Genomic DNA, 258,106 nt, shown 5'->3' with positions numbered 1-258,106 from the left:
CCGAGGGAGGCTCAGGTGAAGTTTTAGAGTCCTCACATCACTTGCGGAGATCCAAGGGGAGAGGAGGTAGCAACACAACTCCACCTAATGGAGGCTGACGGCGCCCCAGAAATGAAGATTTTTATTTCAGTGCTCTGTGTAGAGTGAACTTTCAAAGTAAAAGCCCTCTGCGGGGTCTCGTGTCATCCACAGATTCCTGCAGTCACTGTCGAAATAACCACCTGATGATGTCACATCAGCACCTTCATCACCACAGAATAAGATTCAGGTATTTAAAAATCAAAAATGTAAAAATGACACAAACCTTATTAAGTGCAAGCGTCATGAATATTTCTATTCCAACAGAGAGATCGTGTTAAAGAGAAAATACCAAGAGACGGTGACGGATACACAGAATATAGATTGTTTTTAATATTTAATTTGTATAATAATTTGAGAAACATAAAGACAGCAGAGAGGGCAGATCTCTAAATGTGTGGATGGTGATAGCAGAAAATATGAAATTAAAAGAATGCAACCCACTGTATAAAATAAAAGATGAGATCATGACAAAAGATTATGTAAATCTGGAGCGAAGTATCCAAACGTGGGGAGTGGAGGAATGAAAGGAGGCAGCGGAGGGGCTGATGGGAGGAGGGGGGAGGGGCTGATGGGAGGAGGGGGGAGGCGGTTGAGGTGGTTGATGTTTCTTCATGAAATAGAGCCTGAGCGACAGAACAAAGGTGGCCTCCTCTTTATTCTCAAATTAGAGCAGCTGGGCTCTTTTCCCTCGAGGAGCCCCATGAATAGATTATTGGACCACTGTCACTAAAAGACAGACAAAACACCCCCCCGCCCCTCCTTCCTCACCCCCCATCACCCTAACCACCAGCCCCGCCCCCACCCCCCTCTGCTGCGGCCATGATCAGAAGGACCCCCGAGCCCCTTGAAAACCACAAGGACCTGACTGTGGACCAGGTTTGAGGTCCAGACGTTCCCCGTTGTCACCTTCGATTCTCCTGGTCTCTGATATACTGACATTTCTAAGCTTGTGGGTTGTCCACGGCTGCAGATGATGGATAATAAATAAATTACATCAAAAATATAATGAAACAAAATCTCAGTGACCACACGTTTCCTCTCCGACTCTGCTGCTGATGATGAACTGAAAGGCAAAAATGTCGGGGAATGAAAATCTAAATTTTCCCTCATGACACAAACCAGCTGTGTAAAACAATAATAAATGATTAGTTTGACGCACAGTGACAACCATATAAACTCTGTGAAATATCATAGGTAGGTAGAACTTCTGTTGTGTCCTGTTCCAGCCTGTTGTAACTCTGAACTCGTCAAATATCGATGCTTTGTCAGCGATCTCTGCGTCAGATAGCGACGCACACAGGCACCTTTTGCAGGGGTGTGATGTACCCCAGGCGGCAGCTATTTCTGACGTCGCCGGCAACAACTGAACGTGTCAAATATCCAAACTATCCCTTTGAGGATTTGATCGCTATCTCTGCGTCAGATAGCGACGCACGGAGGCAGCTAAGGCAGCAGCCAAGAACCGAACTCGTAAAAAATACTGCCGCCATGTCAGTGGATGTTTGTGTCAGACACCGATGCACCAGACACTCTGCAGGGCTGAACGATACACACTGGGTGACAGCTATTTCTGACGCCGCTGGCAACAACTGAACTCGTCACATATCCAAACTATCCCTTTGAGGATTTGTCAGTGATCTCTGCTTAGAGAGAGACGCATGGACGCACCTTTTGTGTCGGTATAATATGCCCGAGCATTTCTAATGCCGCAGGCAACAACTGTCAGACAGCGACGCATGGAGGCACCTAATGCCGCCAACTGAACTCATCAAATACCGCCGCCATGTCAGTGGATGACACCGACTCACCAAGACACTTTTCAGGGCTGAATGATACGCACTGGTTGACAGCAGTTTCTGACGCCACCGGCAACCACCATAGTGTAAACAGTGAGAAAGTCTGTATACAGACAGTACGGGAAATGAGCGGTCTAACAAACACAGAACTTTCCCCCAGACTGGTGAGGCAACAGAGAGAGTCCCAGGGGAACAGAATCAGTCCACAGCTCTTCGCATGGAACGCTGTAGCAGCACACGGGTGAGTTGCCAACATCCGTCAGACGCACTGTCAGGAGAGCTTAGACATACATAGCTAACGTTACCGTCGTCAGGTTGACTGTTAGCTAGCTAGCTAGCTGGCACTATCTGGCGTCTGTCATCTGTCCTGTTCTGCAAAATTGTTGGACTTTTCACATTTCGATAACACGCCAGCTAGCTATAACTATGCTGCCTCGTAATGTTAGCTGGTTAGCTAGCTAGCAGAAGTCCCCTGTCATCTGTCGTTCATCAAACAAAACATGATGAATGCGGCAAACGCGATCGGTAGGATGAACGCAACCACAGACTCCATTGTAGTTGCAGGTTGGAAATGTAGATGGCTCGCAGCTTCCTGTTTAAAATAGTTACATATGCGTGAACGTAACTGATGCAGTGACGTAGTGAGTGGTGTCCCAATTCCTAGGGAACGATTTCTACCCCTACCTCTCGTTGCTTCATTTTGAGGGCCAAGGGGTATACAGTGTGCCAGTAAACCTGTAACTCCGTTAGCGCTTTTAGCACTTCCAGTTCTCTCGTCTAAAAGTCAATATGTTTTTTGAATAGGATTTTGGTAAAATGCCTCAAATAAGGTCTGTGGTTAACAAAAGCTTAAGCGAGTTTCAGGTTTTGTTCTACGACATAAAACACGTCAGTAAATACCCTACTTGTGAATTTTGAAGCCTTTATGTGTCGTAAAAAAGGCGGTTGCTAACAAGTTGCTCAATACGACTACAAACCCTGTCGGGGACATTAAACGTCATCACCCCCGAACAGGCGAGAGTGCTGGCAGTCCGCCATTACAGCTTCTTATTTAGCTTAAACAGTCCGATTTCCCCATTATACAATGTTTTTAAAATAAAGCGGTTGAAATCAGTTGAAAGCTTAGTGGCGGTGACGTCAAGAGTCATGTGACCCTGGAGTAGTCATGTAGTCCGTTAAAGCCTAACGTTAGCTTTTTACTTCTGGCGATTGCATTTAAGCTTCAAATGCGGTATGAAAGGTGTTCATATGTGAAGATTATCTCGCTGAACAAAACCTGTAAGTATCATAAACTTGTGTTAGCCACAGAGCTTATTTTCTGACATAATCCAAAACGCAATGCAAAAATCACATTCACTTTCTCTTCGGGAACCAGCGCGATGCTAAACTTCCGGGTTTTGACATCAGCCCTGGCACACTCTATTGGGCAAGGGCTAGGGGTTGGACCAAGGGCTAAGAGGTAGTGGACAAGGGGGGGGGGAGTTATTGGGATTGGGCCTAACATGCAGGCATAACTACAGTCAGATCACAGTATACAGCTGTTGTTTCACAATAATTTACTGCAAAAATGACACAGTAATTTACTGTAGATGTACTGTGAAATATTTCACAGTGTGGGGCTGAGAATCAGTTCCAGTTAGCAGCACGCAGACCAGCATTGGGCCAGTGTCTGACCGCAGCTTACAGGTGGGTGAGTATTTGATACTCAACAGATTTTGGGTGGAATCTTCCTGTAATGACTGACTAAGAGTTCTTGAAGAGTTGAAGTGTCCTCCACCAGTTGGTCTCCCAGTTATCTCCCACTTCAACACTCCCTCTATCCTACGAGACAGCTCTGGTTACTCAGTGCATGTCCCTCATACCATTCAGCTCTGCTGATGTCATGAACACACACTCCCAACCAAAGTGTGAATCACAAAAATGTTAAGTGTTGTTCACACGGGAACTTTTTACCTGATGTGTTGATCATGTTGTGAGTCACAGAAGGAGAGCAGATGATTATATTTTCCTCAGCAGCTACATCAAGAGAGTTCCTTACAGCTGGGGCCAGACTTTGGTAGTTTTGTCCAGAATGTCCACCATTATTAACTGATGTATTTTTCAACCTGGACTCTATTTTCCATGTTTTGGTGTCTCGGTACCCAGTTGGAAGAACTATTTCTGGGATTTGTCCAGGGTTGGACGAGAGCAGTGCAGCCACGAAACAGACTGCAGTGTAACTGTTCACACTGTCAGTGTACGTCCTCTAGAAGTGTCCTCTAGAAGGATCCCTACAGAGATAGACTTTTGTGTTAAAGAGTAAGATTTGTTTTATTCAACCAGACACAGCCCCAAAATCACCGTTACCAAACCCACCAGACTCCATTTAAATAATCAGTCATTTTATCATCATGAAACACACCTCTTTCAAAGTCAACAGACACAAAATAAAATTCTCACAAACCATCTTGGTTCATCTTTCCACTGTTCCAACAGTCACTAACTCTGCTTTGGTTGAAATTAACCCTTAATTCACCAGTTAGATGTGGCAACATGCTGCCTCTGGGGTTGTAACAGTATGAGATTTACACGGTACGATAACCATCTCAATGAGCCTCAAAGGAATGAAAACAGAATTGTTATTGTTGTTTGGACGAAGTATTACTGAAACTTGAACCCTTTTTTTATGGAGGGTTGTGTAAAAAGTATTTTGAAAATAAGTAAAATAAAGGAGCGATTCTGCGTCCAGTTAAATCGTGGATAAGCAAATGTACACAGTATGATAACACTTTTCATATCACAGTTTACCTTGAAGCCGGTTCACCAAAGCAAACCCTAGCTCCCTCTATACACGCTGAAATTACAGTTTCTGTATCCTGCAGTAATCAGTGTGTAGCTGCTGCCATGTTGAGGCAGAGGGTGCTGTGTGTAGCTCTGGTTGAGGGTGAGAGGCTGTCAGCAGATAAACAGAGATCTGTGTGGGTACATGAGACCCTAAAAAAGAGGCTGGATCATGGGGAGTACCACCAGTTGGTCCAGGAGCTTCTCCTCCATCATGGACGTTTACAGTACTGCACTTATCTGCTGTTTTCTATTGAGATGGTGCTAACTGTGCTTTGTAAAGTCGTATAGCTCTGGGTATCCAGCAACCACTACCACCAGTTTCTCCTCCATTGTTTACCAACTGTAAACTTGTTGTCGTGACCACCACAGAAGCCCCGCCTCTCAGATCATGTAATTGGACAATTGGAATGAAAGCAGAGATGACGTGGAGTCACTGCTGAACACAGGAGCTGCTGGTCGACTGCTGCCTCGAACAGCTCGGCCCAATCCCAAACCGGCCCCTATCCCCTCGCCCTATTCACTCCCCCTCCGTTTGCGCGGTCACGCGGAGCTCCGCCATATTAATGGCCGTCCCAAACCAATTATCGCTGAGTGCGAGTGGACTGCTCAGCCCTTAGATAGCGAGTGTGCATCAGTGCAGGCTTCTGATGAGCCCAGCAGGAAGCGCAACATCACAATGGAGGAAACAACGTACAAATGTAAGAGTTCCGTCTTTCTACTTTGTAAAATATTTTAGATCAAACACACACATTTGTTTTCCTCACACTGACTTTAGAGTCTCAAACAAACTCACAGAATGTTTGGTGTCAAAAGATGAAAACCTCCACGTCCATATGCTTAAATGAACTATTTAAAACTGTCTAAAAAATTCCTCATCCCATTCTCATGATTTTTAAAAAAATATATAATTATGTGTTCACAGGGACAGAAGAAAAAACAAAGCAGTTAATCTATCTAATCTACAGATTAAAAGTGAGTCTCTTTACTAAAAAAAGGAATGCTGCAAAGCAGGGATGGAGGTAAGATTGCCCAGATTAATTAATAAAGTTCATCTGTGAATGTGTAAACTGTGTCTATAAAATATGAACAAGTTAATTACTTTGATTACACTGCACTGTATCTCTTATCTGACTTATTAAAGTTTTTTTTAATTTAACTCATTTTAATTAATATTTAAATGTTTTTTTAATAGCCCGTTGCTCTATTTTGCTTTCACAAAGCATCTGTCTGTATCCATGGTTACATCTGCTTCCTTCTTCTGGTAGAGTGGCGAGGGCGTCCCATGGTTTGGCTTCTCTTTCATACACTTCCCCTTAATCAGGAGTGCCCTCCGCAGCTGCGAGTGTAACTTGATTTGGAGTGACACTCGGTAGTGAAGTGGTAGTGGGTAGGGAGTGGTTTGGGATTGGGCCCTAGTGTGTTTGTGTTATTGTGTGACTTTGGCTTTTAAAATGGTTAATTCAGATTCCTCAAAGTCACACAGTAACATAAATGAACAAACTGATTGAGGCAGCTGTAGACCAGCAGCTCCTGTGTCCAGTGAGCTAAAATTACTGCTTTTCTTAATGGAGTCTGGTGCCTTTGACGAGAGCATAGACGGGCAACTTGCTAAGCTTCGGTGTCGTACTCCAGCTGTAGGTCACATTCTGACTGTGAAAAAGTACCCAAAAACCCCACTTCAAAAAAACCTGACTGTTCCTTTAAGGATTAAACCTGCAGTCTTTTAGAAGCAGCGCCACACGACTCCATCGTTTGTGTCTTCTGTGACATTTTTCTCTCGTCATTTAGACTCAGTGGATATTGGCATGTTGGTATTGTTCCATCCTGAGCATGTGTCGTGACCTTTGACCCTTCTTGTTGTTTGTGAAGTTAATGAGGTAAATATCACACAGCTGTCTGCCTCCCTGTATGTCTCTGGTCATCGTAGTATAAAAGTAAACCCACATTATGAGGGCAGCGGTGCATCCTGTCAATGAATAACCAGCTCTGCTCTGCTCTGTGAGGTCAGCTCCTCCTCCTGTGGCACAGCGTCCCACTCTCTCTGACCTCCACGTCCACGGCGTGGGGACGGGCCGAGTGTTTAAAAAAAAAAAAACTCCCCGAAACAACCGCAGAGGTTCATCAGCGCCCAGCAGCTCAGAGTGACTCAACTGTTTCCTGTTTATGGTACAGGATAACTCCTCGACTTAATCCCACAAACACAAATACTCACTAGAGTGCCAAATGTGTATTCATCTGAAAATAGGGGAGGGTGGCCACCATTTGTCCGTGGAAAACTCCCGCCATTGGTACAGCATTAAAATTAACTGTAACTAACGTCCTTTGTGAGGGAAGCGTTATCTTGTTGCCAATGTTAATTTTGGACCATACTGGAACATGCCCGGATGTGTTTAGAAGATTTTACTGGTGATTTTTCACAGTAGAAAGTGCCACTATTCTGTCCCTGTCAGCTGCAGCCACTGATGCTTTCTAGACATCATGATTTCCCATAACTGAATAAATACCACACATAGCAACACAAAACTGCTTTGCTAGCTCAATCATGTTGTAACTAAGATATCCGCTGGAAAAAAGATTTTATTCACGGACCGTTTATTGAGTTATTACCTTATTTTTATACAGTCTGTGGTTATTACAGACAACGCTAACGGCTAACGTTAACAGCTAACGGTTAGCCCAGCTAATCAACGATAACCATGTTATTAATTACAAAACGTGCACACAGAAATAGTAACGTTTGTTCAATTATTGTGTTTATAGACTTAACAAACATCAGATTAGTCTACACGGTGATATAGTGACGTGAAAATGTGAGAAATAGCTAAACTCTGCTGGTTTTCTACCCGAAGTATTTGTAAACAACACGGTGATTCCCTGGGGGCACCGCCGGAAGTGAAGGGCGTGAGCGATCGCAGAGGCCCCTGCACTTCTGTGAGTCGAAAAACTCCGGGCTGTGCCTCCAGAGGTAAAGGAAGGAAATTTTTTTTTTTTTTTTTTTACCGATGGATTTCCAGATTGTTCCCCACCTGCAGCGAGATGTGGAAGAAGCGCTCACCAATCAGAGCAGACTGGGCTTTTTCTGGAAGGGGGCTTAAAGAGACAGGCGATTCCAACGGAAGGCAGCAGAAACCCAAAATAAAGGTATGAACCTGAAAAGGAGCAGAGTAAGACCTCTTTACATCCCTTAAATAAAACAATATCATAGGCTATAATACAAAAGCTTCATCCTCGACTGACACACGACCACAGCAGCTCAAAACAGACCAAGAAAAACTCATCATCTGCATCCTCTTTAATCAGAATCTAAATCAGGAAATCAGTGAGCTTTGCTAATTGAAAAGCAAAGAAAAAGTTCTTGTGTGCCTGTTTCGTCGGCTAAAAAAAATCTTTGGTCAAAAACTGAGCTTGTAGTTTTCCTGAAGCTAAGGGCAGGTTGCACAAAACACCTTAAGTTATGACTTTCCTAGTTAAGGTTTCCTCATAATAAAATCCTGAAGAACACCCTGAAGTCTTCTCTTCTTCACTTAAGTTTTGGACACCAGGTTTTGTAGAGGTAGATTTTATACTTTAGATTTGACTTTATTCATTTTCCTTACAGTCGTTTTCTCTTTTCTGGCATTTGAGGATGAAATTTATTTTGTAGTTTGTGTTTTATGATTGTTTCCCTCCAGAAGTTTCATCTTTTCCTCCTCTGACCTGTCATTTTTTCACTATCTAACTATAAGCCAACTTTGTGAGACGATAACAGGCGTCACAAGCGTGAGTCCAAGCAAACCAACAGTCTCCATGGAAACTTTTACTGCTTTAAAATCTCTTTCAACATTTTTCCTTAACTAAAGAAACTTTTAAGGGGTTCTGTGCAACTGTGTAAGCCCCTCAGCTTAGGAGAAATTAAGCCCTAAGAATCAAACTTAAGGTGTTTTGTGCAGCCGGTCCCAGATCCTTTTGGGTTCAGCGCTGAAATGATGCTGGTACTGAGAGGAGAGCGGTCCTGATCTGAAATCTGATCCTGATGTGAGGACAGTAAAAACCGAAGCGTCTGTCCCTCCGCCCTCTGTTTACTGACAGATGCCTCACTGTCCTCTCTTTGTTTGAGGGAAATGTCATTAGATGGAGCTGCTCTTTGCTTTGTGAAATGAGGCAGCTCAGTAAACAGCTGTGGACCCTCACTAGATCTACTGATGTTAATGTGACGTGAGTTCAAAACTCACTCTGAGCTTGAAGATGAAGGAGTTCATCATCAAGCTTCAGGGCAGAGTCAAGAGCTTTTGATTCACTCAGTCTGATACAAACACTCTGATGTGTCTCGATGACACTACTGCACATTCAGCTACACTTTAACAGACAGTTTGACGCCACAGATTTATTCTCTATTTCATTTCAATCTAAACTTTGACAGAAATAAAACTGTATTATTTCATCTCTAACGAGGGAAACAGAAGATCTCCCCAATGTCAGCTTCTTAGATGTGAAGAAAAACCTTTAAAATACATGTTTAAAAAAACACATTTGTCAATGCCTTACTTTGAAAAGTAAAAACTAGAGTTATACACCTCCGTCCACCAGTCCACCCTGTGGTTGTATGACTCCGCCCACCAGTCCGGTGTCTCTGACAGTCTCCATCCATGTCAGTGAAAACATGGCTACAATCAGCACAGTTTCAGATTAGTGTTACCTCTCTCAATGACAGCTTACCGTCTCCGAACTATAGTTTGGGAACACGTTGGCTTCTTTGCATTAATTTAGCTTGGCTGGTTGTTAGCTGGTAACTAGCTCCTAGCGGTCCGGACCACTCCGCTGAAGGACCGATGGCGTTCTGGTGCCGCTCACCGACAAATACTTTATAGCAGTCTTCACCACAAAACAACAAACATGGCCTTTTCGTGAGGTTGAGCAGCAGCCATGAGCTCATTAGACACTTAATTCTACTGCTATCATCACTATCTGCAACATGCGGTCTTCACCATGACGCCCGAGAGAGAGCTGCTTCCCTCCACACACGATGAAGCACATGTCACACACTCAGAAGCCAGGTCTCACCTGAAGTCGTTGAAATCCAGCGCTTGGACAGTGACTTGCAGCTTCAGAAACCAATGAAAAAGGTGTCTTTTAACATCGGCAAGTTGCGCGGCTTGTTGCCGTTTTAGTTTAACGTCACCCGGCAGCATCAGGGGGAAACGCAGCAGGACATGGGCAAAAGAAAAGGCAGCGAAAGTCCGAGTGGAGCGGGGAGGAGGGGTGGGTCCAACAAACACCAACTTTCAGCCGAGAGAGTGGCATTCATGTCTCGTAAGATTCTAAACCCAACCACATGTGTGTTGCTAAAGGAAAAAAACATCAATTTGCTGTGTTCTACCAACGTGGTGCTTTTATTTTGAAAGAGACTGTGTGCAAACTGTACATTTCCTGTGAAAACAGAAGTGTATTTTGAAAACAGACAATGCATGTAACAGGCTGAAGTTGACGTCAACCAACGTCAACAACCAACACACCCAGGGTACCTTGGACGTCATATGTGGACGTGGAAAGTCCATGACCAAACGTGGACATGTGACGAGGTCACAGTGAGGACGTGTTGCACTCGCAGGTTACCCACAAGGCCACCGCCATTGAAGGGGAAAAAGGGTGAGCAACATGGGTGTCACCAATTCAGTATCTGACCAAATGTCTCCCCTTCTGTTCCTGAGATATGACGTTAAAACATGGTGATGTCACAGTCAAGCTGACCTTTGACCTTTCGGATATAAAATGTCATCACTTCATTATTTTGTTTGTCCATGTCGTCGAGCTAGTTTGCTTTGTCTGTCAAGTAGCTGTCTGTTATTCACCAACTCTACAGCAGGAAACGGCACTTCAAAATAAAAGCTCTGTGCTGAAAATTCTCTGTATTTTCAAAGTTAACACATTTGTGAGTCACTTGCGGTCCGTTCAGAATTGACCCTTGAGCCAGTTTTGGACTGCGACCCACCACTTGGGAACCACTGGCCTCAAACATATTTTGTGAGGTCACACTGACCTTTGACAACAAAATTCTGATCAGTTTTTTCTTCAGTCGACTTTTATGTCAAATTTAAAGAAATCCCCTCAAGCTGTTCTTGGGATATTGCATTTATGAGAATGAGACAGATGTAAGGGCTGATGTGTGTGTGTGTGTGTGTGTGTGTGTGTGTGTGTGTGTGTGTGTGTGTGTGTAGAGAGCTGCTCCCTCCTCACCGCCAGCTCCACATCAGCTGATGTTGACTTTCTCGGTTTGATGCAGTCGGATCAGGAATTTTCTCAGCATGCGATGTGGGAAAACCTGGCACGGCTCCATCATCAGCTCTTGTTCATATTCAGGCCGTCTGCAGCGTCTCTCCTCTGGACTAAAGAAAACCCTCACATAGGCTGCGAGACACGGCTGCACAGATTCAGGCCGACGGTTTCTGTGTCAGCACGCAGCAGGAGAAACTCTTCTTCTTCTTCTTCTTCTTCTTCTCCTTCTCCTTCTTCTTCTTCTTCTTCTTCTTCTTCTGCTTCTTCTTCTTCTTCTTCTGCTTCTTCTTCTTCTTCTTCTTCTTCTTCTGCTTCTTCTTCTTCTTCTTCTGCTTCTTCCTCTTCTTCTTCTTCTTCTGCTTCTGCTTCTTCTTCTTCTTCTGCTGCTTCCTCTTCTTCTTCTTCTTCTTCTGCTTCTTCTTCTTCTTCTTCTTCTTCTTCTCTGTCTTTGCAGCTCTTTACTGACCTGTTTAGGTTTGTTTGTGCAACAGTGTGGTGACTTTTATCTTCTTACACCCTGTCCTTATATATTTGAATTTAAAAACTTTAAGTTCGTCTTTGTCAACTTCACTTCCTGTCAGTTTTGTAAACCCTTCTCACCAAGTTTACTGCTGACGTGCTGTTCGACAACAGTTTAACTTATTTTGAAGAGGAAAAACTAAATTGTCAGTGAAACAGTTTGTCTGATTGTGACATTTATTGTTCATGACATGACATTATGTTCTCATTACTTTCTGTGAAAGGAAATATAAACTAAAGATATCGCAGCTGTCGTGCATATTGTTCCCTCTCCCAACACACTAAACTTGTACATTTCTGCAAACCAAGGACACGTTACATTTGTACGTTTCATGTGCATCATCAACATTTCTAAAGCGACGTAACATATGAGCTGACCTGGTCATCGTGAGGTGGAGGAGATGGTGGATGATGTGACACCTAGAAGAGACGCCAACCTGCAGAATACTGTTGAAGACTGTAACAGAGTCAGTGTGAGAAGCAGGTTCAGCCCAGGACTCTTGGCGTGGAATGTCAAATCCGAAAACAGACGAGTAGCCACAGCAAACACCGTGAGGATTGTGAATTGATGTTTTATTTCCGTCAACAACAAACACACGTGGTTACGTTTAGGAAAAAAGAGTTTGGCTTCACAATCTTACAGGAAGTGAACACCGGTTTACTGGGTGAAAGTCGGTGGTTGTTGGACCCACCCACCTCCCCTCCTGCCCACCCTACTCAGACTTTCACCACCTTAACTTGCGTTGTTGTCTTACCACGTTTCCCCAGGTGCTATTAAACAATAACGGCAACCAGCAGCGTATCATGCCGACGTGAAAGAACAACTTTTTTTGGGGGTGTCTGACGCCTGAAGTCACTGACTAAGCGCCAGTATTTGACAACTTCAGAGTGAGACCATGTTGTTGTGAGAACAGGTTCAAAGTTTCAAGCCTTGTGTCTTTGCGGTAGTTCCTCCAAAGCTTTGGAAAAGGCTTCCGCTTCCATTGACACTTTTAAGACAAATCTTAACATGTTTTCAATGGCTTTTGGGTGCTTGAAGTAGTTTTAATATTTTAGTATTCTTTAATTTCATTTACGTATGTAATTTTTCTTATTGGTTTTATTCTGATTTATATTTGTGCACATTTTGTATTGCTATATATGTGTGTGTCATTCTTTATCCTGTACAGCACTTTGGTCAACTGCAGTTGTTTTTAAAAGTGCTTAATAAATAAACTTTGATTTGATTTGAAGCATTTTTTTTAATCTTTTTTTATTAGCATTTAATGGAAATCATGATCTTTCCCTGACCTTAACCAAAGTGCACTTGTTACCTAAACCTACGACAAGACTCTGGATGAAAAACCAAAGTTCTGGTGTTGAGGGCCTGCACTTTGTACGTCTGCCATCGTCCCTCTGAAGCCTGTACATGCAGTGCATGAAAATAGGGTTTCATTACCTGAGGAAAAAAAAAACAGTCTCTGCACTTTCTGTGCAGTGTGCAGTAGCGCACAAATCCGCCTATGCTGCAAAATGTAGATATATTTATTTATTCAGTGCCTTTTAATTGGCCATCAACGCCTCATTTACATGTGTACTGTAGTAAAAATGGACTTGAAGTGCTCCAGGTCATGGTTACGCCTGTGAGACCCAGCTGAGACATGAGACAGTGCAGACAGAGTGTGTCTGTTGTGAGAAACTTGAGTGTAAAACACGCCTGATAAGCTCTGTTTCTGTGAAGAGGGCGTTCTACAACCTAATAGCATCAGAGACTGTTCAGACATAAAGACGAGTCCTCTCACATGTCTCTTTGGAGCACATCGAGCTCTGGGCCAGCAGATCATGATGTTCTCTTATTTTAAGTTTGAGGAATTCTGCATTTCTGACAGATTTCCAGAGTGATACTGACTCTGGACTTTGATTCCTAACACTGTCTGACAGGCGTGGATAATGATCCCGAACCTGCAGGAGTTTCAGGTGTGAACATGAGAGCGACAGGAGAGGACCTGTGACCTCAGGTAACCCCGACTGTCTGCTGCTGATACAGACGAGAAGACGACAAACTGACAGAACTGGCATTGACATGCTGGAGTAGGGATGGGAATGATGAACATTTTAACTGTTAACCCACAATAAGAGTTTTGACCGATTAATTATCAGTTAAACAGTTGGAAATGTAAATTAAATATGATATACTGGGGCGGCATGGTGGAGCAGTGGTTAGCAATGTCACTGTACAGCAAGAGGTTTCCTGGGTGGGGGAGCCATTCTGTGTCAGCGTGGGTTTCCTCCAGGTGCTCTGACATGTTCTCCCTGTGTCAGCGTGGGTTTCCTCCAGGTGCTCCGACATGTTCTCCCTGTGTCAGCGTGGGTTTCCTCCAGGTGCTCTGACATGTTCTCCCCGTGTCAGCGTGGGTTTCCTCCAGGTGCTCCGACATGTTCTCCCCGTGTCAGCGTGGGTTTCCTCCAGGTGCTCTGACATGTTCTCCCCGTGTCAGCGTGGGTTTCCTCCAGGTGCTCTGACATGTTCTCCCCGTGTCAGCGTGGGTTTCCTCCAGGTGCTCTGACATGTTCTCCCCGTGTCAGCGTGGGTTTCCTCCAGGTGCTCCGACATGTTCTCCCCGTGTCAGCGTGGGTTTCCTCCAGGTGCTCCGACATGTTCTCCCCGTGTCAGCGTGGGTTTCCTCCAGGTGCTCCGACATGTTCTCCCCGTGTCAGCGTGGGTTTCCTCCAGGTGCTCCGACATGTTCTCCCCGTGTCAGCGTGGGTTTCCTCCAGGTGCTCTGACATGTTCTCCCCGTGTCAGCGTGGGTTTCCTCCAGGTGCTCCGACATGTTCTCCCCGTGTCAGCGTGGGTTTCCTCCAGGTGCTCCGACATGTTCTCCCTGTGTCAGCGTGGGTTTCCTCCAGGTGCTCTGACATGTTCTCCCTGTGTCAGCGTGGGTTTCCTCCAGGTGCTCTGACATGTTCTCCCTGTGTCAGCGTGGGTTTCCTCCAGGTGCTCCGACATGTTCTCCCCGTGTCAGCGTGGGTTTCCTCCAGGTGCTCCGACATGTTCTCCCCGTGTCAGCGTGGGTTTCCTCCAGGTGCTCTGACATGTTCTCCCCGTGTCAGCGTGGGTTTCCTCCAGGTGCTCCGACATGTTCTCCCCGTGTCAGCGTGGGTTTCCTCCAGGTGCTCCGACATGTTCTCCCTGTGTCAGCGTGGGTTTCCTCCAGGTGCTCTGACATGTTCTCCCTGTGTCAGCGTGGGTTTCCTCCAGGTGCTCCAGCTTCCTCCCACAGTCCAAAGACATGTAGGTTAATTGGTGACTCTAAATTGTCTGTAGGTGTGAATGTGAGTGTGAATGGTTATCTGTCTCTATGTGTGATAGTCTGGTGACAGCATCAGGATTTCACACGCAGGTCAAATGACCCTGCAGTACTCACACGTGTCTATCAGCTCTGGGTATTTTGAAGCCTCTAGTTTGGCATTTTGGCTGTCGCCATCTTGTTTTTATGGAACCAGAATTGACCATATTTGGACGAGAGGGTGGAGCTGTGGAGGAGTGAGATGTCTCTCATGTGGCTCCGCCCTTAAATATACTTAACTTTGGGCCTTAATAAATGTGAACAGGTGAGTTCTATATAAATTCAGCCCTGTACAGTCGTCATGAATGTTGAAATTAGCTACAGAGACCAAAACTGTTTTCTGTACCAGGCTGTAAACATGTTTATTTCTGCTGTAAAGACGTTTTAACATGGAGGTCTGTGGGGACTGACTCGCTCTTGGAGCCAGCCTCAAATGGACATTAGAGGAACTGCAGTTTTTGGCACTTTGGCATTGGCTTCATTTTCCAGCCCTGGAGAATGCCGCTTGGGGGCAAACTGGCACAACATGCAGCTCTACAATTTCATAAGATTTTTACCATTTTAAATTAAAAAAAGAACAAAAAGAGAAAGTCATGCATATTAACCCCCAGCTTGTTGATGAACGGCTCAACGTAGTCAGCTATTGGTCACAAAAAAAAAAATCTATGCTGGAAATATTTATTATCAGACGGTCATTTTTCTTCCTGAATCACATCTAATACTCAAACACACACACACACACACCTTCCTGACTCTTTCAGCATGTTAAAGATGAGTGAAGGGATAAAAATGTTAACTTAATAAAAGGGGTGAATCGACCTTCTGTCCTCCCTGAGGATGCGTATCCTTCCCAGAATGCACCGTGGCCGCAGACACAAGCCCTCTCTCTGTGTCGGCTTTCCCACCGTCAGGAATCACATGATGGACGACTGCGTGGGAACCGAGAGCTGCAGACACACTAACAAAGGGATTAACCTGAACACAGCACAGACGCGCTCAGTGTTTAAAGTCAACAGCTGCTGCCGGGGCGCCTTCCAGCAAGGCACCTCACGTCACCGCCGAGATCTTCAGGGGAACTCGTCTGTGATCAGACTCACAGGTTTGTCAGATCCAGTGTCTCTGACAGTCTCCATCCATGTCAGTGAAAACATGGATGCTTCACACACAGAAGATCTATACAATCAGCACAGTTTCAAGATTAGAGTCACCAATTCAGTATCTGACCAAATGTCTCCCCTTCTGTTCCTGAGATATGACGTTAAAACATGATGATGTCACAGTCAAGCTGACCTTTGACCTTTTGGATATAAAATGTCATCACTTCATTATTTTATGAAGTTTGTCATAATTAATATGTGAATTCTTGAAAACATGTTTTGTGAGGTCACAGTGACCTTGACCTTCGGCCTCCAAATTCTAATCAGTTTATTGCTGAGTCCAAGTGGACGTTTGGTCAAAATTTAAGGAACTTCCTTCAAGTAGTTCTTGAGAAATTGCATTCTCAAGAATGAGGTGGATGTGAGGTCACAGTGACTTTGACCTTTGACCAGCAAGTTGTAATCAGTTTATTATGGAGTCCAAGTGGACGTTTGTGCCAAATTTGAAGAAATTCCTGCAAGGTGTACTTGAGATCACATTCAGGAGTATAAGATGGACCAGGTCACAGAGACCTTGACCTTTGACCACAAAGTTCTGATCAGTTCATCCTTGACTCAAAGCGGACATTTGTGTCAAATTTTAGGAGATTCTCTCAAGGTGTTCTTGAGGTATCTTATTCACAAAAGTGAGACAGATCAGGTCACAGTGACCTTTGACCTATGACCACCAAGACCTAATTAATTTTATGTGTGTCAAATTCGAAGAAATACCCTCAAGGTGTTCTTGAGATATCTTATTTATGGGAATGGGAAAGATGCAATGTCACGGTGACCTTGACCTTTAAACAGTAAAATTTAATTAGTTCATTGTGTGCAAGAGAATGTTTGTCCCAGATTCGAAAAGAAAATTCCTTCAATGCCCAACTGGGGAACTGCACTCATGAGAATGAGATGGTTTCAAGGTTACCGTGACTTTGACCTTTGAGCACCATGATTTAATCAACTCATTATTGTGTCCAAGTGGACGTTTGAGCCAAAATCAAGGAAATTCCCTCAAGGTGTTCTTGGGATTGCGTTCACAAGAATGAGTTGGAGCAACTCAGAGACCTTGACCTTTGACCACCAAAATCGAATCAGTTTATCAATGAGCCCAAGTTGATGTTTGTGCCAAAGCTAAAGAAATTAGTGAGATATCGCAAATGGGATGGACTGATGGATGGACGGAAAACCTGAACACATGATGCATCCAACCATGGATGTTGCCGGCATGGAGGCAAAAGAAAAAAAAAATTGGATTTCGGCATCCCGTTCTGGAATATTCAAAACTGGAGAAGATACATTCTGCATCGCTCTTGATACTATTAGAAACATTTCTCCCTCTAGTCTCCAGAAAAACCCCAATTTTTCCTGTTTTCCACAGAGACTCAGAATGAGCAGGATCGTCTGCAGCAAGTTCGGCTAATTACGTCCAGATGTTTGGCCTCTGCACAACTCACACACACACACACACACACACACACACACACACACAAGCATGCTTACTAATGTGTGTCCCAGACAATCACTTAACAGGCAACTGTGTTCACATCCAGGAAAAAAAAACTCAGAGGAGAAGACATCCGGTTTGTAAATGTCAGAGGAGAACGAAGGCTGCTCACTTGTCAGACTGCCATTTTTATTTGGGTGGAGGACTTGGATCAGACTGCATACCAACTGGGTTAAACATCTACACTGGACAGATCGCTGGTTTCCAGACTCTTAAAACAAGGCTATGTCTGTTTATGACCCCTCATCACAGGTTATTAGCCTGACATCACCAGGTCAGTTTGCAAATGTGAGTTAGTCTGAAACCTCTCGGTTCAGTTTTGATTTCCAGGGGACATTATCAGCAGCCACGTGTCAAAATGCCTCATAATGCAACTGGAAAGTCATGCAACTAATCAGAGCAAAGAAACGTGATGGAGCACTGAGCGACAGACAAATGTTACCATACTCCAGCATGCAGGGACGAGCTGTGACAGTGAAGAATCAATGGGTCTAATTTATGAAATGTTCGTAAATCTGTGAGTAGATTTGCACATAAAAACCTTATTACTAAAACCTACACTGGATTCATGAACGCTGGAGAAAACTTGGATTTGACTATAGGCACATGAGCATGTTCATGAATGTTAATCAATCTTAAACTGACAGCGTGCTCCCACTCATCAGCAATTAGCATCCATCCCGCCCATGAATATCCAGTGACACCATATATGGAGGTGATAATTACTGTGGACAGGTGCATCCTGTCGACCTGTGAACATGGAGCAAACAAACAAAGGCAGAGACAGAAAGAAAAACTTTTCTGACGCAGAGACTGAAGTTATTTTAGATGAAGTAGGGTTCAGAAAAACATTTTATTTCCTCTGTCAGCAGTGGTGTGACAGGGACAGGTAAATCAAAGGCCTGGAAGGAAGTACCAGGTGCTGTTAACTCTGCATCCTCTTTGTAAGAACCATCCAAGAAGTTGAACAAAAATAGTTCGACATGAAACTTGATGCATAAAGATCACAAGTACACACACACAAAAAACAACCAACAACAGCTACAGGAGGCTCCGCCCACTCACAGCTGTCTGCTGCAGATGAGCGCAGTGCTGACATCATCAGAGAGACGTGTTTGTCAGTTTGTCCTCAGCCTCAGCAGCATTTGTCTCTGTTGTGAAATTAAACCACTATTAACACATCATAATACAGGCAGTCTGATGGTGGCAATAACCCACCGTTAAGTTGTACAACAAGTAAGATAGGCTGGCGTAAAATCACACCGTCTCTCTCCTACTCTGCTCAGTGTGAGCAGAGACAGACGCCAAAGTGCTTTCCCACGTCCGCAGGTCTTATTAAACCAAAACTCAATCTGAATTAATGTTTTACGTCTCCCACGTCACGTCTGTGAAATTAAATTACACAAAAAATGACGTGCAGTTTGGGGCTGCGGTGCGTAAAGAGTGCAGAGGAGGAGCATGCTGGTTTGTTTTTTTAATTCATTCAGAGGACAGCGTTTTCCAGTTTGGTATTAAGTCGATTCAAATAACTCATTCACGTTTTTAAGAACCTAATCTGAAGCTTAAATCTGCTTATACCAACTAATTTAACTAAATGTTTCATATTTCTAATCTCGTCATGTTTTACTCACGTTTCAAAGACATCTGCATGTCGTGAAAATAACAGAGCACAATACGAAATAAAACTAATTTCTAATGATGACAAGCAACATTTCTGTGCGTTATATTACTGACACGAGCACTACGAGCAGTCGGGAGCAGGTGTAGATTTTGTTTCTGCCTACGAAAAGATCGGAGCTACTACCATAATAATGAACGCCGAAATACATGTAAATTGCGTTCTGCTCACGTTTCATGAATGAGACCCAATATGTCTGTGAATGAGTGTTGTCGAATGTGTCTGGATTGTAATTCTGCTCAGTAGGCGATACGTCGTGTGAAACTTGAAACGCTTTGTCAGAATTGAATTATTTTCACTGACAGGTCTGATTTGGGTCCAGACCAGGCGCATGGAGAGGGATGGGACACATTTTGGTTATTTTGCTACCAAGAGGTTTGAAAATGATGTCTCCAAAGGAAAACTTTGTCAGCATCTGTTATTTAATAAAATAAATAAAAGTTTTTAGTTTGTTCATTTCACCTCTTTTTTATTGCAGCAAATATTTTTATTGTTCTCGCATTCTACCAAATATTAAATTTGTATTTATTTGCAATATTAATAATTAAGGATGAAGTATTTTTGCCCCCGATCCTGATCCGAGTCATTTCATATATATCTGTCGATACAGAGTCCTGATCTGATACTGTTATTTTCAAAGATATTACAGCTGAACAGTGCACACTTCAATCACTTTATATAATAAACATCAATCCAATATATGTGTCTGACAGAGTAGCTGCAGTGCGAGGCATTAAGACAAAAAACGGCATCCAAGCTGTTCCTTAATGTTTGCAGTTTTTATTCGTCCTTCTTTATGCGATCATGGTCAGAGCTGCAGGACACATCATACAGGCGGGGCTTCTGCTGACAAAGTCCACAAGGTTTTCCTCTTTGCTGGAATCCATCACACATATGACGTCCAAGGTACCCTGGGTGTGTTGGTTGTTGACGTTCTGGGACGCCGTGTCAACTTCAGCCTGTTACATGCATTGTCTGTTTTCAAAATACACTTCTGTTTTCACAGGAAATTTACAGTTTGCATACAGTCTCTTTCAAAATAAAAGCACTACGTTGGTACACTGTAAATTGACGTTTCTTCCCTCAACAACAAATGCACGTGGTTGGGTTTAGGACAAAAGAACAGGGTTTGGCTTTAGAATATTACAGGAAGTGAACACTGGACTCTGACTAAAAATTGGTGGTTGTTGGACCCATCCACCACCCCCTCCGCCGCCCTACTCTGACTTTTGGCGCCTTAACGTTCACTGTCGTCCTGACACATTTCGCAATTAAACAATAACAGCGACTGGCCGCGTATCATTCCAGTGTGAAAGGACGGCTTTTTTCATCGAGGCTGAGGCTGGAAGTCACTGATCAAGTGAAGGTTTTTGGCGAATTCGAGTGAAACTGGGTTGTTTTTGCACGTTTTACCTCTTTGACAAGCTGATATCCATCTGTTTGTTTGGGTTTGTTGGTTGCTTGGTAGATGTAGGAGGTAACCACAGTGTAGGAGCCAGAATGTGTATTTATTTATTATTTGTTTCATCTGCATGTTTTTTTGGGGGCACTTTCACTTTGGGTAGTAATTGGCACAGGTGTGGTTTCACAGTATTTTACCTGTTCAGTCACTGGCTCAGCAGCTTTTAGACAAAGAGGGTGAGTTTTAGCTCCACTATTTTCTGTTGAATGTTATCACAGAATATTCAGTTCAATGTTATGACAGAATATTTCATCTCGTTTTGCCTTAGTTATCTGAGTTGTTTGTTAAATGAATCACCATAAAACACTTCATTAGACTTTAGCATGGATTTCTTTCGACAAGTCACAGTGGGGTGTCCGGGCTCAGCCTTAGAGATAGGGGGAGGAGCTTGGACATCCGGAGGGAGCTCAGAGTAGAGCCGCTGCTCCTTCGTGTCGAAAGGGGTCAGTTGAGGTGGTTTGGGCATCCGGGGCAGACCCAGAACACACTGGAGGGATGATATATCTCATCTGGCCTGGGAACACCTCGGGGTCCTCCAGGAGGAGCTGGATAGCGTTGCTGGGGAGAGGGATGGCTGGGGTGCTTTGCTCAGCCTGCTGCCCCTGCGACCCGGCCCTGGATAAGCGGATGAAAATGGATGGATGGATGGAGTCACAGTTACGAGCCTACTGGGCGTCTTTGAGGCTTTTTTCATTGATAATTGTCGCTACAAGCAAATTTCTGATGCTGTCGAAATTTTATCCCAGATTGTTTTTGGTCACACTGGTCGTCTTTCTTCTGGGACAACCCAAAATCGCACAGTGTATACCAGCTTTACATGTCGACTAAAGGTCAGAGTTTTTTTGTTTGTTTTTTTAAACTGACTGTGATTGGTCAGCAGCATGTCATGATGTCACTACAGTTTTAGGAGCAGAAATCAGACAAAGAGTTGAACAGAGAAACAAAGACAGCATGTAGAACTTGATGTATTGTCTCAGTTTATGAGTTCATTGCATGCTGATCATGTCACTCCTCCACTGCCTGTGTGAAATAAATTTTGTCAGAACATGCAGAACGAGTTAAAATCATATTTCAGCTGTTTAGCCAACACCCTAAAAACTGGAGGAACACACACAGCTGTTTCCTGGCCAGCCTGCTCCAGTCACAAACATGACACTGTGTGTACATTTACATTTAAAGCTCAGACAATGTTTCAGAGCCTCAAACTGCACAGAGAAGAAAAGCAGAGAAAAGCGCTCACCTCTTGTCCGGAAAAATCCTCAGTCACAAGGCGGGCACATTACAGACCCAAATATTTTGTGGGTATCATTTTCCCATTTCAGGCAAATACTCCAGAGAGACGTTTATGTGCGATGATTCACTGGCTGTATGAAAATAATCTCCTCTGGCAGATATTTTACAAGCTCGATCAGTAAAGACTGGAACAACGAGGCACGCACAACACAGCAGACTCTGGTTTCTGCAACATGGGAGGAAAGAAAAACAACAATCTGTGAATCGATAGCAGAACCACAATCGTCAAACATTCCCAAGCTCATAAACCAGATTCATGCACGCTGTGTTTCATGGCTTAAAAAAAAAAAGCACCGTATAAATCATGTTTTGATCTGAGTGTTCAGACTTTCAGTCCGCAGACAAACTAAGCTGTTTGAGGACGACTTTATTTCATGACACAAGTTATTTTTACTCTTTGCTGACGAGTATCTTCTTTGCTGCCGAGCCTCCTGAGACCTGAGCTCTTGTTTGGAGTGCATTTTTAATTTCTCCGAGCTATTTGGGATCAGTAAACACAACATCGCCTTTGAACAGTAAGTAGTTTGGGAAAAAAGTGATGTCCTCTAATGAGGACAACAGGTATCTTTAATAGTTTGTAATAGCGAGGAATGTCCCTTTGTCTGTAGGAACAGTCTGTCTCAGCTAATTGGCTTGTGAGAAATACTGCGATAATAAAATAATAAAGTCCCAACGTCCCCAAACGAGATGGTAATATAGTCCTGATGTCCTCAAATGAGACAATAAAAACTTCTATTGTCCTCAAAAGAGATGATAATAAAGTTCCAATGTTCTCAAACCAGACGATAATAAAGTCCCGTCGTCCTCAAATGGGACGATAACAAAGTCCCAATGTCTGCAAATGAGTATTTCCTCATTAAGATTGTCTGAGCTTAGTTCGTCAAATTTATTGCCATATCAAACTGCAAACATTATTAAGCATAAATAAACAAATTTCAACCATAAAATCTGTTTTGGACCTTGTCCACTTTTGTGTCATGATCAGCTGCATACTGACTTTGCAGAGATGGCTGCCATCTTGTTTTTACAAGGATTCGTGTAGGATTGTGCTTTTACTGCCACTTTCCTGCCACTTGGTGGCACGACAAGTGTCCACAAACAAGGACAACAGGTCTAAGTTCAGCAAAATTAAGTATAAAGTGCAATGAAACCCAAAATGTGATATCCTCATGTGAGAACACAAGGTCACAGGAGGTTAAAAAAAGCACCATGTAAATTGTGCTCTGCATCTTAAGGCCCTGAAACACCACGCTGACGGTCAGCTGTCAGTCAATGTTGGGCCGTTGGTGAGTATCTCTCGCCCTGGCCGTTGTGGTTTGTCTCTCATAGGCCCTTGTCTGCTTTTTTTCAGCCGATTCAACATGTTCAGCTCAGCACACGAGAAGAGAAACAGAAGTGAGGAAAGTAAACAAAAAGCTAAAGTCCAGAGGGAGTGAGACCAAAACAAACTTGTTACATCAGGTCAGATTATTTTTCTTTATCTTTGAGCAGCATCTTTAGCAGAAACGTTTCCTGATGGTTTGCGTTATCGTTCACTGGCGCACAGTAAACATGCTCTGATCTCTCAGATCTTAATGTGCTAACTGGCTAACTAGCGTTACGATGGTCTTTTAGGCTCTTTTTAAATGCAGTTACAGACGACCGCTGTCTGCTGGTGTGGAGTTATTTTGTGGAATGTATGTGCAGATGGTGCACGCTGGTTGGCTGTAGTCTTTGCGGTCTGTTCATGTGCAACTTTTTGGCCGAGACACGGGCAACATGAGGCGACACAGCAACCTGACTTTGTTGCTGCTAGTTCTCTGGAGTCAGTTTGGAGTGTATGGGCCTTTAGTGTTCAGATTTTTAGCCCGCAGTTTAACAAAACTGTTTGAGGACGCTTTATCTCACAATAGAAGTTATTTTAACCCTTTGCTGTTGCCTTTCTACTTCACGTCTTTATCACATTTTCTTTTCACTGCCTGACTAAACAGCAGAGGGGATAAGGGGCATCCCTGACTTGCTCCACAGCCAACCTCTAGCTCTAACTGGAGGAGGTTGCTGAGGGACTTTGTAGCAGCAACATTCCTGCATGATAGAAATGTATTACAGGGCTGGGAAAAGGCCTGGGAAGAGAGCCAAAGATATTGGGCGGTGGTGGTGGTGGAGGGGGGCTGGCAGTGATCCCAACAAAACCATTCTTGTTCATTTTAACATGTTCAGTCTCCTCAAACAGAGCCCAGAGCGATTCCCTCACATAACTTTATACAGCTGCATTACAGGCACAATGACAAAGCACCGCCGTGTCTCACACACACACACACACACACACACACACACACACACAGTGCGTTCACAGCACAGTCCACAAAGAATGAAGGATATGATACTTATTTTCTCATTGAGTTTTAATGTATTTTTGAAATCGTCATGCAATGGGACTTTAAGGCGTTCCAAGGGCCCAATAAGTGTCATGCAACTCAGTCAACACATCAGTGATCATGTCAGCTTTTATTTTGAGGAGGGAAAAAGTGAAACCACAATATTGCAGTTAGGTGGTTTTTTCCACGACAACAGCAAACAGTGTAATGACAGAGGGCCGGGCCTGGCATCATAACAGCGATCCCCGGAGAGGAAAGAGAATAGAGCCGTTATTGTCTGAAGACACTTTAAATTATTCATCAGGCTGATCCATGAGGCTGCAGAGACCCCCGCCCCATTCCTCAGCGTCTCACAGTTTGTCTCTTGTCTTTTTGGGATTTTCATTTGAATTTTTTTAATTGTGCTTTGGCAGCAGGTCAGCTGGACGCTTTGGTCCAGAAAAAAGATCCTACATTTAGACAACTACTGGCTCCTTGTAGTTCACTTTAAAGCTCCAGTGTGCAGGATTTAGGAGGATATATATCGGCAGGAACACAATATGATATAATCAGTTTGTTTTCTTTAGTGTATTTGTAAATGGTGTTAACATCTTCACAGTCACAGCTCATAATCTGATAGAAGAGCATTTTATCTGCACTGGTATGACTGAATAATCAAGGTTTAAGATTATCTTGTGCCATTTATACCAGGACTTGCTGTGGTATAAATGGCACAAGATAATCTTAAACCTTGATTATTCAGTCATACCAGTGCAGATAAAGGTTTAAGATTATCTTGTGCCATTTATACCAGGACTTGCTCTGTCTGCCTGTAGCATGTATACAAGACGTTTTCAGGATGTTTGGAAGGAAGTGATCTCACGTACAGGTAGGGACTATAAATAACACTCTTTACAGTGGCTTGCACTCCGTACTGGATGCAACATGCAACTACACCGATCAGCCAAAACATTCACACCACTGACAGGTGAAGTGAATAACTTTCATTATTTTGTTCCAATGTGTTGTTCTGCTGGGAAACCTTTGGTTCTGGCATTCATGTGGATGTTCCACCCACTCAAACACCGTTGCAGACCAAGTACCCCCCCTCATGGCAAGTGGCCCACCTGTCAGTGGTTTTAATGTTCTGGCTGATCGTGTATATCTCTAACAACATACAGGGAATTTGTAGCCCTATATTTCATATGGGTCACATCAGGATACCTCCTCCTCTGCTGCATCAGTTTGGACCTTCCTTTTTTAATCTGTGTCCCCCACCTTAAACACTAACTAAAGTGCAAAACTACGTTTCTGCAGTACTTGGTTAAATGACGACTCTTCCTCAGCTGGAAAAAAAAATCCCTCTTTATTGCTACTTTCACTCTTTTTTACCTGTTGGAATTAAACCAGCGAAGCCTCTTATCCTGTGGTCGTCAAAACGTTTTCTGACAAATGCGGAGCGGAGATAAATGAGTCAACATTTTATCACTGGAGTCACAGATTGTTGATCTGTGACTCCAGACGACGACTTATAACTATACACGGTCGGATGGTGGAATACTTCCTTCATCCTCTGGAATATGACAGTAACGTAAACCAGATCTTTTCAAACCTTCACATTTAGAGTCTCATAACGTTGCATTCTGAAAAGGTCAAAGATTCTCCGGGGACGTCACGTCAACGGACAGAAAGACGACTCACTTTGACCTGTTTAGACCAGAGTTTACTCAGGGGGATTCCAAGGACGGCCGCCCCCCTGCCCATAAAACCCGCTATTGTTGTCAGGATCTTCATTCAAAACAGAGTGAACAGTCTTTGTCTCGACTTGTTGGTCTCGGGCTATGATTCTCACTTCAGGTGCGAGAGGTCCGGGGTTCAACCCAGACGAGCCCTCCACATGAAAAGTGTGAGAAAGTCAACATAGCTATGAATTTGCTAAGTTAATAAGACTTCTGACAAACAAATCAGTCATGAGATCAAACAGTTGGTACTGGACATATGTACTGATTAGCCTAGCTTAGCACAATGACTGGAAGCAGGGGAAACTGTTAGCATAGTGATGGCAAAAGAACCACGACTTGTCTTTCATTTTCAGCTGTTTCCACTGTGATTCAACTGTGAGATCTGAAATAGAGGACAGACTTCTCGTGGCTCGTTGGTCTAGTGGTATGAGTCTCGCTTTGGTTTGATTCTCAAATCCTGGATGAGCCCTTTATATGTGCTGCTTGAGTGTTTCAAACAGAAATCTTTAAATAATAATAATTCGATAGGATCTTTTTTACACAGTAACCATCACAGTCTTGAAAAGCAATACGTTGAATGGACGCCGTGCCCTACACCATACCCTCCCAGAAATGTAACCACACGTCACAGTGACGCAGACCTCCTGTCTGTCTCTGTAAGCTGAAACCATTTCCCTCAGTGGAAACAAAGCTTTGATTTACTTTAATTTCACAGATAAGAAACAATAAATTGTGAAGACAATAAAGCCTCCACAAAAATAGCATTTTAAGTCTCGTGTGTGATTTATCCTGGCTTCATTCATTTCCATAAATATAGTCTTTGTGTCTCATTCATGAAATGTTAGTAAATCTGTGAGTAGATTTAAATCCTCAGAACTAAAAACCTACACTGGATTCATGAACGCTGGAGAAAACTTAGATTGATCGTAGGTACGTGAGCATGTTCATGAATGTTAATCAATCCTAAACTGACAGCGCGCTCCCACTCATCAGCAATTAGCATCCATCCCACCCATGAATATCCAGTGACACCATATACGGAGGTGATAATTACTGTGGACAGGTGCATCCTGTCGACCTGTGAACATGGAGCAAACAAACAAAGACAGAGACAGAAAGAAAAACTTTTCTGACGCAGAGACTGAAGTTATTTTAGATGAAGTAGGGTTCAGAAAAACATTTTATTTCCTCTGTCAGCAGTGGTGTGACAGGGACAGGTAAATCAAAGGCCTGGAAGGAAGTACCAAAAACCATCCAAGAAGTTAAACAAAAATAGTTCAACATGAAACTTGATGCAAAAACTCACAAGTACACACAAAAATTATTATATTATATTATTGACACGAGCACTACGAGCTGTCCGGAGCAGGTGTAGATTTTGTTCGTACCTACGAAAAGATCGGAGCCACTAACACTGGACTCGTGTGTTGGACGAACTGCAGGATTTGCTGCTTTCAGGACAAAGAGTTTCACTCAGTTGGTATTTTGAGTATTTCTGCTCTCCTGTCAGAGGAACCTCAACAAATCTGTAACCCATTATGAGATTTAACCAGAGCTCGCTCACCTCGGGGCTTCCAGACTGAGAGGATTTGTGTTGGTGAACCAGGGAGGTCGAGGACAGAGCGCTGAGGTTTACCAGAGTAAAGTTTACTGAGTGAAGACGGCTCAGTTTATGAGAGCGAAGAGTTCACAGAGAGGAGGACGAGGCCGGGGGTACTGTGTATACAATACTGCATGACATTGTGTGTGTGTGTGTGTGTGTGTGTGTGTGTAATAACTGAGAAAATGTGGGAGCATCTGATGTTGTATGCAGCAACAGTTGCCATGGTAACCTCTGAAACAAGAGCTGTAGAGGTGATGATGTCAGAGCAGAGAGCGAGAGGTCGGACTCGTCTTTTTTTTTCTGCTGAAGAGGAAATTGAATTTTTGGATAATTTAAAAATCTTTCCTCTGCTCTGAGCTGCTGACAGGACGAAGCTGCCCAGACGGTTAGACAGCTAGTCTGCTCGGTAACCGCAGGGTCACAGGTTTGAGCCCCAAATCTAGCAGCACGTCCTGCAGCACTCTGAACTGACTCGGGTGGGGGGAGGGGATTTAATGTGAAGGATCAGGCTGATCCCATGTTTTTCTCACTGTCTGCGAATCTCATGTTCATACTGCCAAAGTGACTTCCTGTCTTTGTCTCTCAGCTCCAAGCCCATTGGTTGAACATAAATAGTATACAGTAGTGAACATAATAGTTTCAGTGACTGATGAATCTACATTTGGTACTCTACTGAGTGTTTGTGTCAGCAGGATGGTGTCTGTGTTCTTGGTGATGAAGGACCATGTCACCTGGTGACACAGTGACTTTAGCCCCTTTTACACTGCCTGTTCAAGGCCGGAATATCATGCCGTTACGCCGTCTCGCCGTTCTGTATACAAGGTGCGATGGCGTAATATAGGACAGAGTTGTCTCACCTCGGAGCCGGGAGCGGAGGTAGTTTACATGAAGCCAACATCACTTAATCGTAATGAAAAGCTGCTGGTTACTGATTTCTGAAGGTTAAAGGTGACGGCTGGGATGTGATGAAGTCCATCAGAGTATGCTGTTAATTAGCTGATAAGCGCCGATTGGTCCACAGGCCTGTGACCTCATCGTTCAGACTGTTTAATAACTGGAGACATGTTTCAGTCAAGCAGATGATTCCTTTGATTCTCATATATGTTTACTTCATTATAAAAGTGTACGGGAGCAGGTGATGTAGTTCTGTTGGCTTCATCACACCGGGGTACGAGGACGAGTATGAAGTGGACGGGATGAGAGTCAGCACCTCCACATCTGAGGCCATGGTTCTCTGCTGGAAACCGGTGGATTGTTCCCTCCAGGCTGGGAGACAGTTACTGCCTCAAGAGAAGAAGTTCAAGTATCTCAGGTTCTTCTTCACGAGTGAGAGTAGAATGGAGCGTGAGATGGATCGGTGGTTTGGTGCGGCTTCTGCAGTGACCGTCGTGGTGAAGAGGGAAGGCGAAGCTTTTGATTTCCTGGTCCATCTGCGTCCCAACCCTCACCTATGGTCATGAGCTCTGGGTAGTGACTGAAAGAATGAGATCACAGATACAAGCGTCTGAAATGAGTTTCTTCTGTAGGGTGTCTGGGCTCAGCCTTAGAGATAGGGGGAGGAGTCAGACATCTGGAGGGAGCTCGGAGTAGAGCCGCTGCTCCTTCATGTCAAAAGGGGTCAGTTGAGGTGGTTCAACATCTGATCAGGATCCTCCTGGGCGTCTCCTGTTAGAGGTGTTCCGGGACAGACCCAGAACACACTGGAGGGATTACATATCTTGTCTGGTCTGGGAACACTTCAGGGACCTCCAGGAGGAGCTGGAAAGCGTTGCAGAGGGGGGACCAAACATGGGGACGCTAAGGAACGCTTCTGTTGGTACCATCCCACTGGATTAAGTGAAGCCCAGGATTATTTCGTGTATTTAAACAAAATGTTACTAACATGTAGAGTTCACAGGTACAGGTGTGCACATTGGTCGCCATCACTTCGAAAACAAGCTGCCTGCTGACTCACTGAGACTCTGTGAGGAAAATATTCAGTGTGTGTGACCTGCAGCAGGCCGACGAGCGGCTGCTGCATCACAGTTCATCAGTGACATCTGGGACTCACACTGTAAATGTCAACTGGAAACCTGAGACAGATTAACAAAGGACTTTTATATTCCTCACTGACTTTTTGCAAAGAACAGAAAGAAAAGAATAAAAGAGTTAAAAGATTAATTCATCCATTTTCCAAAGACATGATTCAGATTCATTTCTCACATTTAATTAGACACAGTTGTCTGTTTTATCAAAGTTGCTACTTTACATTTTGCGATATGGAATAAAAGTTTGAGGCATCACTGTAAAAAGACGCAACATGTCTGAAATATTTCTTGATTCAGTCTGCCCTCTGGACTTTCCTTAAGATTTCGCTGCTGTCTTGACAGTTTGAACAGCTGAACTCCTCGGGGGGAGGAAGTCTTCAGATATGCTGAATGATTTCACTCATCAGGAAGCTTCATGTCTGTCTGTCAGAGGAGGAACTTTCTGCTCAGTTTCACCTGAAAAGTCAAATTCTTTACCTGTTTAACTGCAACAGACTTCTGAGTCTCTTCCTGGTTTGTTTCTGATTTTATGAACATGAACTTTTCTTCATCCCTGCAGCACTTTTTATCAGTTTAGATAGTTTTGGTGTGCAGAGTGTACCATAGATATGTCTGCCTTCTCTCCAATATAATGGGACTAGATGGCTCTCAGCTCCTGGTGCTGTCGTCGGTTTCAGCTAAAATGTCTGCTGTGAAAAAGCTCCATTAATCACATGATAACAGTCCCCAGGACTGCAGGAATCCTGCATCAACAACTTTTGTTCCATGAGGAAAATGATGACAAGCTGAAAATAGATCTTGATGATAAAATCTAAGATGAAATCTGTGTTTCAGTTTCATCGATGAGACGTGATGAAATTGTTAGTGGTGGACTCTCGGACACTGAAAGAACAGCCGTGCTTGTAATGATCTTCAGATGCCAGATGAGCATCAGGCTGGTGAACTCCAGTAAATAGTCTGCACCAGGATGTTTGGGTTGGTGCGAGTTGTGAGCTGTAATTCAGCAGTAAATAATCAGCCGTGTGTGTCTGACTGTGGATGGTGGAGCTGCTGAATGGATTTGTGGAGTTTGTTACTTGCAGCGGTGGCTGTTAGCAGCTAGCTCCGCTCGCAGCCTTCACAGCTTCACCCTGCAGGACTCCACTCAGTCCGGACTGGAGAAGGTTTGTGGGTTGATGGTGTTTGACAGGCAGGTAGGAGGCTCAGTTATCTGTGAGTGTAGCTGTGCTGTAAGTAAACAGTCTGAACTCAGATCAGTTTTCTCTGACAGAGATGAAAGTTTAGTTTGAATCACCAACTCTGTGAGAGGACACCAGTTTAAACCTCCAGACTAACATGTTGCACATGAAGAAACAAGTTGTGTTTCTGCTTCTTAACAGTCACATGGATAAGTCAGAGTTTACAATGAACCTGGGGACAAATCCTAGTTGGCTCACATTAGTTATTTGTTGAGAGCATAAATAGAGAGATGTTGAGCTTTTCAGATGATGATCAGTAAGTGTGTGCTCGTAAATCAGCCTTTAAACCTGTCACACACTGCTGGAGACATGACACACACATTATTTTATACAACCTGTCACCTTGAGTCTGATTTATGATCCATGAATCACTGGATTAGTTTGAAGATAAGAAACATATAGAAAACATCAGGACTAAAACGTTTTGAATTTTCTAAACTATGAAGGATAAAAATGACAAAAATGTGACTGAAACTGATGAAACATTTTTGTCTCAACACATCATACCGGAGTGAAGACAGATATCACCATGTTTGTTTTCCTAAACTTTACCTACATAACTTTACGTTACGTTACATCACATGATGACATCATTCTTGGGACACTAATTCGTTAGACATCATACGAACCGTTGTACGAGGATACCTTAAAGTACAACCATCTTTCCCAAAACTTCAGCCAAGAAGTTTATTTGGCTTAATTTAACCAAATCTGAACACCAGAAAGTGGCACAGCAAAGTTATTCTGCACATTCTTGTCAGTTATGTGTTGCTGGAAGGTGATGCAGTAGCTTCTCTCAGGGCTCGTTTACGTGTAATTATTTCTGTGCACGTCAGCATACAGTTGAGCTGCGAGAAGATGACATGGAGGTCGACTGTCTGGGAGACTTTATCAGCAGCAGAGTTTTACTCAGAGCTTTGACTCTCCAGATGCACATAAAGTACAGAATTTATGACGACTGAAAGGAGACAAGGGGCTTCCCATGACTCTGTAAATGTCCAGTAATGTCTTTTACACTCAGTGCTGCCAAAACAGAACATTCACATACATGTTATAATGACACACCCAGGTTACACTCAGGGCTGCAGAGAGTGCACTCCTGTTAAAGTGAAGAACTGTGTGCTGGAAGGAGGAGTGTCGATGCTGATAAGAAGGCAACAAAAGAGTGTGTCTCCTCCGTGTTGGCGCTCTGCTGTGGTTAGAATCCTACAATAACATGACTGTGGTCTCTTGGTGGTTAGAGCGAGGCACCAACACAGCCAGAGGTCATTAGGTTCATTCCCACTGTGACCCGTCAGGCTAAATATTCTCTCATAGTGCTGTGGAGGAAAGCCTCCATGTGAATGGATGATATTTGGGTCAGTTTGTAGCTGGAGAGTAGCTCCGCCTCAGCCTCCTCTGTCCCTGCTACCTGCTGGACTGGACACATCTGCTTCTGAGGGGTTTACAGTTTTATGAACACGGGAAAGAGTCCAGTCTGTCCAAAAGAGTTTTCCTAGTTACAGTTAATATCTACATTTCAGATTATTGTTTTTCTCTGGAGTTCCTCTGGAGACTTCATGCAGACCAGGAGTGTGTCTCAAATCACATACTTTCGTTAGACATCAATGTAGTACACTACGTACTTCTTGCATGGTGTGTTAATTTCAACAGGGTAGTGTTGTCTCAAATCCCCACTTCCAGTTTGCACTTACCAGAGGTGGCAAGGTTTTTTGGTGTTGTTTTTTAACCACCTCTTCTTCTTTGTTGTCTTCTTTTTAAACGGCGAATTGCAAACAAACGGTGGAGCAACATTTGACCGCTGTCTCTGTCCACACATAAACCAAACGTACGCTACAATGTCCCTGCTGATTAAAGTGTGCTGCTGTAGCTAGGGACAAGTTGTCTAGCTTGCAAATGTCACGTACGCATTATTGTTGGCGGTACCGAATAATTACAGACCCAACAAACATCACTGACTGACAACACTTTTCGTACTTAGTGCAAACAACGTGTATAACTGACATCTGTATAACGCGGCAGTGTTCACTGTAGCCAGCTCAGGCTCCTTGTTGTTTCCAGCCGCCATGTTTAAAGTTTAGAAGTTTGTGACGTAGCTTTCTGTACATCATAAAGATGGCGACCGTTGAGGCTGAGAGGTGTACGTCATTCCGCCCTCAACTTTTGGACTGTTTTAAGTGTGTCAGTAATACACTGCATTTACCCATACTATGCAGCGTGAATGCACTTAGCGCACTCAAAATATTAGGTGTTTAGTACAGAAGCATGTGATTTGCGTAGACTACGGTTTTTTGGTGTCTGCAAAAACATAATGCTAATCTTCTATAGAGCAACAATAGAGTCCATTGTACGGTATGGTATCACCAGCTGGTTTGGGAACCTAAATGTCAAATCAAAAACTCAGATTTTCAACCTGGTCAGAGTAGCGGGTAAGATTATGGGTCACCCCCCCCTTAACCCTCAGGAACTGTTCAATCAGGCCATCATCACTCAGGCAAAAAATATTTTAAATGACAGTTCTCATGTTCTGTTTAAAGAATACTCACTAATGCACTCAGGGAGAAGGTACAGGGTTCCCTTATGTAAACACAACCGGTACAAACATTCCTTTGTCCCGTTGTCAGTCAAGCTCATTAATGAGCAAATGTAAGCAGGTATTGTGTACTGTGTATTGCATACGGTGTATTAGCACCTTAATGTGTACCTTTTTTTTTTTCTGTGTACGGTGTATTTAGCACCTTTTTTGTGTACCAATTTCTGTGTATGGTGTATTAGCACCCTTATGTGTACTAGCACCTTGTTGTGAACCAGCACTTTAATATGTACCAGGACCTTAATATGTACCAGCACTCTAATGTGTACCAGCACCTTAACTCAACGTGAAGGCATGGCAAATTGCACAGCTCAGATGAGCAAATATCTTTTGCACATTGGTCCCTATCTGGTTACGTTGTATGTTTTGTGTTGTTTAAAGCAGTAGTACCCTGTCTCCAATCCAAATTTCTCCCAAGGGAGACAAATAAATGGACTTTGACTTTGACTTTGACCACTTGTGAAAGAAGAAAGTGAGGTGTGGAGGCTCAAACAAGAACAAACACACAAAAACCTCACAGGTGGTTTGTTGTTTAAAGCGTATGATTCTCGCTTTGGGTGGGAGGGGCTTCAAATCTGGAACAAGCCCCTGTAACACCAACTAACATCTGAAATTTTGTCTTTTAGTGGGAAGGGTTAAAATCTGCATTTATTCCAGTGACAAATGACTCTGCGCCTCCGGTTTCACTCGGCAGTGATGGAATTATGGCATGAACATGCTAACATCTGCCTCTTTTCTGGCACAGTCTGTAACTTTTGTGACTCTTCATCATCTCAACCACAAAGTTTGTCCGACTCCATCCAACCAGTGCTTGAACATTGTTCCAAATTAGTTGGCACAGAGAAGATTTATACAATCAATACAGTTTCAAAGTGGACACCTAGGATTGGTCTACTGGTCTAGGATATGTCCAGGAGCTGTTAGCCTAGCTTAGCACAAAGACTGGAAGCAGGGGGAAACTGTTTACATCAAAGGGGTGGAAAAAGGAGCCCTACTGATTGCTTTTATTTGCTAGTGAGTCAACAGTGATGAAATCTGTCTTTTCGTTGGTAACAGACGGAGCACTCTTTGAGGCTTGTTGGTCTAGTGGTATGATTCTCACTGTAGGTGCGAGGAAAAGCCCCAGTCAGGCTCTGCTACAAGAAATCCATTTCTACATTTCACCTTGCTGGCTGGCTGCCTCCCCACTCAAAAAGTAGACATTCTCAACATGATGGCATTCGTGCAGGGTTCCACCTGTTCATCAGGAGCGTTCACCCCTCGATGGCACAGCAATTGGGAGTAATTTGGGGTTCAGTACCTTGCCCAGGGACCAGGGACCAGGGACCAGGCGCTAATGAACAGAGGTGTATTATTTCCTATTATATGTGAAGCATTTTTGAGAGGTGCTATGTAGAGAAAAGTTATTTTTACTCTCTGATAACAGCGCCATTTCCAGACACAAACTTCATCAGCAGAAAATGTAAGCACACCTCACAGTCACTGTGTTATGTGACTTCTTGGAAATGCAGTGCAGAAACTCAACAGCGTCTCTCTCTGCACTGCATCTGTTTTTTATTTCAACACTTTCCTCAGTGAAGTGTCTTTAACAGATTCTCTCCTTGTTTTACACGCCGTGCTGCGACGCGAGTGAGACGCTCAAACGAGGTTTCGGCGCTCTAATGAACCATCTGGACCGTTTCTCTCTCGTTTATAGAGTCGTGAACAATTATGGCTACAAGAAGCAATCCATAAAAACAATTATAGAGCTTTAATACGACGTGTTAAAGTCTTTTCCCAAGGCTCACAGTGTGTGTTTGTTCAGTCTTCGTTTTTTACAACGCTCTTATTTGAGACAAGAATTTGGCCTCATCGTCTCATGACCCAAAATGTCTTTCACCTCTTCTGCTGCCTGATTTCATCACATACAGATATTCCACATACGTGTTTATTTTGGGCATCATTATATGAACTTACTCCTAAAACAAATTTAGCTTGATGGAGACGTAACCAAACCCCAAGGGAGGGGCAATAAACCTGTACTGGCCCCCAGAAGTCACTCAGGGGCCCCTAAGAGTATAATTTGAGACAGCTTTGGGGACCCCACCTCTACTGTGCTTCAGTTTAATGTGTAACGCTTTGTTTCTTTGATACGCTGTGTACAGTTTATTTTGTTGGGTTTGTGCTGCTAAATGGACCCTCTAATAATATTTTTATGACTCAGCACCAACGATAGCCGTTGCCGGAGGCATTATGTTTTTGGGTTCTCTGTAGGTAGGTCTGTCCCATCCGTGGGAATGCGATATGTCAAGAATGCCGCAAGGGAATTTTTTCAAACCTGGCATAAATGTCTACTTGGACTTGGAACGATGAACTGACTAGATTTCCTGGTCAAGGGTCAAAGGGTCATAGAGCCCAATGGTTAGAGCATGACATAATATTTAGGCCTGTATTTACACCCACCTAGTGGCAGCAGTATTTACATTGTGCATTAAACAATAAAGAGAAGTTCATAGTAACCGAGCCATGAGGTGCAGTTTGTCGTCAGTATACAGCTGTTTGACTTTGTGTTATGTCCTTGTCGCTGCTCAGCAGCACGTCTGTCTGTAATAAACAAAAACCATTTAACAAATCTCTGTATTAAACATTCTAGACGTGACTGCAAAGAGCAAAACTGTCTCCATCCAGAGACATGTATGTCCAGAGGTGGGTAGAGTAGCCAAATATTGTACTCAAGTAAGAGTACTGATACTTTAGAACAATATTACTCAAGTAAAAGTAAAAAGTAGTCATCCAAGTAATTACTTGAGTAAGAGTAAAAGAGTATTTGGTAAAAAAAACTACTCAAGTACTGAGTAACTGTTGAGTAACGTCTGATTTATTTGTAAAATAAGAACATGAACGCAATCAATCAATCAAAAATAATAATGTGAAAATTCATGTATTTTAAACGATACCCCTTTAACTAAAACAAAAATAAATTAAATATTTACAAACATAACATAAATCAAGGCACAAGAAACACAAATATATTCTTATATACTGTACACACATGTATATATATATATATATATATATATATATATATATATATGTGTGTGTGTAATTATGTACTCAGAGGTGGGTAGAGTAGCCAAATATTGTACTCAAGTAAGAGTATTGTTGCTTTAAAACAATATAACTCAAGTAAAAGTAAAAAGTATTTTGCATTAAAACTACTCTGAAAAGTATAATTTATCCAAAAAGTTACTCAAGTAAATGTAACTGAGTAAATGTAACTAGTTACTACCCACCTCTGTGAATGTCTTCAGTTATTCTGTCGTATAGACGCTGGGTTTTTCCACGAGGTTTATGAGGATGTAACGTTGGCATCGCTCAGGTTTAGTTTGTTAGTGCAGACCACAGAAATACACACATTTATACATTATGATCTATGTGTAGTAGAGAGTAAAGTTTTGTCTCCAGTTAATTATAATCTCAATATTCAGGATATAATGGCTGCTGGACGCTCACCGCTGCTCATTTTAGAAAGGACCCCAGTTTAGATTAATAAACAGATGATAGATCATTGTTTGTGTCTAGCTGTCAGCGATCAGTTAAAGGTAGCACGCTAGCTACATTAGCTACATGGCTAATGTTAGTGAGCCTTTCATTTTCCCTGCCTGGATGCAGATGTGGCTGTAAGTTAACATAAACTCAAAATGTGTTTTCTTGTGGTGTCCTTCCTAAAGTGAGCAGTAGTTAAAGTTAATATACTTTGTTATGATCAAGGTGTTAATGAGCAGACAGCGTTAGCTAGCTAGCGCGCTAGCACGTTGATAAGTTGTACCTCCATATTAAATTATATGTGAACGTCTTCACAACTTTTTTATCAATAAGACAAATCCATGTTTGACAAACATGTTTTTACAATTCATATGATGGTTTCAGCACATAAATAATTCAGTTCATATTATTCTAACACACTCCACGACTGAGCTTCCTGATATAGACTTAATATCAAGATTAATTTATTGAGAAATATAAACGTTATAGTGCTCTTTACGTTTTATTTGGTGCTCACACCGACACCACTGCTGTCCCTTTCTGACACCAGTTCAGCTCCGCCCACAAAATACGTCATCACTGTTTACAAACACAGAAAGAGTCTATAGCCCCTCCAGCGTAGTCTCCATCACACCTCCCACTGCCTAATGCAAATAAATATATTATTTAATGGGAGCTTATCGAGTTGACACCATTGTTCTGTGACATGAACAGAGCCACATTCATACAAGGTGCCGCCTGCTACTCAGCTCAGACGTTCACACAGAACCATAGGGAGAAATTTGGGGTTCAGTACGACCCGCTGTTCCTCTGAGCCACGGACGCCCAGAGAGAAGATTTATGTTGCAGCCGTGCCGACTGCTTTACATTTGCAATGCTGTTTTTCCAGTTTGACTCGGTTCAACCAGACTCTTCTGTTGACGCAGAGAGACAGTTTCGTGTGGCTCGTTGGTCTAGTGGTATGATTCTCGCTTCGGGTGCGAGAGGTCCCGGGTTCAAATCCCGGACGAGCCCCCTACAAGTGCTGTTTGCAAGTTTCAAAGCACATCTTTCATGTTTCACATTGTGTTTGTTTCATTGCTTTCCACACTGAAGTATATAACTCTGTCATGTCATGTAAACAAACCACTAACCTATCAGCTGTGCACTCAGCGACGTAACCTCTGAAAAGGCAGATCAGTACCTACTTCCTTACTCATCACAATAATATCATGTGTATAGATTTAATAGTTGTAGCTACCATACTGTAAAACAAGCTCTTTGGACTGGTTTATATTTGTAAGTCATGGCTAATCAGTATTTTATACTGTACTAGTCCATAGCCATTGGTAGCTGTGTCACCTTCTACCTATGCCAGTCCTCAATGCCTATGTGCAGTTTCACATAGATTGACCACGTCAGTGAGGAGAAAAACGTGGGACAGACAGAATGACTGACTGACAGAATGACACACTGACAGTTTCCGTGATTATGTACAGCATACCATACCATGACTTAGTCATACCAAACATTAGAAAACAACACCAACATTGGTCCACAGGGGGAGCCACAGCGATCGGTCGCATTTTAGCCATTTTGAAGCATTTTTCTGTTGTTATAGCGCCACCCAGTTGCCAATTAGAGTTAAATTTCTCCAGTCACCTTGAGGCGTCCTGTTCTACATATCTACCAAGTTTAGTAAAAATCCATATGGCGGTTAGGCCTAGATAAGAAATGAGCTCTCTAGCGCCCCCATTTTGTTTGATGGGGTCAATAATGGAGGGGTCCCCTCAGATTATGTGTGGTCATATGCCTACAAAGTTGCGTGGTGATGGGTGAAACCCTTGAGATGTTATACACCTTTATGTGATGACCCACGCACTATGTGCAATTAGGGCCGTAACGGTACATGTATTTGTGTCGAACCGTTCAGTACGCGACTTTCGGTTCGGCACGACCCTGTATTTTTTTATTATTTTATTTTATTTTGTTTTATTTTAATTCCGTTTTTGCGAGCCGAACCATTTAAAATATGTAGTTCCCCGATGGACATAATTGAGTGACGGACCGAGTCCGACCGTAAATCTCTGCTTTCACTTTGTGCAGCGCATTCTCGCATTTTGACAACATGGCAAGTGAGCCTGACGAACCTGAAGGCCCAAGCGCAAACCTTAAGTCCTCCGTTTGGGAACACTTTGGTTTCAGGGTAAAATACGAAGATGGAAATAAACAAGTTGACAAGACAAAAGCAGTGTGCTGACACTGCAGAACAGCGGTCGGGTATGTACTTGGAAACACGTCTAACATGCTAACGCATCTAAAGCGTCACCACCCGAGTTTGAACATTAACCGGCACGACTAGAAAAAGCAATCTGGTGCAAACTACAATATCGTTGTCGTTTAAAAAGAAAGAGCGTTTCCCTGACCATCGCGCTAAAGAAATAACCAACGCCATTGGAGTTGAGTAAAATTGTTTAAGCTGCACTTTAGATATAAGCATGTTTTGTTTACTGCACTTTAACAAAGTGGGAAAGCTAAGTAAGTTCCTAGTAAAACTGAATCTGAGCAGGCTTTAAAGCTGACCAGCTGCACTATACTTTTTATTTTAATTGAGTAAAACTGTTAAAGCAGAAATTTATATTTATATTTTTCATTCAGAAAATGTGTTAAAAAACAGCAGGATTTTATTTTTCACTTTTATATTTCTATTTTCATTCAAACAATGTGAAAAAGCAGGATTTTATATATATTTGTTTCATTCAAAAATTGTGTAAAAAGAGTAAACTGCTGTGGTGGTATGTTTTAATAAGGTTACCAATAAGTAAAAGAATTTAATAGTTGTCTATTTTTTTTATTACTGTACCGAAAAAAACCGAACCGTGACTTGTGTACCGAGGTACGTACCGAACCGTGATTTCTGTGTACCGTTACACCCCTATGTGCAATATATCGATATATTTTCAAGCGAGATATAAATTTAGACAACACCGTTTATATCAATATAGGGTCAAGTTGCATTACATAATGCCGTCCTCCATTAACACTCCAGAGACACAGAGCTGCTCCTCTGTTCGATCCGTCTGGTCTTTAGTCTACAGAGAGACATCGGTCTGTACGCTGCACGTGCTGCGCTACATCAGTCTGTGACATGAATGAAATGAGCGCAGCAGCACACGTGCAGTACAGTGATGCGCTGCTAGTTTGTGTGTGAGGTAGATCATCGCTGTTCTTCTTGGTTTATTGTAGTCTACTGTGTGACACTGAGACGGCGCTTGGACGCAGGAGACAGATGGGATTTAAAAATGCAGCGACAACACAGACGTTTCATTTACAAGACGTATATAAGGAGGACAGAGTGTCTCTGTCTCCGTCCCTCCCTCGGCCTCTCTGTTGATGCTCTGTGCAGAAATAAGATTCAAATATGGAAGTTGTTTTCCAGCACTAGATTCATTTGAAAGGCAGACAGACTTTTTTAACTCTGCCCACAAATATTTTGAACTGTTTCAAACCTACCTGACACTTTTACAGTCATGTTACAGTTCAGTGTCCTGAAGCTGCAAACCTTTAAACCTCTGTAGCTCCAGTGCTGTGTGCACAGAGTGAACGTACAGCCCTGCTGTTTGTTTGAGATCATATTTCACTGACATGTTGTGCAGCTGTTTGTTTTCTAACAGGGAAAAATCTCTGTCTTTGTATTTTATTATGATCACAGTCTGTTTTTATAAAAGTGATATTGGCATCTCAAATGTGGCTCTGGCCTGCAGCTCAACATGGAGCTCATTCACAGAAAATACTCAGATATGAATTTTTGTCCATATCGCCCAGCCCTGATCAGAAACCTTCAGCTCCCTGGCGATCTCCCTCCATCCAGATGCCTCCAGGGTGCCTTGTTGTGTCACTATCTGAAAGCCACTGCCCAAGCGTCTGTCTCAGCTCAGTCTGTAGCAACTTGGGTTATAAAGCAGAGAGTCAGTGGTTCAAATCCCCCGTCCAGACTGGAGTGATGACGTTAGCTTGCACTGGTCAGCTGTTCAAGGCAAGCTGACTTTGCTCCATTTAATACACATATAGATCCTGTTTGTGCTTATGAAAATGAATTTCCCCTCAGCGAATAATAAAGTATTTCTTCTTCTTGTGCGTGACGGCCTTTAGCATAGCATGTAGTCCTGCTCACCCACCTCTGCTTCTGATCTCCCACCTCCACCAGTGTCTTCCTCCTGAGGTTAGTAACCTAGACTGATCCCATAAAATCCAAAGTGTAGTGACGATAACCAGAAGATCGTGGCAGTTGTAGTTAAGTATGCCTCAACTTTACAGTACAACACACACATTAGTAAGAATAACAGGGAGCCATGTTGTCTCAATATGAATCGATCCGGTGATAGAACCACTTTGAAACACTAACAGGGGAGAAGTTCAAAAGTTTTGTGTTTCCACATGAATATTTTTTACAGTGTATCAGTGCTGAGTCTCACATTAAACCTGTTAGATTCATACGAGTCGCGGCTCACGCGGCACTAATGGGGATTAAACCAGCAGCTTTTCAGCAGCAGCGACACCGTTGGCATTTTCACAGTTCCTCTGCACACAGATCTCCTCCGGCCTGCATGTGCCCGACTGACTGCCTCTCTATTCAGCCCTCCTCTAATTGATTGTAACACTGCAGTGAAAAGGCAGCTCATAATCTGGTGAACAATGGCCGACAAATAGAGCCGGGAGCTGGTTCACGCTGCCAGCAGCCGCCGCCTTCAGCGGCTCGCTGCCAGCTGCAGCGGCACTCAGCTTTTCAACCATCAGCTCTTCTTATGAAGTGTTGAAGGACTCACACGGCCGTCCGTCTGCATTGTGTGTCCTCCCTCTTCCCAAAGAAAACAGTCACTAAAGTCTCATCTGTTGCCACTTCTCCATGGCGGGCGTGGCGTTCGATGGAGCCCTTGTGTGTCGGTAAAGGGATTATGAGGGCTTAATTGAGTGTGCTAATTGATGGGACAGTGAATGGGTCTGAATGGAGCTGAGGGGCAGATGTGGTGTGAAACCCCTGGCTCTTTCTAAAGAATACAAATCAGCAGCAGAGCAATCTTTTCTCCACTCTCTATAACACTCAATTATCCCTTTCACACGGCGAGCAGGGGGCCGAGCGAACAGATGGTTTCCACGCTGAGAGCTGTATGGAGGCCATCACTGCCTCTCCGGGCACCTTTTCTTCAGGAGCGATGGGCTTTTTATTGGCTATTCATGACGCCCGGGGTCTCAGTGGGAACAATGGACGACTACAGTGGCCATGAATCGGAAAGAGAGAGCGGAGGTTTGGGTTCGGTCCCTTCGAGGCGTCCGTTACGCTTGAAACTGAAGAGAAAGGAGAATGGAAACCGCAGAGTCGCTGCACCGTCTGTCGATGGCCACTTTAAGTCAACAACAATGACATCGTTCATCTCAAACTCCGCTCAGCGATAAAATCCATCCTGTGTGAGCAGAATAACAGTTTCACCTGAGAGAGAGGACTTCAGGGTGTGCATGTTTCTGACAGTGTGGTCAGAAACATGCACACCAGTAGCCTGCTGGAGGTCATGTTGTAGGGCTCTGGCAGTGCTCCTCCTGTTCCTCCTCACACAAAGGAGCAGATAGCGGTCCTGCTGCTGGGTTGATGCCCTTCTACGGCCCTGTCCAGCTCTCCTGGTGTAACGGCCGGTCTCCTGGTGTCTGGTATCAACCTGATTGGGCTGCAGGTAGCGCCTCATGCTACCAGTAGTGCCAAGGACACTAGCAGAAGACCAAACTAGAGAAGAATCAGTCAGGAAGGATAAGGAGAGAGCAACTGTCTGTGGACACCACATGTAAAACCATTTCCTGTTTGTCTCCCTATTGCACCTGTTGTCACTTTGATTTGCACCAAGCCCTGTGATAGTCTGGTGACCTGTCCAAGGTGTACCCCGCCTCTCGCCCAGTGTCAGCTGGGATAGGCTCCAGCCCCTGCGTGACCCTCAAGAGGATGAGTTACAGAAAATAAATGATGATAAATGTAATAAATATGTCAGGGAGTATAAGATGCTACACAGATACTACCGGACACCAGCCAGACTGCACAGGATGGGTTTATTAACTCATGACTTATGTTGGAAATATCAGGAAGAAACTGTCACTGTTTTATACTGTATTTGTGATTGTCCTCATTCAGCGCTTTTGGAGCAAAATTAATTTATTCTCAGTACCTGGAGTCATTACAGCTGCTAGAACAATACTCAGGAATTGGAAGTCAACGAAAGCCCAGAAAGAAAAAAAAATTGTCTATATGTCAAAAACTGCTTCTTATGAATCCATGCTGACTATGATGACTAACTGAACTGATTCATGATTAATTTCAATGTGTTTATTTATTCAGATTTGATTTTGCTATTTTGATTGTTTTTGGCAGACTGTGCCTGCTGCTGTTGTGCAGATCTCTGTTATCCTGTTTGTATTTTTATTTTGTTTGTCAGGATTGAATGTCTCATTTGATGTGGAGAGCTGTCGTGAACCAGCCCAAAAAAAAAGTAATAAAAAGTAATAAAAATGAATAAATGCCCTCATTCCACTCCATGTTAATGTAAGCAGCTAAAATGGGATAAAAAAAACTTAAAATCAGCTAAATCACAAAAGAAGCTCCTCTAGCGTGCACACACACACACACACACACACAAACAGCAACACTAAAGAGTCTTTTATAACTTTTATAACAGCAGCGACACAAAAGAGAAGTTGGAGGCTGACGGACTGGTCGGGGGTGGGGGGGCTGGGTTGAATGGGTCGTATCAGCTCATGAATATAAGGCCCTGCATTATTGTGAGGGCCCCCACCTTGTCCTGTATTGTTGGACGGGGGGATTGTGAGGCGAGCTGATGGGCTGAATGCCACCTGTCAGAGAGCAGAGAAAACAGGATTCAGCCGGCGTGGAGAAACGTTTAAAGCTCTGTGTTCTCGTTATACAACGCTAATTGACTTTTAGGGACCTGAGGGGGCCTCAGGGTGAGACAGAGACTTCGCTTGCAACTGCAGAGGCAGCCGAGCTGAAACCTGTTGCAGGCCAAATCAGGATTTTATGAAATAATGATGCTCTGTGTCTCCTCTACAAAACTCTGTGTCCAGATTCATTCCATTAGTGAGTGTGGAGGTGGAATTATGTACTGTGGGCTTGTTTTCAGATAGGAGACTTCTCTCCGTATGTTTTAATGACCCCATCAACACTATGTCAGTGAAAACTTTTAGTCATGTCTCAGGTTATTTTAATGACGCTGTTTTTGTTGCATGATCCAGCAGCAGTTTTCACTGAGCAGAAAAACATCATGAATCACATCGTCTCCGTCCGTCTGTCCGTCCAGCTCGCTGATGCTTCACACTGTGTTAAAGACATTTCTATTGTTGTCATTTATGGTCGGGTTGTTTCTGCTCGTAACAGCTGTAATGACAGTAACACCCCCGACCACAACTTCACTCCGTTCACTTCTGTAGTTTTAAAAGCTCGTTTTCTATTTCTGTCTGTTCAACTTGTTTTACTGTGAAAATCTGGCTTTCCTCTCTGTGTGGGCATCACAGGCCACCGTACAGAAATAAGCTGCTGCTTCATTCTGAAGATGTCAAAGTAAAAACACACACACTCTAATGTGTTTCCCTGAATTATTTATTTTCCTTCTCTTTCCAATACCCTGTCTATTCATTCACTTTCATCCGCTTATCCGGGGCCGAGTCGCAGGGGCAGCAGGCCGAGCAAAGCACCCCAGACGTCCCTCTCCCCAGCAACACTTTCCAGCTCCTCCTGGAGGACCCCGAGGTGTTCCCAGGCCAGATGAGGTATGTAATCCCTCCAGTGTGTTCTGGGTCTGCCCCGGGGCCTCCTACCAGTGGGACGTGCCCAGAACACCTCCAGCAGGAGGCGCCCAGGAGGATCCTGATCAGACGCCTCAACTGACCCCTTTCAGTGCGAAGGAGCAGCGGCTCTACTCCGAGCTCCCTCCAGATGTCTGACTCCTCCCCCTATCTCTAAGGCTGAGCCCAGACACCCTACAGAGGAAACTCATTTTGGCTGCTTGTATCTGTGACCTCATTCTTTTGGTCACTACCCAGAGCTCATGACCATAGGTGAGGGTTGGGACGCAGATGGACCAGGAAATCAAAAGCTTTGCCTTCTGGCTCAGCTCCCTCTTCACCATGACGCAGCACCCCCATCACTGCAGAAGTCGCACCGACCCACCGATCCATCTCACGCTCCGTTCTACCCTCACTCGTGAACAAGACCCCGAAAGACTTGAACTCCCTTGCTTGAGGCAGTAACTCTCCCCCAACCCAGAGGGGCAATCCAAAATCTTCCTACAGAAAACCATGACCTCAGATTTGGAGGTGCTGACTCTCATCCTGACCGCTTTACACTCGGCAAACCACCCCAGTGCATGCTGGAGGTCACGGTGTGATGAAGCCTACAGAACCACATCATCTGTGAAAAGCAGAGATGCAACTCTGAGATCTCCAAACCGGACCCCTTCCACCCACCGGCTGCGCCTCGAGATCCTGTCCATAAACATCACAAACATTACGTGTATTTATTTAAATGTTTTCTTTAATTTTCTCCTGTCTTCAGTAATGCCTCATTTGACTTGCTCTGTTTTGGTTTTCCATTGGCGAAAGTTGTGAACAGTACCCGGTTCTGTTTTTTGGTACCACTTAGGTCGAGGTTCTGTGCAAGCTGAGCTGATACCAGAAGATTCAAAATGTTGCAGAGTGTCACAGCTACACTCTCCCAGTCTCCCTGCTCTCCCTCTTGCCTCATCAGCCCAACTCCACTCACCTGCCTCCACAGCTGCAGCTCATCAGCCAATCAGCTCGGTATATAAGCTTCTCCAGCACACACACTCTTTACCAGATTGTTCTTCGCCCACATGCCTTTCTAGCACTCCTTACCTGACAGATCTCCCGTTGCCGACCCTGCCTGCCTCTGACCTGCCTGCATCATCTGTTTCCCGATAATCTCACCAGCCTTCTGTCCCCGACCACGAGCTCTGCCTCAGTGTCTCTGCTTTCCGTCTGCCTGTGGCTGTGTGGTATGTTTCCACCTGCTCGCTGTCTGTGAGATGCCACACGCTGCCTTGTGTGTGTGTCCTCCTTTCACCTACCTGTCGGCTCCTCAATCCCTTGCCTGACTTCTACTTACCTCTTGCTCGTCCCCTGTTGGCCCTGCTTCTTCACCAGACTGTTCTTCTGATTCCAGACCCCTTGCCTTCTCGACCACGCCATCAGTAAACCCCTCTCTGTCACCTCTGCCTGCTAGCAGATTGAACTGTTCAGGTGCGAGGACTCACGTACTTGTTGTCGGTCCTGCTTCTGGGTTTGGCCAGGTCTGTTCCGTGGCCCCTGAACCCAGAGACCTAATTAAAGGTCATTAACTGTCGCTGACTTCCAGAGTGATGCATTTGGGTCCCCAGTACACTCGTCACAGCAGAGCACTGGTTGGTCAGAGAAGATAGTCACTAATTCGACAGAGAACAGGCTACCCAGGACGTACAACAGTAGAATTACAGCTCCCGGTTGAGATGACGTTTCCCCATTGACTTACACTGGGATAGAGACATCTGGAGATACATTTTGTTGTGCATCACAACCTCCGCTAAATGACTCGCTTCACTGTCAGGATTTGATCCATTCAGTACGTCGGCTTCGTTGACAGACAGGCAGCTAGCAGCAGTATGAATTTGCTTTTACGTCTGGAACCTCCGGTCTATGGCGAGTTTGAGACGCGCCCTCGTTAAGGACTTGGCTCCGATTAATCTGAGAAACAGAAACACAGAGTGAGTCTCAAATTGCATACAGCCTCTTGTATTTCACCTCACTGAGCGTTGTCGGGCTAACAAAAGCAGAATTAACCAAAACTTACATCCCTGTTACAGATCTATCAAAGAGCACAACAGCCAGAGTGGTTCAAGCAGAAAGAGCTTTGAAGTGGTTCGACCAGATGGACGCGATATACGGCCATAGACCAGTGAGCCACAGGAGGGAGGGGAACCTTGACTCGAACAAAGCTTTGTTGGAGACCACGGATGGTGAGTTTTTATTAAGCTTAATAAACTCTTTAAAATCCCTCTCGGATCAGCTGGAAAAGCCGTCGTCACAAAGCTGAAAACAGGCTGTTTTTCTGACGTGTTTCTCACAGGACAGCCACGCTACAAACACATGATGATCTCATTGACCACAATGCATCTCTGTAGATTAAACTACCCAACAGGAAATAAAGGAGTTAAAATGAACCTGAAACATCTGCAGCTGGAAAATGACACATAAACATTAATGCAGCAGGAATATTAATCCAAACACATCAGACAGGACAGTTTACTGCAACATATATATATATATATATATATATACTTTTACTTTACGTACTTATACTTGGACTTCAGTAAGGTTTTTAATCCAGTAGCTGTTTGAGCACACCTGGTCAAGCCACCTGCTGCTTGGAGGAAACTAGCTGCTAACTGCTAACAGCTAACAGCTAACTTAACAAGCTGTCCTGCTGATTTCAGCAAAGATTTATTTTTTGTTGTTTGTTTAAACTTTCGTCGTTTTGACGTGATAACTATACAGCGTGTTTTGGGGTACACCTGATGTCGGATAACTCCGCCCATGTCCTCTAGAGAGCGGGTAAAGTGTAACGAGCCAGACAAAAAAAAACAGAAAAAAGGCCTCTCTATCATTTAGTAGGCTGTGCTGTGTAGTTATGTTGTTGTGGCCTTATGCCATATTTCAAAATAAAATATAGTATTAGTAAAAATAGTAAAAATAAACATTTAGATTTTTTTTTCTCCTTCCCCCCTTTATGGATGACAGCACCCTGGTTTTGAATGCAGGACTTTTCCTTGTACTGGAGTATTTCAGCGGAGTGGTTGACTACTGAAACTGCAGTGAAGGATCTGAGTCCTTCCTTCACAGCTGGTAGTTTGTAATGTCTTAAAATCCAGATGGTGTTTGGAGTCACAGCTGATTTAAACACACTGACACTGTTTGCTCAGCTCAGTTCGATCAGCTGGAGAAAAACACTCACAGCTACAAATTTACATTTAATTACCCGTTTGGACTTTTATTTTTCATCTCAAGAGGAGAAACAATGTTGATGTGACTTGTTTTTAAATTGTAATTCCCTGACTGAGAGGTGTCTGACATGACGGCTCGATGACGGTGCTGGTGTATGTCTGCGTGAACACATGATGGTCGTTCTCTCCTGGTTACATTCGACTGTGTGACAATACACAAGGTACAGTAATCCTCTGCAGACATCTGGAGGGCAACAGAAAATATAAAAATCATTCTTTACAGTGGACAGTGAACAAAATGTGACACACACTCTCACTGTAAGGTGTGTTAAACAGTTTGAGTGTTCTGTCCTGTAGCTCCCCCCCCTGGTCATTCACCCACTCTGCACTGTCTGTCCCTGCTGGGCCCAAACACTCCTGCAGGAAGGACGGTTTAAAGGTTTGTTCCACCCAAATACTACTTTGCCTTGCAATTCAACTCAGTTGCTAAGACTTACAATTTGTTTAATTAGCAGAATTAGCTCGATATACTCAGGAAAAATAAAAACTGCATGTGCTGTCCAGAGCAGGAGTATATGTTATAAAAGAAGTACAGTAAATCAGTGACACATTCTCAGCCCTGAAAATTCTGATTTAAACCCTTGTGGCTTTATTTCTCATGTCAACAGTAACCATGGCAACAGGAACAATCCCTTTTTGTTCTGGTCACATGTTCAACACACAGTTGCTGAAGACACAAATGTAGCTCAGACTGGTTGTTGGTCGTCACAGACACGGACAGTGCAACAGGTACCAGAGCTCCACAGAGACGTTTTAGAAAATGCTGAGTTAACGTTAGTTAAATATTTGATAAAAAATAAACTGAAGGCAAATGACTTTGGAACAGAACCAGCGTTGTTGCCGTGGAAACTGTAGGACAACAACAGCCCAGCCTTTGAGATATTTCCTGTAGGGACGTTAGCACACAGAGTAAAAAGGAAACAGCAGAGGCACTTTATCAACCCGCTGAGTACTGCCATTAGCATCAAGCTAGCAAAGAATGTTCTTTCTTCATAATGGAGGATATAAAGGAATCAAACTCACAGATAGTGTCTGGGCCTTTACTCAGCACAGCTGCAGAGGCTACCAGCTGCATCTCAAACACACTACATTAGAAACAGGACGTTATTTGTTAATCTGTTTTCAGTTTTAATCCTGTCAAATTTAATGCATCAAATTGTCATATCAAACTCAACACTTCCTGTTTCTGTTTCAAATTAAAAGCTCCTCGTCATTTTCAGTTGAGAGAATCCCTTCATTTTCTAAAAAGGCTTTTATTGTGAAACATTTGCAGGAACTGACCTGCTAAGTTTTCACGTTAGCACAACGTGACACTTTTTATTACAGTTCAGCTGGCACATGACCAGACACAGGGACTAAAATCATAGTAATAATAATGAAAATAGACACGAATAATCTGATGACATCATACACACGTCGTGAAAGATGACCAGTCATGATTGGTGTGGACCATCATGTGGTCTGTCACGTCTGTCAGTCAAGTCAAGGCAAGATTTATGACTCCACAGTCACCTAATGTGACATAGAGACCATCGGAACAGACAAAATGTCACAGTCTGAATCCGATATTATGAAAACTGAGAGACGAGGTGAAAGTCCCTGAAAAAGAAAAGTGTCCCTTCTCAAGGTCAACAATGAACTTCCGATGCTTTTGAATGTTCAGATATCCGAGCATCATTGAACACATCAAAGACATTCTCCAGGATCCTCCTCCAGCAGGCTGAGACGAGTCATTAGTCTTTTCTTTATCTCCCTCCAGCTGCTGAGTGACTTCTTCTTCACGTGTTTTTTTTCTTTGTGTCACTGAGCGTTCTTGTTCTGCAGCTGTCTCGGCAGCTTCCTGCGGTCCTTCCCGGCGTTCCTCTTCCTCTTCTTGCTCAGGAAGTTCTCCAGTTTGCCGCTCTTCTTCAGCTCCTGGTATTTTTCAGCCAGCAGCAGCTTCTTCTTCTCGGCTGGAAAAAGAACAAGATTCAGCATCTTTATCAAATTATATCATTCGTAAAATGTGGCAGGTTTTTTTCTGTCCTCTTCAGCCGGAGGTATTGATTATGTTAAAAGGTTAAAACTATCATTTCAAAGTGTTTATTGATTTCCACATTTATAATATTAATACTTGAGGAGTCACTGCTGACATTTTTTCATAAATCTAATACTTTTTAGCAATTTTAAAAATCCTGACAAGACGTACACAGGGAGAAAGTACACGGAGAGGAAGTACACGGAGAGGAAGTACACAGGGATGAAGTACACGGGGATGAAGTACACGGAGAGGAAGTACACAGAGATGAAGTACACGGAGAGGAAGTACACAGAGATGAAGTACACGGAGAGGAAGTACACAGGGATGAAGTACACGGAGAGGAAGTACACGGGGAGGAAGTACACAGGGATGAAGTACACAGGGAGGAAGTACACGGGGAGGAAGTACACAGGGATGAAGTACACAGAGAGGAAGTACACAGGGAGGAAGTACACAGGGATGAAGTACACGGAGAGGAAGTACACAGGGATGAAGTACAGTGGGAGGAAGTGGAGACGTGTCAGCCATCTTTCTGTACAGTCACTGGAGCTGTAAGTAAAGACACCAGGTGAGTCAATAAAAACATTCAGTTTGAACTCGTTCTTACAGTTTTTGAGGAAGAATGGTCGGGCGCCCTGATTGGCTCGTTCTCTCTGGTGCCTCTTGAACTGCAGCTCTCTGTCTCGCTGCTGCTCTCGGCTCTGCCTGGCTCGCTCCTGGTTCTCCTGCAGACAGACGTCACAGTTCACACATTTAAAACTGACGCCCTCCATTTGCCCCCCTGTGCTCAGAGCTTTTATTGTGAAACACCGAGCAGGAAGTGTTCAAGCAGACGCAGCACAGATTTCATCATAAAACCTGTTGGTTAACTTTGATGCTGGTGTCAGAAACTGTTAAAGGTCTTTCATCATTAGCAGCTTTCAGCCTTAACGGTCCGTGTTGGCTTGAGTCGCCGCCTGCAGCTGTATATTTGTTTTTTCCTACAAGTTGACGTACAAAAACCTTCACAGCTGCAAAACAGTTCTCTGTCACTGCTTTTCATGGATGTAGCTCAGCGGTGAAGAAGACGACATCTGTAAATCGGGGCGTGGTGCCCTGTATACATTACATCTGCTGCTTTTTAAAAAGAAGTATCGTGTCCATCAAATTAACGAGCAAATAAATAATGAAGAGAGAACAGAGAGACTGACATTAAACCTGACAGACCTGCAGGTGGTGGAGAGACACAAAGTCTTTATAAAGTTCAGACTGATTTGTTCAAGATTTCTTATCATAAAAATAATTTACATTAACGTGTACAGGTGAGTTTAGGAGGTTTAAACACTTTGAGTGTCTCACACTCACCATCCTCTTCAGAAGGAACTGCAGTTTCTCCTTCCTCTGGTTGTTCTTCTTCGTCTTCTTCAGCTGCTTCAGGATGATCTGCAGACAAACAACATGTTCATTCTCAGTCGAACATCCTGACGTCAAACAGCTTCGACAACAGTTCACACGTTTTTTATTCTAACGTCAGGTTTGATCGAGGGGTTGACAGATTATTATTATTATTATTATTATTATGACCAACTGTTAATGGAGTTATTTATGGAGCTACAGCTAATGTTGTATCTTTTAAAAACATTGGTGGCAGTGCAACAGGGACTTATTTACACACACCAGCCACTTTATTAGGTACACCTTGCTAGTACCTTTTTAATTCTTGGTGTCACAGATTCAACAAGGTGCTGAAACATTCCTCAGAGATGTTGGTCCATATTGACATGATGACATCACACAGTTGATCCATGATGAGAATCTCCCGTTCCAGCACATCCCAAAGGTGCTCTATTGGACTGAGATCTGGTGACTGTGGAGGCCATTGGAGTACAGTGAACTCATTGTCATGTTTGAGATGATGTGAGCTTTGTGACATGGTGCGTTATCCTGCTGGAAGTAGCCATCAGAAGATGGGTACACTGTGGTCATAAAGGGATGGACACGCTCAGCAACAATACTCAGGTAGGCTGTGGTGTTTAAACCATGCTCAGTTGGTACTAAGAAAATCTCCCCCACACCATTACACCACCAGCAGCAGCCTGAAGCGTTGATACAAGGCAGGATGGATCCATGCTTCCATCTGAATGTGGTTTTTCCAATCTTCTATTGTCCAGTTTTGGTGAATTGTAGCCTCAGTTTCCTGTTGTTAGCTGACAGGAGTGGCACCTGGTGTGGTCTTCTGCTGCTGTAGCCCATCTGCTTCAAGGTTGGACAAGGTGTTGTTGCTTCAGAGATGCTCTTCTGCACACCTTGGTTGGAACCAGTGCTTATTTGACTTCCTGTTGCCTTTCTATCATCTTGAACCAGTCTGGCCATTCTCCTCTGACCTCTGGCATCAACAAGGCATTTTGGCTCACTGGATATTTTCTCTTTTTGGGACCATCCTCTGTAAACCCTAGAGATGGTTGTGCTGAAAATCCCAGTAAATACTCAGACCAGCCCGTCTGGCACCAACAACCATGCCACGTTCAAAGTCACTTCAATCACCTTTCTTCATCATTCTGATGCTCCGTTTGAACTTCAGCAGCTCGTCTTCACCATGTCTACATGACTAAATGTTAATGAGCTGCTGACACCTGATTGGCTGATTAGCGTTAAGGAGCAGGTGAGCAGGTGTACCTAATAAAGTGGCTGTTGAGTGACTATTCTCCAGTTTTATTCATTTTTACTTTACCTCAGGGAGCTATTTATTCATTCATCTTTAATTAAAATTCAAATGTTCATTCATGATGTTGAAAGTCTCAGTTCATTAAACATTTGCTAAAGACACTGAAACAAAGTTTTGTGTGTGATGTTTGTTATATTCCAAAATCTAAAAACTTGACTGAGAGATTTTTATTTTTATTGTAAATGCATATCGGTTCCAAATATTTGTTACAAGTCTCATCAGCTACTAATAATCAGTATCGACCCTGAAAAGCCAGTATCAGCCGACCCCTAGTTTGATGCAGAGATGAGTTTGATCTGAAGCTCTCTCACCTCTTTCTCTCTGTGTCTGATGTCATTGATGAATTTATACGTCTTCTCAAAAATCTCAGGTTTGTATTCTCCAGACAGGTCGTCAAATCGAGGGTCTCTCAGCGTCTGAGTGAGAAACAGAATCATGTCAGTATTTCTAAGAACACAGACTCAGTGTGATCTGCAGGTTTCCTTCACTCACTGGTTTCCTGACGGAGACGACCTGACGGAGGAACGGAGCTGGTTTCTTGGCTGAAATCTCCATCGGCCTGAAAACACAAACACACTATGAAGACCCACAGGAAGTGAACTTCATGATGCGAAGCAGCTGTCTGCGGTCACAGGCTGAGCTTCATCACCTGTTCTTGTTGAGGCGTTTCTTTTTGCCCGTCCTTTGACTCTTGTCGCTGCCGTACGCCACCTCGTTGTAAACTTTGGTTCCCACTTTGTTCTGCAGCTTCATGATGTCCTCAAACGACATGTTGGAGAGTTCTGAGAGGGTCAGAGAACAGAGACGAGATGGATCGGTCGATGTTACTGTGCGTCACTTAAAGGTCCAGTGTGTAGGATTTAGCTGTTTATATTCAGGCTTCACATTTTCATCTAAACTTTGACCTTTGAAGGACCCACGATAAAATTTCCATTTCCAAAAAGCATAAACTAAACATAAACTGTGTTTGCTGCGCTTGCCGGCCTGGTTATGGTACATTACTAGATGCACTCACCCAGCAGAGTCTCACTTTCCATAACACAGACCACCGCACTACGTTACGTACACGTAACCTTTCTTAAAGGGACGGCTCGGTCGCTATTAGTCATGGAAAATAAACAGTGTGAGTTTTCCTCTCGTGTCAAGCAGCAGATAAGTTGTTTGAGGTCATTCGCCTAAAGCCCAGCACATACTGCGATTTTGGACTGTCCCAGACAAAAGAGAAACGTGGCGATATCTTTGGTTGTGGCTCTAAAATGGTGGTCGTATGTCGCACAGTGAGAGATGTTCAAGGATGGTCGCTGTCACGGTCTGAGATCAAAGACAGTCTGGGATTAAATTCTGACAGTGTCAGAAATTTGGGATGACCATCTCACTGTGTGACTGCTGTTCCCACTGATGCTGCTGCATTTTAATCAGATTGTTGGACATTATTAGTCTTACTGATGAAAATAATAATTTATTTAATGTTATTAATGTGAGCCTCTATGTTGAGCTTCACAGCTGGAGAAGTAATAACCCGTGCAGCATCCTTGTGCACTCAGTATGGGAAGTTGTTGCATCGTACGCCGTAGCCTGTGACTCAGTAGGCGCTGTCATCGTACAGTCTGCAGACATCAAACCTGATGTCTCTACTCAGAGCTCCTCCCCCTATCTCTAAGGCTGAGCCCAGACACCCCACAGAGGAAACTCATTTTGGCCGCTTGTGTACACGATGTCATTGTTTGGTCTGTGACGTAATAGGTCAACAGGAAAAAGGTCCAATACTAACAAGCTGAAAGGGGGCATATCTCCACCTATCGTAGAGGAGTCGCACATACTTGGCTCAATAAATGGATTCCCCTCCCGTGCTTGTATACTGGGACAAGGACAGTAGGCCAGTTAGATGTCCTCGTCCAGCTGGGACTGTAGCTCCACTTCACTGTGCATGTTAATGTAGTGAAAGTTGACCAATCGTTACTTTTTATCATCATGTGACTTTTAGCTCGATCCTCAAACAGCACCTGATTTTATTACAGTTAACCACACGGCGTCTGAACTCAGCCTCAGCTCTCCCTGTTTCTTCTTCACCTTTTTTAATGTCATCTCTGGTCTGGATCTCACTGCTGCCACCAGCATCATCTGGGTCTTCATCATCATCATCATCATCATCATCATCATCATCATCATCCTCCTTCTCCTCAGACGCTCCACTGTCTCCGTCCTCCTCTTCACCACCATCAGACTCTTCCTCACCAACATCCGATCCCTCCTCCTCGTCTTCCTCTTCTTCGTCATCATCACTGAATTCCTCCTCTTCCTCTTCTCCATGGTACGCCTCCTCAGCTCCTCCTCCTCTTTTAGTGAGCAGAGCGAAGTTCCTCTCCACGTCAGAATCTTCGTCGTCACTGCTGCTTGCTGCCATACTCTTCTTCTTCTTCGAGGCCGCGAGCTCTCGCTGCTGCTGCTGCTGCCTCTCTTTCCCCTTCATCTCCGCTCCAGTGGTTCTGCAAGATGCAGACGGCTGTGGAAAACAAGGTAAGTGTTAGAAGTGATGAAGGTGTGGGACAGGAAGTGGTGACAGAGGCCGACACCTCCCTGGAGCTGTTTATCAGCAAGTACTGTGCTTCTATGCAAAAATCAAGGTACTTGTACTTTACTTGAGTATACTGTACTTATATATTGTAAAATTGTAGAATTTTGTAGAAAGTTTTCCATCTCCTTCCTGTCCAGTGAAAAACCACAAATCTCCAGATGAGTTGACACCGAAGTTTGTGACAAACATCTAAAAGCCAGACCCCACTGACAAAAACATAAATTTTAGCTCTCTGAACACAGGAGCTGCTGGTCTACTGCTGCCTTAACCATTTAGTTGGTTTGTATTATTGTGTGACTTAGAAGAATCAGAAATAACCTCTTTAAAAGCCAAAGTCGCACAATAACACAAACTAGTCAACCGATGGAGGCAGCAGTACACCAGCAGCTCCTGTGTTCAGGGACGCTAAATCGCTGTTTTTCTCAATGGAGTCTGGCTTTGAAGAGAGCGATGTAATGGCTTCATTTCCATGTAAGAAAATCACTGTCTGACATTAAGGTGAAACACTGAAAATACTCTAAATATAGCGTACACTTAAACTAATGAAAGCTAAAATCCATTTAGTTGCCGACCCCTCCACAGCTGGAGCTTGCTTTGTATGTCGGCCTCCAGCCTGACTGACACCTGCTGTGTGCAACATCCTGTCTATGGGTGAGTGCTCCGTACAACCCCACTGCAAAATATCCGAACTATCCCTTTAAGGTCAGAGGGCAGGTAAACAAACCACCATGACAAACACAACTCATCAACTGTTGCAATAAAGCTTCCCGCCATTGGTGGCAGCGTCGAGAGCAGTGACGCAGAGCAGCACTGAGAGAAGAAGACGACGCGCCATTTTGGATTGTTTGATTGTACTGAATTTGAAACAATCCACCTGCGCTCCATCAGTAAAAGTCAAGTGTTTGGTACTAGAAACAGGCCCAACATCAACATGAAGTCCCCCGAACTGATGCAGTGAAGTTCGCCTGTCCTCTAATGGGTTCGTATTTTCGGTCTACCGCCGACAAACAACTTTATTAGCACAGGAAGTCTTAAATTAGCACCTCACTGGGACCGCCACCCTCACACAACCTGGGCTACTAGCTAGCTAGTCGGCTAACTAGCTTGTAGTGCTAATGGTCAGTGTTGGATGATTATTAGCGAATCATCATCATCATCATCATTATGTATCTTACAATGTGGAGCTTTTACTGTTGGTGAAATTACCTGGATGATATTTAACACGTCACTGACACGAGCTAATCACAATAACTGCAGGTCCTACGTAAACCGACTGTGAACCAGTCCCCATACAAAAAACTGCACATTGACGTTTTCGGTGTTTAGTATTATATAAAAATACAGGTCAGCGTTTGACTTTAAATGTGTCAAGGCATCGATAAGAGGCAAGCTTGGATTCGGGATGGCTTTTACCAAGTGGTGACGCATATTTTTTTCAGACACGTTAAGTTTTGTTGGCTTGTTCTCACGTCTCGCTAACGTTGTTTATCCACAGCAAGCGGCGTCAAGTAGTGTAACTAAAGTTGACTTTTTCTGAATATTTGTTTCTATCTGACAATAATTTATAGGCCGAATGTACATCTAGCTTTTAAGGAAACACACAGGCTCAAAGTTAAAAGTTGTGTTGACAACATCCCTTTAAATAAGAGGAAGTTAATTTTAAACCGGCATTTTTTCAATGGAGTTCGACATGACGTTCACTTCAATAGTCACAGTCCACACAGAGAACATGTCCTCCACATTGTCGCAGCGACACGAGGCTTCATGGTCACTCTGCGGTTGTTGAGAGAAAACAAAGGTGTATTTACCTGTGTGTCGAGCTGTTGTTAGAGTCCTGTTTTGCTGACGTCCATTATCCACGTGTGTTCATGTCGGCTCCAAGTATCACTCCAGTCAGATACTTGATCAGTTCCGGCTTCAAAATAAAAGTTTCAACACGGTGTTTGACGGTTGTGGACAACAATAATGAGCTCATGGTGCTGCCACTATATGCAGAAACATTTTAGACATTGATGTAATTCATTACTGTCCTCTGTCGACTTCGGTAAGATTTCTACCACAATGTATATTTATCTACACTATTATTTTGTAGGCAAATATACTAACTTCCTGCGCAGTGTGTCCCTCTGCTGGTCAAACTGAGCTGTCACTGCATTAATGAACAGTTAGTTTAAAAATGAAACTCTCTTTTACATTTTTCCACAATCATCAGTTTCTGTAAATTAAAGTTGTCACCGGAAGCAGTTGTGGAACCATGAAAACATTATTTGATTTCACTGATTGTGATTTACAAATCAGGAAATGATGAGATTCAATAAACATGAGTCAAACCAAAGGTACTGTAAAAATGATTAAGTTCAGTAGGAAACTGAGTTTAAAAAATAAAAGTAGACTGTCAGATTAGGTGCACTGGATAAACACTGGCAAAAGTAATTAGTGTCACTTAGAATGTCACATGTAATTATAATATCACTGGATTATAGTTATCGATGCTTCTGTGTGTACATGTTATTGGGCTGTGTAAGTAAAATCTGTTTGATAGATGTAAATGTAATGCAGTAAAAAGAACAGTATTGGATTTAGTTTTTGGGAATGAGGAGTACAATCATCTCGTCCAGTGAACAGATTTATATTAACGTTATTTTTTTATTCTATCATTGTGTTTAGTACTCTCTCACATTGCATGACTTTGTTTCCAGAGTTCCTGCATTTCATTGATTGTATAAATACATAAAACTGCAGGTTTAAAGCTTTTAATGTGTTGCACAGATTGAATGATACATTTCAATATTTAATCGATTATAAAACTATACAAATCATTTTTAGAGCAACAATTACCAGTTGCCCAGTGGTATCAGAGGGTTGTTCCAGCCGAGAGAAAACAAACCTGTATACTCAAAAACACCAAAAAAAGAATAAATGCAAAATGCAACACTTGAGTGTTGGTCTGTGGAGTCACTGTGACGATGAGCTGCAAAATGTGACGCTTCATTCAAACTGAAAAAATCTCTTCAGAAACAAAACATTTAGTGGTTACGAGCTGAACCAGCAATTTTCTTGTTTGTGGACTGTTTGATGGTTTTGGTTCATCTGTTCTGAATATTTCAGTCTTGTTCTGTTCAAAAGGGTTAATTTGTTTAATCTGAGTGAGATTAATATCTCAGACACTGATGGCTGTAAACTCAACTTTTATCTTACTCTATAATGATGAAAACTCTGTGTGTGTGTGTGTGTGTGTGTGTGTGTGTGCGTGTGTCTGTGTGTCTGTTCCATGTTTTTCTCCTCACTGACTTGGTCAATCCATGTGAAATTTGGCACAGTGGTAGAGGGTCATGGGAGGATGCCAATGAAGCAATATTACATCAATTGGCCAAAGGGGGGCGCTATAGCAACCCATTGAAATGTCAAACTTTGAATGGGCATATCTCATGCCCCGTATGTCGTAGAGACATGAAACTTTGCACAGAGATGCCTCTCCTCATGAGGAATACATTTGCCTCAAGAACCCATAACTTGCGCTTATATAGATTTTCCGCCATTTTGAATTTTTTGAAAAACACTTCAAATGGATCTCTTCCTAGGAAGTTTGAGCGACCTGCATGAAACTGGGTGAACATAATCTAGGGACCAATATCTAAAGTTCCCTCTTGGCAAAAGTTGGAAAACTTACTAAAACTGAGCTTCTATAAGGCAATGAATATTGCGGAGGGCGTGGCTCATCACATAAAGGTGTATAACATCTCAAGGGTTTCACCCATCACCACGCAACTTTGTAGGCATATGACCACACATAATCTGAGGGGACCCCTCCATTATTGAGCCCATCAAACAAAATGGGGGCGCTAGAGAGCTAATTTCTGATCTAGGCCTAACCTCCATATGGATTTTTACTAAACTTGGTAGATATGTAGAACAGGACGCCTCAAGGTGACTGGAGAAATTTAACTCTAATTGGCAACTGGGTGGCGCTATAACAACAGAAAAATGCTTCAAAATGGCTAAAATGCGACCGATCGCTGTGGCTCCCCCTGTGGACCAATGTTGGTGTTGTTTTCTAATGTTTGGTATGACTAAGTCATGGTATGGTATGCTGTACATAATCACAGAAACTGTCAGTGTGTCATTCTGTCAGCCAGTCATTCTGTCTGTCCCACGTTTTTCTACTCACTGACGTGGTCAATCTATGTGAAACTGCACATAGGCATTGAGGACTGGCATAGGTAGAAGGTGACAAAGCTACCAATGGCTATGGCCTAGTACAGTATATGAACCAACCAATCAGAAATGTATCAATAAGCACTGAAATAATCATTTTAACAGAAACAGTTAGGTACAGAGGAGAAAATGAGTCTTCAGAGAAATAAACAGACTTCACCTGTTAACCTGAGGTCTGGACCACGAAGCAGGATTTGGAGTCAGCGAGGTCACTTCAGGGTTAACTCTGGGTCTCAGTCCTATGAAGCTGGTTCTCTTTTCATTGTGATAAATCACCATGGTAACTGATGATGTCACTCATCATTAACAGCCCCGCCTCTTTCACATGAACGTGCTGGTGGCTGATAGGAAAACCCAGAGTTGACTGAACTAGTTCATAACAGCTCTGTAGCAGCAGTTATCCAGACGCTGGATGTGACGGGTGAGTCAGAGCAGAGGAGGAGGAGGTATCCTGGGGAAGATGAACTGCTTTCACAGTACTGAGGCCTCTGGTGATCATGGCTGCTGTTCTGGTGCAGCAGAGGTCTGATTTTCTTCTGCAGAGCAGCGAGCTGGAAACTGTCCATCTGGACCTCCTCCTGCCTCAGCAGCGCCTCCTGCTGGTGAAGCTCCACCTGACAGAGGAGACCACAGTCTGAGGTAAACACACTCAGAGTCAGAAATAAAATGCCATGTGTGCTGAGCAGAGGCTTCCAGCTTTAATGTGTTTGTTTCATGGACCTAAAATCATTTGTTCATATTTTAACGTCCAGTGGCGTCTAGCAGTGAGGATTACAGATTACAACCAGCTGTAACTTGCTCTCCAACATGATAAAATGTCTCTATCTAGAGTCAGTGTTTGGTTTGTCCGCTCTGGGCTACTGTAGAAACATGGCAGTGCAGCATGGTGATCTCTGTAGGCCAGGACCTGCTCCCTGTGTAGATATGAACGTCTCATTGTGAGGGAACGAAAACACAGTGATTCTTATTTTCAGCTGATTAAACACTAAAGAAAACAGAGTGATTCTATTCACTTTAAATCAGACACACTGGAGCTTTGTTTGTTTCCTCTGCAGCTGTTTAAAGCTATAAAAACATGGATCAAGGAAGTACGGAGCCCCTGTGGTGACATTGAATAAAAAAATAATAATGCGTGGGCACGAGATAATAATGGGTGCCCACGAGACAGTTAATGCGTGGCCACAAGATAATAACGCGTGGCCATAAGATAATGACGTGTGCCCACGCGACAGCTAATGTGTGGCCACGAGTTAGTTAATGCGTGGCCACAAGATAATAACGCGTGCCCACGAGACAGTTAATGCGTGGCCACAAGATAATAACGCGTGGCCATAAAATAATGACGTGTGCCCACGCGACAGCTAATGCATGGCCACGAGTTAGTTAATGCGTGGCCACGAGACAGTTAATGCGTGGCCACAAGATAATAACGCGTGGCCAGGAGATAATAACGCGTGCCCATGAGACAGTTAATGCGTGGCCACGACAGTTAATGCGTGGCCACAAGATAATAACGCGTGGCCAGGAGATAATAACGCGTGCCCACGAGACCGTTAATGTGTGGCCACGAGATAGTTAATGCGTGGCCACAAGATAATAACGCGTGGCCAGGAGATAATAACGCGTGGCCAGGAGATAATAACGCGTGCCCACGAGACAGTTAATGCGTGGCCACAAGATAATAACGCGTGCCCATGAGATAATAATGGGTGCCCACGAGACAGTTAATGCATGTCCACAAGATAATAAGGCGTGGCCAGGAGATAATAACGCGTGGCCAGGAGATAATAACGTGTGCCCACGAGACAGTTAATGCGTGGCCACAAGATAATAACGCGTGCCCACGAGACAGTTAATGCATGTCCACAAGATAATAAGGCGTGGCCAGGAGATAATAACGTGTGCCCACGAGACAGTTAATGCGTGGCCACAAGATAATAACGCGTGCCCACGAGACAGTTAATGCGTGGCCACAAGATAATAACGCGTGCCCATGAGATAATAATGGGTGCCCACGAGACAGTTAATGCGTGGCCACAAGATAATAACGCGTGCCCATGAGATAATAATGGGTGCCCACGAGACAGTTAATGCATGTCCACAAGATAATAAGGCGTGGCCAGGAGATAATAACGCGTGCCCACGAGACAGTTAATGCATGTCCACAAGATAATAAGGCGTGGCCAGGAGATAATAACGCGTGCCCACGAGACAGTTAATGCATGTCCACAAGATAATAAGGCGTGGCCAGGAGATAATAACGTGTGCCCACGAGACAGTTAATGCGTGGCCACAAGATAATAACGCGTGCCCACGAGACAGTTAATGCATGTCCACAAGATAATAAGGCGTGGCCACAAGATAATAACGCGTGCCCACGAGACAGTTAATGCGTGGCCACAAGATAATAACGCGTGCCCACGAGACAGTTAATGCGTGGCCACAAGATAATAACGCGTGCCCATGAGATAATAATGGGTGCCCACGAGACAGTTAATGCATGTCCACAAGATAATAAGGCGTGGCCAGGAGATAATAACGCGTGCCCACGAGACAGTTAATGCATGTCCACAAGATAATAAGGCGTGGCCAGGAGATAATAACGTGTGCCCACGAGACAGTTAATGCGTGGCCACAAGATAATAACGCGTGCCCACGAGACAGTTAATGCATGTCCACAAGATAATAAGGCGTGGCCACAAGATAATAACGCGTGCCCACGAGACAGTTAATGCGTGGCCACAAGATAATAACGCGTGCCCACGAGACAGTTAATGCGTGGCCACAAGATAATAACGCGTGGCCAGGAGATAATGACGCGTGGCTAGGAGATAATAACGTGTGCCCACGAGACAGTTAATGCGTTGTCACGAGACATTTAATGCATGGCCACAAGATAATAACGCGCGCCCAAGCGACAGCTAATGTGTGGCCACGAGATAGTTAATGCGTGGCCACAAGATAATAACGCGTGGCCAGGAGATAATGACGCGTGCCCACGAGACAGTTAATGCGTTGTCACAAGATAGTTAATGCATGGCGACAAGATAATAACGCGTGGCCAGGAGATAATAACGCGTGCCCACGAGACAGTTAATGCGTGGCCACAAGATAATAACGCGTGGCCAGGAGATAATAACACATGCCCACGATATAGTTAATGCGTGGCCACAAAATAATAACGCGTGGCCAGGAGATAATAACACATGCCCACGAGACAGTTAATGCGTGGCCACAAGATAATAACGCGTGGCCAGGAGATAATAACACATGCCCACGATATAGTTAATGCGTGGCCACAATATAATAACGCGTGGCCAGGAGATAATAACACATGCCCACGATATAGTTAATGCGTGGCCACAAAATAATAACGCGTGGCCAGGAGATAATAACACATGCCCACGAGACAGTTAATGCGTGGCCACAAGATAATAACGCGTGGCCAGGAGATAATAACACATGCCCACGAGACAGTTAATGCGTGGCCACAAGATAGTTAATGCGTTGCCACCAGATAATTCACCTTCAGTAGTGGGATGTCTATATGGAGCAGAGTGATGCTGTTTATCATTCATGAATAAAGGTAATTATAGTCTGCTTTTGTATTCAAGAGTAGCTATGTTGTTATTGTCATGGCGAGTGTAATGTCAATAATGATGCTATGACGGGCTGGAGGAGCTTACGTCTACGTGAAGCCGGACATGTCACTGTTGGTAATGCTAAATGAAAGAGGGAAGGATCTCTTAATACTTTCAGAGGCGGGCTACTCTTGGAGCTAGGCTATTAATTCGCCAGGTACAGTATAGTTCACACGTCTATGGCCTTGGCGACCCACTGTATATGTAGGCCTAAACTTGATTAGTCCCTTACTAGCATCCTTAGATCGACACCTGCATTGGCTCATGTTGCACAGGGACAGTGCACAGTGCAGATGTGACAGATGGAATAATGTGCCTGGGGCTCAGCTGAAGTAGAGTAACATTTGGTTTTTCATATTGATATCTCATATCCTAATATTTGAATAGTTACATGTTATGTAAATACAGCATGGAGGTCAGTTGCAGTTAGTAAGACAACAACAATATTTTGTGTTTTCTTATGTTTTTATGGTCAAGGAGTCATTCTGTTAGCAGCATTAGTAGTTACCAGAGGGATCAAGTAGATCCATTCAATCATTTCATACAATCTGAATGAAGTTTGTCTTCTTTCTTCTTTCACTCAAATACTCCCTTTCAGGTAGGCCTACGAGTCCCTCATTGCAGTGCTGAATTGAGTGTGTTAGGTGGATGCATACAGTATGTGATCAGGGAACTATTTGTAATATGGTATGTTTGTGTATCCTGAAGTAATGAAGTTTAGATAAGATAAAGCTGATGCTAGCGTCGTTAACATGTGTAATGCTGACCATACGTTGTCAGTGGAATAGTAACGTTAGTAATTTGTTGCCGTGGGAAAACTGCTAGATCGTGTTGTGGTGTGTAGATTATTGTACATTTATGTTAACTGAAATAATTGCATTAATTAATTAGTGAGCTGTTATAAATGGTGAGTTGCGATTTGTTATCAGTAGAAGTAAGCCAAGTTACAGTGTATTTTGTGAAATGCTGTAGGCTATTCTGCACTAGAAGTCATGTTTACTTTATTGCTGGCATCCAAAGTTGTTTACTTAAGGAGAGTGCTACAAAATAGACATGTTAAATTACCAGTTTAGCTGTAATTTAGCTAACATTTTCAATCTTAATATTTCAGTTTAGTCTTGATGTACAATACGTAGCCTAATGTTTCAGGTCGGTATTCAGTGGTAATTGTATAAATTGTGACTGTACAGTATGTGGTTACCATGTCTATTCAGTCAATACATACATGACCTGAAGGAAGTTTGTCTACTCTTCTTTCGCTCAAATACTCCCTTTTCAGGGTGTTTATACAGACACACAATGTAAAGGAAGAATGTGATCTAACAGACCCAAACAGTGACACTGTAGAGTCAGCAGGAACTAGGCCAATCACCTACCAGTGAAACAGATTTTCATGAGACTACTTTGTGATTCTGTCATGTTTATGTTAAATTTCATAAGATTTTTTATTATTACAGAATCATTTTTCTGTCATATCTGTAAATTGTTAAATTTGGATGTTTCTAAAGGCTACATATGAAATGGAGAGAGAGGAAGACGCCTTCCTGCAGTTTCTGCGGGACCGTGGAATTCAAGAAGAAATCATAAAAAAACTACAAAATGACAAGGTGAGCTATTCTTCCCCCAGATGTTGAAACTATACAATTAAGAATGTCCTGCAATGGTTAATTGTCATACCTTAGACTTATAAACATAGTCTACATAATTAAATATATAGTGTTTTAATTCAGCTTCACATGGTCACACCCACAGTCCGCCTTAAGGTGAAGAGATCCTATTTTAACCCAAAATAGCCTAATTTATAGTATATACCTAGTTTATATGAATATTACTAGGATTTTCTGTATGTTTTGCTGAACATTTTTCTTGTTAATGGTAATTGTTCACCTTATACCTTATCAACAATGTTCACAGGAAGTAGAAGCTCTAACACAGTAACAAGTTTCAGTCTATATAGCCAGTCGTTTGAACAATCATGTAGGTTAGTTGTATTTGTAAATTGCAGTTATTGATTAACAATGTCATAAACATTTCACATTTACTAAACAAACCTGTGACTCAATAAACCTATAAATATTTGCATTGATTCTGTGGATTAATGAACCCCAGTAAGCTTTGTTGCAATATCAATGTACCGTGTCTCAGTCCAGTGAGGAAAATTTTGACTGTTTAATGAATTATTAGATGTGTCAAGTGTCTTAAAGAAATAGTTCACTTTGGGCGAAATTTCAAGTCTCAGGAAGCCCCGAGATGCCAAGTTGACTTGAAAAGACCCCATGCATACCATGTTTTTAGCCAAAATCTTCACTGTAGCTGTCAGATAGCTTGCGCTCTTTACTTTCATGTTCAGCTCAATGGATAAAGTGAAGATTCTGGCTAAAAACATGGTGTGAATGAGGTCTTTTCAAGTCAGCTTGGCATCGCGGGGCTCCCTAAGACTTGGGCTTTCACCCAGAAGTAAACTATTCCTTTAAGCTAGTTCCTGCTGTAAACCTTGAAATAGTTAAAAAAAAAAAGAAGGTAAAATACATTTCATATCCCACAACAAGAATCTGTAGAAAAAAGACTGATTGTCATGTGAAGCTTATCGAGCTCTTTAATTTAAAAATATATGACTGCCATAGAATTAAAAGATTTCCCTAACACATGGTGGTATAGCCAAGAGGAAAGGTTTGCTGGTGTTGCTTAAGTTTTGTACTAAAATAAAAAAAAATCAGTCTGAACTAAGCCTGTGTACACAAGGATAATCTAATTTAAATCATTATTTATGTAGAATTTGTTGGTGCTGGTGCAAAATAATTTCTGAGTCTTTCATTGCATTTTTAGGAGGCATAGAACAACCTTCACGTTTTTCTGTGATGGTTAAATTTGCTAAATAATTTGGCTCCCAAGTTGTCTTTAATAGAAAACAAAAATCTTGATGTCTCTTTTGCAGATTGATTCTTCAGTAATTCCACTGATGTCTGAACAGGATCTGTCAAAGTACATCCCACTTTATGGAGACAGATTGGCAGCTGTTGCCTTCTGTCGCAACACTCATTGTTCAGATCCAGACACATCCAGGAGAAGTCAGCTGCTTGAAAGAATAAGAGCAAAGGTCTGTGTTCCAGATAGCAAGGCTGTTAAAAGAGCAGTGTCTTCAGAGAAATTAAAGGGGAATAAAAATGCAAAAAGACAGGCAAGGAGGCTAGAAATTGGATGGATGAACTTCAGCGAAAAAGAAAATAAGTTCAAACAGGTACGAACTGTGAAGGGAGGTGGAACCAGGCATGTCAGTGTTGACAGATACACTACAGTTAGAGAGGTCCAAGAAATGGCAGAATCACTTTTTTTCCCAAATGGGGCCTTCAAGTCGCTGAAGCTAGAGGATCATGTTTGTTACATTTGTGACTTTTCACAAAACAAGGTTGGCCAAGACTGCACAGTGGAGGACCTGTATGAGAAAAACAAAGTAAAAATACTGAGATTGTACCTCTACACCAAATACACCAAGAAACATGCTCAGGATGAGGACAACTTGACTGATACTCCCCCAGCAACAACCTCAGAGGTCACAGGAAATGTTGCTCAGGATTTGAGCCAAGTTCAGACATCGGAACCAGAGGCCATAACGATTGACTTATCTTTACTACAGGAATCTGATGTCATACTACTGAATGAAGAAATATTAAATATGCAGATGCTTCATGACCATATCAGAGATGAAGTAGAGGAACAAGGAAGAGGGTTGCATGCTGAAGAAATAAGACCAGTCCAAGGAACCGCAGAAATGACAACAGAGTCTAACAGTATAGGACAAGAAGAACAAGGTGCATATGTAACAGATGTTATTCCTGAGACCCAAGCTGGAGAGATGCTGCTTAACAATTCCAATGATAGTGAAGTGACAATTGGAGCATCACCCGGTGATCCTTCTGAACTGGATGACACTTTGCCTTGGGAGGGATCAAAACCAAAGGTCATCATTGTCGTGCGAAGGGGTAACTGCCTTGCTGACCTCTTGGCAGCCTTTATTGACCCAGATATCATGAACAAAGATGTGCACATCAAAAGAAAACTTCCCAATGGTAAACTGGAAGAGGGGGAAGGCTTCGGTGTTTTACGTGATTGCCTCTCAGAATTCTGGGGAGAATTCTACAGCAAATGCACATTAGGTACCCAAGTGAAGACACCTTACCTTAGGCGTGAATATCAAATCCAGGAATGGCAGGCAGTTGCAAGGATTCTTGTGATGGGTTGGACAACTGTCAGGTATTTTCCACTGCTTCTCCCTCTTCTATTTTTGGAAGAAGCTCTCTATGGTACAAGTTACAGCAGTGTGACAGATAGCTTCCTGCAGTATGTCTCAAAAGAAGAAAGGAAAATTCTTGAGCTTGCACTGGAATCATTTGAGTCTGTTGACAAAGATGACCTGATGGATGTGCTGGATGCACATGACTGCCACTACCTTGCCTCTGAAGACACAATGGCTGGATTAATGTCACAGTTAGGACACAAAACCCTAATTCAGACTCCAATGTTTGTTATTGAATGCTGGAAGCCCATCTTGAAAACTCTGACAGATACTTTGTATCCACAGAGGCTTGTTGAGATAATGGAGGAACGTGTACCAACACCAAAACGTGTTAAGGAACTTCTGAAATTCCCAGAACAGATGACTGCACTTCAGAACACTGTGGCAAGACATCTGAAGAGGTACACAGGGGAATCAGACAACACTACTTTGAAATCATTCCTTGGCTTCTGCACAGGGGCAGATATGCTGTTTGGACACCCCATCAGTGTTCAGTTCATAGAGACGTCTGCATTCCAGTGTCGACCTCAGGCACATACATGTGGGTGCTATTTGATGTTACCAATCAGCTACCAAAGTTACCCAGATCTTCGCAATGACTTTGATCTTGTGCTAAGAAGCTCCATTTGGGTTATGGACATAATGTAAATTCTTGAAGCAAACTAAGGTAGATTTAATTGTGCACACACAATTGTTATTAAGATTTTACCTGTTATCCAGTATTCAGAAGTTGTGCTGCATTAAGTGAATTGTGATCTGCCACTTTGGAGGGAACCACACCAAGTTCACATTCTCAAAACTAATTTCAATATGTAGGAAGTTTGGGTCAGTTCTGACCTACTGAATGACATGTATTTTCATACCAGTATTACAATGTTCAACTTTAATTCATCTTTTACTGGTCCAGAACAAAATCTGTCTTTGTCCAGATATCTGTTGAAATAAAAACCACTAAAAAGTATTTTGTTTATACCATTCATTGCACACTAACACTATATTTGCTGGTCTACTTTAAACAGAGTTTTGGTCACATCATTAGAGGCAGCCCAAATCCCAGCAAACAAACATGAGGGCAGTCAAGAGTTGGAAAAAGAAAATATATTTTATTTTACACTCATTCAATGTCTGTGACGCTGACAATTACATTTAGATTCAGAACCACAGGTAAAAATATTACCTTTAAAATATAAACTTAAAGACTATGTCCCTAACTTTTCTGTAGAAAGAAGCTTTTTCATGACGTGTTATCTGTAAACCTTGATATACAATTAAATACAAATGTGTTCGCTATTTTCTGTGCTGTACACAGAATAAACATGTGCCAACATATGCCAAGACTGGCATTGTACCATTGATTAATAAGAAACATATTGCCTTTACACTAATAGAAAAGCAAAAAGAGCAACAGAATGCAAAGCCTTTGAATCAACTAAAGTAAAACAGGTTATAAGTATGAAAGTGTATGCTTATTCATGCAATTTCAAGACTTTTAAACAAGGTGAACTATAGACTTGCTGTCTACTGTTGATCCTTTCACAGCCAACCTATACTGCTTTGTGTCATTGTTATGCCAACCATTACAAAAACATTAGAATCAGACCACAATTTTTGGGTGGAAATCCTTGCCAGACAAATTATTATTAAGAGTATTTGAAGTCTTATAACGTGTCTGGAGGGTATTTTTAATCACTTCAATTGTCAGCTATGCAGTTTGCTAGGCTGCTCAGTTAAAGATGAGGGAGCGAAGAGCCTCCCGAATTGTCAAGTAAAACTCTTGAGCTTGCAATATGTTCTTGGGAAAAGTAAGGTCCAACTCTGACATGATTCCAGACTGCCTTGATCTCATCAAGCTCTTCCTAAAAAGAGAATATGTACCTATGGTTAAAATAAAGGTTTAAAGACTAACCAGATATTGACGACACAAAAAAGAAAAAATAGACATGCTTGTTGAGAAATGAATATAAGCTTCATGGGCTACTCCAGGTAATGTTTTACAGTTCATGAGCCACTGATAAACACTGAGTCTCACAATAACGTAATTTAACATAATTTAATCTTGTATTCCTTAATGCCTTCCAGAAAATAATTATATGAACCACTAACTTCATTTCAACCTCTGATCTGAACCTATTACTCGTGCGACTACTTGCTACTACAGGCTGTTTCAGAACCATGGACAGCGCTGTTCGCGTGTGTCGGCTAAGTATGGAACTGTCCATGGTTCTGAAACACAGAGCGGAGGGAGAGATCAATGGCGCCACGAGGGGGTGGCCACGGCCCCCCCCTATAAATTTGCTGACCACGCCACTGGCCACCCCACTCGCCTGTGGGGACCAGGCGTTAGTGCGACCTCCATAGGTCTGACTACCCATAACTCTGACTACCCGCTAATCTGACCATGCAGGTCTACGGTGAGTTTTATCGTTTTAATCCCATAATGTGACCGCCCATTAATCCGACCATTTTAATGCCATTATTCCGACCATCAGATTTCATACCCAGTAGTCCGACCGCCCGTTAGTCCGACCACAGCACTTCCAACAGGAAGCAGTCTGTGCATTTCTCCCTCACTGCGCTGGCACGGACTGTGAGGACAGTTGTGTTTATCTCGTCGACAGGAAATCACATCCATCTGCTATATGTGACGTACATGTCCTTATTTGGATAACATATCCTGGTATTCCCCACACATAAAGCCTATAGCATAATGCGCTCTGGCTGCAGATGTGTTAAGCGTTAACCCGTTCTTGCAGCATGTCTACATAAAGTATTTGTTAGAGACAAACCATCCATCTGTCTGTCATCTCATCTGTACTAACGTTTGGCCTGCCTTGACCAGTGAATTCATCAGCTTGTAACAATTGGCCAACAACAGAAACTGAGGCTTATGTCACAACGCTACTTTTACAGGTCACGGGAGGCACAGGTTCACGGTGCCAAGCTGAAACCCCTGATATAACATGAAACCCCCAAAAACTTAACTCTTTTTGCTTTCAAAATGCATTTTTTATACAATAAATTGTATAAAAACAAAAAGGACTCGTATGGTTAGTTTAAATCAACAACTTTAGTGTAATTAAACTCAAATTAACACGTCCGGCTCGGACGATTCACTCAATTAACACAGCGCGTCACGCCGATACAGAAAACAAACAACCCCCACTGTGCATTTACCGCTTGTTTATTAATTCCAGTCACGTTTTATGTGTGTGAGATCCTGCTTGTGTGTGCGTGCACCTTGAATATGTGAGGCTATTTCATAACTAAAGTGGTGGTGAAAATATTTAACTTTGCTAGACGGCATTTCTCTGAGCCATTCGTTAAAAGGAAATAATGTATTTGCTGTGGAAAGAAGGCAACATAATGTGGAATTATAGGTTAAACAATCTTTGCTTCCTTTAATTTAGTTTGGATAACAGTAGTAGCCTAATAGTAGCTGCAGCAGCAACAGCGTTAGTTGCCAACAGCTGTCCTGGTTTTATTTCTTTATTACAGATATGTGACGTTATTTGGCCATGGTGATCGCCGCTTGCTGTTGGTTTGCAGGACTTCTGTTTTTCTGCTGATGTGTTTCACCGGCGACGAGCTGTCATTACGTGCGACAATTACGCACGGCTGCGCGCTCTTTATAACTCACTGTGTGAACCTTTGTTGCATAATAAAGATTTGCCCCCTCGTAATTTTTAACCGCCCCCTCAGTAACTTCATCCTGGCGCCGGGCTTGCCTTAACCTCAGTCACTGCGTGATTATATAAAGGTAGAAAAATCAATAAATACAGAGGAGGAGAACAGAATATGAAACAGCCTTTATTTCATTAAAAACTAAATGAAAACAACGAAATAGGAGCGCTATTCCTGACCAGTGCGTCAAAAGACATGCAGACCAGGGGAACGAAACAAACAACCCCATGAATCTCTTTATTAATGGCCTATAAAATGACGTGTTTTCTCCTGCAGGACGGGAGAAGACACAAAATCAATGCATCTCTATTATTGTGCGGGCATAAATTCTCAGAGTTTTGCGGGAGCGGGCGGGAGTGAAACACACACGTTGCGGTTGCGGGCGGTAATGGTCAGAAATTCAGCGGGAGCGTGATGAAGGAAACAGTCAGCACCAAGGACAGCGCTTTACCGCGGCCTGTAACAGGCTCGGGGACATCTTCAGCACCAAGGACAGCGCTCAAACTAAGGTAGTTCTTGTCTGTTTTTGTCATGTGGTGAATTCTACTGTTGGCCTGCTTATGGAAAAAATGTAGGCTAATACAATTTGCATTTGTTAGAACTTCTTAATGTTTTATTTGTGTAGCTTATGGCAGCCAGTCAGCAGCCTAGTGAGTGGCGATGTGCGATGCGCTATACAGCAGGAAAAAAATACAATGATGTCACGCACTCATTCATTGATTCGGCTGGTAGCCCCCCCCCCCCCCCCTCTAGTTAGGTCCTTGAGCAAAATAGTGCCTACGGTTTAGTCTCCTGGAACGACGGATGGCTGAGGCGTCAAGGTCCAGAGCTGCAAGAATCAAACGAACATCTTCCTTTTTTGCACGAATGCCATTCTTTAAGCACTTGTTGTACATCCACCTGTAGCCATGTAGTCTCCCAGGTCCTTCCAGCTGGTGAATGATGAAATCTATGACTTCCCCGACATCAGCATATTCCTTGTGTTTAAGCCCATGCATTTTGAGCAGCCGAATTAAGTGTCTCTTGCTAAGAATTACTCCATGCCTAACCGCAAGTGACTGAAGTATGTCATTGTAATTCATCCCTAAATTAAAATAAAATGAAATTAACTCAGACTTGTCCATGTTAACAATCAGCAGTCTCTGCATGGAAATGACTGCAATAATTATCTCGTGGCCACGCATTAACTATCTTTTGGGAATTGCCTGTTTGTCATTTAGCAAATAAATTACTGCCAGTGTTAATTATGTAGCCTAATGTAAACCTACACAATACTAAATATTCAGCTAAAGTATAGTGATAGCTTCACATGCTGTACCAATGGGGGCATTATTATTACACGCTTTTAATGGAGAATTGATCGATGATCATGTCAACATGGGCCACATACAGTACACTGTAAAAACAACAACTAACTTTCAAACTTTCTGTTTGGTCCAGAGGGCAAAGGGCAGGTGCTATAGCACCACCTAGTGTCTATCTGTGCACACCACTGTGCAATATGTTGGGGGGTGGGGGTATGTGTTATCTGATGTTATTTATAGCCTACTGTACTGCACTGGGGAGGGGATATGTGCTATTTGTTGTTATGTTTACTGTACTGTTTGTCTGTGTTTTTATTGTATGCAGCGCATATGAGTCCAAGACAAATTTCCCTATGGGACAATAAAGTATATCCTATCGTGTCGTAACTTTGTAAACTTGATGCTCTACCTGTACGCAATGAGAAAACAGTCATCAGATCAAGGCAAGACCAACAAGCCATGGAGCTTCTTGAACAGGCCACACAAAGAGTTCAAGTCAATGGAGTTAACCGCTATGCCACGCCCCTTCTTAGGCTAGCAAACTCTCCTCTCCTGAACATTCCTCAGTCTGCAGTGATGTCATGGCTCTGGAACACTGAACCTCGATTATCCAAGGATCGAGACAAAGCCATCTCATGCAGTGATCAGATTTCCAAACTGGAGCAGGCTGGTTATGTGGCCAAACAGAACCCTGAAGAGGTTCACTGCACTAAAGAAGCTTGGTACATTCCTCATCATATGGTGACACATAACAAAGATCGCATAGTATTTGACTGCTCATTTACTTTCTAAGGACATTGCCTCTAAGTACCTACTACCAAGACCAATCCTCGGGCCTTCACTCCTTGGTGTGCTGCTGCGCTTCAGGCAACATGCTGTAGCAATAGGTGGTGACATTAAAGGTATGTTTCACCAAATCTGTCTCCTGCCTCAAGACAGGCCCCTTCTTCAATTCCTCTGGCGTGATATGAACACAGATGTTCCTCCGGTGTACCAATGGCAGGTCCTTCCTTTTGGCGCTACTTGTAGCCCTTGCTGTGCCATCTGTGCCCTTCAGAAGCATGTGAAGGACAATCAACCTGACAGAGATGTGCAGTCCTCAGTAACCCAGTGCTTCTATGTCGACAATTGCTTGCAAAGCTTTCCTTCGTCAGTGGCAGCTCAAATACTCCTTGACAAACCGAGAGCTACTCTTTCATCACGGGGTTTTGACCTGTGTCAATGGATCAGCAATGATCCCTCTAATCAGCCATCTACCATCTGAAGCAAAGTCTGAAAGCAGTGAATTTTGACTCTCTGAAAACCGTACTGACCCCCAAAAGCGCACATTGGGATTATTGTGGAACTGCAAAACTGATCTTTTCAAGTACAAATACAGAACTTTGGAAGCACATACCATAATAATGTGTCACATCCACAGAGTCCTTGCTCGTCTGAATGATCCATTAGGCTACCTTCTACCTTTCACAACTTGTGCCAAAATTCTGGTTCAACAACTTTAGAGAAAGTAACGAGAATGGGATGATCCTCTCCTCCCACATGACCTTAACAGCTTGGAAATCTTGGGAAGAAGAACTCCATTACCTTCCACAAATCACCATCTCTCACTGTTACACTTCCAAAGAGATGGATGCTCCCACCACCGCTTGACACATCCATATCTTCTGTGATGCTTCTGAACATGCCTATGGTGCTGTTGCTTACTTGAGATCAGAAGATAACAGAGGCCAAGTAGAGCTGAGTTTCATACTAGCTTGTTCACGCATCTCCTCAAAACGACAGCTATCAGTGCCAAGATTGGAGCTATGTGTGGCACTAATCGGTGCACACCTCCATGACCTCATCAGAAATGAACTCACCCTACCAATCAGAGACATTAGACACAAACCACTTCCACCACATAGTCGCTTACTCTGCTTATCCCCAGAACTGTGCAGTATCTCTGGACTCATTCAAGTTGGAGGCAGACTACGGCAACGCCATCAACTGCAATCTGAGTCAGTCCATCCAGTTGTCCTGGACCCTACTCACAATGTGACCAAATTGATCATTCAGGATTATGATGAAAAACTGCATCACAGAACGACTCTTTGCCCTTTGAACTTCCTTCTACTCCACTGGAATAGACTGCTTTGGACCATACAATGTCAAGATTGGCCGTCGATCTGAGAAGAGGTGGGGTATAATCAAATGCATCACAACACAATGTGTACATCTTGACCTCCTCAATAACATGGATACAGACTCCTTCCTCACGGCCCTTCGTTGATTCACTTCTCGGAGAGGAACACCAGCTGTGATCAAGGAACCAACTTCAAAGGAGGGAACAAAGAATTACAGGAAGCCTTCAACAACCTTTCTCCCACTCTCAAGTCAGTACTAGCAACACGGAAAATCCATTTTCGTGTCAATCCTCTACATGCCCTCCACTTTGGTGGCGTCTGGGAGCAAGAGATACGCTCAGTAAAGAATGCTCTTAAGACTACCATTGGTGCACAAATGGTAACTGAAGAGGTTCTCAGAACAGTGCTGACTGAAATCTTAATTCAAAACCACTTGACTATGTATCTTTGGATGTTGCAGATGTTGATCCAGTCACCCCCAACCTTCTCATCATGGGACGACATGATGCATCGCTCCATCTAGTGTCTTACCTTGACTCTGATCTCCTCAGTCAAAGACGTTTGCGCCATGCACAAATATTGTCTGATCATTTCTTCAATATCCTTATTTCTTCACGAGGGACATGTAACCTTATTTCACTTATTATAACATAACTTTCTAAGTTTTAATCTTACTTTAGCTTTCTTCCAGATTCACCACCCATGTGTGTTTTTGGGCCCTTTATTGAATCAATCATTTAAACTCATTATTAAATCTTAAATTCCTGGAGTCCTTGGCTCAATGCATTCTGGCCGATGCCCATGGTGATAGAAAACATATCATTTGAACCTCCTAATTAACAGGAGACATTGATGCGATTTGTAGTTTCTGCTTTGAATGTTCTGACACTGATGTGCATTTATTTTGGTGTTGCTCCTCTGTGAAGTACTTCTGGCCTAATGTGTGATTTTCTCTCTAAAACTATTGATGGAGGTTTTGCTCCCCCAGATTCAACAATAAGTTTATTGTCATATGCACAGCAGAAAACTCAGCCATTTACACTGTACCATGAAACTCTTAATTGCCAGTCTCCCTTCACACAAGACAATAATAAAATTAGAATTACAATTAATTAATTTATTAAAATAAGCAGAAACAAAGAAAAAAACCTGAGTTTAAAAGTAAAGTGCACTATGTCTCATGGAAATGTCACAATAAGTCAGTTCATGTTAAAGCAGTCAGAGAGTGAAGGAAGCAGCTTCCTGTTTCCTGCTCTCAGTCTGTCTCATGATCTTTGTGACCGAGTGAGGACTGTAAAACTTTTGGGCAGCTCCAACATCAGCACAGTGAGGTAAGATAACGACCTGTCTGTGTTTCTATCAGCAGCGGGCTCTGACATATCAAAAGAATCTGTCTGTAGTGGGAGGAATAGAGGTCAAAATAGTAGCAGGAACAATAGCATGCACTGGTTACACTAGCTTCTTGTACATGTATCTTGAGTTTTGCAGGGCCTGTTACATGGTACCAACACACCTTGCTGTAATAGAGACTCAATAACTGGTTGGGTTTCAGCAATTGCAGCAGCTGAAAGGGGATATTGGTGTTTATTTGGAAATGGCAGTGTTGGTTTGATATGAATATGCACAGGAGCAGCAGATTGTGTTGTTCCTGCTTCATCTGAGTGCTGTGACCACAAGCATACAGACTGGTCTTTCAGAAGAGGATGTGGGTGCTGCGTGTCTGTTAAAGAGGAAGTGCTGAGTGTCGTGAGCTGTGCATGAAAAAGCTCCTGATGGTGGACTGCACTGAACCATGAGTGAGAGAAAGTAACAACATTTTCTCCATTTTTATGCCATTCTACCTGCACACAGTGACGTCCAACACGTACAGAGGACAGTTCCTCAGGAGAAGCGCCTCTCATACGCTCTATCATACTCATGATATACACATGGGCGGATCTACCGCAATCTTCAGCAATTGCAGCAGCTGTTGGCAGCAACAAATTCAAAGAAAAGTTATGGCCAATTTGACATTTACGAGCAAGAATCTCCAATGTCCGACTGCGCTGAATGCAGCACGAGATAACGCCAGAGCGGCAAGAGACTGCTTTGTCTGGAAAACTGAGCGGAGCCAGAGGGGTAGCCTATTCCAGAAAGAGGGTTTAGTGGAAACTCTGAGTAGGCTATGTTAACCCTGAAATGAGGGAAACTCTAAGTCAGTCACCATGGCAACTTTCTCTGTCTCCTCCCTTTTACACACTGTTTCATTTCCTCATTCATTCAGTCCGTGTCAAAGCTTGTATCGAAGCGCATTCATTAGCGGAGATTTACAGTCTGTCACAGTCTAAATCCTGCTGGATATTAGTTTGTCACTCAGGACTGTCTGAAGTTACTGAGTTTATGCACATCAGTCATTTCTTTGGACATCAGCTTTTATCTTTACATTCAAATATTACACAGCGAGAATTCACCCTCAGCTCAGAATCAAACCTCTGTCCTTTTTATATTTATTATTTTTATAACACTGTGCACAAGGATCAGACTGTCAGTCTGTCAGAGCAGCTCCCAAATGTTTATTGCACATAATGTGTAGGTCTAATTATTTAAATGTTAAAATGGGTATTGTCGGCTTAACTCAGAGTGAACATACTCAGAGTTGACTGAACTAACTCAGATCAGCTGTTCTGGAACCGCTAACTCAGAGTTTCCCATCTCAGGGTAAATCAACTCAGAGTTCAGGGTCAGACTCAGAGTTTGTTGAACCTCCTTCAACACTTATTCCTAATATGAACTGTTTCACATGAAACCTCAAATGCAAGACATTGATTGCATGAGATTAAGTTTGTCTGTATGAGTTTATAAATGGCAGCCCGTGCCCTTATGTAGTGTGAACATACTATTTCTCATCAAACTGTGATAACTGTGATTAAATTCAGTATATATACGTCTGCCATATGTTGCCACCCCTCAAAAATTCCTGCCCCCCTCTTGCCACCCCATAAATATTTTTCTAGATCCGCACTTCCATAGGTGACATGTATTCAGGGGGATCTGTATCAGTAGGTTTGATAGCTAGGCTGTAGTAATACGCTTGAAAGTCAGTCTTTATAACCACAGTTTGAACAAAAGAAGCATTTTTAGCAGGTACACTTAAAATCATCCCGTCTGGAGAACATTTTATATTTGCATGTCTCATCCTATTAGATTAGGACCCCCACAGCAAATGTTAACCCCACGGTCTCTCCAAGGTGTCGAGGTGCAGTTGGGCCTGTCCGCTCACAGTCTGTCCCACTTCAAACAGCAACGTGGACCACAACTGCTACAACAATACAGTGTGCCAGTAAACCCGGGACTCCGTTAGCGCTTTTAGCACTTCCGGTTCTCTCGTCTAAAAGTCAAAATGTTTTTTGAATGGGATTTTGGTAAAATGCCTCAAATAAGGTCTGTGGTTAACAAAAGCTTAAGCGAGTTTCAGGTTTTGTTCTACGACATAAAACACGTCAGTAAATACCCTACTGGTGAATTTTGAAGCTTTTACGTGTCGTAAAAAAGGCGGTTGCTAACAAGTTGCTCAATACGACTACAAACCCTGTCGGGGACATTAAACGTCATCACCCCTGAACAGGCGAGAGTGCTGGCAGTCCGCCATTACAGCTTCTTATTTAGCTTAAACAGTCCGATTTCCCCATTATACAATGTTTTTAAAATAAAGCGGTTGAAATCAGTTGAAAGCTTAGTGGCGGTGACGTCAAGAGTCATGCGACCGTGGAGTAGTCATGTAGTCCGTTAAAGCCTAACGTTAGCTTTTTACTTCTGGCGATTGCATTTAAGCTTCAAATGCGGTATGAAAGGTGTTCATATGTGAAGATTATCTCGCTGAACAAAACCTGTAAGTATCATAAACTTGTGTTAGCCACAGAGCTTATTTTCTGACATAATCCAAAACGCAATGCAAAAATCACATTCACTTTCTCTTCGGGAACCAGCGCGATGCTAAACTTCCGGGTTTTGACGTCAGCCCCGTCACACTCTATAGCCTACTGCAAAGCACCTCTGCTGAAAATAAGACGTGTATCTAACGCTGTCATTTTTCACAAGCCTTACAAATGTTTTTGTCACGTCAGCTGTTTAAATAAAGCCCCACCACAGTGTGAGTTTGTTCTTGGTAAGTTATTTAAACCTTAAGTCAAACACGCGGTCTGGAACCATTCCAGCCCACTGCATAATTTAGCACAGCTAATACTGAAGCACCTGTGAAGGCTAAGAGTTACCTCATGGAGTGAGCGAAACAGTGTGTAGCCTGCTTCATGTAAAATGCTGCTTCAGAGGCTTCTCACCTGACCAGAATACAGTTCTCTGAAAAAACAATGTATGCTTACTGTGATCATATTTAAAGATATCAAACACTGCAAAATATTGTTAATCAGCAGATGTATAGAGCTCTATCTTAAAACAGTATTGGTGGAACGCTGTTGTTTATGTGGAAATGGCAGTTTTGGTTTGATATGAATATGCACAGGAGCAGCAGAATGTGTCTTGTGTGTCGTTCAGAAGAGGATGTGAGTGCTGCGTGTCTGTTAAAGAGGAAGTGCTGAGTCTCATACTGACTGTGGTCATATTTAAAGAGGACATGAAACAACGGAAAAGACACCAGCATAGGAGATGTGTGCATTATTAAGACATACTGACGAAATAAAAAGTCGGAAAAGTCAGCCTATTTTAGAGAAAATCCACAACAATATTACATAATAATAGTAATCATGATAATAATAATAATTGTGCTTGTAATATTTTCTGTGTGATGATGATGAAGTCAGAGGAGCTGGGTGAAAGAATGCAGGATGGAAAACCAGTGTGCGACTGGCGGGACTGTGGATCCAGAAACATCACAGCGAGGTAAGATGGTGGTTTACTTCCCTTTTAACTGTCACTGATTTGTGTTTGTGCGCTCCGACTTCAAAACACTGAGAGAAACATTCACAGTGAAAATGAATTCTTTCCTTTCTGTTGCTGTAATCGTGACTCGATCAGCTCCGTCTGACGCAGACTGGAAACAATGGTTCAGGCTTTAAAATTCAGCCATGACTACTCCAAACAGAGTAACTCCTGGCGTTTGTAAGGTCACTCCAGCGGTAACTTCCTGCAACAACTCAAATCTCGTGAGACGTGAGATTTCAGAGCCAGACTTTCACTCTCTGAGTGAGTGTTTTGACTTGCCACAACAAACATGTCTGAATTTTGACCCGATTTTGACCAACTGGATCTGGATGAGCCATTTGAATTTGATGAGCGCCCGTATTTATTTGAAGACAGACGTACACGGACGTACACGGACGCAGAGCTCATTGAAGAGCGGACGAGGAGAGAGAGGGAGCAGCAACAGGCAGAGGACGTATTTTGACGTTGTTTGACGCTGTCTGAGTGCCCTATTATTTAATATAGCGCGCGCTCACGGGCTGTAGGCAGGTCAGCCCTAGCTTCGTACTGGAGAAATGTCACATATTGAACATCCTATCACTCATTTTCCCCTTTAAGTGTAAACTGTGACACACCTGACATGCCCCAACCTGCCAGATTAAATCTCTACCTTACAGCTTGTCTACACAGGAGAAGTTTACACCCCTCTGATGAGACAGATATGCTTCCATTTTAATCAGTATATTTGTCATGACTCGCTCTTCAGATTAATTTCTGTAGCCTCGACAGTCTGAGAGAAAAGAAACACTTTAAGATTATTTTGGGCCTTTTTGTCTTTTATTGACAGGAAATGTGTGCACACACAGAAAGAGGGAAGATATTAAGTGGGGCGCAGTATTCCTTGGCCACTGTCACACCTGAAATAAACTTTTTGTAACCATCTGAGTCAAGTCAAACTTTATTTGTAGAGAACATTTAAAAACAACCACAGCTGAGCAAAGTGCTGAACAGCAACAAAGTTCTCAAACAGATAAATAGAAGCAAACAACAATAACAGAAGTCAAAAATCAGTCATACACCATGGAGAGGAGATGGGTCATCAGCAGCGACTTAAGGTTTCTACAGTCTGAGAGGTTTTTATTTCAGTAGAGAAGCTGTTCCAGAGTTTTGGGGCGGCCACCACACAGGCTCGGTCACCACTGTTTTTGTGTCTCGCTCTGGGAACACCCAGAAGCAAATGATTGGTGGACTTCAGTGCTCTAACTGGAGCATGAAGCTACAAACGTTCTGCTAGATAAGTCGGCACCAGACCATTTAACACCTTAAAAATAATAAAAATGAAATCTTAAAATCAATTCTAAAATGGACAGGAAGTTGGTGGAGGGAGGCCAGTACTGGTGTTATGATCATGGTTTCTTTTTTAAATCAGAAGACGAATGGCTGCATTTTGTTCCAACTGCAGATGACAAAGAGACGACTGTTGTACACCCACATACAAGGAATTACAGTAGTCGAGCTGAAAAGGAAATAAAAACATGAATAACGAGAGAGAGCCTTTGGGACTTTAATTAGATAATGACTCCTGAAACAGCTGATCACTTTAGTTTGTGTGGTTCTGAAACGTTAACAATACAATGTAGATATCAATGACAGTTCACATATTACATTTAATAGCATTCAATAGCAGATCTCCAGCTTAAAGCTACAACACACAAGCTAACAAACTAACATTGAACTGAAGTCACAGTGGGATATTATAACAGAGGAATGCACTGGAAGCTTAAATAACCATCCAAACACACTGTTTGCATCACTGGTGACAACAGAAGTTACTGACTGTAAGAAACTACCTGACTTACAGTGGCATGCAGAAGTTTGGGCACCCCTGGTCAAAAGTTCGTTTACTGTGAGTAGTTAAGTGAGTAGAAGATGAACTGATCTCCAAAAGGCATGAAGTTAAAGATGAAACATGCTTTTTAACATAAACTGATGTATTATTTTTGTTTTGTACGATTTTAGAGTGAAAAGAAGGAAAGGAGCACCGTGCAAAGACTTGTGCACCCCGAGACATTTGCGCTTTCAGACAACTTTTCCCAGGGTCTCAGACGTTAATGGGCTTGTTAGGGCTCTGGCTTGGTCTCCATCATATCAAGATTATCTCCCCACCCAGTCGTTATATCATGACTATGGGAATTATCCCCATCTGGGGTAATCAACGTGGAAACTTAATAATCTTTCAGACACAGCACTTTACGTGGCCCGCATGCGCCAGGCTATAAAAGCCCCACCTTGTGCATGCACCCACTGATTAATTGATTCCCACCTGTTGGAGTCGACGTGACAGCAGAAAGAAAAAGAGACAGGAGTTAAGCGTTTTGTCCACTTACCTTTGTTTAAATTGGAGAGCTGGCCTTTAAGCGTAGCTGCTGGCAGTTAGCAGCTAACTCACAGAAGAAGAACAGCAGCTGAAAATGTCCACAAAAAGAGAAAACAATGAGGTCCAGGAGCTCCTTACCCTCTGAGCAGAGGACGAGATCAGCCGCCATATAACAGGGACGCTAAATGACTGTTATTGACATGTGATGTCATTGTTATTTTTTATAAAGAGCTGCTGACACGTATGATATATGTCACACTAGAGGCTGACTCACTCAAAGTGTTGTTTTGTCACCTAATGACCCGTACAAAACCTTCGATGTTCTCTAACATGACAGCCGCCTGCAGCTAAAACTAGCTTTTGTTCTTGATCTTTAAGGGTTAAATTACATATTTAAACAAAGCTTAGTAAGCAGATGGCACAAAAAAATTGCAAAAGGAAACATCTGATGACTTAATTCTTATTCACTGAGTGTGATCCCTCAAATTGTTTAGGAGTGATGTACAAATGAATTTGGCAGCAGATATGCAGAGTCAGCAACTGAACTTTGTTTCTACTGAGGTGATGTCACCTTTTGGTCTTAAACTCTGAACCATTTTACATATTAACAATTTTTAGGTTCTTTAAATTAGATTCAGTTTTATTATGATGGCACCGACTACGAGTGAGAACAAAATGCAGTTTAGCGTCTTTCTGTTGCTGCTAACCTGTACAGTAGTTAATGCACACCTGAGGGTAAGAAAGTCTAAGATGTATTGAGAAAATATAGATGATTTAATATTCCATATCCCTGACCCTCCCAAATCTAACTGACATCACTATTATTAACCCAACAGAAACAAAAAACAGTTCTGACTCTTCCATACCTGCCAACATTAGGCTGGGAAAACAAGGAAGATTATGGGGTGCTGATAAATGTCTGACCCTCAACTCCCCTGCCCCCATATAACCCCAAGCTACGGATGAATATAATAAATACAAGGATGTGAAAGTCATCAGTCGAGCAGTTGTAGGTCAAGAGGTAGTAGAGGAGAGGACTCAGTACACAGCCCTGTGGGATGCCAGTGTTCAGGGTGAGGGTGGTGGAAGTATGGTTGTATAACCTGTAACATACTGGGGTCTGTTGGTCAGGAAGTCCAGTATCCAGATGCAGAGGATGGCTTAGCCAGGTTGTTGTAAACATGGTCCAAGGTCTTGTGTGCTCTAGTGGGGCAAGAGACATGTTGGTGGACTTTGAGGATGACAGTCTGAGTGGTTGGAGTCACCCCCAACAATAAAGGCTGCCTCTGGGTGTGTAGTCTGTTGTGTGCTAATGGCAGCATGCAGTTATCTCATTGCAATGGAAAAAGTGCCCTCAGCGCACCACACTTACACAATATCCATTCAGAAGGGGATATTACGATCAACACAATCGGTAAAGGTTTCCCCTGAGTTCATAAATCAAACCTTATTTGTATTTAATTATGTACTTGCTTAAAATGTAACCTCCAAAATGTTTCTGAATATTTTGACCTCCTCTAAAGATGCTGCACGTTTATGTTTCAGTCCAGCTACCCGACAGGAAAGACACCAGTGATGCTGTTCCTCCCGAAACCAAAGGTATTGTCCCATTTTTCAAACATTCAATATGTTTAACTGATTTTAACAACCAAATTTGAAAAAAGTTGACCTTCTGTTATTAAAACAAAATAGAGTGAATAATAATGAAGGCGTCGTGGAGATGGTTTGCCTTCTGAATGAAGGGCCAGGGCCGGCTCTTGGCATAGGCCATATAGGCGGTGGCCTAGGGCACCACATGCTGGCAGGGGCGCAGCTGCAAGCCCTCAAAAAGAATAAAATAAAATACAATAAATAAAATAAAATAAATAAATACTAGTAATAATTTGCAGCCCCGACTGGTGCCCTTTCCTCATGCTCTGTCTTGGAAAAAAAAAAAAAAGAACAAATAAAGAAAAAGTAAACAACAACAACCCCCCTGTTGTTTGTCATTATTTGACCTGGCCCTGAACCCGTCCTGCACCGTGCTCAGACACGTCACTGTGGGCGAGGGGGGTGGGACGAGTTATCTGTGCGCATCTCAGGTAGGTAGGTTGTGACTGACAGACAACAAGAGGTCATAATTTGTCATCATGAAAAGACCTCCAAGCCCTCAGGTGCCACATACAGAAAGCGGAGGAAAGAGGAGGCGGAGGTCCCAGTATCAAAGTATGTCATCTTTTATAACATTAAAAAATGGCGTTTGACTTTTCATTTGTACGAGCTAGCAGCTTGCGAAGTTGAAATAAAGCAAAGTTGCCTAATAATGCTACTGTAGATAATGATGTGATCACTGCCAAGGATTGAGTTCAGCTGCTGAGCTGGTTTATTGCTGTTTTTATCTGGTGAACTACTGGCTGCTTAGTGCTCCTCCTCTTACTTAGCACATTAGATATTGTGCTGGAATTGGATAACAAATAGGGACAACTGTAAAACTAATGTGTGACTATATAACTGTAGTGCAACCTCTTTTATTTTAGTAATGCATAATCACAACCAGATAATAATGTATGTTATGTTGAACACATCACTGGTGCAAGTAGTAGTCTGTCTGCTGCAGCTACATGTTTTGCTTGTACTGTACAGTAAGAGGTAAATCTACTCTACATCTGTCCAGATGCACTGAGACAATATTTGAACGAGAAGCCCCGAGAAGCTGCTGCAGAGGGGCCTTCTCTGACATCTCCTCCACTCTCTGAAGAATGTAAGTTTAGCCAATTATTGGTGGTCTCTGACACACTGCTATGTTGTCATTTTTATTATTATTAATATTATTATAATGTCATTATCATTACTGTTGAATGTTCCAGTTTAACCTTGTTACTAATTACAGTTAATGTAGGTCAAATAAAATAAAGTCTATTTGTACAGTGCTTCACTTTATATGAAGTAGAATGACACAACAGACTTAAAGCAGTGGTGTAACAGTATGGATGTACTGTCTGTTTGAATACAGCTACAAGTCAGACAACAAGCAGCAGCACGGCTGGATTCAACTTTAACCACGCATAGACTATTTTCTCCCGTCATACTTCAGACAACTCTCCGGCGGAGGAGCAGCAGGGTTGCCAGGTCCGCTTATTAGCCGCGACTTTGGCCTTGTTTTTTTGTAAAGTCGCTTACAAATACTGGTAGTTGTGGGTTGCGGTTTTTTGGGCTTGTTTCTAAAGTGGAGTTGCTTATTTGGGCTTGCTCTCTAAACGTCTCCATCTATATCCGTCTAATAAGTTATTTAAACGCATGTTAGTATGTCAGACTGCAGGATGTTTCCACAGCTCCGCCCCTCTGCTTCTCCGCATGCACACAGGTGACGGTCATGTGCGATTAATGGAGGTTCTTGAACTATTTGGTGGACGAAATATGGAAAGAATACAATAAAGATTTGTCTTCTTTTGGGCTTGTTTCCATAGCCCTGGTTGTTTGTTTCTCTCCCAAGATCTGGCAACACTGAGCAGAAGGGGGAGGGGCAGGGGTTACAGACACAGAGGTCCAGTCCCGCCTCCAAGTACAGAGGGCGGAGCTCCTCACCCCACTCCTCTGTACTTCCACGCCGCCACCACTACATTAAGATATAGGCTGTTTGTGAATTAATTTCAATCACATCATATCATTGTTTGCAGTGTGTTAAGTGTTTAATTAGAGCTACTTGATGATGACAAAATCTAAAATGTAGAAAGAACAGGTTTGATCAACTGTCTTGTGTACAGTAATGTTTTACACAGTGTAGTAGAACAGACACCTGCACCCCACACCAGCCCTCGCAGGGTGATTGCCAACCCCACTCTAAAGAGTCCTTTTCCTTGTTTATCACTGATCAAAACTAACTGACATAAAATAAGAGATTAGAGAATAAGAAAGACAGAGATAGAGGAGAGAAAGAAAAAAACAAGACAACAAACTTTCTTCAGATAATTAGCGTATAGCTGTGGTGCGAGGGAATATTAATAATTTGTTGAGCAATCTACATATTCATATTGGCAAATTACAAAGAGTGATTTAAAGTTTGTGAACCCTTTTGGAAGTTATATTTTGGACGTAATTCATTACTATATCTTCATTGATGCTGCATTTTCTGATAAAACATGACATGATTAACAGAAAACACAAATAGTTTGCATATATTTGGATTATTTATGCATTAAATATCCTTGTGTGCAGAAGTATGTGAACCTTTGGGATTCATACTTCTCAAAGGTTCACAATACGAGGACATCAGTGAATTATCTGTTTTTACTTTCAAATTCTAAGAAGGAATGACAGGCCAAGACATGCGAAAAACACAAGGATCCATACAATTTCAAACATCATGTTAAACTGAGCTGAATAAAGAGGAGGAATAAAGGGGATCCTGCCCTCTCGCCAGTATCGTCTGATGCATCTGTGTAGGTTAAACACACACAAGCACACACCATTTAAACATGTCAAAAAAAGCTATGTTGAGTTTTCTTAATACAAATACACTTGCTAAAAAGTCTGTGTAGCGTTATTCAAGCGCAATGTTTGGTGGGGGATGGGGAAATAAAAACCATATTAGCTATGGTAGCTATTCATTCATTCATTCATTCATTCATTCATGTTAGCTACGTTAGCTACATTAGCATCCCAACACTGGTAACTTACCGCACCTAATGCACGATAAACATTTCACAGACTCAAAAATGAATAACGTCAATGCTCATGTCGACATCGCAAGATAGGTCTATGAAAACATTTTACACACATCTTAGTTCAGTTTAGGTTGGGTTACTTACTGTCGTTTCGCGAGTCTGCCGCTGCTGCTTGAAGTCGTGGGACTGAACTTGAAGGCGTAGCTGGACCTGGTGGACCTGGTCCAACTCCGCCCATTGGACTTGCCCCGCCCATTGGCTCTGCAGTGAGCACCACTTGACTTGCAAGAGAGAGAAAAAGAGTAGGCTGTAACCATGGCACCGAGCAGGGGAGGGGAAAGCATGAATTGCATGTGTTCTCCAGCAACACTGGGCTGCCTGTGGATATGCCTGTCTGTAAATCAGGCCCCGGGGGAAAAAAATAAAAAATCGTCTGAAAGCTCCCGGGTATTGGCTGATGCTGATGCCTTTTAAAAAACAAATATCGGCCCGATATATTGGCCGGACGATAAATCGGTTGATCTCTAGTCACAAGTTTGCAACGGAATATTTAAACAAGCCTGATGCTTTTTGGAAACAGGACCTGTGGACTGGTGAAGTTTTTGGACACAGTGAGCAAAGGGACACCTGTCCAACTGTTAAACACGGGGGTGGATGGATGATGCTTTGGGCTTGTGTTGCAGCCAGTGGCACGGGGAACATTTCACAGGTAGAGGGAAGAATGGATTCAGTTAAATTTCAGACATCACAGTATCTGTAAAAAAGCTTAAGATGAAGAGAGGATGGCTTCTACAACAGGACAATGATCCGTATCACAGCTCCAAATCCACCTCAAGAGGAGCAAGCTGAAGGTTTGGCCACGCCCCTCACAGTCCCCCGACCTAAACATCATTAAACATCTATGGATAGAGCTCAAAGAGCAGAGCATGAAGACGGCCCAAGAATCTCACAGAGCTAGAAGCCTTTTGCAGGAAGAATGGATCGAAATCTTCCAAACAAGAACTGGACGACTCAGAGCTGGATACAAAACAAGTTTAGAAGCTGTGATACCTGCCAAAGGGGGCGCTACTGAGCACTGACCATGCAGGGTGCCCAAACTTTTGCTTCAGTCCCTTTTCCTTTGTTGTTATTTTGGAACTGTCAAGGATTGAAATTAAAAATTAATCTTGATTAAAATATTAGAGAAATATGTTCTCTAATCTTTAAAACAATGGCTTTTGGAGATCAGTTCATCTTCTACTTACTTAACTACTCACAGTAAACAGAATGTTGACCCAGATGCCCAAACTTGTGCATTCCACCGTAGGCCTGACGTCAGAGAGAACAGAGGGGTCTAGGTTTTTCTTTTGATAAGAGGCTGGACTACAGCATGTTTAAAACCAGCTGGAACACACCTTGAGTTAAGAGAGGCATTTATCAACTCAAGAATACCTGAACCAATAGTATTAAACGCTTCTTTTAGTGGTTGAGGCAGAATCGTAGGCTATCTAGGGGGCAGTTTGGAGGCTGCAGATGATGCTCTACTGCTAATAATACAGTGGACAACACTAACTCAAACTGACTGAAGACAGCTGGGCACAAAAGTCAAACAAAAAGCTCTGGGGCAAAGGAAGTGGAAAGACCTTTCGAGCAGAAAATCTCATTGATAACATTTTTCAAAAAGTTATCACAAAGTGTGGGCGTTTGAATAATATGATCTGTATCACAAGGATTTATTAAAGAGTTAGAAACATTAAAAAGAACCCGAGGTCTATGACTGTTATTGGAAACAAGATACAATATAAACTTTGTTTTGGCAGCTTTAACAGCTCAATGACATTTTATTTGTTTTTCCTTATTTTACTTCCACTTTCTCTCAGCTATGCACATCTGAGAGTGCAAGTAGTTTGATTAAGCCAGGGCTGGCAATGAGGTTTAAAGCGTTTATTCCGAATGGGGCAACGGAGTCCAAGATATCAGAGTGGAGATCCAAGGGTGACAAGTTCCTCAGCACTGAGATCACAACAGCCATTTACAGTGTAAAGCATAGAGTCTTTTAAAACAGTAGAAAACTGCGATGCAATTAAAGAGAGTTATTAACACGTAGGCAGTGTGCAGCAACACAAGATGCAATCTGAGGAAAAGGGACTGTAGCAGTTAATAAAACATGCAGATGATCAGACGTACATGTGTCACAGATTTCACTGATACCTACACATAAATCGTAAGACAACACCAGTTCCAGTGTGTGACCCTTTTCATGTGTCGGGCCAGTCACCGACTGAGTGCGAGTCATGCAGCTAGTTATGCTGTGTTTCTCAAAAGCTGTTGGGTAGTATTGTCACAGTGGGCACATTTTACCTGCCATACATGCCACTCTCCCAGTTCACCCAGTAAATTTCCACTAACCACACCTACCTGCCAACCTATTACCTGTGCACACATCTCCCACTCCTGCCGGTCCGCCACACCCACCTCATCAAGGTGCTCCTCACCTGTGGATCATTACCTCCCTCCAGAATAAAATCTCCAGCCTCACACCACTGCACATTACTGAACTGGGTGCTGTTTGTGTGTGTTGAGTGGACACCAGAGACTCTCCCACTCTGCCTATTATAAACTGTCCTTCTGTTTGTGGTGCTGCTATATGGTTCTTACCATACCCGAGACAAGTGTTATACAGAGCTCTTGACCTCAACTATCATGTGAGTGTAGTCAGCAACTGGGGCTGCTGTCAGATATGGGTAAAATATGGATACAATTAATTTTCACCCATTTAGAAATTAGATATTTAAAATCTGATTACACAAGTGTGTTTACCATCCCCTTAAAGTCCACAGCGTACTCTCAATTCAGTATTTACAACTTCCAAATCTGGGAAAAACACTTATATTTTTTAAAAACTACAATTCCCTGGGACCGCGCCATGCAGCTTGATATGTATCAGCAACATAGTTGTAGTTCTGTATATATATATATATATATATATATATATATATATATATATATATATACACATATATACATATATATATATATGTATATATATCTTCTGTATATGTATCTATATCTTGTAAAAAGATAGATCTACTGAATATATCTAATATCTAGTAAAGCCGAACTAGTAATGACACTGCATCTAGATGAACTATGTTAAGAAAAAGTGAGGATGTCTCTGTACTCTAGAAACTGCATTTTTGGGACGGTAGATCTTCCGGTTGTAGAGTTGTCACTGTGGTTGTAAAAAAGTAAATCTACTGAATATATCAAATATCTAGTACAGCCGAACTATCATGTTATTATTATTATTATTATTACTGTTATTATTATTGAGGGGAAATTATGGCAGAGGAATATATTTGCTGTTTTAATATCAAGGACACTTGAACCAGGGAATTCGTGTGTCCACCACGACAAAGGATCCTAACTGACTTTACTTTGGCATTGTTTCCGTGGTACCACGGAATGCAGTGTTAAGAGGTCGTGGTCATTTCATGTATTTCTGTCAGATCAGGTTGCATTTCTATTAGATTTATATATTTTTTTCAACAAAGTAGCATGAAGCAGGACTAAGCACTACTTTGCTATTTTATTTTCTCTTGAAGGCCAAAAGCTTAAAAAGTGCTGCTGCACCAGGCAAAGATATGCGTACCCCATAATATTGGTCCACCATGACCAGAAAGTAATCTACGTTGCCCCTGTTGAGTCTGAGGTTTGACAATAGGCCAGAGTTTTCTTACCAGCACCCCAGCAAAACATTTCCCAGCGAGGCTGTGCAATGTGACACCCTTTAGTTTGAGCACCTCTGAACCTGAAGTGTGAACTGTGATAACATCACTAGGCATGTCATATTCTACAGGATGGAAAGCATCTTGCACACACTAGCCCTCTGTGTCTTCACATCATTCATAGTTGGTCCATGATTGGTTTTTGAATAAAAACAAATGTAACAGAGCAAAAGCTCAGATAATCAATGCAATCTACCATCTTGCTATTACTGTTTACTGCATCATTGTGCATCACCCTCTGTTGATGACACACCCTTGATTACAATGGTTCTGCTCAAAAGTGGTGGAAACACAGGCTGGTTCACTAGATAGCACCAAGGGTTCAATAATCAATAACAGTAATTAATATTGAAGCTTTTTGACTACTTCTGCGCAAAGCTCAAAGACACCGAGCAGTTTAACAACTAAAAAAGGGTACCATCACCTACATGGATCGCATCAATAAGACCTTGTTGCCAGGAAAACTCAAGTTATGGTGCTTTCAGTTTGGCATACTCCCAAGACTCTTGTGGCCTTTAACTGTGTACGAGATCCCCATCACCAAGTGGAAAAGTTGGAACGGGTGTAAGCACACAGCTGAAACAATGGCTTGGAGTTCCACGTTGCCTAAGTTCCATGGGACTGTACGGGAATGGAAAATTGGAATTACCAATTGCAGGTCACGTGGAGGAATTGAAATGCACCAAAGCAAGGCTGGACATGACCCTCTCTGAATGGGAGGACACAGTCATTCAAACAGCGCCCCCCAGGTGGTGACGGGAAGGAAGTGGACTCCATCAGAAGCTGTTCAGAGTGCAAAGTCTTCTCTTCACTTCAGAGGTGTGGTTGGCCAAGTCCAGCATGGGAGAGCGGGTCTTGAGCTCATCCCAAAAGCTCCTCTGTGGCACAAAGCAACATCGGTCAGTGCAGAAGAGACGACTTGTGGTTGAGGAAATCAGGAGGCAGGAAGAGGCAGAGCGACATGCCAAAGCCGTCTCAATGGCAAGGCAGGGGAGATGGACCAACTGGGAGAGCCTGGAGAAGAAAAAGCTCAGCTGGCGTGACATCTGGCAGATGGAGGGAGCATGGCTGAGTTTTATCATCAGAGCCACATAGGACCTGCTACCTTCTCCCAAAAATCTGAAACTGTGGTACGGAGAAAATCCTGCCTGTTCCCTGTGTCAAGCACCTGTATCCCTTAAGCACATTCTGTCAGGGTGCACTACAAGTCTCACCCAAGGGCGCTATACTTGGCGGCATAACCAAGTACTCAGAGAGCTGGCATCAACACTGGAACAGAGGCGAACCACCACAAATAACCTTCCACAAACATCAGCAGGAAAGGTCCACTTCCTATATTTCATCCCAGCAGGCCAACGTCAAGAGCACCAAACAACACCAAAGGATGCAAGCATCCTGCAGTCTGGAAATTGGAAGTGGGCATTAGGGCTGTCAAAACTGCTCAAAAATGACGTTCGAATATTCATTATAAAAATAACTCATAAGTTCGAACCATTCAATTTTTTTTTTTTCACATTATGTCCACAAGAGGGCAAACTAATACAAGGAAACATACTTGTATATGTATTAATACAAGGAAACATAACTACTTGTAGGTATTTTTGTTGAGATCCGCAGCCTCACCAGCGCTGAACTCGGGGAATAATCTGACGGAGGCAATAATAATCTTTAGCCTGTACGGCATATTTATTGAAGACCTCACATTTTCTTCAGTCACGGAGGGAATGAACTCCGACCTCTGACAGACAGAACATGACTGGGCATGGCCTAAACAAAACTGTGATGACGCAGCATACCTGTAGACTTGCGCCTCACTGTGGTGAACACAAAATACTGCCTCTCAGTAAACAGCAGTACAATCACATAGCAAATTGAGTACACAATATAAAAGAATGCCTCTTAACAATTTTTATTTCAACATAAACATCTTTGAAAACATTTACATACCTACACATTAAAACACATAAAACAATTATCTATAACATTACGTTATAAACGATCGCAGACCTCTCGCTCGCCCCCCCTCTCTGACCCGTCATGCAGTGCGTTCAGTGCAGCAGCCCAGGCCAACGCCCACTCGCAAAGAGGACAGCTGCGGTGATGTGGTTTTTTTCTCCACAATCGAATATCAATTTTCACATTTGAAGGTCCTTTTTTTTTTCAAATTCGGATTTAAATTTGAATTTAGAATATTTGTTGACAGCCCTAGTAGACATTGATAAAAAGCTTGTGTTTCCCCCAGAAATAGTGGCTACAACACTCCGGCCAGACATGGTCCTGTGGTCTTCAACAGCAAAGATGGCTTATGTCGTGGAGCTGACAGTACCATGGGAAGATGGGGTTGAAGAGGCTTATGAGAGGAAGAAAAACAAATATTCTGACCTGGCAGCTGACGCATCCCAGAATGGCTGGAAGACCATCATCTTCCCAGTAGAGGTGGGATGCAGGAGATTCGTTGCAACATTTACCACCAGTCTGTTGAGGAAAAAGAGGGTGAGGGGCCGCTCCCTCCAACAGGCTTTTAAGACCGCGTCAAGTGCTGCCGAAAAAAGCAGCAACTGGCTCTGGATCAAACGGAACGACAACAACTGGGCACCAAGATAAAGACAGATGATATGCGTCCACGCGTACACCTGCCTCAGGGAGAAGGACACCCCTGCCATGCAGAGTCCATTGGGGGACATGGAGGGTATGGCATGGAGGGGGGTGTACCTGGGACGCTGGGTACATCGTTGAGCCCTTTGGAAACGTCGTGGGCTTCAATCAACGAAACGTCGATGAAGCAGGGTGCCCACCAGATGACCCCAATGACATACATACCATCCCTTTCATCACTCCACACCGACTGCTACCTTCAAGAGTTACCTACTTACCAAAGGGATTGAAACATCTAGTTCTATTAGCTTTACTAATGTGATGTCTGCCAGAGAGATGGACAAGGTCTCCCCTGAGCCTTCAAGCCCTGTATCCTCAATGGAGAACCATCTCCAACATGACTACGCTCAGCAAGTGTCCCCAGACCTGCCTGGTACTTTTCACCTGTGAGTTCAGCCCCTATCCAGAGTTTTGGATCCATCTCCCGAACCATCTCCTTCCCCATGATTAGGCCCATGCCGTCGTCACTGCCCAGGTGGCAATGCACCCGACCCTAACATCCAGTGTTGTGAGTGGTGGGTCCACAAGGCACCACATGTTGTCCATTCAGGGTGAACCTGACTGGGATCCATGAGTGTGGGCCCAGCCACCGGGCAACCACCGCTGCTCCGAGGCATGTCTCCCACAGAGGGCCCCAAGCCCCCATTCTGGGCCTGTGGTGACACTACCAGGAGCCGTTGCCCCCTTACAACACAACTTCCATGGTCATATGGGAATATGCAAACACCTCCACTGTGTGATGTGCAAATAAATCTGGCAGCAAAGATGCAGAGTCAGTGTTTCTACTTTGGTCCCATTATAATTTTCATTTTTATTAACAAACTTTTTTACGTTCTTGGTTCTGTAGGTCAAGAAAAGTCCAACAAATATTGTCTGGTCAATGTGTGTCTGTCTCATGTCTCATTTCTTTTTCTTTTTTTTTTACTAAGCTTTATTTGTTCTTGATCTTTCAGGTCTTTGCTAAATCAAACTCTCTGAACCCCTCATGCATATTTTAGGTGTTGATGAGTTATGGTTCCTGGTTCATGATTATTTTGTCTGTTCTCAATCAGCTCAAACTCAGAGGGGAGCAGAAAGCTCGACTGCTCAGCAAGGAGGTGTCATCATCAATCCTAAGTTAAGCGGTGTGAATGTAGGAGGGAATGTGACCATCATTGTCGGCAATACACACGGTAAAAGTTTCCCCTGAATTTATAAATCAGATAAATGCCATATTTATTTGTTGGTCTGTTTGTTTATCTATGTGCATGATTAAAATAAAACCAAGAAATGCCTTTACGTTTTGTATTTCTCAAGAGATGTTGCACGTTTGTGTTTCAGGCACGTCTCCTGGCAGGACAGATGAGGCGGGTGCTGTTTCTCCCAAAAACAAAGGTTTGTGTCAGCAGATTTTTCCACAAACAAAAGGACAAAAAGTTCACATAACTTCTGGTATTAAAACATGATGAGAGAGTTTTAATGAAGGTGTTGTGGAGATTTCGAAGCTAAAAATGTGACATTACCATCCAGCAGTCAGTGACCATCATTTTTTTTCTACGCCCGGTCATCTGTCCGTCTTTTAGTTAACATGACATTTTCCTTTCTCGTTAGCTACTGGAATGTTTGCTATCAGCCTACGAGCTCACCATATGTTTCAACTAAAGATTAATAGCTTCAAAAATCTCATCATGTAACCACTTATATGAGTGAAGCTGGACATCTTTAGATCAAACTTTCAAACGTTATCTAAAGCAGCCTTGTTTGAAATGTGGACTGTGGTTAGCTAGCTAGCTATAGCACATAGCATACTCCCTGGAGATTTCGAGGGCTGCAACAATTTCTGTCCTTATTTTTCCTTTTTGAAACTAACAATCATGAAAATAGTGACTCTGTAAGTTTTTGCAAAATCTTATGCTGTGACTAAAAACTGTCTGACTCATGACACACTGACTGTAGATGTAAAAGGGTGTCAGACTTTATTCTTTTTAAAGTATTTTCAAAGTATTCTAGTGTATGATAGACATTTATCTCTTATGATGCAGCATAGATTCTTTTAAATACTTGAAAATGCATCACACTTGGCACCAACAATGTTTTAAGATTGTTGATTAAGTGCATCAGTAATCATTATGTGTGTTCAGGAGTGTGGTCATAGAGCATTATAAGCGCATTAATTCACTATGAATGCCCCTCTGATTCATTATAGATGTGGTCTTCATAGAAAGTGTTACCAATTTATTAATTTATTTATCCATCATTTTTTTTAGTCCTGTTGGGTTCATTCACAAATATTGCCTGTACTTATTCAGACCTCATATCTGTCCAAGTAAACTGGATCTTAGAAAAAACAAAAGGCACATTTAAGTCTGGCCCCCGGCTGGCTCAGACTCAGTTCTTGCGTTATTTCTGTTTGAGTTTGTCTAAAACCCTAGCACATATACATACCATATTTACTAACTTGGGAGACTACAAGAAAATAATGTAACGATGACTTTATTAATGTTTCAGAAAACATCCAAAGGTGCAAAGATGATCTAAAATCTTTCCTTGAAAATACAACAAAGAATCTGTCTCAGGGAAAAGAGGAAGATGGATCAACTCCTTTAAACAAAATCTATACAGAGCTTTACATCACAAAGGGAGGCAGTGGGGAGGTTAACAATGAACATGAAGTGGTTGAATTAGAATGTAAAAGGAGTCCGAGTGAGGAGACGAAAATCCTGCTCAATGACATTTTTCAACCTTTATCAAACAAAGAAGATCCTCCACAGAGAATTCTGACGAAGGGAATCGCTGGCATTGGAAAAACTGTGGCTGTGCAGAAATTCACTCATGACTGGGCAACAGGAAAAGCCAACCAAACTATTGACTTCATATTTCCAATCTCATTCAGAGAATTGAATCTAATAACACATAAGCGTTGGAGTCTTATGACGTTGATAGGTAACTATTTTAAAGAAGTGAAGGATTTGTCAACGTCAGACTACAACAGTTCAAGAGTTTTGTTCATATTCGACGGCCTGGACGAAAGCAAGTTACCTCTGGACTTTGAGGAGAATGAGACGTGGCGCGATGATACAGAGACCACAACACTAGACGTCCTGCTAACCAACTTAATCACAGGGCAACTGCTACACAAGGCCTCAGTCTGGATCACAAGTAGACCAGCTGCAGCCACTAAGATTCCTACCGAGTTCATCAACAGGGTGACGGAGGTACGAGGCTTTGATGATGAGCAGAAGGAGGAGTACTTTCAGAAGACAGTTAGTGACAAGACTATGGCTCAGAAGATCCTCGATCATCTTCAGTCAAAGCCGCTGAGAAGTCTGTACATCATGTGCCACATCCCAGTCTTCTGCTGGATTTCAGCCACAACTCTCCAGAAACTCCTCACAGAAATAAAACAAAGTGAGCTGCCCAAGACTGTGACTGAAATGTACACACACTTCCTGATCACCCAGACAAAGCTGAAGGTTTATCAGGAAGGTGAAACAAACAGAGATGTGATCATGAAATTAGGAAAGCTGGCATTTGAACAGCTACAGAAGGACAACATCAACTTCTGTGAAAAGGACTTGAAGAGTTATGACATTGATCAGAAACAAGCTGCAGTTTATTCAGGCCTTTGCACACAGATTATAAGAAAAGAATATGGTCTTCACAAACAAGAGATTTACTCCTTCATACATTTAACTGTTCATGAGTTTCTGGCAGCGCTGTATGTATTAGAGACCTTCTTGAACAGCAGAAAAAATCTGCTTCCTGGGAAGCGAAGTTTGAGAGAGAGGTTCAAGAGAGAACTTCCCATCATCCTCCTCCACAAGAGGGCAGTGGATTTAGCTTTGGCCAACAATCATGGAAAATGGGACTTGTTCCTGCGCTTCCTGCTCGGTCTGTCACAGGATAAAAATCAGGAGCTTCTTCAGAAAGCATTTGGATTCAAAGAGAGACGTCCACAGAGCAACCAGAAGACGATCACCTACATTCACAAGAAGATCAAGGAACTTTCCAACGTCAACAAGAGCATCAATCTGTTCCAATGTTTAAATGAGTTGCGTGACCGGTCTCTGGTAGAGCAAGTCCAAAAGTACCAGAACTCAGGAGATGTTGGTAACTTGTTACCTGAACATTGGTCAGCTCTGGCCTTTCACCTGCTCGCTTCCGGTGAAGACCTGGATGTCTTTGACCTGAAGAAATACTACGGATCAGATGAAGCTCTGGGGAGGCTGCTGCCAGTGCTCAAAGCATCAAAGACAGCTTTGTAAGTATCTGACCTCAAGAAACCCAACAGCTCTGAAGCTTTAAGAGTAGAAGGACAGAGGGGAGTGTCTGTAAAATGTTAACAGTCATTTTGTTTTTCACTTCAGGTTAAGTGGCTGTAACCTCACTGACAGATGTTGCAAGTACATTTCATCAGCTCTCAGCCTGAAGTCTTCTAGTCTGGAGGAGTTAGACCTGAGCAGAAACAAACTGCAGGACTCTGGAGTGACGCTGCTCTCTGACGGTCTAAAGAGTCCCAACTGCAAACTCCAGAGACTCAGGTGAGAACATCCAGATGCACAGTTAGTGTGTGAAGTGACAAGTAATACTGACTGATGGACACTTACACTGAGAGTGATTCTGTTTTCCTTCATATCACAGCAAACATAGACGAGAGTTTACCTTTAAATGTCTCATATCACATGGTGATCACGCACATTTACAATCTTCAAAGATTTAAACTAATCTTTTGCCAAAACAAGATCAGCACAGTTTCAAGGTGAATAATGGTCAGAAAATATCATGATGTCAGAGTGAAGCTGACCTTTGACCTTTTGAATATTAAATGTAGGGCTGCAGCTATCGATTCTTTTAGTAATCAAGTATTCTATCGATTATTCAGCGATTAATGGAGTAATTGGATCAGAAATACTGCCTGTTTTCATTAAATGACTTTGGCTTCATTTCAGGGCAAAAGTCATATGTAAAAGAGAAAACAATAAAAAGTCTCAGAAATGAGAGAAATGAGCAACACATTAGTTTGCTTTGTTGAAAATTCAATATTTTTATTGCTTTAATTGCAAAAACATTTGTTTGCACTTTAACAGCTGTGACAGATCAGATGATGCATCTGCTGTCTGTAAACTCAACTGCTTGCTCAGTTGAACATGGTGGAGCCCTCTGCACAAAGCTGTCCAAAGTACGGCTCTGCGACTTGAGAGTATAATAAAAAAAATTGGGCTGTAGTCTCCTGCTCGACTGGTCGATTATTTGGTCGCTATGCTCTCGTCCGACCAAATTCTCGTTGGTTGAATAATCGCCGTGTTACTTTCATAAAGAGAAAAGTGCCACATCAACAGCTTTCCAGGATTAATCCATTATTTCCTGTGGCGGGGGGACAGGCTAAGATACCTGTGATAATGGGGGTGTTTTCAAAACGTTGAACTCGCCCACCCTCACGCTGAGCATTGCGGTGACGCAGACCTCCTGTCTGTCTCTGTAAGCTGACACCATTTCCCTCAGTGGAAACAAAGCTTTGATTTACTTTAACTTCACAGATAAGAAACAATAAATTGTGAAGACAGTAAAGCCTCCACTAGAATAGGGTTTTAAGTCCTGTGTGTGATTTGTCCTTCAGGGATTTATACTTCAGGATTTATCCTGGCTGAAATATGAGCAGAGGAAATCTCCGCTCGTCACTAGGCTAATTTATACAATGTAAAATGCCATAGGCTTGTGCTAATAACGTTAGCATGTTGTATTTGTGGGGAAATGTGTCCAGATAAAGACAAGTGTTTGTCTGTGAATGCTGCCAGTTATAGTGAAGCTGATGAAAAAGGAGGTTGCTCATCAACAGTGATGATACTCAGAGTGCTTAACTCAAAAATCCAATATAATCAAAAATGTAAAAATTGTTTCTTCAAACGCTCTGAAGAAGGCCATGTGCCGAAACGTGTTAGCGTTTGTTTTTTTGATGTGAGCCATTAAAAGAAGTCAAATGTGAGTACTTTGTCTGCCTCCTTAACTTGGCAATTTGAGATGTGCTACCATTTTTACATTTTTCATTATAGTGAAGCTGATTTGCGTACTTGTGTTAGAAATTCTCTCTATTAAGCCATGTCTAATGTGTGTTTAATGTGTGTTTAATTTGTGTTCAATGTGTGTTCAATGTGTTCAATGTGTGTTTAATGTGTGTCTAATGTGTGTTTTGAATCAACTATATAAATAAAGTTTGATTTGAACTAACCTTTACAGCACTTAACACAGTCCTCCACCGCCGACTAGTGTTTTGGAGGTGTAACTGCAGAGTGATACAGACACACCACCGCAGAAGTAAAAAATAATGATTTTTTTTCCCCACGACTAATCGATTAGTTGAAGATTATATGCGACTTTAGTCGACCAAGATTTTCTTTGGTTGACTACAGCCCTAATTATTTTATTGATACTTATTATATGGCCTTCACAGTTATCATACTTTAAGTTCCTGTGACTGGGTATTACAAAACTTGGCAAATACCCATGATACATAACCAGGTAATGTTAGCCACCTCATTGATTTCTGTCATTATTCAGCCATGTAGCCATGATACACGTATGTTCTTTCCATGTGTTAGGAATTTCAGCTAGCAGTCACTGATTAAGGTTAAATGCATTAAATGTGATGTTGACGTCACCCTGTTGTGTCGGGTCTGCTCGGCGTGTGTCCTGTTTTTGTCTGTCGCTCTTTCTTTTCACGTTACAGCTGTGTAGACTGTCAACAGCAATGTAATATAGCACTTGTGTAACAGAAACAACCATCCATGCGACACACAGTGCGCTGTATAGTTGTACTGGATTTAAAGCTTGCCTCGAGGCTTTTTAGTAATTGAATTATTCAAGTTACTCGAGGAATCGTTTCAGCCCTAATTAAATGTCATCTCTTCATCATTTTATCCTGTCAGATATTTGTGTGGAAGTTTGTCATAATGTCGTATGAGCTCTTGAGTTATGGCCAGAAATGTGTTTTGTAAGGTCACAGTGACCTTTGACCTTCGATCATCAAATTCTGATTGTTTTGTCCCTCTAATGTACCTTTTGGTACCAAACATTATACTAATTATTATTCATATTAATTATTATTATTCTACCACTGTTGCATATCCGAGTCCGCGGCCCATAACCTGTGACTCTGCAGACTAATAACAGGAGTGACAGTGAGCTGGGCGGAGGCACAGAGGCACAGCCTATGTTAGCCTCTGTGAAAACAATACAACAGCTTGTATCGTCTACAGCACATCATGTTTCAACAAACATGCAGTTAATGGCAACAGGTAAGGTCCTGGAAAAGCACAAATTTCTAGACTTTGAAAATTTAAAAGTATTCAAAAATGCCTGTTTCATATACAAATGTTTACACGGACCAGCACCAGCTCCTGTCAAAGAGTTCATCCATAAAAAAAGACTCACAGGACATGGTACTAGGTCAGGCACAAGAGGTGACTGTGAAATTACACACAGAAGAACCACCTTTGGTCAGAATGTTCTATCCATAAAAGGTGGGCAAAGCTGGAATAACCTCCCAGTCATTATCAGAGAGAGCACCACTCTTAGCACTTTCAAGGGGAAGCTGAAAGCATGGTTACTAGAAAATCAAACATGCGACCACCTGTAACCTGTAATGCAATGCAATTGTTGGGTCATCATCAGAGTTTCTTTCTTTTTCCGTTACATGTATACAAAAATTACACAATACTTTTGTGTATGATTTTTTCTCATCAGTAGTGTTTACATAATACATTTATGTATCACATTTAGTGCAATAATTACACGCTTCTGCATGTGCAACTGAGTGTACTGGGCCTCGTGCAATACAAACTGGCACTTTAAACTGATGTGCACTTTAGGGCATTGTGCAATTTCATCTGGCACTCATGCACTTTAGCACTTGACACTTTACCCAGCACCTATGCACTTTACTCTTCAAAACGAAACTCTTATGGTCTCCCTACCTGTGGGCTAGCTCTCCACCCACAGTCAATCTGTATTGCAATTTATCTGTCTGTCTGTATATTATGGTTTGTGTTTTTCAATGTGTTTTTCACTGTTAGTGCTTGTTTTATTGCTACTGCTCCTTTTTTCTTACTATGAAATGTTGTACTGTCTTAATTTGTTTTTATGTTAATGGGACTACGGATGGAAATTAACGTCAAGCTACAATCCGGCATCTTTACATGTTTTAACATGTTCATCAATGTGCACTGTCCCATTCAAATAAACAAATAAATAAATAAATAAACAAAAGAAACATGGAAATACAGGAACATTTTGAAAGCAACACACTGCTTTTTTGAAAATGTAACAAAATAACTGACAAATTAGTGCAAAACTAATGCGTTACGTTAGTTGCTACGATGAAAAAGTAATCTGAGGACTCTGACGCTACACTCAACACTGCCCATATGTTTAAAAAGGTCAGAGGTCAGGGTCTGGAGCTGCCACTGCATGTTACCACCTATAAGTTCAAACTGTTTTTCCCCAACAGACTGGCTCTCTGTCAGTTTACAGAGAGAAGCTGTGCTGCACTGGGTTCCAGTCTGAAGTCAAACCCCGCCCACCTGAGAGTCCTGGATCTGACAGGAAATGACCTCAGAGACGGTGGTGTCACAAAGCTTTGTGAATTCTTGGCAGAGCCACGTTGTGGACTGGAGACACTGAGGTGAGTATTGTGGTCATTATTTAAATAAAAGTGAAAAACCAAATGCTGTCACACATTCAGGTGTGCAGAGACAGTTTTCAGGTATTTGAGGCCATTTTCACACTAAAAGTCCTCTGTTTAGATTATTATGAAATAAATCAATGACTCATCACACACTGTAATGTAGTTGGACTGACATATAACAGATTTCTAAGTGTTCATTCATGTAGAGTTTCTGTCATCATTACAACTTGTCCTGTGAAGATGTGGCCGGCCCAATAAAAATCAATAGCTTGGATTCAACTCAAATATTAAACATGAAAGATGTTAAAAAATAAAGGCACCGACAGCGCCACCTGCTGTTAAAGGAGCCCAAGGACTCCATGTGAGGCTACACAGGTTCTGATGAAATCAGCAGTGAGCAGAGTTAAAAAACACAAGTGAGATTAAAAGATTTATTACATAAGATCAGTAATAAAAGACAGCTGTCAGAATAATTAAAACCTATTAAATATCTCTTTAAACCAGTTCACTTCAGGGGCAGTAGGAAAAAACTGTTGCATGCAGTGACTGGGGCACAGCCATCTTGGGATTCAGTGATTTCAAAATCAATCCAAAAATGGATGCAAGACTTTAAATGTCTCCACTTTCTAGGAAATCAAATCGACACATATGTTGAAATAAATACAGCCCAGACCACTGCCATAATCAGATGGGAAGCCTTTAAGGCATTTATTGGAGGCCAAATTATGAGCTATACAAGTCAGAAAGCAAGAGAATCAGGGGGAGATTTAGAGAACTGGAATCCAAGATTCAAATTGTAGAGAATAAGAGCTCCCAGGAAGGACAGAGTAACCATGACACCTCAAAACAATTATTATAACTTAGGACACAATATAATGAGCTATCATCCCATAGGGCTGCTGCAAATATAATGAGGCTCAAAGAAGCCTATTATGAGCGAGGGGAAAAGCCAGGTAGACTCTTGGCATGGCGCATCAAACAACAACAGACAGAGACAGCAATGACTAATATTGAGGACAGGAATGGGAATAATATAATGAATCCATCAGAAATTAATACAGCCTTTAAAAACTTGTAGGAAAATCTCTGTAGATGTGAACATTCTACTAACTGTAACACTCAGTGTGAATTCCTCGAGAAAATGAACATTCCTAAAAGTTCAGAGGAAAGTAAGGCAGCTTTGGATAAAGCTTTAAGCAAAGAGGAGATATCAGAAGCCATAGGTGCATTAAAGGCAGGGAAAACAGCGGGGCCGCATGGTCTTCAATAGACACCTATAAATATTTCAAAGATAGATTAATAATCCTCCTCCTCTCCTCCTCCTCTGCTCCTCCTCTGCTCCTCCTCGCCTCTGCTCCTCTCCTTCTCTGCTCGTCTCCTCCTCCTCTCCTCTGCTTCTCTCCTCCTCTGCTCCTCCCCTCTGCTCCTCTCCTCCTCCTCTCCTTCTCTCCTCTCCTTCTCCTCTCCTTCTCTGCTCCTCTCCTCCTCTCCTTTTCTCCTCCTCCTCTCCTCCTCCTCTCCTCCTCCTCTGATCCTCCTCCTTCCAGTCTGAAGTCCTGCAGGTTATCAGCAGGATGCTGTCGGCCTTTGACCTCTGCCCTCAGGCGCTCCTCTGATCTCAAAGAGCTCGACCTGAGCTGGAACGACCTGATGGACCAGGGGGCGGAGCTGCTTTCTGATTGGCTGAGGAAACCCCAGTGTAGACTGAAGACACTGAGGTGAGACTTCTCAGACAGTTTCCTGTCATTCTTCCTTCTCTGGACACCAGCTGTGTAAATAATATGTCTAATTATTAATCTGAGATCATTTCAGTGTCAGTCAGACTCAGACTGCAGCTGCAGCTCAGCTGCTGGGTCAGAGGTCAGGGTCTGGAGCTGCCACTGCATGTTACCACCTATAAGTTCAAACTGTTTTTCCCCAACAGACTGGCTCTCTGTGAGTTTACAGAGAGAGGCTGTGCTGCACTGGGTTCCAGTCTGAAGTCAAACCCCGCCCACCTGAGAGTCCTGGATCTGACAGGAAATGACCTCAGAGACGGTGATGTCACAGAGCTTTGTGAGTTCTTGGCAGAGCCACGTTGTGGACTGGAGACACTGAGGTGAGTATTGTGGTCATTATTTAAATAAAAGTGAAAAACCAAATGCTGTCACACATTCAGGTGTGCAGAGACAATTTTCAGGTATTTGAGGCCATTTTCACACTAAAAGTCCTCTGTTTAGATTATTATGAAATAAATCAATGACTCATCACACACTGTAATGTAGTTGGACTGACATAGAACAGATTTCTAAGTGTTCATTCATGTAGAGTTTCTGTCATCATTACAACTTGTCCTGTGAAGATGTGGCCGGCCCAATAAAAATCAATAGCTTGGATTCAACTCAAATATTAAACATGAAAGATGTTAAAAAATAAAGGCACCGACAGCGCCACCTGCTGTTAAAACAGCGGGGCCGCATGGTCTTCCAATAGACACCTATGAATATTTCAAAGATAGATTAATAAACCTCCTCCTCTCACGTGAGTGTGAGCGTGAGTGGTGGTGGTGTGCGAGTGGCGCGGAGTTTTGAATGGTTTGCTGTCCCTGCTTTTGGACTTTAATCTTGGTTTTTCATCTGTCTCTTGTACATGATCAGGTAAGCTTTTTTCAGATTCTTTTGCTGAGTGTCTGACGAGTGTTTAGTGGTTTTGTGCGGTGGTTTTCGGGAGGAATGGCGTCCGCCGAGACGCCACCTCCGTCTATTCGGCAGGGAGTGAGGGTAGTCCCGCCGGATAATAGTGTTACTGTGGAGGAAGATCACCGTCTCCAGTGTTCCGCCTTTCATCCCAAACGAGCTGTTAGAGCATGAGCTCCGCAGATTTGGGAAGTTTGCTAGCGGATTTAAAGTGATCAACATGGGCTGTAAAGACGCTAAACGGAAGCATGTGCAGTCTCTGAGGAGACAGGTGTTCATGTTTTTGGACTCACCTGCACAGACACTGGAGGTGTCTTTTAGAGTTAAGCATGGCGAAGCTTCTCACATGGTTTATGCCAGCTCCGGCCAAATGACATGTTTTGAGTGTGGGGATGTGGGGCACAAACGGTTTGCGTGTCCGCATAAACAGCGGCTTGATGCGGTCGCTGGCGCCGCTGTCGGGGCCGGCTCCGCGGCCGGCTCCGGCAATAGTATGTCTCTGCAGACCCGGAGACTGCAGATTCAGACCCGCAGTTCTAGACCCCTTGTTTTTTGTCCCCTAATGGACGGCTGTATAACTGCAACTAAATCAGCATCTCACCCAAACACCACTGTTTGAAAGAAGTTGGACTTTTAATGCTTTATTAGGAACCTCGGCTGAAGGGCGAGGACCCTATTGTTCTTGTAGCGTTTATTATTATTATTATTATTATTATTATTATTATTATTAGGGACCTCGGCTGAAAGGCGAGGACCCTATTGTTCTTGTAGCGTTTATTATTATTATTATTATTATTGTTATTATTATTATTATTATTATTATTATTATTATTATTATTATTATTAGGGACCTCGGCTGAAAGGCGAGGACCCTATTGTTCTTGTAGCGTTTATTATTATTATTATTATTATTGTTATTATTATTATTATTATTATTATTATTATTATTAGGGACCTCGGCTGAAAGGCGAGGACCCTATTGTTCTTGTAGCGTTTATTATTATTATTATTATTATTGTTATTATTATTATTATTATTATTAGGGACCTCGGCTGAAAGGCGAGGACCCTATTGTTCTTGTAGCGTTTATTATTATTATTATTATTATTGTTATTATTATTATTATTATTATTAGGGACCTCGGCTGAAAGGCGAGGACCCTATTGTTCTTGTAGCGTTTATTATTATTATTATTGTTATTATTATTGTTATTCTTTGTTTCTTTCTTTCAGCGTACGCGACTTTAAACTGGAATATGACCCCCTGAACATGCTCCAAAACTCACCAAAATTGGCACGCATGTCAGGACTGGCGAAAAATTTTATAAAATGAAAAAATTAATCTGAAAAGTGCCAAAATGGGCTCTCTAGCGCCACCTAACAGTTCAGACCACTAAAATGGCCGCTGCAGCCAGTAGGAACGTCGTAGGAAGCTCAAACCAAAACAGCCGTGTTCGTCTCATCAAGACCTACAAATCACGTACTCGCACCTCTGGCCTAAACCCAACAGGAAGTGAGCTATTTCCTTTCAAAGTAAGAGTTTTCCTCAAAAAAAGAAATTCCTTTAAAAAACATCTCCTCCTACACCGTTTATCGTATCGGCTTCAAACTCGCACACATTATTGTTCAAAGTGTCCTTATCAATTATTGCGCGTAACTTTTTCAATCCTCGAATGGTTTGGATGTTATGGCGTGTTTCAGGTGATGTGCTCCAAAACCTCCTGACGATTTGTTGTGCCACCTAGACACACTAAAATGCCCGGTGCGACGGGTAGGAACCACTTAGAAAGACCAAACCAACACTGTCTCGTTCGTCTCATAAAGACCTACAAATGTCGCTCTGCAACCCCTGACCTAACTCCAACAGGAAGTGCGCTGTCGGTCTTTGAATGTAAGATGGCGTTTTTCACAAATTCTGTCGCTCAAAAATTATTTGCTCCTACACCGTTTATCATAACTGCTTCAAACTTGCACACATTACAGCTCTACCCCTGGTGAACATTACTTGTGAAGGACTTTGTCATAACTTGAACGGTTTGGATTTTAGAAGCGTTAGAAGGTGCAGGACACAACTCCTCATGATGATCTCTGTAAGAAAAGATGAGGGCCAACACACTGTAAACTTGTGATTAAGGTGACATTTTTCAGTCCATAGACATACAAGCTTTATATGTTTGCGTTCAGAACAAGTTTATCTATCTGGTGATGCTTTCAGATTGAAGATGGGACCCACGGTTTGGGAGCTAAAAGGACTAGTTTGAGAAACTTTCAACCCATTCTGCTGTCTGTGTGAGCTGCATGCAGTCCTTAATTAGCATAACAAAAGCTTCACTCTGACAGCCTGTGTGTCAGAGTGAAGTGTGTCTGTGTGTGTGTGGTCACACAGAGATGACAGTATAACATTTACCAAAGTCATTCCTAAAACTTTGAAAGAAATGCATGATACCAAAAACCTGTAAATACAAGATGTCCTGGTTAAAGTCTTTTAACTCATTAAGAATTGGAATACATGTAGTCCTGCTCACTTTCTCCACTGACATTAACTAGTATATATTTGTGTCTGTTTGCTGCACTTAGATCCTCAAAGCAGCCAGTACACATCACTCAAGCTTTCACTAGGTCACATGATTTCAAATGAACATGGATGTGTTGTTTGATCATCACACATGTCAAAGTTTTATTAGGTCACATGGCTTGTGTCTACAACTTTCAAAATATAAGCTCACACCACCTTCATAAGAACCCTGCATTTTTAACCTTGCGGGCCATCTTATAAAAAATTATACTAAACTAAAAAATATTGAATATTAATATATTTCTCTACATTTTTTTGCTTAAATCTTTTAACCAACTTGTACTCAGATTATGCATATCAAATATTCATTCCTTTTGAGGATTTTCACAATTTATTTGCCATTTTATTTACATGAAGTAACTGTTACTTTAATGGAAAAAAAACATGAATTAAGATTAACTATATAATAAATGTTGGATGGATTTTTTTATTTTATTTATCACAGTCTGTGATATGTGAATGATAAATAACAACACCAATTTTGATGCATTATCATTTTTGGGGGCAGTTTCTATTTTTCAATAAAAATAGACACTGTTCCCCTTCAGGACTTTTTTTGTCTTTGTTGAAAAACAACCATAAAAATATTATTATTATTTTTTTATTCTTAACTAATACATACCAAATATTCATTGTGGGTGTATGTATGAGAGAGAAAGACAGGGAGAGAGAGAGAGAGAGAGAGAGAGAGAGAGAGAGAGATGCAGCTCATAATTTGCAATTTTTAGCGATACAATTACACACACACACACACACACACACACACACACTCCACTCCCTGTCACCCCTCTCTCTCTCTCTCTCTCTCTCCCTTCTCTCCTTCTCTGCATGTCACTAACTCTGCCGTACTGCATGTCAGTAACTCGGCCTCTTCTCCAGAGCCTTTGTGCTCCACTGTCTCACAGGTTAACTTCGATCACAGCGGTGCCTGGATAGTGTGACATGTGAGGTTGTGCTGCTGCCGTGGTGTCAAATGCCTCCTGCTGATTCTGTTATCATTAGTCATTAGTCAAACTGAGCTTGAAGTGCCTGTGCTGTCACCTAATTACATGGTCATTGATTAGCATAACAATGGCTTCACTCTGACAGACACAAGCCTGTGTGTGTTTGTGTGTGTGTGTGTGTGTGTGTGTGTGTGTGTGTGTGTTTGGCAAATTGTGATTTGTGAAATTGATTGAGTGATTGATTGATTGATTGTGAGCTGGGGGACGACGGCGAGGGGCCGAGGTCCCTACCAACGCTGCTTCGCAGCTTTAATTACAATTTACAATTTTAAAATTTTATTACACCCGAATAAAAATACCAAGATTTAATTGTTGATTTATGCCTGGGTGCTGTTCTGCATCATTATTGTTTGCTGGTTGTTCTGTATGGTTTGATCCAACTATTTTAGTTCTTTATTTCTTAATATTCATCAGACTGCTCTGACTAGCACGCCAAAAACTTGCACTGCATTGATCAAACCCGCTACAACATATAATAGGAAATGTCTGGTCTTGGGTGTCCAGTGCTCACTTTTGTTGTGGGAATTTGAAACAAAGGCTGTGAAATACTGAAATGGTTTGAAATGTTTTCAAACAAACTTCAAATTATTCAAAGTTAAGATTTTTCAACCTTTTTACACACATAAAAAAGGCCAAAACCTAATAATAGACAAAAATACATTTCTGATCTTCTGCGCTGGGTGAGCTTAATTTCTATCCACAAAATCTCTAAATATATACTATAGAGTAATATCAATGTAGTGATATAAACACACGTGATATATAATATTATGAATAATAAAGGAGTGTGTAGGTGTATTACATGATATACATGAATACAAAATTAGCTTTTAGCATAAAGTAGCCTACACTAATTGCCAATATGTAAACTGTTTCATGCTTGTATAAAAACGTAAGCCTATACACATTTTTCTCATATCATCCACTTCATTGCTTTAATCATTTATTCATGTTTAATTTAAAGCACATGCTAAAATTATTCGTCATCGCGCTTCGGTTTCATGAAACAAAATATGCAGGTCAAACAGTTCATTGCTAACAAGCTAACCTATTACCTACTACTTTAACCCATATTTGACGTGCCTTTCAGACTATCGTGGTAAAGACAGTCATATCATTTTAAACGTATCACTGTAAAGCATGAAATTCGCTCTCTAATTCAAGTCAACAAAATAGTTTGATGGCATTAAACAAATAATGTGATTCACATTCAATACTCACATTCGGATCGTCGTCGGCCATATTCAATAGTTGTCGGGTGCTGTCGCGAAATACAAGGGGTCTAGAACTGCAGGTCCAGATCTGCAGGTCTGAATCTGCAGTCTCCAGGTCTGCAGACACACCCTCGGGGATGCGCCCGTGGCTGGTGTTGTGCCCCTACTGGTTTCCAATTTAACTGGTTTCCTTACCGAACAGCTGCAGAAGTGCTTCGCCTCCGTCAGCAGATTTGTCACAAATTCACAAACATACACAACATATTACTGGCGATCTTAAAGTCGCAGCCCACATCTACCACAGCGAATATGCTTCTGTAAGTGAGCACTACATACTAGCGACATTAAAAAAAAAAAGAAAGGAAAGAAAATATGATATACACAAATTTGCGTCAAGCTGGACTCGATTTCATGTCAACAAAAGACAACATAACACAAACCGCATGTCTACTTGTGTGAGCCACTGAGACTCACAGAGCACACAGCTTTCCTCAGGTATTAGTAAATTACGTCAGCATCCAGGTAACATTTTGATTTGGGCTGACCTGAGACAACTGGTTACCCTCGGCTTGCCTTGAAAATACCCACACATATTTATCAATGTTTCTTGTTCTTTTTCATATTCAGTGCCACATTACAGTCTGCACAACACTGCACACTATGACAAAGCCTGTCATGTTTAAAAAGTGACGATCTAACTCGGAAAATGCTCTCAAAATACGCTTAATAATATGTAAGCCTACCAGGTTTTCAACAGACTGCGCCAAGCTAACTTGAAACTGAAGCCTGCCAAATGTTGCCTTTTTCGCCGCCAGGTAGCCTATCTAGGCCACATTGTTTCTCAGGAGGGCGTGACCACTGACCCCATCAAAGTCCAAAAGGTGCAGGATTGGCCAACTCCTACATCACTGCAGGAGGTCCGGCAGTTCATCGGCATCCTATTATCGCAGGTTCATAAAAGACTTTGCCACTGTGGCAGAGCCCCTGCACACCCTGACCAAGAAATTCGCCCATTTCCAGTGGACTGCAGAATGTCAGGCTGCATTTGACAGGCTCAAGCACCTGCTTACCACTGCACCCGTCCTAGGTTACCCACTAGACCTGGGCGACATGGTATTGGACACAGACGCGAGCAATGTTGGCATCTGTGCGGTGCTGTCACAAGTTCAGCAGGGTAGGGAACGTGTGCTGGCCTATGGAAGTCGCAAGCTGTCCAAAACTGAGCAGAATTACTGCACCGCACGGCGAGAGCTGCTAGCTGTGGTGGAGTTTACATCACATTTTTAGCAGTATCTCCTGGGGCGCCCCTTCATCGTGCGCACTGACCATAGCAGTCTCCGGTGGCTGACCAAAATGAAGGAGCCCGAAGGGCAACTGGCCAGATGGCTTGAGAGACTTGGCGAGTACGACTTTAAAATCAACCACTGCCCTGGCCAGCTGCACAATAATGCTGACAGCCTCTCCAGAAAGCCTTGTCGCCAGTCCTGCCCATGCAAGCTGCCAGGTCCCGGCCCCCACTCAGGCAACGTTAGCCATCAAGCAGTGCAGTGTGAGTTGGACTCTGTCGTCAACCAGGCGACGCAGAGTTCATTGGGGGTGGAGAGACACTTGACCCTGGGGACAGTGAGTCCAGTGGGGGTGAATGAAAACCAGCACACAGATGTTGACATTGTAAAGTCCCCAGAAAAAATTAATTTGACCAAGACCAGTGAGGCTGCGCTGTTCTGCGGCTGGACCTCGGAGGAGCTGAAACGGGGCCAGGAGGCCGACCCTGACATTTCACCTATCCAGGCATGGGTGGAGGCCGATGCAGAGCGACCCCCTTGGAGTTTGGTCTCCTCATGCAGCCCAGCTACAAAGACTTATTGGAGCCAGTGGAGGAGGCTCTACATCAGAAATGGAATACTGGTCAGACGTTTCTACTGCCTGAATGACACCCAGTTCTATCCACAAGCTGTGTTGCCACGTGCCTTCCAGCCTGATGTCATGAGGCAGATGCATGAAGGACCAGTCGGAGGACATTTTGGAGTGGAGCGCATTGTGGCACGGTTTCAGACTCGATATTACTGGTACCGGATGAGAGAGGATGTTGCCGTCTGGTGCTGCACCTGCACCAGCTGTGCATCCAAAGCCGGACCCCCATGGGAACTGTCCGGGTGGGAGCGCCCATGGAGCGTGTTGCCTTGGATATTATGGGGCCCCTGAATGAGACAGAGCGCAAAAATCGCTATGTGCTTGTGATACAGGACTACTTCACGAAATGGGTGGAGGCATTCCCCCTACCAAACGACCAGGCGACAACAGTGGCTGAAGTGCTGGCCTCGGAGTGGGTGTGTCGTTATGGGGCACCACAGACCTTGCACAGTGACCAAGGGCGGAACTTTGAGTCGGAGGTGTTCAAGAAAATGTGCACGCTGTTTGGTATTGACAAAACACACACCACACCTTTCCGACCACAGTCTGATGGCCAGGTGGAAAGATTCAATGCCACCCTGCAAAAGATTCTAGCCACAACAGCTGAGAGGTGCCATTGGGACTGGGACCTCATGCTTCCCTACGCTGTCATGGCGTACAGAGTGACGAGACACAGTGCCACGGGTTTCACCCCCAACTTCATGATGTTCGGTCAGGAGGTGAGTGAACCAGTGGACCTGTCTGCCTCCTGACTCCGAGACCACTCCTTCCGCCCCTGAGTATGTCCAACACCTTCGGGAGAGGTTGGAGCTGGCACATCAGATCACCAGAGAGGCGCTTGGTGAGTCTGTGAAACGTGCAAAGAGACAATATGACAAAAACTGTTTCCAAACGCAGTATAAGGTGGGAGATGCTGTGTGGTACCTCATCAAAGGTACACGGAAAGTTAGGAACAAGATCAGGAAGTTCCTTCCATCATACGAGGGTCCGTTCTTCATCCTGGGTCAGCTGGATGATCTTGTATATCGCATCCAAAAAGGGCCAAAGACCAAAGTGAAAGTAGTCCATCACGACCAGTTGAAGCCCTATTGCAGCCTTGAGCCACTGGACAACGCCTGGGCCATGGAGCAGGCTCAGGGCTGGACACCTCTGGAGGTGTCACCTCCAGTTTTGGATACAGATTCTGCAGATCCGGACCTTGGGCTCGCTGGTTTGTTTTCCAACGTCAATGCAGACGAAACCTCCACCAGCACTCCACCAGATCCAGCAGAGGCCATCCCTGCAACTGCAGTCTCACCCCCAGCCACTTATCTTCACATGGACCCCTCTTCACCTGGGGACCTTCAGGGCAGTGGGGGTGGTGTAGCATCGCTAATACCCCAAGGACAACTCACTCAAAGGCCAGGCCGCCGGCGGAGAAACCCAGCCTGGTATGGTGAGTGGGTGGCTCACTAAGTTCAGAGTTCATGGACTGTTTGAGTTCAAAGGACACATTTCAGTATTAAAAAGAAAAAAAAAGTGTTTTGTACTGTTGATGCTGTTGAAGCTAATGTTAATCAGTTTAATGTATGTATATACAGGAGGTTGGAGGAGTGGTTGTTTAACATTGCTTTGTCACTAACTTTCGTTTTCTGTTTAAGGTAGCCTTGCAAGGCTACCTTAAACAGCAAGATAGAGAAGTTTAGTTATATGCTCCCGGTCGCCTGGTTAGGGCTTGGATCAGTTATGATGTGAAGCAATTGCTGAATATTGGTCATGTTTTTTTTTTTAGGGTTTAATACGCTCTGTTTGATATGTGCACCCAATAACAAAGACTGCTACACGAACTCACATTTGCACTGAGAAATCACACTTTGGCTGTTGCTCACTTATCCATATGGACTGTGGATAAGCAGGTTGCATTATATCCTCTCAGATGGACTCTTACTAATGAGGACTGTGTATCTGTAAACAAAACAAAAAAAAAACGAAGAAGAAAATGTATGATATGTGTCAATGTACTGGAGTGGAATTATGTATAATTGCCATCCAGAGTGGGGGTGGCATTATAAAAGTGACGTAACTCAGCAGGGAATAGCTCGGTGCGCAAGGTGTGTGCGTAGTGGGGGGTGTGTCTTGAGAGTGTGTGTGTCTGAGAGAGAGGGAGCGTAAGTGAAGCTGGCGACCTGACAGAGAGAAACAGGAGTTAAGTTAGCAGTAGCTGATGTTTACAGAAGTTCAGTGCAGTGTACTTTAAGTGTGGTGTATTTGCAATAAATGCTACAACTCATCAACCTCCAAGACGTCTTCCCCGTGCCTTGCTTGCCACCGGTTGAACCAAAAGTGTAGGGAGTTAACCCCGAAGACGAGCGGACACTTCGGCCTTGGAGCAGCCTAGTAAGTCTCCCCTGTGCCTCCCAACCACGGTTCGGACGCTGAGACAGGAAAGGTTAACACATGACACAATAATAATAGTATTACACTGTATGACAACCTGGCAGCTAGCTCTGATGGAGACATATGAGCTCTAAGAACAAACTCACAATTATGGACGCACACTAAAAGAAATGTCGCCATGGTCCGAGAGAGGTGACGTCATGCTGTTATGTCTGTCCCTACAGGTACGCAGTGAACGAGTTAGATCGTCACTTTTTAAACATGACAGGCTTTGTCATAGTGTGCAGTGTTGTGCAGACTGTAATGTGGCACTGAATATGTTTGTAGACTCGTGGAAAAAGAACAAGAAACATTGATAAATATGTGTGGGTATTTTCAAGGCAAGCCGAGGGTAACCAGTTGTCTCAGGTCAGCCCAAATCAAAATGTTACCTGGATGCTGAAGTAATTTACTAATACCTGAGGAAAGCTGTGTGCTCTGTGAGTCTCAGTGGCTCACACAAGTAGACATGCGGTTTGTGTTATGTTGTCTTTTGTTGACATGAAATCGAGTCCAGCTTGACGCAAATTTGTGTATATCATATTTTCTTTCCTTTCTTTTTTTTTTTAATGTCGCTAGTATGTAGTGCTCACTTACAGAAGCATATTCGCTGTGGTAGATGTGGGCTGCGACTTTAAGATCGCCAGTAATGTGTTGTGTATGTTTGTGAATTTGTGACAAATCTGCTGACGGAGGCGAAGCACTTCTGCAGCTGTTCGGTAAGGAAACCAGTTAAATTGGAAACCAGTAGGGACACAACACCGGCTCCGCGTCCGTGGTCGGCTCTGTGACCGGGTCTGTTGTGGCTCCCGCGGGGCCCTCGTCTGGCCCGGTGGCTGAGTCGGCGGGTGATTCATTGAATGGTCCCGTGTCAGGTAAGGCTGCAGTCAGCCTGAGCAGTGCTGACAGTCCGCAGCCTGAGGAGACTGTGGAGGAGGCCCCTTCAACAGTTTCTGCAGGTGGAGGTGAGGCTGGGGGGGGCTGTGACAGTGAACAGATTATGGAGGCTGTTTTCAGCAGCCAGGCATCAGGTAGAGGAGAGGATGCAGAATGGGACTCAGGGTCAGATACTGTGTCAGTCAGTGAGGTGTCCAACAGGAACACAGATCTATATTCCTTTGAGGAAATAAACACTTTTCTAGACCAAACTTTTCACAGATCTGTGAAAGTTAATGATTATTTTAGTGACACCAAAAAGTTAATCAGATCAGTGGGAATGCTGAAGAGATCTGTTGGTGTGGACTTATTGGATGAAAGGAAGCGTTTTCGCCTCAAGAAACATATCACAACACTGAGAAAGGTATCTAAAGGCAAAACTGTTAGAAAGATTAAAGTTAGGTAAGATGATCATGTATCACCTGGTGTTCTTTTTCATACATTGTTCTTTACTGCTTTCCTCTTTCTGTCTCTCTTCTTTAACCCTCATATGCAGAGCAGCACTATAGGGTCTATTAACATTTATGGTGGGAGAGATAAACATAAAAGAGCCTTAGTCAGTGAGATTGTTTCACAAAAAAAGATAGATGTGCTGTTCTTACAGGAAACTCATAGTGACCAGGCAGATGAGGTAGACTGGGGTTTATGGTGGGAGGGTCCACACGTCCTGAGTCATGGCACAAGTGTCAGTGCAGGGGTAGCCATCCTCTTCAGAGCAACTGCCAATGCAGTCATTCTCTCTGTTAGCGAGGTGGTCAAGGGTCGGCTGCTGATTGTCAGGGTAGAGATGAACGGCTCGGTATTGTGTTTTGTTAATATTTATGCTCCCAACCAGGGCTCTGACAGAGTGGGGCTTTTTACAAAAATACAGTCTGAACTCAGGAACTACAGTCAGGACCATATCATTCTTGGCGGTGATTTCAACTGTGCAGTTGATTTCACTCAGGACAGAACCAATGAAGAGCCACAGCCACAATCCTCCCAGTGTTTAAAACAAACTATTACTGACTTAGATCTGTTTGATACCTGGAGACTCAAACACCCACACATCCATCAGTACACATGGATACGGATCAGAAACAACAGGGTCAGTGCAGCCAGACTAGATAGGTTTTACATCTCACAAAATCTCAACACCAGATTAGTCAGCAGTACCATAACCCCGGTTGGTTTCACTGACCACCACCTAGTCAGTATAAACTTGACAATTTCATCAGGTGAGAGGGCCAAATCTTACTGGCATTTCAACAATAAACTCTTCCAAGACAGCACTTTTTGTCAGAGCTTTGGGAATTTCTGGAGACACTGGCAGACAAAGAAAAGCAGCTTTAGCTCTTTAAAGCAATGGTGGGAGGTTGGCAAAGCTCAAACTCATGTGTTCAGTCAGCAGTACACGTCACACTCTACTGCTGAAATCAAGGCAGCAGTACAAAACCTTGAAGCCAGCATCAGTACCATCGAGAAGGGGATCAGGAGAGACTTCGATCCCACTGCTAGTGACCTGCTGCAGCAGAAGAAGAAGGAACTGAGCTTTTTTCTGCAAGAGAGGGTGAAGGGAGCTTTGGTCCGATCACGTTTCCTCCAGCTGAAGGACATGGATGCCCCGAGCTCCTTCTTCTTCAACTTGGAGCGGAACGCGGTGCAGAGGAAGCAGATGGCCTGTCTGAAGCTCCCTGGAGGGAGACTGACTGCGGAAACTCAGAAACTCAGAATGAAATGAGGGCTCACGCAATTGACTTTTACACCAGCCTACTTAAAGCTGAACCGTGTAGCGCTGAGAACCGCAAAGAGCTTCTGGAGAGCCTTCCTCAGCTCAGTTCGGAGGAGAGAGCTGCCCTGGACTGTGGGCTAACTCTCGAAGAGTTGACAATGGCCATTAACCAGATGCCTTCTGGACGGGCACCAGGGATTGACGGTCTCTCCACTGACTTCTATAAGCGGTTCTGGAACATTATTGGCACCGACCTACACGAGGTAGTACAGGAATGTTTCAGAACTGGATCTCTTCCAGTTTCTTGCCAGCGGGCAGTCCTTTCCCTGCTGCCTAAGAAGGGGGACCTGACATTACTTAAGAACTGGAGGCCAGTGGCCCTCCTCTGTACGGACTATAAGGTGCTTTCCAGAGCCTTATCTAATAGACTAAAAGACTTTCTGGGAAAAATTGTAAGTACAGACCAATCATACTGTGTGCCAGAGAGATCAATCATGGACAATATTTTTCTTATCAGGGATGTACTTGATTTATGTAAAATTTATAATGTCAATGTTGGGATTGTGTCACTGGATCAAGAGAAGGCTTTTGATAGGGTGGATCACTCATATCTTTTTGCTGCACTTAGAGGTTTTGGGTTTGGTGATGGGTTTTTGTCTTGGGTGAGTTTACTGTACAGTGGAGCACAGTGTATGGTGAAGATGGGGGCGGGGCTGAGTCGGCCAATTCCTGTACAGCGAGGCATAAGACAGGGTTGCCCTATCTCGGGGCAACTGTATAGCCTAGCCATTGAGCCCTTGCTGTGCAGGCTGAGAGAGCGCCTCATTGGTCTGTCTTTCCCTGGGATTGTAAGTGTACCTCGTGGCTTGCCCACTGTATCTGCTTATGCAGACGATGTTAATGTTTTTGTAAGCAGCCAGGATGATGTTAAATGTCTGCAGGACACCCTTTGTGCCTATGAAAAGGCCTCATCTGCAAGAGTGAACTGGGCTAAGAGCGAGGCCTTGCTCATAGGGCAGTGGAGGGATCAGGCAGTGCCCAGTCTGCCTGCAGGACTTAGGTGGGGAAAAGAGGGACTAAAAATTTTGGGGGTGTTTCTGGGTTCTGAAGGGTTCCAAAGAACAAACTGGGAGGGAGTGAAGGAGAAAGTGTGTGCTCGGTTGTCTAAGTGGAAATGGTTGCTACCTCAGCTGTCGTATAGGGGAAGAGTTCTGGTCGCTAATAACTTGGTCGCCTCAACTCTGTGGCACAGACTTGTCACTCTGACACCTCCAAGGGGTCTGATAGAGGACATCCAGAAGGACATCCTCAACTTCTTCTGGTCGGGCAAGCACTGGATCCGGTCAGCTGTTCTTCACCTGCCTGTGGCTGAAGGAAGACAGGGACTGAATGACATTCAGTCCAAAATTGCTTCCTTTAGACTGAGAACTGCTCAGAGGCTGCTGTATGACTGTTGCCCCAGCTGTGTGATACGGCTCGCCTGCTGCTGAGGAGAACAGGACAGCTGGGCTACGACAAGCAGCTTTTCCTCCTGGAGCAAGAGACCGTGGACTTTACAGATGTAACACCATTTTACAGCTCTGTGTTGCAGGCTTGGTGGATTTTTAAGACTGCACGGGACACAAATGTGCCCCCGGGCATGTGTCTTTTTGAAGAGCCATTGTTCTACAACACCTTTATTAAGACCCGTACACTGCAGTCTGCCAGCCTGAGAGCCAGTCTTCGAATAGCTGGCTGCACCAAACTGGGTCACCTTATGAAGATGACATCCACAGCTATGGAAGCCCTGATGGAGAGAAGCAACATCAGCTCTGTCAGGCTCATCAACAGAATGGTGGAGGAAGTCTGTGCAGCCCTGCCACAGCCACTGTGAGTGTTTGTAGAAAACAGTGCTCTGTCTGACCAATGGGATGATGAGTGTGAGTACAGTTTCCCCTCTCTCTCCATAACCCCAGCTGTGGGGGAGTGGCAAGAGGGTGAGGGTCAGCTGCTTTCCTTACAAATCCCTCGTCTAAACAGCTTTGAGGTGGTGGGAAAAAAGGCAGTCTACGAAGTCTGCGTTAAGGTTCTGAACCTGCGCTCTCTGGCAGGGCTGAAGGAGTCGAGGTGGGCTGAGTTCTTTGGCCCAGACATTTCCCCGAAAGGCAGCTGGCGGTCCCTGTACAAGATCCCCTTGGAGAAGCATACAGCTGACCTCCAGTGGAGGGTCGTACATGGGGCAATAGCTACGAACAGATACAGAGCACACCTTGATCCGGAGCTAGTAGTTTCTGTTTGCACACAGAGACTCTTTTTCATTTGTTTGTTGAGTGTCCTTGGCTGTCACAGCTCTTTGACCTTTTAAGGAGTTGGTTGCATGGTCTGGGGGAGGCCTTTTCCTTTCCACTGTTCATTTTTGGCCCAAAATACAGTGCTAAAAACAAAAAGGTACACACTTTGATAAACTTTCTGCTGGGCTCTGCCAAGTTGGCTATCTGGCTGACTCGCAGGAACCGGACTCAGGGTGCCGGCAGTGTAGACTCACAAGTCAGTCTTTAGACGCTTTGCTTAACTAAAGACTGATGACTTTCTCCCTGATTTTGTGTTTAGATGGGCGGATACAATTTCAGAGTTTAAAAAAACTCCCTACGTTGCAGAACCAGTAGTAAATCTGCAGGGCGGTTCTTCGGTGGCTCGCTGAACTCTTGTGCGTGTAAACATAGTCCCACTAGAAACACATGTAGCGGTACAAAATGGCTCAGCCGTGCTCGCAGAAAACACCGTCAAAGTTCAGTGGATGTTTGTCACGTTTGCGGCGACACAATCTCGCCAACTAAAAGAAACAAACATAATCTTTTACAAGGCCATGACTCATCCGTCCGGCCGGACTATAGAGGGAATTGCCTTGTTGTTTACAAATACTTCCGGGTAGAAAACCAGCAGAGCTTTTAGCTATATATATATAGCCTATATATCACATTTTTCACATCACTGTATCACCGTTTGGACTAATCCGATGTTTGTAAAGTCCAAAAACACAATGATTGAACAAACATTACTATTTCTGTGTGCACGTTTAGCTGGGCTAACCGTTAGCTGCTAGCTCTGTTAGCCGTTAGCAGTGTCTGTAATAGGTAATAACTCATTAAACGGTCCGTGAAAAAAATATCTTTTCCAGCTGATATCTTAGTTACAACATGATTGAGCTAGCAAAGCAGTTTTGTGTTGCTGTGTGTGGTATTTATTCAGTTTTAGGAAATCACGATGTCTAGAACGCATCAGTGGCTGTAGCTGACAGGGACAGCTAACAGCAGCAGCAAAGCTAACATCAGGACGTCATCTGTTAAAAGCCTCCCGTTGTCAGATACGACATGAAACTACTCCAGTTAGCTCAATCATGTTGTAACTAAGACATCCGCTGGAAAAAAATATTTTCTTCACGGATGAGCACACGTTTGATAAAACGGAGTTAAATCTCTCGGCATCCATTTTCAAGCTCTCTGTGTGTTTGTTTCCTTGCGGACGAGAAAAGGAGGAGCGCACATTTCCGAGAAGGCGTGTCCTTTTCAAAAATGCAAGAGGCGTTGCTTTGTTGCCGGCCATTTTCGCTGGTGTGTTAAACACACTTTAGAAAGGAGTGTCCCCAGACTATCAGAAGGCGGAGATCTCTGATTGTCTGGTGGCGAGACTACCGGCAGTGTGGAGCCGGTGCCGGTCTTAGAAGGACTTTTGAAATCCCGGCTCAGAGTGGAATATTGTTACTGTCAATCTGTGGACAATTTACAGGACTTTAAAGAAAGATGGACTGTTGGGGGTGTCCTGTGCTCTGTGACAGGGAATGGAGACCTGGTATGTCATTTCTGAGTAGTTGTTTAACATTTACTGTGTCTGGCAGACTGTTTTATTCAGCAGCAGTTTTTCTCTGGTTTAGTTTCTTATTTTTCTTGATTTGAATTAAATGGTTTTCAGTCATTGCTGAAATGATTTAATAAAGGGACTTGAAAACCCAAACCTCCTCTGTTCCTCTCCTCCTCTGCTCCTCTCCTTCTTTGCTCCTCTGATCCTCTCCTCCTCCTCTGATCCTCTCCTCCTCCTCTCCTTCTCTGCTCCTCTCCTCCTCCTCTGCTGCTCTCCTCCTCTCCTTCTCTGCTCCTCTCCTCCTCCTCTGCTGCTCTCCTCCTCTCCTCCTCCTCTGATCCTCTCCTCCTCCTCTCCTCCTCTCCTCCTCTCCTCCTCTACTCCTCCTCTGATCCTCTCCTCCTTCTCTCCTCCTCTGCTCCTCTGATCCTCTCCTCCTCCTTCCAGTCTGAAGTCCTGCAGGTTATCAGCAGGATGCTGTCGGCCTTTGACCTCTGCCTTCAGCAGCTCCTCTGATCTCAAAGAGCTCGACCTGAGCTACAACTACCTGAAGGACCAGGGGGCGGAGCTGCTTTCTGATTGGCTGAGGAAACCCCAGTGTAGACTGAAGACACTGAGGTGAGACTTCTCAGACAGTTTGCTGTCATTCTTCCTTCTCTGGACACCAGCTGTGTAAATAATATGTCTAATTATTAATCTGAGATCATTTCAGTGTCAGTCAGACTCAGACTGCAGCTGCAGCTCAGCTGCTGGGTCAGAGGTCAGGGTCTGGAGCTGCCACTGCATGTTACCGCCTATAAGTTCAAACTGTTTTTCCCCAACAGACTGGCTCACTGTAAGTTTACAGAGAGAGGCTGTGCTGCACTGGGTTCCAGTCTGAAGTCAAACCCCGCCCACCTGAGAGTCCTGGATCTGACAGGAAATGACCTCAGAGGCAGTGATGTCACAAACCTTTGTGAGTTCTTGGCAGAGCCACGTTGTGGACTGGAGACACTGAGGTGAGTATTGTGGTCATTGTTTAAATAAAAGTGAAAAACCAAATGCTGTCACACATTCAGGTGTGCAGAGACAGTTTTCAGGTATTTGAGGCCATTTTCAGACTAAAAATCCTCTGTTTAGATTATTATGAAATAAATCAATGACTCATCACACACTGTAATGTAGTTGGACTGACATATAACAGATTTCTAAGTGTTCATTCATGTAGAGTTTCTGTCATCATTACAACTTGTCCTGTGAAGATGTGGCCGGCCCAATAAAAATCAATAGCTTGGATTCAACTCAAATATGAAACATGAAAGATGTTAAAAAATAAAGGCACCGACAGCGCCACCTGCTGTTAAAGGAGCCCAAGGACTCCATGTGAGGCTACACAGGTTCTGATGAAATCAGCAGTGAGCAGAGTTAAAAAACACAAGTGAGATTAAAAGATTTATTACATAAGATAAGTAATAAAAGACAGCTGTCAGAATAATTAAAACCTATTAAATAACTCTTTAAACCAGTTGACTTCAGGGGCAGTAGGAAAAAACTGTTGCATGCAGTAACTGGGGCACAGCCATCTTGGGATTCAGTGATTTCAAAATCAATCCAAAAATGGATGCAAGACTTTAAATGTCTCCACTTTCTAGGAAATCAAATAGACACATATGCTGAAATAAATACAGCCCAGACCACTGCCATAATCAGATGGGAAGCCTTTAAGGCATTTATTGGAGGCCAAATTATGAGCTATACAAGTCAGAAAGCCAGAGAATCAGGGGGAGATTTAGAGAACTGGAATCCAAGATTCAAATTGTAGAGAATAAGAGCTCCCAGGAAGGACAGAGTAACCATGACACCTCAAAACAATTATTATAACTTAGGACACAATATAATGAGCTATCATCCCATAGGGCTGCTGCAAATATAATGAGGCTCAAAGAAGCCTATTATGAGCGAGGGGAAAAGCCAGGTAGACTCTTGGCATGGCGCATCAAACAACAACAGACAGAGACAGCAATGACTGATATTGAGGACAGGAATGGGAATAATATAATGAATCCATCAGAAATTAATACAGCCTTTAAAAACTTGTAGGAAAATCTCTGTAGATGTGAATATTCTACTAACTGTAACACTCAGTGTGAATTCCTCGACAAAATGAACATTCCTAAAAGTTCAGAGGAAAGTAAGGCAGCTTTGGATAAAGCTTTAAGCAAAGAGGAGATATCAGAAGCCATAGGTGCATTAAAGGCAGGGAAAACAGCGGGGCCGCATGGTCTTCAATAGACACCTATAAATATTTCTCAAAAAATTTCTTTTTTGATTTTAACACTGGAGTGGTCCCGTAATACATTCAGATGCATAGATGAGGTACATCAGCAGTAACAAAGTACTGAAGAAAGGTTCCAGCTTAATTTCTACCCACCAGAACACCCTAAATTACCCCACCCAGAACAGAAAAACAACCCTTAAGAGGGCACACACTCACACCCATGCACACAGAGGACACGCAAACAATGACAACAAACACAGAGTAAATAAGCAGGTTAACAACTTAAGTAAGGTAAACACATAAGTACTCAAAAGGAGGAGGGGAGACAACTAAATAAATAAATACAAAATAAGTAAGAAAACAAGTAAAAAATAAATGAAGAAGAAGAAAAAGAAGAAGAAATAAACGCATAAAATAAAGTAAGTAAAATTAAGTAAAAGAGGAAAAAAAAGGGGTGGGGGGTGGGGGGTGCAGTGCTCAGTTAGTCATTTTCAACGTCAATAGTTAGGGAGTCTATGCGGCTTAGAAAAGGTTGCCACGTCTCATAGAATGTACATAAGGAACCCTTGAGGGAAAACCTTATCTTCTCCAGGGTGATACATTGCAGCATTTCATGGATCCATTTATTGGGGGGGGGGGGGGGGTATGAGTCCACTTAAGGAGGATGAGCCTTCGAGGGAGTAAGGAGGAAAATGCAATAATGTGCTGTGAGGATTTAGACAGGTCATGCGTGGGGGAGATGCCGAAGAAGACCACAAGGGGCTCTGGATTTATGGTTCGGCCTATAACTTCGCTAATTGTTTTGAATATTGCAGACCAGTATTCCAATAGTCTTGGACAGGTCAGAAACATATGAACGTAGTCAGCAGGGGAGCCTTTGCACCTATTACACTCATCTGTTCTGTCGGGGTAGATTTTGGCCAGTCTAGCGTTAGTGAGATGGACTCTGTGCAAAATTTTGCATTGCAGCAGACCATGCCTTGCACATATGGAGGAAGTGTGTACGCGGTTTAATATTTGTTCCCAAAATTCATCAGACAGTGAGGTCCCGAGGTCCCGGTCGCAGGCAGCCCTTAAGGAGCTCAGTCGGTTCTGTGACAGAGTATGAACGCAGTTATAGACACTTGTTATGAGGCCTTTTTGTTTGGTGTTGAGAGATAGGAGTTGGTCCATCATTGTTTTTGGGGGGCGATTTGGAAAGTGAGGGTAGAGGGACTTCACAAAGTGTCTAATTTGAAAGAAGCGAAACAAATGTGCTTTTGGAAGGTCAAACTTGGCTGATAGGTCAGCAAAGGAGGGAAAAATATCCTCAATAAAGAGGTCCTTGATAAAGCGGAGGCCTTTTCTAGACCAAGACCTAAAGGCCTTATCAGAGTAGGAAGGAGAGAATAAGTGATTGTGGTAGATTGGGGAGAGAATAGAGGGAGAGTGTAGGCCAAAGGTCTTCCTGAATTGGGTCCAAATCATCAATGTGTTCGTAACAACAGGGTTAGAGCTAATTTGCCTAGCGGTGGTGGGCAATTGAGAGCGGTAGCGGAGCTTACTGATGTTGCTAGCCCAGCAGTAGTATTGAAAATTAGGAAGCCCCACCCCGCCCTTAGATTTTGGAAGGCAAAGCATTGATCGACTGATTCGCGCCCTTTTGTTTCCCCACAGGAAGGAGCTAAATAATTGGTCAAGCTTAGAGAAGAAAGATCTGCGTATCAGAATTGGGATGTGTTGAAACAAGTAGAGAAATTGAGGGAGTACTGTCATTTTTATCAGGTTTGTGCACCCCATTAGGGAGAGAGGAAGGGTGGACCATCTGGCAAGATCAGATTTGCACTGTTCATACAACGGACTGAAATTTTTTGAAAACAGTTCAGAAAATGAATTTGTCACTCGTATGCCAACGTAACTGAGGCCATCCGCAGCTTCTCTGAAAGGAAAGGAACCCTGAGAGAGCGTATCAGTGGTGGAGTTTATGAGAATATAATCACTCTTGTTATAATTGATTTTATAGCCAGAGTATTTTCCAAATTCCTCTAGTATGTTAAGGATCACTGGCACGCTGTGAACTGGGTTGGAGACGTATAGCAGCAGATCATCAGCATAAAAGGAGGTTTTATGTGTTGTGTCATAACGTGTTATACCTTCAAATCTGTCTTCACTACGGAGCCATATGGCCAGGGGCTCAGCGGCCAGTGCAAATAGTAGGGGTGATAGGGGGCAGCCTTGCCGGGTGCCTCTATGCAGAGGAAATAGGTCAGATTTCAGGCCAATGGTACTGATGGAAGCTGTTGGGCACTTATACAGGAACTTAATCCAATCTATAAAACTAGAGCTAAATCCAGATTTACTAAGCGCAAAGAACAAGTATCTCCATTCGACACGGTCAAATGCTTTTTGCGCATCTAGGGAGAGTACCATTTCAGGGCAGTCAGAGGGGGGTGAGAAGAAGATATTAAAAAGCCTTCTGGTGTTTGAGGAAGAGTTCCTGCCTGACATAAAGCCAGTCTGGTCAGGACTGATCAGCTTTGGCATGACTTTCTGCAAGCGATTAGCCAGGATTTTAGCGAGGACCTTGAAATCAACATTCAAAAGGGAAATTGGTCTATAGTTATCACACAAAAGCGGATTTTTATCTTTTTTAAGTAGCAAGGTGATTGAGACTTCCGAGAGAGAAGGTGGAAGGTGGCCTTTGATATAGGCATCGTTGAATACCCTTGTGAGGATTGGGGCAAGATTAGTCGAGTATGCTTTATAAAATTCTACAGTATAGCCATCAGGCCCTGGTGATTTGTTGTTCTGTAGCGATTTTATCGCTTCTTGGACTTCGCTAGGTGTTATTGGCGCGCCTAAGCCGGGGGAGAGTGTTCCATCAACCTGTGGGTATGTTAGCAAATCAAGGAGGTTAGGGCCTTCCCAGGCGAGTGAGTCAGTCTCAGATTTGTATAGGTTAGAGTAGTAATTAAGGAAACAATTATTAATTTCGGTGGGGTCAGTTGTGATGCTACCGGAGGGCTTTGTGATTTTAGGTATGAGCCTAGAAGCTGCGGCTGCCCGTGCTTGGTAAGCAAGCAGTTTACCCGCCTTGTCTCCCTGTTCGAAGAATGTTTGTTTAGTATGTAGTAGTTGTTTCTCAATTTTACCTGTTAGTAGTAAGTTGTATTGCGACTTAAGCTGTAATATTTTCTTATATAACCCAGCGGAAGGACTGAGGGAATACTGAATGTCCAGTTCTAAGATCTCGTCTGCTAATGATTTTAATTCAAGACGTTCTGTCTTCTTGCGGTTAGAGACAAAGGAGATAATTTGGCCGCGTAGGTAAGCTTTAAATGCTTCCCAGAGGATCTCACTGTGAATGTCAGGCGTATCGTTAATTTCGAAGAAGAACTGGATTTGCATAGAAAGAAAGTCTTTAAACTTTGGTTCTGATAGCAGGTGAGAATTAAATCTCCAGCATTTTGAGGGTGGCGTTCCATGGGGGAAATTTATGTTTAAGGAAGTAGGCGCATGGTCAGACATTACAATGCTGTGATATTCACATGAACGTGTGTTATGTATTAGTCTGTTATGAATTAGGAAGAAATCAATTCGTGTGTAGGTGTGGTGCACGTGAGAAAAGAATGAGAGCGCTTTGTTAGCGGGAAATATGGTCCTCCAAGGGTCTGATAAACCAAGCGCCTCTGTGTGAAATTTTAGAGCTGTGGCCGACTTAGATAAGGTTAGTTGTTTAGTAGATGATCGATCAAGGGTTAAATCTTGGACTAGGTTGAAGTCCCCTCCTATAATTGTGAGGTAGTTGGTAAGGTTGGGAATTTCTGAAAAGAATTTAGAAAAAAAATTGTCATCGTCCCAATTCGGAGCATACACTGAGGCCAGGACCACAGGAGTGTTTTGTAGATTGCCAATTGCAATAACATATCGTCCGTTAGGATCTGAGATTACAGTAGAGGCTTCAAACGCTATGTCTCTGTGTATAATGATAGCAGCCCCCCTGGCCCTCCCCGAGAACCTCGAGTGAAAGACATGGCCCATCCAAGGTTTCTTAATGCGTGAGGACTCTGAAGTACAGAGATGAGTTTCCTGTAGGAAGCACAGGTCTCCTCCGAGCTCCTGTAGATGTGAAATTACCTTATATGCTTTAGTGGCATTGTTCATCCTCTTCACATTCCAGGAAATGAATCTGATGTTTCTATCACTCATTAGTAACACCCAGGATGGTTAAAGCCTGTTGAGCACCATGGGGAGGGAGGGGGAGAGAGAAATAACCACAACAAAAAGAGAGAGAAGAGAGAGAAGGAGGGGGGGGGCGGGGGGGGGCGGGGGGAAGGAGGGACACACACACATATACACACCATTCTCACACACATACACACACACACACACAACTACAGAACAGACCATTAACATCAACATCAACATTAACATCAGTCCACATAGGAGTTTCAACAATCCTTGTAACAGGCAGGAGAAATAGGTAAAACTGAGGTTAGACAAATATCAGACAGTGAATTGCAGCAGCTGGGGTCATGTCCCATTTACAGTATACTTAAAAGGCACTCATTAACATAGTGTAAGCATCGAAAATGATGAAAAATAAACAAACTTTCATGACCTATCAAGAAGAAAACGAGACATAAAATCAACATATTGCAAAAGTTCGTAACTTGAAACATGTCCTAGTTAGGAGCAATTAGCAAGACGCTAACCTTGCAGTATAAACACTAGGCTGAGGGGTTGGTGTGATGTTAGCCGCTATGCGGGTCCCGTTGGTCCGTCGTTAGCATCGCTGCTAGCAGGCCTCGGCACTTAGCCTTCACACGTCGCTCACATAGCTAAATTAACAGTCAGTGTCTTAATGCAGTGTCTTGTAAATCAACAGTGTCGCCAATAAAAAAAAACAGCAGCGTGGTGAATAGTCTGTTGCAAGGGCTAGCTGACGTTGTCGTGGGCCTGTATGTCCATGTTAGGACTCGTTAGCAGCTAGGTACCTTTTAGCCTCCTCGACCGATGGTAGCGACACTTTAAACACCGCCGTCCGTCGTGATGTACAGTCTCGATGGGTAGCGAAGAGTGGGCCTCAGTCCGCACTTGTAAAGCAGTGACATGACTTCCCTGTAGGCCGCTCGTTGTTCTGCAACCTCTGGGGTGAAGTCCTCAAGGATGGCCACCGGCTTGTCCTCGTATCGTAGCTCAGACCTCTTTTTGCGAGCTTCACGTCGAACTTTTTCCTTGGTCTGGTAGTTGTGGAACCGGATGATGACCGGCCTGGGCCTCTCGCCAGGTTGGGGTTTGGGGGCCAAAGATCGGTGGGCCCGCTCTAGTTCAGGAGGTGACGGCAAGATTTGTTCACCCAGGAGTTGAGTCAGCAAGGTGGCGAAGAAGTTGGTTGGCCGTGGACCTTCTGTAGACTCCGGGAGCCCCACAATGCGTAAGTTATTGTGGCGGCTTTGAGCTTCTAGGTCCGCAGTTTTAGCCTTTAGCTTTTCGATGCTAGTAGTTAGCTTTGCACATGTAGCTTCGAGGCTAAGCACGGATTCGCACGTAGAGTCCGCATGGGATTCCAAAGATGAAATCCTTTTGCCGTGATCGCTCACCGTGGCTTGCACTTGATCCATTTTAACTTCGAGGGATGAGAAGGTAGCCTTAAACTCTGTAACAAGGTCCGACTTGTACTTTTCAAGTAGCTCAGTTATGGCGGCCATGGTGACATCCGTAGTAGCGGGGTTGTCAGCCGGTGTCAGGTCCTTTTTGTTCTGTTTGGTTTGCTTACTTGCCATTCCGCTTACACCGTGCCGCATCCAAAGTCTTCACCTATTGACACCACAAGGATATTCCTGGAAGATTATCGGGCTAGATAAATAATTTAAAAAGTGGTGGGAACACGGGGGGGACGCGTCTACTCCTCATCCGCCATAACCCGAAGTCCCTATAAATATTTCAAAGATAGATTAATAATCTTCCTCCTCTCCTCCTCTGCTCTTCCTCTCCTCTGCTCCTCTCCTCCACTGCTCCTCCTCTCCTCCTCCTCTGCTCCTCTCCTCCTCCTCTCCTCCTCTCCTTCTCTCCCCTCTCTTCCTCCTCTGATCCTCTCCTCCTCCTCTCCTTCTCCTCTCCTCCTCCGATCCTCTGATCCTCTCCTCCTCTGCTCCTTTTCTGCTACTCTCCCCCTCCTCTGCTCCTCTCCTCCTCCTCCTCCTCCTCCTCTCCTTCTCTGCTCCTCTCCTCCTCCTCTCCTCCTCTCCTTCTCTGCTCCTCTCCTCCTCCTCTCCTCCTCCGATCCTCTCCTTCTCCTCTGCTCCCCTCCTCCTCTCCTTTTCTGCTCCTCTCTTCCTCCTCTGCTCCTCTCCTCCTCCTCCTCTCCTTCTCTGCCCCTCTCCTCCTCCTCTCCTTCTCTGCCCCTCTCCTCTTCCTCTCCTCCTTTGCTGCTCTGCTCCTCTCCTCCTCCTCTCCTTCTCTTCTGCCCTTCTCCTCCTCCTCTCCTTCTCTTCTGCTCTTCTCCTCCTCTCACTCTCTGCTCCTCCCCTCCTCTGCTCCTCTCCTCTCCTCCTCTCCTCCTCTCCTCCTGTCCTCCTCCTTCTCTGCTCCTCTCCTTCTCCTCTCCTCCTCCTTCCAGTCTGAAGTCCTGCAGGTTATCAGCAGGATGCTGTCGGTCTTTGACCTCTGCCCTCAGCAGCTCCTCTGATCTCAAAGAGCTCGACCTGAGCTACAACTACCTGATGGACCAGGGGGCGGGGCTGCTTTCTGATTGGCTGAGGAAACCCCAGTGTAGACTGAAGACACTGAGGTGAGACTTCTCAGACAGTTTCCTGTCATTCTTCCTTCTCTGGACACCAGCTGTGTAAATAATATGTCTAATTATTAATCTGAGATCATTTCAGTGTCAGTCAGACTCAGACTGCAGCTGCAGCTCAGCTGCTGGGTCAGAGGTCAGGGTCTGGAGCTGCCACTGCATGTTACCACCTATAAGTTCAAACTGTTTTTCCCCAACAGACTGGCTGACTGTCGGTTTACAGAGAGAGGCTGTGCTGCACTGGGTTCCAGTCTGAAGTCAAACCCCGCCCACCTGAGAGACCTGGATCTGACAGGAAATGACCTCAGAGACGGTGGTGTCACAAACCTTTGTGAGTTCTTGGCAGAGCCACGTTGTGGACTGGAGACACTGAGGTGAGTATTGTGGTCATTATTTAAATAAAAGTGAAAAACCAAATGCTGTCACACATTCAGGTGTGCAGAGACAGTTTTCAGGTATTTGAGGCCATTTTCACACTAAAAGTCCTCTGTTTAGATTATTATGAAATAAATCAATGACTCATCACACACTGTAATGTAGTTGGACTGACATATAACAGATTTCTAAGTGTTCATTCATGTAGAGTTTCTGTCATCATTACAACTTGTCCTGTGAAGATGTGGCCGGCCCAATAAAAATCAATAGCTTGGATTCAACTCAAATATGAAACATGAAAGATGTTAAAAAATAAAGGCACCGACAGCGCCACCTGCTGTTAAAGGAGCCCAAGGACTCCATGTGAGGCTACACAGGTTCTTATGAAATCAGCAGTGAGCAGAGTTAAAAAACACAAGTGAGATTAAAAGATTTATTACATAAGATAAGTAATAAAAGACAGCTGTGAGAATAATTAAAACCTATTAAATATCTCTTTAAACCAGTTGACTTCAGGGGCAGTAGAAAAAAACTGTTGCATGCAGTAACTGGGGCACAGCCATCTTGGGATTCAGTGATTTCAAAGTCAATCCAAAAATGGATGCAAGACTTTAAATGTCTCCACTTTCTAGGAAATCAAATCGACACATATGTTGAAATAAATACAGCCCAGACCACTGCCATAATCAGATGGGAAGCCTTTAAGGCATTTATTGGAGGCCAAATTATGAGCTATACAAGTCAGAAAGCAAGAGAATCAGGGGGAGATTTAGAGAACTGGAATCCAAGATTCAAATTGTAGAGAATAAGAGCTCCCAGGAAGGATAGAGTAACCATGACACCTCAAAACAATTATTATAACTTAGGACACAATATAATGAGCTATCATCCCATAGGGCTGCTGCAAATATAATGAGGCTCAAAGAAGCCTATTATGAGCGAGGGGAAAAGCCAGGTGGACTCTTGGCATGGCGCATCAAACAACAACAGACAGAGACAGCAATGACTAATATTGAGGACAGGAATGGGAATAATATAATGAATCCATCAGAAATTAATACAGCCTTTAAAAACTTATAGGAAAATCTCTGTAGATGTGAATATTCCACTAACTGTAACACTCAGTGTGAATTCCTCGACAAAATGAACATTCCTAAAAGTTCAGAGGAAAGTAAGGCAGCTTTGGATAAAGCTTTAAGCAAAGAGGAGATATCAGAAGCCATAGGTGCATTAAAGGCAGGGAAAACAGCGGGGCCGCATGGTCTTCAATAGACACCTATAAATATTTCAAAGATAGATTAATAATCCTCCTCCTCTCCTCCTCCTCTGCTCCTCTCCTCCTCCTCTGCTCCTCTCCTCCTCCTCTGCTTCTCTCCTCCTCCTCTCCTTCTCTGATCCTCTCCTCCTCTCCTCCTCTCCTCCTCCTCTGCTCCTCTCCTCCTCCTCTCCTCTGCTCCTCTCCTTCTCTGCTCCTCTCCTCCTCTGCTCCTCTTTCTCTGCTCCTCCGCTCCTCCTCTGCTCCTCTCCTCTCCTTCTCTGCTCCTCTGATCCTCTCCTCCTTCTCTGCTCCTCTCGTCCTCCTCTCCTTCTCTGCTCCTCTCCTCCTCTGATCCTCTGCTCCTCTCCTCCTCTGCTCCTCTCCTCCTCCTCTGATCCTCTCCTCGTCCTTCCAGTCTGAAGTCCTGCATGTTATCAGCAAAACGCTGTCGGTCTTTGACCTCTGCCCTCAGCAGCTCCTCTGATCTCAAAGAGCTCGACCTGAGCTGGAACTACCTGATGGACCAGGGGGTGAAGCTGCTTTCTGATTGGCTGAGGAAACCCCAGTGTAGACTGGAGACACTGAGGTGAGACTTCTCAGACAGTTTCCTGTCATTCTTCCTTCTCTGGACACCAGCTGTGTAAATAATATGTCTAATTATTAATCTGAGATCATTTCAGTGTCAGTCAGACTCAGACTGCAGCTGCAGCTCAGCTGCTGGGTCAGAGGTCAGGGTCTGAAGCTGCCACTGCATGTTACCACCTATAAGTTCAAACTGTTTTTCCCCAACAGACTGGCTGGCTGTAAGTTTACAGAGAGAGGCTGTGCTGCACTGGGTTCCAGTCTGAAGTCAAACCCCGCCCACCTGAGAGTCCTGGATCTGACAGGAAATGACCTCACAGACGGTGATGTCACAAACCTTTGTGAGTTCTTGGCAGAGCCACGTTGTGGACTGGAGACACTGAGGTGAGTATTGTGGTCATTATTTAAATAAAAGTGAAAAACCAAATGCTGTCACACATTCAGGTGTGCAGAGACAGTTTTCAGGTATTTGAGGCCATTTTCACACTAAAAGTCCTCTGTTTAGATTATTATGAAATAAATCAATGACTCATCACACACTGTAATGTAGTTGGACTGACATATAACAGATTTCTAAGTGTTCATTCATGTAGAGTTTCTGTCATCATTACAACTTGTCCTGTGAAGATGTGGCCGGCCCAATAAAAATCAATAGCTTGGATTCAACTCAAATATGAAACATGAAAGATGTTAAAAAATAAAGGCACCGACAGCGCCACCTGCTGTTAAAGGAGCCCAAGGACTCCATGTGAGGCTACACAGGTTCTTATGAAATCAGCAGTGAGCAGAGTTAAAAAAACACAAGTGAGATTAAAAGATTTATTACATAAGATCAGTAATAAAAGACAGCTGTGAGAATAATTAAAACCTATTAAATATCTCTTTAAACCAGTTCACTTCAGGGGCAGTAGGAAAAAACTGTTGCATGCAGTAACTGGGGCACAGCCATCTTGGGATTCAGTGATTTCAAAATCAATCCAAAAATGGATGCAAGACTTTAAATATCTCCACTTTCTAGGAAATCAAATAGACACATACAGTACAGGCCAAAAGTTTGGACACACCTTCTCATTCAATGCATTTTCTTTATTTTCATGACTATTTACATTGTAGATTCTCACTGAAGGCATCAAAACTATGAATGAACACATGTGGAGTTATGTACTTAACAAAAAAAGGTGAAATAACTGAAAACATGTTTTATATTCTAGTTTCTTCAAAATAGCCACCCTTTGCTCTGATTACTGCTTTGCACACTCTTGGCATTCTCTCCATGAGCTTCAAGAGGTAGTCACCTGAAATGGTTTCCACTTCACAGGTGTGCCTTATCAGGGTTAATTAGTGGAATTTCTTGCTTTATCAATGGGGTTGGGACCATCAGTTGTGTTGTGCAGAAGTCAGGTTAATACACAGCCGACAGCCCTATTGGACAACTGTTAAAATTCATATTATGGCAAGAACCAATCAGCTAACTAAAGAAAAACGAGTGGCCATCATTACTTTAAGAAATGAAGGTCAGTCAGTCCGGAAAATTGCAAAAACTTTAAATGTGTCCCCAAGTGGAGTCGCAAAAACCATCAAGCGCTACAACGAAACTGACACACATGAGGACCGACCCAGGAAAGGAAGAACAAGAGTCACCTCTGCTTCTGAGGATAAGTTCATCCGAGTCACCAGCCTCAGAAATGGCAAGTTAACAGCAGCTCAGATCAGAGACCAGATGAATGCCACACAGAGTTCTAGCAGCAGACCCATCTCTAGAACAACTGTTAAGAGGAGACTGCGCCAATCAGGCCTTCATGGTCAAATAGCTGCTAGGAAACCACTGCTAAGGAGAGGCAACAAGCAGAAGAGATTTGTTTGGGCCAAGAAACACAAGGAATGGACATTAGACCAGTGGAAATCGGTGCTTTGGTCTGATGAGTCCAAATTTGAGATCTTTGGTTCCAAGCGCCGTGTCTTTGTGAGACGCAGAAAAGGTGAACGGATGGATTCCACATGCCTGGTTCCCACTGTGAAGCATGGAGGAGGAGGTGTGATGGTGTGGGGGTGTTTTGCTGGTGACACTGTTGGGGATTTATTCAAAATTGAAGGCACACTGAACCAGCATGGCTACCACAGCATCCTGCAGCGACATGCCATCCCATCCGGTTTGCGTTTAGTTGGACCATCATTTATTTTTCAACAGGACAATGACCCCAAACACACCTCCAGGCTGTGTAAGGGCTATTTGACCAAGAAGGAGAGTGATGGAGTGCTGCGGCAGATGACCTGGCCTCCACAGTCACCGGACCTGAACCCAATCGAGATGGTTTGGGGTGAGCTGGACCGCAGAGTGAAGGCAAAGGGGCCAACAAGTGCTAAACACCTCTGGGAACTCCTTCAAGACTGTTGGAAAACCATTTCAGGTGACTACCTCTTGAAGCTCATGGAGAGAATGCCAAGAGTGTGCAAAGCAGTAATCAGAGCAAAGGGTGGCTATTTTGAAGAAACTAGAATATAAAACATGTTTTCAGTTATTTCACCTTTTTTTGTTAAGTACATAACTCCACATGTGTTCATTCATAGTTTTGATGCCTTCAGTGAGAATCTACAATGTAAATAGTCATGAAAATAAAGAAAATGCATTGAATGAGAAGGTGTGTCCAAACTTTTGGCCTGTACTGTATATATATAAAAGCATAATTATAAGGCTACGAAAACCAAACAAATTTTATTTTATAGCGATTATACACTTATATAAACATATTAATGGGTAGAATATTCAGATTCAGATTTGACATAAACCATGCCAAATATTACACACTGGCCCTTTAAATATCTCTTTAAACCAGTTGACTTCAGGGGCAGTAGGAAAAAACTGTTGCATGCAGTAACTGGGGCACAGCCATCTTGGGATTCAATGATTTCAAAATCAATCCAAAAATGGATGCAAGACTTTAAATGTCTCCACTTTCTAGGAAATCAAATAGACACATATGTTGAAATAAATACAGCCCAGACCACTGCCATAATCAGATGGGAAGCCTTTAAGGCATTTATTGGAGGCCAAATTATGAGCTATACAAGTCAGAAAGCAAGAGAATCAGGGGGAGATTTAGAGAACTGGAATCCAAGATTCAAATTGTAGAGAATAAGAGCTCCCAGGAAGGACAGAGTAACCATGACACCTCAAAACAATTATTATAACTTAGGACACAATATAATGAGCTATCATCCCATAGGGCTGCTGCAAATATAATGAGGCTCAAAGAAGCCTATTATGAGCGAGGGGAAAAGCCAGGTAGACTCTTGGCATGGCGCATCAAACAACAACAGACAGAGACAGCAATGACTAATATTGAGGACAGGAATGGGAATAATATAATGAATCCATCAGAAATTAATACAGCCTTTAAAAACTTATAGGAAAATCTCTGTAGATGTGAATATTCTACTAACTGTAACACTCAGTGTGAATTCCTCGACAAAATGAACATTCCTAAAAGTTCAGAGGAAAGTAAGGCAGCTTTGGATAAAGCTTTAAGCAAAGAGGAGATATCAGAAGCCATAGGTGCATTAAAGGCAGGGAAAACAGCGGGGCCGCATGGTCTTCAATAGACACCTATAAATATTTCAAAGATAGATTAATAATCCTCCTCCTCTCCTCCTCCTCTCCTCCTCCTCCGCTCCTCCTCTGCTCCTCTCCTCCTCTCCTCCTCTGATCCTCTGCTCCTCCTCTTCTTCTCTGCTCCTCTCCTCCTCTGATCCTCTGCTCCTCCTCTTCTTCTCTGCTCCTCTCCTCCTCTGATCCTCTGCTCCTCCTCTTCTTCTCTGCTCCTCTCCTCCTCTCCTTCTCTGCTCCTCTCTTCCTCCTTCCAGTCTCAAGTCCTGCAGGTTATCAGCAGGATGCTGTCGGCCTTTGACCTCTGCCCTCAGCAGCTCCTCTGATCTCAAAGAGCTCGACCTGAGCTACAACCACCTGATGGACCAGGGGGCGGAGCTGCTTTCTGATTGGCTGAGGAAACCCCAGTGTAGACTGAAGACACTGAGGTGAGACTTCTCAGACAGTTTCCTGTCATTCTTCCTTCTCTGGACACCAGCTGTGTAAATAATATGTCTAATTATTAATCTGAGATCATTTCAGTGTCAGTCAGACTCAGACTGCAGCTGCAGCTCAGCTGCTGGGTCAGAGGTCAGGGTCTGGAGCTGCCACTGCATGTTACCACCTATAAGTTCAAACTGTTTTTCCCCAACAGACTGGCTGGCTGTAAGTTTACAGAGAGAGGCTGTGCTGCACTGGGTTCCAGTCTGAAGTCAAACCCCGCCCACCTGAGAGTCCTGGATCTGACAGGAAATGACCTCACAGACGGTGATGTCACAAACCTTTGTGAGTTCTTGGCAGAGCCACGTTGTGGACTGGAGACACTGAGGTGAGTATTGTGGTCATTATTTAAATAAAAGTGAAAAACCAAATGCTGTCACACATTCAGGTGTGCAGAGACAATTTTCAGGTATTTGAGGCCATTTTCACACTAAAAGTCTTCTGTTTAGATTATTATGAAATAAATCAATGACTCATCACACACTGTAATGTAGTTGGACTGACATATAACAGATTTCTAAGTGTTCATTCATGTAGAGTTTCTGTCATCATTACAACTTCTCCTGTGAAGATGTGGCCGGCCCAATAAAAATCAATAGCTTGGATTCAACTCAAATATGAAACATGAAAGATGTTAAAAAATAAAGGCACCGACAGCGCCACCTGCTGTTAAAGGAGCCCAAGGACTCCATGTGAGGCTACACAGGTTCTGATGAAATCAGCAGTGAGCAGAGTTAAAAAACACAAGTGAGATTAAAAGATTTATTACATAAGATCAGTAATAAAAGACAGCTGTCAGAATAATTAAAACCTATTAAATATCTCTTTAAACCAGTTGACTTCAGGGGCAGTAGGAAAAAACTGTTGCATGCAGTAACTGGGGCACAGCCATCTTGGGATTCAGTGATTTCAAAATCAATCCAAAAATGGATGCAAGACTTTAAATGTCTCCACTTTCTAGGAAATCAAATAGACACATATGTTGAAATAAATACAGCCCAGACCACTGCCATAATCAGATGGGAAGCCTTTAAGGCATTTATTGGAGGCCAAATTATGAGCTATACAAGTCAGAAAGCAAGAGAATCAGGGGGAGATTTAGAGAACTGGAATCCAAGATTCAAATTGTAGAGAATAAGAGCTCCCAGGAAGGACAGAGTAACCATGACACCTCAAAACAATTATTATAACTTAGGACACAATATAATGAGCTATCATCCCATAGGGCTGCTGCAAATATAATGAGGCTCAAAGAAGCCTATTATGAGCGAGGGGAAAAGCCAGGTAGACTCTTGGCATGGCGCATCAAACAACAACAGACAGAGACAGCAATGACTGATATTGAGGACAGGAATGGGAATAATATAATGAATCCATCAGAAATTAATACAGCCTTTAAAAACTTATAGGAAAATCTCTGTAGATGTGAATATTCTACTAACTGTAACACTCAGTGTGAATTCCTCGACAAAATGAACATTCCTAAAAGTTCAGAGGAAAGTAAGGCAGCTTTGGATAAAGCTTTAAGCAAAGAGGAGATATCAGAAGCCATAGGTGCATTAAAGGCAGGGAAAACAGCGGGGCCGCATGGTCTTCAATAGACACCTATAAATATTTCAAAGATAGATTAATAATCCTCCTCCTCTGCTCCTCCTTCCAGTCTGAAGTCCTGCTGGTTATCAGCAGGATGCTGTCGGTCTTTGACCTCTGCCCTCAGCAGCTCCTCTGATCTCAAAGAACTCGACCTGAGCTGGAACCACCTGAAGGACCAGGGGGCGGAGCTGCTTTCTGATTGGCTGAGGAAACCCCAGTGTAGACTGGAGACACTGAGGTGAGACTTCTCAGACAGTTTCCTGTCATTCTTCCTTCTCTGGACACCAGCTGTGTAAATAATATGTCTAATTATTAATCTGAGATCATTTCAGTGTCAGTCAGACTCAGACTGCAGCTGCAGCTCAGCTGCTGGGTCAGAGGTCAGGGTCTGGAGCTGCCACTGCATGTTACCACCTATAAGTTCAAACTGTTTTTCCCCAACAGACTGGCTCTCTGTCAGTTTACAGAGAGAGGCTGTGCTGCACTGGGTTCCAGTCTGAAGTCAAACCCCGCCCACCTGAGAGTCCTGGATCTGACAGGAAATGACCTCAGAGACGGTGATGTCACAAACCTTTGTGAGTTCTTGGCAGAGCCACGTTGTGGACTGGAGACACTGAGGTGAGTATTGTGGTCATTATTTAAATAAAAGTGAAAAACCAAATGGGGTTCGGTGCAATGTGGATTGGGCAGCAGACCAAGGCGGGGGCCTTGGCGGTCCGATCCTCGGTTACAGAAGTTGGCTCTTGGGACATGGAATGTCACCTCTCTGGCAGGGAAGGAGCCGGAGCTTGTGGAAGAGGTTGAGCGCTACAGGATAGATATAGTCGGCCTCACCTCGACACATAGTTCCGGCTCTGGAACCCTAGTCCTTGAGAGGGGTTGGACTCTCTCCTTTGCTGGAGTTGCTCCGGGTGAGAGGCAGAGGGCCGGGGTGGGCTTTCTGATAGGCCCCAGACTCTCTGCCTGTACGTTGGGGTTTACCCCGGTAGACAAAAGGGTTGCTTCCCTGCGCCTTCGGGTCGGGGAACGGGTCCTGACTGTTGTCTGTGCTTATGCACCGAACAGCAGTTCAGAGTACCCACCCTTTTTGTTCCACTCTGCCATTGTCGAGGCGGCAGTTGCGAGCTGTGGCCGCAAGGCCGCTGGGGCTAGTCGCAGCGGTAATCCCTGAACCCGCTGGTGGACACCAGAGGTGAGGGGAGCCGTCAGGCTGAAGAAGGAGGCCTACAGGGCATGGTTGGTCTGTGGGTCTCCGGAAGCAGCTGACGGGTACCGGCGGGCCAAGCAGAGCGCAGCAGCGGCAGTCGTTGAGGCAAAAACTCGGGCGTGGGAGGAGTTCGGTGAGGCCATGGAGGAAGATTATCGATCGGCTCCAAAGAGGTTCTGGCAAACCGTCTGGTGCCTCATGGGGGGAAGGCGGCAACTTGCTCACACTGTTTACAGTGGGGGTGGGGAGCTGCTGACGTCAACTGGGGACATTGTCGGGCGGTGGAACGAATACTTTGAGGAGCTCCTCAATCCCACCAACACATATTCCAGTGAGGAAACAGAGACGGGGGTCTCGGGGGCGGGTCGTACAATTTCTGGGGCAGAAGTTGCTGAGGTAGTGAAACAACTCCGAGGCAGCGGAGCCCCGGAGGTGGATGAGATTCGTCCTGGATATCTCAAGGCTCTGGATGTTGTAGGGCTGTCCTGGCTGACACGCCTCTGCAACATTGTGTGGACATCGGGGGCAGTGCCTCTGGAGTGGTAGACCGGGGTGGTGGTCCCCATTTTCAAGAAAGGGGACCGGGGGGTATGTTCCAACTACAGGGGGATCACACTCCTCAGCCTACCCGGTAAGGTCTACTCCAGGGTGCTGGAGAAGAGGGTCCGGTCGACAGTTGAACCTCAGATTGAGGAGGAGCAATGTGGTTTTCGTCCCGGACGTGGAACCGTGGACCAGCTCTTTACCCTCGCCAGGGTGCTGGAGGGGGCATGGGAGTTTGCCCAACCAGTCCACATGTGTTTTGTGGATTTGGAGAAGGCTTACGACCGTGTCCCCAGGGGCATCCTGTGGGGGGTGCTCCGGGAGTATGGGGTTGGTGGCCCCTTGTTAAGGGCCATCCAGTACCTGTACCGAAGGAGCATGAGTCTGGTTCTCGTGGCTGGCAGTAAGTCGGACCTGTTCCCGGTGAGGGTTGGACTCCGCCAGGGCTGCCCTTTGTCACCGGTTCTGTTCATAACTTTTATGGACAGAATTTCTAGGCGCAGCCGAGTGGTGGAGGGTGTCAGGTTTGGTGACGGGAGGATCTCGTCCCTGCTTTTTGCGGATGACGTGGTCCTCCTAGCTCCATCGAACAGTGACCTCCAGCTCTCGCTGGGGCGGTTCGCAGCTGAGTGTGAAACAGCTGGGATGAGAATCAGCACCTCCAAGTCTGAGGCCATGGTCCTCAGCTGGAAAAGGGTGAATTGCCCACTCCAGGTCGGAGGGGAGGTCCTCCCTCAGGTGGAGGAGTTTAAGTATCTCGGGATCTTGTTCACGAGTGAGGGTAGGATGGAGCGGGAGATTGACAAGCGGATTGGGGCGGCGTCAGCAGTGATGCAGGCGCTTAACCGGTCTGTTGTGGTGAAGAGGGAACTTAGCCAGAAAGCAAAGCTCTCAATTTACCGGTCGATCTACGTTCCAACCCTCACCTATGGTCACGAGCTATGGGTAGTGACCGAAAGAATGAGATCGCGAGTACAAGCAGTCGAAATGAGTTTCCTCTGCAGGGTGGCTGGGCTCAGCCTTAGGGATAGGGTGAGGAGCTCAGACATCCGGGAGGGACTCGGAGTAGAGCTGCTGCTCCTCCACATCGAGAGGAGCCAGTTCAGGTGGTTCGGGCATCTGGTAAGGATGTCTTCCGGACGCCTCCCTTGGGAGGTGTTTCGGGCATGTCCAACCGGGAGGAGACCTCGGGGCCGCCCCAGAACACGCTGGAGGGACTACATCACCCGGCTGGCCTGGGAACGCCTCGGGGTTCCCGCGGAAGAGCTGACGGAAGTGGCTGGGGAGAGGACTGTCTGGGCTTCTTTGCTGAGGCTGCTGCCCCCGCGACCCGGACCCGGATAAGCGGAGGACGACGAGAACGAGTATGAAAAACCAAATGCTGTCACACATTCAGGTGTGCAGAGACAGTTTTCAGGTATTTGAGGCCATTTTCACACTAAAAGTCCTCTGTTTAGATTATTATGAAATAAATCAATGACTCATCACACACTGTAATGTAGTTGGACTGACATATAACAGATTTCTAAGTGTTCATTCATGTAGAGTTTCTGTCATCATTACAACTTCTCCTGTGAAGATGTGGCCGGCCCAATAAAAATCAATAGCTTGGATTCAACTCAAATATTAAACATGAAAGATGTTAAAAAATAAAGGCACTGACAGCGCCACCTGCTGTTAAAGGAGCCCAAGGACTCCATGTGAGGCTACACAGGTTCTTATGAAATCAGCAGTGAGCAGAGTTAAAAAGCTTCATCCAAAGAAGTAGAGGAAGAACATTTCAGTGAGACACATACTGTAAGATATAATTCAGTAGCAGCCAGTTAGTCATATATATCCATGACTGAACTGAGTGTTGGGGGGGTTAAAGGAGCAGTTCAACATTTTATGGAATACACTTCATTTCCTGCTGAAAGTCAAATGTTCAGACTGATCCCACTCTCATGTCTCTATGCTAAATATTATAGTAGGCTACAGCCAGCAGCTGGTTAGCTTAGCTTAGCATAAAGACTGGAGAACACAGCTAGCCTGTCTCTGTCCAACGGCAACAAAATCCACATATAACTGCTTTGATTCATCCAATCTAAAACAAACTGTTCAACAACAATTAAGTGTTTATAGGCGGTTCAGTGCCGGACGAGACCAATAAAGCTTGATTTACATTCGACTGGAGTCCTGCCATCGCTACAGCAAGTTTTTATGCCTCTGAGCCGACAGCCGTGGCCGGAGGCATTATGTTTTCACATTGTCCATCCACCTGTCTGTCCGTCTGTCTGTCCTGGTCTCGCGTACGCAATGTCTGAAGGACACTTCACACACATGTCTGACAGGATAAAATAATGAAGTGATGACATTTTATATCCAAAAGGTCAAAGGTCAACTTCACTGTGACATCATCATGTTCTTTTCTGTCCATCATTTAAAGTCATATCTCAGGAACAGACGGGGAGACATTTGGTGACTCTAATCTTGAAACTGTGCTGATTGTATAAATCTTCTGTGCTGTCGGGGGAAGATGTGTGTGAAGCGTCCATGTTTTCACAGACATGGATCTAAATCATAGAGTTTAATAATAACTAGATTTCGGACGGCCAAAATAGTGCTTATTCATTCCACTAGAGCCGCTCGCCTGGCGCATCTCTTAAAAGAGACTGAAGAACATGTGCAGGTATATTTAAAAAAGTATTTTTCAAAATGAGACCTTGGTGGAAGCACGTGTAATGAAAACAACATAGGACCTGGGGCGTCGGTGGCTTAGTGGTAGAGCAGACGCCCCATGTACAAGGCTGTTGCCGCAGCGGCCCGAGTTCGACTCCAGCCTGTGGCCCTTTGCTGCATGTCCGTCCCTCTTTCTCTCTCTCTCTCTCTCTCTCTCCCCCCCTTTCATTCTTGTCTGTCCTGTCAAATAAAGGCTAAAAATGCTCCAAAAAATATCTTAAAACAAACAAAAAAAAAAAAAAACATAGGACCTGAGATGGAGCCTTGGGGAACACCACAGGACACAGAAGAGGAAGAAACTAAAAGAACAGTTTGTTTGATTTGAACAGACACCTGACAGTGTTCTTTGTTACTGTGGTAATAAAACAATGTTTTTCTCTCTCAGGTTGTCACATTGCACAGAGAGCAGCTGTGAGTATCTGGCCTCGGCTCTGAAGTCGAACCCTTCACACCTCAGAGTTCTTGAGCTGAGCTGGAGTCATCCAGGAAAAAAAGGTCTGAAGCTGCTGACTGATTTAAAGCAGAACAAATCTAACAGACTAGAGACACTGACAGTGATGAAGTGAACTGGACCAGATAAAAGACACTGGATCATTTTCTTCCTTCGGTCCAGACCAAATGAGCTGAGCTACAGGTGTGAAAGTCACCTTACATGCATCCTGATTCTCCTCTCTCAGGAATCAATACTGAAAACTTTTCAATCAGAAGTCAGAGGGTATCAGGGGACTAGGCAGCTGAGGAGAGAAGCTTGTACAAAATAATGTCCTAACATAGACACTGAACCTTTAGTAGCTCATGGAGAGGGGCACAACCTGACTGTAAAGCCCTGTTTCCACCGAGCAGTACGGTTCATAGTTTCTGTTCCCACAGTAAAAGTTGTGGATGGTCCCAACAGAAGCGTTCCTTAGCGTCCCCATGTTTGGTCCCCCCTCTGTTGGGGTACCTAGCACACAGATCTGGTACTAAAAGGTGGAGCTGTGAACACTGCAGTCTGATTGGTCAGTAGAGGACGGTCACTCTGCTCAGGGCTGAGTTGTGTCTGGTTTTGAGGCTCATGTAACCACTGTTCATACTGTGGTGTGAAACGAGACTTAAGTCACCTACAGCAGCATTACTGACGTGAAGAAAAGCTCACGTAAGGGAAAGACAACACAGATTTGGAAAACAGTAACTCCATTCACAGTCAGCAGTCCAAAGATGGCTGATAGCACAGCGGAGACCTCACAGGTGGCCACAGTCTCTGCAGATACAGAGAGGAACTACAGAGCTCCAGAGAGGCCATGTTGGCTCAGATAAAAGCTGAGATAGTGACATCATTTAAGGAAGTTAAAGCAGACATATCCTCTCTACGTAAAGTGACGAAGGAGGACATGCAGACCATACACAAGCCAGCCAGCGAGCTAGCCCATCTCAGCTCAGCTCAGGCAGAAGCAGTCAGCAACTGCCAAGGAATGAGAAATGCACTGAGTGAAACGATGGTCAGAGTAACAGCAGTGGAGCAGACACAACAAGATATCGCCAAGGAATGTAAAAAAATACAGGACAAATGTCTCGACCCAGAGACCAGACGCAGGAGACAAAGCCATCGGCCAGTGTGCATTAAAGAAGGAGCCCAAAACTGTAACATGCTCAAATTCCTCACTGAATTTTTCCCTGCGGTGCTGGGTGATGCCAGCTTTGATTCAGCTGAGATTACAGACAGAGCACATCGCACACTCACCCTGATGCCGGCCAGAGAGGACAGGCCCCGCCCACATTACCACGCGGACACACAGAAGATACTGGACCTTGGCAAAGCCAAAGGCCGTCTCACATACAAGGGAGCCCAGGAGCACATTTTTCCAGACATGAGCCCAGAGATTTTGACTTGTTGACATATTGATGTCATACTGTTACCACGGCAACAACAAGCCTGGCTGACAGTGAAATTATTCCTGACTCCTCTGTGGTTCCAGTAAAAAGAGGAGCAGCTTCAGTAGTGTGGAATAAAGTGTGGCGTCCTGAATGTTTTCCTTCTCTTAGCGCTCAGAGGGAACTCATTCAGCGGCTCCTCTGGCAGCAGCACAGCGTCTCTCCCTCTCCTCTCTGATTCTGTCATATTGTCAAGAATATCATCATCACAAAAATACCCTGAAATATCCTGATATTATTGTAGGGTCATATCACCCGCCCCGACTGACATGTACTCTGATAAATAACTTGATAAGTGACTGGTAACGGTTATTAGGTGATGCAGATCCTGATCTGAGACTAAACCAAGAAGGTTAACAGCTGTTTTTAATTGAATCTTATTTTTCCTTTATCATTTCAGTCAGTCAGTGTTGTGCAGTCGTCCTAAATGTCACAGTTAGTATAATGAGCCATGAATATAATAACATGCAGAATGATGATGAATAATTTTACCATGTACTTACTGGCTGCAGCAGCAAGCTGACCGTCTGCAGCGTTTTGGTGAGTTATGTTTTACAGGTTTACTGTGATGCTCATGAGGACTTTGCCTGTTTATCAGTTTGATCAGTCTGTGTAACTACAAACTGTAAAAAGCTGCATCATGAAACAGGCCTAGGTGAATGCACTGCTGACAGGCAGATACTCTGGACTCATGATAAAAGGACGTGTGAGAGTGATTTATGTTTAACATGTACATCTCTCCCCTTGTTACTGGCTCCTTGTTTGTGATTTGTGTCATTAAGCAGGGCCACTTCGTCTGGGCTTTGACAGTAAACAGGATGGTGTGTCGGTCAGGACACAGGAATGATGATGAGGAGACGTGATTTGTTCCCAGAACTGTTCTTCAGCAGGATTTATGGAAGAACTGCAACATTCAGTATCGTCATCAGTCTGGAATAACAAATAAATCCCCATCAGGCACCGGCAGTTGACAGCGACAGGACATTAACTGCTGTAAAGTATATATGAAATGTCTGTGTGCACATCTTACTATATAATGAGGAAAACTGTGTGTGTGTGTGTGTGTGTGTATGTGTGTGTGTGTTCCACGTTTTTCTCCTCACTGACTTGGTCAATCCATGTGAAATTTGGCACAGTGGTAGAGGGTCATGGGAGGATGTCAATGAAGCAATATTACATCAATTGGCCAAAGGGGGGCGCTATAGCAACCCATTGAAATGTCAAACTTTGAATGGGCATATCTCATGCCCCGTATGTCGTAGAGACATGAAACTTTGCACAGAGATGCCTCTCCTCATGAGGAACACATTTGCCTCAAGAACCCATAACTTCCGCTTATATAGATTTTCCGCCATTTTGAATTTTTTGAAAAACACTTCAAATGGATCTCTTCCTAGGAAGTTTGAGCGATCTGCATGAAACTGGGTGAACGTAATCTAGGGACCAATATCTAAAGTTCCCTCTTGGCAAAAGTTGGAAAACTTACTAAAACTGAGCTTCTATAAGGCAATGAATATTGCGGAGGGCGTGGCTCATCACATAAAGGTGTATAACATCTCAAGGGTTTCACCCATCACCACGCAACTTTGTAGGCATATGACCACACATAATCTGAGGGGACCCCTCCATTATTGAGCCCATCAAACAAAATGGGGGCGCTAGAGAGCTCATTTCTTATCTAGGCCTAACCGCCATATGGATTTTTACTAAACTTGGTAGATATGTAGAACAGGACGCCTCAAGGTGACTGGAGAAATTTAACTCTAATTGGCAACTGGGTGGCGCTATAACAACAGAAAAATGCTTCAAAATGGCTAAAATGCGACCGATCGCTGTGGCTCCCCCTGTGGACCAATGTTGGTGTTGTTTTCTAATGTTTGGTATGACTAAGTCATGGTATGGTATGCTGCTGCAACAAGGGCTAGCTGCACCTTTCCCATGTGAACTACCAGTGCGCCCCACTTTGACGTCAATACAACATATAAACACTTTAACTATCTGCCTTCCAACGTGCTACCTCAACTACTAATGTACAGTTTTAGCCCTCTAACTATCCCACTATTGGCAATGGTACTACTGTACTTTCAATAAAGCAATCATACTATCAAACTCACAAACACTCTGTCTGAATACATTGCTCTTCTTAATGGGTTCAGTTGACTATTTAATCTGCAGTTTCTATGACCTGTATCCCAAACACACACCATGTGAAACTACGTGGGCAGCTGTGCACTCAATGGGTATGGACTAGTTCTCTATGATTAATAAAAAGAATTAGAGCGAGTAGGACCAGAAAGGTTTTTAGCTTCACACACCTTTAGAACAATAATATTTGAGTTGCTCATTAGGTGCTGGTTTGTTGCTGAGGATTCTTTCTTTTTTTATTTCTTATAAGTTTTATTTTGTGTTTGTATTATTTTAATTTGTTCAATAAATTGACTATATATATATATATATATATATATATATATATATATATATATATATGTGTGTGTGTGTGTGTGTGTGTATTTTTTTAATGACCTTTAATTTCCAGTTTTGACTCAAAGTTCTCCAGATGATGACAAACCCTCTGTTAAGATGTTCTACAGATATTATTTATGTTTTGATGAGAAAATCCACCTGAGCGTCTGTGACTGATGTTGAGTCGTGTCTTTGTGTTGTGTGTGTTCTCTCTGCACTACTTCCTGCTTCTGGTGCAGACGCAGCCAAGAGAAATACAGTCAGGTCCATAATTATTTGGACAATGATACAGTTGTTGTCATTTTGGCTCTGTACACCACCACAATGGGTTTTAAATGAAACAATGAATACCTGCTTAAAGTGCAGACTCTCAGCTTTCATTTAAGGCTTTTTTCAAAAATGTAGTATGAACCGTGTAGGAATGACAACCATTTCTTCACACAGTCCCCCAGCTTTAAGGGCTCATAAGTATTTGGACAAACTAACATAATCATCAATTAAACAGTCAGTTTTAATACTTGGTTGCAAATCCTTTACAGTCAATGACTGCCTGAAGTGTTGGACACATAGGCATCATCAGATGCTGGGTTTCTTCCCTGGTGATGCTCTGCCAGCCCTTTACTGCAGCCGTCTGCACTTCCTGCTTGTGTTTTGGGTGTTTTGCCCTCAGTTTTGGCTTCAGCAAGAGAAACGCATGCTCAGTTGGATTCAGGTCAGATGATATGACTTGGCCATTGCAGAACATTCCACTTCTTTGCCTTAAAAATGTCTTTGCTTGCTTTTGCAATATGCTTCAGGTCAATGTCCAACTGCACTGTGAAGCATCGTCCAATGAGTTTTGAAGCATTTGGTTGAATCTGAGCAGATAATGGTGCCCCAAACACTTCAGCTTTCATCCTGCTGCTCTTCTCAGCAGTCACATCATCAATAAATACAAGAGAACCAGTTCCACTGGCAGCCATACGTGGCCATGACATAACAGTACCTCCACCATGCTTCACTGATGAGGTGGTGTGCTTTGGATCATGAGCAGTTCCTTCCCTTCTTCCTTCTCTTGTCTTCCCATCATTCTGGTAGTTGATCTTTGTTTTATCTGTCCATAGTATGCTGTTCCACAACTGTACAGGCTTTTTAGATGGTTTTTGACAAACTCTAATCTGGCCTTCCATTTTTAAGGCTAACCAATGGTTTGCATCTTGTGACAAACCCTCTGTATTTATTCTAGTGAAGTCTTGTCTTGCTGACAAGAGCAGCAGGATGAAAGCTGAAGTGTTTGGGGCACCATTATCTGCTCAGATTCAACCAAATGCTTCAAAACTCATTGGACGATGCTTCACAGTGCAGATGGACATTGACCTGAAGCATATTGCAAAAGCAACCAAAGACATTTTTAAGGCAAAGAAGTGGAATGTTCTGCAATGGCCAAGTCATATCATCTGACCTGAATCCAATTGAGCATGCGTTTCTCTTGCTGAAGCCAAAACTGAGGACAAAACACCCAAAACACAAGCAGGAAGTGCAGACGGCTGCAGTAAAGGGCTGGCAGAGCATCACCAGGGAAGAAACCCAGCGTCTGATGATGCCTATGTGTCCAACACTTCAGGCAGTCATTGACTGTAAAGGATTTGCAACCAAGTATTAAAACTGACTGTTTAATTGATGATTATGTTAGTTTGTCCAAATACTTATGAGCCCTTAAAGCTGGGGGACTGTGTGAAGAAATGGTTGTCATTCCTACACGGTTCATACTACATTTTTGAAAAAAGCCTTAAATGAAAGCTGAGAGTCTGCACTTTAAGCAGGTATTCATTGTTTCATTTAAAACCCATTGTGGTGGTGTACAGAGCCAAAATGACGACAACTGTATCATTGTCCAAATAATTATGGACCTGACTGTAAATACGATTTAAAAAAAAAAAAAAGCTAGTTTGTGACCCTTTCTTTACCACTCATCATCAGACACATCCTGTGAGCTTTGTACTTTTATTATATTTGGTAATTATCTCTAAGGCCTGAGAGACGGCTCCATGTATCGACAGACGTTTAATGTTTGCTGACGAGCTGCAGCAAAACTAAAACCTGAGAGAGGAGCACGGTGGTGTCTGTTATTTTGGGGGCTGCACAGTATTCACTAAGAAAAATGATTTTGCAATTATTATGAGAGATATTCGGACGAGTCGTAATTTTATACAGCATGGTAATTATTGCATCATAAAAATTAACATGATATGATTTTAGGATCTGCACCAAACAAGTGTGCTTCATTATGTCCAGAATATGATCTGCAGACCACTGAGTTTGTACTCAACTAAACATTTTGAGCTGTTTCCAAAAGAATTTAAGTTGAGTGAGTGAACTGGGGTTTACAGGTGACCGGCAGAGGTCGCTGTTGACAAGAGAACAAACTGACACCAGCTGCTGGTGAAGAAAACAGATGGAGTTTAATCCGTCCTCCATAAACTCAGTTTAACTCTTTAAGAACAGGCCGGATGTCCGGTTAAATGTCTCAACAAGGATATGAACAAACAGGAAAATAAATAAAACCACGGTGAATTTGTAGGATAATGTTTCACACACTCTAACGGGAGATCCGAGGAGGAGGTTGTTCCCGTTGCCAGGAGATGGTGATGACGACTCGAGCTGCGTCAAAGCGGACAGATTAAAACCGGAACATGGATAACCCTCCTTCAAAATAAAAGCAAACTGAAGACTAAAGACATCAAAAAACTGCCAGGGTGTCTACAGCTCCTCAAAATGTCATAACTTCAATGTCACAACAATAAGGTCATTAATGTTGTTAAAATGTGTCTTTAAATGTAACTGTGATACCTGCAGACTGACTTCTCCCCTGACTATGATGCAGACACATTTTCAGACAGGATTTGAGTCTGAAACCCAGAGACGTCTGTTTATTGGAACAGTACAGTTATAACGCAACGTGTTGTATTATATTATAAATAATAATTCTAATTATGGAGGATTTTTTTTGTGTTATGTTTTCTCATTTAAATGATCATAAAAGACATAATTTAGGCCTCGTCTATCTGTAAATGTTTTTGTGACATTAAAAGGACACTCACTGAATTTTAGATGTTGGGGGAGGAAAATCTCAACAGCATTGTATCATGATATTTTTGTTTGGCAACATCGTTTCCTCACACAGGGCCAGCCAAGTATTGATTGTTTTATTACATAAATTATTATTATTGCAAAGACAAATTAAACTTTAGGTAGCCTACTAGAAAAATAAAATCCTTTTTTCAGTCCACTGGATTCATCATGCTGCTGCAAAGAGGCTGAAATGAGATGAACGGACTGAAACTTCACCTTATTAGTTAAAACAGATGCTGACAGTTTTCCTTTGGGGACATAATTTACAGTTAAAAACGGTAATAAATTGCAGTGTATTTTATTGCAATACTCAGCGTATCGCAACATGTTTAAAATCATAATAATATTGTATCGTGACTAAATTATCGTGATCATTTTGTATGGTGGATTCTCTGATGATTCCCACCCCGACTGAATTTATTACAGCCTGCTGTGCCGACAGTGTGCCAAAATCCCCAGATTTCCTCCTCATCCTCTGTGAAGTCGTCTTTAAGACCTTCATTAGTGTTTTAAACATCAGCTGTGAACTCAGTGAGTTCAGTTTTTTATATACCTCTTATTATATCTTTTTTAAACTGCAGTATTACTTATTTTACTTACATATAATACCTGAATACTACTTTTAAATAATTTAAATTATTCTATATTTTTCATTTATTTTAAACAAAATAATACAGTCGATTTATCTGTTCATTATTTTCATTTTATTTTCCTACTATTATAATTATTAATTTTTGATTTATTTTAAGTTTTCTTGTTTTTGCCCCACCCCCTCCTCCCTCACAAATAACAAACACTCCCTTACTGTCACTTTACCTTGTAATTTTTGTCCCATGTGCTCTTGTATAATTTTCTTCTTCTTTTTTTATTCTATTCTTGGTTCAGTTCTTTATATACCTGTTATTATTTCTGTTTTTTATTACACTGCGGTATTACTTACTGTACTTACGTAAATTATCTAAATACTAGGCTACTGTTCAATAATTTAAATAAATGATATTTTTTGAATAGAATAGTATGTGTGTGTGTGTGTGTGTGTGTGTGTATACATTCGATTTATCTGTTTATAGTTTACATTTTATTTTCCTATTTTGTTTTTGTTTATTTTAAGTTTTCTTTTCCTGCCCCTCCTCCCTCATCTTTGCAATTCTTGTCCCATTTGCTCTTGAATATTTTTTTTTCTTTTTTTTAAAATTATAGTTCTGGTTTAGTACTTTATATACCTCTTATTATTTGTACCTTTTTTTTTTACACTGCAGTATTAGGCTACTTACTTTACTTACGTAAAATATCTGAATACTTTGTTTTAAATAAATTAAATATTTTTCATTATTTTAAATAAAATAACACACTTGATTGTATGATTATTGAAAGTTTTCATTATTCTATGACTTTGAATCACTAAGCAAATTTTTTCAGTGATTCTAAGGTCAAACCAGGCTACCGTAGTGCAAAAAATTAAAAAGCTTTTGTTCTGAAAAGTGGCACCGGAAGTGCTGTTATCCTCCCCAGCGGAGCCCCGGCTGCCGGTGACCGGTCTGCGTTGATTGAACGGTAGTGATCGGTCAGACGGATTAGCGCTCAGCAGGAGCAGAGGAGAGCTGCTCCAGCTCCGCCCGCCGCTTTGTTCCCATCTCAGGTCCACACTGTAATACCTGCACGGTGCTTCCTGTGGTCTCGCGCACAGCCGCTCTGAGATCATCATCCTCTGTGTCTGTTCTCCAGAGACCATCGGACACCCTGAGAGGCCCGCTGCTTCACCGCAACAGGTCGAGGAGGAGCTCAGATCTAAATGTTCATCATGATGAATGAGATGTGAGTGGAGCAGACAGAGGAGACAGACGGACCGCAGAGGAGGAAGAGGAAGAGGATGAAGAGGATGGATTGATGGTTTGAGCTGCAGTCTGGATGCGACAGAGCAGAAAACTGCCAGCATGATGCCGGTGAGTGTGAAAACACTTCATCCTGTTTATTGTATCTCATCTTGAGGTTTGAGAGCGTGACAGCGTCCTCTCTGCTGCCTGCACTCTGTGTCTTAGTTATGATCAGTGCTCTGTGTAACAGTTACTGTAGTTGTTAAAACCTTTAGGGACTGTTCGTTACTCATGAGGGGAAGGGGCAGAGAGGGGGAGGCATGTCAAAAAAACAAGAAATGAAGCATTAGGGAGGGACTTGTGTTTCTTATTTTGGCTGGGGGAGGGGCATACAACTTTAATGGTTGTGTTTTAAATTTATTTTACCACTGATATTTTAAAAGAAAACTCCAAAATTATACATTTTATCGTCGTTTCACACTTCAGGTTGTGATGTTGTACTGAGCATCAGCACGACTGTGATTGGCTTCAGCACTCGGCCGATATCATCGACCTGCGGAGCACGCTTTTATATTGGTGTGTCTGTCACTCATATACATGAGTGCATACACATGTACATACATACACATATTAAACACACAGTAAACACATTAAACAAATTAAATGCACATTAAACAAAATAAACAAATTGAACACACATTAAACACATTAAACACACAAAGACACACATTAAACACACATTAAACATGGCTTAATAGAGACAGTTTCAAACACAAATCAGCTTCACTATAACTCGCAGCATTCACAGACAAACACTTGTCTTTATCTGGACACATTTCCCCCACAAATACAACATGCTAACATTATTAGCACAAGCCTATGGCATTTTAGATTGTATAAATTAGCCTAGCAGCTAGCAGAGATTTCCTCTGCTCATATTTCAGCCAGGATAAATCACACACAGTGTGTGGAGGCTTTATTGTCTTCACAATTTATTGTTTCTTATCTGTGAAATTAAAGTAAATCAAAGCTTTGTTTCCACTGAGGGAAATGGTTTCAGCTTACAGAGACAGACAGGAGGTCTGCGTCACCGCAACATGAGGTGACATTTCTGGGGAGGTGCACACCAGGCTATGGTGTAGGGTACGGCGTCGATTCAACACAGAAGTATAAATTCCGCCTTAGACGTACACATGTATGCAATTTCCCCTCAGGGATCAATAAAGTATTTCTGATTCTGATGTGCAAGCTGGAGAGGGCGGGTTATCTGTCAGTCGTTTTTTAATTTGGCCAGTCAGAGGCTTACAATACCAAGTCAGGATTTAAAGAGGATAAACATGACCTCCTGGATCAGTAACATCAGAGTGATCGCAGGTGGAGATCTGAGGAGCTGTTACTGTTCTGTGTTTGTGACCTGACTGAAAGCTCATCGTCCAACCTTTAAACGTCACATCCAGACGCTGTGAGATCAGCTCTGGGTATGTCACCACGAATAATAGAACACCAGCATTGTACCATTGTCTTCAGTCTGAATGGAGATACTCCCCTGCTTTTAAAGGAGCAGGAGGAGTTTGACCTTTTCATCCACACTGCAGTGCTGCTAAATCCTGCGTTTTACTGCCTCTGAACTGTTCGGCATTCTGGGTCTTAGTCCTGGTGGATCAGAGTGACGTCCTGGTTTGAGTCTTCGTCACACTCCGTCCTGCCTCACATTGCTCAGAGTCTCTCAAGGTATTCAGACCAAACAAAGGAAAATGTTTGTCTCACGTTACTCGCACGAATAGATTAACCCACGTTACAGAGGCAAAGAGAATCCTCTGTGATCCATCCCATATCCTGCACGGTGGGCGATACAGAGGTCAGCCTAAAATAAGCCGAGGTTACGGAGGCTGTACTGCAGAACAAAACCAAACCTGACTGATTGATCGATGCTTCAGGTGTGTATTCATGTGCTGGTTGTGTTGTTGTATGTTTATGTGCTCTGTGGTGTCATGTGTTTGCTGGTGGTGTGTGTCCATATGTGTTGATGGGTCCAGCTTTGCAGAGTCCAAGTCAAATTTCCCATGGGGACAGTAACGTAGCCAGCTAACGCTAACACTAACGCTAATGCTAACGTTATTGCCAGCTTGGTTGGTAGAAAAGTACAACCAGCAGCTGGAATCAAGCAGCAAATACATATTTTCAGAACTTACCAAGTGGTCCTGAGGCTTCGCTCAGTCTGCTCTGAGCCCTCTGCTTTTTTGTCCTGTCTGTCTTTTTGCTCACGCCGAAACACGTCAGTGCACCCCGTGCAAATTTGTGTCTATTCACGTCTTTGCATTGACTTTGTGCGCATGAAAAATGAGATTTGCATTTAGTCTGAACACCTTTGTGATGCGAAAACATGACAGGAGATCCCAAGAAAAGTCCTTGTTTTACCTTTACAATATCCTCACTGGAACAATAAGGCCACTTGTGAGGATTGTAGTAATCGTGCATAAAAAGTGAAGAGCCATAGTGGTGTGAAAAATGGCGTCTGGTGCTCACCTGTGTACATCCCACCAAAAACGTGTTTTTAATGACAGAGGAGAAAGGAGATACATCAGGCTGTAGAAACACCACACTTGTCAGGAGATACATTCTGTGTTGGTTTGGGTGTTTTTCTTGGATAAGCTGACAAGAAGAAAAATGTAGAATATCCTCAGACTTATCCTTTAAGCCCTAACCGCAGTCACGGAGGGCAGCGCAGAGGGAAACCCTGCTCGAGGGGGAAGCAGATTTCAATCAACATTAAAACATCTTAAATCAAAGTCCAACCAAGCGATTTGTCTTCAGCTCCAAGTCAGTTCCTCTCCAGAGGTTTTTAACAGATAATTTTACAAACACCTTCATGAACTTCAGCTGATGATGACCTGGCCACATGTTTTTGTCAGAATTAGTGTTTAGAAGAACGTATGTGCAGATACTTGCAGCTGAAACTTGGTGCAAACCATCAACTTTGAAACATAAAAAAAATCACAAGTGACCGGTCACATTGCCGCAAAACAGCACGTGTGTGTGTGCCAGTGTTGTGTTTCCCAGTTTGAAACAGCGCAACTCAAAGTTGTGTCGTATTTAAAACTGAGTGAACTGTTGGGTTTGTTTGCACCAACATTTCACCTCAGAGTCGGTTCATTTAATCAGAACTGTTGGATTCACTCATGGCAGCAAATTAAATCTGCAGAGTGTCCACTGAGACCTAAATGTTTTAAACCAGCTTTTCAACTTCTCAAGCGATTTCATCATCGCCGAGAAGTTTCCAATGTTGGAATAAAATCATGAGAGCTTTAACTTGGCTGGTGCACATCTGTGATCTCCATCAGTTGGAGTGAGGTGGTCATAAAACTCAGTCTGTTTCTCGTCTTGACGTTCCAGTAAAACCTAACATGTTTAAAGCCCCGTCTCCACCAAACCCTTTCAGTCCAGCACCTTTGGAACCAGCAGTAAGCCTTCAGACATGGTACCTAGACCCTCGGTGTGTTCAGACAGTCCTCTTAAATGTGGGCGGGGTTGTTGTCACTCACTGCTCCGTCCAGCACTCGCTGTATTTCCTCATCAGCGGTGACACAGATGGAAGTCTGCACCTGGTTTATCGTCCACAGAACGAGGCTGCACGCCCACATTTTCACAACAAAATAGAACAGGCTGCAGTGAGAGTCTCTCTCCATGGGATATTTAAAAATAGCAGCTTTGTGCATTTAGTCCTTCTCAGGCAAGCTCAGGGGTTTAGTGTTGCTGTAGCCCACAGGAAGTGAGGATTAGAATATATGACCTTCACATAATCCGCTCCAAATGAATCTATATTTTTAAAGTCATTACTAAAAGTGTGTGTCATATAAAAACTAAAGTGATGCTCAAAGTTGTCACAGTGAAATTTAAGGTGTGCTGATGGATTCACGTCATCAACTCATGCATTGAGTAACATTACAAGTTAACGTTCCACCTTAAAAGTTGCCGGCAGTCGGCCCAGTGAATGAAGTTATTTTTTTCTCTTTCATTTTATAGTTGTAGTTTACTGATGTATGAACAGAGGTTACATAAAACCAGAGTGACTGTCCTCTACTGACCAATCAGACTGCAGGGTTTCTAGCTCCACCTTTTAGTACCAGATCTGTGTGCTAGGTACCCCAACAGAGGGGGGACCAAACATGGTGACGCTAAGGAACGCTTCTGTTGGAAATGGAAAAAAATGCCAAACTGAGCCGTACCGTGCTGCTCGGTGGAAACAGGGCTTTAAATAGTATCATAAGTTTTTAGTCTTGTTTTTTTTTAATCATGAAGTTAAATGAGGTGAACATTGTCAACAAACAATAGCTGCGCTCTCTCCAGCACCAAACAGGAAGCCACAAAGCAGGTAGACGGTAAACTGCTGGAGTCGTGGAGTGAACAAGAGCTGGTGTTTAATTTCTATCTGATCCACAAACCAGCACTTATTTTAGTGAGAAATCTTAATTTCTGAGATGCTTCACTTCTCGTTCCCACAGTCTGCTCCCACTACAATAGCTGAGCTGACCAGCGTAGGCTGGTAGTGAGTCAGGCGATAAAATCCAAAAGCGTGTACACAGATACAGTTTGTATTTATGAATTATATTGATGTAGAAATAACGAATACTGTTGACATATGACACCTTCTATTTTGTGCTACTAGTGTGTTTTTGCGGACAGAAATTGTTAATACGTCATATATTTTAAAGGGATAGTTTGGATTTTTATGGGGAACTTATCCATAGTTACACAGTTCATACAGTAGGTGTCAGTCGGCACACCCCCAGTTTGGAGAAGCAGGCTGGAGTACAGCCCCAGAAGCTAAGCATTGTACTGCTGTGGACAGGGTCAGGAACAAAATGTGTTTCAGCCACCTAAAAAAACTGTGTACGCTATATTAAGAGTATTTCCACCTCTTTACCTCTCCGTCAGGCGGCCTTATCTGATGGAGAGGCCACTGATGTCTTCAGTTCCCTGCCTATGATCTCGTCACAGCCACCAGACTCCATTGAGAAAAACAGTAATTTTAACTCGCTGAACACAGGAGCTGCTGGTCGACTGCTGCTTCGATCAGTTGGTTAGTTTGTGTTGTTGTGTGACTTTGGTGAATCTGAAGTAACCCTTTTAAAAGCCAAATTCACACAATAAGACAAACACACTAACTGACCGAGGCAGCAGTCGACCAGCAGCTCCTGTGTTCAGCGAGTTAAAATTACTGTTTTTCTCAATGTAGTCTGGCTTTGAAGATAGAGCGAAATAACGTCTTCATTCTCCCAGTGGGAATCACTCTGACTTTAATGTGAAGCAGTGAAAACACTCTAAATATAGTGTACAATTACACTGACACTGATTTTCTTAATGTGGGACTGTTATTTCAGGTGGCTAAAATCTGTTTTGTTGCTGACCTCGTCCACAGCAGTTGATTGTTTAGCTTCAATGTCAGACTCCAGCCTGCTTCTCCAAACTGACATCTACTGTATGTAGCACACTGACTATGGATAAGTACACCATATAGCCCCACTGCAAAATATCTGAACTGTCCCTTTAAATGGAGTTTGGCATAATATTTTCCACCAGGAGCATGATGGGAAATAGTTAAGTTGAGTTTTGGCTTCTTTTTTTTTTCCTGCCGTTTTCCAACTTATGAAATTCAAATACTCAGGTAGTCATTTTTTTAATTTCTGTCTCTAAATCGGTCCACACATTTCCTCCACACGCTGAAACACATCTTTGTTTTACATTTGTTCTGCTCTTATTTGAAACAACCTCTGGATCCAGTCTGCCAACATGCTACTGTACACTTTGTACATCAGTGATGATGTTTTAAAATCTACAAGTTGAGTGCATGTGAATTAATGAATCATTTATTTGTCAGTTTGTGTTTATGATTCTGATGGCTCTCCTCTGAAGCAAGTAGATTAGATTTGTGATCCATTAACATGTTCTTCCCCAAAGAACGATGAAATATATGTCATGAATTTAATGAATGGTTTCCAGTGGTAGGCTGCTAATAGTGAACGTGCAAGATACAATCTTACAGTGTGTGACTAAAACCTCACGTTGCCTTCGGGTGTTAAAGTCTTTTCAGAGTCCTCCAGTGTCTGCTAGGCATCAAATGTGTGTTTTCCAGCTGCGTGTATGATCAGTTCTGCTTCCCGTGCATGTTAAATGATAAATGAGGAACATGATGAGGTGGAGGAGGAAGATGTGTTTGAGGAAACTGAGCTGAACTTCTCTTCCCAGCACCCCTGCGCACAGAGCTTATTGTTATTCAGACAGTAGTGTGTAACATCCAGACAATGACTGACAACAGGAGAACAACAAACTACTCCCAGCTCACATTTGTGTGACGCTGAAGGTGAAGCTGCTGCTGGTGTGTCAGCGTGTGTTCGTGCACAGTGATCCTGCAACGTTTCATCCGTGCTTCCTTTAAAACGCAGCACGCCCTGATCATTAAACTACGTCCTCGTCATCTTGCAGGCAGGGCTCAGCGGAGCTCGCCTTGCTGCTTGGTTACTGTTGCCACAGTGACCAGAAACTCTCACACACACACACACACACACACGAGCTGTTCAAGGTCATATGGGAACAGTATTGTGTTAGTATTCCTCAGACGACGAGCGGGGAAACTACAGCAGGGAAGTTGTAACCTTCATGTTCATTAACAAACCAGCCTGACGCTGACGTGAATGTCTCAGAGCTGACGATACAATCTGATGTGTTGTTCCGGTGTTTGTGAGGATGTTACAGAGCAGTTTTCTGTTCATTGATTCTGACCACTGATGAGGCATCACAAGGTGCTCTCACACCTGAACCTGTCTGGTCTGGTTCAGATTGGTCAGCGTGGTGTGAAGCTGGAGGTCAAACTGTGGTGTGGACAAGCAGCATTAAACATTGCTGCACCTCCAGTGATGTCTGCTGGACAAGATCAACCTGTTTTGTGCTGTTTGTACCTGTGACCTAAATTTCTAAAGCACCGGGGAGGGACTTATGGTTTTTATTTTAGTTTATGGGAGGGGCTACAGATTTATATGGTTGTATTTTGTATTTATTTAAGCACCGATTTTAAAGAAAACTCTCCAAACCTGCTGAAGGCATGTTTACTGGCACCAAAATTACACCGTTCATCACAGCCAGAGCTATAAAAACAGAAATTAATGTTGGATTTTCACATTTCAGACGGTCCTTGGACACATCATCTGTGACGAACGCTTCCGTCATGAAAAAACAAACAAAAAAACCCACCTGGGTGAAATACTGATATTTCATCACATTATTCTACATGTCATTTAAAATTTGACCAAAAACAAATTGTTTGCACGACAGGAGCAAAAAATGTTTTATGTAAAATACATAATGTGTTATTTTATTTTAAATACATAAAAAATGCAATTTATTTAAATTATTTAAAACAAATATTCAGATATTTAACGTGAGTGAAAGAAGTAATACTGCAGAGTAAAAAACAAAAAAGAAGCTCTGTTAGGGACTGTTTGTTATTTATGAAGGGGGGGGGGGGGATGTCTAATAATTCTTTAAGAACCGGGGAGGGACTTATGGTTTTTATTTTAGCTTATGGGAGGGGCTTACAGATGTATATGGTTGTATTTTGTATTTATTTAAGCACCAATCTTAAAGACAACTTTCCAAACCAAGGACATGTCTCCTTTAAAAAATTGCCAAAATGATACGATTCATCACAGCCAGACCTGTAAAAACAAAAATTATTGTTGGATTTTCAAATTTCCGACGGTCCTCGGACACATCATGCGTGACGACGAATCCTGAGGCTTTCTTCAGCTCTAGGATTTCGTCTTTAACTTTTAACTTTCAAACATCAAAGAGTCAGTTTTAGGGGGGATTTTCCACCAGTCACTCAGGGAGGCTCAAGGAAACATATTTGGAGCTTCGAGACCAAAATTCCAGATTGGTTTGCAGCTTTGTTGTCATAACTCTGATATATTTATGTTCCGCCAAGCAGTCCAGTTCAGTTCAGTCCAGTTCAGTTCAGTTCAGTCCAGTTCAGTTCAGTCCAGTTCAGTTCAGTTCAGTTCAGTTCAGTTCAGTTCAGTTCAGTTTTTTCCTGTCTCCACAGTAAAAGTTGTGGATGGTCCCAACAGAAGCGTTCCTTAGCGTCCCCATGTTTGGCCCCCCCTCTGTTGGGGTACCTAGCACACAGATCTGGTACTAAAAGGTGGAGCTAGAACACACACAGTGCAGCTCTGAATGTTAGCATCACAGAGCTAACGTTACTTACAGGGTATTAAGAGGTTTAGCAACAGTCAAGCCGTTTCGGTATCGGTGTGCGTTTGTTGTGTTTGGTGTGCAGCTCGTTCTGCCCCAGTGTCACACAGTGTTTGCTTTAAATGACTCTGTTCTTGCCACTTTGTTCCATTCAGGGTTGTTCAGTCTAAGTAAATATGTTTTGCTTCTAACTTTACATTCACTGTCAAACACTGCTCAGCCTTTTCGCCACCATGTTAGCTCGTGCTAACCGGGCAGACTCTCTGGGAGGAGAGCGGCTCTGTTGACAGCGGCAACACAAAGTTTGCTGATTTGGCGTGGAGTCGGGACGGTCCAAATCAGACCCTCTGTGCAAAAAGGATTGTATTCAGTTGTATTGTTTTGTTTGACGGAGATGTTTCGGAAGATGTGGCAAATCAACAGATCGACATCAGTCTGGCTTTTCTGACCTGTGTTTACAAGTTGTTTTATTTGTTGTAGATCTTTATGACAGTTCACTGAAGGAACAAAGCATGCTTGACTTAGTGCACAATCCAAGTCTACGTCATGACTAAACATTTTCAGTGTTAGCTCTGAGGTGGTTGTTTCCCGTAGCGATGGGGATTTGGAAACTGTGACATGCAGACAGCAGAAGGAAGGGAGAGTGCCGGCCTGAATAACCGACCAATGGCAGGTCTACAGCCACAGTCTACATCCCATGAGTCAGATTATTGGGTCCCCAACAGAACACCTGTCAGCTGTGGAGCATATCAGAGGAACTGTTCTTGAGAAATGAGAGGTTCCTTGATTTACATGAGGTCAATGTGCAGCCGTGACAGGTGACACCACTTTCTTGACAAGTTCTTTTGACACCAAGAAAAAAGCGTTGAAGACGAGACCTAAACGACAAGTGTCATGATGACGGGAGTTGATCTGGAAGGTTTAGAGGCATCTCGTCAGACAGGCGGCGGGGAGCCTGACTGTGGGTCAGTCGCTTAATTGTTGTAATCAGTGACCTCTCTGTGAACCTCGAAGCGTTTGTCCATTACCCACAGAGACGAGCCGGAGTTTGAAACAACACAACGAGCTAATTAGTGAAATGAGTCTGAATGATCTCAATGTATGATTAACATACGGCAGGCGGCCAATCAGAGAACAGCATCAGAGCTCAGTGTCAACAGTGGAGGCGTCCTGTGTTGATGTTGTTGACTGTGGTTGTATCCTGAACAGCAGGCTGTGTGAGTGTGTGTGTGAGTGTGTGCGCCTGTGTGTGTGTGTTTGTGTGTGTCGTTAATCCAATCTTGCTGTGTCACGTGACGCTGTCGGCCATATGGCTCCAGCCGTCCACGCCGCCTACAAAACATTTGGGCTGTGACCTGCAGCGTGCCAGCTGCCGCCACGTTTCCCCCGAGCAGAAACAGAAGCAAACACACCAGCTCTGAATGAAAACATTAATCATTCATTTTACTAACAAATGAAGTTTATATTTTCACTCTGTTCCGTTCACTGCTGTCGCCTCTCATGTCTGATGATGTTCAGATCAGATTTCATACATTTAAGTCTTTGATACTAAAAAGTAAAATACTTTAAATCAGATAAGATAACCGTTATTATTTTAAGAGGTATATAAAAACCTGAACCAAGAATAGAATTAGGAAAAAAAAGAAAATTATACAAGGGCACATGGGACAAATATTTCAAGGTAAAGTGACAGTAGGGGAGTGTTTGTTATTTATGAAAACATGAAATGAATAGTAAAATAAAATATAGATAATAAACTGATAAATCAAATGTATTATTTACTTTGTTTAAAGTAAATAAAAAATACAATTTAATTTATTTAGATTATTTGAAAAGAACTATTCAGATATTTAACGTGAGTGAAAAGTAATACTGCAGGGTTAAAAAAAAAAAGCTCTGTTAGGGACTGTTCGTTATTTATGAGAGGGGAGGGGGTGGTGCAGAAAGGGGAGGCATGTCTAATCAAGCACTGAGGAGGTACTTTTATTTTGGCTCAGGGGAGGGGCCTACACATTTAACTGGTTGTATTTATTTAACCACCAATTTTAAAGAAAACTTTCCAAACCTGCCGAAGACATGTTTCCTTTAAAAATTGCCAAACTGACTTGTTTTATCAGCCAGAAACTGTAAAAACAGAAATGAATGTTGGATTTTCCGATGGTCCTTGGACACATCATGTGTGACGAACGCTTCCATCAGTAAAAAATAAATAAATACATGAAAAAATCTTAAAATACTAATGTTTCATCATTATTCTACATCTCATTTAAGATTTGACCAAAAATAAATCGTTTGCACATCAAGAGTGAAAAACTGAAGCTTTTTCAACTCCAGGATTTCGTCTTTAACTTTTAAATTGCAATTGTGTCACCTGTAAAAAGCCTTCACAGATGTTTACAAAGAATGAAACAAAGCTAACCTGGAAATCCAGATGCCCCGCCCCTAGCAAATTCTAATTTGCTCTGCACGGGGATCTGGCCCCGACGAGCAGAGCCCGATGAATCGCCTATCGGACCAATCAGATCAGTCTGTCTGACAGAGGCGGGCTCTGGGCGGGCGTAACATGATGAGGACAGCGCTGCGCCGTAGGAGTCAAAAAGTAAACAGCCAAGATGGCAGCTGGCGAAGGACCGCGTCCATTCAGTTTAGCTTTGGAAGAAACACTAAGCCAGCTACACTTATCTTTCTCCTTGAGAGAGGAACAGAAGACTGCCCTGAAGCCTTCACTTCCAGGAAGGACGTTTTTGACGTTTTGCTGACGGGATATGGCAAAAGCATAATATATCAGTTAGCCCCACTGGTCGGCAAACACATGGGGCTTAGTGCAATGAATACGTCACCTTGTGTTTGCTCTGATTGGCCATCGTGCTATCCAACTGCGTGCGGCAGCATTTGAGATGCCTCAGTTAGTGCCGCCCCTTGGGTAGGAAGGGTGCATCGGTGAGGGCCAGACTCTAAATCTTTCTAGATTTGACTCTGGATTTCCAGGCTAAAACAAAGCATGAATAAGAGAATAAATATCAGTGATTAAAAAGTACAGAATCTTTGCAATATAACTACAAAATATAAGCAATATTTATTGAATAAAAAAATACAACTGATGAGTCTAAAGATTCAGCAAATGTCCAGCAGAGGTTCAGGACGACAGATATGAAGTGAAGTCTTTTTAATCAGGATTTAAATTTTTCTGACATCCTTCTTTTAGAAATATAAAAAACTTTTTAAAAAATTAACAGAAGAAGCCAGTGTTTGACAAAACTGGCAAAAGATATGATTCAAATTCCAAACTGTCAGATCAGTACTTTGCATGGAGGCTGTGTGCCATCAGTGTGGGAGTGCTGTGGATGAAAGAGATACACAAATACAGCCGGTTACTCTGATGCATTTCAGTCTGCACCAATTCTGAGTGTCAACATTTATTGAGACGTGCACAAAACAAAAACAGAGAAACAAAGATTTTAAAACAACATTAAAACACCACATTAATCAGAAACAACGTCCCCCTGAAAAGAGGCCTGTCGTTAAACTGTGTGAGGCGTCTCAGGAGCTGAGCGGTCGGTGACAGGATTACGAGTGTTGATGAATCCTGGTTGTTTTTCAAGAAGCTGCTGACGTGTTTCAGACAGAAGACAGAGTTCATTAATTTCCCCCCTCGCAGCGGAGGGCTGCTGTGGGCTGCTCGCTGGTATTAAGCTGCATGATGCTGCGCTAATTCCTGGCTGGATTAAGAGCCGCAGTCTCACGAGTTTAATGAGGCCGCGGCCTGTTGACTGACAGAGAGACAGACAGGCAGACAGACAGACAGAACCAGGTGTACTGGGTCGCTCTCAGGTGTTTTATTGCAGCTTCCTGTTCGATTCCAGAGTCACCTGTTCTGGGTGTTTATGGAAATGACGCAGCTGTTTTCTGTCTGTGTATTTAAGCAGAACTCAGAGAGGAGCCAACAGTCGTCCTTTAGTCAGTGTTGGGTCATCAGTGAGCGTCCATCACTGTTGGAGTCACAGTAACATTCTTTGTATCTGTTTTAATTCATGTTTAAATGATGGTGACTTCATGTAAATAGATGCAGTTTGTTATTTGTACACGAGGTGGCGCACTACAACAGATAACACAGGTAATGTAGGTAAGGTCAGGTGATGGGCAGCAGGTGTGTGACGGGGTAAGAAAACAGTTTTCGTGAAGGGTGGCAGCAGGAAGAGTTCGTAACATGGAAACTAAAACTGATGAATGGACACTTGGACGCCTAACGGCTGAATTATGGACAAACAATGTACCTGCACGTGTTAAAATAAACAGGTCACGACAGACCTTGTTGGTCCTTGACGGTAGGGGTGTGTCATATCATCTTGTTCACAATAATATCGGTATCATTTTTAACACTCTCTCAGCCAGAGTATTATTTCTTAAGTTTCCAGCATTTTGATCATATTCACTAATTTTTCAAGACCCACAGAATAATTTGTTCTATGAATATGTAAACAGTAAAAACATGAAACTAAAGAACAGACCCTCTGTTTTTACTCAAAACATTTTATTTTATCTTATTCTATTTCTTTTTTAATTAACAATTAAATTTGTGCATTTTCATGAAAAAAAAAAATTCAGACTGAAAGCTGAGAAAAATGCATTTTTGTCAAAGAGTCATTTTCAAGTATAAAATCTTACATTTTTGTTTTTTTCCTCATTTTCTTACGTCAGTCTGAATTGTAGAAATGAAAATAATAATAATAATAAGTAAAATAAAATTCTCTTTGAGGTGCAGCAGCAGAACACGTTGTCATGTTCAGTAATCGTTCAGTGTTCTGTTGTCTCCGTCTCCTCTGTGCTCGTCTTGTCCGTGTGTCGCAGTCATGCAGATCCCGTTTCGTCCCACCAAACTCGTTTGCTTCTTCGTTCAATCAGATTCAGAATGTTGATCAAAACAGGAAGTGTCGGAGTCTGGGTCCATCAACATCTCCACGGCTTGTGCAACTGTAAACTTTTCTGTTGGCGCCGGCGTTTTCATGCGGTTTACAAGCTTCTATATGTTCTTCAGGTTTCCAGCGGATCTTATTCATTTTGGACGTGGCAGTGCTGTTCTATTTGACAACATGAGGTCCCTATCTTATAACAGTGAAAACACTGATTGCCGGAAAATCTCACCAATGGCTGGGAAATAGTTAACATAAAAAAAAATTATTTCCCGGTGTAAGTCTTTTGGTCTTTTTGGGCCCAGTGACATCACCGACTCATGAACTGTGATTTCACTTATGGCCACTACAAAAATTGGCTCCAAATCCTGGGGACAGGTCTCAATTTACTAACCAGCGTCTTGAATCCGTTCTGTTGGTCTTCTGGTTTCCCTTTTTGAATGATTAATTCAGACAACCAATGCCTGCTGTTCATCCATCCATCCATTTTCATGCGCTTATCTGGGGCTGGGTCGCGGGGCAGCAGGCTGAGCAAAGCACCCCAGACGTCCCTCTCCCCAGCAACACTTTCCAGCTCCTCCTGGAGGACCCCAAGGGTGTTCCCAGGCCAGATGAGATATATAATCCCTCCAGTGTGTTCTGGGTCTGCCCCGGGGGCCTCCTACCAGTGGGACGTGCCCGAAACACCTCCAGCAGGAGGCGCCCAGGAGGATCCTGATCAGATGCTGAACCACCTCAACTGAACCCTTTTGACACAAAGGAGCAGCGGCTCTACTCCGAGCTCCCTCCAGATGTCTGACTCCTCCCCCTATCTCTAAGGCTGAGCCCAGACACCCTACAGAGGAAACTCATTTCACCTGCTTGTATCAGTGATCTCATTCTTTCAGTCACTACCCAGAGCTCATGACCATAGGTGAGGGTTGGGACGGAGATGGACCAGTAAATCAAAAGCTTCGCCTTCACCTTGATGGACCAGTGCAGCGCCTGCATAACTGCAGAAGCCGCACCAAACCGCTGATCCATCTCACGCTCCATTCTACCCTCACTTGAGGCAGTAACTCTCTCCCAACCTGGAGGAGGCAATCCACCAGTTTCCAGCAGAGAACCATGGCCTCAGATTTGGAGGTGCTGACTCTTATCCCAACTGCTTCACATTCGGCTGCAAACCGCCCCAGGTCATGCTGGAGGTCACAGTGTGATGAAGCCACTGCTGTGCAGAGAAATATTTCCTCTCATGCAGGTGCAGCACGTACATGCTGGTTTGCCGTCGGCCATAGTCTTTGCAGTGTGTTCATGTGCAACTTTTTGGCTGAGACACAGGCAACATTAAGCAACGCAGCAGTCAGACTTCATCGCCGCTAGATCTTTGATGTTGGTTTGGTGTGTCTGGGCCTGAGAGTCAGAGGTGAGGAGAGTGAAATATGAGCTTCAGTGCACACTCTATGGACTTTAGATACTTTTGAATATCAGGTGTGAACTGTGTCCTCTAAACTTTGTCTCAACACAATCTGGAAGTATCCGGATACAGGAAATCGGGTCAACAGGTCCAAATGTTCAGATCTGTCTGTTCTGACGTCCTCAGAGTTTCATGACAGCAGGGCGGTTTTCGATTCGCCACTTCTCTCAGTACAAAAATGCTTCTTTTTTTTTGACACCTTCAGTCTGTTCTCAGGTTCTATAAGCAGCCTCACTGACGACAGGAGGTCTCACTCCCCCTCCCTGTTGTCGTCCTGAGGGACAGACAGCCTCTCCTTTCCCTGCTCTGATTGGCCGCGGCGTTTCCTGGTCGACCTCGGTTCAGTGACTGACGGCAGTGACCCACTTCATTTGCATGAACCTGAAGAAAGGCGGCGGCGGCGCTCTAGTTTTCCTTCAGAGCTGTATGTAGGACAGCAGGCCGGCTAATTCATCTCTGTCACTGAGTCTGTTGACTTTATTATTTTTAATGACGGAGAGACTGAAATATTTCTCTCTCACTGAGATTAAGTGTTGACGATAACATTAAGCTACGTCATCTGACAATTTATCTCCCATGAGCCACCTCTGCAGACCAGCTGATGGACCGCAGGGTTGCTTCAGCTTCAGTTTGAATGTGACCGAGTTGACAGAGTGAATATTACCTTCACAAACCTCCCCTAGAGTATTTAGGATTTAAAAAGCCAAACATTGGGTGTTTTACCCAGAATCCTCCCTGATGTGTGACCTGGTGTTCAGCAGAAAGCTTTCAGCTCGTTGTTTCAGCTCTTTGATGACGACTCCGTGGACTCGATCCCAGTTTCTCTCTGCCAGGTTCACACTTTATCTGCTGCTGCCAGGTGAGAAAATTATATTCTCAGAAAAACAAGAAAGCAGCTCCGGTTTATCCGGTTTTCAGCCGCCATGCTTCCACTAACTACAGATATTAAAGACTTTTTGTCTGCTTTGTGGACACATTAGGAAGCAGAAACAACATGATTTAAAAGAACCAAAAGAATAGTTGAATTTGTGATTGAATGTCAGATTGATCTTCATCCAAGCGTGGGTTAAAAAACTCATCTGGAGGCTTTAAAAGCTGCTGGAAAAACACCTACCGGTCGCAAAAACAAAACAAAACAAAAAAAAAAAAACAGTTGTTGTAAAACAAACAAAAAAAAACAAAAAAAAACAAATAAACAATAAATAAACAACCCCCCCCCAAAAACATGGTATGGGGGCCAAAAGGCCGCTGGAAAAACAGCTGCTAGAAAAACAGCTGCTGGAAAAAACACCTACAGGTGGCCCAGAAAATAAAAAAGCGGGGCTAAAAAATGGCTGGAAAAATACATAAGGGCCACTTTGAAAAAAAACTTATTTGGGGCTAACAGAAAAAACAGCTGCTGGAAAAACAGCCACGGGTTGCTTAACACAAAAAAGTACCCACGTATTTGGGGCTTAAAAAGTTGCTGTTAACACAGTTATAGGTCTCTAAAAAAAACAAAGAAACTATGGGTTGATTTAAAGGGCCAGTGTGTAAAATGGGTTGAAAACAGTGACATCAGTGGTCAAATTCTAGACTGCAGGGCTCACTCGCTCACCCCTCCCGTCGGTAAATGACGGTGGCCTCGTAGGGACAAAAAGCCTTGCGCATGACTTTTTCAGGAGTAGGTCTATCTAGTGACGAGGTGAATGTTTATTTAGAAATCTAAACCATGTTATGATATTGTAATGAATTCCTCACGAGCAGGAGACCAGTGGAGCGTTCGGGGAAAAGGCCAGTTTATTTGAGCACTCCAGAAACTCTGGTAACACTCCACTCCGTCCCAAACTCTGACTCTTCTGGTGTAACAGACACACTTCATACACACATACTCGTTTACCATACCGAGTGGGGACCCCCCTCCCCTCTCTGCTCCACCAATCTCCAGCCCGCACACTGACTGACAGCGTAGCCTGTAAACAGAGCTCAGCTGTTTATTTAGCCTAGCAATATCTCCGGACTATAGTAGCTGCAATGGACGACTTTGAACGTGATTTTGAAGAGTTTCTTGTAGCGGACACAGACCCAGAGCCATACCTGTTTGAGCCGGAGCATACAGATGAGGAACTCCATGTGTTTGATGCTGAGCGGGTGAGAAGAGAGGCTGAATGCACAGAATGGGATTCGGTGCTACTGCTACCATCGTTGGGGAGATATATCATCAGGAGGAAAAGCGTCGCAGAGAGTGCATCACAAGGAGTGAAGGTGCGTCTTCTTTTCCTCGCAGATGACGGTTCGGGTTCATTCTCTCCTGTTGCGTGGTAAGTGTGGTCCATTCGCAAACTTTATAACTAAAAAAACTTTTCACTACTCTCTATCGACGAACTACTAACACTCTGCTGTTTCCTCCTCCTTCTTCCTTCCTTCCGCTGTCTTCGTTGGTTCATTTATACACGCGAAACGTGTTCTCTGGCTGGCTGGATTGTCCGCTCGGGCTGCCGTACATACATGGCAGCGCAAGATGGCGACCTCTCTAAAGCAAGGCCCTTGATATATATATATATATATATATATATATATAAAAAAGCATAATTATAAGGCTACGAAAACCAAACAAATTTTATTTTATAGCGATTATACACTTATATAAACATATTAATGGGTAGAATATTCAGATTCAGATTTGACATAAACCATGCCAAATATTACACACTGGCCCTTTAAAAAAGACTAAAATCAAAATAAACAGTTTTGTTGTTTGCTGGTGTTGAACAGTAGGCGACAGCTTGGCAGGTGTCTCCTCTAGTCGTCATGCTATCCACCACCCCCTCCACCTCCCAATGACAAAGTCAACTCTTAAACTGCGTCACTTTAGAGACATGGACATAATACGTACAAAACATGCAAATGAAACATTCAGTGTTTTGCAGAAACGTACAATGCCAACATTTCCTCTGGGGACTGGGCTGTAGACAATGTGAAGGAGAGAATGTTTCAATTGTTCTTTAATTGTGCTGTTCTGCTCAACATTTTGATCCCGACTGTCCTGGAAATTTTTCCAATCTCTAAACTTTTCGTACATACATGGTTCTCTTACTGCATTAATAACGACTCCATTGTGGTAAAAAGGGAACAGATTGTTTCAGGCTTGTAGATGGAAGCAGCTCAGAGACAGACGGAGAGCAGAAGGAGCTGAAGGCAAAAATAAATACTCAGAGTCACTTTCACATCTTCAGAAACCGCGAAGGACAGTTTAAAATGACCCTGTGGAACACCAGCGTTTAGAGCATAATGTCAGGACAGCTTTTTGTTCTTTGTTTCTACCACAAAGAAGTGTGAGCCTGTTTTATTTCTTAATGCATCAGAAGCACCTGCTCTGTGTTAAACATGAGCTTCATTTTAACCTCAGTAACAGCCGACATCGTCTGCGTGTAAACGATGCTGCAGTCCGTTTCAGAGAGGTCAAACACGGCATTTTTCACGTCAGACGGAGACCAGGTTCAGGTTGAGGGTTCAAATCCTCCTCTCAGCTCCACACAGAATGTGAACATGCAGCTCAGCGTCCTCCGACGAGCCTCTGAGCCGGTCATCGCTCAGCACCACCCTCTCAGGATGAATAAAGGCAGAGAAACGCTGCCTCCGTGCAGGTTGGCGGGCTGTGGGAGGCGATCTGGCTCTGATCCTGACAGCAGATACCCTGCTGGAGTAACAGATGGCCCAATGCATCATGGGAGTTATGTCCACAAATATCTATTATAGTCTTAAATAGAACAGGAAGCTGCCATAGAGGTGAAGGAGGCAGGTTCACATCACATACTGGTTTAACTGTCAACACAGTCTGTTAAAGAACATTCTGGTGTTTTAAACAAACAGGAAACTGCTGTTTATTATGTGTGTTGTTTTTCCACCAGCTCCCAAAGGTGTCACCGTCTTCTTTCTGTTGTTTCCTTCGTTTTATTATCTTTACTTCCTGGTTCAGACACTGCGTTTAGTCAGAGAGAAACAGGTGCAGATAGGGAACACTGGTCCACCTGGGCGTCTCCTCTGATGAGTGACTGACACTCATTAGTCTAATGACTGTGGACAGGAGGAGACTCGGAGAACTACGACAGATGACACGTGTCTGTTTGGTGGATTTTTCATCATCAGGCATCCACAGAGTTTATTCCAGGTGACAGAGAAAAAGATGTGCGTGCAGTGCAAATTTCAACCTGTGCAGTGTGTGCATTAGGGCTGAACAGCTCATCAAAATTTTTTCCAAATCACAACATGGCTTCTGGAATTTTAAGTGGCAGGAGGCGCAGTATTTGTTAAAGATGATATGTGTCTGAAAAACCATCTAAAATTGAATAGTGTCATGCTGCAGAGATATTCTGCAGAATAAAGAAAACGTCTTTGTCTGGTACAGTGTTAATTCTGATTTTAGATTTAGTCTTTTCGTCTAAAGATGAAAATGTTTTAGTCACGTTTTTTTGTCATTTTTATCCTTCATAGCTTTAGTCAACAAAAATTCAAAACGTTCTAGTCATTATGTTTTCTACGTATCGCAACCTCAATAGAACAGGACTCCACACACCCACTAAACGAACATCTTGCCCTGCTGCCCTCAGGACACAGGTATAAAACGCTGAGGTGCAGAAGGGCTCGCTTCGGGAAAAGCCTGATTCCCGCAGCCATTGCTGCTCTGAACAACAGGCCCTGTTGATTGTGTCATGTTTATATGCTGTATGTTGTTACTTTTTGTGTGCTGCTTGCCAGTGTGATGTGTTCTGATGGTGTCTGTGTTTGTGTGTCATTGTTTTTCATGCTGAGTCCAACAATTACAGTGCTGTGGAAAAGAATTTCCCCTTGGGGACAATGAAACCTAACCTAACCTATATCTTTAAACTAATCCAGTGAGGCTGATTCATGGATCATAACAGATAACAGATAACTGAGCCTCCTACCTGCCTGTGAAACACCATCAACCCACAAACCTTCTCCAGTCCGGACTGAGTGGAGTCCTGCGGGGTGAAGCTGTGAAGGCTGCGAGCGGAGCTAGCTGCTAACAGCCACCGCTGCAACTAACAAACTCCACAAATCCATTCAGCAGCTCCACCATCCACAGTCAGACACACACGGCTGATTATTTACTGCTGAATTACAGCTCACAACTCGCACCAACCCAAACATTCTGGTGCAGACTATTTACTGGAGTTTACCAGCCTGATGCTCATCAGGCATCTGAAGAGAATCACAAGCCTCTGCTTTCAGTGTCCGATAGTCCACCACTAACAATTTCATCACGTCTCATCAATGAAAATAAAATATCAATTTCATCTTAGTTTTTATTATCAAGATCTATTTTTAGCTTGTTTTCGTCACGAAAAAAGTCATTGACGAAAAAATTTTCATCATAGTTTTCGTCAACAAAATAAACACTGATCAGTGACAATAATAAGATTTTGTTTTTTCAGAATTGTTCAGCATAATGTGTATGTTTATATGTATGTCAGTACTTCTGGAGTTGTTGCAGTATAAAATGCCTCATTGCATGGCAGATTTTTTTTGTTTGTTTGTTTGTTTTTTGCAATGGAATTGATTTTCCTTTTTGTTGTAGAATTCATTTAAAATCGAAGGCACCATGTTCCAGTGAAAATAAAACTGTGCTGAGTTTGTGAGTTAAACACAGACGTTACCACTAACCTGCACATTAAATCAAACTCAGTGATTCTTTCAGCACCTGCACACATGTGGATGCAACCGCCTCCGTCATGGTGATTTTTCTTGTTGTTGCTTTGTTGGTACAAAGCACTTTACCCCTGCTTTAATGCAGAGCATCAGTAAATTGCACTGCACGGCGTTTAGCAGTAATTTTTGTTGGTAAACGTGTGCAGGGGAGTGCCGAGCTCGGTGAAACAAAATCACAAGGTTGTGCAGAATTCATGGAATACGATTGAATTTGTGTTGTGGCTGTTTCAACATCCTGAAGGGGCTGATATAAAATACTCATTCTATAAATACTGGAATCAACCAATAAGATTCTTTGCAACTATAAACACGGGGGACATGACCTGAGCCCTGGGAAGTCTCCAACAGACATTCACCTGATGTTTTCTGTGGGGAACATGAATGTAACCCGACTCTCACTCTGTCTGGTGTGTGATCTGTGTGTTTGCAGATGTTCCTCACCGTGTACCTCAGCAACAACGACCAGCACTTCAGCGAGGTTCCCATCACGCCGGAGACGCTGTGCAGAGATGTGGTGGAGCTCTGCAAGGAGCCGGGCGAGGCCGACTGCTACCTGGCCGAGATGTGGAGAGGCTCAGGTGAGTTTAAAGAAAACAGCCTGAATTCAAACGGGGATGGCTAAAGACCGTTTAATGTAAGTCGTGTCCAAACATCTTTATGCTTATGTTTTTCTCCTTTTTCATGTCCATGTTTTTTAATCAGAACATGTGGTTGGAGAGGGCGAGCGGATGTTGGAGGTGCTGCAGCGCTGGGGGCAGCAGAGGGGGGAGGTCCGTTACCTCCTGCGTCACCAGAGAGCTCCAGGACGAGAGTCAGGTAGGAGACACCTGCTCACCACCGCGCAGGGTTCAACACTTACAGCAGGATATCATGGGTTTACAGGTGGGAAGCCAGTGAGGGGTCATGTTCCTGTGTGGAGCGAGGTAGGGTCGGGGAGGAGGGAGGGAGGGGGGGTGATAATGTGAATCTCTAAAATCGTCACAAATGAAAAGAAGCAGCTGGTGACTCCCTGTGTGTCCATGAGGTGAGACAGACCGTCTACATCCTCCACAGGAAGACAGCAGGTCGTTGACAGAGATAAAGACTGCAGTGCAGGGGAGCTGGACCGACCAGAGACGGGCTGAAGGAAACAAACACATGATACAGTTGAGAAGTTTATAATCTGCTGCCACAGAGTTTGATGGCATCCAGTCAGATGTGTGAGAGGACTCCTCTAAATGTCTGAGCGGTCTCTGATGAAGGGTTAGAAAGTCCTCTTTACCAACAGATGTTATTTAGTTTGAAGATTTGTTCTGTACATGGAAAACAAAACGCTGTGCGATGGTTCAACAGAAACAGACAAATGTCTCTCTGAGCAACAGCTGAATAAGAACAGAAGATATCAGCAGTCACTGGCAGGTTTTTCCTGCATAGGGAGTTATGAGACAAACTGTTGGTCAATGAGGGGAAAATCTGCACGGGTTATTTCTAGAGTAACTAAATCGTCAGAGTGCGCTGAGTGGACAACCATTGTGTGTCCACCAAAGTGTTTTCGTCCTGTCACAGAGCTTGACATGATCACATGCCCAGGGTGAGTTAACTGTGTTCAGAGAAGTGGAACAGCCTGAGTGAATAATAAATGTGATCTCCGACGTCATGATGTCTGAGAACAAACTGAGCACATTTAACACTTTAACACCTGATCTGCACCGGTCCCCCTCGCCAGCCCCGTCTCCACCAAACCCTTTCAGTCCAGCACCTGTGGAACCAGCAGTAAGCCTTCAGACATGGTACCTAGACCCTCGGTGTGTTCAGACAGTCCTCTTAAATGTGGGCGGGGTTGTTGTCACTCACTGCTCCGTCCAGCACTCGCTGTATTTCCTCATCAGCGGTGACACAGATGGAAGTCTGCACCTGGTTTATCGTCCACAGAACGAGGCTGCACGCCCACATTTTCACAACAAAATAGAACAGGCTGCAGTGAGAGTCTCTCTCCATGGGATATTTAAAAATAGCAGCTTTGTGCATTTAGTCCTTCTCAGGCAAGCTCAGGGGTTTAGTGTTGCTGTAGCCCACAGGAAGTGAGGATTAGAATATATGACCTTCACATAATCCGCTCCAAATGAATCTATATTTTTAAAGTCATTACTAAAAGTGTGTGTCATATAAAAACTAAAGTGATGCTCAAAGTTGTCACAGTGAAATTTAAGGTGTGCTGATGGATTCACGTCATCAACTCATGCATTGAGTAACATTACAAGTTAACGTTCCACCTTAAAAGTTGCCGGCAGTCGGCCCAGTGAATGAAGTTATTTTTTTCTCTTTCATTTTATAGTTGTAGTTTACTGATGTATGAACAGAGGTTACATAAAACCAGAGTGACTGTCCTCTACTGACCAATCAGACTGCAGGGTTTCTAGCTCCACCTTTTAGTACCAGATCTGTGTGCTAGGTACCCCAACAGAGGGGGGACCAAACATGGGGACGCTAAGGAACGCTTCTGTTGGGACCATCCACAACTTTCACTGTGGAGACAGAAACTATGAACTGAACTGTAAAAACAGGGTTTAAGTGTTGAACCAGACTGATGAGAAAAATCTGACATACTGGACACTATAGGAGGTAACTCTGGGGTTGATGATGCCACATACAACATACCATTTATAATGTTTAATATCATCTTAACCTCCATGCGAAGGAGAGACTTACTAATATTAGTTGAGAAGCTAACGTTAGCCATCCTGCCGCCCCAACGAGGGCTGTGATGGTTTCCTTTTCAGAAGCTTTATAATCCAGCCTCCAACTGCGGTGTCTTTTTGGAGACTTGGTTAAATAACTCCATAGTTATAAATCTGACACTGAATGTTTTCTAGTATTATTTATCTATTTAAAATTGAGAGTCGAAAAATGTTTGAGGCCCTGATCACACAGAAAACGTTTTAGCAGCTGGAGGCAGATTATTTTTAATAGTTTTTAATGAGAAAGAAGCTTTTTGCTCGATGGTTTTGTGTTGCTACATGCCTCACAGTTCTGCGCTCTCTGCGGCTGGTGTTTTTGCCAGTCTCCATTTTCGCTTGAATCTGACTAAACAACATCAGCCTGACAGGATTCGCTGGTTTGATCCCGTGTCATAGTGAAAGGCAACCAGTGCGTCATCTCCCGACCTGCTCAGTGACTGTGAGGAGCCTTTGCTGCATTTTAAACATGATGAAGTGAAGGAGGAATATGTCGCTGATGCTCTGTGGAGCAGAGACCTGGCAGCTCCTTCCTGAACACCGCTGTAAGTCGTGGATGTTGTGATGAATGACCAGCTGTGATTGGTCGAGGTCAAACGTGAAGTCTGCCATTTCTGTGAGCCAAGTCTCAGCCAGACGTCCTGTCTGTGATCTCCAACTCTGACTCAGTGCTCTGCAGTTTGACCTCAGCTTCACAGAGACGTACGTGTTCGAGTACAACTCTGGTCATGAGTCCTGTATTTATGCTTATACTGCTTTCATTGTCATTTTCTGCCCAGCTGAGATATGTTTATTCTGTTCTTTCCTATTCAGTTCAGTAGTCAGGATGTCTCAGCTACACATTTAACAAAATGAATCGCTGCAGCTCCAAAAGGAGAAATGCATTACAGCCTCAACTTACGATAAACTTGTGATTCCATGTTGTACTTCAGTCTCTCCCTGTCTGCAGAGATTTAGTAGAAACCATTTTGTTCACAGTCAGCAGAGAAACTCTGACGTTTTATTTGGCTGAAGTTGTAGCTGAGAAACTGCAGAGTAATCTTAATTAGTGCTAGAAGTGCTTCTCAGGAGTTGCATCATGTGGAGTAGCAGGACAATCGTGTGCAAACGTTAAAATGTGCAGAGGCAACAAACATTGCTGGAAGTGTGAGAATCTTCAGACAGACTGTTGGATCACTGAGAACACTGAACGTTGGCATTGTATGTTTCTGCAAACCACGGATACATTTGCACATTGTTATGTAGCAAATAAGTTTTAACTTTAAGTGACGCTGTTGTTAACATGTTGTTAGGTTTAGGCACAAAAACCACGTGGTTATGGTAAGTAAAAGATCATGTTTTGGCTTGTAATACCTAGTTTTGGTGGCACTATCCCGGCAGGAAATGCGGCAATGTCTCGCTAAAAAATCAACTGCTTCTTATGACACTTTCCCGCAAGGAAATGCACCAAAATCTTTATTAAATACAACCTCTTTTCAAGGCACTCCTCTGGACAGACACTCATCAATGTTTCTGTAAAACAACAACAACAAAAAACATTTTTCTTTATGGCACTATCCCACAAGGCAATGCAGCAAGATCTCTGTTAAAATCAACCACTTTTTATGGTAGTGTCCCTCCCAGAAATGCAGTAAAGTCTCGCTAAAAATCAACAGCTTCTCATGGCGCTATCTGAACAGGAAACACAGTATGTCTCGGTAAAAACCAACCACTTTTCAGCAATCAGACAATAAAAACACCAACGTTTGGTGGCTAAAGAGCCAGAGGAAACATAGTGATAATGTCTCACAATAAAACATGGAGTATAAACACTTGAATCAAACTACTGCCTTCAGGGGAGCGTTCACAGTAATCCAGTTGTATTTCTTGCATGTGGAGGTTCGACAGCAACGCGGTGCAGATCAGCAGCAGGATCGTCTGTACGCTAACAGAGGAGCTTCAGTGTTACTACAGTCGATGACAAACTATAATCAGCTTATGACTCAAGGGAGTCGAGTGTGCAGCTGCTGAGCTCTGTGGGGTTTTCGAAGGATTGAGATTTTGTTTTTCTGTTCTAAAAACAAAGGAAATCCCCTCTGAGGTTTTCATGAGCTGATAAACAGTTTGCTCCATCAGCTCGTGTTTAACCTGCATGGTCAAGGACTGATCTCAGAAATACTGTAAAACCACTGCAGAGCAAACATTACCTCAGAGGACACGGCTGCTGTTACTTTATTTAAATCCAACGAGCAGCTTCAAAAACCAACAACATGTTAGTCCGTCTCTTAATACTGTCTGACTTCCTGTCTGTGGATCTCAGCTCCGAGCCCACTGAAGTCATAAAAACATATAGTTTACCGCAGTTTGTTAAAATCAAACAAACAGGGAGAAATAGTGACTTTATTTGGGACTGTTTTCAGCAGCAAATGAATCTACATTTGTTGCTCTGGAAATTAATGTTCAAGAATCAATCACAGCACCCAGATTCTTAACTGTGTGGTACTTTCCAGAAAGAGAGGCTGAATGAAAATTTTTCTGGCCACAAACATTTTGTCCTTGTTGAACTGCAGTGGGTTGTGGGGTATCCAGTTGTTTGTGTCTTTGAGGGTGTACAAGGACAGCTATAACTGTGTGTCATCGAGAGAAGTTTCCTTTGGACCGACCCCATTGCTACTTCTTGTTATCCATTTATTCATTAACTGATCAGCTCCCAGTCCGTCTCTGAGCGGCAGGTTCCCCTCACTCACTACGGTCGGCTGGGAAACATCAATCAGTAAATACAAACACTGCTCATTTCTTTCCATGACGCTGGCATGAAAACTGTTTTTGGTTCAGTCAATGTCTGCTGTCAGTCGGCCTGGTGGAGGCAGTTTGACCGGCCGCTATCCTCTCAGCTCTGCAGGAGCTGCAGCTGACTGACGGCTGCTTCTGTGGACAGAGACGCTGAATGCAGGTCAAAGTCGGTGTGGATGTAAAACTACTGTCACCATGGCGACAAAACAGAATCTCCTGATGCATGATACGACAGAAAAGTGTCGCACAACACTTACTGTTGTCGAAAATATGAAATTTCTGTCAGGCTTTCTTTCCTTCTCTTCGTTTGGGGCAGCCGGCAGACGATTGTTACCGCTATCACTGCTGCTAACGCTACCAACATTTTGCAGCCTCGAGTACTTGGTTTTTTGTCTCTGACCTTTTCTGCTCCACATTTTTGTTTTTAGCTCCCTTATCTATATGACTTGTATTTACATTCCTCTCACTCCCCACTTTCTGTCTTGATTTCATTTAATTCCTGCTTGACCTCTGACATTAAACTGATCCACTTGGCGGGATAGAGGAGGTGACGACAGCCGGTACTACTGCACCTATCTTACAGTATCAGATGGGCTGTTCCAACATCATGTGCGGTGCAGCCGGCAGGTCTCTCTTTTTTTCTGAACAATTTTTTTTCCAGCATTGCTGGTGGTGACCTCGTGGCCCACAAGCTGGGCCCGCCCTCTTGGCATTGGCTAGAATTCCTTATTGGCCAGTTCGAGCCTGGTCATTAGTTTTGCAGCTATTTGGTCAAAAACAAAGCATTGGTCAAATTAACATTTTGACCTGATGATGGCACTAAAGGACCAGTCAGAGGATCAGGATTATAGGATTATATTATTGATATCTGTACCAAATTTCACTGCAATCCTTCCAACAGTTTGTAAGACGTTTCAGTCTGGACCGGTCGACACTACCATCTGTAGAGCCACACAGCTAACATGGGTGAAAGGTAAAATTAGCATTGATGCTAACCGTGTTTTCTTCTTCCAGGTGGATCCAGAGCTGCAGATCAGATGATGAAGAGGAACCAGGTGAAAGTGTCTGTGGAGAGATGTCTGGAGAATGGGGTGAGACGCTTTTACTCAGAGGCAGATGAGAGGAGCAGTTTCTGTGCGTCCAGTACACAGATGTGTTTAGCCTAGCTTAGCACAAAGACTGGAGGCAGAGGGAAACTGTTAGCCTAGGTCCATCAACAGAGAAGCAAAATCTTTCCCCTGCCTGGTTTTTATGTTGTGTGCTGTTTATTGAACAGGTGCAAAAATAGAAATGTAAAGTAGGACACAGCGTGGTTTAAGCAGCAGTTGGAGCTTTGGTGGTGTTGTTAGATTGTGGTTGTCCTCTTGTACCCAAGAGCCCAGTTTAACCTTGTTTTGAGTTTTGAACATGTGTCTCTTGATATAAATTAATATTGTATAGGATCGGCAAAAGCTGTCTTTGCAGTTCAATACTGAACAAAATTGATAAAATGAATAAAATGTAAGAAAAAAAATGTTAATAAAATGTCGGAAAAAATGCCCAAAAAATGTACTGAATTGTCTTAAAAAATGTTAAAAAAAATGTTTGAAAAAATGTTGATAAAATTTCTGGAAATTCTTTTAATAAAATGTCCAAAAAATGTTGATAAAATGTCCAGAAAATATGATTACAATGTCAGGAATAAAGGTAATAAAATATCAGAAAAATATTAAAAAAATATCTGAAAAATTGTTATAAAAATAATATTGATAAAATGTCAGAAAAGTATTATCTTATTGTTTAAAAGGTGTGCAAAAAAAAAATGTTTGAAAAAATGTTGATAAAATGGCCCCCAAAATATTAATAAGCTGTCTTAAAAATATTGATAAAATGGCCAAAAATATAGATAAAATGTTAAAGTTAATAAAATGACAGAAACTGAACAGGTGCAAAAATAGAATTGTACAGTAGGACATATGGTGGTTTTAGCGTGATAGAAAGTTGTGTCTTGTTGAGAAGACTGCGCTGTATAAATCTCTTGAAGTTTGCTCATGTGTGTTTGAAGGTGAACTCTGACTCTGTGTGTGTGTGTGTGTGTGTGTGTGTGTGTTGCAGGTCTCAGCTCCTCGTCTGGACGTGACGCTGAGCGACCTGCAGGATCTGGCAGCCCGACAGCAGCAGCAGATCAACGCCCAGCAGCAGCTGCTGGCCTCCAAGGTACCAAACTACACAGCTAATGCTGCGACTGATACTGGCCAATAAAACTACTACTATTCAGCAATCAGTCAGTCATTTATTGTCACATGGATTTATACAAGGTACACGTCCAGTGAAATGTGACCATCAGCTCCTTTAATTCGTGCACAGTCATTTAGTCCCTTGTTGCATCTTCTTCGGTCGTTGGCTGCTGTTTTATAATCGTCCATGTTTCGGCATGGTTGTGGTGATCCATGGTTTTTGTTTGTGAAATCATTTCTGTCCCCAAAGCCCGACTTGAACAAGACAGCTGCATGGTCGCTCCTCCTGAGCACGGGCAGCACCACTGTGCAGCCTGTGAGCAGTATACAGCAGAGATCCACAGCAGGAACTGGACAGCAGCTCACTTTCCCACCGATACACCAGTTCTTATTCACTTTAACACACACGCCTCCTCTCCTTCTCTCCCAGAATCCTCTGCTCTGTCAGATCGGCAAAACCCCGTCAAAGTCATATACTGCTGCTTTCGGCAAACACGCTGTTTCTACTGGCAAACCAGTGCCACCTGTTAGTTCTAGTACCAGCACACAGCTTTCCTTTTTCTCTTTTTACTTTCTCAGGCTCAGCAGTTTAGTCTGACAGTTTCATCACTTCACTAGTCTTTAGTCATTAGTAATGAGGTGATTAGAAAAAACAGAAATGAAAAGAAAAAGATGTATAGAAATAATTAGGGCTTCAACCGACTGAGACTGTTCCTAGTCGCCCAACAGTCCTCATCAGGGTCCATCAGTGGACCGACAGTCCTCATCAGGGTCCATCAGTGGACCGGCAGTCCTCATCAGGGTCCATCAGTGGACCGGCAGTCCTCATCAGGGTCCATCAGTGGACCAACAGTCCTCATCAGGGTCCATCAGTGGACCAACAGTCCTCATCAGGGTCCATCAGTGGACCGGCAGTCCTCATCAGGGTCCATCAGTGGACCGACAGTCCTCATCAGGGTCCATCAGTGGACCGGCAGTCCTCATCAGGGTCCATCAGTGGACCGACAATGCTCATCAGGGTCCATCAGTGGACCAACAGTCCTCATCAGGGTCCATCAGTGGACCAACAGTCCTCATCAGGGTCCATCAGTGGACCGGCAGTCCTCATCAGGGTCCATCAGTGGACCGACAGTCCTCATCAGGGTCCATCAGTGGACCGGCAGTCCTCATCAGGGTCCATCAGTGGACCGACAATGCTCATCAGGGTCCATCAGTGGACCAACAGTCCTCATCAGGGTCCATCAGTGGACCGGCAGTCCTCATCAGGGTCCATCAGTGGACCAACAGTCCTCATCAGGGTCCATCAGTGGACCCACAGTCCTCATCAGGGTCCATCAGTGGACCAGCAGTCCTCATCAGGGTCCATCAGTGGACTAGTCTCCTGCATGTTTCTGATATGAATGTAATGATTAAATGATATATTTTGGTGGTTTGAGTTGAAGGTGTGAGAAAGAATAGTATCAGTAACATTGTTAACACTGTGCTACATTACAGAGAAATACAAACCGTACTAATGAACCTTCATTAATATAGGCCTATATTTTATCTCCAAGTGCACGTCACACACTGAGCGAGCCGCCTGTTAATGACGCTGTGGGCTAATGGGCATGTAGCTACTTCCATGTTTCACATGATACGTCATGTTTGTAGTCGACCAATGAAGATGAGTTTACATATCACCTTGGGTTCGTCCTTCACCTTCTCAAAATGATCCCACACTTTGGATTTCCTGCCCGACATGTTATTAACTAGCCTGTGGAATAACCGCAGGTACCAGCCCTGGAGATTAACCTGACTCCTGTCTGACTGCTGAGCGTGGACACTTCCTGTGTCTGTCCTTTCACATTAAAGTCACACATGCTCCAGTCATATAGGTTTGGATTTATTTTGACAAGACGCAGCTCCTCATAGAGTTTCACTTTTTATATTTTTTGTTTTTTGTTTGTTTGTTCTCTACGACCAAAGAAATCTTGCTGACTAATATTCTGGATGACTAACATTTGGTTGTTAGGGGGCAGAACTATGAATAATATATGATATATAGAAACTTTTCTCTCAGCTCTCAGCGTGAACAAGTGAGAGCAGCACCATGAATGTCTTTTAGAAGAGACTGTGTGAAGCTGTTATCTACATTTGCACAGCTCATCGTCTCATCACTTCAGCCTTCAGGCATTAGTTAGTTAGTTTGAGCTTCCTGCAGACATCAGTGCCTCTCTGCTCTGCAGGCCGCACCTCGACATGCATTAATCTCATCCAGATGTAATACATGACTGGGTGTGTTTTTAGGAGCAGCGGCTGCGCTACCTGAAGCTGCAGGATCAGCGGCAGCAGCAGCAAGAGATGTCCGAACAGGAGCGACTGCAGCAGCTCCGAGAGAACGCACACAACCAGGAGGCCAAACTGCGACGAGTCCGAGCCCTCAGGGGCCAGGTGGAGCAGAAACGCCTCAGCAACAGCAAACTAGGTCAGTGTGACGGAGGTCTGGGTGGCCAGACAGATTTGTAACAACATTGTGCAGGATTTTCACAAGTTTCTTAGAGAAGGGGTGAAGCTTTGTTGGGATGAGCCTGAGGCAGACGTGGCGGGAAAAAACTTAAATCAGTTGCGTTCTGATTTTATATTTCCAAAGAGAAGCTGTTTCTCATTCACTTCAACACTGTCAGACCTTTCTTGGTACGGGTCATATTTACAGAGGCTTTAGAGACTTTTTCAGGAGCAAAGTTGACGCTGGGGTTTTATACACAACTCTGACCATACTGAAGTTTAAGGGTACTGACCAAAGAACGACGACGCTCAATACGACCATGTACTGATTCATGTTTAATTGGTACCTTAAAGCACATCTTGGTAAAAACGTCGGGTTTAGCCCGACAGTCAGCCAGGGAAGACATGAAAGCATATATAAGTTTCTTTATCTCTAAAAGTTAAGCTCAGTGACATGTTCAAAACATAAATTACTATTGAATGTGACACCAACATTTCTTGCAACAGGCTTTATGTGTTGAGACAGGTAACCCGTGAATGGCACTATTTGTTTCGTGACATGCTGTGACCCAGTTACAAGGATTTCCATTTTATTAGAATTGAGCTGAAGAAAATTTAACGACATCCAATTTTTGATATCACACAGACAGTCCTGTAGAGAACTCAGCATGCTGAGGTCAGTGTGTTTAATGAGGGGGTATGATGAGAACAAGATCGAACAAGGATTGAGCCTTGAGGTACACCGAACTTGAAATGACATTGTTAACAGACACACCAAACTTCCTGTCTGACAAGTATAAAGCAGAGCAGTTTAGGGCAGTACCAGATACGCCTACTTAGTGCCTCAGTCTATGTTAAAGGATGCCATGATCAATTGTGTCAAACAAGAATTGAGCATGTGCCCGCGTCAGCATTCATTAAGAGGTCACTGGTGACTTTAAGATCCACTCTAAAATTTAATATGTTCTTCCTCGACCCATGGACGACCAACGGACACCAAGTTTAATGAAAATCAGGCCAGTAGTTTGAAAAACATGACCTCCTTGTCGGAGGTAATAAGATCCTCACAGTACAGTTTTGGTGTTAAGGTTCAGTATCATATCGTCATTAGGTATTTAAGGTATAAACTTCCGTTCCTCTTCTTCGTGTGTGTGTATCAGTGGAGGAGATCGAGCAGATGACCGGTCTGTTCCAGCAGAAGCAGAGGGAGCTCCTGGTCGCCGTGTCGAGGGTGGAGGAGCTGAGCGACCAGCTGGAGGCGCTGAGGAGCAACAGACTGGAGCCTCCTCTTCCTCCTCCTCATCATCACCACAACACCTCCACCGCTGAGCTGGAGCGCCTCTATAAGGAGCTGCAGGTGAGAGAAGATCACGTCCAGGTGCTCTCAGGACAAGCACAGATTATCTGAGAGCACCTGGACGTGAAACTCTGCTGAGTAAAGCATCAGTACAGAGGACACAGCGAGCTGCATCAGGACTGCAGCTAAAGATTAATTTTATTACCGATTAATCTGCTAATGAGTCCCTCGATTAATTGTTTGGTCTATCAAATGTCAAAAAGTAGGATAAAAACGCTCATCTTGGTTCCTCAGAGCCTTTGTGATGCTTTCACATGTCCTGTTAAGTCCAACCAACAATCCAAGAATTGGAAACAACTTCACCATCAGACTCTTCATAATGTTGAATTTCAGCAGGCCAGGCAGCTACCTTTCTAGACAACAAGCTGGTATAGCTAGTTTGAATTTAGCAGGAAGGCTAGGCTAACTGGCTATCATTAGCCTTTGCAATCTTAGTTTCTAACTGAGCTCCATCCCTGACCTCCCAGTTGAGGAACAAGCTGAATCAGGACCAGAGCGGCAGGCTGCAGCAGCAGAGAGACAGCCTGAACAAGAGGAACCTGGAGGTGGCAGCGATGGACCGACGGCTGGCCGAGCTGCGGCAACGGCTCTGGAAGAAGAAGGCCGCCCTGCAGCAGAAGGAGAACCTGCCGGTGAGTGCACACAACCAAAAAAACATTTACGTTTTCATGTTACGTTCTGCAAAGATCCAGTTGATCCTTTAAATGGGAGACTCTTATGACAAGTGTAAAATCAGGACGAGCCTCATTTACTAAATTAGCTCACTTAAAGGTCCAGTGTGTCAGATTCATGAGGATATAGTGGCGTCTAGCAGTGAGGACTGCAGATTACAACCAGCTGAAACTTCTCCTGGTTAGAATCCCTCCAGTGTTCATTGTTCAGGGGCTGAATTATCCACAGAGGTCTCTTCCTCTCCAAAACAAACAGACCAGATTGGGACAGGATGGCTCGTAGCAGTGAGCCTGCTACCCCGTAATCCCACAGTACCCCCCACAAGACTCCCTGAGGGACGCGGTCGTAAGCCTTCTCCAAATCCACAAAACACATGTGGACTGGATGGGCAAACTCCCACAACCCCTCCAGCAGCCTCGCGAGGGTAAAAAGCTGTTCCACTGTTCCACGGCCAGGACAGAATCTGCATTGCTCCTTCTGAATCCAAGGTTTGACATTTGGTAGAAGCCTCCTTCCCAGCATCCTGGAATAAACTTTGCCAGGACGGTTGACCAGTGTGATACCCTGATAATTTGAGCATCCCCTTTTTTGAAAATGGGGACCACCACCCTGATTTGCCACTGCACAGGCACCGTATCTGACCTCCATGCGACACTGAAAAGGTGTGTCAGCCAAGACAGCCCAACAATATCCAGAGCCTTAAGCATCTCAGGACGAATCTCATCCACACATGACGCCTTGCTGCTTTGACCACCTTTGTGACCTCTGCCAGAGATATGGACAAGAGTTCCCCTGAGTCTTCAAGCTCTGCCTCCTCCCCGACGTGGACGTGACGGCCGGATTCAGGAGTTCCTCAAAGTGCTCTTTCCACCGCTCAACAATATCCCCAGTCTGGGTCAGCAGTTCTCCCTCTCTGTCGAGCACAGCCTAAAGCAAGCCCTGTTTTCCCTTCCTTAGGCGTCTAACGGTTTGCCAGAACTTCCTTGAGGCCAACTCAAAGTCCTTTGCCATAGCCTTCCTGAACTCCTCTCACACCTGGTGGGCCCACAGGGCAACTGCACCATTTTATATATTCGGGCTGAGCCCGACAGGACCCCATGGCTCAAGGCCCGGCCACCAGACTCTCATTGGCGAGCTCCTCTTCCCCAGGTCTGGCTCCAAGGGACGGGGCAAGGTGCTTGAGGTCCAACTATTGTGTTTATCAAGGTTTTCTTGAGTTGCTCTTAGCCCAGCCGCTCCCCTGGGACCACTTTGCCTTGGGAGACCCTACCAGGGGCTTTTAGCCCTGGACAACACAGTTCACAGGTTCACAGGGACACACACCATGTTAAGGTGGTGATTCTCGGAGGAGTGCACAGACAATGTACCGAGAGGCCAGAGTGACAACGTTTGTTTGTCAAAATAATTATTAATACATTACAGTTATTAACTTTATTCAAAGGAAAAGTTTGTGAAGCTGAAACCATGAAATGTTTTTACAGGAAAAATGACTTCAACCATCAAAATAGTTTCACATTCATTTTCTGTTTATTCTGTGTATTTAGAAAAAAGAGGGAACGCCGCACGCTCAGCTCCAAGTGAAAAAGGAATTTTATTAAGGACAACGTTTCGGCACAGGGCCTTTGTCAAGTCTTAACAAAGGCCCTGTGCCGAAACGTCCTAAATAAAATTCCTTTTTTACTTGGAGCTGAGCGTGCGGCGTTCCCTCTTTTTTCTAAGTTTTCTACTCCATCGCCAGCACCTCAACAAGACAATCCGCGGTGTGCGTTACTCTTCTCCTACCTATTCTGTTTATTTATCAACAATATTTGTCAAATGTAGAGGAGTAGAAGTAGAAAGTATCATGAGAAAGAAATAATCCAGTACAAGTACCTTAAATGTTTACTGTTAAGTGCAGCACTTAGTTACTTTCTACCACCGTCAAATTTTCTGTTTGTGCTGAGCAGTTTTTGTTTCAGCACCAGTCTGCTGAAGTCTCCATTTGATGACTTCTTTTCTTTCTAAGGAATTTTATTGAAAGATAGTTTCTATGTGCAGACATTACACTCTACAGCTGTTAAATATTCCTGTTACCTCCAGGTGGCTTCAGACGGCGTGGCCCCTCAGCACGGTGTGGCCTCCAGAGTGGCGGCGGTCGGGCCGTACATCCAGTCGTCGTCCTCCACGACGAGTCCTCAGGGGCCTCCGGTGCCGGCCCGCCAGGAGGTTCTGGTGAAGCCGGCGTATCCGGATGGCACCGCCACCCTGCCCATGCCCGACTCGTCCCTGAAGCCGCCTCCCAGACCAGCCAAACCAGCCTCAGGTACTGGACCTGAAGTTACCCTGAGAGAATAGAAGTCTTCAGGAAGTGATTTATTTAATCTCAAACAAAATGTCTCTGTCAAAGCACGCTAAGGGACTGATGTGTACCTACCTAGGTTTCGTCACGTCAAAAATAACCAAACTGTCTGAGTGGAGCAGCTCGTTACCTGAGTCCAGTGGAGGTTACAGCCACGCCTCCACCCTGCCTCGCATGTCCAGCCTCAGCTGCTACAACTCAGGTCAGTCAGATTATGATTAAGAGCTCTGAGTACACATTCACTGTACTTGTACTTGTGTGTTTCCATTCTGCACCACTTTCTCCTCCTCCTTCGTCTCTGAGGTTATATTTTACTTTTTACTGCACCACATTCGTCTGTCAGCTTTCTTTTTTTTTTTACAGCTGACAGTCTTTCTGTCCAGTGAAAACCATGTATCTCCAGGGCCGTATTTCAGAGAGCAGGCTCAACAAACTCTGAGCCTAATCCCAATCTCTGACTTGAGTTTCCGGTTCATTCATCAGCTACGACCTCATTTGCCAAGATGTTGTCACACATTGACACATATTAGAGCTACGTTACGCCGACAGCTTCCAAATACAGATTTGCTGTTGCTGAACGTGGAAGGTCATCCATGGAATACTACTGTAACACTTTCATTACACACAACAAAATTCCACGACTTTCCAAAACTTTCAATGGTTTTCACTAATACTATGACTTTTCCAGGCTACGAAAATGTGACTGTGAAATTCAATGACTTCCCAGGTTTTCCATGACCACGGGAAAACTATGTAACGGTGGTCTGTGGGGAAAATGTCTGGGGAATTTTTTCTGCTGCAATACATCAAGTGACCACTGGGAAAAACAGGAAACAAGGCTGAGCGGTGCTCCTGGGGGCCACTCAGTTAGTGATGTCTGTGTTTATGATGATGTCCCTCCCTCCTCTCTCATAGGTGGTAAGACCCTCACAGATCAGAAGGGCCTCTCTGGGTCTGACGTCCCGCCCCCTGTCCCCTCACGGACCAGTCACATCACTGAGAACCTGCTCAGGGACAATCAGGTATCAGTGGACTCTGCGTTCCTTTCTATGTCAGACTTTATGTTTATTATCATACTTGTAATGGAGTATTTTTACACTCTGTGTTCACTCCTTCAGGCTTCTGGTAAAGGTCTGCCCAAGATGGCGGCTCCACCTCCAGTTCCCAGTAAGCCCAAACCGTTCTCCTCGTCCAGCCCACAGACCTTCTCCAAGCCTCCCTACAGCACCGGGACCTTCCCTGGTAAAGTGCGGCCGGTCGGGGGCCACCTCAGGGCTCAGGGAGCCCTCTCAAGCCACAGCCACACCCTCCCTCTGCCCAACAAGCAGGAGAGTCCGCCGGCTGCCGCTGTACGGCCGTACACCCCCGACCCCTCTGAGGCCCCCCCCACCCTGCTGCAGAAGCCTCAGACTCTGGCGGCTTCGTCCATCTACTCCATGTACACCCAGCAGGGGAAGGGCTACCAGCTGAGCGGCCAGGGCACACTGCCCCGCAGCCAGCCCAGAGGTGACGCAGCACTTACAGAATAGAATAGAATAGAATAGAATAGATCTTTATTGTCATTGTACGTTGTACAACGAAATTGCAGAGCAAACCCGTTAGTGCAAATTTATAGATAAAACATAAAAACATAAGAACATTACTGTTGCTACACGAACTGTTACTGCAATGATGTCACCGTTACCAATAATACTCTTATATATTACTATGACTGTTCTCGTGACGGTCCACTCACAACATGTAATGGCCCCTTTCCTCTTTACAAATCCACAAATGTCTCTTTTATTTTTCACAGATGATGAAACTGTGATCGCCACAAGTGTTTTGTAAAATGTTTGCTCTGGTTTTGGATGTTGGTGTTCAGCCAGGAAACTGGCCAATCAGGCCTGAACACTGAACATCCACCAAATTAAACATGTAGCATTTGCGTTTATTTATTTTTCTATTTATTTTTGAATTATAACTCTCTCTCAGGGTGGAGGCAAAATAGTTTTTAAGGTCTGTTCTGCACTTTGCTGCATGTTTCCTCCAAAGTTTGACACATTTAGTCAAAACAGTGCAGTTTATTTTCATAGAAATAGAAAATCTTCCCATAAGATCAAGTGCCTGTTACTAATACTGTTACAACTACAACCACCACCCCCGGGGTTTCACTGCCATTTTGCGCCACGCCTTGGTAACATTAAAACAACATGGAGAGTATCTGGACAGGCCGACACACGGGATGGGTGAAAAAATCAGGTGTAAAACTGAAACCATGGGGCAGGTGTAAAAAAAATAAAAATAAAAAATCAAGACAAATATATATTTATAACAAAAAAAAAAACAAAAAAAAGGGTGTTAAAATAAATAAATAAATAAATACATCGGATGGTGAAAAAAAAACAGGACAGATGTAAAAAAATAACAAAAACATCGTATAAGCGTAATAAAACCACGGGACAAGTGTAAAATAAACTGAATGGGCGTAAAAACAATGTGACAGATGTAAAAAAAAAAATCACAGGGCATGTATTAAAAAACACAGGATGGGTGTAAAAAAGACAGGATGGGTGTAAAATACATGGGAGGGTTAAAAAAAAAGAACAAGTGTTAATAAACAGGACAGGTGAAAATAAAACACAGGAAGGTTGTGAACACAACATTGGATGGGCTTAAAAAAAATCACAGGACGGCATTAAAAAACAAATAATGGACAAAGAAAAATATGAAATAAAAACACTGGAAATAGTTAAAAAGCAAAAAATGGGCGTTTAAAAAAAACAATCAGTAAAAACCACAGGATTGACATGTAAAAAAACACAGGGCATGTGTAAAAGAACAAAACAAAACAAAAAAAACAGGAAACGGACATAAGAAAACAGGACGGGTGTAAATAAAAAAACATGAAATGGGCTCTAAAAAGAAACCAGGGCGCAAAGGACACTGGAATGGTGTAAACAAAAAAAGGCAAAAAAAATTGGCATTTAAAAAAAACAGAAAAAAACGACAGGATCAGTGTATAAAAAACAAACAAAAGAAAAAACAGGGAACGGACATAAGAAAACAAGATGGGTGAAAAAGAAAATAAGGAACTAGTGTAAAAATCACAGGATGGGTGTAAGAAAACAAAAAATGGGCATAAAAAATATGAAATGTGGTGTAAAAAAAAACAGCATGGAACTGTCTTAAAAAATGTAAAGGTGTAATTAAGCACAAATTTGTGATTGTGATTATTCTCTCTATGATTTCTCTAACGTTCATGTAGCTGTAGGTGATCTCTTCTTCACTGCTACTGAAACAGCCGCCGAGGCTGCCAATAAATGCACAGTGATGTCAACAATATGCAAATAAGTGTATGATGTAATTTGCGCCCTCGACAAACCTGGGAAACGAAGCTCTCTTTACGACTAACTGCTCAAAACACAAAGATTTTAATTTATGGTTATGAAAAGCAGAAAATCTTCATGTCGGAGAATCAGAGAATGTTTTTATTAACAAACGACTCAAACAAAATTAAAACAGTTTCTGATTATTGATTAATTGATAAACTGATTAATGGTCTGAGCTCTGTGGTTTTCTGACTCCAGTGTGTCTCCTCCCTCACAGTGTACGGGAAACCAGTCCTCCCAGCCTGCGGGGGGCAGCAGTCTGCCACCGCAGACACCATCAGCTCTGGGTCTTGTGTGTCTGACGGGAGCGAGGTCGACAACAGTTGCCTCGGTAACGGCGAGGGTGCCGGAGCAGAGACGACAGAACGCGCCACCCCGCGACCGCTCAGCCCCACCAAGCTCCTCCCCTTCCTGTCCAACCCCAACAGGAACCCCAGCGATGCCGACCTGGAGGCCCTCCGTCGGCGGCTGCACCACGCCCCCCGGCCCCTGAAGAAACGCAGCTCCATCACAGAGCCCGAGGGCCCCGCCGGACCCAACATCCAGAAGCTGCTCTACCAGAAAACCACCCTGGCTGCCATGGAAACCATCCCTATGGAGACAGTCGGTCCAGCGGGGACGTATGTTCAGCCTCAGGAGGACGGGACGGGCGGTGCAGATGTGACGTCCAGCGGCGACGACAAGCAGTCGCTACCTGAGAGCCCAGAGGACAGCCTGACCCCGCCCCCTCTGCCCCCCCGCTCACCTCTCCCTGACCCCGCCTCCTGCCGCTCTCAGCCCTCCCCTTTGGAGGACAAGGATGACGGGGAGGAGTTGTGTCCGTCCAACTCGGCCCACCTGGACTTCTTTATGGATGAGTTCCCCCCCTACCCGCCCCCTCCTTACCCCACCTGTGGCGAGAGCGATCAGGGAGATGATGCCGCCAACCTGCAGCCGCCTGAGGTCACAGGACAGGTCACAGTGCCGCCAGTGAGTGTCAGAGTGATCAGTGATTCTGATTGGTGCTTTATTAAAGGGTAATTTCACCTAAATGAAAAAGAGAAATGTTCTTATTTCAGGGTAAGAGGTCGATCCTCCGGAAAGCCGGCTCAGACCGGATCGACCACGGCATGCGGGTCAAGTTCAACCCTCTGGCTCTGCTGCTGGACTCGTCTCTGGAGGGCGAGTACGACCTCGTCCAGAGGGTCATTTACGACGTGAGTCACACCGCTGTCTGCTCTTAAGCCTCATTTATAGTCATATGTAGGCTCTATGTGGAGCCTACACTGCAGCCTACGTCCTTGTGAGCAGTTAAACCACCACAGCTGAATGTGCATATTAAGGCAGTACAGGAGGAGGTGCACATTAATAATCCTCCAGGACTGTAACATGCTCATGTTTAACCCAAACAATGCGTCATGTGACTGCAGTTGTTTCACATCCAGGTCGGAACACCTTCTCACCACAAACCAACCGCACCAGAGTTCATTTGGAACCGGACCGAGACCACCTCTTCAGGGAGGTCTCGGTCCGCTTGTTTTGGTGTGTTCACACCTGCCAAAATGAACCGCAATGAGGGGACAAACAAACCTGAGTTCGGTTGAACCAAACCAAACAGGACAGGTGTGAAAGCAGAGGCTAAATTAAGCATCCAGGAAGTGCGCCGGGCTTTTTTGTAGTGGCCAAACACTGTAACAACTGCAGAGTCCATCACGTAATGCTGTTGCGTCCAAAAATACTTTTTGACATACAATCTTTTGAGCGTCACAACCCCTGCGAAATGACTCTCTCCACCATCAGGATTTGATCCAGTCAGTCAGATAACATTTGGAAAGTGTAGAAGAGCCACAGGATTAAATTATTTCATCCCATTTCAAGTTAGCGGAGTGCTACAGCGGAAGTCAGCCACTCGGCCGGCGGAAGTCTCTAGTGCGCCTGCTCTTTGCCAATGTGAAAGCAGTGCCGATCATCCAGGTAATTTTAAACGCAGCAGTTGAACTTTTTTGGCCTTGTACGCCACTGACCAACTTTTCTAGGAGTGAACGGAGCCTCGTCTCCAGTTTTCTTTCTGTATCCAGGAGGAAATGTGATGCTACCAACTGGACTGTTGCCATCTGTGTCACTGCGTTGAGTTGTTACATTTCTGGAGAGGTGCACGTTGGGCCACAGCGTAACCTGCATCTTAGAGTACACGTCTACGCTGCACCAACACAGAAGTATAAACCAGCCTTTAGCTGCAGATCCACCAAGGACAGAATCTGAGACGGCTCTGGGACACTTGCAGATCTACCAAAATTTTCACAAACGCAAAATAGGGTGATATTTAAAGAATGACGCACTACGTTTAGAACAGCACAAAACGTGTCATAAGGTCATTATATATAAATAGATGCTGTTGAAGCGCAGCAGCTCTTGAGCAGCAGCTGTATGTGAGAGATATGAAGTGTCTGGTTTTGGTACATTTATACTGTATTTAAATGTTCTGTTAATTCAGTCCCAGGTTGTGTTTTTCAGGTACTTTCATCTGTCACATTTCAAAGCATTATAATGTGACTAATGTGACTTCAGGGAGTATTTGGAAGATTTTAAACTTTAAAAAATTAACTTTAAAGTTATTAATTATTGGCATGAAATGCTTGAAACGAGCAGCGTGACTTCAGATGATATAAATAAATATGTGATCCCACATCCGCACTGCAGGTGGAAGACCCCAGCATGCCGAATGATGAGGGCATCACAGCGCTGCACAATGCCGTCTGTGCCGGCCACACTGAGATCGTCAAGTTTCTGGTTCAGTTCGGTGTCAACGCCAACGCTGCTGACAGCGACGGCTGGTGAGTTTGAACTACAGTGACGTCATGGTTTCATGGTCCAGTCCTGCCAAGGTCATTTTCCGTCAGTGCAGAAGCTGTTAACTTTCGTCATGTCAGTCCCAAGAATGATTTTGATTTAAGTTTGATTATTTCTGTAGGTCAACAACCTGAACAGCTGCTGACATCTCACCCACACTTGTCACTGTGTTTGTAGCCATTTATCTGTTTCTGATTTTCATGGATGCAGCGAGGTAGCTAGCGATGCAAAAAGATGACGTCCCAACGTCTATCCCTAATGCAAAGATCTGATTGGCTTGTTGATTTGGTCATTTCTCTAATGAAGAAAACAGCTGATCTGTTTGAATCTCTGGACAAAAGGTCCAGAGATGTAGGAGGTGATCCACACGCCTTCTTTCTAACCTTTCTTCCTACGTCTCTCCTCGTCTGCAGGACCCCCCTCCACTGCGCTGCCTCCTGTAACAACGTTCAGGTCTGTAAGTTCCTGGTAGAGTCGGGGGCGGCGGTGTTCGCCACCACATACAGCGACATGCAGACAGCTGCAGACAAATGTGAGGAGATGGAGGAAGGCTACGCCCAGTGCTCCCAGTTCCTCTACGGTGAGATCAAAGAATACAACATGTAAACAACAAACAAAACTTCAGTCATCCATAAGGAGGGCGGCGGGCTAATGATGGGGTTTTAGGATGCTTTGGTAGATACAAGGGGTCAATGGGGAGATTTGGAGGTCCTTGAGGGAGTACAAGGAGGCTCTAGAGTCCATAAGGAGTTTGCGTTGGTTCTAAAGTGAGTTGTGTAAAACTTTAGAGGGCTTCCAGGGGCATCTACAGAAGTTGGGGTTCTTGAAGGTGGTCCAGGGAGACTGGTGTGGATTTTGGAGAGACCACAAGACAATTGTTAGGATTAGCGAAGACATTTGACTGGTTTTAGGAGGTTCCTTGATTTCTGGGGAGATTTTGGTAATCTCTGAAGAAGTTCAAGGAGTTTCAAAAAGTTCTCAGTTTTAGGGGCTTGGTGGGAATTTCAAGGGTGTATTCGGAAAAGCTGGGGTTCTTCAAGGTGGATTTTAGGTGGATGAAAAGGATTAAGGTGTTCGAGGAGGTTCTATGAGGGGAGAGAAATAAGACTTTAGGGCAGTCCACAAGGAAGTTCCACAGGTCTATGAAGAGGTTTCAGTGGTTTTTAGGAGGTCCACTAATCACTGGTCACATAGTGCATGAGAAAGTTCTAAAGGTCTGTGAGGAGGTTTTAATGATTTCTGGGATGTTCCGTGATTTCTGAGGACACTTTGGGGGAACCTCTGAGGGAGTTTGAGGGCAATGTGAGGAGGTTCTGGGGATGTTTGATGTGGTTAAATGGATTTTGGGAGTTCTTTTAGTAGGATCAAGGAGTAAAAGGAGGTTTCTTCCATTCTATGAGGTAAGAAAAGGGTTTTTGGAAGACTTCAGGGGGGTCACAGAGTCCACAAGGAAGTTCTGTGGGTCTGCGAAGAGGTTTCAGTGGTTTTTGGGAGGTGAGTGGAATGAGGGCAACTGGGGGAAAAAAATGAGGGGCTAGGGACCTCTGATGTGGTCCAAGTGATCCTATTGACATTACAAGAGTCCACGTAAAGTTTTAGGGGTCTCTGTAGATATTTGTGTCCTGAGGGAGTTTTAGGGAACGGTTAAGTCTTTCAGGATCGTTGACAAAGAGTTGAGGTTCCTGTAATGAGTTTTAAGTAAAGATTTCAGGGGTCACTGAGGAAGTAATGGAGGTACATACAGATGTTCCTGGGGTTTTCTGAGAGTGTTTCAGGGTCTTTAAGAGCGTTTCACAGGTCTCACTTTCTGTCACTGCCTTTTACAGTTATGATCTGACAGAAATGTTCCTCCTCTGTGTTTGTGTCCCGGCAGGCGTTCAGGAGAAGATGGGTGTTATGAACCGTGGTGTGGTGTACGCCTTGTGGGATTACAAGCCTCAGCGCGACGATGAGCTCGGCTTCAGCGAGGGCGACTGCATGACGGTGCTGAGACGGGACGATGAGGTGGAGAACGAGTGGTGGTGGGCGAGATGTGGTGACCATGAGGGCTACATCCCCCGAAACCTGCTGGGGGTGAGATGACTGCTGAGTTTGTCTTCCTTTCCATGAAACTATCTACAAACTGTGGAGCTGTAAAGTAAAGTGTTAAAATTAGCTGCAACAGTCTTCATGTATGTTTAAGATCTGATGTCCTGCTCCGTCCGCTGAGGTAATCAAACCGTCAACCCTGCCGGCGTCAGTCTGCTGTTTCTTCCATAAATCTCATCGGTTTTAATCAGGTTTACAGCAGCTCAGAGAATCCTGTTACTCAACAGGTTTACATAAGAAGTTTCAATGTTATCTTAATGACATTTTAATGAGGAACTCCCTTTCCTTTTATTTCCCAGCTGTATCTGAGGATCAAGCCGCGGCAGAGGAGCCTGGCTTGACAGGCGGCTGACGAATCCTTCAAAAGACCAAAATGTTGTGAGGAGCAGGAGAAGATTAAACATCTGGACTCGAGGTTGTTGTTGAAAAAAGACAGATGTTTTTCTGAACTGAACCGGTTTGGTTTTTCAATCTCAGCACAAAGAATGTGACAACGAACTGCCGCAGAGACGGAAGAAGAACAAACAAAAGTTCATCTGCATCCGGTGGTAAAACGGACACATTATCGGTTTACCAAAATTTATCAGCAGATTATTGACCTTTGCCAATGAGTCATATCGGTGTATTATCTTGGGTTCGTCTTGTTTTTCTTTCCTTTTTTTAAGATTTAATTTTATTCTATTGAGTAGTGACATGTGACATAAAGACAAGAAACTTGGGGAGAGGGAAAAGTACGTCATGCGACAAATATCCTAAATGTTGGAATCAAACCGGAGACATGTTTAATCAACAGGGCAACTGTCTTTACATTTTTCTCATGATTAAAATATTTGCAGATACAGTTCTTTGATTCTGTTGCAGCATCTAAACGGCGTCCACTAAATGTAGCAACTATCGGAGACCCAGAATCCCCAAAACATTTTTATTGTGTGAACACAAACACAAGGTGGTAACTTGTATTGACAAACTAATTAACTTGGGCAAACAAGTTAGAGACTTGAAGGAACAAGAAACCAACTTGTTCAAACATGTTATTAACTTCTACAACAAGTAACTGACTGGAGGGAACATGATTATGACTTGTGCAGACAATTTAGTAACTTGTGCGAACATGTTATTGACTTGAGAAAACAAGTTTGTGAGTTGTACAAACAAATTACAAATTTATCCGAACAAGTGAGGGAACAAGATGGTAACTTGTGTTAACAAAATAAAATAACTTGGGCAAACAAGTTAAAAGGAACTAGTTACCGACTTGCGCAAACAAGTTTGTTACTCGTGTGAATATATTAGTAACTTGACAGAGCAAGTGACAGACTTATGCACTAGAGGAAATAACATTGTGACTTGTGCAAACAAGTGACTGACTTGAGGAAAGAAAGTTTGTGACTTGTGTGAACAAGTTACTAACTCACCCAAACAAGTGAGTGACTAAAGGGAACAAGCTAGTGACTTGTGCAAACAAGTTAGTGACTTAAAGGAAAGAAAGAAAGTTTGTCACTTTTGTGAACAAGTTACCAACTTGTCAGAACAAGCACGTGACTTGAGGGAACATGACTGTGACTTGTGCAAACAAGTTAGTGACTGAAGGGAACAAGATAGTAACTTATTACGTCATGGTAGTTACTTGTGCAAACACAATGGTCATTTGTGCAAACAAGTTACTGACTTTTGTAAATACATTTTTAATTTGAGGGAGCAAGTTGCAGACTTATGAAATCAAGTCAGTGTCTTAAAGAAACAAGATTTTGATTTCTGCAGAACAAGTTAGTGACTTGAGGGAACAAGACAGTAACTTGTTCAAACAAGTTGGTGACTGGAGGAGACACTATTGTGACTTGTGTAAACAAGTTAGTGACTCAAAGGAACAAGATTTTGATTTGTGTAAATAAGTCACTGACTTGTACAAACAAGTCAGTGACTTGGTTACAGGTTTGTGACTTGTGCTTCTTTGGGGGCTCTGTAGTACAGATTATGTTTCATTAGTTGTTTTTTTTTAATTTATGTTTTATTATTATTTTATCCAGTTTTTGTTTTGACTCTTGCAGGTCTGACGAGTTTCGACTCGGAGCCTCAGACCGACTCGGCTCAGTGTGAACAGGCTGCATTTGTTAATGTTAGTTTAATATTCATGTCATTAATGTTTCTCAGACACGTACAGGATGTGCGTGTTAATGACAAGCACTTGTTTTGAAAGTATTGATGGAAGGTGTTTTTTTAATTGTCATAAAACTTTATTTACACGTCTCTGTTCTGCTGCAGTGTCCAAATTGTTTGATTTTTCACTCAGTTCTTTTAAAAAACGATAACGTACATCGGCAGATATATCGGACAGTGAACATTTAAATTGTCTTTTCCTGTGTTCAAACTGAGGACTTCAGTATAAAACCCTGAAAATGTGGGAACAGTATTTTTCTAATATACAGGTAGATTATTAGATTTTCAAAATAAAAGCATGATCAGCTTAAATCAACTCCAATGCTGTCTTTAAATCATCGGAGGTAAGTTGTGTTTTGTTTTTTATTTTGATTTAGCTACCCGCTACCCGCTTCCAGTCTTTGTGCTAAGCTAACACATCTCTGTTCTGGACACACAGATGATAAAGCGATATCGTCTTGTGTGACTGTGGAGACCAGGACGAGTGTTTTTAAAACAAAAAAAAATAATGTTAGTTGCCGACTTGAGGGAACAAGTTGGTGACTTGTTCAAGCATGGTCGTAACTTGTGCGAACACAGTGCTGATTTGTGCTAACAAGTTAGTGACTGAAAGGAATAGGTTAAGGACTTGTGCGAACAAGTTGGTGACTTTTGTGAACAAGTGACCAACTTGTGCAAACATGTTAGTGACCTGAGAGAACAAGATAGTGACTTAAGGGAACGAGATTTTGATTGGTGTAAAACAAGTTAGGGACTTGAGGGAACAAGATAGTAACTTGTTCAAACAAGTTGGTGACTTGAAGGGACAAGTTTGTGACCTGTGTTAACAAGTGCGTGCGGACAGCCGGCCTGCCTCATACACCTCCCTCGCTTCGTGATGGAGGTAGCCTGGCCGACCGCCCCAAACCCAGGCCCGCGGGAGAAGGGGGCCCGGGAGCCGCCGGCCCTCCCTCTTCCCTCTAATGTTTATATAAACTATATAACGTTTTATACACGATAATAGATGGATTAGCAACCGTTCTACTTCTGACGATGAATAGTTTCCATCCTAGACTTGTGTGGCTTTTTAAATTGTTTTATTTAAGGTGTAAAAAAAAAGAGAGAACATGATACCACGATATCATACCGTCACCGTATCCCCCCAAAATAATACTGTGATACTGATTTTAGGCCACACCGCCCAGCCCTACTTAGACTTAACAATGAACTGATAATAATGTGGTGGTCAAAGGTCAGTGTGACCTCACAAAACGTTTTGGCCAATTCACACCCTAATTATAAAAAAAAACTTGAGACAAATGTTTAACAGGATAAAATAATGAAGTGATAACATTTAATATCCAAAAGGTCAAAGGTCAACTTGACTGTGACATCATCATGTTTTAACGTCATATCTCAGGAACAGAAGGGGAGACATTTGGTCAGATACTGAATTGGTGACTCTAATCTTGTAACTGTGCTGATTGTATAGATCTGATGCATCGTCGTACCTCAATGCTTCATTTTTACATCCATCACACATGAATAATTTAAAAAGAAGAATTAGATTTCAGTCAACATTTTATTTATTAGTTCGAGGGACAGTCAGGAAAAACAAACTGATAAATCCACTCTGTCGTGTTTCAGTGTCAGACAGTCGTCTCGCACTGCGACCGCTCAGCTCGGCATCCACGTCTTCATCGTTCTGCCGAGTCTGCAGATCTCCTCGCCGGCATCGACACACATGCAGAATCAGAACACAAAGTGCAAAGTCGACAGTAACTCCATTTGAACAGTAAGCAGTTTCAAACGCTACACAGGATCCATGGAAAGTACATTCGATATTTAGGTTTACAATTGCACAGAACCTCAGAAAAAAATCAAATGAACACTGGATATATTATTTCAAACTTTAAATGAGAAGATTTTCTGCCAGTCAAAGAGCATGCAGGTTATGTGTAGCTGCGATAAGCTGCCCGGCACATCAAACCGACTGCCGCAACAAACTGGAAACCAAGATGCAAATATTTCAGTGTCAGTCGTCTGTAAATGAAGATGTTAAATGTACAGCAGCTCAAATGCAACTCGAGTTAAAGAAGCTGAATCTCAAACTGAAGGTAAGGCTGCGAAGTAGAAAACCCAAAACACTGTTCGTTTACCTGACAAGCTCCCTCTGATATTTCATCAACCTCCGAAAAAGATGGTTTATTATTATTGTGAGCTGCTAATTATCACCAGGCTGACGTGAAAACAGGCGACAAAGTCAGCTGGTTTTTGTTGAGTCTGTAAATGATCCGCAGACCGGACAGAGCAGATTCATCATGATGATTAAAAGTGAATAAAGTGCAAAAAAAGGAGAATAATAGAATGAGCTAATGTTTTTTTTAACTCCTTCCCCAAATCCTGTCCAATCACATCAGTCTGAACTCTCTCGTTCTGTTCACTCCTGTAAAAGCTGCTCAGCGGCACATGAAGCCCAAAAACATCGACTCTGCCAGTGTAAAATTATCCGAATCTTCCACATCATCGGACTCACTGGAGACTTCCACCGACAGAGCGGGTAACTTCTGGTTTAGCGCTCCACTAATAAAATAATTTAATTGTGTGGCTCTTCTTAACTTTCCAAATGTTGGATGGATCAAATCCTGAAAGTGAAGCGAGTCATTTCGCTCAAATAAAAGTATCCACTGATTTACAGAAGTCTCTTTCACAATGTAAGTCTGTGGGGAAGTTTTCTTGGGCTGCAGGGCGTCACGTCATGGACCTGGAATTGTAATTAGACGGTTTAGTTGCTCCGAAAATTGCCTTTAAAGCCCTGCGCTGCTCCTGGGTGCTTCTGCTCGGAGCCCTGCGGGTGTCAGGAGTCATTTTGTTTTAACTTGTGCGCACAAAGACGCCATCTGTGCTCTCAATTTACTAATGAAAAAGGGACATATCTCAACCTCCACGCTGCATCTTCTTGTTTTTGGAGCAGTTTATTCTCCAGCAGGTTCAAACTGACGGCACTGTGGAGTCTGGATCTCAGTTTTGTGCACTGTCGAGAGATTTCTGTCGGTCGCTAGCGCAAAGTCTCCCGTCAGATTTCAGCAAAGTTGAACTCAAAGCGAAAATTTAAAATGAGGACTTTGTTTCCACTCCACGAACTAAGTTTTAGGATCAGTTTATTCTGCCACAGAGCAGGTTTAATAAGACTAACAGCTCATGTGACAGTGTCCTTCACTGTCGAGTCTGGATCTCAGTTTCGTGCACCGTCGAGACAGATCTTTTTTGGTCACTGGCGCAAATTCACGCCTCAAATTTCCCTAAAGTTGAAGCAGAACTGAAATTTAAGAATGGGGACTTTGTTTTGACTCCACACACTTGTCCACAAATTAGTAAAATTTTATCTTAAATTATTTAACACACACAGTTGAGCATGATGTTGCACAATCTGTTTTCCAGTAAAAATAACTGACTAAATAAACTACACGTGTCTCCAAAATCCAAACCAAACTGTCAGTGAACACACCGTCAGAGCTGCTCCTGAGACGAGTCATGGATCAACTGAATATAACTGACAAAAATCAATATAATCTAATTAATCATCCATCAAAAACTCAAATCAATCTCGGGTTCAAGTTTCACCAACATGTGTGCGCTGCTTCCCTCTGGGGCCGTACACATGCTGCGTTTTTTGCGCGCTCAAATCAATTGTTTGAAAAAATTCTCCGATTCCAGTTTCTTAGATGTGAATATTCTCTGGCTGCCTTCGTCCTCTGTGACAGTCAACTGAATCTCTTTGGGTTGTCGATGAAACAAGACACTTGAGGACGTCATCTTGAGCTTTTGGGAAACACTGATCGACACTATTTCTAACGACAGAGCAATTAATCTATTAATCCAGAAAATAGTCGACAGATTCATCGACAGTTGTGACATCACCGCTGTATTAAAACGCCTTTAACTGTACTTCAGACTCCCGTTATATCTCAGAGAGCACACGTTTCTTGTTCGTCCACACAAACTGTCAGGAAATGACTCCTGATGCCCACCGAGCTCCGCAGCGATATATAACACACTCATGTTTTGAAGTTTATGGGCTGAAATACGCAAAACCAGCGAGCAGACGCCTCAGACTGTTGTGGAAATAATCCCCCTCTTCAGGTTTCATATTCAGTGTGAGCGTGTGCAGAGACAGGTCAGTCCTTCCTGTGCAGCAGAGATTGGGCGTCTCATTCCTCCTGCTGTCGTCTCACGACAGCCGCTCGGAGAAAAAAGGAGCTTCTTAAATCAAACTGTGGCCCAACATCAGATTAAGCGTCCAAGCTTAAATCCACTGAGGTCAGCCGGCTTTAACTCAAGACACGAACGTCTGCTGGGAGGAAGATGATGATGACGGACTCTCTGACGGCACAGCAGGAGCGGATGAGGACAGAAGTATAGATCCAGGACGGGCGGATTAATACGCCGACACGTGGCGTGATCAGAGGAGCATCGATGGCGTCAGGCAGGTCGTCGTTCTCACGGAGCTCGGCGTCTGTCAGACGGGGGTCTCTAATGCTCCTGCAGGTTCTGGTCGTGGTTCTGGTTCTGGTCGTGATTCTGGGAAGGGGGCAGCAGGCGGGTGACGTGGCCGATGCCTTTGGTGACGCCCTCCCTGAAGAGCAGCTTGGCGCCCAGACGCAGGTACTCGGGGTGTTTGATGAAGCGGAAGCGAACTACGGCCCTCTCGCCCGTACGCAGCTCATCCTGCAGCAGAGACAGAGGGGACGCCACATGCAGTTACACAAAACAACCACAAGAAGGCGATAGTATGCTTTACATCATCGAGAGGCTGACCTTCCCATCAAGGCACTCCACGGTGGCCGTCTGCCTGACGTTGCCCACGTGCACGGTGACCTGTGAGCCCCGGCGGAAGGTCTTCGCGTGGAAGAGGAGGACGATGGCGGCTTCAAACTGACAGCAGATGGTCGGGTTCATCTTTGGACTGACCATCACCATCCCCTACAACAGCCAATCACATATCACCATCATCGCACACTGACATCACACTGACATCACACTGACATCAGTCATGTTGCCCTCAGGATGAACTGTAATAACCTCTGACTTTTCATCTAGCGCCGCCATCAGGTCAACATTTTAATTTTGTGCAGTCTGGTTTACCCAGGGGTACAAACACATCAGATAGTGAAGATGTGAACGTCTGGAGGTGCGTCAACTTTAAAATGTAGATTTCAGTTGATTTAAACTTAAGGATAAAACAGAAAAACTCACGGAGAATTGACGTAATCTCACTGCTACAAAAGTAACGTGAGGGCGACATCAGTTCAGGGCGCAGCCTTCGAGGGCTGCATCTGAAGACCGACTGAAACACATTGGCGCGACCAAGTTAATTTAATAAGTTCACCTGAAAACATTCCATCAGCCTTAAATATATCAGACGGCAGCGTAATAATAAAAATAAAAATATAAAATGACAAGCTCTGGGTCCATGATTTCCTCCTCAGACCAGACCATCCCATTTCGCTGATGCTGTCTTCAAAGGACGCGGCCAACGTCGACCACGAAGGCCGCGTCCTTTGAAGGCTGCAGCCCCTGAACTGAGACACAGCTAAAGAGTGCAGAGCCAGGGCCAACGTTGTATTTCAGTACCTTCTATACTTTATAATTTATTAATCACACTGTAGCTGTAAAAACATGACTGGTTTTTGCTTTTTCCAGCTGTTGCAGCAGCTGTTTGTTCAGTTAAAGACAGGGCTTAGATATGAAGATTATAAACTGATTTTACAACTAAAAGAAAAACGGTCACAAGGTCGTTTCTTTTAGCTTCTGTTGTTTTCAGTGAGCAGGACATCTGCCCCTTTCTAAGGCAACATGATAAATCTAACAAGCGTTCCAACTACGTCACACATGACGCAGGTCCATTTAGCTAGTGTTTGTATTTATACGAGGGATGCACCGACTGTGAAACTTTCATGAGCCTTTATACTGTAAATAATAATATCTCATAATTCCCTCTCTAATATCTATTTTATGTCGCTGTGAAGACACAACAAAACTTAATTTTGCAAGATAACATTTGAACACATCATGAGAACATTGTAATTAACCTTCGCTCAATACTTTTACTGAATGGAGCTCAAATGCATCATAATGTAACTCAATGTAACCTCTGTCAGTTAGTTTCAGCCGAGTTAGCTCAGTGACCTGGACGATGAAACACTGGACTGGCTTCCCTCAACGGAGCTGAAGGTCAAAGGACGTACGCCGGACGAAGGAGTCTTGTGTTTTTCATTGAATTTTTCTGAATTCTGTTTTTTATGATTTAAGCAACTTTGACATTAGAAAGAGTTTCTAATCAAGCAATAGATCATTAAAATGTTTACCTATAAGAAGACATTAAAAAATGTAATAAATATAAATTAATTTGATGTGATCCATCACTGCTCAATATTTTGAAAAATAAAAAAGAGCTTCAGTGAAATTACAAAACAAAACTTTTGTAGAATAAACTCCTGCACTGAACTTCATGTCGATCGACAGCTGTCTCGATACAAAAACATCAGATGCTGCCTCTCGACCACCGGAGAAGTGCAGGAGGATGGTCGAGAAAAAGACTGTGGTCAAGCTAACGTTAGCTGTCACTCTCTCAAACCAGCTGAGGCGAGGCCAGTCAGCTGGCTGATTGCATTCACTGCCAAGACATAACTTCTTACACACAGTGTGTGTGGAGGAGCTCCGCCTGCGGTGAAACACCAGAGAGCAGGGGACAGAAGCAGCGTGCACGTAAATGACACCAAAACACTGCGCCATATTTTTTATAACGGCAGGGAAAACAACTTCTACGATATCCCCCGTTATTTTTATAGTCGACCTGGCGGAAGTCAGAGGACCCTACGCTTCACGCTGAAGAAAGGAAGTGACAGATGTTTGTTTTCAGGATTTGATTCCACTCAGACGAGGCTGCGCTGAAGTGTCTCCTCTAACAAGTGCTGATCAGGACCAACAGGATGTGTGCCTGATCTGTTGGTCATAGACCGTCTTAACTTCCTGCCTCTCTGTAACGCAGCTCCATCAGCGTGGAATCACCTCCTACATACATAGTGTCTGCAGGTCATGTGACCTCTGACCTTGCGCAGCAGCGAGCGGTCAAAGTTGCCCAGAGCCAGCGTGGCGGCCTGTCCGGCCCTCAGCACCCTGCAGGCCGAGCGGTTCCTCTGGATGCTGCCCACCTTCAGACGCAGGAAGCGCCCCTCGTCAGTCGGACCGACCACCAGCCTCTCGCCCTCCCTGCACACACCACTGAAACACACACACTTATTGTGATTACTGCAGTACTCTCAGTACAGTTACAGTTACTCCTGTTTTAGCTTCTCTGCACTGGCTCCCTGTAAAATCCAGAATTGAATTTAAAATCCTACTGTTAACTTATAAAGCTCTAAATGGTCAAGCTCCGTCATATCTTAGAGAGCTCATAGTGCCATATTATCCCACCAGAACACTGCGCTCTGAGAACGCAGGGTTACTCGTGGTCCCTAAAGTGTGTCCTGTTACTGCATGTCACTAACTCGGCCATTCTGGATGTCACTAACTCGGCTTCTTCTCCGGAGCCTTTGTGCTCCACTGTCTCTCAGATTAACTCATATCACAGCGGTGCCTGGATAGCGTGACGTGTGTGGTTGTGCTGCTGCCGTGGTCCTGCCAGATGCCTCCTGCTGCTGCTGCCATCATTAGTCATTAGTCATACTTCTACCGTTATTATACACATACAGTCAGGTCCATAATTATTTGGACAATGATACAGTTGTCGTCATTTTGGCTCTGTACACCACCACAATGGGTTTTAAATGAAACAATGAATACCTGCTTAAAGTGCAGACTCTCAGCTTTCATTTAAGGCTTTTTTCAAAAATGTAGTATGAACCGTGTAGGAATGACAACCATTTCTTCACACAGTCCCCCGACTTTAAGGGCTCATAAGTATTTGGACAAACTAACATAATCATCAATTAAACAGTCAGTTTTAATACTTGGTTGCAAATCCTTTACAGTCAATGACTGCCTGAAGTGTTGGACACATAGGCATCATCAGATGCTGGGTTTCTTCCCTGGTGATGCTCTGCCAGCCCTTTACTGCAGCCGTCTGCACTTCCTGCTTGTGTTTTGGGTGTTTTGCCCTCAGTTTTGGCTTCAGCAAGAGAAACGCATGCTCAATTGGATTCAGGTCAGATGATATGACTTGGCCATTGCAGAAGATTCCTTTTCTTTGCCTTAAAAATGTCTTTGGTTGCTTTTGCAATATGCTTCAGGTCAATGTCCATCTGCACTGTGAAGCATCGTCCAATGAGTTTTGAAGCATTTGGTTGAATCTGAGCAGATAATGGTGCCCCAAACACTTCAGCTTTCATCCTGCTGCTCTTCTCAGCAGTCACATCATCAATAAATACAAGAGAACCAGTTCCACTGGCAGCCATACATGGCCATGACATAACAGTACCTCCACCATGCTTCACTGATGAGGTGGTGTGCTTTGGATCATGAGCAGTTCCTTCCCTTCTTCCTTCTCTTGTCTTCCCATCATTCTGGTAGTTGATCTTTGTTTTATCTGTCCATAATATGCTGTTCCACAACTGTACAGGCTTTTTAGATGGTTTTTGACAAACTCTAATCTGGCCTTCCATTTTTAAGGCTAACCAATGGTTTGCATCTTGTGATAAACCCTCTGTATTTATTCTAGTGAAGTCTTGTCTTGCTTACAAGAGCAGCAGGATGAAAGCTGAAGTGTTTGGGGCACCATTATCTGCTCAGATTCAACCAAATGCTTCAAAACTCATTGGACGATGCTTCACAGTGCAGATGGACATTGACCTGAAGCATATTGCAAAAGCAAGCAAAGACATTTTTAAGGCAAAGAAGTGGAATGTTCTGCAATGGCCAAGTCATATCATCTGACCTGAATCCAACTGAGCATGCGTTTCTCTTGCTGAAGCCAAAACTGAGGGCAAAACACCCAAAACACAAGCAGGAAGTGCAGACGGCTGCAGTAAAGGGCTGGCAGAGCATCACCAGGGAAGAAACCCAGCATCTGATGATGCCTATGTGTCCAACACTTCAGGCAGTCATTGACTGTAAAGGATTTGCAACCAAGTATTAAAACTGACTGTTTAATTGATGATTATGTTAGTTTGTCCAAATACTTATGAGCCCTTAAAGCTGGGGGACTGTGTGAAGAAATGGTTGTCATTCCTACATGGTTCATACTACATTTTTGAAAAAAGCCTTAAATGAAAGCTGAGAGTCTGCACTTTAAGCAGGTATTCATTGTTTCATTTAAAACCCATTGTGGTGGTGTACAGAGCCAAAATGACAACAACTGTATCATTGTCCAAATAATTATGGACCTGACTGTATGATTATTGTCACACATGTATACTGCCAGATATTAATATATACTTTCAACATATTGTACCACAGTAGCCAGAACTATAACTATAATATTATTACTTTCATTAATGTTGTTATAAGCTACTGTCATTACCTGCATCTCTCTCTCTGTCTCTCTCTCTCTCTGTCTCATTGTGTTATTCAGATTACTGTTAATTTATTATGCTGATCTGTTCTGTACGACATCTATTGCACGTCTGTCCGTCCTGGAAGAGGGATCCCTCCTCAGTTGCTCTTCCTGAGGTTTCTACCGTTTTTTCCCTGTTAAAGGGTTTTTTTGGGGAGTTTTTCCTGATCAGCTGTGAGGGTCATAAGGACAGAGGGATGTCGTATGCTGTAAAGCCCTGTGAGGCAAATTGTGATTTGTATTATTTACTACGTTGATAACATCATGGGATGTGTTTGATGAGTCTGCCGTAATAACAGGAGTCAAGACTAAATTTTATTTGAGCCACTGATGTGTGTTTTGTTCTCACCTGTACAGAGTTCCTCCCACCACAGTCCCAACATCAGGAACTGAGTAGATCTCATCCACCTGCAAATGCGCGCACACACACACACACACACACACACTTAGGTCAGCAGATCAATATCTTCCTTTCACTCTCGTCTCAAAGCTGCACTTTCCTCAAACAGCTTTGGTGTTTGAAGATTTTCTTTTATACATTTTAATCTAATTTTGGGAAATTAAAATTTTCATTGCAAAGAATTTTGGTTTGATTCTATTATCAAAGTATCGATGATGAATGTGCACGTTATGATTCCCAGGATGCATCAGGAGCATCAGAAAGCTGTACACAGGGCTGGAGAACTCCAACATGGACGTCAGACGGTGAGTGACTCCACTGCACGCATTACAAGTTCATGTAGGGCTGCGAACAGGGTCTGAAATTAACACCCGCCATGTGACGGACACGGGTAGATTTTGTGTTTGGTGAATAAATCTCAGACGGGTCAATGTTTATACCAAAATATGTTGCAACTCTCTGTGGTGTTCTGGTGTCATTTACGGCCCTGCTGCTTCTGTCTGTCTGTCTGTCTGTCTGTGCTGGAGCAACAGGGACTTCATGGTGCATTCAGGTGCAGCTTGTAAACTCTGAAATCTGTAATCAAATTGTTACAAAGTCACACTCACCCACCAGTCTCCTTGGTGGGTGAGTGTTAGAGAGTAGCATCATGACGATGGGTTCATCCCAATATCCCTCCTCGACTCCTCGACTCCTCTATCTTCCATCACTTGACCCGGGAATCAATTGAGACACGCCGTCTTGTAGGAAGTCTAAATTCATCAAATGTGCTCGGAGGAGTTGAAGACAGAGGAGGCTTTAAGCCTCGCGGAAGCCTTTTACCGTCTTCCCTTTACCGGGAAGACAGATAAGAGATTAAACTCAGTGTGTCACCACCAAGTTTTATGTTTGATTTGTTTTCTGATTCATCGAGTTAAAAATCTGAAGATTTTTCTCTTCACGATCTGTTATTTCCCTCTTCTGCTTTTATTATGGAATAGGGATGAGTGTGATTAGCCCTCTAAACGATTAAACGTTCGCCCCCTCGCTAGTCAGCACCAGAAATATTAGCCGGTTAAACCAGTTAGTGTTTTATTCATGTACAAGGCAGCTTAACTGTCATGCAGCCGCCCGCCACTAGTGGGTGCTACAGAGCGGTCAGACAGCAGTCCCCCTCCCTGTGGTAATCCTCCAGTAGTTTTAAACTGGAGAGATGTCCTCTCATAAACCAGCGTTGTTTGGCAGCACTTTGATCTAGAAAATGAATTCAGCAGCAATGAATCTTTTTTGAGACGTCATATTATTTGTTAACTTTAACAGGGTATATGCAGGAATCCTGAGGTTAATTTCAATACCTTTTTAAGACTTTTTTTAAGACCTTCCAAAAAAACCTTAAGACCTCATCACCACTTCAAGCTGTCGTTAGCAGCAACGCATCTTTAACTTACTAAACAGTTGTAGTTTGCAATTAAATTTGGCTATTTATAAAACAAAACAAACAATATAATTACTCATTCTTATTTCATTTATAACGCTACAACCATTTCATTGTATATTGTATATATTTCAGATTGTCTGCTTTACTATTTTATTATTTATTTTTATTTCATTGTCTACTTTAATATTTTATTTTATTTTATTTTATTTTAATGTCTCCTTTAATATTTTATTTTATTTATTTCATTGTCTATTTTAGTATTTTATTTATATCTTCATCTTCATCTTTATCTCGTTTCCATTCATGCTGTATTTCTATTTCTACTTTGCACGGAGCATTGGAACAAAAACAATTTCCCCCCCCAGGATTAATAAAGTATTTTGAATCTGAATCTGAATCTAAATCTATGGAGCACAAACATACAACAGAACTCAGATAAGATGAGAAGGATTTTTTATTGTCTTTTGTTCCTCTGTTTGGTGCCTGGATGTGCACCATACGTGCACGGCCCCGAGTGGCAGTCTGAATGTGCCTATCTACACATCGTTGTTTGTAATAGTCGCAAGGAGGAAAATAAATTATACATTTATGCATACTTTTTGTCAAAGCTTGAATGCCAAGAAAATTGAATACTTCATAAAATCGCGATTAAGACTTTTTAATGGCCTTAATTTTCCGACATTTGATTTATCAACTTTTAATACTTTTTAGGACCCCGTGGACACCCTGTTTAAGTGAGTTGTTGTCAGATGATGTGCAGGTTCACATTCATAACGCACGGCACAAAGTGTCTCGTACTTCAGCAGCAGTTAAAATCCAACATGGCTGTTGAGGATTGTGATTAAAGGCTTCAAAGGGCTCTGAATGCACACAATATGTTTTGGGACAATGTTTCAGATACAATAAATTGTGATAAATTTTGACTGTTTTCTGAGCGTTTTCCTTTTTTAAACTAGTTAACTAGTCTTAATTAAAATTTTAGTTTAGTTGACAGGAACATCTGTATTATGGATACAATCAAAGTCAGAGAGTCTGTCTGAAAGACAGAAACACTTTTACATCAGTGGCCATCACTTCCATTCAGTCACACTGAGGCTGATCATTCCTGAGCGTCAGGATGAGTTGATGAGTTACAGAATTTTGATTTTCCTTATTGGCCTAATAAATTATTTCCAGTGTTCAAAATAATGAACTCACAATCAGAATATCAATAAATACAGATGCAAATAGTGAATAAATCATATAAAGACATTGTGTGACTCTGAGCAGGACACAGGACAGATTATAAATACAGAACACAGGTGATTGTTAGACAGAGAGGAAACACTGCTGCTCTGTTCCCGAGAACTGGATCATTATATATGTAAATGTAACATTATGTGTGTTCAGCAACAAACTTCCTTAAAAGTTTCTACAGCTGTTAATAAAGCCTCCTGACAACTGATCCAGCTGTAATCAGCTGCCGCCGTCACTAGAAACGGACGTCGCTTCTCGTTACGCTTCTGAGGAGAAGACATCTCATTTCTCTAAAGACATATTTCCTTGTTTCTTCTCTCCCCGTGTCCTACGAGGGTGGAGCGAAGAGATGAGGAAGAGATGCAAGTGAGGGAAAGGTGGATGCGAGATTCAGGTTTTGAGATGAACCCATAGAGTGATGCTAAATGTGTGTGTGTGTGTGTGTGTGTGTGTGTGTGTCTGTGTGTTCACCTGGAACTCGGTGAGTTGCTGCATCAGCTCCTCCTGCTCCTTGCTGTTGCTCAGTGGAGGGAGGATGTTCAGGAAAACCTTGAGAAGGTCAAGACTTTCTCCAGACACACTGGACAGTGTGAAGATGGGCGTGATGCTGCACACAAATACACACACACACACACACACACACAATGGAAACTTTAGTCGCACTGACAGATGTGACATAGTTTCACTCGAATCTAATAAAAAAGGTTTCTTCCCTTTTTACTGTCGTATTCACGATATTTGTGCAGACTGAGCGACCTGCTGCAGTAGTATCAGTAGTATTTGTACTCACCCTGCAGACTGTGTGAACTGCTGCGCGGCGGTCACAGCGTCGTCGGGGTTGGACACCACCATGGGCACCTTGTTGCAGCCCGGCTGCTTCAGGACTCGCTCCAGCTGTCGGACGGTCCTCTCCACGGTGCCCCGGGAGCACAGGTCCACTTTACTGACCACGATGAAGATGGGAACTTTCAGCGCCATGGCGAGGCCCAGGTGCTCTCGGGTTGTACCGGCTGGACGGAGGAGAGTGGGAACACTGTGAGCATTCTGACATCAAAATAAAACACTTCATTACCCATAAATCATCAGGCGGGCTCCAGGAGAGACGCAAACACTACGGTAACAGTGTTTTTAATTTTCTATCTGTGATATTGTTGTTGTTTTTTAACCAAGAGTTTCAGCTGGTTGCAATCTGCAATCCTCACCAGGTTCCACTAAATCCTCCCTCATAAATCCACCACATGGCCCGGCGCCTCATCAGGTGCTGTGAAGACTTCACTGGCGCTGCTTCAGTCGTCACTACCACTTCCACTCTGTTCATTATCGGCCACTTCAGTTACATCAGAGCTGTCTTAAACATAATCCTCCTCCTGATCTTCACCTCTCTTCCTCATAGTTCCTGTTTTGAGTCACAACTGCAGAGTTTTTAAACTATTCATTTTACCTCCGCTCACTAACTTTCCCTCACAGTTCAGCTCCTGACTAATCACGGATGTTGCGTTCATAAACGTGAGCATGTAGCAGGCTGATACCGAAACAAACGAATTACAGGAAAGCCGAAACTTTTCTGAATCACATGTCAGGGATCTCATAGTTTAAATGCTGTCATTCAAAATGTTTCAGTATGTGAGAGAGACACAGTTCAAAATGAAAAGTAAGGTTTCAATGTGTTTAATGTAAAAAGAAAACTAAATCTCATCACTGTCATAAAGGCTGTTTATTATTATAATTCTTCAGTCTGTCCAATGATTGTAAACAGTCGTTGGGTCGGTCAGGCTGGAGAAATTTTCGTGATAATGTGACCGAAAAGACCCATCAAATCTGAATTTAAGACAATTTCAGACTTTTTAAGGCCTTAAGAAAACTTAATTTAAGATAATTTAAGACTTTTTAGGACCCGTAGACACCCTGCACGTAGAGGGAGCTTGTGCACCATCAGTGGGACACATACCACAGTTTGAGAACCAGTGCATTTGACAAAACATCTGAAGACGCTGACTTGACTGTCACTTTTGGCTGCAGCCCTCATTGCTTAGGTGTTAATATTATCATCTCATCTCATGAGCATAACTGTGTAAGAATTAGGATAAGAATGAACAATCGAACAGTTTGCAGGTCTGTAAACAAGAAAGAGAACAACGCTGCGTCATTGTGAAATGTTAATGATATGGATTTGTCCACTGTTTACAAAAAACATCCAAACTTTGTGATGTCGTTACAAAACCAAAACCAGCCGTGACTCTCTGAACGTGTCGGCTCTCATCTTAACTCAGACCTCTGCTGACCTCTGGTGGTGACTTGTTGTTTTTAATGTCTCCTCCAGCACTGACAGCAGAGAACATTTTCATTTTGCTTCAAGAAATCATTTAGAAAAAAACTTCATGATTCCATATTTGGGAAAAAAATTACAAAGATGTTTAACAACAAATGACACTGATGTTCCTGTGTGTCAGGTGTTTGTGGAGGATGCTGCAGATCAATCTGATCGATCAGATCAATCAGCAGGACTGCTTTGTGATAACAATGGATGAACAGAACTAGTCAACTAACTGATTAGTTGATTGACAGACAATTAATTGTAACTAAGGATGCAAGATATTGGATTTTTTGCTGATATCCGATATGCAGATATATAACAACTTATTTGGCCAATAACCGATGTTGATATATCCACTTTTTCCCACCTAATTTTAGTGACCATCAAGTCTCTTCTGTAATGAAATTAACATTGTATTATACATGTATAATCTTACCATGACGGCCCACCAGCAGGTGGAGACATGAAATATAATACTTTTCATTCATTGTGCACAATAAGAAAAAGCATGTTGGCCGATTCTGAGTTCATTTTAAAGCACACAAGCTGTAAATGTTCTGATGTTGTTGCTTCCTGTGTGTTACCGTGTGGCTGCAGCTCACCGATGCCGGTGTTGGCGCTCACCACCAGCATGGCGAAGTCAGGGCAGTAGCTGGTGAGGCCGAAGATGGTGGTCTTCAGGTACTTGTGGTGTCCAGCCAGATCGATGAAGGTGATCATCTTGGAGGAGCTCTCACAGATCTCCTCAGCTGTCCGAGACTCGCTGTAGTTCACAACCTGCACCGGCCCACAGACTGTTAGCAGATAATCCTAAAACTGTCGGCACCAGTCTCATAAAGATATATCGATCAGAGAGGATATCGGATACTTAAAGGTCCAGTTTATCTATGAGTTCAATCAGGTATTAACCCATCTATCTATCCATTAATCTATCTATCTATCTATCTATCTATCTATCTACCTACCTACCTATCCATCCACCCGTCCACCCACCTACCTATCTGTCAACCTATCATTCTATCATCTATCCATACATCCATCCATCCATCTGTCTAGTTTGTGAAATCTTCCATGAAAGAAAACATGTAAGAATCTGAATCATTAATCAAGAAAACCATCGACTGTCACATGTAACTGAGGCTATCATCGTCTCACCTCTCCTTTGCTGTTGAAGCCGAGGATCTCGAAGCTGATGCTGGAGGTGCGTCCTGTCTGGATCTCGTGCAGATGTCTGAAGAGGTTGAGCCTCGCTCGGCCTCGCCCGTTGTCGAGCTCGCCCTGCGTCAGGACGCCCAGTAGGGTCGACTTCCCCGAATCCACGTTTCCCAGAACCGCCACCCGCAGGTCCAGGAACTGTCCCAAAACATGACAGAGGAGTGGGATCATAGCCTCTAACATAAGCCTGTTGGAAGAAGATCTGCTGCTGCCTGCTGTCGCGCTAAATTTAAGGTGAGTTACATCATGTTGTGTCTGTGTCTTATTATATTGTCTTCTGTTTGTGTCTTGGGGCGTTTTCAAACCTGTGTTGTTTCGTCCTGTTGAATCGGACTCAGGTTTGCACCACCTCACTGAGACCTTTCAGATGAGTTCTGGAGCAAAGACTGTACAGAGGAAGTGGCTGGTTTGTGGGCGACCGTTTTGATGCTTTTTTCCATTCACCACGCCTCCTCACCACACCTACCTGCCGCCGCCTTTCCACTCGCCATTTCCTGCTCCTGCCGGTCCTCCACACACACCTCACAGGGCTAACACCACTCACCTGTGGATCATTACCCCCGTCACTATAAAGACGCTTCACAGACACTACTTGCCAGATTGTTCTTCACCTCATGCAAGACTTAACAGCGTTTGTCTCCAGACTGCTTCCTCGGAATTATTTCTGCCCGTCTCTGACTCAACTGCTTTGTCTGATCCCCGGTAAACCACTCTGCCTTCTGTCTTCGACCCCAAGCTCTGCTTCTGCCCGCCTGGTTCCTGTTTGTCTGTGGCTTTCTGCAAAGAGAGTCGCCCAACTTTCAAACATCAACCAACGGCCCAGTCACCTGTGATCTTCTGAGCTGTGGTTTGCTTCATTGTGCAACAAGACACCTCGTCTTTGAGTGTGCACTGCAAATTCCACATTTCAATGCTGCTGTCAAGCTCTCCTCTGTCCACAGCCAGCTTTGCATCGGAGAGACTGCGTTCTCAGTGAGTACTTCTGTTGTTGGAATCTCAGAACTCCTGACGTCGCTCTCTGCCTGCCTCCTCTCGTTAGCATCACACGGATGGCAGAACCGTCACCTGCGTGCTGCTACAGCGTTCCACGTGGAGAGCTGTGGACTGATTCTGTTCCCCTGGGAACTCTGAAACTAAACAATGACTCTTTCTGTTGCCTCACCAGTCTTCAAGGCGAAACAAGTCTGTCCCCCCATTCTGGGATCGTACCTTTCATACAGAACACGGAGGTGGCTTAATGGCAAGGCATTTCCGTCTTGAACAGTCAACGTAAAAGGGGCTTCTGTGTAATTGTATTAAATAACCATGATCTCAAAATTGACCACAACAATCATGATTATGATTTTTGCCATAATCGAGCAGACCTACCCCGACACATCCAACCAATAAGAGGAGAGAACGTTCTCACCTGGCTTTCAGTTCGATTCATCTGCATATTCAAACAAACTTAAGGTTCAAACATCCTAAACACAGAGAGCAGGAAGCAGGCCCCGCAGGATGGACTCTCACCTGCTGATCATCGGGAACTTTTCGGACGAGGACTTCTGCTATTTTACGAGTGTTTCTGTCCGAGTCGTAGTCCACCTCCCTCTCTCGGAGGAGAGTGATGTCGGCACCGACTCTGATGAGACACAGAGGAGACAAACCTGGTCAGACAAAGTAAAATTCAAAGCACAGCGCTGCATTCAGCTCACACAAGGTTCATTTCTCAAATAAAAATCTACTTGTGATCTGAAAAGTGCATGAGGTAAATCCTCCATCACAGTAAACAAATCATTGGCTGCTTTTTTTGGCAGTTACGTTACTGACATGTGGTAATGTGGTAGAGAAGAGGAACTTTCCACATAAATTTTTCAGATGAGTTTTGACTCATCAGTGGTGATATGGATTGCTGAATCAGGTGACCTACTTCTCTGCCATCCTCTTCAAGGTCTTGAGCGAGGCCTTCATGTCGGCCTCGGTCAGGCCAACCAGCAGGCCGTTGTCCTCCACTCCGATCTGGTACACGGCCTCACCGCGGCCCTCCTGCAGACGCCACTTCAGCTGCGTGGCCAGATGCTCAAAGCGATACTGAGTGGGGTTAACCAGCTTTAGCTACGACAGGAGCAGACACAGAGGAAGAGAGACATGATGGTTCAGCAGGTAAATATCTGCACAGTTCAAACAGAACACGACACAAACTGGAACCTTAACTTTTAATTCTAATCTTTAGGATAACGACACATTTCAACAATAAACTTCACTGTTAGAGCCTGGATGATATACACTGCTCAAAAAAGGAAGGTCACAGTCTAACACCAGGTGCAATGGAGAGGCAAAAGCAAGACAAGCCCCAAACAGGAAATGGTTTTACATGTGGTGTCCACAGACAGTTGCTCTCTCCTTATCCTTCCTGACTGATTCTTCTCTAGTTTGGTCTTCTGCTAGTGTCCTTGGCACTACTGGTAGCATGAGGCGCTACCTGCAGCCCAATCAGGTTGATACCAGGCACCAGGAGACCGGCCGTTACACCAGGAGAGCTGGACAGGGCCGTAGAAGGGCATCAACCCAGCAGCAGGACCGCTATCTGCTCCTTTGTGTGAGGAGGAACAGGAGGAGCACTGCCAGAGCCCTACAACATGACCTCCAGCAGGCTACTGGTGTGCATGTTTCTGACTACACTGTCAGAAACAGACTCCGTGAGGGTGGCATGAGGGCCCCACGTCCTCTAGTGGGACCTGTGCTCACAGTCCAGCACCGTGCAGCTCCATCATTCACAGATCCTTGGAGGGTCACACAGCACATCTGGGACATTATGTATCCGGGCATCTGACACCACCAAGTACCAGGTCAGACAGTCCAGGAGCTCACTGATGCCCTGATCCAGGTCTGGGAGGAGATCCATCCTCAGACTCATCAGGAGCCCAGCTGTTGTCAGGAGGTCATACATGCAGGCGGGGGCCAAACACTACTGAGTCACATGATGAGTTGGATCAGCTGTGATTTCATTATTTTACTTGATTTTCGGTGTGATTTTGAGTCCAGCCCTCAGTGTGTTGATGATTTTGGTTTCCACTGACCGTTGTTACGTCATTTTGATCTCAACACATTAAACAATGTGCATCAGTAAAGATTCTACACTTGAATTATTTGTTCATCCAGATGTGATGTGTGATTTAAGTGTTCCCTTAATTATTTTCAGCATTAATCATGTGGGACTGTTTTCTCCATATATTGATCGAATAATTGTATCAATAAATTATCAGAAAATAGTAAAGACCTCCCGTTATATTTCAGCCTGAGACAACATAAAATGTGTTGTGCCTCCAGTTCAGAGTTTGTCCACCAGTCAGCACTGATGAGTTTATTTTTAAACAGTAAAATGTCCCGCTCACCTCATATGTTCATCATAATTCTCTGATATCCAAATGTAAAGGACTCTTATCTTTTTTTATTGTTATGTTTTTAAGTTGAAATAAATATATAAATGTATAATTTAAAGTAGTGTCAATTTTTTTTGAAACCCTAAAATATTATTATTGGTGTTTTCCATAAATATCCAGTGTCATTCTGGCTATAAACTGTACCTATGAAAAAATAAGTTAAAAAAATAAAAATTAAAAACTAGTAATATATATTAAAATATAGTAAAACATAAATATGCAAATTAAAAAACAAAAACAAAACAAGAATGCTCTGTTGTACATTAAGTTTTTTTCTGATCGACTATTTTTAATTGGAGATGTTTCATGCAGCTGTCGCAGCATTAAACTTGTAATTCTCTGTAACAGTGCTCTCAGTGTTCGATCGCGTTCTTCCTCTAAACTCCAGAGGTGTGTATCAGTCTTGATGAAGATAAGAAAAGTCGATAAAAACAGATGACAGAGGTACAAAGTCTGGTTGTTTTAACAGAGACAGTACTGGGTGAGACTACTGAGACATTTATCAGAGGGCGGCGATCACTGTTGACCGAAACAAGAGACACACTGTGAGCTTAAATCAAATTAAAGTGGTAACAGTAAAAACTGAAGGAATATTTTAAGTAACATTGAGCCGATGGTTTGCAGGACTCGTTAAGTTACATCTAAGACCTATATTTTTTATCACCACACAGGATGGATGTTATACCTGTTTCATCGTCAGTGTGATTTAACTAGAATCACCGCCCCCTGGTTGTATGACTCCGCCCACCAGTCCACCCTGTGGTTGTATGACTCCGCCCACCAGTCCAGTGTCTCTGACAGTCTCCATCCATGTCAGTGAAAACATGGATGCTTCACACACAGAAGATCTATACAATCAGCACAGTTTCAAGATTAGAGTCACCAATTCAGTATCTGACCAAATGTCTCCCCTTCTGTTCCTGAGATATGACGTTAAAACATGATGATGTCACAGTCAAGCTGACCTTTGACCTTTTAACCTTCATTATTTTATCCTCTCAGACATTTGTGCCAAGTTTTGTCATAATTAGTGTATGAATTTTTGAGTTATGGCCAAAAACATGTTGTATGAGGTCACAGTGACCTTTGACCTTTGGCTACAAAATTCTAAACAGTTTGTACTTCAGTCTGGGTGGACGTTTGTGTCAAATTTAAAGAAATTCCCTGAAGATTTTCTTGAGATATCTCATTCTTGAGAACAAAACTGATGCAAGGTCACAGTGACCTTTGACCACCAAAATCTAATCAATTCATTAATGAGTCCAAGTGGACTTTGTGCCAAATTTGAAGCAATTCCAGCAAGGTGTTCTTGAGATCACATTCACATGAATAGGATGGACCAGGTCACAGAGACCTTGACCTTTGACCACAAAAAATCAGTTCATCCTTGACTCAAAGTGGACATTTGTGCCAAACTTGAGGAAATTATTCACAAAGGTGAGATAGATGCATGCTTACAGTGACCTTGACCTTTGACCAGCAAAATCTAATCAGTTCATTGGTGAGTCCAAGTGGACATTTGTGCCAAATTTTAAAAAATTCACTCAAGGTGTTCCAAGATATTGCGTTTACGAGAATGAGACAAATGCACGGTCACAGTGACGTTTGATCTACCACCACTAAGACCTAATTAGTTTGTTGTTGAGTCCAAGTGGACGTTTGTGTCAAACTTGAGGAAACTCCTGCAGGGTGTTCTTGAGATATCACGTTCATGAGAATGAGGCGGATACAAGGTCACAGTGACCTTTGACCACCAAAATCTGATGAGTTCATTGTTGAGTCCAAGTGAACATTTGTGCCAAATTTGAAAAAATTCCTTCGAGGCATTTTTGAGATATCATGTTCATGAGAACGGAATGGAGAGAGGGACATCCGTGAAAACAGGAAAAATTATATATATTTTATTTTTTATATCCACATATTCATTCATTCTCCATAACTGCTTATCCTCTTGAGGGTCGACTTTGCATGTTCTCCCCACTGACACGGGGAGAACATGCAAAGTCCACACAGAGGGGCTCCCCCACCCCAGGGTTCAAACCAGGTTCCTGTGAGGAGACAGTGTTAACCACTACACCACCATGCCACCATGAATTATTATATTATTATACATTCTTCTGGTTGGTGAATGACCCGCTCTACCTCTGAGCCACAACTAATGAAGAGTTAGTTACCTTGTACTCGATGTTTCCTTCTTCAGCCTGGAAACACAGAGAGAAAAGACACATTAATGTCAAACAGGCTGAACTAACCTTTGTACCAGTGCACACTACACACCCAAAGGTCCACCTACTTTAGATCTAATGAAGAGAAATCTTAATGCACTGTAAACCCTGATCCGTCCATGACACAGAATTTTACACAAATGCCCCAGATTATCAAAATGACACAAAAACTCATCACTGCGAGCTTGACATCATTGTTTTTATGGTAAATCAACAATTTTCAGGGTAATTTGACTAAAAGTTATGAAGTTGATTTCACCTTATTAGGTTAAGCCAATAAACATCACCATCATTATGCACTGAACATATTGTGTGTTGGGGCTAAATGGGCGGAGTTTCCCAGCATGCTATGAGACAATGAGTTTAAGGCCATAAGCCAAAGAAAGCCAAAGTGTTGTAAATCACTGGGGTCAGTGTTTCTGTATTCCACCATGTTCTCATAGGTTACAGTTAATGTTGCTGTGAAAGACATTTTGCACCCTGAGTTCAGTCGTATACACAGTTAGTGACGTCCTGCTGTGTGGAAATCAAAGTAATCAAAATGATGTTGTATTGAAGTAAAGACCACTTTCTAATTCTGAATATATTTTTCCTTCGCCGCGCTAGATTATGTACTTAAATTAAAATGGAAAAACTGTTTTCTATATATATATATATATACAGAGAGAGAGAGAGAGAGAACAGTTTTTCCATTAGACTTTTTAAGGACCTGCAGACACCATAGGCATTTCTAGCCCATTTTTGGGGGTGATGAAGAACCCCTAAATTGAATCCCAGCACCCCTAAAATTTGAGAGACTTTTACTGTATGTCCTTTTTTAACAAGCTAGAAAAGTGTCAAAACCATACAGTACTTGGTTGAAACTTAATATTTTAACAACAAAAATAAAGCAGCCCCCCGACTTCTACCACTCAGTACCAACACATTATTATCATTACCAGTCCTCATTTTTGCTGCATTTAATCGTAGGTCACTGTTTATGTTGTTAGGTAGGAGTTAGCTGACGTTTTTTCTAGCCAGGAAACGTTACAGGTGGTCAGTACCACTGTCCTCTGTTTGAACTGGAATGAGAGAAGCTAGCTGTTGTGTCATGTGCATGTGTTAATATTAAAGCCAAGGTGCTACTGACTAGCTAACTGACTGGATGCCCATTAACATTATAACTCCTATTGTGTGTGTGTGTGTGTGTGCATACATTGTTCCATAGCCAGGGTTGCCTCTCTTTTATTATTTTAGTATCATTATTATTATTATTATTATCATTATTATTATTATTTTGTAGATTTCAAACACTTTTCTTTTTTTGAAGTGTATTTTTATTTATGTATTTGTATTATATAATACAGACAAGAAGGAAAAAGGCAGAGACAAACATTGAAAAAGTCAATTACTGTTAATGTGTTAATGTTCCATGTTGTGCATTGCATTTCAAATAAAAGTCCAAAAAATAAGTCCAAGGTCCATTTCTGGTATTTTTGGTACTCACTACAGGGGGCTGGTTACTCCTGAAACATACATTCTGTTTATGTGTATGTTGAGGAGCTGCTGTATCAAAATGAGTTATCCTCCCCAGAAAGTAGGGTTACGATATGTTTCTTTTATGATTCCAATCCATTCCTCTTTTGCTGTGGCTCAGCATTTAAATAACCTTTATCAGATGTGATGGTTTAGTCACAGATTTTCCCAAAAAGTGTTGTGCTTTTCTTTCACAAATGTGGGAATGAAATTGAGTTAAAATGTACAAAACGGTAAAATTTATCTTGCCTGGCCGGGCAGCTCTCTGGGTGCTCAGCACCCCTAAACCTCTGATCCTAGAATCGCCCCTGGCAGACACCCTGTTGATGTGACACCTTGTCGCGCTACACGCATTTCTGACGAGGAGGAAATCTCAACCTGATTTCATTAACTATTCTCCTAATTTAAAGTTTGTTTTAATAAAAGAAACGTTACTTACAATATAATGCTTGACTCTGACGTTTTCCTATATCTACGAGAGGAACTTGTCTGTTCGGCATTCATTTAAATTGCTTTAATGTCTCTGTACAAAACTGTTTACCTTGTAATATTCCAATCCATCTACTACAACTTCATGCAGCTGTAGTTTAAAAAGCGCTGAGTCTGAAGCATAAAATTATAAAGTAAACAGTGCCTCTTGTTGTTGAGGCATATGCCGAATTATTAATCGGTCCCGATTATATCAGGAAATGTGTTCAGTCAACTTCTTCAGCCTTTGTGCTCAAACCTGTCACACAAATTATTTATAATTGTCAAATATTTGAGTGCGCTTCGGCGTGACGTTTCCTGCAGACGACACCGCAGCAGATGGATGTCGGGGCTCACGTATGAAGCCCCGCTCACAGTAACAGATGTCTCCCGCCGTGTTTCAACATGTTGCTGGTGTGTGTGAATTAAATGTGTCGGTGTTTAGACAGAAACTAGCTGGTGTTTGCTGCAGCACCGCTAGCTAGCTGGCTACTTTAGCGGGCTGGATGCCCCGTTAATCCCCGGGCTAAAGAGCGTTAGCTACCTCCGGTGGGAAATACGGTGGTGGTGTTTTGTTGTTCCGGTTGTTCTTTTTATTCCGTCTTTTCCTGCCTCGTTTGCCTCTTCTCGTCCGCGACTTTTTCGACGTTTTCTTCCCGTTATTGCCGGAGCCCTGTCCGTGCCTGAGGTGTCCGGGCGACACTGCACCACTCTCGGTCAAATCCACCATCGCTGAGCTCAGGATGTCACCGGCAGCCCGAAACTTGAGATCACCGGGAGCGGTTTGACGTCACCGGAATAAAATCACATGGATGTAATAATAATTAAAACAAAGCTCCTCTTTCCGACATCGCAGCTACCACAACACACGGCCTGCCTGCACGGAGACCTGCCGCGGAGGATGCTCTCTCCTCAGCATCATCAACACCGTCAGCCCCGCTGCACTATGGCGCCGCACCGCTTCCGGATACGTCTTTCAAAGTAAGTTCACCATAGACTACATTTCAAAGTAAAAGCTCAACACTCGCTGAGGTTTTGTGTTTCGTTTGCTGTGATTTAAAAAACAAACAAACAAAAAAAAAAAAAAACATTTCTAAATCAGCAGCTCCAAAACAAAAAAACTTTGAGTATTCTCTAAATAAATCTTACAGTTAAAAATATCATCATAATTCATAATAACTGTCCCACACCCAAATATATTTGTTTAAATATTATAAGTAAAACAAATAGCATTTAGCATTTTTGCTGAATAAAATTCTAATAAAATAATAGTGAAAAATAAAAATAAAATAAAAATAAAAGTGATTTTTTTTTTTAATTTTATTATAATATATATTTTATTTTATTTTTACATGATTGTCCAGTCCATATGTGTCATTTGGACATGTGTCAGTGTTTATTTTCACTATTTGTATAGTTTACAACTTATGACACTTGACTCTAAGTAGATGTTTTATTTTTATTTAGTTTTATCGTTAGTCGCTTTCTATTTATTTACTTTTTATTTTATATATTTTACAACATTTATCCAGAACCCTGTATTTTACATTTAAATACCGAAGTATAAGCACAACCCTCACTGAGATTTTGTTTTGTTTGCTGTGGTAAAAAAAAATAAAAATAAAAATCAGCACTTCAAAGTTATAATTTATAACAACAGCCTAAAACCTCAAGATATTTGTTTTAATATTGTTTGTATGACTTTCAGCATTTTTTAGCTTTTTTGCTTGATAAATTTACCTCAAGAATTAATTGAGAAATTGTTTTTTTTTTGTTTGTTTCTTTTTCTACATCATCTAGTCCGTGTGTTCTTTCAATATTTATTTATTTATTTGCACTGCTTATAGTTTATGACTTATGACACGTGATTAGTAGATGTTTTATTTTTATTTTATTTTTAGTGCTGGTCATTGGTGCTTTTTTTAAAAAAAATTTATATATCTATATGACACCTTTTTACATACTTGTGTACATCCTTCAAGTTTATTTATTTATTTATTTATTTTTAAAAAGTAAGAAAACCACAAGATTTCAGACTTCTAGTTTATTCAAAATTTATTATTTTTTGGTAATCACGCAAAACAAAAACAAATCTTACATGTACAATCTGGAGATCTGGAGAATATTGCTGTCATTACATCAGATTCAGTTGAATTACATACGCTTGTAAATTAGAGATTTTCCCTTTCAACTACCTTTAAAGTAAAGAATATACCAACATATATATTTGTGCACCTTCTGAAACAGTGAAACAAACTGTTGGACTTTATATTCTCTATTACTTAAGCAGTAATTGAGTGAATGAATAACTTCAAATGTATATCAGACATTAAAACTCAATAACCAAAACAGGGTTTGGCTTTAGAATCTTACAGGACCCATCCACCACCTTCCTGCCCGCCCCACTCAGACTTTCGCTGCCTTAACTTTCATTCTTGTCCCGCCACATTTTCCCCTGACACCGATGAGTGCCATTAAACTATAATGGAGATCGGCCACGTGTCATGTCAACGTCAAAGAGTGTCTTTTTTTCGTCTGTCTGACACCGCAAGTCACTGCCAAAGTGCTAGATTTCAACTACTTCTGAGTGAGACCGGGCTCATTTGACCAAGTTGGTAATTCATTCAGATTTACCAGCATGATGAAAAAACAAGCAGTGATAAAAAGAATAGAAAGTGTTTTTTTAAAAAAATTATCCCAAGTTACAAATATTGTTTTAACAGGATAAAGTTCTGTTGTGTCGGTATGCCGGGTGCCGTAATCATGTGCTGTGAAATGAGTGTGAAAACAACTTATAATTGATATGTTATTCAAAGCCTTTATTTTCATACAAGTAATATTCATACTGGTTCAAAGAAACAATTTCATCGTATTTCCCATCTTTGCTGCGCAGCAGTTATGTGTCAGAGGAATTAAGGGCCTGTTCCAAATGAGCCCAGTCTCACTCCAAAGCTGTCAAAATCCAGCGCTTGGGCAGTAACTTGCGGCATCAGAAACCAACAAAAAAAAGGGCGTCTTTTAACGTCGGTATGATATGTGCCGGGTTGCCATTATAGTTTAACAGCACTCAGTGGCATCAGGGGGAAACACGGTGGGACGAGGATGAAAGCTAAGGCGGCGAAAATCCAAGTGGGGCGGAAAGGTCCAACAAACACAGACTTTCACGTTCATGTCCCATAAGATTCTTAAGCCAAACCCTGTTCTTTTTTTTTTTTTTAAACCTAACTATGTGTTTTTGTTGCCTAAACCCAACCATGTGTCTGTTGTTGAAGGAAAAAAAAAAGGTCAATTTGCCGCATTGTGCAAACGTAGTGCATTCCTTTTTTAGAAGCTGTATGCGAACATTACATTTCCTGTGAAAACAGAAGTGTATTTTGAAAACAGACAATGCATGTAACAGGCTGAAGTTGACACAGCGTCCCAAAACGTCAACAACCAACACACCCAGGGTACCTTGGACGTCAGATGCAGACGTGGAAAGTCCATGACCAAAACGTCACTATGTGTTGAGGTCGGAGTGAAAATGTGTTGCCCAAATAAAGGCCTGCTGAGTTCAACGATTAAGGCAAATAATAGCCCGGGGTACTAATTGAAGTTTTACAGTCGTTACATAAAACCACTGGCTGTTGTATCAATAATTCTTGAAACCTTGAGCATCATTTGGAACAAATTGTGTTTGCAAACTTTAGGATTTCTTCTAACTTCCTCTAGCTCCCAACCTCACCTGAGTGCTGAGGGAGTACACGGCCATTAATGTCCCAAGCAAGCATTAACCAAGTGGTTAATGATTAAAATAATAACATCGCACTCTGAAGACAAAAAGTTAACAATGTATGAAGTCACTGAAGATAGACATTTGTTCGCTGACATGATTGTGCATCTTTGCTTTAAAATAGCATCAACCTACTTAGTTTGATTGACAGGAGAGATGATCAGAGGTGCAGAGTTTTTACCACCATCATTCTTGCTGGGACTGAAGAATGGGAAGAGTTTCTCAGTGAAGGAGCAGCCAGTAAAGGAGTAGATAAGAGCTGCAGCATCTACGTCATAAAAGGAGACCAGACCCTCCTCATAATCCACAAACACCCCCACCTTCTGAGGACGAGACTTCAGAGAGAGACGGACTGGAGGATCGGCAAGTATGTATTCATTTCCTTTATTCAGCAATATGGTCCAGCAACCACATTCAGGGCTCATTGGTATTGCTCTCCTCCTGCTGATCGACTTTTTGACCACTCCTAAAGACCATGTGGGCTTGTCTTTAACTTGAACCTCAAAGTAAAATCTGCCTGTTTTCCTAAAACACAAATACAATTAGAAAATCTTTCTGGGTTGTTTGGAAGAATCTTCCAGTCATCCTCATGGCTCACTTATTTCCCATCATCAGACACACTGAGATAGGGATTTGCTGTATCAGGATCAAGAGTCACATCCACTGCATACTGCTGGACCCTCTTCAGCTCAGCTTCAAGCGACTTTTTCATCTCTTTACTGAGTGTCTCCACCAGCTGAGACACAGCTCTCACCACAGTTCCCTCATATGAGGTTGTACAGATGCTGACCCCTGTCCAGTCCTTGGTGGATGGAGCATCTTTAACAGATGGGAACTTTTGGAGAAGATGGAGGTGGTCTTCAGAGTGTGAGAGCTGCTTCACCTCAGTGTTTCTCTTCTTCAGCTCAGAGATTTCCTGTTCCAGCTCTTCGATGAATCCTTCAGCCTGTTTCTGTGTCCTCCTCTGCTTTGCTTTGATCATTTTAATGAGCTCATTCAGGCCTCTCTCAACAGACTCCTTCAGAGCAGTGAAGACCTGAACACCTTCTGCTATCTCTCTGTCTGCATCTTTCTCACTGAGGTCGACTGAGTGTTTGATCTCCTGAATCTTCAGTTGTCTCTTCTGGATCATCTGCTGAATTTCAGCCTCTGTCTTCCCCAGCTCAGCCTTCTTTTCTTCATATTCTTCTTTCAGAGGAACAACATCATGTGTCTTGTGGTCTGAAACAGTGCAGAGCATGCAGACACATGTCTGGTCGGTCTTACAGAACAGCTCCAGAGGTTTATCGTGCTTCGTACACATCCTGTCTTCCAGGTTCTCCACAGGGTCGATCAGCTGATGTCTTTTCAGGCCTGACATTGTCAGATGAGGCTCCAGGTGAGTCTCACAGTAGGAGGCCAGACACACCAGGCAGGACTTCAGGGCCTTCAGTTTGGTTCCAGTGCAGACGTCACAGGGAACATCTCCTGGTGTGGACACTTGTTGCTGTGAGCTGCTGCTGCTGGCTTTCTGTTGAGCTGACTGTCTGAACTGAGCGACCATCTCAGAGATGAAAGTGTTGACCTGCAGCTCAGGTCTTGTGTAGAAAACCTTTTTACACATCGGACACTGGTACTTGTCGTCAGTATTCCAGTGTTGAGTGATGCAGTTTTTGCAGAAGTTGTGTCCACATGGTGTGCTGACAGGATCAGTGAACACATCCAGACAGATGGAGCACAGAAACTGATCTTCAGATAGCAGATTGATGACAGCAGCCATATCTACACACTGAAAGCAAAGTCAAAGTACCATAAAAATGTTTGTTACGCAAGCATTTATTATTTGCATTAAAGGTGCGTATTATTACGGCAATGTTGTGAAACATTATTTGGAATTCTACAGGAATGTTACACTGAAGTGAAATGTAGATCTGACGAGTGTCATTGTGAAATGAAAAGAGTGTAACTTCCTGTTTGATTGGAGCTGTAAGTTTAGTGTTAATGCTGGTTGTTGAAACACAGTAAATATGATCAGCTGTACTCACCAGTATTTGAGTCAGTTGTTGAGGAAACACCTGATGAACTCACTTTAATGTTTCTTCAGACAGAAACACACAGACTCGTCTGGGCTGCAGCTCTGCTGTCACACTGACCAACACTGAGTTTCACTTCAGGAGTTTGACATTGAAGCTCTCCTCCTCCTCCCTTCAGTGTTGCTCCGCCTCTTACAGCAGCTCTGTTTGTGAGGTTGTGTTTCCTCCTCGAGGTACAGACATGATAATACAATGAACAAAAATATAAATGCACATGAACACTTTTGTTTTTGTTCCCATTTTTTACAGGTTTGAATGAAGGACCTAAGATTTTTTATGCACTCAAGAGATATGTGTCTCTCAAATTTTGGTTGCAAATTCTTTAAAACCGGTGTTAGAGAGCGCCCATCCTTTTTGTCCTTTTCCAGTTTGATCTCACAACACAATGACACAGATGTGTTTTGAGGAAGCGTACCATCACTTTGCTGGATGTTGAAAGGTCCATGACCAAACACTGATATGTGACAAGGTCGGAGTGAGAACGTGTTGCTTCCTTGAGGTGGTCCTTCTAAAATGACCAGTGGTTGAAGTTACTTTATATCCGTTATCCATATCCGTTACAATCGGGGAGTTGATATGTAGATGCTAGCAAGTGCTGACAAGTATGTTGACCACTCCCACTACTGTGATGTGATTGGCTGATTGGCCACATTGAAAAATGATAGACAGATACACCGCCCTCCCAGAATAACACGTACATACGTCTAAAATGGCAGCTCTTCGGCTCTGCAGGTGGATGATATTATGTGACTGAAGAAAAGACTCCAGTTTCAAAATAAAACACTTGCACAAATAGTTTCTTCTTCTACACAGGATTTTACTGCAGTTTTATTCATTACAAAATATGTTTTCATTCACTTTACAGCATCTGTTTAAGTCACTGATGTATATCAATATTTATAATGACTTTATAATGAGGACTCAGAGCTGGACTCAGTCACTTATTTAAACCAACCTATAATGTTAGAAAGCCTTTTAAATCAATGTTATCTGGTAATTATGGTTTCAAACAACTATCAAAAGTGATTTACATAAAACATCAGAAATAATGATAATAATAACAAAAGAAATGAAAAGAACGCCAAAAAATTAAACAGTATAAATTGTGAAAGAATATAATAAAGCCCAATTTCAGTTGAGTAAACAAGTCTCTCTCAAAATAAACCAAAATGTGTCTGTTACCATAAAAAAGGTGAATAAAGACATTGTCCATATTATCATCTACAGAGATCAACAGAATTAAACTCACAGAAAAATAATGTCCACACCAAGTCAGTATGATCTCATAAAGGCAAACTACAATATCAGTACAACTGCATCCATAGACCTGTAAATTAAAAACTGAAAGCAACATTAATTATCACTACATCAATGAGTACAACCAATACCAGTAAACAAATATGGTTTGCCTTTAACAAGCCTCACATTTAAAAACAAATCCGCCCTTCATACCTTTATAGTGGTTCCCAACTGGTCCAGTAACCGGGTCCAGATTTCTGCTTAGCCATTAGTTCACTGTCCACATTTTAATATATTCAGCATCAAACTTGTGTTTGGACATGCGGTCACGCTCATTTGTGTCAAGTAGCTGTCTGTCTGTTACTCACTCTACAGCAGGAAACAGCACTTCAAAATAAAAGCTGTATGCCAGAAAACTTTTTTCCAAAATAAAGTCAGTTTTTTAACAAACTTGACACGTTTGCAAGTCACCAGCGGTTCACTCAGAATGGACCTCCTATGGTCACTTAATTTCCGGTTTGTTATGAGTAACATGGTTTATTGTCTGTTAGTCTGCCTATTGTACTTTTTACCATTATTGTTTTATTGATTGTATATTGTTAACACCAACCTGCCTAGGGACAAAGGATGGAAATTAGCTACTGGCTATAATCCTGCATATTTACACAAAAGTGTTTATTAATATGTACTGTCCCTGATTTCAAAATAAATAAATCTACAAATCTACACAACCCACCAGTTGGGAACCACTGCTATAAACCAGTATTACCTGCTGTGTCATACTGTAGCATGAAAACTTTGCCTCGTATATATTTACACTAAAATGCAAAAATGAATTTAAAGGCACTGTATGTAACTTTACACATGTATTTGTTGTTTTTTATTTCCAATGGGTGAACCAGTTGTAACTTAAAAATGGAGACCTGCTCAGCCTCTAACGGCTGCCTCTAACAGCCTGTGGACTGATTTCTATGTAAAAGACTCAGGACGAATTTTATTGGGAAAATTCAAAGGATGTGATATTATACGTGTTCCCGTGCTTTGCCTCCAGGCCCCCAGGAAGTGTGCTGGGCTCTGAAGCCAATTTTTATCATGGAATTACAACAGCAGGGTCCCTCACATGACGCCCTGCAGCCCATAAAGACTTTTTCCCGCTGACTTACTTGGTGAAAAAGACATAATCAGTGGGTGCATTTTTTTGAGTGACATAGCCCACATAAAAGGATTCATTTCATTATCAGGATTTGATCCACTCCGTCTGATAACATTGCAGTCTAGAAGAGTGAATCGTTTAATTCCTTATTCATTTAACGAAGCGCTAAACTGGAAGTTGTCAGCTCGGCTGGTGGAAGTAAGCTGCTCAGCCGCACCCGGCCACCTGGTTTTGCAGTGGCTGAATTCAAGTTGCTAAAACGGCTGAGGTCTGAGCTGCCATCTTAGCAGCAGGTTGTGAAGCGGCGGGTCGGTGGGCTGTTCTAGCTAGCTAATTCGTCTCGTTTGTTGTCTGATGAACAGTAAATCCATCAAATTCAGTGCTCAGTATCATAATTTCTGTTTCCCCCTGGTGAGGAAAAAGATATCCTGTCATTACAGGAATCACTGACATGTGAAATACATTCTGATATTCTGGTTTTAGCTGGCTAGTGTTAGCTAATTATAGCTTGCTTGCTAATGCGGGGGAATTTCTAGCCAGCTAACATAGCAAAAACACTGTCTTTAGTGATTAACGTCATTTTTTAACTCCAGGACTGATCCGGCTGTAAATTAGCTATCTTGCCATTTGCAAGAGACTTTATCAGCTGATCTTATGAAGCAACCAATACCAGATCAAAACAGTGTAGCTTAGCTACAGCTAGCTTGCTGCCTTTGCTGGCTCACTTGCTAATGGTATTGCTACAAAAATACTATCTGAGTGGATACGTCAGTTAGCTAGCTTGCTGAATTATTTTCCCAGCTAACATGATTCAACATACTGACTTTTGTATGACAGATGATACTGATTTACCCACCAATAAATTATGTAATTGTATGAAGCACTTTCTACTAGCCAAGAGCGATGCTGGGGCGACCAAAGAGCTAACGGTATCTTAAGGTTAGCCATCTAGGTTGCGTCATCGCACTAGCTGATTTGCAAACGGCAAGATAGTATCGTGGAGCCAATGGTCCAAATGAAATAGAAGAACATAGCAGATTGTAATGTTATTCTAAATATGATTGTAATGTTTTTCCCAGCATTCAGTCAACATGGTGATGGTCAGTCATGGTCAGTCTTTGTGGTCATGTTTGGCTGATGCCCAGGTGTTACCCTGCGGCTACAGAGTGCAAGCAACAAGATGCTGACTGCAGTTCCCTTACCAGCCTCAGAAAGAGGTATCATTGATAATTTGTGACAGTTATGTACAGAGCTTTCTGTGAGTACAGCAATATGTATCGTTGCCAATGCTTCACTAGTCAATGACTTGCTGGTCTTAAAAAAATGATCAGACAGTTTAATTGACAGGTAAGATGATCAGAGGTGCAGAGTTTTTACCACCATTATTAGCACAGGGGCCAAAGTATGGGAAAAGTTTCCCAGTGAAGGAGCAGCCAGTAAAGGAGTAGATAAGAGCTGCAGCATCTACGTCATAAAAGGAGACCAGACCCTCCTCATAATCCACAAACACCCCCACCTTCTGAGGACGAGACTTCAGAGAGAGACGGACTGTAGGACCAGCAAGAGCGATGTACTCATTTGCCTTGATCAACCATACAGTCCAGTAACCATCCTGGGGAGTCAGTGGGACGTCTCCCTTCCTGTTGACCGACTCTCTGGCCACTCCCAAAGCCCAGCCAGTCTTTTCTTTAACCTGAACCTCAAAGTAAGATCTGCCTGAAGAGAAACTCTGCTTTCCTAAGACACAAATATAACGGGAAAATCTCTTTGGGCTGTCTGAGAGATGTTTCTTCACATCAACATGTTTCACTTGTTTCCCATCATCAGACAGGATGAGATAGGGATTTGCTGTTTCAGGATCAAGAGTCACATCCACTGCATACTGCTGGACCCTCTTCATTTCAGGCTCAGCAACCAGCCTCTTCATCTGTTCACTGAGTGTCTCCTCCAGCTGAGACACAGCTCTCACCACAGTCCCCTCATATAAAGGTGGACAGACGGTGACCCCTGTCCAGTCCTTGGAGAGTCGAGCAGCTTTCAGGGACTGAACACTCTGGAGAAGTTGGAGGTGGTCTTCAGAGTGTGAGAGCTGCTTCACCTCAGTTTTTCTCCTCTTCAGCTCAGAGATTTCCTGTTCCAGCTCTTTGATGAAGCCTTCAGCCTGTTTCTGTGTCCTCCTCTGCTTCTCCTCTATCGTTTTGATGAGCTCATTCAGGCCTCTCTCAACAGACTCCTTCAAAGCAGTGAAGACCTGAACACCTTCTGCTATCTCTCTGTCTGCATCTTTCTCACTGAGGTCGACTGAGTGTTTGATCTCCTTAATCTTCAGTTGTCTCTTGAGGATCATCTGCTGAATTTCAGCCTCTGTCTTCCCCAGCTCAGCCTTCTTTTTTTTGTATTCGTCCCTCAGAGGAACAACATCATGCATCCTGTGGTCTGAAACAGGGCAGAGTGTACAGACACATGTCTGGTCGGTCTTGCAGAACAGCTCCAGAGGTTTATCGTGCTTCTTGCATATCCTGTCTTCCAGGTTCTCCACAGGGTTGATCAGCGGATGTCTTTTCAGGCCAGAAGCTGTCAGATGAGGCTCCAGGTGAGTCTCACAGTAGGAGACCAGACACACCAGACAGGACTTCAGGGCCTTCAGTTTGGTTCCAGTGCAGACGTCACAGGGAACTTCTCCTGGTTTGGCAGCTTGTTGCTGTGAGCTGCTGCTGCTGGCTTTCTGTTGAGCTGACTGTCTGAACTGAGCGACCATCTCAGAGAACAAAGTGTTGACATGCAGTTCAGGTCTTTTTGTAAAAGTCTCTTTACACAAGGGACACTGGTAATGGTCATCAGTATTCCAGTGTTGAGTGATGCAGTTTTTGCAGAAGTTGTGTCCGCATGATGTGCTGACAGGATCAGTGAACACATCCAGACAGATGGAGCACCGAAACTGATCTTCGAACAGCAGACAGCTGGCAGTAGACATAGCTACACACTGGGAATAAGAGTCAATTCATAAAAAAGTAAATCTTTCATGATAATTAAGAGGCCCATAAACATCAGTGTATAACTATAAGAATGATGTCAGGCACTAAGAAAAGGCTGGAGGGCACAACACAACCAGTAAAGCAAGGAATGGTTGGTAATTTATCCCATAACTACTCAATATAAGGTCAGGTAGTCTGACATGCACTTAAATTAATTGTCCTTTTGACAAGTGTCAGTATGAACAGAAAAGATGATTTTTTTCTCTGAATACAGTCAAAGTTTTGTGTCAATAGACCGATCGGATCATAGAAAATGTTGTCTTCTTCACTCACCAGTGTTTGCAGAGATTCTAGCGGGTTGTTGAGAAAGACTTTCTGAATAGTCCAATTTTTCTAAAGACAGAAACACAGAGCAGCTGCAGCTCTTCTGTCTTTCTGGCAGTACTTTAGCTTCATTTCAGGAATGTGACGTTGACACTATCCTGTTTTTCCAGTTCTGCCCCTTCTCACACTGCAGCTATGTTGTTGAAGTTTAGACACAGCTGTAGTGACATACAAATGGTTAAAGACTGTTTAAATCTTTAGGGAGAAAATCAGAGCTGGAGCTGAGAATTTTCACTTCTTTATTCAGAGCAGAGAACAGAACATACCGTTTTACCAAAAGAAGCCAGTCCATAACAGTATCAAGAGACAGTAACATTTCCTTCATAGCTCAACAACAATCTTAACCTACTTTAAGGCCTGATTTTAAGTACACAAGCTAATTTTTTACCTCACTTTTTCCTCTCAAGATGAAACCCATATAGTCTGGTCGGATGCTAGGAATGCTGATCAGCGAATTGACCATGGTCATTACCATGGTTCATATTCAGTAATAAATAGTACTTTACACGGCACATACCCTGCAGTGCTGGTGCAATGTGAACTTACGTCTCATTTATGCTCCCTTTAGGTATGAAAATAGATACGTCTGTTTCAAATGTTGTAAACATCTCCACCCTCGTACCTCCATGCGTCCTTGGTGTTGGCACAGACATAGCCAATAGATTATAGACCAATAGAGTGCCCCAGTAATGATTCCTAAAACCCAGATATTACATAGCATCAGCATCACCAGTTCCCTTCCCCCGTAGTTTGTTTATAGCCTAAAGTTAGCTTTTACTTCTGGCAATTTCATTTATGCTTCAAAAATCCTCACTGAACAAAATGTATAAATATTATAAACGTTTGTTCGCCACAGAGCTTATTTTCGACAGTAATCCAAAGTCCAATGGAAAAATCCCATAGACTTTTTATCAAGGGAACCAGGGCGAGGCTAACTTCAGCATCAGCCTACACAAGTAAGGTGTAGTAATGTAGTAATCAGTAATGAATACATAGAGTACGTTCCCCAGCAGCACTGGAGCAATGGTAACTTTTGACTCATTTATGCTCTCTTTACGCTCTCTCTAACAGAGCTGCAGTGTGAGAAGGGGCAGAACTGGAAAAACAGGACAGTGTCAACGTCACATTCCTGAAATGAAGCTAAAGTACTGCCAGAAAGACAGAAGAGCTGCAGCTGCAACAAGTCTCTGTGTTTCTGTCCTTAGAAAAATTGGACTATTCAGAAAGTCTTCGTCAACAACCCGCTAGAATCTCTGCAAACACTGGTGAGTGAAGAAGACAACATTTTCAATGATCCGGTCAATTGTCTGTTGACACACAACTTTGACTGTATTCAGTGAGAAAAATTCATCTTTTCTGTTCATACTGACACTTGTCAAAAGGACACTTCATAAGTGTCATAAGTAATTTGGATTATCCCATGACTACTCAATATAAGGTCAGGTAGTCTGACATGCACTGACCTTATATTGAGTAGTCATGGGATAATCCAAATTACTGTGAGCAAAATGTCTTTGTTCTCTTTCACTCTAAATAACATGGAGGTTGGTACCTGAACATTCTTGCCATTCCTTGCTTTACGAGGTGCGTTCTGCCTTCCAGCCTTTTCTTAGTGCCTGACATCATTCTCATAGTTATACACTGATGTTTATGGGCCTCTTAACTTTCATAAAAGATTTACCTCTTACAAATGAACTCTTGGGTTCTAGAGCCTTCAACCGTTCTGCCTCCCGCCTTTGAAAGTCTCTCCCTTATGACATTCAAAATATTGACTCCCTTTCTACTTTCAAATCTGGTCTGAAAACACACCTTTCCAAACTGGCATATCCGTTCTGATGTAATGGTGACACACATACTGAGACATGCATTGATGATGACTTTATGGTGATGAGTTTATACTGAATTTTTATACCTATTTGGATTTCGGTCTAGTTATTTTACTAACTTATCATTGTATATTACTGGATTGTTTGGTTTATGATCTATGGATACATCACTGTCTTGTTAGGTGTCCTTGAGTGCTTGGAAAGTTGTGTATAAATTAAAAGCAATGTCATTATTATTTTGTTCCCAGTGTGTAGCTATGTCTACTGCCAGCTTTCTGCTATCCGAAGATCAGTTTCGGTGCTTCATCTGTATGGATGTCTTTACTGATCCTGTCAGCACATCATGCGGACACAACTTCTGCAAAACCTGCATCACTAAACACTGGAATACTAATGACCATTACCAGTGTCCCATGTGCAAAAAGACTTTTACCACAAGACCTGAACTGCATGTCAACACTCTGTTCTCTGGGATGGTCGCTCAGTTCAGACAGTCAGCTCAACAGAAAGCCAGCAGCAGCAGCTCAAAGCAGCAAGTGTCCAAACCAGGAGATGTTCCCTGTGACGTCTGCACTGGAACCAAACTGAAGGCACTGAGGTCCTGCCTGGTGTGTCTGGCCTCCTACTGTGAGACTCACCTGGAGCCTCATCTGACAATGTCAGGCCTGAAAAGACATCAGCTTATCAACCCTGTGGAGAACCTGGAAGACAGGATATGCAAGAAGCACGATAAACCTCTGGAGCTGTTCTGTAAGACCGATCAGACATGTGTCTGTACACTCTGCCCTGTTTCAGACCACAAGACACATGATGTTGTTCCTCTGAGGGAAGAATATAAATACCAGAAGGCTGAGCTGGGGAAGACAGAGGCTGAAATTCAGCAGATGATCCAGAAGAGACAACTGAAGATTAAGGAGATCAAACACTCAGTCGATCTCAGTGAGAAAGATGCAGACAGGGTGAAAGCAGAAGGTGTTCAGGTCTTTACTGCTCTGAAGGAGTCTGTTGAGAGAGGTCAGGCTGATCTCATCAAAACAACAGAAGAGAAGAAGAGAATGACACAGAAACAGGCTGAAGGCTTCATCAAAGAGCTGGAACAGGAAATCTCTGAGCTGAAGAAAAGAAGCACTGAGGTGAAGCAGCTCTCACACTCTGAAGACCACCTCCAACTTCTCCAGTGTATCCAGTCCCTGAAAGCTGCTCGACTCTCCAAAGACTGGACAGAGGTCAGCGTCTGTCCACCATCATATGAGGGGACTGTGGTGAGAGCTGTGTCTCAGCTGGTGGAGACACTCAATAAAGAGATGAAGAGGCTGGTTGCTGAGCCTGAAATGAAGAGGGTCCAGCAGTATGCAGTGGATGTGACTCTTGATCCTGATACAGCAAATCCCTATCTCATCCTGTCTGATGATGGGAAACAAGTGAAACATGTTGATGTGAAGAAACATCTCTCAGACAGCCCAAAGAGATTTTCCCGTTATATTTGTGTCTTAGGAAAGCAGAGTTTCTCTTCAGGCAGATCTTACTTTGAGGTTCAGGTTAAAGAAAAGACTGAATGGGCTTTGGGAGTGGCCAGAGAGTCGGTCAACAGGAAGGGAGACGTCCCACTGACTCCCCAGGATGGTTACTGGACTGTATGGATGATAAAGGGAAATGAGTACATCGCTCTCGCCGTTCCTACAGTCCGTCTCTCTCTGAAGTCTCGTCCTCAGAAGGTGGGGGTGTTTGTGGATTATGAGGAGGGTCTGGTCTCCTTTTATGACGTAGATGCTGCAGCTCTTATCTACTCCTTTACTGGCTGCTCCTTCACTGGGAAACTCTTCCCATACTTTGGCCCCTGCGCTAATAATGGTGGTAAAAATTCTGCACCTCTGATCATCTCTCCTGTCAATTAAACTGGCTGATCATTTTTTTAAGATCAGCAATTTATGGAATAGTAAAGCATTGGAAACGATACATAAACTCATTTAAGGTTCTGTATGTGGCTGTCACAAAATCCTTTTTTTAGTGACACCTCACTCTGAGGCCGTTGAGTGAACTGCAATCAGCATCCTGTTGTCCATGCTCCAGTGTGCAAACTCTGTAGCCACGAGCCAGCACCTGGGCATCAGCCAAAACAGTAACAAGCATGAGACCAACCACGGTTGACTGTCATCATGTTGACAGAATACTTGAAATAAATTGCAATCATATTCAGAAAAATGTCATTATCTGTAATGTTCCTATATTTCAGTTGGACCATTTGCTCCATGGTACTTAGTCTTATTTAATCAGCTGATGCCACAATGTACCCTAGATGGCTAACTTTAGCTCAGCTTGTGGTTAGCTCCATGTAAGTATCATGGATCACATTAGCTTGGAAAGTAATTTGGCAAGCTAGCTAATATCCACTCAGATAGTATTTTCTAGTGAAATCAGCGAGTAAGCCAGCAAAGGTAGCTAGCTAGCTGTAACTGATGCTACAAAGCAACCTTTGCATCTGGTATGCAATCAAATGAAAATTTTGAGCCATGACTCCTTCTGTTCTGGCTCCCACTAACACAACAAGACCACATTTTAAGACTCCTATGTAGCCTACAGCCCTGTGGCATGTTGATTTTTGCCTCCAGCTAACAAGGTGATGTCATTGTGAGGGTCTATAGCCAGGGAACAGTTAGCTGACCTCTCTGCAGTTTAAACAACCAACCCTTTTATTTCACAGCTTAAGTTTCCATCTTATGTACAAATTCTGGTTGTTTGGCATGTTAGAGCATTGCTCTGCCTGCAAAATTTAGGGCACTTTGTCTCGCTCTGGCTGAATTTGAATTGCTACAGGGCACCAGGTGACAGTCAGTCTTCGCCGAGCGGCCACTGCAGAATGTAGGTAATTGAAACAGCATATGTGGACTCAGTGTTATAGTGGGTGTCGGCCATTTGTTTCAGTTATCAGACACCATTTCTTAGCTCACGTTAGCTGTGTAGAGCTGAAGTAAGATGCAGCATGCCGCTGGGTGAAGTTTGCAGAGTGGGCCATTTGCAGGGGCTGTGTTACTCAAAAAAATACAACCCTGGTACCCTGGGTGTGTTGGTTGTTGACATTCTGGGACGCCATGTCAAGTTCTGACTGTTACATGTATTGTCTGTTTTCAAAATAGACCCCTTTTTACAGGAAACTTACCCTTTACATACAGTCTCTTTCAAAATAGAAGCGCTACCTCGGTACAACACCGCAAATTGATGTTGTTTTTTTTTCTTCAACAACAAACACACGTGGTTAGGTTTACAAAAAAAAAGAACAGGATTTGGCTTAGGAATCTTACGTGACACGAACACCGCTCTCTCGGGTGAAAGTTGGACCCATCCACTACCCCTTCCACCCGCCGTAGTCAGACTTTTGCTGCCTTACCTTTTCATCCTTGTCCCACCGGCGCTGTTAAACTATAATTGCAACCAGCCTCGTATCATGCTGAGGTTAAAGGACACCTTTTTTAGTTGGTTTCTGACGCCACAAGTCACTGCCAAAATGCCGGATTTCGATGACTCGGAGTGAGACAAGGCTCGTAAGTCAGCGGGAAAAAGTCTTTATGGGCTGCAGGGCATCATGTTAGGGACCCGGCTGTTGTAATTCCATGATGAAAATTGGCTTCAGAGCCCAACCTCCTGGGGGGCTGGAGGCAAAGCACGGGAACACGTATAATATCACATCCTTTGAATTTCCTTTTACATAGAAATCAGTCCACAGTTGTTTTTAAGTTACAACTGGTTCACCCATTGGAAATAAAAAACAACAAATACATGTGTAAAGTTACATACAGTGCCTTTAAATTCATCTTTACATTTTAGTGTAAATATATACGAGGCAAAGTTTTCATGCTACAGTATGACACAGCAGGTAATACTGGTTTAAAGCAGTGGTTCCCAACTGGTGGGTCGTGGGTCCATTCTGAGTGAACCGCTGGTGACTCGCAAACGTGTCAAGTTTGTTAAAAAACTGACTTTATTTTAAAGTGAATTTCTGGCATACAGCTTTTATTTTGAAGTGCTGTTTCCTGCTGTAGAGTGAGTAACAGACAGACAGCTACTTGACACAAATGAGCGTGACCACATGTCCAAACACAAGTTTGATGCTGAATATATTAAAATGTGGACAGTGAACTAATGGCTAAGCAGAAATCTGGACCCGGTTACTGGACCAGTTGGGAACCACTATAAAGGTATGAAGGGCGGATTTGTTTTTAAATGTGAGGCTTGTTAAAGGCAAACCATATTTGTTTACTGGTATTGGTTGTACTCATTGATGTAGTGATAATTAATGTTGCTTTCAGTTTTTAATTTACAGGTCTATGGATGCAGTTGTACTGATATTGTAGTTTGCCTTTATGAGATCATACTGACTTGGTGTGGACATTATTTTTCTGTGAGTTTAATTCTGTTGATCTCTGTAGATGATAATATGGACAATGTCTTTATTCACCTTTTTTATGGTAACAGACACATTTTGGTTTATTTTGAGAGAGACTTGTTTACTCAACTGAAATTGGGCTTTATTATATTCTTTCACAATTTATACTGTTTAATTTTTTGGCGTTCTTTTCATTTCTTTTGTTATTATTATTATTATTTTTGATGTTTTATGTAAATCACTTTTGATAGTTGTTTGAAACCATAATTACCAGATAACATTGATTTAAAAGGCTTTCTAACATTATAGGTTGGTTTAAATAAGTGACTGAGTCCAGCTCTGAGTCCTCAGCCTCGTTCCTAAAAGAAGTCATTATAAATATTGATATACATCAGTGACTAAAACAGATGCTGTAAAGGGAATGAAAACATATTTTGTAATGAATAAAACTGCAGTAAAATCCTGTGTAGAAGAAGAAACTATTTGTGCAAGTGTTTTATTTTGAAACTGGAGTCTTTTCTTCAAAGTCACACAATATCATCCAGTGTTTCCCCTATGATGGAGTTGTAGCAGCGGAGATGAAGCACACGCACGAAAAAAAAAAATCACAGGTGCAAAACTTTTTTGTATGCTTGCAAAGCACAGCCTGCTGGGATGTTTCTATGTATACTGACACCAGAAGGGCTCTGCAGGACTAAGTACATACAGTACATGTGTGCACAGTAATGAGCAGGTGAAATGTCCGTCTAGCTTACATAAGAGGTGTCTCAAGATTCAAGAAAATACAATTTTATTGAACATAATAAAAGTATAATCTTTAAAACAATTGACATTTCTTGAACAAAAATATATTAACAACCAACTCATATATAGTAAAATCACATAACATATATTAAAACAATCAAAAAGGTGTGTGCCTCCAACCTATGCATGTACACTATTCCTCAATTTAAGTAAGTCTCACATTATAACAATATAAGTCATCACGTTATAAAGTGAAACGTTTCACCGTATAGCACGATAAATAGTATTGTTATGTTATTATATGAAGCGTCCGTCGCGCAAAATAACATAACTTTAGTTTATGAAGAGATCAGACGGAGCCCTCTCTTCTCCTCTTATATGCTTTACTCACAAGTGTGTGAATTGACCTGGACATGAAGCGCTCATAGTGCCAAATAATATAACGGTAATTTCAAATACGAAAAAAAAAATCAGAGCTGGAGAGCCGCCATTTTAGACGTATGTACGCGTTATTCTGGAAGGGCGGTGTATCTGTCAATCATTTTTTAATGTGGCCAATCAGAGTCTCACAATCCCATGTCAGCCATAATTGTATCTGTTTTTAATTCAGCCAATCACGTCACAGTGGTGGGCGTAGTCAACATTTTAACTAGCTAGCCATGCTAGCACCCATCCACCAACGCTCCCACCCAACCCACTCGGACTTTTGCAACCTCAAGTCTTGTCCTTTTTCTGCCGCGTTTCCTCCTGACGCCGCCGGCCGCAGGTGGAGGCCACCCACCATCCCTCCCACCTGTGTTTTCACCTTTTATTATGTTAACAGACACATTTCTATAAATGTGTAAAAATGTGTCAGTGTAAAAATATAGATATTAAACAAGATAGATTGGTCTATTTGGTTTGATTGTCAAGACACTTTTTATCTCCACGTTGAATGCATATTATCCTCTGTAGATTTTAAACTATTTCTCATGTGCATTTTGAAAATAGATTTAGTTCAATTAATTCAGGATATCTGAACACTAGAGAGCACAGAGCGGTGTAAGTGAAGAAACTGCATAGAGATATCAATGCTGGGTATTTGTAGAAAAATAATCCACTACCAATTTCATGGCCTCCTGATTATAGTGACAGTGACACTGTGACCTATGAATGTTTTCCCCCTTTCTTTCTTCTTTTCTCATAATATTCAAGGCCTCATTGTAAAAACAGCTCTGTTATTAAGGTTCCACATTGCTGCAGATGGCTGCACTAGTTAGATATCATATGTTCAAACTGTTACAGTGTAATTGTTAAGTATGTTCACTGAACATTGTTAAATGGCCTCATAAACAACTATAAATCTCACCATTGTGTTGGATGTCTTTAATTTACTATTATCCTACATCAGAATGAAACATATTTTTCACTAACTGGTCTCTACATTATATTTGTGGTGCTGAAAACATGGTAATAGTAGCTTGGGGGGTGACCAAAGTGTTGTATTCCAGTATATTAAGCTATAAATGTGCAAAATTTGGTGCTTTTATCGCAAAAATGAACATTTTTTTAGCTATGCTGCCCAATTTATTAGTTTGTTATCAGAATTATACAAAAACTGCCGGACTGATTTTCAAAAAAATTCGGTGGAGGGATATAGCACATGCCAAATTAGAATACATTAAATTTTGGTGTTGATCCAACTCAGGGGACATGTCCACGGGCCACCCACACGTGGCCGCCCATCCACTTCCATTCATTTTTCGGATGAGGATTACATGAAAACTGTCCAACCAATTTTCCCAAACCTTGGTGGAGGCATGTAGCATGGGCCAACTCAGGAGCCATTACATTTTGGAGTGGATCCAATTAACGGGACGGGTCCATGGGCAGGTAGGATTCAATTGCCTGCTCTGGCCACCAGGGGGCGAGTTTCTGATGCCCCAATATCCATATTTGTTCTAAATATATTTGTCAACACATCTGCCAAATTTGTTGCTTTTATCACAAAACTGAATGATTCGAGAAAAATATTGAGCCATGCCGCTCCACTAAACTACCATAACAAAACAACCCACAAACCCTGTTAGCCAGGAGCAGAGAGAGACTGGAACTGATGCATCCAGCCTTCTATATAGACCCAGTGGCTTAATGAGAGAACTGGATTCAGGTGTGGCTCATCCACCAGCCAACACACCTTTTTACCCAATGTTTTGGAGAAATTTGAGTTTTCTAATTGTTATATCCTTGTTTGTTTTTCCTTTGTCTTTTTGTGTGTTTTTGCTTATTTGGCTGTCTACTCTTTCCCTTGATCATTTTTATTGTAATTGATTCTGTAAAGTGTATTGAGACCATGTTTCTACCATGGTGATTTTACACTAAATAAACTGAAACTGAAATTCCATCAAGCCTAGCTAACAGCTGCTTGGAGTTGGTTACATAGTTTGAGACAGTGCTATGTTTTAGGCAACAATATAGATATTAAGATGATATATGGTTGGATCTGGTGACTTACACAGACAACTCAATGATCGAAAAAAACAACTATGACAAAGAAATTAACATACGTCGGCAGAAAACACTCTTTGTTACTGAATTTAGCTGAAACACGTCCAACCGAGCATGGTCTCACTCCAGAGTCATAGAAATCTGGTACTTGAGCAGTGATGTGGCATCAGAAACCAACAAAAAAAGGCGTCCTTTAACGTTGGCATGATATACATCCTGTTGCTGTCATAGTTTAATGACGTCCGGCGGTGTCAGAGGGAAACGCAGCGGGACAAGGACGAAAGTTAAGGTGTCCGAGTGGGGAGGGCAGGAGGGAGGGGTCAATGGGTTCAACAAACACCGACTTTTCCCCAAGAGAGCGGTGTTCATGTCCCGCAAGATTCGAAAGCCAAAACCTGTTCTTTTTTCCTAAACCCAACCGTGGGTGTTGTTAAAGGAAAAAAAAAAACATCAATTTGTTGTGTCGTACCGACGCAGTGCTTTTATTTTGAAAGAGACGGTATGTAAACGTTAAGTTTCCTGTGTAAACAGAAGTGTATTTTGAAAACAGGCAATGCATGTAACAGGCTGAAGTTGACACGGCGTCCCAGAACATCAACAACCAACACACCCAGGGTACCTTGGACGTCATATGTGGAAAACATGGAAACACAAACATCAATATGTGACGAGGTCAGAGTAAGAATGTGTCACCCAAACTCTGTGGAATTTCGCGGGTCACTGTTTGGCAGTATTGTGGTCAACAGGCCGGAAGCAGGTAAGGATCGACCCTGTGTAACCACATAAGAAGTCCTTGTGGCAATGAACCCCACATTAGGTTGTGCTCCGCACGCCCTTATTCTTTCTCAGACATTGAAATCAAACCATTGTGTTGCCCCGTCCAAACTATATTATCTAATAATTAAATTAATATCGTAAACATGGAGGCGACTAGTCGACTGATGGCCCTAAATGACGACTAATGGTCAACTAGGAAAATTCTTTGTCAGGGGCAGCCCTAGAGGATATACAGAGAAAAAAGGAGTGGACCGAGACAAGTTCCCTGAGTAACACCAAAAGACAAATTATATTTTTCAATGCATGATCCACAATAGTAACAAAAATAATGAAATTAATATTGTAAACTTTGGGCAACTAGTTGACTAATGGCCCTAAATGATGACTATTAGTCGACTAGGAAAATTCTTAGTTGGGACAGCCCTAAATCTCACTGCAGATTTCAGCTCACTGTTCATCCTGTAATGTTGTAGCCTTTACATTTATTTCTTATGTTTTCTTCTCTCCTGTAGTTGCTGCTCAGTCAGACGAGAAAGTTGAGAGGTGTGTGCGTCTTTAACAAACTCTCCTCCCTCTGATTTGTGCTGTTATGCTGACATCTGGTGGCCACAGGAGGGAAACACATTAAACCTGTGAAAAAGACTCCAGTTTCAAAATAAAACACTTCCACAAACAGTTTCTTCTTCTGCACAGTATTTTACTGCAGTTTTATTAATCACAAAAATTTGTTTTCATTCACTTTACAGCATCTGTTTTAGTCACTGATGTATATCAACATTTTCTGTCTTTAGGAACGAGGCTAAGGACAGAGAGCTGGACATTTAAACCAAAATGTCAGGAAACCTTTTTAACCACTGTTATCTGGTAATTATGGTATTCAAACACAGGCCAAACAGCCGTCAAAAGTGATTAACATAAAACATCAAAAATAAAATAATAACAAAATAAAAAGTCAAAGGTCAAAAAGTGAAACAGTATAAATGGTGAAAAAAACGTATCTTATACAGGCTTGAAGTCTCTTTAAAAATAAGCATTGTCCTCATGCCAATTTACACCGAGCAGCTCATTCTCTATAAAAATATTTTTTATTTGTTGTGAAGGCACATGGTTGTTAACTTACAGACCGGTTTTGAGAGGACGTCACAGTTATATCACAGCAGTTGCAACAGTGCACATTCTGGTGGCAGAAGAGCGGACATCGGAGAGAAACAGTCGACATACCCAGAATTAAAATGTCTTTTGTGCCGTTGGATGTCAGAACAGGAATACAGAACGGGACGCCGTAGTAGAAAATAAAGTTTTGTCTCCAGTTAAATGTAATCTCAATATTCAGGAGAGTGTGTTTGGTTTACATGAACTGAATTACTGACGTGGTGAAAAATAATTCATCATCATAAGGAAGTGTAAAAACTAACAGTTGTCAAACATGGATTTGTCTTATTGTCCCTGGTTAATATTTGTGGAGACGTCCACATATAATTTAATGCAGAAGTAACAGACAACTTTTTAACTAGCTAGCTAACGCTGTCTTACTTCTTGATCAGAACAGAATATAGAAACTCTCACCACTGCTTATTTTAGAAAGGACACCACAAGAAAACATGTTTTTTGTTTACATAAACAGACGATGGATCGTTTGTTTCTAGCTGTCAGGGATCAGCTAAAAGTAGCACGCTAGCTACGTTAGCTACATTGCACAGTTTATGTACCAATGATTTTATCAGTTCTTTTAAAAGTTGTTTTCATGTCTTGTCTGTTTTAGCTGTTGACATATAAAGCACTTCATATAGCTTTTCTGTTTCTCTTTATAAATAAAGACTATTATTATTATTATTATTATTATTATTATTATCATTATTATTATTAAGACTTGAGTCACAAATTTAATGACTTTAGATTCGACTTGACCAAATCAAAAAATACTTGCAACGCGACTTTGACTACATCACCAATGACTCAGGACTTCGCTTGGACTTGAACCTTTTGGCTTGAAAACACTTGATACCTTCCCCCAAGGTCAAAGATTTAATTATTTTTTTATTTAAATTATCTGCCACAAATGAGTTAATGTCCCTTCATTTCCTCAATCAGCTAACATTAACGCTATTCATTCCCAGAGAGTCCACACTTGATTTCCCAAATGATCCGACAGCATCCAATCATGCAGAAGATGAGAAACACGAAGAGCTAAGAACGAGGCACCGGTTGGATAAAAGTTATACCAACGATAATTTTGTTCTTGTGCAAAAACTTTGCGGTAGTGAACAAAAAATTAATTACAGTCTGCAAAACATGCTGGTTTAAAATAACAGACTTCTAACTTTGTTTGGTATTTGAAGCTGCGCAAAGACTGTGAGGCTAATATTATCCTAGGTAGCAAGCTAATGCCTTGGTAACATTATATACTTCCTTTACATACGAAGATAGACATCCATTTTAAACGTAAATGTCACTACCCTCATCCTTTAATGTGTCCTTTATGTTGGTATAGATACAGCCCATAGATGGCATTAGAGGCCAGAGTCAATGTTTCACACAACTACAACGAGGCGACAATGAAGAATTCGTAATATTGTACCTTTAAACAGAGGCCATGTTGGATGACGGTGGTCTGTGCGGCCATTATATATACACCAACATGTGGATGGAGAATTCTTTTCACTTTATTAACAATTTGTTCCGTTCTGCCATTACTTAAATTTCTAAGTCAACTCTTACGGTTGTATCTTGAACTATGCCACACTGCCTCTACAGTCTGATGGTTCTTCTCTGTTTCGCATGTATCTGTAAGCTTTCAGAAAACGTGCACGAATATGAACGAAATGAACGTAGAGTATGTACAGAAGTTCGTCCATCTTTCTCTTTGTAACTAATGTTGAGCATAAATGAGCCCTTAGGGGCCATACACATGCCGCATCTTTAACCACCTGGAAAACACGAGGTCAGGCACTGGGTGCTACTTTTGTGCCTTTTCTGTGCCAGTTTTCAAGAGTGTGGCAGCAGGTTGCATCTGGGGTTGCTAAGCAACCTTAACAAGCACCGTTATCACAGCTTATTCACCTGAAATTTTGAGTGCAGAGCTGATCTTCTTCCAGGCGTCCAGGCGCTGCTTATAAATGTGTCAGCCTGTTGTCTGTGGGACCGATGTAAAGCTCTGGGTAGCTCTGCAGGAAAATGATCAACTTCTCCATATTTATCACAGACTGACATTTAAGGAAGAAGGGAAAGATATCTGTTGGCTGTGATTGGTTATTTCTCGTCACATGACATGCGCTGCGCGCTGCTGTCTTCCAAAAGTTGAACTATCTCAAGGTGCAGCCATAGTGCCCTGAAAAATAGACACTTAGACACACGTACGTGCTGCATCAGCGTTGCTCTGGCGTTTGAACACGCCTACTTCATGTCTACATTAAAGCAATGAATTTGAGGGTGCAAAATACACGGCACGTGTACGGCCCCTTACTCTGTTGTTAAAATGGCATTCCATTTAGTGAAAAGCACATTATGACTTCGTAAGAACTTGAAACTCAAGGTTGGGGACTCAGGACTTGATGTGGGACTTGTCAGTCTAGACTTGTTAACTCTTCAGTCTTGACTTGGGACTTGATTGCCAAGACATGAGACTTACTTGTGACTTGTAAAACAATGACTTGGTCCCACTTGTAAACTATGGATATTACGAGAATTATACCCACAGCCAAGTAACATCCACATCATCCACACAACATTTGTATAATAGATCATGCTGATCATACAGAAAAGATCAGGTGGTTTGATTGACAGGAGAGATGGTCAGAGGGGTGGCGTTATTGCCACTATCATTGGTACAAGGACTGAAGAATGGGAAGAGTTTCTCAGTGAAGGAGCAGCCAGTAAAGGAGTAGATAAGAGCTGCAGCATCTACGTCATAAAAGGAGACCAGACCCTCCTTATAATCCACAAACACCCCCACCTTCTGAGGACGAGACTTCAGAGAGAGACGGACTGAAGGGTTGGCAAAAGCCTTGTACTCATTTCCATTTCTCAACCATATTGTCCAATAACCTTCCTCAGGTGTCATTTTGATCAGTCCCTTCCTGTAGATCGACTCTCTGGCCACTCCTAAATTCCATTTAGGCTTCCCTTTAACCTCAACCTGAAAGTAAAATCTGCCTGAAGAGAAACTCTGCCTTCCTAAAACAAAATTATAATGAGAAAATCTCTTCGGGTTGTCTGGGAGATTTTTCTTCACATCACCATGTTTCACTTGTTTTCCATCACGAGACAGGATGAGTTCAGGATGTGCTGTATCAGGATCAAGAGTCACATCCACTGCATACTGCTGGACCCTCTTCAGCTCAGACTCAGCGAGCAGCTTCTTCATCTCCTCAGTGAGTGTCTCCTCAAGCTGAACCAAAGCTCTCACCACAGTCCCCTCATATGATGGTGGTGGGACACTGACCCCTGTCCAGTCTTTGGTAGGTGGAGCAGCTATTAGGAATGGGAAGCTTTGGAGAAGATAAAGGTGGTCTTCAGAGAGTGAGACCTGCTCCACCTCAGTCCTTCTCTTTGTCAGCTCAGAGATTTCCTGTTCCAGCTCTTTGATGAAGCCTTCGGCCTGTTTCTGTGTCGTTTTCTGCTTCTCTTCTATCGTTTTGATGAGCTCATTCAGGCCTCTCTCAACAGTCTTCTTCAGAGCTGTGAAAGCTTGAACACCTTCTGCTACCTCCATATGTGCATTTTCCTTACCACGCTTCAGCGACTGTTTGATCTCCTGAATCTTCAGTCGTCTCTTCTGGATCATCTGCTGAATTTCAGCCTCTGTCTTCCCCAGCTCAGCCTTCTTTTCTTCATATTTTTCTTTCAGAGGGACAAACTCATGTGTCTTGTGATCTAATGCCGGACAGTGTGTGCAGACACATGTCTGGTCGGTCTTACAGAACAGCTCCAGAGGTTTATCGTGCTTCGTACACATCCTGTCTTCCAGGTTCTCCACAGGGTCGATCAGCTGATGTCTTTTCAGGCCTGACACTGTCAGATGAGGCTCCAGGTGAGTCTCACAGTAGGAGACCAGACACACCAGGCAGGACTTCAGGGCCTTCAGTTTGGTTCCAGTGCAGATGTCACAGGAAACGTTTCCTGGTTTGGACACTTGTTGCTTTGAGCTGCTGCTGCTGGCTTTCTGTTGAGCTGACTGTCTGAACTGAGCGACCATCCCAGAGAACAGAGTGTTGACCTTCAGATGAGGTTTTTTTGCAAACACCTCTTTGCACAAGGGACACTGGCACTTGTAGTTAGTATTCCAGTGTACAGTGATGCAGTTTTTGCAGAAGTTGTGTCCACATGGTGTGCTGACAGGATCAGTGAACACATCCAGACAGATGGAGCACCGAAACTGATCTTCTGACAGTAGACAGCTGACAGCAGCCATATCTACACACTGAGAACAAAAGTCAGAGTATTATGAAATGTTTTGTTACACGTATATTAAACATCCTGTATGCAAAATTTTACACCTATTAATTGTCTTTTATTGCCAATGCGTAAACGATTGTGACGTAACTTTCCCCACTTTCTCAGTTGCCTATAACAGCCCCTCAACTGACTTCTATGAATAGAGAGTGCTGTCAGCCCTAGAGTGGTCTCCTTTGGTCTGAATCAGGGACTCATGTTGTTCCAAAGTTGTATAATTGCCTAGAGTTGGTTTGTGTTCTCACAGCAGCATTTACAAGTGGACCAGATCAAATGCCTTGTGTGAGAAAGCTGCTCTTGATTGGTCAGAATTTCCATGTGGGAAAAATCCAGGAAGTAAAGCAAACGTTGAAGAAGAGTACACTTGCAAGATAAATGTGACACTTTCTAATGTCACAATGGAGGGACAACTACGCAGGTTGATTTTAGCGCTGCTCATCGTGGACTATATTGCTGTCATTGTTCATTTTAGTCAAACCATACAGTTTGAAAACGAGGCGCGGCTCCAACTAGAAAACAATGTTTTGATGCATTGGATGTGCTGAATGTGCATATTAAGGCAGTACAGGAGGAGGTGCACATTAATAATCCTCCAGGACTGTAACATGCTCATGTTTAACCCAAACAATGTGTCATGTGACTGCAGTTGCTTCACATCCAGGTCGGAACACCTTCTCACCACAATGTTTGTAACCGGACCGAGACCACCTCTTCAAGAAGTTCTCGGTCAGTTTGTTTGGTGCGCACCCGAGTGCGATTGCTGTGTTCACATCTGCCCAAATGAACCACACTTATGGGGCAAACCAACTTGAGTTCGACTGAACTAAACCAAACAGGACAGGTATGAAAGCAAGCAGACTCTGGCCAAATTTTCTGGTAAAATCCAAAGGAGGTAATGAGAGCAATGGAGCACCCCAGGGCTGCGTTTTGAGTCCCCTGCTGTACTCCCTGTGCACACGACTGTGTAGCCACTTCCAACTCCAGTACCATCATCAAGTTTGCTGACGACACAGCTGTAGTTGGCCTGATCAAAGATAACATTGAAAAGGCCTACCTGTAAGAAGTAGAGAACCTAACCCGCTGGTTTCAGGACAACAACTTATTCATGAACGTCAGGAAATATAAGGAGATGATAGTGGACTTTGGAAAGAAGCAGCAAAGGACTTACGCCCAGCTTAATATCCATGTCCACATCACTGAGGGCCTGAACTGGGTGCTGCATTCTGACTCAGTGGTGAGAAAAGCAGAGACTGTTGAACACCTGAGGAAATTCTGACAATTGTCACTTGACAATCAACAGGCAACTGAATTGAAGTAAATAGCCTGTTAGCTTGTTAGCAGCCTGTTAGCTAAGCTAGCACACTATCGTACGGTCTCTCCAAAATCGACAGCAAAAGTTACATTCTTTTTAACATACTTGCGGCAATTTCAGGACCGACTTACTGTGGAGCAACATGTTCTCACTTCGACCGTGTCACATATTGACGTTTGCTCATGGACTTTCCACGTCCACATACGACGTGCAAGGTACCCTGGGTATGTTTGTTGTTGACGTTCTGGGACAGTGTCAAGTTCTGCCTGTTACATGCATGGTCTGTTTTCAAAATACACTTCTGTTTTTACAGGAAAATTAACATTTACATACAGCCTCTTTCAAAATAAAAGCACAGCATCGGTACAAAACTGTGAATGCACGTTTTTTTTTCTCCATCAACAACAAACACGTGGTTGGGTTTAGGTAAAAAGAACAGGGTTTGGCTTTACAATCTTACAAGACGCTAACACCGCTCTCTCAGGTGAAAGTTGGTGTTTGTTGGACCCATCCACCACCCCTTCTGCCCTCCCCACTTGGACTTTCGCCGCCTTAACTTTTGTCCTTGTCCCGCTGTGTTTCTCCTGGACATCGTCGGGCACTGTTAAACTATAATGGCCGTGTATCATGCCGACGTTAAAGGATGTCCTTTTCAGTGACACTGCAGATCACTGCCCAAGCGCTGGATTTCACCAATTTAGGAATGAGACTGGACTCTACGGAGGGGAGGAGTTTCAAATTTCGCAGGTACATTGGATATCAAAGAGATTCCCATAGGAACGAATGGACTTCCTGTTAACTCATCTCCTTACACATAAGTACATGGAAACAAGGGGGAATGGCCTCACAGGTGTCACTAATAGCAGATTTTCTGAAAGTTACATACAAAACTTCTAACTATTTGTATGAAAATATCAAAGTATGATCACTACAATACTGAGGAACGACGTTTGGAATTCCATAGTTATGTCTCACTTCACTGACATGTCGATCTGACGAGTGTCATTGTGAAATGAAAAGAGTGTAACTTCCTGTTTGATTGGAGCTGTAAGTTTAGTGTTAATGCTGGTTGTTGAAACACAGTAAATATGATCAGCTGTACTCACCAGTATTTGAGTCAGTTGTTGAGGAAACACCTGATGAACTCACTTTAATGTTTCTTCAGACAGAAACACACAGACTCGTCTGGGCTGCAGCTCTGCTGTCACACTGACCAACACTGAGTTTCATTTCAGGAATGTGACGTTTCAGCTCTCCTCCTCCTCCCTTCAGTGTTGCTCCGCCTCTTACAGCAGCTCTGTTTGTGACAATGTGTTTCCCCCTTTGGGTTCAGTCACGAGTATCGTTTCAGACATTTGGCACAAGATGAGTTTAATTATGAGGGAGACTTTTAACTTTCTTTATCTTCTTTTTTCTTCAGCCACCAGAACAGGTTTCACACAAAGACGTAAATCTCACATGTAAGATTATATAATAGGCTCAGCTGAAGACAACAGTCTGTCTACAGCTCTGCAACAATCTCACTGTCAGTCCACAATTCAGCTCACTGTTCGTCCTGCGATGTTCTAAACTTGTCATGTTATTCTTGTATTTTCTGTCTCCTGCACTTGTTGCTCAATCAGATAACAAAGTTGAGAAGTGTGTGCGTGTCTTTAACAAACTCTCCTCCCTCTGATGTGTGCCATCACACTGACATCTACTGGCCACAGGAGGGAAACACACCAAACCTGTGAAATCCTCTGTGATTTTGAGGGAAAGGACATCTTCAAGAAACGCAAGCAAGACCAATTGCCTACGATACAGCACTTACGACTTGTTTCAAAATAAAACACTTCCACAAACAGTTTCTTTTTCTGCACAGGATTTAACTGCAGTTTTATTTATCACAAAAATGTTTTCATTCACTTTACAGCATCTGTTTAAGTCGCTGACATATATCAACATTTTCTGTCTTTTATGAACAAGGCTGAGGACTCACAGCTGGACTTATGTACCAACCTGTCATGGACTTGTTTGGAAAAAAAAATTATCTGGTTATTATAGTATTCAAACACAGGCCGAACAGCCATCAGAAGTGATTTACATAAACAAAATAAAATTACAATAAAAGAAAGTTCAAAAAGTAAAATAGTATAAAATGTAAAAGAATATAATTTCTGCAGATTAAAAAATCTTTTTAAAATCAACATTACAATTATTGCAGTATATAAAAGGTGAGAAAAGACATTGTCCTTATTAACATCCAGAGGTGGACAGGACCCACAGCCAAGTAACATCTGCACCTGACAAACAAGATCTCTAAAGCAATCAGTACAACTGCTTCCATAATTCAGTAAGTTATAGTTAAACCAATATTAACGTATCACCAGTGATGTAACAATACCAAAAACTTGTGTTATTATATTATCGCGATAAAAAGTCCACGATACAATATTAATCACAATATTTTAAAAATGAAGAAATGATACAATAATCTTTTAAAAATCAACTTTTTTTAAATCATAAATTGATGACTCTTAATTGACTCGCTGACTGGTATGATTTTGCCCACTGCTTTTCAGACAAAAACATAAATCAGAGCTCCATTTGGACAAATATCATAATTTAGTAACAATTCTTTATGTAACTTTTTATATGTATTAATTTTTTTTTATTGCAAACGTATAAACATATTGTAACGTAACTTAAAAACCACAGACTCTATGTAAAGATGGACGACATGGCAGCTCCCTAAAAGTGAGGCCGAAACATCTGGATCGCCCCCTGGTGGCTGGCTGCAATATATGTCATAAACTCCGCCCCCTCTATGTTAGTGGATGGGACACAAGCCAAACTAAACACTCAACATACAGATCAAATACATTTTTCCCAAATATGTTTTTTGTCATTTAAGGAAGTTCTTATCACGCTGATGTTTGCCTCAAGTGTTTGTTTTTCTTATAAGTTTCATTTTAATTACTTATATGAGTCTGTATGAAACGGGGCCAATCGGTGGGCTCACATTCAGTGGCGCTACTCGCCATTAGTTGGATGGGTGTCTGGGCAGGAGACTTGATACAGCAGAGATCACTACTGCGCAGACTCTGGCTCTGATTAATGTCACCTTAACAAGATATTTTAGCTTCACTTTTATATGGTGGGGTTAAGTGCAGACGCATCGTCCATCTTTATACAGACTATGTTAAAAACTTAAGGTTGGTTGCCTCTAACAGCCTGTGGACTGACTTCTATGTAAAGCACTGTAGCCAAATTTTTCAGGAAATCCAAAGGATGCAATGAACCTTAACCAAGAATTCTGCTAGAAAGCTCTCTGGGCAAAATACTACCAACAGCGAGCTGCGTCTCTCCTCAGCTCTGCTAGAGCACTAAAGTGTGCCACAGTACCTAATGTTAGCAAAGACACAGAGTCCGCTAATGCCAACAAATGACGGGTCCATGTCATTGGTCCGACAGCCCATTGGTCCGACATCCCATCAGTCCGACTGTTCGCGGTGCTGAATGGCTCCCGGCGTGCGTATTTCTGCCTTGATGGTGCGCCGCGACCGGCTCTGGGTCAGCTGGGAAAGGCTTGAAGTGGAGCAGGCTCACGGCTTATGTGTTTGTCACTTTCTTTTTCATTTTAACCCACACCATGATCTTTTCCTGACCCTAACCAAGTGGTTTTTGTGCCTAAACCTAACCAGACCTTAACCACAGGGCATCACGATGATTTCGGAACAACGGGACTTCGGAACAATGGGTTTAATATGGTCGGAACAATGGGATGTCGGACCAATGGGCAGTTCCCCAAATGACCCACACGTACCACAACAAACTGTCCAATGCTGTGTTTCCGTTGAATACATTTTGCGGAAACACTAGCATGCAAAATATATTGTGATATTGTAGTTTTGGCTGGCTAATGTTAGCTTAAGTTGGCTTGCTTTCTAAGGCAGACAGATTGCTAGCAAACGTAGCTAAATACTGTAATGAATGCATAACGTCAGCTGATTCATCCAGACTCCCGCAGCCAGGGTGCCGGATTCACACAGTGAATTCAGTAGCTGTGAAGCTGTGTTGCATGGATCTGCCGCTGGTTGCTTTGTGACATAAGTTGATAAAGTAATTTGCAAATGGCAAAGCTAGTTAGTAACAAAGGCTGTGTCAGAAATCAACTCCACTACATACTACTCACTACATAGTCCAGCCTTTTTGTGTTTGTAAACAGTGATGATGTATTTTGTGGGCGGAGCTGAACTGGTGTCAGAAAGGGACAGCAGTGGTGTCGGTGTGAGCACCAAATAAAACGTAAAGAGCACTATAACGTTTATATTTCTCAACCTATTGCAATTAGTTGTTTTTATATCCATGAGTTTATCACCTACGTGTAGTAGAAAACAAACAGTTAATTAGAATCTCAATATTTAGGCTGTAATCACTGCTGCTCAACGCTCAGTAGAGGAGTGTGTGTGTTAGCCTTGAATATGAACTGAATTATTTACGTAGTGAAAGATAAACCATCATAAGACTTGTAAAAACTCACTTTTGTCAAACATGGATTTGTCTTATTGATAAAAAAGTTGTGAAGACGTTCACATATAATTTAATATGGAGGTACAACTTACCAACGTGCTAGCGCGCTAGCTAGCTAACGCTGTCTGCTCATTAACACCTTGATCAAAACAAAGTATATTAACTTTAACTACTGCTCACTTTAGGAAGGACACCACAAGAAAACACATTTTGAGTTTATGTTAACTTACAGCCACATCTGCATCCAGGCAGGGAAAATGAAAGGCTCACTAACATTAGCCATGTAGCTAACGTAGCTAGCGTGCTACCTTTAGCTGATCGCTGACAGCTAGAAACAAACGATGATCTATCATCTGTTTATTAATCTAAACAAAGAACATGTTTTCTTGTGGTGTCCTTTCTAAAATGAGCAGTTTCTATATTCTGTTCTGATCAAGGAGTTAATAAACAGACAGCATTAGCTAGCTAGCTAAAAAGTTGTCTATTACTTCCACATTAAACTATATTATATGTGGACGTCTCCACAAATATTAACCAGGGACAATGAGACAAATCCATGTTTGTGAGTTTTTACAATTCCTGATGATGATGATAATGATGAATATCTGTCAGCACATCAGTAATTCAGTTCATGTAAACCAAACACACACTCTTCTACTGAGCGTCCAGCAGCCGTTATATCCTGAATATTGAGATTATAATTAACTGGAGACAAAACTTTACTCTCTACTACACATAGATCATAATGTATAAATGTGTATATTTCTGTGGTCTGCACTAACAAACTAAACCTGAGCGATGCCAACGTTACATCCTCATAAACCTCGTGGAAAAACCCAGCGTCTATACGACAGAATAACTGAAGACATACATGTCTCTGGATGGAGACAGTTTTGTTCTTTGCAGTCACGTCTAGGATGTTTATTACAGACAGACGTGCTGCTGAGCAGCGACAAGGACATAACACAAAGTGAAACAGCTGTATACTGACGACAAACTGCACCTCATGGCTCGGTTACTATGAACTTCTCTTTATTGTTTAATGCACTTTAGAACAATGTAAATACTGCTGCCACTAGGTGGGTGTAAATACAGGCCTAAATATTATGTCATGCTGTAATCGTTGGGCTTTTTTTGTTTAAATTTTAGCATCGATAGAGGTCTTCATTAGCTTCAAACGGTGTCCTCAGCGACATTTTTCTACAAACATGAAGGTTATCTTTTATTGTTTTCCTGTTCTGACATCCAGCAGCACAAGATATATGTATTCCACATATCTCAACCGTTTCTCATCGGTGTCCGCTGTTTGTCTGCCACCAGTATGCGCACGCAACCGCTATGACGTAACTGTGACGTCCAGTCAAAAGTGGACAATTGTGACTTTGCCATTTTGTAGCGCTGTCCGAATGTATAGTGGGATAGACTTTCTAAAATGAGCAGTGGAAAAAATAACCAAACTTTGTTATGATCAAGAAGTTGATGATAAGGGGACAATGTTAGCTAGCTGATTAAAAAGCTGTCTTAATATTACTTCCACATTAAATTATATTATACAGGGACGTCTCCAAGTATTAAACCAGGGGAAATAAGACATCCATGCTTGACAGACGTAAGTTTTACAATTCCTTATGACAATGAATTATTTTCCACCAGGTAAGTTCTTCAGTTCCTGTAGGTCCAACACACACTTCTCTACTGAGCGTCCTGCAGCCATTATAGCCTAAATGTGGAGATTCTGTTTATTCAGAGACAAAAATGTTTCTTTCCACAGCACGTAGATCATAAACTCTTAAATATTTAAAAGACCGACTACAATCCGTTCAGAATTATAAAAGGTATAGTGCTTTATATCCGGAAAACCACAGCTCCCCTGTCTCATTTTTTTTACAGTCAAGTGTAACGCTCTCTAATATGGCGTCGCTAGAGGCGTACCATCGGACAGCCAATGAGGCATCTGTTTCGGTATCTATGGGAGGGACATTTACAGTCCCTAACAAAAAGTTTACTCTATTGTGCAGAGTGTGTTCACTTTTCTAATCAGACAACTGCACTAGCCCGAACACAGAGTTACAGGCTACACTTGCCCCAGACAAGCATTAATTTCAAAGCCTGACAATTTACGACAAGGGGAGATAGAAGAAAGCAACGATACTAGCAAAATAATAACAATGTAATGTGGTAAATTTTGTCACAGTCCAACAAAAGTATCGAGGCTTTTTTGTCACAGTATTGCTGAATTCAATGTATGGTTACATCCCTATTTATCACTTCATTATTGAAGATACCAGAAAACAAATTTTGTCTTTAAGAAGCCTTACTCTACCGGTGACAGGGTGAAACATACTGAACTCTCATTTTGTAACCATAAAGCTATATGACACACTGAGTATCCTAGTATTTATGACGGTGTCATTATTGCAGTATGAAAACATTGTCTGGTTTATATTTACACAAAGATTTTGTACTTTTGGCAATGCTTCATTGTTCAATAAATTGTTGATCATAAAAAAGATCAGCCAGTTTGATTGACAGGAGAGATGATCAGAGGTGCAGAGTTTTTACCATCATCATTATTACAGGGACTGAAGTATGGGAAGAGTTTCTCAGTGAAGGAGCAGCCAGTAAAGGAGTAGATAAGAGCTGCAGCATCTACGTCATAAAAGGAGACCAGACCCTCCTCATAATCCACAAACACCCCCACCTTCTGAGGACGAGACTTCAGAGAGAGACGGACTGGAGGGTCGGCAAGAACTTCATACTCATTTCTGTTTATCAAACATATAGTCCAGTAACCATCCTGAGGTCTCATTGTGATTACTCCCTTTCTGTCGATCGACTCTCTGGCCACTCCTAAATCCCATTTAGTCTTTCCTTTAACTTGAACCTCAAAGTAAGATCTGCCTGATGAGAAACTCTGCTTTCCTAAAACACAGAAAAAGAGAGAAAATCTCTCTGGGTTGTCTGGGAGATTCTTTTCTACATCACCAAGACTTACTTGTTTCCCATCATCAGACAGGATGAGATGGGGATTTGCTGTATCAGGATCAAGAGTCACATCCACTGCATACTGCTGGACCCTCTTCAGCTCGAAATCTGCAAGCAGCTTCTTCATCTCTTTACTAACTGTCTCCTCCAGCTGAGATACAGCTCTCCTCACAGTCCCCACATGTGGTGGATGAATGCTGACCTCTGTCCAGTCCTTGGTGGATGGAGCAGCTTTCAGGAACATGGAGCTTTGGAGAAGTTGGAGGTGGTCTTCAGAGTGTGAGAGCTGCTTCACCTCAGTGCTTCTCTTCTTCAGCTCAGAGATTTCCTGTTCCAGCTCTTTGATGAATCCTTCAGCCTGTTTCTGTGTCCTCCTCTGCTTCTCTTCTATCGTGTCGATGAGCTCATTCAGGCCTCTCTCAACAGACTCCCTTAGAAAAGTAAAGACCTGAACACCTTCTGCTATCTCTCTGTCTGCATCTTTCTCACTGAGGTCGACTGAGTGTTTGATCTCCTGAATCTTCAGTTGTCTCTTCTGGATCATCTGCTGAATTTCAGCCTCTGTCTTCCCCAGCTCAGCCTTCTTTTCTTCATATTTTTCTTTCAGAGGAACAACATCATGTGTCTTGTGGTCTAAAACAGTGCAGAGCATGCAGACACATGTCTGGTCGGTCTTACAGAACAGCTCCAGAGGTTTATCGTGCTTCGTACACATCCTGTCTTCCAGGTTCTCCACAGGGTCGATCAGCTGATGTCTTTTCAGGCCTGACATTGTCAGATGAGGCTCCAGGTGAGTCTCACAGTAGGAGGCCAGACACACCAGGCAGGACTTCAGGGCCTTCAGTTTGGTTCCAGTGCAGACGTCACAGGGAACTTCTCCTGGTTTGGCAGCTTGTTGCTGTGAGCTGCTGCTGCTGGCTTTCTGTTGAGCTGACTGTTTGAACTGAGCGACCATCTCAGAGATGAAAGTGCTGATTTCAAGTTCAGGTCTTGTGTTAAATAGCTTTTTACACACAGGACACTGGCACCTGTCGCTAATATTCCACTTCGTAATGATGCAGTTTTTGCAGAAGTTGTGTCCACATGGTGTGCTGACAGGATCAGTGAACACATCCAGACAGATGGAGCACAGAAACTGATCTTCAGATGGCAGATTGCTGGCAGCAGACATATCTACACACTGAAAGCAAAAGTGAAAGCATTATAAAACCTGAGAACAAGATTTTCATTGCCAATGACTGCTGTAACTGCTACTAGAAACACTTTACATGTGTATTTGTCAGGTGTAACCGCGTCACAGGTGTCACTAATAACAGATTTTCTTAAAGTTACATACAAAAAATCGATCCCTGGCTGGGTCATACCAAAGACTATAAAAATGGGATCCATTCCTGCTTGACACTCAGCATCAGGGGTTGGAATTGGGGGGTTAGATCACCACATGATTCCGCTACTGCTCACCGCTCCCTCAGGGGATGGGTCAAATGCGGTGAGCAAATTTCACACACTCAGGTGTGTGACAATCAGTGGAACTTTAATCTGTAATCTTTAAACTTCTAATTATTTGTATGAAAATATCAAAGTATGATCACTACAATACTGAGGAACGACGTTTGGAATTCCATAGTTATGTCTCACTTCACTGACATGTCGATCTGACGAGTGTCATTGTGAAATGAAAAGAGTGTAACTTCCTGTTTGATTGGAGCTGTAAGTTTAGTGTTAATGCTGGTTGTTGAAACACAGTAAATATGATCAGCTGTACTCACCAGTATTTGAGTCAGTTGTTGAGGAAACACCTGATGAACTCACTTTAATGTTTCTTCAGACAGAAACACACAGACTCGTCTGGGCTGCAGCTCTGCTGTCACACTGACCAACACTGAGTTTCACTTCAGGAGTTTGACATTGAAGCTCTCCTCCTCCTCCCTTCAGTGTTGCTCCGCCTCTTACAGCAGCTCTGTTTGTGACAATGTGTTTCCCCCTTTGGGTTCAGTCACGAGTATCGTTTCAGACATTTGGCACAAGATGAGTTTAATTATGAGGGAGACTTTTAACTTTCTTTATCTTCTTTTTTCTTCAGCCACCAGAACAGGTTTCACACAAAGACGTCAGTCCCACATGTAAGAATATATCATAGGCTCAGCTGAAGACAACGGTCTGTCTACAGCTCTGCAACAATCTCACTGTCAGTTGCACATTCAGATGAGAAAGTTGAGAAGTGTGTGCATGTCTTTAACAAACTCTCCTCCCTCTGGTGTGTGCTGTCACACTGACATCTGGTGGCCACAGGCGGGAAACACACCAAACCTGTGAAATCCTCTGTGACTTTGAGGACAAGGCTCAAGTTTCAAAATAAAACACTTCCACAAACAGTTTCTTCTTCTGCACAGGATTTTACTGCAGTTTTATTCACA

At 43.0% G+C, this 258,106-nt stretch overlaps 8 protein-coding genes, 1 long non-coding RNA gene and 1 other non-coding gene across 32 annotated transcripts; 5 read left to right on the top strand and 5 right to left on the bottom strand.

The window, feature by feature from the left end:
• Positions 1-37,882: 37,882 nt before the first annotated feature.
• Positions 37,883-37,954, top strand: trnap-cgg (transfer RNA proline (anticodon CGG)). The gene has a single exon. It is a non-coding gene; the product is annotated as a tRNA-Pro (tRNA).
• A 10,639-nt stretch (positions 37,955-48,593) lies between these two features.
• Positions 48,594-57,271, bottom strand: rrp36 (ribosomal RNA processing 36). 2 transcript variants are annotated; one of them, XM_033624788.2, is made up of 8 exons: positions 57,135-57,271; positions 54,822-55,254; positions 53,401-53,533; positions 53,244-53,310; positions 53,063-53,167; positions 51,392-51,469; positions 50,655-50,772; positions 48,594-49,979 (listed from the first exon to the last, which is right to left on the bottom strand). In XM_033624788.2, exons 2-8 carry the CDS (start codon positions 55,219-55,221, stop codon positions 49,828-49,830), a joined length of 1,053 nt encoding a protein of 350 aa, XP_033480679.2. In that variant the 5' UTR covers positions 55,222-55,254; positions 57,135-57,271; the 3' UTR covers positions 48,594-49,827. The 2 variants fall into 2 exon arrangements, with proteins under 2 accessions (XP_033480679.2, XP_033480680.1); XM_033624789.2 differs by having other exon boundaries at positions 54,987-55,254.
• A 1,285-nt stretch (positions 57,272-58,556) lies between these two features.
• LOC144462570 (uncharacterized) lies at positions 58,557-66,324 on the top strand. The gene is made up of 3 exons (XR_013490826.1): positions 58,557-60,180; positions 64,691-64,789; positions 66,118-66,324. It is a non-coding gene; the product is annotated as an uncharacterized LOC144462570 (long non-coding RNA).
• A 9,418-nt stretch (positions 66,325-75,742) lies between these two features.
• LOC117255908 (NACHT, LRR and PYD domains-containing protein 12-like) lies at positions 75,743-145,636 on the top strand. Of its 20 annotated transcripts, none has more exons than XM_078166640.1 (22): positions 75,743-75,915; positions 79,377-79,459; positions 83,403-83,456; positions 84,511-84,597; positions 93,975-94,094; positions 94,243-94,296; positions 95,410-97,162; positions 97,269-97,442; positions 101,405-101,578; positions 103,129-103,299; positions 103,506-103,679; positions 120,309-120,479; positions 120,686-120,859; positions 128,720-128,890; positions 129,097-129,270; positions 130,945-131,115; positions 131,322-131,495; positions 134,973-135,143; positions 135,350-135,523; positions 136,856-137,026; positions 137,233-137,406; positions 141,642-145,636. In XM_078166640.1, the coding sequence occupies exons 1-22, from the start codon at positions 75,758-75,760 to the stop codon at positions 141,820-141,822; spliced, it is 4,908 nt and encodes a 1,635-aa protein (XP_078022766.1). In that variant the 5' UTR covers positions 75,743-75,757; the 3' UTR covers positions 141,823-145,636. The 20 variants fall into 20 exon arrangements, with proteins under 20 accessions (XP_078022766.1, XP_078022767.1, XP_078022768.1 ...); XM_078166648.1 differs by lacking the exon at positions 75,743-75,915 and adding an exon at positions 78,738-79,262; XM_078166641.1 differs by lacking the exon at positions 83,403-83,456.
• Positions 145,637-150,231: 4,595 nt separating this feature from the next.
• Positions 150,232-195,963, top strand: LOC117255642 (apoptosis-stimulating of p53 protein 2-like). 2 transcript variants are annotated; one of them, XM_033624762.2, is made up of 19 exons: positions 150,233-150,380; positions 150,467-150,684; positions 171,308-171,455; positions 171,580-171,693; positions 177,378-177,454; positions 178,458-178,559; positions 180,866-181,043; positions 182,224-182,420; positions 182,888-183,052; positions 185,172-185,394; positions 185,510-185,632; positions 186,346-186,452; positions 186,549-186,936; positions 189,019-189,770; positions 189,860-189,997; positions 191,481-191,614; positions 192,044-192,210; positions 193,504-193,703; positions 194,018-195,963. In XM_033624762.2, the coding sequence occupies exons 2-19, from the start codon at positions 150,676-150,678 to the stop codon at positions 194,057-194,059; spliced, it is 3,264 nt and encodes a 1,087-aa protein (XP_033480653.1). In that variant the 5' UTR covers positions 150,233-150,380; positions 150,467-150,675; the 3' UTR covers positions 194,060-195,963. The 2 variants fall into 2 exon arrangements, with proteins under 2 accessions (XP_033480652.1, XP_033480653.1); XM_033624761.2 differs by having other exon boundaries at positions 150,232-150,684.
• A 1,454-nt stretch (positions 195,964-197,417) lies between these two features.
• On the bottom strand, positions 197,418-220,567 carry LOC117255648 (GTP-binding protein 2-like). Its single transcript, XM_033624769.2, has 12 exons — positions 220,164-220,567; positions 217,586-217,612; positions 213,899-214,083; positions 213,499-213,610; positions 211,930-212,127; positions 211,377-211,551; positions 209,251-209,470; positions 208,932-209,067; positions 205,757-205,815; positions 202,967-203,138; positions 200,673-200,837; positions 197,418-200,582 (listed from the first exon to the last, which is right to left on the bottom strand). The coding sequence occupies exons 1-12, from the start codon at positions 220,347-220,349 to the stop codon at positions 200,388-200,390; spliced, it is 1,830 nt and encodes a 609-aa protein (XP_033480660.1). The 5' UTR covers positions 220,350-220,567; the 3' UTR covers positions 197,418-200,387.
• Positions 220,568-221,682: 1,115 nt separating this feature from the next.
• LOC117255653 (E3 ubiquitin-protein ligase TRIM21-like) lies at positions 221,683-249,880 on the bottom strand. 2 transcript variants are annotated; one of them, XM_078166718.1, is made up of 3 exons: positions 249,299-249,880; positions 225,416-225,630; positions 221,683-225,159 (listed from the first exon to the last, which is right to left on the bottom strand). In XM_078166718.1, exon 3 carries the CDS (start codon positions 225,148-225,150, stop codon positions 223,990-223,992), a length of 1,161 nt encoding a protein of 386 aa, XP_078022844.1. In that variant the 5' UTR covers positions 225,151-225,159; positions 225,416-225,630; positions 249,299-249,880; the 3' UTR covers positions 221,683-223,989. The 2 variants fall into 2 exon arrangements, with proteins under 2 accessions (XP_078022844.1, XP_033480668.2); XM_033624777.2 differs by lacking the exons at positions 221,683-225,159; positions 225,416-225,630 and adding an exon at positions 242,106-246,848 and having other exon boundaries at positions 249,299-249,440.
• On the bottom strand, positions 226,213-231,247 carry LOC117255656 (E3 ubiquitin-protein ligase TRIM21-like). Its single transcript, XM_033624779.2, has 2 exons — positions 231,164-231,247; positions 226,213-230,838 (listed from the first exon to the last, which is right to left on the bottom strand). The coding sequence occupies exon 2, from the start codon at positions 230,827-230,829 to the stop codon at positions 229,192-229,194; it is 1,638 nt and encodes a 545-aa protein (XP_033480670.2). The 5' UTR covers positions 230,830-230,838; positions 231,164-231,247; the 3' UTR covers positions 226,213-229,191.
• LOC117255658 (E3 ubiquitin-protein ligase TRIM21-like) lies at positions 232,136-237,900 on the top strand. The gene is made up of 2 exons (XM_033624782.2): positions 232,136-232,479; positions 233,289-237,900. Exon 2 carries the CDS (start codon positions 233,298-233,300, stop codon positions 234,933-234,935), a length of 1,638 nt encoding a protein of 545 aa, XP_033480673.2. The 5' UTR covers positions 232,136-232,479; positions 233,289-233,297; the 3' UTR covers positions 234,936-237,900.
• Positions 249,881-250,036: 156 nt separating the features above from the next.
• LOC117255655 (E3 ubiquitin-protein ligase TRIM21-like) lies at positions 250,037-257,806 on the bottom strand. Its single transcript, XM_078166559.1, has 2 exons — positions 257,459-257,806; positions 250,037-256,869 (listed from the first exon to the last, which is right to left on the bottom strand). The coding sequence occupies exon 2, from the start codon at positions 256,858-256,860 to the stop codon at positions 255,217-255,219; it is 1,644 nt and encodes a 547-aa protein (XP_078022685.1). The 5' UTR covers positions 256,861-256,869; positions 257,459-257,806; the 3' UTR covers positions 250,037-255,216.
• Between the last annotated feature and the right edge of the window lie 300 nt (positions 257,807-258,106).

This window comes from Epinephelus lanceolatus, chromosome 3 (assembly GCF_041903045.1).
Source record: "Epinephelus lanceolatus isolate andai-2023 chromosome 3, ASM4190304v1, whole genome shotgun sequence".
Classification (NCBI taxonomy): domain Eukaryota; kingdom Metazoa; phylum Chordata; class Actinopteri; order Perciformes; family Serranidae; genus Epinephelus; species Epinephelus lanceolatus.
Note: the sequence above shows the minus strand (reverse complement) of the source record. Positions and strands in the feature narration are given on the sequence as shown.

Coding starts and splice junctions, on each gene's coding strand:
- rrp36 (XM_033624788.2), bottom strand. CDS start 55,221: ATGAAGGGGAAAGAGAGGCAGCAGCAGCAGCAGCGAGAGCTCGCGGCC. Junction 53,311..53,400: donor AAACGCCTCAACAAGAACAG/GTGATGAAGCTC, acceptor TTGTGTTTTCAG/GCCGATGGAGATTTCAGCCA. Junction 51,470..53,062: donor TCAGACACAGAGAGAAAGAG/GTGAGAGAGCTT, acceptor GTTTGTCTGCAG/ATCATCCTGAAGCAGCTGAA.
- LOC117255908 (XM_078166640.1), top strand. CDS start 75,758: ATGTCTCATGGAAATGTCACAATAAGTCAGTTCATGTTAAAGCAGTCA. Junction 131,496..134,972: donor TGTGGACTGGAGACACTGAG/GTGAGTATTGTG, acceptor TCCTCCTTCCAG/TCTCAAGTCCTGCAGGTTAT. Junction 137,027..137,232: donor TGTAGACTGGAGACACTGAG/GTGAGACTTCTC, acceptor TTTCCCCAACAG/ACTGGCTCTCTGTCAGTTTA.
- LOC117255642 (XM_033624761.2), top strand. Junction 177,455..178,457: donor AGAGATGTCTGGAGAATGGG/GTGAGACGCTTT, acceptor TGTGTGTTGCAG/GTCTCAGCTCCTCGTCTGGA. Junction 193,704..194,017: donor TCCCCCGAAACCTGCTGGGG/GTGAGATGACTG, acceptor TTTATTTCCCAG/CTGTATCTGAGGATCAAGCC.
- LOC117255648 (XM_033624769.2), bottom strand. CDS start 220,349: ATGGTGGATTTGACCGAGAGTGGTGCAGTGTCGCCCGGACACCTCAGG. Junction 217,613..220,163: donor CACCGTATTTCCCACCGGAG/GTAGCTAACGCT, acceptor CTGTGTTTCCAG/GCTGAAGAAGGAAACATCGA. Junction 209,068..209,250: donor CAGTTCACACAGTCTGCAGG/GTGAGTACAAAT, acceptor ATTTGTGTGCAG/CATCACGCCCATCTTCACAC.
- LOC117255656 (XM_033624779.2), bottom strand. CDS start 230,829: ATGTCTACTGCCAGCTGTCTGCTGTTCGAAGATCAGTTTCGGTGCTCC.
- LOC117255658 (XM_033624782.2), top strand. CDS start 233,298: ATGTCTACTGCCAGCTTTCTGCTATCCGAAGATCAGTTTCGGTGCTTC.
- LOC117255653 (XM_033624777.2), bottom strand. CDS start 246,839: ATGGCTGCTGTCAGCTGTCTACTGTCAGAAGATCAGTTTCGGTGCTCC.
- LOC117255655 (XM_078166559.1), bottom strand. CDS start 256,860: ATGTCTGCTGCCAGCAATCTGCCATCTGAAGATCAGTTTCTGTGCTCC.